This window comes from Corvus cornix, chromosome 12, assembly GCF_000738735.6.
Source record: "Corvus cornix cornix isolate S_Up_H32 chromosome 12, ASM73873v5, whole genome shotgun sequence".
Classification (NCBI taxonomy): Eukaryota; Metazoa; Chordata; class Aves; order Passeriformes; family Corvidae; genus Corvus; species Corvus cornix.
The window spans coordinates 6519767-6730402 of NC_046342.1; the positions used below are offsets into that span (position 1 = coordinate 6519767).

General features: G+C 42.1%; 7 protein-coding genes and 1 long non-coding RNA gene across 20 annotated transcripts; 5 read left to right on the forward strand and 3 right to left on the reverse strand.

Annotated features, from left to right (window-relative positions):
* Window positions 1–206: 206 nt before the first annotated feature.
* Window positions 207–40615, forward strand: USP4 (ubiquitin specific peptidase 4). 5 transcript variants are annotated; one of them, XM_039558838.1, is made up of 22 exons: window positions 207–330; window positions 451–608; window positions 858–988; window positions 4415–4541; window positions 5043–5188; window positions 5386–5447; window positions 17920–18063; window positions 18706–18823; window positions 20048–20221; window positions 20827–20985; window positions 21779–22003; window positions 23560–23643; window positions 24011–24105; window positions 33037–33228; window positions 33770–33855; window positions 34728–34943; window positions 35019–35089; window positions 35416–35531; window positions 36030–36179; window positions 36851–36954; window positions 38022–38110; window positions 38232–40615. In XM_039558838.1, the coding sequence occupies exons 1-22, from the start codon at window positions 224–226 to the stop codon at window positions 38331–38333; spliced, it is 2856 nt and encodes a 951-aa protein (XP_039414772.1). In that variant the 5' UTR covers window positions 207–223; the 3' UTR covers window positions 38334–40615. The 5 variants fall into 5 exon arrangements, with proteins under 5 accessions (XP_039414772.1, XP_039414773.1, XP_039414775.1 ...); XM_039558839.1 differs by lacking the exon at window positions 17920–18063; XM_039558841.1 differs by lacking the exons at window positions 33037–33228; window positions 33770–33855; window positions 34728–34943; ... (4 more) ...; window positions 38022–38110; window positions 38232–40615 and adding an exon at window positions 29643–29759.
* A 1197-nt stretch (window positions 40616–41812) lies between these two features.
* Window positions 41813–47037, reverse strand: EMC3 (ER membrane protein complex subunit 3). The gene is made up of 8 exons (XM_039558844.1): window positions 46811–47037; window positions 46671–46728; window positions 45810–45903; window positions 45042–45146; window positions 44274–44355; window positions 44043–44122; window positions 43363–43445; window positions 41813–42054 (listed from the first exon to the last, which is right to left on the reverse strand). The coding sequence occupies exons 1-8, from the start codon at window positions 46963–46965 to the stop codon at window positions 41926–41928; spliced, it is 786 nt and encodes a 261-aa protein (XP_039414778.1). The 5' UTR covers window positions 46966–47037; the 3' UTR covers window positions 41813–41925.
* A 44-nt stretch (window positions 47038–47081) lies between these two features.
* Window positions 47082–83587, forward strand: FANCD2 (FA complementation group D2). The gene is made up of 44 exons (XM_039559283.1): window positions 47082–47157; window positions 48331–48420; window positions 48580–48714; window positions 49313–49380; window positions 50101–50204; window positions 50709–50772; window positions 51557–51609; window positions 52580–52658; window positions 53343–53467; window positions 54827–54914; window positions 55856–55960; window positions 56652–56752; window positions 57244–57352; window positions 57924–57959; window positions 58343–58486; window positions 58752–58886; window positions 59182–59313; window positions 60442–60549; window positions 62424–62533; window positions 63054–63114; window positions 63803–63928; window positions 64732–64805; window positions 64894–65034; window positions 65994–66094; window positions 66399–66514; window positions 67915–68023; window positions 68532–68630; window positions 69565–69674; window positions 69879–70025; window positions 71120–71236; window positions 72067–72195; window positions 72391–72506; window positions 74012–74125; window positions 74686–74813; window positions 76135–76234; window positions 76963–77085; window positions 77836–77929; window positions 78482–78553; window positions 79403–79441; window positions 79890–79964; window positions 80153–80227; window positions 82640–82786; window positions 83309–83392; window positions 83480–83587. The coding sequence occupies exons 2-44, from the start codon at window positions 48354–48356 to the stop codon at window positions 83555–83557; spliced, it is 4338 nt and encodes a 1445-aa protein (XP_039415217.1). The 5' UTR covers window positions 47082–47157; window positions 48331–48353; the 3' UTR covers window positions 83558–83587.
* BRK1 (BRICK1 subunit of SCAR/WAVE actin nucleating complex) lies at window positions 83577–86028 on the forward strand. Its single transcript, XM_039559288.1, has 3 exons — window positions 83577–83733; window positions 83827–83909; window positions 83987–86028. Exons 1-3 carry the CDS (start codon window positions 83616–83618, stop codon window positions 84011–84013), a joined length of 228 nt encoding a protein of 75 aa, XP_039415222.1. The 5' UTR covers window positions 83577–83615; the 3' UTR covers window positions 84014–86028.
* Window positions 86029–86117: 89 nt separating this feature from the next.
* TMEM40 (transmembrane protein 40) lies at window positions 86118–103641 on the forward strand. Of its 7 annotated transcripts, none has more exons than XM_010389997.4 (15): window positions 86118–90357; window positions 90714–90768; window positions 91083–91289; window positions 94246–94302; window positions 94906–95045; window positions 95610–95763; window positions 97115–97222; window positions 97734–97787; window positions 98660–98695; window positions 99716–99748; window positions 101138–101203; window positions 101486–101557; window positions 101638–101712; window positions 102391–102453; window positions 102905–103641. In XM_010389997.4, exons 4-15 carry the CDS (start codon window positions 94254–94256, stop codon window positions 102922–102924), a joined length of 870 nt encoding a protein of 289 aa, XP_010388299.2. In that variant the 5' UTR covers window positions 86118–90357; window positions 90714–90768; window positions 91083–91289; window positions 94246–94253; the 3' UTR covers window positions 102925–103641. The 7 variants fall into 7 exon arrangements, with proteins under 7 accessions (XP_010388299.2, XP_019135906.2, XP_019135903.2 ...); XM_019280361.3 differs by having other exon boundaries at window positions 91083–91285; XM_019280358.3 differs by having other exon boundaries at window positions 91099–91289.
* A 1281-nt stretch (window positions 103642–104922) lies between these two features.
* On the reverse strand, window positions 104923–127146 carry TKT (transketolase). The gene is made up of 14 exons (XM_039559284.1): window positions 126896–127146; window positions 122033–122150; window positions 120598–120711; window positions 119831–119928; window positions 118000–118191; window positions 117074–117192; window positions 115977–116170; window positions 115284–115448; window positions 114517–114673; window positions 109933–110063; window positions 108810–108893; window positions 108548–108641; window positions 106818–106940; window positions 104923–105218 (listed from the first exon to the last, which is right to left on the reverse strand). Exons 1-14 carry the CDS (start codon window positions 127000–127002, stop codon window positions 105031–105033), a joined length of 1884 nt encoding a protein of 627 aa, XP_039415218.1. The 5' UTR covers window positions 127003–127146; the 3' UTR covers window positions 104923–105030.
* A 10180-nt stretch (window positions 127147–137326) lies between these two features.
* Window positions 137327–169545, reverse strand: DCP1A (decapping mRNA 1A). Of its 2 annotated transcripts, XM_039558969.1 has the most exons (10): window positions 169369–169545; window positions 168317–168357; window positions 166370–166497; window positions 157768–157834; window positions 153241–153379; window positions 149741–149860; window positions 145710–146465; window positions 144931–144996; window positions 142695–142913; window positions 137327–141208 (listed from the first exon to the last, which is right to left on the reverse strand). In XM_039558969.1, the coding sequence occupies exons 1-10, from the start codon at window positions 169501–169503 to the stop codon at window positions 141128–141130; spliced, it is 1752 nt and encodes a 583-aa protein (XP_039414903.1). In that variant the 5' UTR covers window positions 169504–169545; the 3' UTR covers window positions 137327–141127. The 2 variants fall into 2 exon arrangements, with proteins under 2 accessions (XP_039414903.1, XP_039414904.1); XM_039558970.1 differs by lacking the exon at window positions 144931–144996.
* On the forward strand, window positions 139172–193094 carry LOC109143341. 2 transcript variants are annotated; one of them, XR_005602962.1, is made up of 4 exons: window positions 139172–139258; window positions 147225–147316; window positions 162206–162348; window positions 190706–193094. It is a non-coding gene; the product is annotated as an uncharacterized LOC109143341 (long non-coding RNA). The 2 variants fall into 2 exon arrangements; XR_005602961.1 differs by lacking the exon at window positions 190706–193094 and adding an exon at window positions 163280–165725.
* The last annotated feature ends 17542 nt before the right edge of the window (window positions 193095–210636 follow it).

Below are 210636 nucleotides of genomic sequence, written 5' to 3' on the forward strand. Positions count from 1 at the left end.
CCCCCGTGAGGACGCTCAGGGGGCAGCTCCTACATCCCCCAAGGGCCCTCACGCTGCCGCCGCAAGATGGCGGCCGCCGCCATGGCGCGCGCGGCCCCACCCACCCCGTCACGGAGCGCGCGCGGGCGGGGCGGGTCCGGTCCCTCCCACTCGCCCAGCGCGTGCCCGCCCGCGCGCCCGCGCGCGCTCCGACCTCCGCCCGCGCCGGGTCTCGCGCACGGACATGGCGGCGGCCGCGGCCGGCGGCGAACGGGCCCGGCCGGACCCGGCGGAGCAGCGGGCGGAGCTGGGGCCGCTCCTGGCCACGGCCCTCCGGCCCGGCGAGTCCTGGTGAGCACACCCGCGCCTCCTCCCCTCCCTCCCCGTCCCCCTCCCCTGCGGGCGGCGGGGCCTGCGGGCCAGGCCGCGCCGCCGCTGAGGGGCCGCGCCGGGCGGTGCCGTGTGTTGCAGGTACCTGGTGGAGAGCCGGTGGTTCAAACAGTGGAAGAAGTATGTGGGCTTCGACAGCTGGGACATGTTCGGCGCGGGCGATCCCAACCTCTTCCCGGGCCCCGTCGACAACGCGGGCCTGTTCCCGGGGCCCATCGACAACTCGGGCCTGTTCGGCGGTGAGTGCTGCGGGCAGCGGGGCCGCCGCTCGGGCTCGGCTGCGGAACTTCCCCGCGCTGCTTTCGCTTTCGAAGCCGAGCGCTGCAGAGGGCACGCGGCCGCCCCGCTCTGTGCGCGAGGGGACCGGCCGGGCTCTGCCTGCCCTGGGAGCGCCGGTGTTTCTTGGTGTCCTGGCAGTACATGTGTGGGTCTGGAAAAGAGAACGCGCTGTTTGATGCCCTGCTGTCTTCCGTCTGTCTCCGTTTTAGATCCAGAAAGTCAGAGTTTAAAAGAACACCTCATTGATGAGCTGGATTACGTGTTGGTGCCCACCGAAGCCTGGAACAAACTAGTAGCGTGGTACGGCTGCATAGACGGGCAGCAGCCTATTGTGAGGAAAGTAAGTATGGCTGAATCAACTTCTCCTCATCCTGGCTTCAGCTTTTGATCTCCATCAAACTTAGATGGTTGATTTTGCCAGATGCCAGTTAAGCAGCTCTTTGGAGATAATAACTTGAGGCCTTTTTGCCTTGTCTGAAAGAACAACTTGCCTGTATTTCAGCTGAAATGCCTGAATGTTGAGGTGTTCTGAGTTAATGGTTTATTTGGGGGGAGAACCCTGAACCTTGTTCTGGTTGTGATTCTTTGGACCAGTACAGTTCTTTTATATTGCATGGAATAGTTTGTACTTTGTTGACATGTGTAAGTTGTTAGTCAAACTTGTAGATCTTCCAGGACAGAATGGGTCTTTTAGTAGAGATGGATTAGGGACTTCCTCTAGAGTCTAAGGTGATTCTTGTTTCCTCTTCCAAAACTGTGTGATTCTAAAATCTTTATTAAGAGGTGGGTATGTGGTTTTGTCCTGTAAGTCATATTTTTGGTTGACAAATGCAGTCGTATATGCATTCTGGGTATATAACCTGTTCTGGAAGGTGAAATTGGCAAGTTGCTTGTTTTTTTTTTTTTTTTTTCCTGGAAATGTGCATAGGTAAAAGATTTTTTATTTTTATTTTAGTCTTAGGTTTTTGCACTGACTAAATAGAGCAGTGCCAGTCTGTGGAGCCCATTAAAAGACTGATCACTACACCAAGTGTTGATACAATGTTCAGAATTAACATCACTTATGTTTAAGTAGCACTATGTTGTAAGTAAGCGTTACTCCAAGGTGTGCAAGACCTAGGAAAGTGTGTCACCAGAAGGGACGTAAGATCAGGAAGTGCTTATCAGTGGCACTGGAATGTTGTTGTTTGGTGTGGGCTAGAAATTATATGTAGTAAGAAATTCTGACGTCTTCAGGACTGTTGAGTGAACCCAGGATCACCAGGTGACCTCAGGTTCACTCAGCTGAGTAGACAGAACTCCCATGGAAGCAAGAAGTAGGGAAGGAGAAAATAATTACAGCATGTAAAGGAGATGTGGTTTTAGAGAAACGTGTAACTTCTTGAGGAGTTGCAAGTCTGCACTGAGAGGGAGGATTGGTACTGTTACGATCACTGCCTCTCCAAGTGAGGAAGCTTTCCTTCATGAACTGCCTAACTGCTTTCACAAAACCTGGCATGTTATTGCACACTCCCTTTTCTGAAAAATTGGAAAGTTGGCAAGAGATTCGGGAGCTGTTGGGGAAACGCTTGGGCTTAACTGCATGAGCCGTCTTTTCGTGGGATGTCTGGTGCTGCTTTCAGTGCTGTAATAACCAAGGGGGTAGAGCTTAGAGCTTGTGCTGGTTTACAGCCCTAACATGTCAAGTTATTCTGGGTCCAGTTAAGTGTAAATTTTTAAAGTTTTGAATTACTATGAAACTGTCAGTCTCTGTTGTTAACCTGGTAACTGAAGGGAGTTTTAATATTTAAGAAGATGCTAAAATATAGCAGAGTAGTAGGTTTGTGGGATGTAACAGCCTCTTACAAAAATCCAGAGTGGGTCAGTGAGACATAGAAGCTGCAGTACTGCACTTGAGTAGAATGTGGGCAGTATCTGGTTACAGTATTCCCCAGATAGCATTAAAAGTCAAGCACTTAAACTTGTGGTCCTTGAATGTTCTAAGCCTTTTCCTAAAGATGGTTCAACTGTAATTCTTACATTAAAATATCCATAAAAGTAGGGTCTGGGAAGCAATTTTCAGGCATCTTTATAGCTTTAAAAGATATTTCTTCCATCTCTGTGTCAGATGATCAGAGCCAAGTACAGGAGGATTCGATGAGATTTATTTGTTGTTCAGGTTTCTTTTGATAGTCTCAAAACATGTTTTTGGGCAGTCATCTATAGAGTCCCACTGGAAAGTGTATTAATGTGCTTCCTCAGCGGCTGAGTTATGCTGAAATTGCTGTCCAATGGCATGACTTGAGTTGTACTTGGGCAAAGAACAAGGAAGCTGGTCAGATGCTGTTTAAAAGACATCTGCAGGTGATTAGAGTCTCCATTCCTCCATCCTAACGGACACAATGATCTGATCAGGAACTTCTTGGAAAGAGTTCTTTGATTTCTGAATATGGTTCTTATTTGTTTCTAACTACAGAATACTGGAGAACAGGAAGTCACGTTTAGTGACATTTATTCTGAAAAATAAATGGAAAACTTTTGATTTGGTTTCTTTGCTTTCTTAAAAAGAAGTCTGCTCTGCCTGTCAAGAAGCTGTTTAAACAGGGAACTTTACTTTCCGTTGTAACAGCAAAGTACTGAAGATCTTCCTGAACGTGTTTGTGAATTATTTACCTTTAAAGCACCTTGCATATCTAATACAACCTTCTAAAAGCAACAATCCTCAGAAGATGGAAGCATAATTTAGTGGAATTGTCACTATAAGTCTAGATCTTAATTCTTGGTTTGTTTCTAAAGCTGGGTAGTTTTTTCTGTAAAATGTTAGGTGTAGATCATACCAAGTCTGGTGTCACATGAATAAAATGGAATATTTCAGTTGGAACGGACTTAATCATCTGGTACAACTGCCTGACCAATTCAGGTCTGACTGAAAGTTAAAGCAAATTAAGGGCATTGTCCAAGTGCCTCTCAAACTCTGTTACTCTTAAAAATTATACCAGCTTTTTCAATGAAATGTGGTCTCAATTTCAGTGGCTTAGTAGCTGCCAAGAACTCTGGAGAGGATTGAGGTGTGGGTTTTCTTTTTTTTTCTTACTCCTTCTGTTACACCGCGGTTGTCTCATAACTGGCCTGTGAAATGTGTTTTTCTTTCTGGCATAATGTGTTTTAGGGTCTGTAGGTGATGAGTGGTGTCTAGTCTTAGGGAAACCTTTCAATAAAAATATGCTGGAAGCTAATGGCATGGGTAAATATACCTATTGGAATATTCTCTCAAATGCAAAATTGATTTGAAAAGTACTCTGAAATAAAGCAGTGTCATCAAAACAACTTCAGAGGTACTTTTCTCTTCTTGCTAGGAGAGAGTAATGAGACACATTCTGTGTACCATGCAGAAAAATAATGCTTTGGTTTGCTTTCTTCTGATAGAAGAGATTTTGCTCCGGTGTTCCAGCCTGGTTTCCTTCTTTATATAAAACTTAGCCAAAGACTAGAGGCAAAAGGTAATTTTTTTCTAGAATGCTTTGTGTGATCAAATATTTTTCATGAGTAGTTAGCTGACACTGTCAGTTCAACTGTGATGATGGATCTTTGGAACTTTGCACTGTGGAAGGAAAGCACTGGGAAACAAAACTCCCCAAACAAGCTGGTGACTGAATCTAGGAGTGAGTTCGTGTTCAGTTTGTGGCTTGCCTTGCAATACTGCAAAAGGCTCACAGTATTTAGAACTGTGTACTTTGGAGAACTGCTCAGTATTGCAGCTCTGTGTTGCTTTGTTCCCTGTGTGCAGGTGGTGGAGTATGGGCTGTTTGTGAAGCACTATAAGGTTGAGGTTTATCTCCTGGAGCTGAAACTGTGTGAGAGCAGCGATCCCAACAATGTCATCAGCTGCCATTTCAGCAAGGCAGATACTGTTGGTAAGTAGTTCTCTGATAGATAAAGCTGTGCTCTGTGGGTGTCTCAAGACGTAATCCTCCAGAACCTCCAGACTGGAGTAAACCTGACTTTTCTCTCTCTCTCATTGCTATATTTTTCACATGTAAAAATGCTGAATGTCATCTGTCCTGTATCTACATCACTAAACTGAAATGGGCAACTTGACAGTAATAACTGAAAACTTGAACCTGTGTTTTCAAATGAACAGAAGTTGGCCTTTGGGCAGAAAGTTCTCAAAAGTGTATTGCATGTTATTGATTTGAGGGCTTGACAGCCTAATACATGATTGAAAACAGAAGTTTTTCATTCTTTCAGACTTCATATTAGACAAACTGTATGAACAATTGTAACTTCCATAGTATGTTTTCTGCTTGAACGATCTTGAAGGATAAGTGATGTACCTCCTTGTTAAAGGAGTTTAGTGTTTTTTCAAAAGTACTCGTGTTTTAGGAATTCTGGTGTTTTTATTTTTTCCTCAACAGCTACCATCGAGAAAGAAATGAGAAAACTATTTAATATCCCAGCTGAGAAGGAAACCAGGCTATGGAACAGGTATATGAGTAACACTTATGAGCAGCTCAGCAAGCTGGATAGCACAGTGCAAGATGCAGGGCTCTATCAGGGTCAGGTAAGGGACATAACTTTTTCTCTCTCTCTCTTTTTTTTTTTTTTTTTTTTGGTCTCGTGTAGTGCTTTTGCTGATGTGTATTTTTTTTCACTTGCCTTTATGTACTTTGAGCAAACATTGACAATGGGATTTGCTAATGCTTTTGCAAAATGTCTAACAGACTTGCAGTTACCTTTATTACCTGCACTCTCTTTCAGGTTGTTTTAATAGAAGTGAAAAATGAAGATGGCACGTGGCCTGGACAGCACTGCCTGGCAAAGTAAGCAAGCATGTTCTAAAGGTTTCTGTTATTTTGTGCAGCTTGTTTGCTAGGCTTTAGTGACCACATGTTCTCTGTGGAAGCCTGGTTATCACTGGCCATTGTGGCTTGCTTTGTTCTGGTTATTTTCAGGGAGAGAAAATCTCAAATATAAATATTCTTCAGTGGTTCTGCTGCTGGTTTCTTTTCTTAGCAAGAGTCTGTGTTTTAAAGCCTGTTTCAAACAGGTTGTATGAGGATTAAATAGCTTCAGGTTTCTGTAGTGCTTAGGAGACGAAAGTGCTATTTGCATTGAACTAGTCTGCTTAAAAAGCTACCTCTGCACAGTGAAACAAATAACCTGTCTTTTGCTGTTGTAGAACAAAAGGGATCTCGGAGTGTGTTTCCAAACCTGCCAGTAGTGAATGCTCAGAGTTCCGGTAGTTCCCCCTTGAAAAGGGTGTAGAAATAGCTGACCAACCCCCTCCCCCCACCAAGAGACAATTATAGAAGCCTGTAAATATGACACAGATTCTCTCAGTGCCGTCTGATTTAGAGAAGAGATGGGTAATTGCAGGGCTTAGTGAAATATTGTGTGTATAGAGTGAATGGTGTAGAATGGTAGTTGCTTGTTCATATCAAGTCCTACTGTAGAAAATAGAATTTGATGACTTTACCTGTCTGATGGCCCACTCAGTTCCATCCCAGGGGCCATCAGACTTGATATTGATAAAGAAAATGCTTTTCTGTACAATACAGTTAACTTACAGAACTTGCTGCCAAGTGCTCTCATTTGAAATCAAGATGCACTAGTGTTAAACTTGAAGAATTGATCAGATAGATCAGTGGAACCTATTTCGAAGCAGTACTTTGAGAGATCACACTGTGTAAATGAATCAGGAAAATGCCCATGGGATTACAGAGAACTTTCTGTAGGAGTATCATGTGAGAAGCAGCTAAACATTCATATCATGTACCTGGTTGACAGTCAGTATGGAAGAAGCAGCTGTGCAAGACCAGTCATAACCTTTTGTTTCCACATGAAGCAAAGCTGAAAAGGAGCTGTGTAGCATTCTCAGGCCTCAGGGTTGTCCTTTGTCAGCAGCTAGTCTTGATATGTAAAGGCTTTGATTTAACCTCTAGTGATACATAAATGAAAGGGGTTATTGGTATGCAGATTAATATTTTCTAATGACATAAAAATATTTATTTACTATAACATGAAACTTGTGCAATTGTTTGACTTGGTGCTGATAATGGTGGCTGAAAGAATTGTGTTAAGTGATACATACAGGATTATCTGTTCTTTTGTACTTTGTATTGTGCTTTATCCTATCTTAGGTAAACTTCTGCTTCAGTGGTCTATTTCTCAGCTGCGGAAAATACATGGGGAACTTAAATATTTGGAGTTTTTTTTCTGGACTGCATCACTTTAAATACTGAAAGCTTATGAGAGAGTTTTACCTGAATTTAGAGTTTTGATGACATACACCAAACAGGATATAGAGCTCTCTGCTGTTGATAGAGAAATGGTGAACACCTGCCTCACTGCCCAAGTGCCAGAAGAGGTTCTGGAAAGCTGGGAGTTCATATCCTTCCTACTCGCAGAGTGTGTGTGCAAATGGGGTGGGTGGGTTCTGTGTCATCAGGATTTTTCCCCTCCACTTGCTGCTTGTCAGAGGCACTGGCCCCCTACCAGAGGAAATAGCTTTTCCACTGGTTTGGCAGCCGTCCTTGTGTTTCCCCAGCCATCAATCTGGCTGACATTTTACAGGAAAAATGCTCTAAAACTCCACAGCAGTCCTTGGGTGGTATGTTCAACCTATGCTTGGCCACTGCTGTTTGTTAGTTTGCTGCTCCCTAAAGAACAAATTACTTTCTTCTTACTGTAGTTTGAAACTGCTTTTACTTCTAGACAAGGTTTCAGAAGAGAGGTTGGATTATATTCATTCTAGGAATTTCAAAATTAGAGGCATACTTTGTTTCTCAAGCAAGATTTTATCAATGACTCTGCAGAACTTAGTACTCTTAAATTGTTACTTACAAGACTCCCAAAATAAAGTCCTGAGATAGCAGAATTCCATTTCAGCCCTAGCACACTTTTTTTTTTAATCTTGGATATAATTTTCTTAGCAAAAGCAAACAAGAAGTTATGTTAGATCTTTAAAAATGACACCTTTTCCATCAGGTATTGTATTTGAAAACTGGAGTGAAGCTGTATTTATCATCTCCCTGGTAGCTATCTCTCTCCCATTGCGATATGCAGCACTAAAATACCTTTTGGTTCTTCGGTTGGAGCTAGAATTTTCCTGCTGTTTCCTCTTCCAGCTCCTCTGTTTACTCATGGCACTGTGCGCTGACACTGTGTGATTTCAGAGGACTCCTTCAGCAACTGGGCTAAATATTTTGTGTGCAGTTGTCTTGGGGTGACTTTATGATGTGTATCCCATATCGCTGCCCTCTGCCCAGAAATTAATTTTTGTGCCTTTCTATGCCTTTATCCTGAGCCTGAGAGGGGGAAGGAAAAACTGAGTAAAACTTTTTCAAAGCAGTTTGCAGCTTGTTCAAGGTCACACAGAGATAGAGACTTTTTTTCAGCTGCGGCAGGAGAGCGAGAGGGAAGGGAAGCGCCCAGTTTGCTTTTCCTTTCCAGCCAGCTTTCGGCAGTTTTTTTTCCCTCAGCTCCTTTTCCTCTGGAGAGTTGAACTTTTGTTTTCCTGGGACTTCGTTTTTTTCCTTTTCTCCTGCTGGACTGTTTCAACATCAGAATACATTGGGAGGACTTTCCACCGAGGCCTTGGCCCTGGAGGTGGGCCCACCACCCTGTCCCAGCTCCAAGGAGGGGGAAAGAGAGATCTATGGAAGGACTCTGAAATTTTCCCAGGTTTCTCTCAGCAGATCAAGAGGTTTTATTATTTAGCATCATTATTCCTTTTCCTGTGTGTTTGTTAAATAAATAGTTTTTATCTCTTTCACTTTCCTGCGAGGAAGATTTATTTTTTCCTGAACCTGGTGTGGGAGGGATGGTTATAGCCTGCCTTCTCTCAGGGGATATATTTCTAGATTTGGCCTAACCGGCACAAATGTAGTGGCGCCCAACTGCGTGGCTCGAAGGAAAGTGAAAAGCCTGTGCTAATTACATTTTGGTTTGAATTTACTTACTCTGTGCTGGGGTAAAATAGTCACCATGTTGGTTGAGTTCATAACGTTTCTCTGGCTTGATGTACTCATGTCTTTCTGGTCCGTAGGCTTGTTTAAGGTACTAGTGCCTTTCTGGTCCCTAGGCCTATTTGCCTATCTGCAAGCTAGTCCGATCTTATCCTTGATAAGGAATTTTTGCAGAGCAGAGGCACGAATTTGGATTTCTATTTTGCTGTGCTCAGTGATAATGATTTATAAGAAGTTGACAGAGGTACAGGCAGCTGTTTGAAGTGTGTATGATATGTGGTTTCTCCGTCCTAACCCCAGTCCTAGCTTCAGTAGCCTGTTTTGGGAATTTATTAGTAATTGCACCCAGATTGTTAGAAGAGGAGGAGATGGGGTTTCCCTTCCCTTTAAATTTGATAGGTTATCTTTTGAGAATACCATCCAGGGGAAATTGAACAAAGACATCATCCTCCTGGTATTTAATCTGGTAATCTTCCTCTATATGATTCGCAGCTTCTCTAGAATAAGAGCTCACATTTCCAGGGTGACTGCCAAGACACCTGACCCAGCGGTGGAAAATCCTGAGTGGTGTGGGGAATGGGAAGATATGGGCCAAATCCTGAAGAAATTCTCTGACCCAGTGGTTTGCAATTTCTCCCCTGAACAAGTTCAGAAACCAGCTGAGGTGGCAAAATATCTGAAAGAGAAATACAATGACAATTCTAATAAGAAAAAGCTCATTGCAATATGTTGGGCTTTGGCATATGCCTATCGCACACTGCAGCAGGTAAAGGTAGAGGGGCAGGAAGATGAATCAGCAAAGCCTGCAGACACCCCAGTCACTCAGACTGCAGCCAAACCAGACAGCCAGCCCAAACCAGATGGAGGGTCTAAGCCATTGACAGTGGCTCCTGTCACGAGAAAAAAGCACACAACCAAAACTGATTGCCCAGCGAAAGATGATGATGATGATGCAGGGGAAGGAACCTCAAAGCCATCAACTGACTCAGGCACAGAAACCATTACTGAGTCCATGTCCATAAAGCACAGCTTAAGAAAGGACTGCACCCGAAGGTCTGATGAATCCATAATAAGTTGGATGGTCCGTATTTGGGATGCTGCAGGTGATGATGTAATGCTGGATGGTGCTGAAGTGAGGCATTTGGGATCCCTGTCACGTGACCCAGTTATCGACCAAACGATGATAAGGGGGGCTGACTCTGCCAGTCTCTGGAGACGGGTCTTGAATGGTGCAAGGGATAGATATCTGTGTGAAGATGATCTCTATATGCAGCAAACCCAGTGGAAGACCATAGAACAAGGGATCCAGTGCCTGAGAGAACTAGGGGTGGTAGAGATTGTCTTCACAGATGACCCAGGATTGAGGAGTCCAGACCGGGTCAGAGTTAGTCCATTCATGTGGCGAAAACTCACGCGACTTGGGCCACAAGAATACGCTTCTGCTATAGCAATAATGAAACCGAACTACGCTGCGAGTGAGACCGTGGAGGATATGGCAGTAAAGCTCCGAGCATATGCAGATTCCGTGCATTGCCCAACACATGCAAGAGTCTCAGCTGTGGAAACACGTATGCAGAAACTGGAAGATAAGATAGAGAACATGCACCAGGAACTCAAGGAGGAGATCAAAGAGGGCCTTCTCCAAATCTTGGCAGTACAGAGCAGAGATTCTGATACCAAACGTGGACGCTCCCAAGAGAGAAGGTACATCCCACGAAGTGAGCTGTGGGATTTCCTGTGTGATAGTGGGGAAAACATGAGGAAGTGGGGTGGACAGTCTACTTCTGCTCTGGCAGCACGAGTGCATGAATTGAAGGAGCGCAAGTCTCAGAAAGGAAGTTCCACCAAAAAGGAAGTAGCTCCAGTTGCCTGTAGCCAAACTGCCGGAAATGATGGAAAAGACGATGACATGTCCGATTCCTATGAAGGAACCTCTAAGATGCAGGCTCAGGGAAAGAAGGATAACCAGGCGTAGAGGGGCCCTGCCTCTAGCCAGGTAGAGGCCAGGAAAAACTGTTTTTTGGACTGTGTGGATTCGTTGGCCTGGTACATCAGAACCACAGAAATATGATGCCTTGGTTAACACTGGTGCGCAGTGTACAATAATCCCATTGCAACATGTGGGGGTAGAATCTGTTTCTATTGCTGGTGTAACAGGTGGATCACAAAATTTGACCTTGGTGGAAGCTGAGGTGAGCCTGACCGGACATGAGTGGAAGAGACATCTCATTGTGACTGGCCCAGAGGCCCCGTGCATTTTGGGCATAGACTTCCTCTGGAGCAGGTATTTCAGAGACCCAAAGGGACTCAAGTGGGCTTTTGGAATAGCTGCTGTGGAGACAGAGGGCATTAAGCAATTGGACACTCTGCCTGGACTATCAGAGAGCCCATCTGTTTGGAAGAACAAAGAGTACCAATTGCTACCTCGACAGTGCATCGCCGACAGTACCAGACAACTTGAGATGCTGTGATTCCTATCCACAAGATGATCCGTGACCTAGAGAGCCAAGGGGTGGTCAGCAAGACCCACTCACCCTTCAGTAGTCCCATCTGGCCTGTGTGCAAGTCTGATGGGGAATGGAGATTGACTGTGGACTATCGTGCCTTGAATGAAGTGACTCCACCATTGAGCGCTGCTGTGCCGGACATGTTGGAGCTCCAGTATGAGCTGGAGTCCAAAGCAGCGAAGTGGTACGCCACTATTGACATTGCTAATGCATTTTTTTCCATTCCTCTGGCAGCAGAGTGCAGGCCTCAGTTTGCCTTCACCTGGAGGGGCGTGCAGTACACCTGGAACCGACTGCCCCAGGGGTGGAAGCACAGTCCCACCATCTGCCATGGACTGATCCAGACTGCACTAGAAAAGGGTGAGGCACCAGAACATCTGCAGTACATTGACGACATCGTGTGGGGGAACACCACAACAGAAGTGTTTGAGAAAGGGGAGAAAGTTATCTGGATTCTCCTGGAAGCTGGATTCGCCATCAAGAAGAGCAAAGTCAAGGGACCTGCCCGAGAGATCCAGTTCCTGGGAGTGAAACGGCAAGACGGATGGTGTCAGATTCCCACTGAGGTCGTCAATAAGATCACAGCAATGTCTCCACCAACCAACAAAACGCAAGCTTTCCTAGGTGCCATAGGTTTTTGGAGAATGCACATTCCCGAGTATAGCCAGATTGTGAGCCCAGTCCCCCCAGGGAGTCCTCTTTACCCGGTTACCCGCAAGAGAAACGATTTCTTTTGGGGCCCTGAACAGTGACAAGCCTTTGCCCAAATCAAGCAGGAAATCGCTCACACCGTAGCCCTTGGCCCAGTCAGGACAGGACCAGAAGTGAAGAATGTCCTCTACTCTGCAGCCGGGAGCCATGGTCTGTCCTGGAGCCTTTGGCAGAGGGTGTCTGGTGAGACTCGAGGTCGACCACTGGGCTTCTGGAGCCAAAGCTACAGAGGATCTGAAGCCAGCTACACCCCAACAGAGAAGGAAATCTTGGCAGCCTATGAAGGAATCCAAGCCGCCTCAGAGGTAATTGGAACTGAGGCACAACTCCTCCTGGCACCCCGAGTACCAGTGCTGGGGTGGATGTTGAAAGCAAAGGTTCCCTCTACCCACCATGCCACCAATACCACATGGAGTAAATGGATTGCTCTCATCACATAGCACGCCTGTATCGGAAAACTGAATCGCCCTGGGATTTTGGAAATAATCACAAATTGGCCTGAAGGTGAAAACTTTGGTCTCAGTGATGAAGAAGAACAAGAACAAGTGACACGTGCTGAAGAAGCTCCACCGTACAACCAACTGCCATCAAACGACACACGCTACGCTCTTTTCATTGACGGTTCTTGTTGCATTGTAGGGATGAAACAAAAGTAGAAAGCAGCCGTATGGAGTCCCGCACGACGGGTTGCAGAAGCTACTGAAGGAGAAGGTGGATCAAGCCAGCTTGCTGAACTCAAAGCTGTTCAACTAGCCCTGGACATTGCTGAAAGAGAGAAGTGGCCAAAGCTATATACCTCTACACTGATTCAGGGATGGTAGCCAGTGCTCTATGGGGATGGCTGGAAAAGTGGGAAAAAGCTAATTGGCAGCATAGGGGAAAACCAGTCTGGACTGCTGAAGAGTGGAAAGACATCGCTGCCCGAGTAAGAAAGCCAGCTGTGAAAGTCTGCCATGTAGATGCCCATGTCCCCAAGAGTAGGGTTAATGAGGAGCACCAAAACAACAATCAGGTAGATCAGGCTGCAAAGATAGAAGTGTCACAGATAGACTTAGATTGGAAACATAAAGGAGAGTTGTTCCTAGCTTGATGGGCTCATGATGCCTCAGGTCATCAAGGCAGAGATGCCACCTATAAGTGGGCACGAGATCAAGGGGTGGATCTAACCGTGGACAGTATCTCCCAGGTGATCCATGATTGTGAGACATGCGCTGCGATCAAGCAGGCCAAGCGGGTGAAGCCCCTGTGGTACGGTGGGCGATGGTCCAAATACAAGTATGGGGAGGCCTGGCAGATTGATTACATCACGCTGCCTCAAACCCGCCAAGGCAAGCGCTATGTGCTCACAATGGTAGAAGCCACCACAGGGTGGCTGGAGACCTGTGAGGGATTGGTTACGTGAAAAGGGACATAGAGATTTGGGATATACAGATTCTTTGCAGCTTACTGATCTGAGAAGCTGGCTACGTGAGAACGGTCACATAGACCCTTGCAGCTAGCTGAGCAAGGTCTCATAAGACAATGCACCACACATCCTGTGTAACCACTGAAGTTACAGAATATTACATGTATCTTGTTCAATAATTGAACCACCATTGAGTCTTACTGCTGAACTATGGGTTTATTTGCAGAGCCAGCAAGGTTAGGTTTTGGCAGTATAAACAATAGACATCTGTGGTTAGAAGGCCAGGGAAAAAAGCAGAACTGCTGACCACGAAAGGGGGACTAAGGAGGGGTTTAGAATCAGCTTAGTCGACGTGAACCACTTAGAATGCGCCATTACGAATATGCATAAAGCCTATTATTGTTAGTATATAAGGAGTTCTGGTACAATCAATAAATCGGATTCCTGCTGATCACTCATATTGAGCATCTGGGTTTCCCCTTTATCGTGACAGAGACCTACCCTGTGCCTCACGCTACTGCCCGGAACACCATCCTGGGTCTTGAAAAACAAGTCCTTTGGAGGCATGGTAGCCCTGAGAGAATCAAGTCTGACAATGGGACTCATTTTAAGAATAGCCTTTATTAACACCTGGGCTAGAGAACATGGCATTGAGTGGGTGTACCATGTCCCTTACCATGCACCAGCTGCAGGCAAAGTGGAACGGTGCAATGGATTGCTGAAAACCACCCTGAAGGCACTAGGTGGGGGAACTTTCAAAAATTGGGAGCAGCATCTGGCAAAGGCCACCTGGTTAGTTAACACTCGAGGTTCCACCAATAGAGCTGGTCCAGCCCAGTCTGAATCCCTGCATACAGTAGATGGAGATAAAGTCCCAGTGGTGCAGGTTAGAGGTCTGTTAGGAAAGACTGTGTGGGTTAATTCTGCCTCGAGTACAGACAAACCCGTCCATGGGGTTGTTTTTGCTCAGGGACCTGGCTGCACATGGTGGGTAATGCAGAAAGATGGAACAACATGTTGTGTACCGCAGGGAGATCTGATTGTTGTGTGAAAACCACCTGTAACGTGGAATGCCTGTATACCACTGCTTGCTGAGTGTCACTGTCACTGTGCATAGCTGTGTTTATATATATATGTATGTATTAATGTGTGTGTGTAGAATTAGAATATATTAGGTTAGGCATTGAGCCAACAATATGGGATAAGGGGTGGAATGTCTTGGGGTGACTTTATGATGTGTATCCCATATCGCTGCCCTATGCCCAGAAATGAATTTTTGTGCCTTTCTATGCCTTTATCCTGAGCCTGAGAGGGGGAAGGAAAAACTGAGTAAAACTTTTTCAAAGCAGTTTGCAGCTTGTTCAAGGTCACACAGAGATAGAGACTTTTTTTCAGCTGCGGCAGGAGAGCGAGAGGGAAGGGAAGCGCCCAGTTTGCTTTTCCTTTCCAGCCAGCTTTCGGCAGTTTTTTTCCCCCAGCTCCTTTTCCTCTGGAGAGTTGAACTTTTGTTTTCCTGGGACTTCGTTTTTTTCCTTTTCTCCTGCTGGACTGTTTCAACATCAGAATACATTGGGAGGACTTTCCACCGAGGCCTTGGCCCTGGAGGTGGGCCCACCACCCTGTCCCAGCTCCAAGGAGGGGGAAAGAGAGATCTACGGAAGGACTCTGAAATTTTCCCAGGTTTCTCTCAGCAGAGCGGGAGGTTTTATCATTTATCATCATTATCCCTTTTCCTGTATGTTTGTTAAATAAATAGTTTTTATCTCTTTCACTTTCCTGCGAGGAAAATTTATTTTTTCCTGAACCTGGTGTGGGAGGGGTGGTTATAGCCTGCCTTCTCTCAGGGGATATATTTCTAGATTTGGCCAAACCGGCACAGCAGATCTTTATTCCATGACTTTGAAGTGCTTGAGTTTGCAGCAGATGCCAGGCTTGCAGAGGAGCCCTGAGGATGTAACATAAGTTACGGAGGCTTTTGCATGTAAGAACTTTCTAAATGAGCATCCATTAGGGCTTCTGCTTTGTCAGTTAAATGGAAATCCCAGCTTACCTGGCTCTGACAAAAACCTTTTGTCACAAAATTACTATGTTATTACTGGTTTTGTAAAGGAGGAGGACTGACTCTACTTTGTGCTCTGAGGGTGGCCTCAACTGAGTGGAAACACTTTTTCTATTTGTTTTTCAACCACTTGAAAGCCTTTAACAATATTTTTCCAAATTGTTTAGCTTAGAAGGTTTTTTGCTTAACAACTGTATGAATTCAGAGTGATCTGATTTTGTCCTCTTTATCCATAAGTCTCCAGATTTCTCCTCACTTGCCATTTGTGTGGGTTTTTGACAGGTTTTGTAGCAAGACAAAGCAACTGTCTTTACATGCAGATGGAGACAATGTGCTTCAGTATTGTGAAGATGAAGTTGTGTTTCAGTGGTAACCCACCGCGTCGGCCAGAACATTTTGGAAGGTTCCAAGTCACAAATGTCAAAGAAGAAATAACTTTATTCTCTTACTTCAAAGGAAGGTCTTGGGGCCTCCATTTCTGGGGGAGCAGAAGTCACATACTGTGAGAAATGGCAGTGGAGGGGCAGGTGCCTTTGACCAGTTAAACTCTGCACCTTCCACAGAAACCCTTTTTGTGGCACTGGGGATAAATATTTGGTGTCCAGGTGTTCTGTTGTCACCTCTGTGTGAGAATGAGGCAGTCTTCTCGAGAGCCTGGAGTACTGTGGGGTCATTAACAATTGCTTTCCAGCCTTCAAGTGGGAAGCTTTCAGAGAAAAATGTTTTTCTTAGCTGCTCTCTGTGCCCTTCACCTGGAATCAATGGCTGCCTTTGTGAGCATCTTGTGAAATGAGGGGAAGCAGCTGTCCTTAGTAAATCCTTTCTTCAGTTGTTACACATAGATGAGTAACTTCTAAAATGTAGCAATATGTAGAATTTTTTATCTTCCAAAATGTATTTGATTTCTGTTTTTTTAATCTCCTCACATGGAAAGCTGTTAACCTCTCTTGTTGCTTTGCTACTTACATGAACCTTCCCAATTTTCTGGCAGGAATTCACTCAAGAACCTGGATGACTTTGTATGTAGACTTTTCCCCACTCTGTGACTTGTATCTCACCTTTGCTTTCTGATCTTTTATCTTCCTTTGTAATTCTTAGCTTTTTTTGTTTGTGTAGGATGCTGTTGAAGTACTTGGAACTCTTCAGTTGCCACATGACTCTTGCTGAAGCACTGTCTCTATGCTTCTATTTGAAATCTTGAAATCCATTAGGAGGTTGTCCTCCTTTTCCTTTTTCACCAATAGATTTTTTTCTGTTCTCTCTCTTGGAGATCAAACAGCTTTCAAGTCTAGCATTTTCTAGATTGCTCCGCTTTGCTTCTAGATAATTCACTACTTCAAACTTCTTAATGGATTTACATGCTGATGTTAGCTAAATTCTTTTATTCTTGAACCTTGAAACCCACACTTAGGAGCATGAGTCTGATAATTGTTTAGTCTAGACCTTCTGTTCTCCCATTGATCTTACTTTGGTGTCCGAGTAATCTTGAAGTTCCATCTCCAACATGTAATGACAGGAGGTTGTGTATTGTCCCAGAAATGGTTATCTCAGTTATTCTGGTAGATCTCATGCTTTCTAGGATATTTTCCAGTATACCTTTTGGTTGTGCTGGCAGGTGGCTTTTTTAGCATGCTGCGGATTTTGACTGTGTTCGAGGCTTTTTCCAATTTCATCTGGAAGCTCCTGTTGTAACTTGTTTACTTCTGTATTTATTTTACTGCTATTATATTTCCAAACTGGTAAGCCTGTCCAGCTGTTATGCCTTGTCATGGCCATTATGGCTTGTTCATTGTTGTATAGTTTTGTCCCCACAGAGGTTTTCCAGCACATTTTTTTAGTACCATCTGAACGATGAATATGCATTTTTAGTTTCTATCATTTGAAAAGGAGGGCCACATTAAAAAATAATAAATGGACAAGCTGAAGCTTGAGGGCTCTGTCCTCTGCTGGCTCTCTGCTCTGTTTTGGGCGTAGTAGCCACTGTTGTGTGGCTATTGGTGACCTGCACCTTTTTGCTTTTGGATTTGTGTGTTTATTTGGGCTAAGATGGATAGACTAGACCAAATCCCAGTCAACTCTTACTATAGAGAAATAAATTAGTGTTAAAATAGTTTATTTAAACTTATTAATATCGTACTATCTTGCAGTTTTGCTTTTTTTTTTTGGAGCAGCTATGACGGACACTGTTGAATTTTAGTGCCTTGTTGGTTGTCTTCCTCATTAATGTTGTGTTTAAATAGATGGTCTGAGTTTCAGGTAGGGAAGGACTGACCTGGTCACTTTTTAATGCATCTAGAGTGTTTTGAGGTCTTAAGATTTGGGGGTTTTTGCTTGCTTATTTCAAGGTGGTTTACTCATAAACTTAAAGCTTGCTTCCCTTTTACTCACACTGTCTGAATTGCTACTTATTTCTGTCTGGGACCCAGATTTGCCTTTAAGCAATAATTGTTGCTCCTACTTCTGATACTTTTTTCCTCATGTTTCTGTTCCAGACAATTGTTTGGAAGTGTGATCAAACAGATCAGTAAATTCTGTGCGGGGTAACAAACTGTAGCTCAGCAAGTCCTTGGAGTTTTGCGGGAGATGGGGCTGGGGATAAAAAAAGTAGTAGCACTGTTTCTACTTCTTTTTCCTTTCTCCCAGATCAAGCACTGCAACTAGCAGAAACTTTACTACCTCTTCAAAATCATCAGCAAGTTCTTATTCCTCAGTGTCTGCCACTTCTGTCATTACTAACGGTGATAGCAGTAACTCCTATGGACTGAACAGCTCCCATCTGGGCAGGGGGTAAGAGCAGGAATGTTCTTTTTGTTTCGTCACCCTTCATGTGAGTGATCCCATGCATCCTTGCCTGTATAGAAAAGGAGTGTGATGGTGCCCTAGAGGAGTTCTACTACTCTTGTGTACCTGTTTACCAAACTTTGCTTTTTGAAACCACTGCCTTCTGCTGTTCCTTGCTCACTTGCGAAAGTAGTGCATGTTCCAGAGCGTACTAACTGCCAGAGCATTGCCTGTTTTTTGAGGTGACTCGGAGCATGAGGGAAAGGGATTATATTCTTTTGTCTATGTGCCATTATGGTAGAAGCCTTTCCAGGTACAGATCATAATTTTCTTATTATTTCTTAAAGTGTATTATATAGACGCTTGCTGCATTAGGGTGGTGTGCTGTATGCTTACAGACAGAGGAAATGAACGTATTATGAGCTGTAAATTAATAATAGACTTTGTAAGGATTAATGTTTCCAAAGTTAGCACATACACTTCATGTTCCTGGTATTCAGCATTAGCCCCTACGAAGCAGCAGAAACGGGTAGCCTGGTTAAAAAATTTCAGTACACAGTTTTCTGACTTGTATTTGATGTGACTTCTAAGTAGCATTGAGACTCAACAAACTCATTGTGGAGTTCACTGTATTGTCTTTTTTTCCAGAGGTTCTGGATTTGTCTGTAACTCTTACAACTGCAGGGACAGTGCTTCCCTGTCACAACCTGGACTCTGTGGACTCAGTAACCTTGGAAACACCTGCTTCATGAATTCTGCATTACAGGTAAGAATTAGAAAGAGCCCTCATTAGAATTAAATAAAAGATCAGTCTCATAGATATTGTGGATTAAAATCTGTGAAAAGAAAAGAATATATTTATGTGGTTCCATGAGGAGACTGCACCTCAAAAAAAAAAAACCAGACTGAAAAATCAGTTCATGTTTAGTTTGGCTTATGTTTAGCACATTAGTACTATAAAACTTACTACAGTATTAGGGACTGAATCTGAAATATGTGGCATCTGAAATGGCCTGGGGACGTTGTACAAAACAGATGCCTGACTGTAACATAAGGTCCCAGTGCTGTCCCCTGCCAAAAATGGGCTGGCATGGAGGATGTTTTGACTTGTGTGGGCTGCACAAGTGACCTGAGCAGGTCACTGCATGCAGTTCTAGGCCTGTGTTAAAGATTCTTGAAAAATTAAGGGCATGAAAAGCCACAGGAAGGGTTCAGGTTCATTGTGCAAGGTGTTAAGGTTGAAACAGTGATGCAAAGCTAATAATTATTTCTTTACTTTTAAACTTAATTTTCTTAGGATTATTTATTTGATTTTAAAGAATGCAGAAACTTGGTAGGGTTAGTTTTTGGCTAAGAAGTTCAGACAGAATATGAGACAAATTGTATGAACTTTGATTTAAGGAATGGGCAAACTTCTGCTGTGGTACCAGTGGTGTGAAATTACTTCAGTCACTCTGTGATGGCTTTGAAATCTGGAACAGGTCTTAAAATAACTGTAATGCATTATGCATGTGGTATTCAGAACACCACAATAAACTTGGACTGCCCTGCTTTTTGTTCAACATGACTTTATTTTCAGTTGTGTCACTGTAACCTTAAGCCACTTTATGTTTTCTTGGACTTAGCTAAGAGACAACTTCAAAATTTTTTATTGTCAAGGTGATTTAATTCAAACATACTTCAATCTTAATTTATCACGCAAACTAGTCATGTTAAGGACCAATTACTTTCTTTCTTGTATGTACAGTTGTGCTTTCATTTTCTAGATATCAGTCTTCCAAATGCAGATTTCTGCCTTAATATTTTCTTTGGGTTTTTTTTTGTTTGTTTGTTTGTTTGTTTTTTGTTTTGTTTTACTAAACATGTTCTTGAGTCTTGCCAGTTTTGTGAACTTGGTACATGTCCTGATGTGAAAGTTGGTTTTGTGGTTTTGTTGTCACACGTATCTATTGTCCTGTGAAGTAAATTAATTTTCCTAATACTTTTTCAGTGCCTGAGCAATACTCCTCCTCTGACTGACTATTTCCTGGAAGATAAATATGAAGCTGAAATAAATCAGAACAACCCACTCGGGATGAGGGGAGAAATTGCAGAAGCCTATGCAGATCTCATTAAACAGATGTGGTCTGGGAGACAGTCTCATGTGGCCCCACGTATGTTTAAAGTAAGTGTGCCATGTTCCTGTAGCACAACTCTGGGACAGAAGAAACAGTGAAAGCGTAACATATTTTGATGTAATGAAGGCAGTAAGGACAGAATTGCTCCAGTGTTTCATGTTTTGCATAAATGCTTTTTAGGGTACAGGGAGGAACTTGCCAGTGAGTAGTGTCCTTCCTCAGAGTTGGCTACTGCTTTTTAATGTTACTTAGTAAATGACCTGCCAGCCTGAGAGCTGTTTACAGATGAATCAGAATGATCTTTGCTGCAAAACTAGGCATGGTCATATGAATTGCCAGCTGTGAACTTTGGTTAGTGAGAAAAGGTGTGCAAGTCACAAATCCAAAAAATTAAATTAAAAAGTGAAGAGCAAAATGCATCTCCTTGTCTATAACTCTGTTTATTGGTGTAATGTTCTCATTGCTTCAGTGTGAAGAGCTGCTTTCAGCTGAATTACTGAAAGTAGCTGGGGAAATTGTTCTGGCACCTTTCCCTGCATTAGCATCCAGTTCACCATGGCCTGCTGCCAACAGAAGGTAGTGGGGAGCTGGTCTCTGCAAAAGCCATGACCTGAGTGTTTTATATCCCCTCCCTTTTGCCTTCGTGTTTCAGACACAGGTTGGGCGATTCGCTCCTCAGTTTTCGGGATACCAGCAGCAGGATTCCCAGGAGCTCTTGGCTTTTCTACTAGATGGCTTGCATGAGGATTTGAACAGAGTGAAGAAGAAGCCCTACTTGGAGCTGAAGGATGCCAATGGCAGACCTGATTCGGTACAGTGCCCTTTACTTGAGCATAGGGCCCAGTGCTTCTTCCCAGGGCATTTAGTTGGGTTCTGGGATGCTTCCTGGCCTTCCTGCTCACAGGCTGCACCAACATCCTTCCTGCAGAGCAGTGTCCCTGGCACAGGAGAACCTTGTCATGCCTTGGGGCACTCTACCTAAATAGAGAAAAGTAATTCTCTCATGAGGTTTACCTGATAGAGGGCCAGTAAGTTTCTTGTGTTCAGTTTTCTTCCTGAGACTAGATTTCTCATGCTAAGAGCATGCCCTTTGGTAAGGAGTTTATAAGTTGTCTTGTGAAAGTCTTCAGGGGATTGTAATTTGTCTCCTTTTAGACTTTCTTTGTGAAATATGGCCATCATTCTCCAAGAAGAAAAACGTCTTTACTTTTTTCTTGAAATCTGTAACTGCAGTTGCCTTTCCAAAGCAAGAGGCAGCACTCCATTCCTCCTGGGGAGTGGAGCATATCTGGTTGTCCTGAAGAGCAGCATGTGACCCTGTTACTGTCCTGTCAGCTCCATTCATGCTTCTGGCATTGTGTGCACCAAGGAATGCCTGTTCAAACTCAGCTAAAATGGATAGATTAAATTTGACTTGATGCAAGGCCTTAATTTCACTGAGAAGAAATCCCAGTTAGGTTGGACATTGTGGTAGAGCCCCTTCCCTATGAAATTGACCTATCAGTATGAATTTTCCAAGTTTTCTTTGGTCCTGGTGCTCACCATGCTGTAGAAATCTTTGCAAGAAATAACTTCTAATATATTTTTTAAAATTATTTTTATAGGAGGTGGCAAAAGAGGCATGGGAGAATCATAGGCTGAGGAATGATTCCATCATTGTGGATATTTTTCATGGTCTTTTCAAGTCTACCCTTGTTTGTCCCAAATGCTCCAAAGTTTCTGTCACCTTTGATCCCTTCTGTTACTTAACTCTCCCACTGCCCTTGAAGAGGGACCGTCACATGGAAGTTACCCTGGTATATGCAGACCCACAGCGCAGACCTGTCCAGGTGAGGCATGTTGAAGAAACACATTTCTTTAAGTCATCTGAGTTCTTTTAGGTTTTAAAGTTGAGGCTCTCAAAGTGATCTAAAGGACATTGATGTCCACCTTTGAGCGAGGTAGTATGGGTTTTTTAATGAAAACTCTGGCATGTGAAATCAAGTGACTTTGTGAAAGCTTGGCTCATGAAACTAAGGTCATGGTCAGCTGGAAGTGGCTTCCTGTGGTGAGATGACCTGTTTGATGTGCTGCTCCCTGAAAGCAGCAATGTGCTTGCACTGTCATGTTTACCTTGGAAAATGTAAAGATGTAACTTACATTGTGTGCTGGGGCGTACAGCATCACCAGCCTGTCAAAGGAGGGGACTGTCCCACTCTGCTCTGCACTGTGGCAGCCTCACCTCAAGTGCTGGGAGCAGTTTAGGTCATCACAATATAAAAAAGACATGACTCTGTTAATAGAGACTGTCCAAAGAGAGCCCTGAGGATGGGGAAGGGTCTGGAGGGGAAGCCTTATGATATCACTGGGTTTGTTCAGCCTGGAGGAGACTGAGGGGAGAGACTTCACTGTGGTCTTCAACATCCTCACAGAGGGAAGCGGAGGGGCAGGTACTGACCTGGTCACTGTTGTGACCAGGGACAGGACCCGAGGGAATGGCCTGAAGCTGAGTCAGGGGAGGTTTTAGGTTGGGTATCAGGAAAAGGTTTTTCACCCGGGGGTAGTTGGGCACTGGAACAGACTCCCCAGGTTAGTGGTCACAGCACCAAGCCTATCAGTTCAAGGAATGTTTGGGCAAGGCTCTCAGGCACATGGTGGGATTCTTGGGGTGTCCTGTGCAGGGCCAGGAGTTGGGCTTGATGATCCTTATGGGTCCCTTCCAATTCAGCATATTCTATGGTTCTGTGATTCTAAATGGGTAAGGCCTTTGAATTTCAAACAGAATTGAAAAGTGATTCCTCTTGGGGAAAAAAAAGAAAAATGACGTGTTTGCTTTTTCAGCCTCCTCAATAGACTGGTTTTAAATGTTCCCCCCCACTTCATTTTCAAATGGACACACACATCCCTAAAGTAGCCTTGTGCTTGCCACACATCAGAGAAGCACAAGCTGGGGTGCTCAGGCAGAGTGACTGGATGTCCTGATGCAGTTTTGGAGGAACTGATTTGCAGTATTTTCATATCTGTCAAGATTTTTGCCTTGACCTTTAGTAGTAATGAAGAGAATGGCTCTAAGATGTTTTTTATCACAGAAAGAAACAGCAGTTTTATGTTCTGAGTAAGCTGCTGTGTCTGGTGATTGTTTTTTTTTTCTGGGTGTTACTACTGCTGAGCCTGATCACAGCAGAAGGCCAGCTGTTCAAGGCTTTCATTCCCTCCAAATCCCTGCTTTGTAAGGTAAAGCTGAGATCCAGAAGACATTGAAGTGTGTGGTTATGACCTTGACTTCAGCAGAACTCCTATAAATTAAAGATTAAGGAGTTTTAAGATTTTATTTCCATTTTCTTGCTCTCTGCCTTGCATGGGTTTGTTTTGCCTGCTGTAAGCATAACATTATCTTTGTTTCTAGTACCGGGTTCTGGTGCCAGTGATGGGGGCCATCTCGGATCTGTGTGAATCACTTTCCAAACTCTCTGGTGTTCCTGCAGAAAATGTAAGGATAAATGAAGACAGTAATTTTGATAAATGTTTGTTTTTCTTGAAGCATTTTGGTGGCTTAGCTTTTATATGGGTGATAAGCTGAACTTAATGGGTTAGTGACAAAACTGTAACAAGTTAAAATGCTGTTCTTTGCTCCTAGAATTAAAAAGATGCATGAAACAGTCTGTTTATTCTGATAGTTCCATTGCAGTAGAGAGGTTTAAGAGAAGGGACAGAAAAGTAAAGTACAACTGATGTTGGTGTGCTGACAATTGCGATACAGAATTGGAACACACTGTTGCTTGAATTTAAAGGTAGTTTGCCTAAATTTATGTAAGCTTTTACTGTAATCACTTTGCAAATATCACTTGCTGTCCTAGATGGTGGTGACAGACGTGTATAATCACCGATTCCACAAAATCTTCCAAATGGATGAAGGTTTAAATCATATCATGCCAAAAGACGACATCTTTGTGTGAGTAAACTGGGAAAATGCCACATGTGAAGAATACTGCAAAACATTTGCTTTGGTTTCAGGTTCTGAAACCCGATTCCTGTTCCCTCCCAAAACCTAAGGCTTCTTGTAGACCTTCTGCACGACTCAGCAGTAATGCAGCACTGCTCTTACCAGCAGATAAGCATGTGCAGTGTTCAGTAGGTATTTTTCTAACACAGGAAGTTATGGCCCTTCAGTCATAATGAACTTTTAGTTTGGTCTGTGTTATGCAGTTTAGAACTTCCTACAAGCCTCTTTCAGATATAACTATGTCTGGATTACAGTCATGCTCTCACTGACATTTTTAGTTTTGCTCAAGCTTGTTGTTCTTGTGTTTTCCAAATCAGCCAAAAGCCTTGGGTTGTTATTAGGATAGTATGAAGTCTAAGGTGTTGTACTCTGCCTTTCCAAAATCCATCATAGCTGTTAGAGCACCATGACTGGGGGTTCTGCATAGACTCTTGACTGGTGCTAATCACTGTATCTAAATTGTGGTTGTGAGGGCCTTGAGCAAAGCTGAGGATTTGGTTGCACTTGATGTTCTACCTATGTGTGGCGGGTGAGGTATTTCCAGTCACCTCTGATATCTGGTGAGGTGAGGAGAGCAAAAGTTGTGTTCCTCTATTGCAGCTGAAATGTGAGAACATTCCAGTGCAAGAATATTGCTGCCATGAAATTGTTGGGTCTGTGTGCAGACCTGCACTGACATTCTGTGGTGCTGTGTGAACCTTTCACAGGGTGGTTTGCTGTGACATACTGGTGCCATTTGTCCTGCTGTCTGTTGTGACCTTATTGCTGAGACGTAATGAAGAAGTTTTGTAAAAGTTTTTGTCATCTTGTTGTTGTCTTCAATTGTGTGACCAGTTAGGATGCCTGGGAAGGACGTTTGTCTTCTGTGAAGTCTGTTTGGGAGGGTGTTGTAGAGTGTTAGTTTGTAAGTCTGTCTCTTCAGCAAGTAAAACATTTTAAAAACAAGAAGCATGATAATACAGTGGTAATTGCAAAAAAGCCCTGCTTTCATACAGGCATAGGATGTTGTAAATCCCTCCACAGAAAACAACTGTCTGAATCAGGTCTGCTCTGGGGTGTGGGGGGGAAGCATTGGCTGAACTGCAGCTCCCAAGTGTATTTTCCTTTGCAATTGCCACTTCCTTTTATGTGAAGGACAATTGTAAATGAGGTGCTGCTGTGATTCACAGTGAGTGAACTGAGCTGGGTTAAAAATAGCCTTCCAAGGAAGAGGAGAGGTAGCAGGAGGAAGCTTTGCAAATCCTGTTTTTCCATGTACACCCTCCAAGATCTTTTCAGCGCTGAGGGGCAAGAGCAAGCAGCCAGGCACCAGGGCAAGAATTAGGAAAAAGCTGCTCATAGGAAGTCCCTTTAACGGGTAATGCTGCCAGGAAAAAGATATATAAAGTAATATTCTAACTACAGCTAAAAACCAGCATCCTTTTATTGAAAGGAAGTCTTGTCTCAAAAAACCAGCAGAGAAACACTTGTTCATAAAGAGGAACGTTTTTTAAAGGCAAATGCATAATTACTTCTAGTGTGGACATTCTACCTGCCTTGTCTGGTTATAAAAAGTCTGCTGTTAGGCGTTCTAAGATTTAATTAAATCATTCAAGGAATGTAATTGTAGTGTGAAGGTTTTTTGATTCCATTTTGTTTCTATTATTTTTTTGTCCTGCCGGCTTCAAGACGTGTTTTCCATTAGGGAATGTACTTGTAGTCATGGATGTACATCTCTGCCTTCTGCTTCTTCCAGAAAGGATGATTTTACAGTTAAAGAGGAACTTGTCAAGTGCTGCTCAAGCTGTCGTGTTTCTGGCAGAAGTTTTGGACAGTGATGTGGCAGATCAGGTTTCTGCCCTCCTGCAGGTGCTGTGTGATGTGTGGCTGGGGAGTGTGGTATGTGGTGGTTGTTTGTTCAGACTGCTGCTGCCAATAACTTCAGGAGTTTCTGATATCTCAGCAACTTCTTAGATTACAGGCAGATATCTTCCTGTTTATTAAAGGGAGAAATAAAAAATATTTTAAAAAATGTAAGTCTTTCAGAACCTTCCACCTTTAAAGAACGAGCTTGTTTCCACTTCAAACGTTGAGAAACATTTTATTTCCCCAAAGTCAATGAATAAGAGTTTCTCACTAAAAAGTATATTTTTCTTCTTAAATTAAGGCCAATTCTTTAGAGAAGTGACAGGAAATGACTTGCTGCTTATGATTTTAAGGATGCTCTGTATGCCTCCATAGTCCATGAAAAATGTTCAGCTTGGAAAAGGTGCTCCTGCAGTGGTGATGGAGCTGTGGGGTGTATCACTGGTTACACTGAGTGATGCATCTCTCTCCTGTTCCTGAAAAAAAACTGTATCAATTAATGAAGGGGAACAGATGCCTTTTATTAGAAAGTACAACAGTGGTAGGGTTTTACAGTCACAGTATTTTCACCCAGAATTCACCATTGAAATAAATAACCTAAAAAAGACTCAATAAACCACACTAACTAAATCAAACATTTGTTTGCACTACATTTATACTAGATATTGCCACAAAAGAAACTCTTAAGAACACTTTCTAGAGTGTTGGGCTGACAAGATAGCAATTGCTTTTTAAGAAAGGAAGAATCGTTCTGGAAGCTGCTGGCCTACCATGTTTTGAAAAGCTGATTTTTTCCTAGGATTTGTTTGAATCACTTAATGGCCTTGTGTGGTAAGACTAAAACATACCAGCTTCTAGGAAAGTCTAGGGAAATAGAAGTTACAGAATGGATGGGTTTTTTAGCAGCATTACTTACATTATAAATCAAATAGGAAAGCTGCATCATTTCAGGGTATTGGGCTCTGTGCAGCAAAGCCAAGTGAGAGCTGTGTCAGCTGTCACGTGGGAAAAACAAACTTGAGAGGGATTATCTGGTAGTCCTGGCACCTTTTGCAGCGTATGTTCTTAGGTTCTAAATGTTAACCTAGATGGGTTTCAAGTTGACATATGATGCAACCTGGGATATGACTGTGTACCATTAGTTAATTCTTTTTATTCAAGGAAAAGATGTTTCCTAGAATCAAAGTGTCTTGTATTTAGATGATACTTCATGATACTTGCTGTCTCATGTACTTGAACTCTTTTTTAATTCATGTTTTATTGATCCTGTCCCTTTTATATACTCACTCTGTGCTCTTATTTCCAAGTAATGTCCGGTGGCGAGACTTCCCCGTGGGAAACTGTAATGTGTACATCTCGCTCCTTGTTTTCAGTAGTTGCAGTTAGACGCTATGTTTCTTTCACTGGTTAGAAAACAAAGGGAAAACTACCCAAACCAGAGTTAAATCAGTACAGCATATTCAGAAATAGATATTTCTTATGTGTATTTCCCCAGAACTTGTGTGCATTCCCCATTGCATTACATTTTGAAATTACAGATGGCTCTGTGGGTCCTATTGGTTTTTGAGGTCTTTTTCTGAAGGATTTTGTTGCCTAGTCTTTGAATTGGGGTGAGCTCACAGGCCTTCTCTTTTGTTCTTCCTGATAGCCACACCAGAGTGAATTCTGAGAGAAGCTGTGATAAACTGAAGACTGCATCCTTCCATTTAAATAATCTTTTTAAAAGGTGTAACAGTTTCCTCACCTGAAAAGCACTCCTTCCTTCCACTGGCAAAAGCAAACCAAGGTTGTTTTAGTAATCATCTGTGGTTGTTTTCTGGACTCTGAGAATCCAAAGAATGAGTGAGTAATGATAGGGCAGTACAAAGCCCCAGGGCTCTGAGTTCATGAGCAGCTGCCATCTGATTGTTCCTTTGTTCCTTGCTCTCATTTGTCCCCCTCTAAACACGACATTGCTCTGAGTCCAGCAGATCTTCCACCTGTGATCACCTTTGTGGCTGTCTCCTGTAACAGAAATCAGTTGTTTCAGTGGTTCTAAAGCTGTAGGATCTGGTTGTAACTTAAACTGGCAGTTCTTGCCTTCTGTACGTTTCTTAGCATCATCTTAAGTCTCAGGACTGAAAAAATTTAAATATAAATGTCAGTCTCTTACAGTGTTTCTGCAGGTTTGGTTTGCTGTGATCAGTAGCCAGGCCTGCCTGTGACAACAACACCCCTGTGGTTTCACAGACTTCTGATTTTATTGTATTGTGCACTGGCCAGCTGGCAACACACAATTCAAAATTTGGAAACTCCTAACACTGCAGGAGATATGTGCTCCAGCAGGGCTGTGATTATAAAAAAAAAAAAAAAAAAAATTAAAATCAGTTCTTTTGTACTGGTGTCTTGCTTTTGACATCAGTGTCTGTTGAGTCTCAGCTTGTGATTTGAGTCTCTCTTGGTTTGTTATTCAGGAGATCATGGATTTCCCTGAAGTGCTTGGGTTGGAAATGTCACTGAGCAGGAGCTCTCACAACACATTGCAGCAGGAATAGAGCAGCTGGAATGGGCCTTGGCTTTTCTGAGCATTTGCTTGACCGAGGATATGGTCTGCAGACTCAGATATTGTAGTCCAGACTGTGCTGTTGGTGAAATTTGGGAAATGTGCAGTATGTGGGATGTATGGAATATTGGGCTTGCACCTTTTATGGGTTATTTCAGTGGTGGAAAAAACTGGGGGGTTTTCCTGTTTTCACATAGGGTTATGAGGGAAGACACATTCAGCCTTCTGGTTTTTGCAGGGCATCTTGGACATCTTGAGATGTGTATTGTGTTTTAATGTGCCACTGAAGCGGTGGGGAATGCTGAATCTGGGGGAGTGAGGAAGGGGGCGAGAACTGGACTCCATTTGGAACTTGAGCTGAATGGATTGCAATATGGAAAACAAAGGTGTGCCCTGGATGTCTAAGATACATTTTTCCTCTGAGCTGCTCAGTTTCTAGTTTATCAGTTCTGGTGTATTATCTCACCTGTTGTGCTCTGGGATAGTAAAACCTCAAAAAGAATAAATGCAAATACCAGTGGGCTTCTTGATACTTAGGTGACTTTAACTAACTTTGCAATGCATCCCAAAATGAACCTGGCACCTTTTACACAAGAGGACAAAACTTTACATTTTCTTTCCCAAGTCAGCTGAAAGGGAAGGAGAATTTGGGAATTTTGAAAATTCTCCAAGCCTGTTCTTTCACAAGGCTTTGCACTTATCTCTTTCTCAACTTGACAGGCTTGGAACTGTCAGGTAGTCCTGGTGCAAGCTGTGTTAGTATTTAGCATCAGAGAAGAGCTGAGCTGCAGAAGTGGAGGGGTTTGGTAGAAGCCTTGAAATGATATCAGTGACCTGGCATGCAGGGGCAGTGCAGCCAGAGAATGGTGGGAGTATCCCACTTCTCACAGTGTTGGAAATGATTCTCTCCAAGCATGTTGTTCTGTGGAAGGACAGGGAGGTCTGTGGCAAATGATCAGAAATCACTCCTGTAAAGGTGGTCTGCAAATCAATTTGATGACAGTAGTTCAGTGTTTGTGCTGAATGCTCTCATTGCCCAGGCTAAGCAGAGCACAGCATTCAGCACACAACCCAAACACTTGCTATTTCTTTTCCTCAGGTTCTGGGAAGCCCAGCCCCACTAGGATCTCTGGCTCCCGCTCCAATGTAACCCCCACACATGCACCATGCTGGTGATATCCCATCACCAGGGATCCTGCTGGAGCTTGGAGCCGGCCTACAAGGGCTCAGGTAAGTACCACATGAAAACAAACTCCACAGCCCATTTCAAGGGTATTGCTCTTAGTATTTCTTCTTAGTTCTTAGGAACTAAGAAGAAAAATATTCTGATGGATAAACTAGATACCCCTGTTCTCTTAGCCTGGCTAATGGGGCATATTACATAACATGTAATATGTAAACGTGTACATTTTATGTTGATAAAAGTTTCACAAATTGATTTGCAGGTCACCTTTAACCTATAAAAGTGTGCGTATTTGAATAGGATCTATTCAGTTTGCCATACATGCCATGTTTTCTGCCTTCTCTTACAACATGCTGTGTATTACATTTAGATGAGTTCATGGTCTTGAAAAAACATCACTGGCTGCAGAGATGTCAGGTTTGTTAATGTGACTGATGCTACAGCAATTATTGAACTGAGTTAATGAGGTCAGCAGACCAGCAGGTCCAGTAGTTTTATACAAAACATTTGAGATGTGTGAGATCTTACAGCAGACTGATCTGTGAAGTTTGTTCACACTTGCTAAAATTGGGGTTTTCTTGTTTGAAATGAGGGTTTGCGTCCTTTCCAAAATGAACTTGTATTTATGTAAGCCTTGTACAAACTTCCTGTGTGAATTCCCTCATCATTTTTAATCTTGTTCCTCTGCAAGACTGGCAAAATCCTTTGACCAGGTTCTACAGGGCAAGCTATCCATTATCTAAGAAAGTTGCATTTGCAGTCTCTTACCTCTTAGTTTACTTTTTTGTGTGTGTTCTGGAATTAAGAAAGAAAGGAAACAGCTTAGGAGCATCTCCGCTTCCTAGAAGAGATCAGAACGTGTGCAGCAGTTTCTCCCAGGTTTCTTCTAATCCTGTGTTTATTCTCATTGTCTGCTTCTGACCCTGTTGTGGTATCTCAGCAGCATCTCTGGGTTGGTGTGCAGTAGTAACCCCTTTCAGGCAGATCTGTTAGGCAGCTTCTGCAGTGGCATTTTTTCCTGCCCTCCTCCATTCTCTTTCAAAATAGACTTCTCGGTTGTTGCTGGAGATTGAATTGTGATCCACATAGTGTTTTGCAGCAGGAGTTAATATCACAGATCCCCACTCCTGTGAGGCAATGTTTCAGTAACATACAACTGATATATTAGCCTGGTGTTAGCTCAGAGTATTTTTTGCTTTCAGTGTCCTTCAGTGTAGCTGCGGTCCTTCATAGCTTTTCATCCTTCTGTGGTTAACTTTATTGTGCAATGGAACAAAAGTTACCTCGTTGCTCACTGCCTCCTTTCTGAATTGAAACTACAGACCTGAACCTTCATAATGCTGATAAGGACTGGTCAACTCCTACCCTATTGCTTAGCAGTTTCCAGACACTTTCTTGAGTTGTCATGAGTTATAAAGGCAATCAGCCAGTATCTAGCAGTGTGGCAGCAGCTGAACTAATGTTTCTGACTTCTAAAACTGTGTTATGTAGTCTGGAGTGGCATCATCTTCATGTTCTATTACTTCAATTAAGTTGTAATATACAGAATTATGGGGTATCGTCCAGCAATTCCCAGTATCAGCTCTACAGCCTTCCTTACACTGTACATAAAATACTTTGGGTTTGGTTCTTTTTTTCAAGGGATAGCTGTTGCTATGATCATATGATCTCCTGATCATAAAGGTGACAGATCTTGATCCTGATACATCTGCTTTTAGTACAAGTATGTAAAAGGTGTTCTGAGGTGGGGTGGGTAGAGGGGTACTTGAGTAACCAGATGTGTTGTGGTGAGAAGTGTGTGAGATGCTCTCTGCAGAGTGTTATAGGGTGCTGCATGCTGGTTGTTTGTGATGGATGACCCCTGCCTGTGGGAAGAGTCATGGGCTGGGCTTCATTCAGGTGCATGAGGGTGGAGTGTAAATGGGGCTTCATTAATTGCTGCTTGCAGAGCACAGTGTAGGTGGTGTGAGAGGAGTCACAGGAGTGTCATGCACTGATCTGTGTTATAGGAGACCAATTTAAGATTCTCATAGGACCTGGAGTTAATCACAGATATATTCCGGGACTGAGTATGGCCTTTTGTGGTTTAAACAGTACTAAGTGAAATAATTCATCTCTTTGTTGTGTTGTTTCTCAGGAAACTTTAGGAGGTGTGAACTGTATGCAGTGCTGGTGTCCAGCTGAGTAGCATTGACAACTTAGAAAACCTCAACAGCTGCTGGTGTTGGACTCTCTTATGCTGACTCTGTGCTCTTGTGTTCGTGGTGGGCTGGGACTCTCTGGAAGGATTTTTTCCTTCATGTACTCTACTGACTCAGTGCAAGCCCCAAGCTGGGATCCTTTTTTGTTTTAGTAGGATGAAGTAGAATGACAGCTCTGAAATTTGTTCTCCTCCCTGCTCTGAACACAGGAATAAAAAATGTTTCTCAGCTCTTAAGACAAGGGAAGTGGCTTGTTTAATGTCAGAGAATTGTTAGGAGTTTGGTGCATTCAGATATGCGATTGTGGTCTTGGTCATTATGTGTAGTGACATCTTTGATGAAGTCTTTCTTTCTCTTTCAGTTTTAAGATAAATTTGGGACAGGTGACTCACCAAATTAAAGAGCGATGTGACTTGGCATTCCTGAAAATTAATCTTTTGTAATGGGTAGGCCTGAAGCAAACAGTGTGATAGTGTTGGATCCTGTGGTTTCTTTTGTCTCTGACAGCTGCAAATACCTCATTTGCTGTTTCACCTAGGGCACAAGCTGTGTCACAGTCTCCTCACTGTTCTCTCAGGCTGTTTGTTGTCTTCCAGAATTTTTCTTGTTTGTTTACTGTCCTTGAATTTTTCTGTGAAGCAGATGTTTCCAGACTCTTGGTTTTATGAAACATTAGCTGCTCAGTGATGTGAGTTCAGGCCATAAAACTGTTTGAGAGGCTGGGAGAATGCAAGACCCAAGGTATCAAGAGGATTTCTTTCTCCAAGGGGAACAAACACTGTCAGAGGGATTTCAAAATACATTTAGTATTTTTCACTGGTTGAAGCACTGTGTAGTTGTCAGGGTAATGTCTTGGGAGGTGACTGGTAATAGGGGTTTGAATTAGGAGTAAAGACAGAGGGAAGGTGGCAGTCAAGTCGGTTGCAGGTGTGTGTCCTGTGCCACTGTGAGCCATGGGGAGTGTTCAGGAAACTGCTCTGTAGCATGAGGACAGTACAACCCTCTGGTACTGTTGGAGAGACTTGCTGGACTGACTTCACATTGGTCCTACCTGTGCTGTGCTTCTTGGCAGTGGAAATAACCCACTGAAATACCTGTCTTTCAAACAGGTATGAAGTTTGCAAGCCAAGTGAGGATGGCTCAGAGTATGTTACTCTCTCCATTTACTTTCGGGAAAAGACAATGAGGCAATCCAGCAATACTTCAGGGACTGTGCTCTTTGGGCAGCCACTGTTAATATCTGTGCCGAAACACAGGCTCACCGTGGATCACCTGTACAGTGTGGTTTTGGAGCAGATCAGGTAAGTCATGGCTGTATCTTTGAATCCTATGCCAAGCTCTAGAGGTCGCTTATTCAATTACATTGTAATAGGATTACTGAATCCTTGTTAACAGGGAGAATTTTCCTTGATTTGTGTGGGATGTATAAACCAGGATTTGCATTGCATTAGTGTCTGGAGGCCCCAGGGACATTTCAAGGTCCTGGTTTTTTGGGTTTTGTAACAGATATTGCTGGCTCAGCCTTGCAAACGGAGTCAGGAGCAGAACTCAGGGCTTGTTTTCAGGGCTCACAGATGAGGCCACCATGACTTACTTTAGCCTTCTCAATATACAGCCAGTGAAACATGGAACAAGCAATGAGAGCAGAGACTCAGGGAATTGTTGTTTGACTCATTCTGAGGGCTCTTGGTGCTGTCATGTAAATGTAAGTGGTGCTGTACAGGGTGGGTTCTTGTTTGTTGGAGGGGACTGGGCAGCAAGAGCTGATGATAGAGGGGAGTGCTGCTGTTCTGATGCACAGCTGCAGTATGGTTGTGTGTTAAATGTGTCCCTTCTCTTCAGCCGCTATGTGAAACTCCCTCTGGCAGAATACTCCTCACCCTGCCCAGACAGAGGAACCTGCAATGGCTCCAATGGTGTGGTTGAAGGTAAAGCCCTTGACTTTAAGCTTTCTAACAGCATTTGGTTTGTGCTGTGTGTATTTGGCTTTAGCTCTAGCAGGTTATTTCTCCCCCGTGATTTAACCACGCTGTTGTGCTGGGCATCTGCGTGGTACAGGGAGAATCTTGTAGACCATTTCCTTCCTAGGGAGATCAGATGTGCATAAGCAGCAGCTGGAGAACAAAGTGTGGATGTGCATTCATCCTGACCAGTGTTAGGGAAGTCCTTGCTTACTCAAGGTGTTCAGAGGCAGCCCTTCCTGATATGCCCTTTGGTGATGAAAACTGGCCTGTTAGGTCACAAAGACACATTGTGGAGAAATTTTTCTGTTGGAGGGCATAGAATCACAGTCTCATTCCTAGGCTAGATACTCCCTAGGAAGCTTTTAATGCTGATGGCAAATGCATGTTTCCCTTTCCTGTTTGAAATTATTCACTTGTGTAGCCCTGAGGGTAATAGCTGGAATAAGTTAAATGGGGAAAAAAACCTGCCCATTTTCTCCTAAGAATGGAAATAACTTTTCTGGCAACTTACATATTCCTTTCTGTGAAGGCACCCAGCTGCAGCCTTGCTGATTCTCTCTTGGGGATGCTTCTTAGGGTGTGCTGTCAGAAGGTGTCATTGTTAACCTACTGCGAACTGAGCGCTCTCCTAAACTGGCATCTGCTAAAGGGAAAAATACAGCTTCAGATGGAGCGGTTAGCAAGCAGAGGTTTCTTTTTCTGTGTGCCTTTTCATTGCTTTCCACGTAACTGGTGTGTGTTGTACAGGCTGATGCAAACAGCTGTCCATGGGAGGTGTCAGGCCAAACTTTCACTGAAACCCTGTAATACTGTCCTTGTTGGAAATTTTTTTCCAGGTGACATTGAAGAGATGGAGCATCAGGATGGCGGAGAGGAAGGCAAGGAAAAGCTGACAGAAGTTGATCCCTGCCATTCTGAGGGTTGTATGCAAGTGGAGTCAGCAAGAGACCTGCAGCCTTGCAAGAAACAGCATTTCACTTTTAGCCTTGTGAATTCCTCTGGGACTTCGGAGATAAACTCCATTGTTGAAGGAAAAATCTTAAAACTGAATGGTAATTATTTTCTTGCTGGTTTTTTTTCTTCCTTCTTTTTACACCTGTGCAATAAATGTTTCTTCTTTCTTGTAGCTTTTGCTGCAGTTGCTATTGACTGGGATTCTGAGACACGGAGGTTGCTTTATGATGAACAGGAGGCACAGGTTGTAGTATGGTCTTTTCATAAGTAATCTATGTTTAAACTTGCATGATATTTAAAAGGTGACAGTAAACAGTGTTCTGCTGGGTCATCTTTTGTAACAGAATAAGCTGTTTTTACTCTCATGATAAATCTCTAAACCCAAGTGAAGACGTATATTTTCTCTTATGGACTATTTAGCACAAGAAAGGAGTGGCTAGAAGCTGGAGAGGATTGTCTGGGTGGGGAAGGAGGTGCAGAAATAGGCAGTGTGGGGAAAGTGAGCATGTAATTTCTCGATGTCAGGGATTACAGAGTACATGGAATTGAATAAAGCATCTCTTTCACTAGGCATTTGAAAAACATGGAAGCATGCTACAGCCACAGAAGAAGAAGGCTGTAGTAGCCCTCAGAGATTGCATAGAGCTCTTCACTACTATGGAAACACTTGGTGAACATGACCCGTGGTAAGAACCTCTGCCTGCCTACCTTGTCTACCATAAAATGCCTGAGTGTTTGAATTTCCATGATTTGTAATGGGATTCTTACACTTTCCCAGGTCTGTCCTTTTGTCCTCATCTTTGAGAAGTTTATCAGATCTGTATTAAGGCATTGACTCAATAGGCTGTGGACATGGGTTAATAAAAAGTATTTGCTTCCTGCCCGTATTTAAGGAAGAAAATGTCAGTGGGAATGTAGCTTCCAACGATCAAGCTATTTTCAAAAGTTATTTTTTGTACAACGTGCAGTTAACATACTTGCCATAGGACATTTTGCCTATAAAGTGAAAGCAAATTGGAGTTTGGAATTCCCTGAGGCAGTGTGCTCACCTGCATATTCCACAGGCAATGTGCCTTCTGTAAGGCAGGGACTGCACTTGTGCTAGTGAGGCATCTTTAATGGAAGGCCAGAAGCTTTTCTTCTAATGCAGTCATTAATTTCCTTGCTTGTTACTCCTTCCTCAGGTACTGCCCTAACTGTAAGAAGCATCAACAGGCCACGAAGAAGTTTGACTTGTGGTCTTTGCCCAGGATTTTGGTGGTACATTTAAAACGCTTCTCCTACAACAGATACTGGAGGGATAAACTTGACACTGTTGTGGAATTCCCCATCAGGTAGGATTCTTCCCTCAAGTTAGGAAGAACTTGAAGAACTTGGTCAGGAAAGAGGTACTTCTGATGTTTCTGTTGGCTGGGCTTGCTGTTAAAGCTGTCACTGGAACAGGTGTTTTCTGGGTTTGAACTGGACAACTGGCGTGAGTTGAGAGGGGTTAGTATTTTGGGGGGTGGTTTTTGTTAATACTGTTCAGTTTTATACATCTCAAAGAGCATTAGTTACTAGCAGGTGCTGTTTCTTCTAAAATTTGGTTAAGCCCATGTGATTCAACCAAGAGAACTTCTGTAGCAATTTGAGCAAATTTTTTGGGCAGAGCTGCACTTGTAGTGCTGAGTATTGCACCAGTACAAGACAAAAGCCTGCCTTGTCCCTCTGCTTCTGCTTGCCAGCATCTTCCTGTGGGATGAAGCATATCCCTTACTGTTCCTATCTCACTCTTCATGCCTACACAGGGACACTCCAAACTGTGTTTTATTCAACACCTCCCTCTAAACCTTCTGGCAGTGCTTGGTGTGTTTGTCAGGACCTGCCCTGTGTGGGAGGGGTAACAAGTCTGGTCTTCCCACTAACCACACCTGGCCCCTGAGCAGCAGAGCAGCACTGCTGCCATGCTTCAGTTCCTAAAAAGTGATGGTTATGGGTGTACTGATAGGTTTGTGTTTCCTTCCAGGGGTTTGAACATGTCTGAGTTTGTCTGCGACCCAAGAGCAGGCTCATACGTGTATGACCTCATTGCAGTTTCCAATCACTATGGAGCCATGGGAGTGGGCCACTGTGAGTAACTGCTGCTGTTGTCCTTTGTGTGCAAGGAAACGTGGCAGAGGGGTCATGGGAGGGCTCTGCATTGGGACTCCTGCAATAGCCCTCACCAAAGGTATCTAGTCCAAAGCTTACCTGTGTTCTGTGTGCAGGCGAGTATCATATTGGGATCCTGTTAGGATATGGAGGGCAGATAGGTAGCAGCACTTTGGCCTGAGGTCTGACTGATGCCTGTGGGACCCTGGTTTAGCTGTCATTAGTTTTTGTGATGGTGTTCTCCAGTTTATGAGTGGAGTCAAGATTTATCAATGCTGAACTGAAAATTGAGACACTGGCTGACCATAGAATGTCTCCACCTTTGCATTGATAAGGACTGACATAGGGAAAATGTCATTTCACCAGGAGAAAAACTCATTTATATTCAAGTTTGATACATGATGAGTCTGTGTTTTCTGTCACTGGTTTTGCTGCAGCATAGATGAAAAGTGTCTGTAGGTGAGTTTGCTGTATCAGGTGTCCGTGCAGAGCCATGCTGTAGGTAACACTTGTAAAACCACCCAGAAGCAATTTACCCAGAGAGGATGATGAACTCCTGAAGGGAGCTGAAGGGCACATGTTCTGAGGTTGGAGATCACAGTCACAGAACTCTTGGCTTGAACAGATGTTGAGGGACTTGTAACTTCCATCTTGAGTGAGAACTCTTGAAAGTGCTAGATCAGATTCCCTCAGCAGCAGAAAACTTCTCTTTCAAGTGAAAATGCATAGTCTTAAACTGTGTGTGTTTGGGAAAGCTCTGACTCAAGGGCAATGAACAAAGCCTACTACTGTTTTTCCCTAAGTTTCTTTTCCATGTGTCTCAGCTGTTAGGGATAAGCCTGGTATATGGAACCTGGTCCTAGACTAGCTGGGCCAGCGGGCACGTTGTAGAAGATGTTCATGCTGGTTGACTAGGCTTGGGGTAGGTAATGCCAAAGCTGGCCCCTGGCCTCCCATGCACACGTGGTTGGAGTCCTGAGTGTCCCAGGTATGCCTTCCCTGCCGGCCTTCCCCAGAATGCTGAGCTGCAGTTTCTCCCCTGACAGACACTGCCTACGCAAAGAACAAGGTGAACGACAAGTGGTACTACTTTGATGACAGCAGCGTCTCTGTGGCTTCAGAAGACCAAATAGTGGTGAGTATTTGGCTTGAGGCTGTTCCAGGTCTATGCTGAAAGTGTGGTTCCCTGCTTTGGGCATGACATTCCAGCCAAGCTGTGTGGATGGTTTCAGATGGGTTTTCTTTTTGTTCGGTAGACAAAGGCTGCATATGTGCTGTTCTATCAGCGCCGAAACAGTGAGGAACATTCTGCCCCCTCTGCTCCCCAAGAAGAGTGTGATGGCATGGACACCAACTAAGCACCACCTCCAGCACTCGGCCACCATGGTAGTAGTTACTCTTGTAAAGCAATGCCTGAGGCACCTGAAAATTTTTCTTCCTTCTGTAGGGGTCAAGCAGAAAATCAAGCACTGAAAGATTCAGTGCTGGGGGTTGCAGAATAGCACTGAAGAGCCAGGACTAGGTGCTGACACTTGGGTATTTAGAGGCCAAAAATAATATATATTGGAGCTTCAATAAAGTTCTTTTTAAAATCTGGCTGAGCTGTGTGGCTAGAGGCAGGGGTTGGGACTGTGGTTCTTGGGCTGAGGGTTGTAGCTGAGGTTGGGAGAGGACAGCCTGAGCTGGAGGCCAGGCACAGCTGAGCCTTGCAGGGGCCCATGGAGGAGAATGGTGGGTACGATTCTGTGAATCGGCATTGGGGCTTCCTGCCAACTCTTCTGGTGTTGCTGTTGGGCCCTGCCTGTGTCAGGGAGGCCTCCTGCACCCTTTCTGGAGCTTGGTTCAAATCTTTGTACATCTGGTCTGTTGCAGTCTCTGCCGCTGTACCTTGGTCCCCCTGGCAAAGCAACAAAAGTTTCTCTTGCTTGCATCCTTCCACTGATAGGTTTGAGGCTCTCCTGGGCAGTTTTGACTCAGCATTTTTGATGTGAACACTGAATCCAGTGATGCAGGAATCTTGGCCAGAAGTGAATCATACCTACCTATGGTGTGGCATATGTGCAGGCTGATCCCCATGGAGATGCAGGATACAGCTGCTCTGGCTCCTGTTCTTCTGCAGAGAAAGTAACATCCCTAACACCGATGATTTCTTGTCCTTTCCATCTCCTGCACCCCTCACTTCCAGGCTGCTCTGTAAGCACTTTTCTGCTGCCAGCATTTCTCCTATGGTTTGTGCAGTGACAACATTTTTATCCTTTTTTTGCTCATTTATGTCTCCAGCCAAGCTCAGCACTGTGTCCCCAGAGCTGTCACCTGTAAGGGTGACAGCTCAATGCAATGGATTGTGTGAGCTTTCAGCCTTTTCTCTTGCAACTTTGGTTTTTTTGGACTGCTCTTTCAGCCCTCTTCCATCCTTGAGTGCTGCCTTCTATATTTTCACCTGATCACCTTCTGGGGGCTGCAGGTGTGATAGTCCTGTCCCAGGTCCTGTTTGCCTCTGCTGTTCAATGGTTCTGCTCCATCCTTTTGGCACAACTGGCAAATGCTCTTCCTTCTGTCCTCCTTTACTGTCTGTGTTGCTTTTAGGACTCGAGTCCAGCTTTCTTCTTGAAAAGAGACTCCTGTGAGTCTCACTGGAGAGCTGGTCTTCCATGTGAAAAATGGGAAAAAATTCCAGACCCTTAGCCTGTATTTTTTAGGGCAAGATCTAGCTCAAGGTAGTGAACCAAACCGGGAGGGTTTTTGCTTCCTGGATCCAAGTGTGTTGGCAGAATAAAAGGTTGAGACTGGCTATCATCTGCTTTTTGTTCCCCCTGGAATATGTGCTTGCAGCCACTGTGGCTTCAGTGCTGACCATCACCACCTCTTCTGGTGGTCAGCAGTGCTCATCCATTTAACTCCAAACTTGCCAGCTCAGCCCCACCTTTCTGCAGCTCCTGGCAACAGGCCCTGTAGGACATCACAGTGTGCCTGTCCCTGCATCCTGGGAGGGCAGCACCAGGAAACCCTTTGCCAGGGCACTGGGAAGTGATGGAGAGGAGGAGGGGGCATTGTCTCTAGCCAGCATGCTACTGATGTGATTCTCCTTTGTGGAATTTTGCTTTCAAAGCATTAAAATTTGAATTTTGAGATCACAATTGCTTAGTTGCTTCTGCTGTTTCATTTTTTATTTTTATTTTTGCAACTCTTAATATTGCAATTTTTTTCCTTATTACTGAGGGGAGCATGCAAAAGGCAATTTTTTAAGCTGTAGCACTGCACTGAAATTACTCTAATTAGCATTTTTTTGTTTGTTTTACCCTGAAAGTAAGTCACGTGGGCATTCCAAAATGGGGAATAGAGGAAAGGGAGGACAGCAAAAGACCTTTTTAAAATGAAAATGAAATAGCCTTTGTTCTCCTCCTCGTCTCCCTACCTGTGCTGACACTGAGAAATGCATCCGTGGGGCTCAATCTCAGATGCTGAACAGACTCTGTTGTACTGCAGAACAAGTGGCCCAGCTCTGCTTCCTCTGCCTCTGAGCTGCTGGGCTTTGGCTGGTGTGTGTGTGCTGTAATACCAGACTTTTTTAGACTAGCACTTTGTAAGTGGCTGGCTCTGTTGTACAAAGAGGAAAATTAAAGAGTGGTTTGCACTGAAACTGGGTTCTGTTGTATTTTCAGCTTTCATTATGTGGCCTAAGACTGCTGGTTGTGGGGATGCCTGGTGCTCTAGGGGTAACTTGGGCTGGGGGAGGGCAAGTCCTGCAGAGCCAGTGCCGATCTGGGAGAAGATCAGCTGTTGAGGGCACAGCTCTGCACAGCTGAGGCTTCAGTTTGCTCCAGGGTTGCTTTTTCTCCCTGCACTGCTGGGGTTGCTGGTACCTGTGCTCTAGCAAAGCTGTCCTTGCTTTTTTGTGGCACTGGGCAGCCTCAGCTATGGTTTCATCCTTCCTCTTCCTCTGCAGATCCCTGAGAGGTCCTGGTCTTCCTTCTGTCCATTTTCTCCAGGGTATCAGGGCTGCCTGTACCACTGAGGTAGTTGTCCTGCAGTCTCTGTAATTTCCTCCTCAAGGCAACCTGAACACATTTGTGAGAGCAGGCTAGAAAAAGCTGAGGCAGTGCAATGGGCCTGTGTGTGGGATTGTCCCAGTCTTGCAGGCCAAGGTGGGCTGTGAAGCCCTTGTGAGAAGGTTTGAAGTCTTCATGCCACAATTACAGTCTAAGAGCAGAGGAGCTTGATCTCAGCTGGAGCTCCTGAGGGTTAATGAGCTTTAATGTAGAACAGCAGCTGCTGAGCTTTGCTGTGGAGGGCTGACTCCAAAGCATGGTGTGAAACCCATCGTGGGAAGAAGGGAAAGCAAAGGGGCAGCTTCCCTGTTCACTGGGAAGATGATTTGGTGAGAACAGAAAATCAGTGTCACAGTCCTGGCTCAGCTCCTGCTTTGAAGAGGGATGTGCAGTTTTACCCTGAGAAAAATTGGTAAAGAATAAAGAATGGGGGAAAAAAATAACAGCCCCAGAGTATGGAAGAGCTTCTTTTTACGAAGCGTTTTTCCATATTGGGACTGTTCTCCCTGGGGAAGAGGTCTGAGGAGCTTCTGCAGAAGGACAAGCCAGGAACAGTTGCTCCCTGTTCTCTGCAGTCCAAGGTGGGCAGCTTAAAGCATTCATTATCCCCACCTGGCCCAGTAAATAACAGCCAGGCACCCTTTGGCAACACCCTGCTGTGCATGTGGCAGGCAGGGAGGGGCTGTGTGGGCACTCAGGTGCTTACAAATGGACTTGGGAAGGAATAAATTACTGGGGAAATAGTGTGAGTGTATCCTTGGGGTCAAATCAAAGTGAGGGCACTGCAGTTCTGAACATGATGGTTTTCTTTTATTCTCAGCCTTGCTAAAATACATTATATAGTTTTAGATAACAGATTTCTTTTCAAATAACTTTTACAAGAAGAGACAAAAGCATACTCTCAGAAGATGGAGGTCTGAAGTTCTTCCTTAAACATGCCTTCAAAATGGAGGTCTTTTGCCATGAGCTCTTCTTCTACATCTTCTAAGGCCCACTGATGATCTGTCAGTTCTAAGGCTTCCCATTCCGTCTGCATTGGCAGTGAACAGAAGTAGAGAAGGAAAAGCAACACGGGATTAGACAAGAACTAGACAAAGCAGTGCTTTCTTTAACAACTGCTACAAACACCAATTTCTATGAAAAACCTGGCAATCCTGTCAACTCTGGAATCAGTGATTTATGCTTAATTAGATGTTAGTTGGTCAATACAAATTGCATCACAGAAATCAGAAAAACTACATTATCTACTTTCTGCCAACCCTTTACCCTTCTGGAACAGTCCACTGCTTCTGTAACAGCCAGCCCTGTTCTGGTGGGTCAAGTGCTTTGCAGTGAGTTAATTCTTTAGTTCAGAGTTACTTGATAACAACAGGTAAAAAGCCAAAAATTTTGCACCTGCTCACAGACTTGTGCACAAAGCCTGCAAAAAAACCATGTCCCATGATGCCCAGCAGAGATTTGTATTTCTTGGCCAGAACATTTGTGCAATATGGGCTTTTCCCCTTTTGTTTCTGCTGAAGCATGCTGTGGGTTTAGGTCCCTGCAAGGCTGAATGGCAGAAGTGCTGCAGAGAGCCAATACTGGGTGGGAGTCAGTACCGGCTGGAATTGCACCTCGGTGCTGACTGTGACAGAACACCCACTGCTCCAGCACTGCTGCCAACTGCAGCCATGCTCTTCTCTGGCTGAGCCTCTGCCTGGGTGGTGTGGGATTTTTTAACCAGGAAGGTTACTGAAAACAAACTGCAGGAGCAGACCATCCCACCTTCCCAGGCAGCAGGTTATGTGTGGCTAAACCTCTTCTGCAGTACGTAAAAACAGAAACCGGGTCTGTCCTTTGTGCATAAACCTGGGCTGTGAAAGGCAGAGGCAGGCTAACAAGCAAGTGCCTATGGAAAGTGCTTTAGGAGAATTTCAAGACAGTCAAATCCTGTGGATTTTCCACTGAACTGACTTGCTTACTTGATTCTCTTACCCAAGTTCCATCAGGTGCCTGCTGGACTCATGCTCAGCTGCACTATTAACAACTTTTGCAGAGCCAGTTTCTGCTTTGGAACTATATCTCAAGGTAAAAAAAACCCCTTCCTCAGCAAAAGCAGAGGATGGGACATAAATTCAGCTTTTGTACTGGGAATGACTGATCTGTCAGGTTTACTGCAGGGTATTCGCGCTCTGCCAGACCCAGAGCAACTCCCACAGCCTTCATAAGCTGTCAGCTCTAATTTTAGGAACAGGAATCCAGAGCAATTCCCTTACCTGACACAGGGAGAGGATGAGTTACATGCAGCCTACGACCCTGCAAGCTCACACAAACAGGAATGCAGGTGGGAATACTGTACCTTAAATGCTTTGTTGGTATCTGCTGGCATGGCCATTGCTGCCCCTGTCATTTGTTCTTGCATCACCCTGGACTGATCTGCAGCTAGAAATGAGAAATGAGAGGTTGATTTGTGTGTTACTAAACAGCATTCCCTGGAGCATGGTGCCACTGGGAAGGTTTTTATCTATAGATGAGAACATTGCAGCAACACCCAAAATGCAATACTGCTGTGCCAGAAGGAGTCCTGACAAGACATCTTGCTCCCACCTGCTACATCTTAGCCAGATTTACATAAAATATGCAGAAAAGTTGAGGAAAATAGTTTTCTACATTCCCAATGCACATCTGTCCGGCCCCACATCTAACATTGAGAAATCTTTACAGTTTTCCTTAAATAAATAATACAGAGAATAGAAATAAAACAAGCCTGAGCACAAAAGTTTTGCACGCTGATCTGATGGGAAAGAAAGCCTGGGCTAACAACCATGGAAGTTTATGAGCCAGTGTCTGGTGCAGGAGATTTGGGTACTTGTTGCAGGTGCTGTCAAACCTAGCCCAGGGAGAGTAAATAATCTCACCGAAAGGAGAAAGGCATTCAAGAGCTTTTTGCCTGGAAACTTAGAAATCTTTTCCCCAGCCTCCCTCAGATGACGTCCCTTGGAAGGAGAAGCCAGTTCCCAGAAATGTCAAGCGCCTCACCATTATCTTGGCCCAGGATGAGAGTATAAATGCTTCTGAGTCCAAACACATTCAAGAAGTACCAGGAAGCAGAGCTCACCCTGACAAATCAGAACAAGCACGGCTGTTGTCAGTTCAAAGCTGGCACATGACCTCATTCCAGCAGCACACACAGACCATCCAAGGGTTATTAACACATTCAGCATTTTCCAAGTGGGAATTGGACCTTGCTTGTTGAGGACAGGGGCTTACCAGGATGCGTCTAAAGTGAGCAACTCAATTCCCTGCTGCAACATTGGCTTAAAACGCAGCGTCAGAGGAAACGGGACCTTTGCTGCAGGATAGAGAAGAAAAAAAGCCCAGCTTCACAAAGTGACACTGCACAACTACAAAGCACAGGGCAAAGTGAGCAGGTAGTTCTTTTATTACATCTAATGTAGTCTGAGTGCAACGTGCACAATAAAAAGTTAATTTGGATTTTTGAAAAAGCTGCAGTTCTGTATTCATTTTAATATGAAAAGGCTTTCTGAAACTATCAAATGACCAAACCCTCACACATATTACTTCAGTGACTGTGAAAGGGAATGTCTCTTGTTAAAGAAACAGTTATCACATAAACAGTAGGAAAAAAACCCCAGAACTACGAATTTAAGTAAGTATTTTTGATGTGTACACTCCACACAGTAACCAACTCCCTAGACAGGTTCAGAGGAAAATCCACTGTATCAACCTGAAGTTTAGGCAGTTTTAATAAAACACTGGTTTTGTCACTACAGTTGTTCCTGAGCTATTTTCTTTGAGACCATGACCAATACTTTGAAAACAATTTCTCCTCCCCCTTTGCAATGAGACAACCAAATCTGTGCAGTTCATGGAGTGAAGAGCAGCAGTGCCACAAGCCTAATTTATGCTGCTTCTAACTGACTGCTCTCAGGTTGAGGAGAAAATCTCTGATGCAGCTCAGACCCTCAAGGTCATCTTCAGAAACACAGCCAAACCCATCTTATTCCAGACACTTACTTGTGACAAATCCTGAAAATGTCATGTTGATCCAACCACCAATGAGGATCATAGGCAGAACATTGGTTACATTCCCTTTCATCATATCTGTCAGCATGGTAGGATCTGCAAATCATAGATGGGATGTGAAGTGGCAGCATATCACAATAAAGAGAAACAAGTCATTATGTGTCAGCTAATTTAATTAAGAAACTGCATGAGACAACAGTCCTATCCCAGTATCTATAATTTTCTATTGTTGACAATACTTTGCAAAATGAGATGAGCAGCCAGTGTTCTGGTGGCTGCTGCCACAGGGGTGTTGTGTTCTGTGCTGTCTGACCCCATCCCTTGCCCCAGATCTGTGAACTTGCTTGACCGCTCTGTGAGCTGACCTGGGTAGAAGAAGGACAACAAACTCCTATTTTGCTGTATACATTACTTAAAAATTAAATTGCTTTGGAGAAGATCATGCAGGAGCTGGAGCAAAACACTGGCAAAAGGAGTCGAGTGAGAGCAGGACTTCCCATGCCTGGATACCCTGAGGAGGTCAGGTCTCCTGAGATGCTGCAAGCAGCTCAGAGCTGAAGTTGAGCAACATGAAGTGGCCTAATGTGTTGTTACCCAAGAGAGGGATCTCACTCCTGCCCCCCATCCCCAATACCCAGCTGAACAGTCCCACCCCTCCCTCACCCTGCCTGAGCTCCCTGCAAAGCTGATTCACCTTCCACCCTCGGCAGACACTGACAGGTTTTTCTACCTGGCTGCAGTTAGGGTACCTTAACATACCTGTCATTGGTGAAGGAGGCACTACCTTTCTTTTTGTTTTCTTAAAAAATCCATCCTCGGGGTTATTAAAAAAATATTTCCGGGACAGAAAAGACTGAAAACAGAAAAAGACAATGCCAACACCGTAAGAAGCAGAAGGACAGAAGCATTAGTTCTTGCTCAGACATTCAGACATCTTGTGAGTTCTTTCACAACACACCTTTCTTGGATAGCTGCCTCACTGCCCATGTGTTCTAAAGCTCCTCACGTTTCTCTGCATCCAGAGTACCAGATCTCTGGCTTTTTGAAATTCTTGAACAAATTATAAGAGTTCTCTGAAGAAAAATCCATGTTAATTAAAGAGCTTCTAGTGTTTTGTGCAAATTCTTTGTGCAGGTTGAGCACCAATTCTGATACATGGAACACTTTCACTCTCCCAACTGACCTCTGGATTTCACAAAACACACACTTGGTACCAACACAGCCAACATGAGTGATGGACTTAGTTTAGCAAACATTTCAGCTGACATTGTATGCCCACCTCGTTATCCCAGGCTTGTATTCCATCCCTGTGTGCTTGCTAGCAGATATTAAACACGACAGTTTGGAGACACATCTCATGTCAGCATGCAGTTAAAACACCGAGCAGTGACAGCTAACATAAATGTCAGGGAAAAGACATATACAGCGGTCCTGTGTCCAAGATTCCTAAAATCTGCACTCCTGGACACTGCCCTGGCCCAGGGGTGACCCGGCAGCGTCCGACCCCGCGGGCCCTTGTGGGCTCTGCTCGTCCCGCGGCACTGCCCGGACAGAGCCCCGCGCTTTGTGCTGCTTTCCCAGTCACCCTCTTTGTAAAGCCCCAACCGCGCAGCTCCGTACCTGCTTTGGAATGTATTTTCCATTTTCCCGAAGGACTCTGCTCCGGATCAGGACTTGGCTGGAAGAGAGACACGTGGCATTAGCGGGCCGGGCCGGGCCGGGGGCAGCGAGGGGCGGGCGGGGGTGAGGCGGGCCCTGACCTGTCGGACACCTGCTCCTGCGTGAGGCGCTTGTCGCTCTGGAGCAGGATGGACACGTAGTGCCGGATCATGCCCACGAAGAAGGTGATGAAGACGATGGGCAGCACCACCCATAGCCGGATGTTGGAGTCCAGCAGCAGCTCGGGCTCGCTCATCGCGGCGGTGCCGCCTCGGGCCCGGCTCCGGCCGACCCCGGGCCGCCGCCGCACGCCCCGTTTCCGCTTCCGCTTCCGCTGCCGGCACCGACCCTTCCGCCGCCGGCGGAACGGCGTCAGCGCGCGCCGCTGGCGGGAAACTCGAGCGCGAGTGGCGGGAGCGCCGTGAGGGGACCCGCGGGGCGAGAGACGGTGAGGGGACAGTGGGGTGTCCTGCCCTGCCCGGAGGGACGGGAGGTGGGCTCGGCTCAGCTCAGCTCAGGTGAGGTGCGCTGAGCTGAGGAGAGGTGAAACGGCCGCCTCAGGCGCTGGCCAGCTTTTGGCAGTGGGTGCGATGGAGAGGGGGCTCTCCGGTGGCGGCACAGCCCACCTGGCTGGGCTGTCAGGCTGCGCCTCGCACCCAGAACAGAATCACAGCATTGTTAGGGTTGGAAGGGAGCTCTGGAGATCACCCAGTCCAACCCCTCTGTAAACGCAGGGTCACCCAGAGCAGGTGACACAAGAACGCGTCCAGGTGGGTTTGGAATATCTGCAGAGACGGAGATTCCAGTGCTCTGCCATCCACAGCCTAAAGTTTTTTCTCATGTTGAGGTGAAACTTCTTGTGTTTTAGTTTTGGCCACTGCTCCTTATCCTGTCACTGGACACCACTGAAGAGAGTCCGGCACCATCCTCTTTCAGAGGCACCTGCCTTTCAGATACTTATACACCTAAAACAGCTGTGAAAGGCTCATTGCACATTTGTTTTTTAACTGTTCCACTTCCATGCTGATATTTAAGTAACTCATTTTACTAGCCTCTGCCAAGCAGTTGACATTTAGTGTGAGATGCACACACATCTTTTTTTAATAACCTTTAAGTTTTAAAGGTGAGTCAAGATTTTTTTTTTCTTTTTAATCGTTGTCACCCCTCAAAAGAGGATGGGTTAGATGGAGGTTTGTGCTGACAGAGCTCATTGGCCTGGTTAGGGACACGAACAGGGTCAGTTAATGTGGTTGGGCTCATGAACACTCAACTGTGAGTCCTTTGTTGCTTTGTCCAGGCATGTGGAGAGGGTCTTGAGTTTAGTTTAGTGGATGCAATCTCATAGTTGCTCACTTTGCCCAGTGTTTGAATAAAAGCCCAAACCTTGTTTTATGAGGAATTGCATTTTAGAAAAAGTGATGTATTGTGCTATTTAAATATGACAAGCTCTAAAATTTCAACCTGCACAGCAGAAAAATGTGGTGTGATACTGGTTACCCAGGCAATCTTTCTTTGAGCACTCTCAGTTTGTGTTGCATTCTCTTTTGCTATTCACTAATACATTCTAGATCTGCTTAAAAAGAGATTAATTAAACACTTGTCTTTTTCCTGCATTTTTTAGGCAACAACAAAGGTTTTGTTACCATGGTTTCAAAAAGGAAATTGTCGAAAGTTGATGCCTCTGAAGAGAGCTGCAAGACAGACTTGCCAAGTAGGTGCTTGGGTATCATCTTACTGGGGTGGAGACCCACTAATAGAGGCAGCAGCTCCCAAGCAGGGACAAGGCCAAAATGGCAGTTTTGATAATGCTGATTGTTAATGACACTGTTGATTTTTTATATATTTGATGTAGCATGTTTTGTTTTCTCAGAAACTAAGAAGTCACGGATTTCTGATAAGGAAAACGCCTCTGCCTTCTGTGGATTGGAGAATGAGGGAGTCTTTGAAGAGCTCCTTAGGACATCAGGAATTGTGCTGAAAGCTGGGGAGGGACAGAATGAAATAGGTACGAGTTTAACACTTGCTCTTTCTGCTTTTAGATCAAAACCTGCAAGGATGGCTGGTACAAAGTACCAGTGTGTTTTACTTGCAGGACAAAAGCGCTTGAGCTAGCTTGTTTCAAAGTTCAAGCAAACCTTCATCTGGCCTCTTATTTATTATATACCTCTTGCTCCTGCTGAATTCAGTGCATCACCTAAACTCATTATACCAGCTCTTTGGGTGTAGACATGCTAAGTCTAAGGGCTTCTGAAAGATTATTGGAGGTATATAGAAAAATATTAGACTGTATCTGTGATTACAGTACTGAATTGCAGAGGCAGGAGCTCTGAAATGGGAAAACAAACATGGCATTGTTGTCTTTCAGCTCAGACAAGGCCATCAGGAACTCCTGTATTCAATATCTTCAGTGCTACTCTCAGCCCTGACTAGAGAAAGCAGAAGGGCTGATTCCACTGAGGCTTTTGCCAACTGGGCTTCTCAGTAGAGCAAATGCAGAAATGTTGGTGGATGGGCTTGAGAGCTTGTACTTGGTGTAGCTGTTGTGATGCTGTATGGACAGACTGTGTCTTGTTCTTTATTTCCTTTCTAAACTTTCTCCTTAGCTGTTGATCAAATGGCCTTCCAGAAGAAGCTCTGCCTGGCCCTGGAGAAGCACCCTACTTACCCAGCTGTAAGTAACTTTGGCAGGAGCCAGCTTTAAAGCTGTTTGCTGAGCAAAAGATGCAAATGCAGCTGCCTGTCCTTGCTAGTCTCATACAAAAGCATGCAACACATCACCTTATCTTGGATTTCTGTGGTCCACATTTTCCAGTTCTCTCAGTATTGCTGTTCCAGCCTTTTAATCTCTCTGTCCTTCTGACTGTGCCCTGTCAAAGTAATTTTCATTGGCAATATTATTCAAAAGACAAAGGCTCTTACAGGAGACAAATCACTTGCATAGCTCTCTGGTGGAAGCTGGATTTGGTTTTGTGTTAGGTGGAGCTGGCACCATTAAAACTGCCATGATGTGGTGCTCCTCTCCTGTCAGCAAGTCCAGGGTGAAAGTCCTGAGGCCAGTGATTTGGCTGCAAGTGTTTTTTGGGTGCAGCTTTTGTCACACTAAAGGTTGCTATCTCAGCTGAACAGGAAGAAAGGCAAAGCCCTTTAAAATCAAAATAAAATGCGAGACTCTCGCTTTAGAGTTATTTTGCAGAACAATCAGTGTTTCCTTCTGGAAATGGTCCAGGCTAGCATTCACTTATTATCCAGCTTTCCTTCCATCACAGTTTCTGTTTGCAGTTCCCTGGTTAGCTCTTCCTGGTTCTCATCACCTGCTTGCAAAATGCATCCTAAAGGACAGCAGTTGACTGGGGTGTCCCTTCAGGGTGGGTAACTTCTTTCTGCTTTGCAGGTTGTGAAGCAGTTCATCAGCGGCCTGGAATCTCACATCAAGGACAGAAACCAGTTCAAGAACTGCCTCTTGCCCTGCACTCCTGTACGGACTGAGGGGTCGAGGTAGAGAAAATGTATTTTGCCTTCCCCTTCAGTCAGATCTTGTTATGTCCTGGGACATTGACCAGAGTGGAGGGAAAGGCTCCAGCTGATGCACACCAAGGCAGGGTGGCTGGTCTAGTACATTGCTTTTTAATAGCAGTGAGTTTAGTGCTAAGTCACAGAATTTACTGTCTGGCCCACGTTGGACTCCATGGTATTTTAGGGGAAGAACCAAATACTGTGAAAAAAATTTGATTGGGCTGGTGAAGGTCAATTGCTTTTTGAGATTTTTTTTTTCCAGGAGATACAGCTTAACCACAGACTTTCACATTTCTAGTCTTGTAGAGAGTGAGCTGGTTCAGAGCTAAAGTGTAGTTTTAAATCTTTTTGTGTGTGTCTGTGATTACCATGTGTTACCTTAAGTCACTGTGTATAGTTTTTTAAAAAAACAGTCATGAAAAGAGCTACAGCCTGTTCTCCCAACATATTTTTGACACAACTGTGGTGGAATCTTTCATCTTGCAGGAATCTGGTGCACTCGTATTGTGAAAGCCTCATTAAACTGCTTCTTGGGATTAAGATCTTACAGGTATGGGCACCTTAGCTTGCTCTTTACAGTGCTTTTAATTGTAGGGAACGTTTTGCTTATGTAAGTGAAGGATTAATAGAACTGGTTTTGAGGGAGGTGAGGCTGCACCTGGAACAGTGTCCAGTTTGTTGTTTCTGTAGGGACACAAAGATGCTTAGGGCCTGAGACACATGGCAGACAAGCAGAGACAGAGGGAACCGGGTTTGTCCAGTCTTAAGAGAAGATTAAGGGAAATTTCGTGGTCTTCAAATACCTGGTTGCAATGTGTAGGGAACACAGAGCCAGACTCTTCTCAGAGGTGAACAGGGGCAGAATGAGAGCTGATGGCTCAGGTCGACCATGGGAAATTCTGATGAGATATAACCACTTCCACTGTGGAGAATATGTGTGGGTTTTTTAAGTGCTAGAATTGGGCACTGTTTTCAAACTTATCTAAAAGTTGATGCTTTAGTTTCCTCTGTGGTGAAAAGCAACTCAGCTGGGTCTGAGAAAGAGAGGTTCACTGGCCCAGAAGAATTGTACATCCTGCTCATATGCTCTGATTCTGTTGGGTTATGTGGGTAGTTTATACCACCCTCTGAGAAGTGGTTTTCACTTCTTAGGCTGTGTGCCTCCTTTCTGGCATTAGGCAAGAGATTTCATACACAGGAAATACTTTTATTGAGCCTTTCAAGTATTTTATTCTCTGTGTATATTTCATCTTTTGTGAAAGGTCAGTTTTGGTGGCAATACCACAGCACAACCAGTAACTCACCCTAACACTGTCTTTTTGCCTTTCTTTCAGCCTGCTGTCATAACACTGTTGTTGGAAAAGATCCCTGAATTCTTTTTTGACATGTGAGTATAAACTGGCTTCTCTCTGCCTTGAAATGAAATTTCTTTTGGACAATCACCAGCTGTTTGACTTTAACTGTTACTTCAAATTTACCTGAATGGCAGTTCGCACTGATGTGGGCTTTTCCTTCATACTTGTGTAAAATAATCTGTGAGGTACCATGACCTTAAATCTGTGGGTGCATAAAGCAGAAGACAAATTTCTAGAAGCTGAAATGCAGACACTGTGCATTGATTGATTGTGCTTTTTGCAGCTACTGACACAAGCTTAGGAATTATTTCAGCAGAGGGACTGAGTGTCTCATCATTTAAAAAAAAGATGGAAGTGGCTGCTTGCAGAGTTTTAGGAGGCTGTGAGATGCAAACAGATCTCCTTTTAAAAGTACAGATTGTGTTCAAACAAGGGAAATTGAAAGAACATCTGTTGGTTTTTAAAAGTATAACATCATAGTTGGAGTGAGACATCTTGAGGTGTAAGGCACACACAACACAGGCAAGACCTGACCACTTCATCTCTTCTTCCTGTGCCTTGGATGCTCACCACAGAGTTAGTGGGGCAAGCCAAGGGGCAGAATGAAGCTGAGGCTGTTCCTGCTGCAGTTTTTGTTCCACTGCTGGAATACAGGATACAAGTGCTGCACAGGGGTGTAGTCTAAGAAATTGTCTCAGACTGAAATCTTGTTTGAGGAGGTTTTAACACAGACAGTCACAAGGTCTGAACCGTTTTCACCCAAGAATTCTAAAGGATCTTGGATGTAAAAGTGATAAGCTGTTAATTGTGCTGTGAATCCTTTGGGAATTCTGAAAAATGGATGTTGTTACACTTGTCTCCTATCAAACTGTAAGAAGAGTGAAGTTCTTTCTGTGTATTAATGACCAGTTAAGAATGGGGTTAGTTGGTCTTGCTGACCAGCAGCAAAGCTTTTGAGTCTGTAGGTCTGACTAACCTGTGTGTCCTTTTCTGCTGTTTCAGTGTGGGCACCTTTGGAACAAATTTCCCCCGGCTCATTGTCAATCAGTTTAAATGGCTTGACAGGCTCCTTGACAGCCAGGTGGGTACCAGAGGTGCAGTCACATGGATGCTTTTCCCAAACAACTTCTGGAATGCCTCTCAGGTGGGATTAGATGAATTATTGTGCTGATGAGAACTGATGTTATTTTTGTATTGGTGGGCTGAAGGAGATTTAATTTTTTTCTGTTTCGTTATGATTGTCTTGAGTGACTTCTGACCTTCTTTTACTATTTTTCTTCTTTCCTTGCTCTAATTAATCTTTTACATAAATTTATATCTGTGCATGTGTATTCACACGGGTGACCCCATTTTAAAGCTGTTGCTGGCAGGAAGTTACAATCCCCTCTTGTTTAATTCTAACAAGATACTGGATACTTGCAAGTGTGTGGGGATGAATTCTCTGTTCCTGCTCTGGTGATTCTTTTCCTTCTTTCCCTAAGTCAGTCAGTCTCTGTGGGTTACTCTCTAGTGGAGTACTAAACACTGGGAAGCTTGTTGTGTTTCCCAGTTTCCTCTGCTCACCAAGATCGTGATATCCTACCTGTAAAATACCATTGTTCCACAAAAGTCTATGCTCTGCTTCATGACTTCAGCAGGACAGTGAGTTTGGGACAGTTGGCATAAATCCAGGCAGACGATGTACTGAGGGACCTTAGATGCATAATATTGTTGTTGTGCTGATGGTGAGATCTGTGCATTTCACCAGTGCTCCTCTTGTCTGCAGGATCTGGTCAAGAAGTTAATGCAGATGGTTAGTGTCTCTCCAGTACCAATCCAGCACGATATTATCACCAGTTTACCTGAGATCCTGGAGGATTCCCAGCAAAGTGAGGTTGCCAGAGAGCTCAGGTACAGATGATTTGGTTGGGAGGGTTTGTTTTGTTTTGTTTTTTCCCCCTTGCACTTAGTAGAAAAGGACAAGGTGCGTTAATGAAGGTTGCTCTGGGACTGACTGAAGTATTAGGACAGCCGTGTGTTCCTGTTAACTGCAACATTTGGGGACACCTACCACTGGCTTAGGACATTCCATTTGTGCTGTTATGCTCTTAAAGAGAGCACAGGCAAAAGGCATTGCATTTAGACAATGCTCCAAAACTGCTTTTATCTAAATAATTGTTAAACTCTTGACTACCTGCATACAGCACAGGTAGAATCCAGTTAAGTACTCACTACTTATTCTGGATCAGTCTATGATCAGTCACTGGGATATTACTATTGACAACTTCTCATTTGTCTTGGATTCTGCTGTGGTAAGAATCAACATGGTTTTTATTAATAAAAAAAACCAACCCAAACCACACACAACACAGTAAATGTGTGCAAGAAACAGAACTTTCTGGCTATTTTATATACTTTTCTCAAGCATATTTACTGACCCAAACAACTGGGGGACCTAATGCCAAGAGTTATCCTCCCAGGGAGCACTGCCTTAGGCTAGTCCTTACATCTGTCTTCTTTAATAATGTATTCATTTTACTTAGAAATTTGAATAGTCTAAGTGTTTCTAATTCTTATTACTACACAGATCACTTGCATTTATGCTGGTGTTAATTATCTTTTCAAACCTGTGATCACTGTTGCAGATTATTACTGCAAGCAGTGCGTCCTGTTCCTTGTACCCTCTCAAATTGTGACTTCGTTTTCATTCTCAGTTTACTGCCTCAGCTTCTAGGTAAAAGAACTCCACGCATTTTTCCTATGCTAATCAAACTCCTCAGACTTCTGTTTTCTCTCTTTGTGTATTTTGAAAGCTGAGATCCAAACAGTATCAGCGAGGCATACTTATTTCCATATTCTCAATAGCCTCTACCCATGTCTGATGTGGAAAACAACTCATTACTTGTAACGAATTAGGGAGCATAGACAGAGTTACCAGGATGCTGCAGATGAGGTGTTTTTCAACTAACACAATTTAAGTACAACTTCTTGCTAGAGAAAGTTTGTAAGAAATTGAGATCTCAGCCAAGAATGATTACATGAGTTTTGGGAAAGTCCATGAGGCTGTTAAAAGACAGGTGCAGCTCTTACATGAGGAGCAATAATTTAGGGAACAAGTTTTCCATAATGCCAGTGGCATATGTTGTTGTCAGTTTCCGAGATTTTTTTTTTTGCAGTCACCACAAAAACTACTGGAATCACACAATACACTAAAGATACATTCTTGGTTTTGTTAAGAGGACCATTTGTTTTCTTTTCCCTGTGTATCAGCTGCTTGCTAAAGCAGGGCAGACGGCTGACAGTGCCAATCCTGGATGCCCTTTCTCGTCTGGATCTTGATGCAGAACTTGTGGCTGAGGTGAGAGCTTTTACTGAGCACTTCGGCAGACCCCAGCCCCTGCTTAGCAACACGAGAGCTGGAACTGTTTCTTCATTCCAAGTATTTTGTTAAATCTGACTCCTGTAGGCCTTCAAAAGTCCTGAGCTCCTGAAGTTGGAAAGAAGTTAGAAGCTAAAGCTGGTTTTTGAAACATGTGAGGGGTTCAGTGAAGAGCAGAGAGAAGTTTTCTGAATGCGTACTGTAACAGCCAGAAATTTCAATCACAGCTGTTTTAGCTAATGCAGAAGCACTTTGTCCTGCTGCACTAAATTTTTATTGCCTGTTTTAAACCTGCTTATTGTCAATATTTCATCTTTTTGAAGTATGGTGACCAGACTAGATTGTTATATTCTAAGGAAAGGCAGAAGATTGGTGATCAAATAATTAAATAGGTTTTCTCTGCAGAATGCTGATAAAGGAGAAGAAATGATGATGTGCCTTGGCTGCATTGCTGTACTTTTTGGAGTTGGGCTTCTTATGAATAAAATAAAATTGGTTCATTTGAGTGCACTAAATAGTGTTTTTACATAGTCCCAAAATGCTGGTGCTGCATAGCAGGCTGCATGTTGTCCATGCTTTTCCCTTTTGAAAGCCAGTTAAAAAATGATGGAGCCAAGCTCTTCTTGTTGAAGAGGGATAAGGGGCAGTGGCCACAACAGGAGGTTTTGGTTAGACATTTGGAAAAACAAGTTAGGGTCTGCAGCATTGACATAAATTATCTAAGAGGTGGCAGGGATTGGAGATTTCCTCCATCCTTGGATATCTTCAAGACTCAGCAAAGCCAAGGTGAATCTGATCTAGTACTGACAATATTCCTGCTCTGAGCAGAAGGCTGGACTATAAGGATTCCTTCTCACGAACATAATTGTGTTTCTGTGAAGTGTTGTCTTCCAGCTGATGGAGTGTTGCTCTCTCCTCAGGTGCGACAGTCTGCCATGACCATTGTGCCTTCTGTAAAACTGGAAGATTTGCCTGTAGTAGTAAAATTCATCCTCCAAAATGTCAAGGCAGCAGATGCAGTAGAGGTACAGTATCTTTTTCATAATGGGAGCGTGTGTTTTCCACACCAGTGTGTGTTTTAACAGAGGGAAGTTGCTTCACACACAGAGATTAATGTTTTTAATGTTTTCAAGTAAAATTTTAATGTTGCCAGGGATCAAAGCCAGCCTTGATGAAGTATCAAACACACTTTTTTTTGTATGTTGAGGAAGCCTCAGTCTAAGCCAGATGAGGTTTGTGATCTGCCCAAACCTTTCAGGGAGACCCTTGTAAAAAAAAGTGTGCCTATCACATGGAAGCCGCTCTGTGCTGGTACACTGCAATTCAACAGCAGTCAGATTGCTAAACTTGCATGTCCCAGAATTCCTGAGGCTGCCATATATCTTGCTCAGCTGCTAAGCAGAATAAAAACAGTTCACAGCAACGTAAAGCAGATACAGGTGGGAACTTCGCAGAGTAGCTTTAAAAAAATTCTGCTTTCTGTATGCACCTGCAGCATCATGACGCAATGTGAAGAGAAAAGTTTTGCTGGTTCATTTTCTAAGTTAAAAAAAAATTAGATTTGGACATGGTTAAGTACTTGTGAATCTTATAAATATATGAGGTTTTTTGTTTGTAATTTTAAGGTTGTTATGGGAAATTGTTTTATTTTCCTCGGCTTTTTCTGTTCTCCCCTCATTTGTCACAGTGATTTGTGCATGGATTTGTGCTTTACAGGTGATTTCTGATCTTCGTAAGAGCTTGGATCTGTCATCGTGTGTTCTGCCCCTGCAGATGCACAGTTCCCAGAAGAAGATTAAAAGCCAAGTCCAGGCCAGGTACTTAAATAGGTTTATCTGATTCTCCAAGGGTAAGACAAGACAAGAGAACTTAAACTCTTCCTCTTCTGGTCTCTCTGGCACCATTGGCTACATACATGAGTCTAATTTATCCTGTGGAAAGGCACAGACACCTTTATTCCTTCCTGCTTGGTACTAATACAATACATTTGTCAGTCCTTGCCCAGCCAGCTTCCCCTGTCGTGGATTTAATTCCTTTTGAGCCAGCTGCATCCATGTCTGCATGGGAATAAGCAACTTCATCTATAATGATGTTGCTACCAGTTCATCTGTTTTAAGTTCCCTCCAGTATGTTTTCCATTGATTCTGCAACCTCTGTTTGCACCCTCTTGTGTCACTCCCTATCCTTGACAGAGCATTCCCTCTGGACAGTGGCTGCTTTAAGTAAGTGGTGTGACTGCTGGGCTGCCTTGTTCCTTCTGTGACAGTATTTGCAGGGACTGAGTCTCCTCCTTTCTGATAATTTACAGTTCTTCCCTGAGCCAAGTAACCACCAGCCAGAATTGTGTGAAGCTACTTTTTGATGTGATCAAGTTAGCTGTGAGATTTCAGAAAGATGTCTCTGAAGCATGGATTAAGGTAAGATACATGCTTCAGTCCTTGTTTCCTTATTTATTTGGGCTCCTTGATTGAGCCTGAGCCTTTCTTGTAATCAAATGTGATATCAAAAGACAAATGTTAGCCCTTCATTTTATTGATACATTTCGTTCAGCGAGAGAGGAAAAATGTATACCCATGTATTGAGACTGAGCTGTGTGAAGCCTTAAGGTGCTTGAAAATGTCCTGCTGGAAATCAATATTGGCTGGTATTGTGCCAAATTTAATTTTAAATTACATTTCAGAGTAAACCATGAGACTGTTTCTTGTTCTCAGTCTTTCATTACTCAGTACCTCAGTTCCTTTCTCAATCCGGATGTTATTTGAGAGTGTCTTTGATCAAACTCAAATTTTAGCTATTTTTTTGAATGCTTTCTGGATTCTCTGTTGTTGGCAAGATCCAGTTTGCTGACTTGGATAGGTATCCTGTTGTAGAGGAGAGAAGTCTGTGAGCAGGGTGTTACAGACTTTTGGTGTCTACCTTTTTTGATTTGGTTTTGGAATATAGTATTGTACTGTAGCTTAACAGCTTGCTTGGTTTTTTTTCTCTCAGGCTATTGAGAACAGCACATCTGTGTCTGACCATAAGGTAATACTTCTGCTCTGGGACTGTCCTCTTCTGCTGATGTTCTCAAGGCTTTCTTCATGGTTGTAGATTAAGAGATTTTTGTAGTTGGCGCAGAAACTGCCAGTGATGTTTCATGGGTGGTTCTTTTGGTGTTGGACTTGTTCTGAGTATAGCAACCATCCATTTTCTTCGTAACCCTTGCTTCATCCTTCCTAATGTCAAGGGACAGAGTTATCTTGTTTTAATTCTGTCCTGTTGGACTCACAAGGTTTTTCTGCAGTTGTGACTGTTGGGACTTTTTGAGATCTTTTTTTGTTCTCAGTTTAGACTTCAGGTTTTGACTTGGAGTTATCTGGACTGTTTAATATTTCAACATAATGAATAGTGGTTATTTCCTCTAAAAGGTTCTGGATCTGATAGTTTTGCTGCTAATCCATTCTACAAACACCAGGAACAGGAAGCAAACTGAGAAGGTCTTGAGGAGCAAAATCCGATTGGGCTGCATGCCGGAGCAGCTGATGCAGAATGCCTTCCAAAACCATTCAACGGTCAGTGCTGATCCTGCTTTGGGGCTCTCTCTTTTCTCTCTCAAAGATCTTGGTCAGATGATGATTTAGCCCTGTGCTGCATTATTTATACCTTTCCAGTTATGTACATGTACTTGTCTTTTCTAATTTTTGGTCCAGATCAGTGTCCCAAGGCACATGTCCTCTGTTGTAACTGTCATGTGGTTTTCTGAAGTTGAGCTTTCCTCAGCACTGGATGTGTTGAAAACAAGCAACAATAATCTCTGTCATGGTGTCTGTATTTCAGGTTATCAAAGACTTCTTCCCTTCCATCCTAGCCCTTGCTCAGGTGTTTCTGCACTCAGCACACCCAGCTGTGGTCTCCTTTGGCAGCTGCATGTACAAACAAGCTTTTGCAGCCTTTGACTCCTACTGCCAGCAGGTACAGTGTGATGGATGGCAGCTGTTTTATTTGGGCTTGCACTTTTTTCTAGGATGTATGTCATGATCCTTTAGGGGACAGGGTTTCAGGCAGTTGGAAGCCTTTGGAGAGAAGTCTGTGCCAAAGAGTAGGGCAAGAAGAAGATGGGGAACAATCACAGCAAGACTGGTAGCAAGGGACTCAAGCACAGAGACTGCTTTGATTATCTATACTTGATTGACTTAGTTCATATGAGCAGAGCAAGGCAGACATTTTCTGTTTTTCACTGTGGTTCCTTTGGTGGCTTTTTCCTTAGGAGGTTGTGACTGCTTTGGTGACTCATGTGTGCAGTGGAAGTGAGACAGAACTGGACATTTCTCTGGATGTGCTCACGGATTTGGTGGTGCTGCATACATCCCTGCTGATGCGCTATGCCACCTTTGTGAAGGTATGTTCTGGGTCTATACTAGATTTTGGGTCCTTTACACCACTTTGCCTCAGATCCAGAATACACCAGTACTTCTCCAAAATAGAGCTATTGGAAAAGCTTGTACCTGTAAAGCTTTTCTGTGTGGAGAAATGCAGTGGTCAGAAGTGAAAGGTATCTGTTACCAAAGTGTGAGCTGTAAGATAGGACTGTATGATTTTTTGACAGAGGAAATTAAGATAGACAATTCCTTTTAGCTAGACGATGCTTAAATTGCAGGTGTGGAATGGTGCCTACAATGGAAGGAAAATGATGTCTGTTTACATCAGCTGTTTCAGAAACTTGGCAAAAACCTGCCCCCTTTGTGGACTGCCCATTCTGTCTATTGAAAGACTGATAATACTTTAGCCAGTATTTGAATCCTAAGACAAAATTGCTCACAGAGATGGAAGAAGACATGTCCTAAAATTTAAAAAAAGGAAGTACTTAGTGGGGAGAAAAAAAAATGGACTACTGAGTTCTAAGTCTGATAAGCAGGGTCAGACCTGCCCAGTTGCCTATTTCCAAAAGTATTAAAAGTGGAGATTGAGGGAAGAGCTAAACAGCAAGGCAAGCATGTCACAGTACTTTCATTGAACACTCCCCATCTGTGGTGGGTATGTAGCTTAAGGACAGCTTGTATTTAAGAGTCCTTGAACAGGGTGGGTATGGGTATTCCCACACCTCTCTGATACTTTGGTGCTCCCTGTGATTTAATTGTACACTATGGTAAAACTGTTTACCTTTTGCTGTTTAGCTGGTTGATTGTTAAATGAAAATTGCTTAATTTCTTGCTTGTCAAATACTTTGAATCCTGTGACCAAACCTGTGATAGAAAATAGACAGCTGTCACTTGTCCTGAGCACTCCTAAAATGCTTATGGTAGCCAAATTGTTCTTCCCATTCAGCCTCTGATAAAATGACCTGCCATAATTAAGGCCAGAGCAACAGTTTGGCATTTATATTTGTTTAATTTGAGTGTAGCTTTTTCATGTGTGTACAAAAAAGGTAAAGTTAATTATCTTCCCTGAGGTTGGCCATTCATGTGTTTTTGAGAATATGGAAAGGGATTCTTGATACGTCTGAGCTAGTTTGTGGCTTCTCTTATAGACCATTTTAGACTCTACACAGAAACTGAATCCATGCCAGATCCGGAAGCTTTTCTACATCCTCAGCACTTTAGCATTCAGCCAGAAGCAAGAAGGGAGCTACATTCAGGTAAGCAGAGACACAACAGAAAGTCATTCAGGCTGTGCCTTGGTGCTTTTGCTAGGTTAACTAAATACTGGCCTCATCTATGAACAGTGATTGATGTCAGGACGTCCTTCATCTTAAAATTCTCTTCTCCCCAAGTGGCTGCAAGTCAACTTATTCCCACCCTGATATCAAGGGCTTATCACAGTGACTGTGTGCCTCTCATCTTTCCCAGAAAGGTCCCCTTCTCTTGTGCATCTAAGAAAGGTTAGAGTTGTTAGATGTGTTGTTGGAGGGGTACTGATGGTAGTCCCTAATCTAACCTCCCAGTGAAAGTGGGACTGTCACCAGCACGGTGTCATGTTGATTGTTGCTTTGTCCAGCTGAGCCTTGAAGGCTTGCAAAAGTGTAAATTCAGCAGCCTCCTTGAGTGGTTCCGTTTCTCCATCACTTAGAAGCCTTCAGAAAGCACAGTTCAGTGTCTTCCCTGAGATGTTTGTATTGATTCAGGCACTTAAATTCTGTACACCAGAGACAACAGAGACTCTTGTCAGAGGAACTGAACTTCACAGTGCAGAGGACTCTGCTGGGAAGTAGTAGAATTCACACCTCTCATACCTATGGTTTAAACATGAGAAGCTGTCAAACCTGGTCTGTCTAAATCCACCTTCTTCTTGCACAGGATACCTTGTGTGACTCAGTTGCAGCATAACAGTGGTGGTACTGGATACCTTTGTCTGGATTTCTGAATCCTTAAGCATAGCAGATAAATATTCAAAGATATTTATTTCACAGCAGAGATGTCTGGGTTGAAAATCTTCCCATTCATAAAGTTCAGCTCTTAGAAATTAGGACTATTTGTCTTTCTTTGAGTCCTTGTGTAGTTTGTAATTGTGGGTATGTTTGCACATGGTAACTTGAGACTGTAAAGGAAAACTGCTCTTCCTCTGATTGGTCTGTGGCATGTAAAACAGCATTTCTATAGTCATTTTGGTCCTTCCCACTCACCCTGTTAAATTTGAGCTCTTCACTGCCAAAATTCCCAGTTGTATGGCAGGTTTAGCTCCTTTCTGAACTACTTTCCTCAGTGATTTCCCCACCTCCCACCCCAATGTGTGATTTGTGAAAGTTGCCTTGGCAACACACAGTGTGACTTTGCAGCCCAGGAGGACTTGCCATCAGGATGTTCTGCCTGTCACCCTCAGAAGTTGTGAAAAGAAGGGGAGGAGTGTCTAGAATTTATTTTGAGCTGACAGTTTGTAACTGTGGAGATCCTGGGTTGGCAATTTGACTCTATCCTCAGTGATGGCAAAGATTTTAGGGGTAGGTCACCGAAGAAATCAGTATCCTGAGAGACAATTTCCTCTTTGCCTTCTCTAAGGGCACTTCTAAACTTCTCAGACATGAGGATCTCTGCAGGTGACTTAGGCATTTGTCCTTGCAGTGCACAGTTTGTCTTTGGACCTTCACCACAAACTGCTCCATCCTTCAGCCTCCTGAAGCTGACAGTGTTTTGAAGTGCACCTCTGCAGCTGCTGTTAGGGTGTGACAGGCTCCAAGACCATCTGCTATTTTTTTAACATACTCTTCTATTAATTATAGGTGAAACCTGGACCGACTACATGTTCTGTGTAGTAGTTAGAGCAAAGTCAAACCAAATAACTTTTCATGCTGTTTACAGCCTTAGTTGGAGCTGTGACCAGTATTTTCATAATAAAGGAAATGTCAGAATCCACAGGGACTCAAATTCATTTCAGAATTTTCATGCAGCAAAGCTGTAATCCCAGTAAACCATCCCTCTGTAGCCCTTGGAGATGACATTGAGTGAAGATGCCAACAGAACTGTGAGTGATGCACACAAGTACTTCTGTGGTGACATGGTCTGTGTCTCTTTCCAGGATGATATGCATATGGTGATCAGGAAATGGCTCTCCAGCACAGTTCCCAACCACAAACAAATGGGGATTATTGGTGCTGTTTCCATGATAGGAAGCGTGGCATTAAAAAGGTGAGAAAAAATGTAGCAAAGATGAATTTAACGTGGCTTTCAGTTCAGGCCTGGAGTGGAACAAAGACAGGAGGGCATTGCCTTTGAGTTCATGCACATCTTGGGCAAATCCAGGAACTTAAAACTCTCTTCTGCATACTGTGTTGTTTGGTATTTCAGCCTGTTCAGTGCTGCTCACCTGCTGCTGGTCTCAAAGGCATCCCAAATTCCTTGTTAATGCCTATTTGTGGATGCCTTGACCAGCACGAGCAGGACCTACTGCTTGGAAAAAAATTGCACACTGGTGGGCTGACTACAGATCAGCTTCTGACTCTAGGCTGAATAACCTGAGGTGCTCTGTGTATGAATCCAGGGAAATCTAAAAGAGAAGTCTCAAACACCACCAGGTCTTTTCTTAATGTGTTCCAAAGAAATCTTTTTCCTGTGTAATTCTCCAATTTCTGGAGAGAGAACCTTGTGTGTGTGATGGGTCACCTGCTGAGTCTTGTGCCACAACAGCAAGGTTATCAATTGCTTCCAGGAATGAAGGAGATGGTGCTTCACTGGAGAGACCAGAGCTGAACAGCGAGCGTGATGGGCAGGTGAGTACCAAGAATGGGGCAGTGTGGGAGACAGGGAGGATATGGTCAGCAAGGAGGGGTGACTGGAAATGCAGTCTTATCTGAAGTACTGTGTGGGTCTGGGAGTTAACTTTCCTGAGCCTGGGATTCTTGTACATTGACTGCAGAGCCAAGAGTCTATTAAAAATGGTTTTGGAGAAACAAAGGCACCCCCTGGTGTTGCCTCTGCTAGACCAGGACAAGCAGCACTTCAGCCATTTAGTGGAAGTCTTCTCTCCAGCTGTTATTTCAAATACAAAGAAAGAAGCAGGACAATCTGCTTCAGTGAGCCAAAGGGTGACCATGGCCATCCTCTCAGCTTTGGTAACTGTGCCTTTCAGGCCATCCAGAGAAAGTATTTCTGCTGTACAGGATTGGCATAGCAGCCTTTTTCCTTAGTTTCTGTTGAAGAACCTTCTTCTCTGCTGGCACTCTATTTAAGGGTGATCCTGGGCAGACTCTTTTGTGTCATTTCATGGCAGAGGACTCTTAAAGGCCTGTTTTCCTTCTCAGAGCTGTGTCTCTTCAAGAACATTCATCATGGGTTGTCACTCTAGAGATGAAGCTTTGAATATGCCTCACAATAAATTAATGTGAAAAGGACTTAAGGTAAAAGCTTGAGTTGGATCACTTACCTTACCCATTTCTGCACTGTTTTCTCTCCTTTCAGCTGTCTACCCTGCTGGACCTTGTGGGCTTCTGCTGTGAGCAAACACCAGAGATCCGGGCTCTGTACTACGATGAATTTGCCAGTTTGATTGAGAAGCAGAAGGGCAATTTGGACTTGCAGCTCCTGGTACGTTGCAGAGCAGTTTGAATGTAATCACTTACTAGAATTCTTCAGAAAAATGATGTTTTTTCAAACATTGGCAGGATAGAGTCAATTTGAGGATTTCACTCCAGTCTGGAAATTTGTTTTGTTCTGTGAGAGACTGGTCAGATACAAAATCCTCATCCAGCTCTCTTGGCTTTTTCTGATTATGGCAGATTCCTCATTGTGCTTTAACAGCTTCTTTTATGTGAAATTTTACATGACAGTGGGGAAGCCTTTTAAAGGAAATTAAGTGACATTTCAGAGCATGCTGTTCCTATTCATAGACAAAAGTAGAATCTGAAAGAACTTTAAACTTAGTATTGAAATTGGTTTCTGGGTCAGACTACTAAGACTGTCTGATCCCTAAGATCTTGGAAGAGCCACAGTCATTTATGGTAGTAAATAAATAAATGGTATTTATGGTGATAGGAAAAGGTTTGTGAAGGCCACTGGATAGCTCTTTCTTCCTGCTGGGAGCTCCTTTTACATGTGGGCTGCTTTCCTCTTGCAGCCAGCTGCTCTGCCTCTCTGCATCACTCTGGAACTTGTAGTCAAGCCCACATCCAGAGAGCGGGGAAGAAGTTGGTTGTGCACACTTAGCATTGTTTCCTGGCTCTGTCTCTAAAGGCAGCCCTTGGCTATCTTTGCAGGCCATGGGGCTTCATGGCTGTGACTGTTCCAGGATACTTTTGCTTGGCCTTATCTTATGCATCTTCCACTGCTGCTGTTGGAGCTTTCTTCATTGATCCCCTTTGCCGAGCAAGTTTTTTTTCCTTTCTTCGTAGGACGAGTTTGGGAAGAGTTTGGTGGAGGACTTTCCCAGTGACTTCGTGGTAGATCTCAGCCCCACAGTGCACGGGTATGCTAATCACAGCTAAAGCATTGATAGTGTTTCTGTCACTGAGAACTGAGGCTGCCAATAAGACCTTGTCCGTCTTTCCTTGCAGTTCATTCTTGTTCCCAGTGAAGTCCTTGTACAATCTGGATGAAGATCAAAGTCAGGAAGCAATTGCCATCAACCTCTTGCCATTGGTGTCACAGAGTGAGCTTGGCAGGGTCACTGCTGGAGCGAGTCACCAAAGTAAAAGGTACTTTGACACTTACATGTGGGATGACTGCAAAGGTAAAGGAAATGTTTTCATTTGTGCACTTCAGGTGCCTGATAAGGAGCTAGTCAGAGAATTTACCAGTTTCCAGTGTTCTCCTTTTTTTGATGTTAAACATACTCAGATAGATTTAAAGGCATAATCTGGTTGGGAGCTGGCAGTCTGTTCTGGCTTAGGCTGTTTAGGTGATCTTGGGTGAGTCATGCTGGTAGACAGTGCTAAACCCACAAATATGCAGCCAAAAATGAAATATGACTGAAAAATAAGGACATTGTCTTTGGCAAATGGAACAGGAAGCATGTAAGATATACAAAAGTCAAGTAAACAGTATGGCAATCAAAGTTAAAAGGACCATAGGACTCATAGAATTGTTAAGGTTATAAACGGCTCTCTTTTTTTTTATTTGCACCTTCACATTGTTTGTAGTTTATTGTCGTAAGATTTTGTTGACATTTTAGTTGTGCTTTAAAAAGACGTGATCATTTTAAAATGAGAGAAAATACAGCTAACTTCGCATGCATCTATGGAAAAAGGTTGATTTTCCTCACTCACAATTGGAGCAGTGGCACACTGCAGAACATTGAAGGAGGTTTCTCCACTGCTTATAACTCTGTTGTGCACAATTTCTTACAGATCCTTCTGAGCTAGTCAACTTTGGTTTCCACCAGAAATAAATCTGACCCCATTTTTTGTTCATTACAATAATTTTTCTTCCCTTATTTGCTTTTTCAGAAAACTCATAATCACCAGTTATTAGTTTGTGGGAGTTTTTTTCTAACCCACATGGTGCACTTCTGCTCTGTGTTGCTGGGACTTGCAAGAAGCAAAATAGAAGGCATAGGCAAGGTGGCCTGGGGAGGACACAGGACATAATGGAAAAGCGATGGGCATTCTGGAGATACATAAAACATAATACCCACTCCATTTCTTTTTTCTCCCAGGGCAGTGTCACCCATGTGTCTGTCACCCTGTTTCCGGTTGCTGAGGCTCTACACTGCAGAGCAAAACAGTGGAAGTCTGGAGGAGATTGATGCCTTGCTAGGTATGGTAAATGGACTGTCTATAGAGCCTGGCTGCCTGCCTTGTTCCTTTGCCAGATCTGCACAGATTTCCTCTGGCCACAGGAAGGATTGTGCATTTTGTGAAGGAGGCTGAGATGCTCTGTGCCCACAAAGTGGAAGGGAGTCAGGGAGACAGTTGTGCTGTCTGAGGATGGAGTGGCTGATGGGCCTTACTCCAAATAGCCACTGGAACTGCTACAGGCTTTGATAAGAGACTTGGTCTATGCAAAAGCCAAAGCATGAGTAGCACACAGTCCAACCTATACTTTTCTTGCTCTGTGCCAGGTTGTCCCCTGTACCTGACTGACCTGGAGGTTGAAGGGAAGCTGGAATCTCTGTCCAAGCAAGAACGTGAATTTCTGTGCTCACTCCTGTTCTATGCTCTCAACTGGTTTCGTGAAGTGAGTAGAGCCTTGTCTGCAGGTTCTGGAGTGGAGGGATGAGGGAAGCCTTGGAGAGTAGAGGTTGGTCAGCCAGGAGAGGGGAAGCCAGAGGGGAGAGAATATTCTGGTCTTCTAATGTGGTCTTTGTCACCTAACAGAAAGGTTGTGCTCCACTTCCAGAGAGGCTATAAAATTTCCTTTCTTGGGGATGCTCTGTACTCTCTGTTCTATACCTCTGTGAGCTGACAGAAGGGTAAAATGCAGTACCTTCATGCAGATTTAGACCATGTATTTGCTACATCAATGGTCAGTGGGATTGTTCCCTGCTGGAGTTATTCTGATAACATGAGAAGGGCAGATTTGGTGCAATTCCACATTCCCAGTCCTCCTGCTCTTCTCCCAGGACTGCCTCTTTCCTGGCAGACCTGGGAAGTGCCAAGGGGTTTTCAGAGCCACAGGTATCACAGAACCTGATGTTGTCTGCTAATTCCTCTTTTTCAACTAATATTTTATCTGTAGGTGTTGTCATGTTGGAGTGAAAGCTCCTCTGGACTCAGGCCTAGAGGGAAGCCAAAGCACAGGGGTTGAATTAAAACCTTTAGATAAGCTGAGATACATGAAGTCATACCAAAGTGAAATAGAAATACAGAGTTTTAACTTTTAGTAGAAATATATGCTAAGTGCCTTAAACATTAAAAAGCTGCAGCAGAGAACTTAAACACAGTTTTTATTGCAGCAGTGTTACCTTTTCACAGAATTTCTTTACTTTAGACAAAATATAGATAGAATTATACTGTTCACATTTTTTAGATAGAGTGTTCACATAAACAATAAGAGCTGATAGAAACTATATAGGCAAATCTGTGTAATACCTATGTAACACTTGTGTAAGGCTTATGACTGTTAGAATTAGACCAGGATAGGTTAAAAAAAGAAAGACTAGAAACGTGTGTTAATTTTATTAGTCAATTAACAAATATAATCCACAGTTCTGTAAGAAAGAATTGGAGAAGGAACTAGAATTAGAAGAAGCTGTTCTGCCTGCTGTTTGCCTGCTGTTGCTGCTTGGCCTTATCATGTAACCCCTTCGAACTCTGCCTTCAAGAATCTATGAGACTATGAAATAAAGAACTCAGCAGAACAGCAGCCTCCTCTGCTCTCTCACCCTCATCCGAAAAGGAAGGGTATCCCATCAAAAGCTCAACATTGTCCTATCTCTTTTTATAGATTGCACCAATTATATCCATGTTCTTATGGGCTTCTGAAGGGCTTTGTTCATGCCATCTGAACCTGGTCACACAGGCCACTTGTGCTGTGTCGTGTGTTCATTCAGGACTTGAGAATGTTATTCAGAAAAGAAAAAGTAGCAACGTGGGTACAAATCTCCCTAATTCAGTGAGCTTGGTTTGTATCTCTAGGTTGTAAATGCCTTCTGCCAGCAACAGGATGCTGAGATGAAGGGGAAAGTTCTAACTCGATTACAGAACATCACAGAGCTGCAGAATGTGCTGGGAAAATGCTTGGCAGGTGAGTACGAAACATTTGTACATTTTGGGCCTGTACCAGCTGTGAAGTGAAAGGAATTGTTTTAGACATCAATGGAGGAAGCATATGGTAACACACACTGCAGTTTTACAGTGGCCTAAAAGTTCATGCATGGACAGCTATAATTTTCAGTTTGTCCAAATCCAAACTGCTCTTCTTAATCACTTCCTCAGTGAGGAGCACACAAATTACACACTCTAGAGTCACGAACTTTTGCAGATCCCCAAGTATTGACACACCTTGTCCATCTCCCAATAGCCTGCCCAGATCCCAGGCACTCTTATCTGCTCCACTGCTCCCCTCCTCACTGCTATTCCAGCTCACTGCTCGATAGCAGACACACAAACTCTTACACTTATCTCACAGGCACAGACTTGACATTTTCACCAGGACAGTGAAATATATGGTACTTTCTTTAGATATGTATCTGGCCTGTATGTTGTCATTTAGGAGCTGAATTAACACAATTTCTACATTTTGGCTCTTTCAGTGACCCCTGGCTATGTCCCACCACCAGCTACCTTTGACTCTGAAGCCCCGGAGGCTGCACCATCCATTAATGCTGCTGGTCCAGCCAGGAAAAGGAGTGGTAAAGATAATTTAAAATGTTTAAGCAAACAGATGTGATGGGGGTTGACTGGCAGATTGCACTGCAGCCATTGCACTTGTGTGTGCCTAAAGCACTAAATTCTTGGCAACGTCAATCTAGCTTGAAATTTTACCTCATCAACTCCTGTTGCAGCTGAAGTGGAGATGGAAAAATATCCTACACCAAACAGGTGTTGGATGGTCTGTCTCCTTGGCTAAAGCTGATGCATAGCATTTAACAGTGAAAATCCAGGGCTTTCATTGATTGCTTTCACCTGCCAAAGTACTTTCTGCAGCATTAAGTTCTGTCTTTGATGGGTTTGTGGGATCATGTGGTACTGAATCTGTGGCTTGAGCTGCCTTGCAAACCCCTGAGCTTTAGGTTGTACCTAACCAATGTTTTGGGAACCTTGTCATGGCTCTGCTGCACAAGGAACTCTTTCCTTCATCCTTTCCCATTGCTAGCTCCCACAGAGAAGACGCAGAACTTGCCTTTCAGTTTTCAAGCTGAAGCAGATTTGCTTTGTTCTTCCTGTTTGTAGTTCTGTTTCTAGATAAGATTTATTTCTAGTTTAGATTAGCATTTCTTGGGAACATGTCTGCCTTAAGCCAAAGTGGACAAAAATTCACATTCCATTCAATGAGAACAACTGGAGGAGGCCACATTGTATCAGAATGCCTTTCCCTCCAGTGCCACACCTATTGTGCAGGGTCTGGGCCTGTCATGTAGGAGTGTGTTTGAGGCAGAAGGAAAGTTTTGACTGTCTTTTGCAGACAAGAGAAGGATCCATCACTTTAGATACTGCACTTTGAAGGAGCACTTCATCTATGGACCTGTGCTCCGTGCTTTCTTAGTCCTGGTTAAAATACAGCCTGTGCTGTCCAGTGCTGAGCACAGTGTAGCCTTTGATTCTGAAGTTGCCTCTCTGTTTAAGGAAGGAAAAAGAAAGCTGATGGCAGCAAAGCTGGCTCTGCAGATCGTTCTCAAGCAGATGACAGTTCTGAGGGAAACCAGCCTGATACTGAGCTCTCCGAGCTGGACAAGGTAGGTGTATAGCCCTGGGGATTTGCAAGGAAGACAGAACAGGGAAGATGCCATAGATGCATAAACAAAAGCTTTGAGACAGGGGTTGTTCATTCCAAAGTTAATCACAGTCAGTGGCTGAATTCTGCTTTCTGGCACCTGCCTCCCATCAGAATTTTGAAAATTGCCCCTGCAGAGGCCACTCTCCTGCCATTTCCTTTTCAGACTGCTGCTGATAGAGAGGCAGGAAATCCTCTGGCACAGCTGCAGAGCTATCGCCCGTACTTCCGAGAGCTGGACCTCGAGGTGTTCACCGTGCTGCACTGTGGGCTGCTCACAAAGTCTGTCCTGGACACAGAGATGCACACAGAGGTGAGTGGAGCAGCCTGAAACCCACACTGGTGAGGCTTTGTGTAATGGCCTCTCTCAGAGGCCTTGGCCCTCTCTGTTCCACTGAAGTGCACAACAGGTTGGTGTTAAGATGTGTTGGTCCAGGGCTGTGAGCTCCAAGTACTTCAAGGCACTGAGGAAAAAAAGGACTTTCCTGAGAAGAACTGGTATGTCATGTAGCAATGTTAAAAGCAAACTAATGTAAATATTGCATAAAAGGAGAAAGATACTGTATAACATGTCTAGCTCTAAGAAGAAGGGGGGAAGAAAGGGGCTCTAATATTGAGCACAGGTAAGCTATGGGGTGGTAAATACATGAAGTGCTGCCTATCAAAAAGAACCTGTGGCATAAAGTAAAGCCTGTATTGCAAAAACTCAAGTGTCTCAAGGCATCAGGAGATCCTAAACAGCACAAATGTGGGACTGGAGTCATGGAGGTGCTCTCAGTGAGCAGGTTCCCGTGTATCATCTGGGAGCTTGTATAAAACTGCATTGCTATGGCTGTGGAAAATAGAAGTGCTCAATTTTGTTACCCTCCTTGTAGGCAGGCTGAGTCCATCTGGAGTCTCATTTTGTCAGGCTACAGTAAATGCATAAAATGTGAAAAGGCCATGGCAGGCTGGAGCACAGCCTGGTCTGCCCTTGCAGGACAGCTGTCTCTGTGCATGCAGGTCACAGGCCAACTGGAAGTCTCTTGGGCCATGTGGCATTATTTCAAATTAACTTCTTGGCTGTTACTTGGTGAATTTTGTGACTCTTTGGGCTTAAACCTCTTTTTATCCTCAGGAGCTTATTTTCAATGTCAATGTCTATAAATCTGTTCTTCCTCAGTTGTTAAGTTGTACTGACATTGCTTCAGCTGTTTAGAGCATCAGGATGGCTTTGTCCTTTGAGTAAGTGGAACCAGTGCCCCATACCTGCCATGGGGGAGCCATAAAACCAGTCATCTACCAAATAAGTCCCTCCTGAGGTTAACTAATCCAGGAGACATAACTGGAAACAGAGAGGGTAAACTTGAGCTTCAAGGCACTACCGTTACATCTGCGTCCTGGGATTAACTGTTCTTTTCATTGCAGGCTTGTGAAGTTGTGCAGCTGGGGCCTGCTGAGCTTTGCTTCCTTCTGGATGACCTGTGCTGGAAGCTGGAACATGTGCTGCCCTCGGGCTCCACAAGGAGGGTGCCCTTTCCAAAGGCAAGAACAGCAGCACATCAGGGGCCTCCAGGGCTTTCCCGAGAAATGTTTTTCAGAATTATTTTCATTTGGTAGTTGAATGGAAGTGTGACACCCAGCTCTGTGCTAGAGCAGCCCTTGCTCTTTCAAAAGAGACTTGTGTACACTGCTTTTGCTGAAGTATTTGCAGCATCTGGTTCTCTGCACATCTCAGGAAAGGGTTTTTAACTGAGGGAGTCTTGTAGCCTCAAAACTCAAGTGACCCTTTTCCTAGCCCTCCCTGGGGAGACTGGCTGTGCTGTTCAAGAAGCAACCCAGGTTATCCAGGCCAGATGGCTGCAGCAGCCAGCAGAAGCTGCTGCATCCATGTTTCTGCTTTTTCTGCATTGGAAATCCCTCTGAGTGCAGGGACTCCTTTCTGACGCCTTCAGGAGAAAAGTAAATGCATGTCCCACTGCATTAAACTGAGAAATGCACTGCAACCTGACGGGCTCTGTCATATTCATTGTTCTTGTTTTTCTACCTATCTTAATTCCCATGTGCAGAGACTGCCTTCACTTAGTGTTTGAGTAAAGTGTTGAATTCTCTGATCTTAAAGGTGTTTTCCAACCTAAATGATTCTCTAACAGAGCTGTGTGTCACATCAGTTTTATCATTTTAGTCAAATGTTATGCACTTGTCTGAGTTGGTGGTGCTTGTTCAGCAGAAGCCATCTTTCCTACCCTCTGACCCTCCCTGACCCTGTATGACATCAGGAATTGCACTGCTTGGCAGCAGTCTAAGATGTAGCAATTGAGGTTATTTTCAAGAAAGGCTGATGAAACAACTTTTAACTTTTGGGTTTGCTGCAGGAAAGAGGCAACAAGGATATTGGCTTTTCCCATCTGTGTCAGAGATCCCCCAAGGAAGTTGCTACGTGTGTGGTTAATCTACTAAAGCCATTGTGTAAGCACATGGAGAACATGCACAACTACTTCCAGGTCAGTGGGCAGCAATTTTGACCAAAAAACCCTCAAGTTTTGTCTCCTGTAAAGATATTTTCCATTTTGTTTGGGGGAAAAAGAGTCACTTTGTTTTCTTGAGGTTTTTTAAACATGGAATTTATGGAAATGGATTCTTGTGCCATTATCTTTGTTTGGAATAGCATTTAATGAATTATTTGTTCTGTATTAAAGGCAGCTGTACAAAATCAGGGTGCAGAAGATGAACCAGGAGTGAACATCCAGGAGCATCAGCTGATGTCCTCTTGCTACCAACTGCTGTTACTGACTTTTCGCTCCTTATTTGCTTGGTGAGTTTAAAAGAAAAGTCCATAGCTGTACCCATTTATTGCTTCCTCTTCTTGTTTCTTTCCTTTAAAGTGTTTGCACCCTGTGAAAGGCCTGCCAGTTATGTAAAACAACCCACTGGAGTGGGTGGAGACTTCTAAGCACTTCTTAGTTAAGCCAGGCTTCATTGCCTGATTGTGAGCTGCGCTAAAGCTGTAGGCGATGAAGCGCTGAGCTGGGTAGAATTCAGTCAATGGGCTTTTGGGTCAAGATCAGCATAAGAGTTATTCTGGCACACCTAGCTGTGAAACTTCCATTCTGCCTAGGGATCCTGGAATTTCTTACCCATCCTTTCCCATTTCCTTCCCCTCATCCTTTGCTAAATTGTCACTGCCAGAATCCTGAGTGATAGAAGAATTTCTTCTGCAAAGGAAAAGGATGAATGTGCATTGGCAACAAGCCAATGCTATTGATGCATTCAAGCTGGATTCACAAATGTCCAACTCGGAAATGCTTGTGCAGCCTGCAGACTTCTGCATCTGTTAACATAATCCAGGATAGTATCATAAAAGTTTCTTTCTAAACCCCAATTTAGATTTGCATGTGGAAAGCATTTTACCTTTGTTGTACTTCATAAACAGTAGTAACTGCATAAAAAGTCAAGTCTGAGGTCTGCCTCTCCTGTTGGCCACTACTGGAACCTCAAGACCCCAGATCCACTCCTGACTATTCCCAGATTTGTCATTCTTTCTTTAGCCAGAGTGAATGTTGGTTGTTCATGAGCCCATCTATCTTGTAAATCAGAGAACCTGGTCCACTTTGTAACAGGCAGCTCAAGCTCAGTTTTGCTGTCCAGTATAAAATATTTCTGTTTTGCTGTAGGTCAGACAGCCATATACTGGGGTGAGCTGTCCATCCACTACATTCAACAAATTACAGCTCCTTTTACATATGTTTAGTCAAGGCCTCTTATATTACCAGTTGTTCGTTAACTTGTGTGGTACAGGTGCACTTGAGCATTACCATTATCAAGCCCACCTGTTCAGTCTGTAGAATTGGAATGTGGATGTATTTGAGCTTTTCTAGCATACATACCCTCACAGACACTGTGCAAGAAATAATGAAGATCTTTAGAGTTTTCCTTCCTGTTAGGCTCCTACCTGTTGTTCAGGAGGTGACCACCACCCACAATCACTGCATTCGGACAGCAACTGTCATTATACATCCTCTTATTTTCAGGTCTCCATAGCTTTGGCTTAGTATATATGGACCTCCAGTTATGGGAAATGGCCTCTCCTCACCAAGCTAGAGCTGTAGTCTAACTGAAAAGTTAGTATTGTTTGTGCTCAAGGCTTTCCATTCCCATTGAGTTTTCAATTTTTTGTGTCCCTTTATAACTTTCATACTGCAGGACTCTTCTTGAGTATCCAGCTCCTCTACTTTTCATCTTGCCAAATATGCTTAGATATGCATTTGCATCTGATAGCTCTTCTAATCTGATGTTGAACTGGATTATTTTCCCCCTCAGGAATGGTTTTTCTCAGCATGAAAATACTGACTTGCTGAGGTCAGCTCTCCAGGTGCTTGCAGACCGGCTAAAGCCAGGAGAGACAGAGTTTCTTCTTCTTGAGGAACTGATAAGGTAGAATCTATTTCACAAGGCTTGAAATGAACAGATTTCAGGGATTTTTCCCCATTTTGTGTGGGCATTATGGGTAAATGTGTGTTTGGGAGCTCTCATAGAGACTACACTCACTTCAAACAGAGCTTTGTACTTAATTGAATGGCAGTGTAGTCAAACCTTATGAAAAGGAGTAAAAAGTATAAAATGTAAAATATGCATGAATCTGTGGATCTCATTTGTTTATATGCTGTTTGAGACAAGGAGATTAGTAGGATTCACAGAAGGAATGACTGTGTTCTGGAGAGTTAAAATGCTTACAGGTACACTAGGCAAAAGCAGTATATAAAGCTGTTGCTAGACTTAGAGTGGCTGGGGCTTGAGGGAAGTTTCTCAGTGACTGAATTCCTATGTATTAGTGGCTGATAATGCTTTCTTCAGAAGGGCACTGCCAGGGACAAAACACTGGGATAGGGAGACTTGGATATGAGATGGTGTAGTGCTTCCTTTTTATTTATGTGTGTCTGAGACATTACCTTGTCTACACTGTTTTTACCTTTTCCCATTCCTGTTACCCTCAGTGAGAGTTTTCAGTACCTCCTGAATTTCCAGCAGAGTGTTCCCAGCTTCCACTGTGCCTACATCCTCACTCAGCTCCTGATTGCCATCGCTGAGAAACCCATGTCTGGCTGGAAGAAGGAGAAAATGGGTAATGTGTGAAGAGCCACTCATCTCAGATTAGTTTTTTTGTGGTCTTTGGCCTTTTAAGGGAGAGATTTCCCTTTTGCATCCTGGTAATCTCACTGGGTGAACAGTCCTAGCCATTAACGAAGGGAACAACTGTAAATATATCGGAACCTCTTTGGTATTTGTTCTGCTGTGCCTCAGTCACATGCAGACAGGCAGACTCCAGCTCTCTTAGCTGGTGTTTTTAAAAATGAGAGCTTCACAGCTTTTAGGAGTTCTAAGCACGAGCCTGCTGTTCAGTGTTGGTACCAGTTTAATCACTGGTTATGGAGGTGACTCATCACAGACTTAATCTGATGTAACTTCCTACTGTAAGTACAGATGTTTGTGACAGCTCATTTCCAAAATTTATGGAAATGAGCTGCAAATACAGCTGTTACTCCAGGGCAGAAAAAGGAAAACCTGTAAGTTCTTAGACCCATGCAACAAATGTTTTCAGTTAAGAAAGTTCCTCTCATGGATTGGGACCCATTATGTCAGATAAACAGCAGATAAGGGACAGACATGGTTGTAGGGAATATACAAGAAAACTACTTGGTCTCCACTTCAGCACACACTGAAATTAAGACTCCAGACAGTTGCCTCTCTCAGCCATTCCTTGTCATACTAAGACACCTCTAGAATTTGTCCTTCTCCAATCCCCATAGCCACACAGAATTGTAAGTTTCCTCTTTAAAGACTATTTTACTATTTTAAACAGTCCCACTTTGGGAGAGCTACTGACTGAGTGTGGTAGGGAATAAGATATTTTAACTAATCACTTCCTGATTTTAAACATTTCTGCAAGAGATAAGCGGGTTTGTTTGCAGTTTTGATTTCAGAAATCTGTAAACTTTAAACTTGTCTTTTCACATTTATTATTATAGTGCTGTGGCCAAAGGGCCAAGTCACTTGTTAGTGGAATTCCATTTCTAGAAATAGATACCCTAAGGGTTGCATATGGCCTAATTAAAAGCAAACACATGGCACACTGTAGGAACTGCCAAACAAATAAGGTTTAACTTAAGTTTGTCAGAAATGGCCAGAGGTGGATCATGGTTCTGATGTGAACAGGTATTCCAGACCAGGGACACACTGGATGTGCAAATATTTTGTTATCATGATATATATCCTTTTGGCCTTGCAGCTTTTTAGGGAAAATGCATTCTGACTTAGAAAGTTCAGGCACATGAGGAGTAGTGATATTGTGATCTTTCAAAAAAGCATTTGAACACGCTGCTTTTATATGGAAGAAGGAATTTTTTGGATTCTTCTTTCACTAAGTTATCCCTTATATTCCACAGCTTCTCTAGCAAAGCAGTTCCTCTGCCAGTCCTGGGTAAAGCCCAGTGGAGACCGAGAGAAGGGCAGCCAGTTCAACAGTGCCCTGCACACCCTGCTCTGGTAAGGCTCAAGCCATTCCCCAGGCAGGCCAAGACACTCTTTATTTTAATGATTACTGTTGCTGCAGAGGAATGGCCCCTCTGAATCACAACCCTCATGCTTGCACAGCTTGGCCTAAAGCCCTGTTTTTACACTGTTTCTAAAGCACAGTTTCTTTCTTGGTTTGAAGTGTGAGGTCCAGCTGAGCACCTTTCCTCATCAGGTCCTCTGTCACTTGTGTCAGGAAATTCTCATCAATGCCCTCCAGGAGACTCCTGGATTGCTTATGCCCTGCTGGGCTGTCCTTCCAGCAGGTGTCACAGTGGTTAGTCTGCCATGAGGATCAGGGCCTGCAACATGGGGGTACTCCTGGCTGTCTGTAGAAGGCTTTGTTGGCTTGTTCCTGATACAGGTAGCCTACAGCAGGCAGCCATTTCAGTGTCACCCATACTTCTTGGATGTTCTCTTTCATAAAGGGCAATTCCACTTCATCCTCTTCCCAGCCTGTCCTTCCTAAACATAAGAATGAGAAAATACTGAATCTAGGTACGTTTCAGATCATGGTAGCTTTTAATGACATCACTGTGAGAGTTCTAAGCAGTGCTTTGGGGTTTCCTGCATGTGATTACCTTCGGCAGGGAAGAGCTTGACAGTTTTAGGCCACATGTTTCAGGTAGGGTGGTGTTCAAGGCCTTGTCGTGTCATTCTGCATAATATCTACTGATCAGCTATGCTGGTTTTGGATTTAGTGTCTACCTGGAGCACACAGATAACATCCTGAAAGCCATAGAGGAAATCTCCGGTGTTGGTGTTCCTGAACTGATGAACTCTGCCAAAGATGGATGTTCTTCTACTTATCCTACCCTAAGCAGGTAATTATAACAATAGAGACCTTGAATTCTATGATATGCATAATGGCAATTTCTGCTTTTAAATACTTAGTTTTCTTATTTTGGGGCCTCTTATGGTTTCATGTTGGTACTGTGGTGGCTACTCTGGACACTTGTAAACACTGTTTTGGCACTATGCAACAGGGTAGCACAGGGTAGCTTTATGCCAAAGTGGAATGTCCCGTGCTGAACATGATGTTGAGTTTATTGCTGTGAACCATTTTAACTGGAAAATGAGCTGCTGTCTGTCATCAGGTGTGTTGTTTCTGTGCTATTGTGGTGGTATAAAGCACTCCAAAAGTCACCCTCAGAGGCCGGGGGTGGCTGTAGGCAATCCTGGGCTGGTATGCAGTGTGCAAAAACGCACTCAGGGTGCTGCTGCCTGGCATAGGAATGTGGAAGCAGGGATGAAGAATGTTCCTGCACTCTGAAACTTCCTAAATCATCTTATGCTGAGAGCTACAAGCCTTCTATTGTGCACCCCCAGAGCTACAAGGAAGCGGTGGTGTCTAGGTGTGGTTCATACCGGGGCAGTGGTAGTGACTTCCCAGGATTCTCCATCTGTTTGGGCAATTGGGCTGGGCTAGACATGGTTATGAGTCTTAATCCTGTGATTTCCTACTGAGAAGGATGCCCAGCTGGGCAACATTTGAGTTTTCCCCACCATTTTGTTGACAAGCAGCCTATCTAGATACTCAGAGCTGACTTGCAGTTTTTTCATTTTCTCCATAGGCAGACATTCCCAGTTTTCTTCAGAGTAATGATGGCTCAGCTGGAGAGTTCAGTGAAAAGCATCCCAGCTGGGAAACCATCAGACTCAAGTGAGGTAGGAAAATAAATGCACTGGACTCTTTGAGGGGAACAAAGCTCAAGTTAAACTGGACAGTACAATAAAGATGTATAACTTGGAAAGGAATTTACTTCTGAACTTTGTGTAGGAAATGCACTCAGACACCTTCATTCATCAATGTATATCAACACTGATATACAGGGGGACATATAAGGAGCATCTTTTTTTCCTGATTTGCACCATGTCAAAAATGTAGTAAATCCAGCAGAAGCTGTAACCAGAAAATAGGCATTAATGAGCAAATTACTAAACTGTGCAGTTGTTCTGCACGTCTGTGTGGGAGCACAACATTATTTTGCAACCAAGAGCTGCTCTGAGAGCAAGGAACTGAGTTAACTCCCAGCACTTAAAGCCACAGGCTGGAATTGCCGTGGAGTGTTTTTGCTGTGATACATATGCTTGTGGTGAAGCTTTGTTCCTCTCTCTTCAACAACAGCAGTGCTTTGGGTACAGCAACTGCTGAAAGCACATCCAGCAAGGTGAGAGGAAATGCACCATCTTGGGTTATTGTCCCCTTGCATCCCATAGGTGCAACTGGAGAAGCTGCTGCGCTGGAATATTGCTGTGCGGAATTTCCACATCCTCATTAACTTGGTCAAGGTGAGCTTCTGGTTGTCCTGCCTTTACCTTCAAATTCCCAGCAAGGCCTGGTGTTCCCAGGCTCATGAATACTGAGGAAAAACGTGAAGTGTGACTGACTAGTGGAACAACCTGAGGGTGGTAATTAAAGCCAGTAATAATCTGTGCCCAGTCCCACTGGATGAAATATTTCCCTCCGTCAGTTTTGGAGCTGGTTCTTTGAGTGTCTGTGAGTGTGATACTGTTTGGGGCAGAAGGTGATAGCACAGCTGCACTGTTCTTCTTGGGAAGGTTGGTCGTTGTTTATTTTTACGTATCTGAAGGGATAATTGGCAAGCCCAGGTTTTTCAAGTCCAGGTTTTTCTATACAGCAGCATTCACTGGAGCCCTACCTGTGCTCCAGATGCCTTTTGAGAGCATAAAGGGTAGAGCTGGACCACTTAGCTCAGTTTTGTCCATAGTTCAGTTTAGTCCATAGCAGCACCAGGGTACCTTCACATTATTTTGCCCATCTCAGTTTTGCTTTGTTCATTATGTGGTTATTTGCCCATCAGCTGGGCTTGGGTCTCTTGGGTCCCAAACTGTTAAGAACTTTAGACTCATTGAGATAATTTTGTGCCATCTGCAAAAGGTGCACCTTAGACCCCCAAACAGCCATCCTGTCAAGGGCTTCCACCTGAGAGCCACGACAGTTCATGTGCTTATGTGATGTTCCTGCTGAAAGTTGAGAATGGATGTTGCCTTAAAGCAGAGTTCACACATTCACAGGGGTGTGCCATGAAAGGCTGTTTTCAATTGGGTGCTGTTGCTTACATGGTTTTTTTAGACTTGTGGACTGATCTGACTCTTACTTTCCTCTTGTCCATGTAGGTGTTTGACAGCAGGCCTGTACTCAGCATCTGCCTGAAGGTAAGCAAGAGTTCAAAATAACTGAAGAGAGCAGTTTAAGTACCAGCTTTTTTGAATCATTGCCTCCAGTGCAGTAGAGTGGGTACTGGATTCTCTGGAAGAAGCAGATACTGTGTTCCTTATACTTTGCTATACATATATATGCATAGTGATTCTAACATCTTGCATTTAGTTCAGTTTTATTCCCAGGTGCCTGGTGGATTAAACCAGGGATGTGTACAATGATGAGACCTTGTCCTTCTAGCCTCTCTTTGCAGTGATTAAAGTGGGATGCTTTACTGAGCCTATATATTCCAGTACAGCCTTCACATGAATATAATGTTCTTCTAAGCAAGAACAGTCTCTGGGGTAGCTTGGAAAAATGTATCATTATCTCATCTGACTTTGTGATGGTTCTTTGAAAAGGAGTTTAAATTTGCTGTCTGATACATTTATCACTCTTTTATAGTACGGCCGCCTCTTTGTAGAAGCGTTTCTGAAGCTTGCCATGCCTCTTCTGGACCACAGCTTTAAAAAGCACACGGTAATCCTGGGAACAGAACTGGCTGCAACCAGTTGGGAATCATGACTGATATTTCCTGCATACACACATCTTACCTCTATATCATAACCCTTTGAAAGGATTGCTAAGACTAATGCTGTTTCAATATTCTTGTTTCTCTCTGGAAAAGTCCTTTGAGAATGATTTGCTTGTCTACTTATTTATTGCAGGATGATGTGCAGAGTTTGCTGAAAACCTTGCAGCTGAGTACCAGGCAACTTCATCACATGTGTGGCCATTCCAAGGTAAGATAAGTTCCAATTGCAGCACAAACTCCTGTCCTAAGGATGGTATTATTTCCCTTCCACTGCTTTTCCAGGGCACAGGCAGGTTCTACTTGCACACTTCCAGCAGTGTCTGTGCAAACAAAACTCTGAGAGAAGGTGAAATAGCCTTGTTTAATAGCCCAAAAGTTGAAGCATTTATTCTGGAAGTGGCTGACTTGGATGTTAGATGAGGTTGGCATAATATTTTTTAGGCCAGAGGTTCTGGACATCTTTGGTTGTTGGCATCTGTACAGGGGGTGTTTCCAAGGACACAAGCTAAGACCTTAGAGACCTTGAACAAAGTACAGATGCCAGACTGATAATATAGGAGAGAAGCTTTGCCAGTCACAGGAATCAGCAACAGGAGGCAAATGGGGAAAAGCCCTGCTCAAAGTCCTCTTGAGGTGGCTTTTCTGTTGTTACGTTGGTAAGGGCAAAGGGAGAAGGAGGAGGGTGGTAACACACTGCCTGTCTCTCTAGGAGACTTGGGGCAGGAAGGAAGGAGAGGATTAGAACTTTGCTTACAGTGTGGAGAGACAGTGCTTGTTGCAAGAGAGAGTCACACAGAAGAAGAAAGAACTTCATGTGTGCTGCTTTGTTCCCAACTCCTAAAAGGTTCATGAACACTTGTCCAAGAAGGGAGCTTTACCAAAGTAGTTGAAGGTGGAAAGCCAGCTACCAGCATGGCTCCCAAGCCAGATTTGCTACCCATTTAGGCCAGAGCTGGCATCAGGAGCATAGAAATTTAGCTGAAGATCAGAACATGCTGTTGCAGCTCTCAGCACAGGGTGAGAATTGGAAGCTGGCACAAACCCTGACAGTGCTAAAAAGTCCTTCTTGTGTTTGAAAATGAAATCCTCATGCCTGCTTTAAAGTCACAATTCACCTTGTAAGCAGGATAACAGCATTGCAGCTTTCCATGTCATGTTTGTCTTTGCACTTGATCAGCATTTTCAAGCACTGTGTCCCCTGGTCCCTGTTAGCACAGAGCTGCAATTAGTGAGCACCCAGTTCTGCCGCTGCTCTGGTACAGGTCTCTGTGCCAAATCATTTTGCAAGAATGAGAAGGCAGAAACTGAATCTGGGGCAAGTAAATGTATGCCATGAATGCTCCATACTTGTTTGAAGAGGAGCTGACAACCAACATTTGTTAAACCAACCTTGATTTCACTTTCATACAAACCTCATGGATTCTCACTGACCCGTTGTGCTGTGTGACCTAAGATTTGTCACTCTCCCTCAATACGTGTGGCTTTAAAGAGCATTACACAGCAGGCAACAGCAATCAGCTTCCCCTGTCATTTCCCCTTTCACACCAAGCCTCTTTTCTATTTACATATCTAACCCTGGGCGTGTGGACAGTTTCTGGAGACAGATTATTGCCAATGCCGTGGCACTTTGTTGAGTCTCCAAACTGCCTGCACACAGCTGGGCAGGTTCCAGGGCCCAGGGAGCGCTGTGAGTGTTGATTGTGTCATTAGCAAGGGTTTTGCTGTTTTGGTTCTGATTAGTGCTGATTGCTTGGTCCTGCCTGTTACACAGGCTAGAGAACAGCTTGCTGTTGGTAATCAGTTACCCATTCCCTGTTGGCAGAACTTGAAGCAAAGCAGTGTCCCTCTGCTCAGGCATGTTGAACTCTTCCAAGAATGCAGGTGACCTGAATTCAGAGCATATCTAATGAGAACATCTTAATCCCAGAATATTACAAAGTATTCCTATGAAAGAGGAAAATACTTATGTACAAAAGAATTGTGCAGGTTTTGGCAGGTTGACAGGCTTTCTGGTTTAGCAATGACTGCAGAATCTGTACTGCAGATTGAAGCCTAGCAGGAGGAGATGCTCACCCAGAGCTAAATCTCTTACGATACCTGGCATAGCTGCCCTTCCTCTGGTGGTTTTTGCTTACAGCAACTCCATCTGTTCCTCCTGTCCTAGTTCTCCAAAAGCCAGTGCTTTTTTGGTCCAGAGAAGCTGAGTTTGGAGATTATAGTGCACACACATGCCGTGCAAAGGAATTGCATGAGGCATTGAGCAAGAAAAGATTGTGTTGGAAGTGGTGTATTTAACACCTTTTCTCATTTTTTCTTTTCTAAGCTTAGGAATTCAGCAGAGGAGTTACTAGCCTCTCTCTAGAATTCATGACAAAAACTGAGGCTTCTTTTTTAATCTGAGTGAATATAGATGTTTGGATTGTTACAAGGGATCATTTTAGACAAAATACTGATCTGAGCTTTATTTTTTAACAATAGCTGTAATTTGGCCAAGAAGTGATGTAATCTGGCCAAGCTTTGTGGGGTTCATGACCATCCCACCTGGTAACCGATGGCTTTTAAACAGCCAGAACACTTAGGCAAGAATCAGTCCTCATCAGATTTTATTATTGTTTCATAGATTCACCAAGACATTGGACTGACCAACCATGTGCCTTTGTTGAAGAAGTCCCTGGAACAATTTGTGTACCGAGTGAAGGCAATGCTGGCATTCAACCACTGCCAGGAGGCTTTCTGGGTCGGCATCCTCAAAAATCGGGATCTTCAGGTGAGCATCACCGCCCTGCCTGGGGCAATTAAAATCTGGGAGAGAACAATGCTCATTTTGTCCCGACAACTCTAAATCTCCCCTTGTGCATGGGTATAGCCAAAAGGCCAAATTCAGTGTGAGCGTAGTACAGTCATGTCTAGTGCAGGAGAAAGAAGCATTTTATTTCAAGATTAAGAATCTTCATCTCTAGGCTCTTGCACTGAAGGGTCAGATTTGATTGTAGTGAACAGGTATGGGGATTTTTTGGCTGTTCCTTGGCAAGAACTTCATTCACAAGAGGGAAGAGATAAAGGTTATTTGAACAGGTTCCCACACTTTCACGTGTGGCTTTAAAAGAAGCCAGTTCCGGTTCTTCATCTTCCACTGTAGAAGCAGGACAGTTAAACAAAACCTGATTTTTTTTTTACTCTAAGTCTTTTTATTTAAGAAGACAACAAAATGCCCTTTTCTTCCATCCCACCCTGGCATGCTTTGGCCGCTTCGCATACACTCAGTCCAGATCTTTCGCGTTCATCTTAGGGAGAAGAAATTCTGACTCAGGCCTCTGAGGAGAGGGGCTCGGATGAGGACGAGGAGGACTCGGCGGAGAGCCCCACTGAGGAGGTACAGCAGGGGCTGCCGGGCTGCGCCTCTCGAAGGCGGCGGAGGGCGGGGGTGCAGCTCCGGCGCTGACGGCAGCGCGTTCCGCAGGAGCCGAGCGGCAGCGACACGGACGGCGGCGAGGAGCGCGGCGGGGCCGGGCCAGGGCCCTCGGCAGCGCGGCCCTGAGGCGCCGGACGGGCGGGCGGGGCTCGGCTCCCGCGCAGGCGCGGCGGCGGCGGCGGCCATGTCGGTGCAGGAGGACCCGGTGCAGCGGGAGATCCACCAGGACTGGGCCAACCGCGAGTACATCGAGGTGATCACCAGCTCCATCAAGAAGATCGCGGACTTCCTCAACTCCTTCGGTGAGGCCGCGGGGCGGCGGCGGGGGCTGCGGGCGGGGCGGGGCGGGCCGAGCCAGGCTGTGCCCGCGGTGTCTCACTGCCGCCTCCCCGCAGACATGTCGTGCCGGTCCCGGCTGGCCACCCTGAACGAGAAGCTGACTGCGCTGGAGCGGAGAATCGAGTACATCGAGGCCCGGGTGAGCAGCGGGGCGGTGGGCCGGGTGCGGGCTGGGCCCGGGGCCGGCCCTGGCTGAGGCTTTTCCTTTTCCCGTAGGTCACCAAGGGGGAGACGCTGACATAGGCCCGGGGCGGCCCCGGCCCCCGCCGCCGGAGCACCGCCGCCCCGCACCCTGCTCGGGCCCGCCGCCACCGCCGCCGCCTCTGCTCGTGTTGCCAATAAACCGCTGTGCTCCTGCCCTGCCTGCTCTCTGCCTGCCTGCCTGGGGCCGGGCCGCGGGATGCCCGGCTCCCTGCCACCGTCCTGGATGTCCAGAGCCTGCCCTTCCATCTGCCTGACCCACGGGGTTTGGGCACACACACATTCCTTCCCACGTGTGGTGGCCGTGCCACAGGGGCCGCGGGCCAGGCTGTTGTCAGCTCCTGGAGGCACCTGACCGGCCTTTGGGGTGCTTTGTGCTCCTGCTAGGATCACAGCAGAAAATCTGGTGATCCCTGTGGTCTGGAGGGTGTCTCAGCCTTCACATGTGCACGTGTCAGGGCAGTGTGGGGACAGCAGGCTCACCTGGCATGGTGCACATGCCACAGAAGAGGGCCCTTTGCCAGCACCAGGGAAGAGGTGCTTCTCCTCTCTGCGAGGCAAGTGGCAAGGAGAAGGAAGTCTCTCAGCCCTTCCCACCACTCCTCTATTTATCTCAGTTCTTCAGTGGGCATCTAGATCTGCAGATTCACTGTTCGTATTTAGCATTTGTTGGGGAGTCCATGGAGTTGGTGTCAGCAAAGGTTTTATTGCTTCCCAGCAGGCTTTAAATATCTTGATATATTCTCCCAACTGTAATCATAGCTTTTTCATGATGGCAGTGTCATGCCTGCAGTGTTTACTGTGCACCTGGGTTACTTAATGTTTGTTATGTTTTTGAGGCTGTCTGACATCAGCTGGTTCCTTGTTGATGTAGGTCCTCCTCCAAGCTCACGGTTTTGTTCTCCATAGGAATCTCTGTGTTTTCCATTGTTTGAATAAGTGCTCCTCCAGCCTTTCCCTCAGCTCTCATGGTGGTTACTGTCAGGTTGGGCTGCACACCAGCGAGGCTGGGCTGCTTTTGGAGCATTGTACCTCTGGAAATGAGTGCTTTGTAGCAGCCCTGCAGTGGAGTGGAACAGCCATGGGTCACTGCCCTTAGGTGTAGGGGGCGTATCAAATTAGACTGTTGTCATATGAAAATTGATAGATGGAGTGAAAGCAGCTCTCTCTTGGCTCCAAGGTGGCTGCTCTGTAGCCCGAGTACGTCAAAAGTACTGCCATGGCCCATGCACTGCTTACTGTGGATGTGCTGGAGTGGAGTCCTGAGATCTCCATGGTTGGAGATAACTCAGTATTTATCTGGAGAAGGCCCTGAACATCTGGGTGTTGAAGTTGGCCCTGCTTTGAATGGGACAGGGGTGAGGCAGAGACCGCCAGAGGTCCTTGCCTAAATTATGCTAATATTCTTCAATTCAAGGAATGGTAGACAGGGTACCAGACATCCCTGGGACTGGGGCTGTAACTGGGCTGACCTCCTAACTCGAGATCCATTGCTTGTTTCTGTTCCCAGCTAGTAGTGTGGTGTGTTTCAGATCCCTTCCTGGTCTGCTGTCTGGCTGTTGTAATGGCTCTTTTTCCTCTGATACCAGGATTTCTCAAAGGAGTAGGTTTTGCCATGCAGTTGGTGGGATCTGCTGGAAGGTGCCACTCCTCCCAGGAGATGTGTTCTCGCAGAGCCTCAGCACTATGGGATCAGTCTGTCTGGTTCATGTCCCAGCAGGGATGCTGAGCAGCTCACTGCAGTACAGAGTCTGCCCTTTTCCTTTCAAGGAGTCTTACTAGTTCCCTAAGGAACCAAGTGTTCTGTTTGGGTGCTGCTTATTCCAGGCCATCTCTGGGAGGTGGGGAAGCCTTCTGGTCCTCAGGCTGGGACTGCTGCTTCCAGCAGCTGCTGTGAGGTGCAGCCTTGTAACAGATGGAGCTTTGCTACATTTCATTATTTTAAATACTGGGGAATTCTGTTTGCCTTTTTTTCTTTGTACTGTACTTTGGTTTTGGGGTTTTTTTTTTCAGAATATGATGCCCCAGGAACCTACATTAAACTTTTCTGGAGTGGATTTGTGTATTCTAATTTAGATGACTGATTTATGTGGCGTGTTAGCGGTGCTGTTCTTCCCACCACACATTTGATGTAGCAGGAGATGGCAGTGTGCTCTCTGTCCTCACAGCATGCTGTCCTCGTCTCCTGAGAGGGCTGGGTGCTCTCCTTATGGTCAGCAGAGACCTGTTGGTGGTCTGAGACCTTTTCCCAGAGCCTGAACTGCAGAGAAGCTGGTTTGAAGCCTCTTACGAAGGTGCCAGAATTGACCTAGAGAGGCTGAGCCTTGCTTGAGAAAGGTTTGCACTCTCAGATGACAGACAGTGGGATTGTATTGCTGACTGGCTGCTGGACAGGCAGAGAGGCCTCATGGAGTGATTGGGGCAGTCCAGCAGTCCTCATTAGAGGCTCCAAGGTTTGGGAATGAGCAGTAGTGTTTTGATCCTGGGTGGGGGACAAGGTGTGTTGGCATCACGCTTTGTGTGGTGTCAGCAGAAGAGGGATCTAGAGCTTGATTCCAGCTTTGCGTAGCCCAAAAAGGTTGTAGTCTCTGATCCAGAGCTCATCTTTTAAGATGAATGGATTGGACCAGACTTCTCAAATAGTTCTAGCTTTTAGTAAATACCCTTTGGGCTCTCTCAGTGCCTACTGCGAGCAGAGCCTTGATTTTAGGAAACAGTTTTAAAGTCAAATGTACTTTCATCCCCTTTATGTTGCAGGTGATTGAACCTGGTGATTCAGTGAGCTGAGGGGATCTTGAGAGTGGAATGTTTTAGGACACAGCCAAGTTGTTGAGGGAGAGCTGCACTTTGATCCTAAGAGCTTTGCTGAATTTTAAAGATCCCAGAAGATGGTGTGTGCTTGCGTCCTGGTGCCAAGGCACCGACAGCAGTGGATGTCACTGGAGTAGTTGTGTTACAAAGAGGAGATTGGCCCTGCCCGCCTGGGATTGCTGCTGCTCCCCAGGTCAGTGAGATGGGAAGGTCACAGGAGTATGGGAGGTCTTCATATTCCCTGAGATTTAGTGTCCAATATCCAAAAGCTGCCAGCACTACTGCTCTGAGCTCTGCCGGTCCTGGGACCTGGGACTTGGCCTTGGAGTACATAAAAGCTTTAGGGGGGCTGTACCATGAGCTCACCTTTCCACTCACCTTCCCCATCCCTCTCTCCCTGTGCAGTCTGACACAGCCTGTGTGTTTTCATATCACAGAAGTGTGAAGCCAGAACTCTCTTTTTGGGGAGGAGGAGATTATTGTTGGGTATCAAGTATGAGAATAATACCCTATAGAAACAATGGATAGATAAACTCTTGAGTCCTGCTGACTTCAGAGTCAGGCCTGTGGGAGGTCTGATTTTCACCTTGGCTGGGGGATGCCTCAGCCAGTTTGGTCAGTGCTGCACAGCGCTGCTGGCCCAACCCCAGCTCTGCTCTGTGAGTCTGCCTGTGTTGCCCCTGTGCCAACAGGTAACCCCACCAGGTAACCAACGTGTGCTGCTGTACCTTCGTAGACTTTTCTGCTTCCTGGCCTTGCCATCTCCTGGCAGGCACATTGCTGACAAAGCTGTGAGGGCAGGTCTCAGCCTGCCTTGCTGACAGGGTTGCAAAATGGATTCCAGGACCAAACCCATTCCACAAAACATCAGGATTAAATACCAAAATCCTTGGCATTGCCTGTGTGCTTAAAAGTGTTGAGGAAAGGGGCTTTATCAAGAGGGACGGTCAGCTGAAGCTGGGAATTATCCCTCAGGCTCCTTTCACTTCCCAGGGAGCACGTGTGCTCCTGTGCCTGTGACTCTGCTTCCATGAGGTACTTCCAGCCCTGTTGCTAGACCAGAAGACTGGGGATAGGAAGGGAGCCCAGGGAACTGGGAGGACAAGGAAGAGGAGAGAAGCAGTTATTGAGCAGGGTTTTTTGCATTTCCATCATTACCTGTAGCCATTAAGGGGAGGATCTTGTGCTTGTCTCAGTACTGGAATCACTCACTCTTCTGCCTCATGAGCTGTTGATAACAGCACATGAGGAGGTCAGTAATCCTCCAGGAAGTGAGTGATACATCCTGGCCTTTGATTTAGCCTGCTCAAACAGGCCTAGTTCTTAAACTTAGTGGGCTTTAGCAAAGATTTTACTGTGTTAATTTGAAATACTAATACAATGAATTATTTATTATGGCAAGTAATTCCACAGAAAAGTGCAGAATGAGAAAAATTTTCCAAAAGATCTCAGATACAACATGATCTACTCTCATATGATTCCACAAAAGCTTTCATGGCTAAACCTCAGGCTTAGTTCCAGCCAAAAGCAAACATTTTTCACATGATTTCAGCATACCAGGGTCTTAATGGTTCAGTGATGGTCTGGAAGGTTAGGGAGTGGGTTGTTCTCACTGCTTGTTGCTTTTTTCTTCTCTCTTAAAAGTCTCATAGTTTAAAACCAGAAAGGTAGCTGTAAACTACCTGTAGCCTGCAAAGTGCAGCTGACAGTGAGGCATAATCCCCCTGCAGTTACCTGAGCTTCACAGGCTTACAACAATTGTTGAAGCAGACTTTAAAAGAAAATAAGCAGCAACTGAGTAAATGCAAGGAGGGAGTAATTTAACCAACCCATTGGATGAAAGGGTAGGGCAAGAGGAGTCATGGGAATGTTTTAATCTGTCAGAAATGTGATGACTCAATGAGCAATTACTACTCTATGTACCATCACTGGGCCCCTCCTACACTCACTTAAGCGTATTTCTGCATTTCTCATGCAACCTGCTTGTGTGACAAATCCACACAGACACTGTACCCAATTAGTGTCAGGCATAAGAGCTGCTCTGCCTGTGTCTCACCTCTTTAAACCCCTCCTGGAAGCAATTTTCCCAGCATACAAAGAATAAATCACTGTTCTCTTAAATCTCTCAGAGGACAGTTCCCAAATGAGGGCCAAGTAAACACATGTAATACATGATAAAGCATTCTAATTCGTTAGATAATATTCTTCCCAACAGTAGATGCAGTGTATTAGCTGCTTTAAGTGTTCAGTGTTACATGTAATTAAAAATGTCAGGGTAGGTGAGACAAGGCACTTGAATAGGCACTTGTAGAAAAATAGTGGAACACCTTGCTTAAAAAAACCCAAACCCCAATCCTTTTCCCCCTCTAAAAAAATACCAAAACCCACAGCAAACAGCTGAACAAACTGGAAAAGAAAAATAAATGCACACCTACTTACAGGAAGTATAACTTACTTTACCTTGTGTCCCAGTCTTTCCAGGAGCAGCAGGAGATGAGGAGGCTAGGAGAGCAGAGGGAGGGAATACAATCCTTCCTGGGGCACTGCCTGCACCAGGGTGTAACCGTTAGCTGAATTTGACAAGTGACTTACATGACCACACCTTGTGTAATCAATAGCCAGTGTGCTACCAGAGTGTCCCAAGGAGTCTCCTTTGACACTGGCTGTCACCCTTCACACACATTTTCAGGTGACCAAACATCTGCTGCTTTCTTCTGCTCTGGTGCACCAGAGGGATCTGCCCCCTCCTTTCCTACTCTCATGTGATACAGGCTGGCTGGGTCAGAAGCCATCACCTGCCAGTGGAGGAGCAGCTGTCCTGAGCAGCCTGGGGTGGCTCCAGATAATTGTTGTGCTGAAGAGATGTGTGTCAGAGGTGGCTGAGAAGGGCTGGAGGGGAGCACCAATGACCTTACAGTGGGTATAGGATGAGCAGAGCCAGAGGCTTTGTGTTGTCAGCACCCTCTGTGGCTGCTGGGGACAGGTGGGGTGGAGGGCACATTTCCCTTTCCTGTCATCAACGCAGCTACACAGGCATTCCCCCTGTGCCTCGCTGGGATGCCCTGAGTAGGAGGGCAGCGTGCCTGGGCTTCCAAACCCCTGTCATGGTGTCCCTGCTTAGCTTTACGAGAGCCCAGGGCCTCTCCAGCAGAGTGGGTTCTACGTCACTGGTGCCCCCCTGATGCCCCAGGGAGGCCAAACGAGTGGTCCTGGGTCTCCAGCCTGAGCAGGGGCTGTGCCGAAGCAGCCACGGGCAGGAGTGAGGGGTCCTGGCTGCTCCAGGCTACTGAGGGTCATCAGTGCCTGAGACAGGCTGGGAGCCGCCCAGCTCCTCTCCATACCAGCGGGCTCGGCCCTTGGCTGCCTTCCCCATAGCTCAGGGACATGGGGACACACGCCTGGAGTGTGACCTCCGTAGCCAGAGGACGCCGCGGAGCCGCTGGTGCTCACCCTGTGAGTCAGGGGAGGCCACGTGAGGCCCCAGCCCCGGTGCCTTCCCACCCACCACCAGCACAAGCCAGGGCTGGCACTGGGATCCCTGACCCAGCATCCTGAACTGCCGCACAGCCTTGAAGGTGAGTGCTGGGGACGGGGTGTTCAGGAACTTGGGGTCAAGCCTGAGGGTGCTTGGGGGCTGTGTGCTGGCTCTTGATACACAGCTGGCTTGTTGGTTGCTGTCTGAGGCATCAAGCCACTTTACAAAAAAAGGGTTCTGGTGCTGTGTGGGTTACAGGACTTCCCTATAACCTCTCTTCTTGACTCAATTTGAGTCTTTTTTGACTCGACTTCCCCATCTTTTAAATATTTCTTTCTCTAAAATCCTCACGGCAAGCCCTACACTTTGTGCATAGAGAAAGATTTGCCTTAATTTTATTCAGACTACAAGCATGAACTTTTCTACCTTCTGGTGAATTCATTTTCTGCCCTTCAGAGCTTTGCAACGACCACAGAGAGGCACATGGCGTGAAAGGAGAAACACAAGCCAGGTAATTTCAAATGTTGCACATCAATGCTTATGGCAGAGCTGGAAAACGGGCAGCAAACCCCCTGGGCTTACAGGTGTGGGGCTGGCAGCTGTGCAGCCACCGTGTCTGGGCTTGCTGAGAAAGCCAGGAGAGGAAGGAAGTGCTGGAGCTGCGGCAAGGAGTGGATGGGCTGTGCCTGCTCCTTGCTCACCCCCATGGGGCCAGTCAGAGCGAGCCTGGGGAGCTGCCGACATGCACTTGCTGTGCCTCTCTACCCGCCTGTGTTCAAGGAGAGTGAAAAGTCTGAGTTTTGCTACTTCTGTGTCACATTTCAGCTATATTTGACAACAGGAAGGCAAGCAGAAGGGTAGCAGAATTATTACCACAGCCTGAGGAGACTGGAGCAGGAGCAGTTTCAACCTGAGCTGGTGTGGATCAGTTTTTGTTGTCTCACTGGAAGAAACCCAGCTTTCACCACAGCCACGGCCCTCCAGGACGTCTTCCCGTGGAACCAACTGCTAGGACCAGCCTAAGACTTGCAGGTGTGCTTTAAGAAGTTGGTTTGGTTTGAGAGAAGGGCATTGAGGGACTTTGTTTAAAATAAAATTTAGCAACATTAGGTGTCAGCATATAACTTAAAATGAAAGGCAGAAGTAGTTTCAAAGGGAAGAGGTTTAGGTTTGTCTGATTTTTGAAGTCAAAACAACCTTATTTTACCTTATTTGCTTTTTTTTTTGTTTTGTTTTGTTATTCCATTGAGCAATTTCCCTCAGATATATTTCATCAGCTAGGCAAAATGTTGCTGTGTATGGAAGTTGTTAGCCTCACTTTCTAAATCTGACTCTGCACACAAATTTTATTCTAACATTTTAAAAAGACCTCACTGCAATTAAATTCTGATTTACTGTGGGGAAAGGCAAGGTGAGGTCTCTTGTTCATGTTACTCCCCAGTGAGCTCATGGCCAGGCTGAAATGCCAGTATATCATCATCCTTCTCTCATTATGAGGTATAATCAACTAAGTCACTTTTAAAACATACAATAATTAAGCACCTATACTTATCCTTTGTTTAGATCTGATTTTCTTTCCGGGAGAGCCACAGGGGAATTAACTGTGCATAGTCTAAGAGAAATTAGGAACCCAACTTCCTTGGTTAATGTAAATCTTGGTGACTGACTGGGCAGAGCTGTGCTGGAGGCACAGAAAGGGAGATGGGAGCAGATGCCGGTTGCTCCTGGATCCTCTTGTGGCATCCAGGTCTTACCACAGCGGGATGCAAAAGCACATTAGGCAGCTGTGTTTCTGTTGCTGGAACAGCTGAGCAGTCTGGTCATTTGGGCCAGCAACTGAGCAGTTTTAAAGTAAATCAGTCTGATAGGAGATGAGAATGACGTTGATGGTGCCTGCCCTGCCTTCAGTGTTGAATCTGCACTTCCTGAGTGCGTGGCAGGACAGGTCGGGTAGTGCCCACCTGCTCACTTTATCTTGGGAATGATAAAAAGCTGGGATAGGGCAGTTGCTGTGACAGGTTCCTGTCAGGGCAAGAGCAACCTGCCTTAAAATGCCACTGAAAGTGGCCTTCACTAGGTATTAGGAACCCCAAAGACAAGCCTCCTGAGTTTCACTCTGCAGTAAAATATCTGGATATTTATAAATTATAAAATTTTAATTATAATTAAATAATTAATTAAATAAATTTAAATATAATTAAATTATAAAAGTATAATTTATAAAATTTGAAATGGAATTAGTTGGGAAAAAAGTTTCTATTTAAAGTACTTTTGTTCCTTTAGGCCTGGTATTTTGACCCTGTGGTCCAGAGAGAGGCCTAAAGGATTTCGCTTAAACAAGCAACTGTTGCAAGGTTTAAGTTGAGCGAATAGGAAGGCAAGAAAGAGACTGAAAAAGGCAGAGATACATAATAGCTGGAGATACACAAGTGCATAGAACTGACATTCTTTATTGAGTGGCCAAGAACGAGTCTGTCCAGGGTGTGGTGTTCTGGGTTTCTGCATTTCCACATCAGCCGGTGGTTACCCAGCAGAGGGGACAGATGCATTTCCTGCATTCCCTATCGGGTGCTCACAGGCTCACAGCCCCCACAGGGCTGCTGCCACAGCTACAGCTGGACATAACTCAGGGGAAGGGAAAGATCTGTAGATCTTTTGCATAGATTCATCACTGGAAATAATTTCAAAATGTTCTTAAAATATTGTTTTCTCACAGTACACTTTTGAGGCAGGTAAGCCAGGTTTTCTGAGCTGAGCCTTTGAAAGTGGTTGTGTAATTTTCCCAGAAGTCTTTTGAAGTCTGTTTGTGTCTAATTTCCTCTATCTGAGAACTGACACCCTAAAAACTTGTTCTGTTTGAGTGTTTGCTTGTGTGTTACAGTATCCTTCTGAAGATATTAACTGACCTGTTTTGGGGTTTTGTATTAGAATATTTTTTGGACTGATATGATGGTCTCTAGAGAACTGAAAGTGCCAGTAGGAAAAGAAACACGTTTTCCTCTGGAAAATCTCAAGGATACACTTAGTTTTCAAACTGCTTGATTGGAAGTGTTTTGTTGAATGGATCCAAAAGTCATATTGTAAGAAAAAGTGTGGAGGTATAAACTGTTTTCCTATTGTGCCCTGCATAGTGAAAACTGTGCTTCAGGCTCCCCAAAAATCTTTATTTGCATATCTCATTACAACTGTGGGTTAGTTGCAATGTTGCACGAGGGAGATGCATCAGTGCAGGATGCCTGGACCACACTAGGTAGAGGCAACAGTTCAGAACCACAGCCACCACAAAAAGTGTGCCATCAGAATATTTCAGCCTCAGCCCAAAACTTCTGTGGCAAGTTTACCAAAACAAAAGGAAATATTGTATTTTGGGGATGTCAGAATGTTTGTTTCTGTGGCAAATACTGGTAATTAAAATGGGATCAACACTTAAAAATTTGTAATTCATAAAGCTAAAGTTAATGGAAATTTCCTTTTCATGACAACTTGGAAAGAACAGATGTTGAAACATCAAAGTCTTCTGTGAGACAAGAATTCAAATTCTTGTGGGACTTTCCTAGGAAGTACTTCTGCTATTTTTCCCGGCTGATACATGTTAAGTATTAGGATGTCAGAGGTACAGGATAATTGTTCTATTTCGTGAGTGGAACAGGGCCTATTATGTTACTCACATCTGTGGTAAATAGTTAATTAGACACCTTGGTAGCTTTACAAAACAACAATGTGAATGATCAAGTCTGACTTCTTTTTGTTTTACCCATGATGATCAGACTTTTGTTCTTTCCTAATAACCAAAGGCCAGTAGGACTCACTCAGAGGAGTCAAGAATTGGGTCCCAGGGGGGTACATGAATCATGATGTGAAACAGAGAAGTGATTTCAAAACTGAAAGGCCCAGAGAGAGACGCTGTGTTTGCAGAAAATGGAAGACAGAAAACCAGGAAGCTTGGTGACCTGATTCTAAATGTGCTTTTTTCTCCCCTTTCAAACAGGCACAGCAATGGAGAACTTGGATGTCCCGATCCCAGATCTCAGTGAAGAACAGCAAGGTGAGGGAAGCACACAAAGATCGAAGCTTTGGCTCATGCACACTGCACAGCAGTGTTTTCCAGGGTGGGCATGAGTCAATGAAATTTATTTCCTCTGAAAACACACCCTATCCATCTCCTTGCTTGTAAAAGAGAGACCAGCAGTCAATTCCCAGCTCTTCCACAGGCTCCTGTTAGGCTTTGTGCACATGCAAGTGGGAATTTAGATACATGAAGGAGACTGCTGTGCATTAAATGCCTGATGAGCAATCTCAGTACCTTGATATCCAGCCCTTGGTGTCTTTGTGCCTGTCTGTAAAGCAGCATGGTCAGAATAAGCACCTGTTAAATAGCTAGGAATGCTTTGGGAACACTTGCCATGCTTCTCTGAGACAACAGCATCCCAGAGAGATCAGTAATTTGTATGGACTGTTGACATTCTTGTACGGTTTTGTGGCAGACTGAAATGCTTTACACAGTACAGCACCACTCTTTCCTGGATACTGGTATTGGGCTGTATGTTAGAGCCTGGTGTCTGCCACCACACCTGCACTGAGCACTGCAGGAACACTGCCAGGCAATTCCCTCTACTGCTGCACAGTCACAGGCTTGTTCTCCTCACAGACATTTTCCAGAGGGTTTTTGCTGCTGATGCCAAGTACTTGGAGAGCCATGAGAAAACGAACCAGTCCTTCTGGGAATCACTTATAAAATGCTTGGCCACCACTGACCCACCTATCCTGAATACTGAAGAGAAGAACAATGTAAGTTATCAAAGAAACACTTATCCTTGTTATGCAGACACTTTTATACTTTTCTGCTATCCTCTGGGGAGAAAGAACATACAGTCCCATTATCTGATATGCTGAAATATATTAAAAGGTATAACAGGGAACTTAGATTAATGAGGTTTAGGCCACTGCTTTTTCTGCTTTTGCATTGTTCTCTATGTGCAAAAAAACCTGGCTCTGTATAAATTCCTCAGGATCAGTTCAGCTCACTGTGTTTCAGGCAGGGACATTTTGCTGTAAGATCCTGCAGCAATTGTGTGGCCATTTTCAGACCCTATAGCTGTATTTCTCCAGCTCTCTGAATAGTTAACTATTGCCCACCATTCTGTTTTTCCCAGCTGATGGCTCTGCTCTGAGTTGCTGAATGGAGTTTACATTCTCTTACCATCTTTGGCTTTACTCTTTGTTCCCAGTTTCCCCTTTGTATAGTAGGGGCAGGGGGTTACATTTGCCACAGGGTGAGATACACTCATTTGCCCATCAGGGAGTGCTTCTACAGCCTGTGTTTTATTTGCTATTTACTTACCTTCTTTTCAGCTCCTCAACAGCTGTGATGTTCTCCCTGGAGGCTGTGCTGCCTGCCTGAAAGCCGTAGAGGAGAAAGGAGTCAGTGCAATGGCTCTTCTTTACCTTTTGCTGAAGACTTCCAACCCATCTGGTTACAGGCAGCTGCCCAGCTCCAAGGGAAAAGGTCAGTCCTACCTGTCTTCCTGTCAGCTGTTTTCTTAAAATTACTGCAGTGCCAGTGGGACTTGACAGCAGCTTGAAAACTCTGATATGTGCTTGGAAGTGATTATTAGTGAACAACTGAACTGTCTGAAAGTATTGCTGCAGGAAAGGCAGTTAGGTGGTAATGGGAGCCAAAGTTAGTATTTTACTGTAGTCTGACTTGGCTTCTTCTGGAGGAAAAAGACCTTGTGTTTAGGGAGAGAGTGTGTCCTGGGATGATGTGCCAAAGAAGTTTCTCTGACCTGAGAGAGTTTTCCCTGACTTTTTTGTACAGACTGTTACGCAGCCAGCCAGGACCCCTCTGAGCTCTCACAGTGGTAAGAAATCAGAGCTGAGCCACTGAAAATAATTTTGCAAATAATTCCCTAGCAGCACATATAAAACTAAAAGAAATGGACAGGGGATGGCACACTGGGTGCTGAACCTGGCAACAAGATAAAAGAGACTTATTTGCCTGGTTGTGCAGTAAGAAAGTAAGGGCAGTTTCACAGGGTCCATAGTCATTAATTGTCTTTAATAGATGACAGAGCAGCACTCACTTAAGATGACCCTGAATTTAACTGGAGACCCATAAGGACATCCTGTTCCTGCTTCTGCCTTGATTAAACATGTTCCTGAAGGGGAGAGACCTCCCAGCCTGGAACACAGCCCAGCTTTGCTCATCTGTCAGAGCAGGAATGTTGGTAACAACAAGACCCTTTTCCTGCCCTTGGGCTGTGAGCAGCCTCGAGGAGCTGGAGGGGAAGGAATCCCATCTAGCTGCCTGTGCCCAAATCCTGCACCTCCTGATGCAGAGATGCTCAGAGCCCCAGCCCTGAGCACAGAGCTGGGTGTGAAGCTGTTCAGAGTCACCCCTCTGCTGGGATCCTGGTGTGGCCTGGCTGTGAGGGCTGTGCTCCTGTGCCACGAGAGGGAGCTGGAGCCGCGGCGTCGGCACAGGCAAGCCTGGCAGAAGTAGCCCAAGGCAGGGTGAGCCACTCCTCTCCAGCTGAAGCATCGTTCAGTTGCAGCTGCTGCTTCAGGGAGTGGGAATTTGCGCAGGGGTAACATTATGAATAATTAAACGCCAGAATATGAAACTTTAGGTGTCTACCACAACCATTTAAGAAGGTCTAAACTGTGGTGTGTATGATGCTTTCATTCGATGCTTTGTACTACCCTTTGTGTGCAAAAAACAGAGCTGAAATTAGACAAACGGTTTGATTTCCTGTCATGCAACCTTTAATAAAGTATTGTGAAATCTGTAATTGTAAAAGAGAGAAAATGTAGTTGCTGATAATGTTTTTTTTTTGTTTCTCTCTTTATAAAAAAAGATGAAAAATTGAAACTCCTGAAGAGATTGGAAAGGAATTTTATATATTCAGAAGAGGAAAAAAAGTCTGAAAACTCATCTCATGAGTCCATGGATGAAGATACACAAGGTAAAGAGGATTTATTTTATTTTCCCTGATACATAACTTAGTCTGACTGCATGTTTGTGAGGTTTGACGGAGGAGATGGGCAGCAATTCAGTGGCAATTCTGCATAGCTCTGAATAAAGTAAGAAATCGTGCAAAAGAGAGGACATAGAAAATCATCAGTACCTGATTCATGATCAGCAAAATAGTGGCTGCCTCCCACTCTTGTGGAAGTTGGTTTCAGAAACACAAAAATCTGCTGCAAGATTCCTTCCCCAAATAAAAGATCGTAACTTCTCACTACAGCCCTTTATACAAGTTACTCCAGTTTCAGGTTTTGCTGAGTTTCACCTATTCAGCCAGCTTTGAAGAGAGCTGTGAGGTAAAAGCAGCCAGTAGTGATCCTTGCATTTCAAAGCCTTGATTTTTACCTTCATATGATTATATTATGAGCAAACAACTACAGTGCTGTTGTTTCTGATGCTGCTAGCACATTTTTCTTTACTCTGATGAAGAAACACTTTCTCTTCTCCAGACAGTGATGAGGAATATTTAGGAAGACAGAAGACTGAAGGCCAGTTACTTGGAGGTAGGAGAAAGTAACAACAGTATTGCCTTTAACTAGAGGCAACCAATATAAACCAAAAAAAGGATAATTTTTTGCATTTTTTAGTTTGGCTGTTGAGGAAAGGTATATTAACATGTGTAGATGTAGGAGAAAGACAAGTCAGAATTTGCTTATAGGAAAGACATTTCCTACAAGATGAAGCTCATCTAATGCTAACACTCAGCCATGCCCTGTGCTCAGAGTTGAACCAGGAAAGCAGCAAAATCTGCTGTTGTGGGAGGAGTCCTGCTGCCTGGGTCTGCACAGCTGCCACTGAAATGCAGCAAAAGGGTTCTGTAAACATCTGTCACAGCCACTGCTTACAGGGTCTGCAGTCAGCCCACAGCACTGACTGGAGATCATCAGCAAGCATCACCTTGTTCCTGAGGCTTTTCCTTTCCTCCCAAAGGAAAAGTAGAAAATAAGTACAATGCAGATGAAGAAAATGTGCTGTGTCAATACACAGAAATAACTGTAGAACTATGGATGTAAAAAATGTAAAGTGTTAATATTTTAATTAATGTCTTAAACTGAGTTCAGCCCAGATGTAAGAGCAGCTCATTTAAATTGACCTTAGGAGATCTAATCTGTCTCACAGGAGTCTGATTCTACCTGCCTCCAGATATTTGGAGAGATGGAATATGGGGGCGGGAGGGTAATAATTCAGTCATTTCCCACTTTTTGACTGCTTAACCTCCAGCAGAGCCACCCTCTCTCAGGAGTTAGAGTTGGTCTCTTCCTTGTCTCTGTTACACACCTGCACTGATTTCAGGGAATTGTTGGGCTGGCACTGGCACCAGACCCACACACTCGCTGCAGGTCTTAACCTACCTCATCTGTGTGTCATGTTTTAGGAATACCAGCAGAGGTGGTTCCCTACAGAGATTCAGGTAAGCACTCCCAGCTCACCTCATCCTGCAGTGTCTTCTTTCTGACCTGCTGAGGCATTAAAAAATAACTCCCTGGCTGTAAATCCCTTGGTTTCCACTTAGCCTGGTGCTGGACCTGGGCATGGTGCAGACATTCTGTTGCAAGGCTGTGGTGGTGGCTGGCTGGCAGCAGGTGATTTGTACAAGGTGTACTAGCAGATTAACCCATTTTCATGGGCCTGCCAGGTTCTCACAAGATCAGCTATACAGCAGTCATCATCCTTTTTAGGGGAAAACCCAGCAGTTCTGTTGGGCAACTGTTCAGTCTTAGCCAAAAAAGCTAGAGGCAGTTTTTAGCATTCCCTGAAGCCTGGGAGGGACCTGGAACCTGGTTTCTGCAAGCAGTGATGCTTGGCTCTGAATGCATTCCTGCCTTAGCTCACAGTACTCCCAGCTGGAGGTGCCAGGTGAAAGCCAGATGTCAGGCCGCAGAGCAACAGTGCCAGCCAAGAGGCTTGCACAGACAGGCAGTCTGAAGGCAGATTTCCTCCCACCAGACACTGCTGCATATCCCCAGAATGTTTGTAAAAAGCCCATAGCAGGAAATTGCCAATGGCTTAATTGCATTACTGAGCTCATCCCTCCTGTGCCCAGGCCAAGGCCACAGGATGAGTTAGGAGAGGCAAACAGCCCAGTGGAGCAGCCTTTTGAGAGGACATCTGGTCCACTTCTTTCTGTGCAGTGGAGAAGATATAAATTGCAGCATAATCCCTTGGGGGGGGGTTTAGAGTTACCAGTCCCCAAGGAGCCACACAGAACACCAGGGCAGAGGGATCCATTGCAGTGCCATATTCTCCCCACACTGGCAGGTGCAGAAAGTGTCATGGTACTTTTTCAGTTGGTGTTTGGCCTCTGCCACTTTCCCCGGGTTTTGTTGTAGATAGTTGGTTGCTCACTGTGCTTCTTGGTGCAGAGTATGGTGGGAAGCTGTGTATTTGTATTTTTTCCATCAGAAATAACAAAAACGATACTGCTTTTCAGAGATTGCCAGAAGAGAAGATTCAGATGCAGATGGTGAGTACAAACATGCAAACAAAAGTTTATCTTGTGGATGCTCTTTCAGGACTGAGTTTTGCTTAGTGATGAGGGTGATACCAGCTCCTTGATGCCTAGGGATTATCTAATCAAAAAGTAGAAGGTTGAAAATGGTATTAACATGGAATGCTTTAATAAAAGAAATACTGTCCACGTCATTCCATGATGCAAAGTTACAGTGGGGCTGTTGCATTTAGGAAGTAGAGTAATACGGGACAGACACTTGCCAAGTGTGAATTGATGTTCTGCTAAATTCTTTATCTATGGATCATTCATACAACTGCACAGAGTTATATCTGTGAGTCAGAATAATGCAATGCTATGTTATTAATAAGAACATAACTGAGTTTGCCCCCAAACCAGAATGTGATCAATCCAGACTGCTCAAAGAGTCAAAAATGTGATGCCTGTATCAGGTGACCCAGAATAGAATTTCTTGGCAAGGTTTAGTTGCTCTGTGGTTCAAAAGCACCAGAGCAAAAGTCTACGGCTCATGTAAAGGCCACTTTCAGTACTCACCTGTTACATCTTTGGAGAAAACTCACTGCCAGGCAGGGGTTGCCCGGATGCACAGCCCAGTGTAGGGGAAATCAGCATCTGAAACTTGTGCTGAATCATCTCCCAAGGGCTTGGGTGCAGCAGATGCCTCAGGGGCTGCTCACACCACCAACAAAGAGAAAAGGAAAAAACTGCTGCTTTGAACCCATCCTTGGAGAGATGGTAAAATACTCAGCTCTTTCTGGCAGTACAGTTGGAGAAAGAAGAGAATTTGGCAACTCTGCTCATGACAAAGAGCAAATTGCTCTGCGTTTAAACCTCTAAAATTCCTCTTTGTTCTTCTGGGTTTTTTTGTTTTTTTTTTTTCTATGCCAGTGTAGCTGTAGGAGACTCATTTCAGCATCAGGTCTTATTTTGGGAGGTGCAGAAGTACTTGACATCAGGTGTAAGTAGAGGGACAGTTCTCACTCCCTCAGTAGTGAAGGGGATTTTATTATTGTAGCTGTGGTTGTGCAAAGCACCCAGGAATCGAACTGAAAGCTCCCTTGTACTATGGCTTCACTCCCCCTGTCATTCTGAGACTATGGATTGCCCCAGAAGAGGCAGAAAAGACCCAGAATGCTTTAAAACAATTCAGTATTGTTAATGCAGCCATCTGGTTATACTTTTTTTTAAACTCATTTTTAAAACCATGCTCTTTGGAGTGATTTTAAAATTGCTAATTTGATCTTTCTGAAAGGCTCGAAGCCCAACAAACAGTTTTACATATATTCTGCTCTGACAATCTATTTCAGATACAAAAAGGGAAATAAACTTTAAACTCCTTAATTTCACAGTTCCATGGCAATAAAAGACATCTCTTTTTTGTAGCATATGAGAAGGAGAGCACTCGCCCCCCTCAGTGGACAGTACGGTGGATGGGCATACGGAAGGATGGTAATTGATTTATTAAATCAAACTGATGTCAAACCTGTTGAACCTCAGTCCAAGAATAAGATCTCTGGTTAAAAAACCCCTTTATTTTTCCAACATGAGTACTTTGTTGAAGTGCATCAAGGCTTCTTGATGAAAATCATTGAGGCTTCTCACAAAGTTGAGCCTAGTGCCTGAGAAATCTCGAGGAGATTATTTCCTTCCGTGAGTGATACTCTGTACGTAAAGGTGGATTCAGAAGGGCCATGGCTGCAGTTGTGACCTAATCTTCCCTCTCAATTTCAGATGAATTCTTTCATTTTGTCATTCTTTGCTTTGCAATTGGAGCTTTACTAGTTTGCTACTACTACCACAAAGGTAAGGCAAGCTTCAGTAGAAGGATAAATTGTTGCACTCTAGAAAAAGGAACAAAACTAACATTTATTTTGTTGCCTTAGACTGGACTATTTCTCTTGGGATTGGTTTAATCACCTTTGCTTCCCTGGAAACCACTGGGATATACTTTGGTCTCGGTAAGTATCCCTGCAGCAGCAGCTGTGTCCCTTTGCTAAGGACAAGGTCACACAGTTGCCACAGGGCCATAAACCCGTAGGAGTTGAGATTCCGTAACTCACCAAGTAACTCTTTCCCCAACATCTCCCAGTTACAGGGGGGCTGCAGACAAGCAGCCTTAGTGCTCCTGAAGGGAGTGGTTGACTCATTTTTCCTTCTCCATGATCACAAGACCCTGAGTCACCTTTCTGCAGCAATGGCCGAATGCTGCATTGCCATGACAACGTATAATTTTAGCAGCAAGGCCCATCTTCCCAGATCCACTGGATAAGATGTTGTGCATTCCGGCTGCCATGCGTTCTCCTGGGACTGAGGATGAGCTCAGGGCAGAACTTGGATGGCAGCAGCTACTGGAAATACTAAAACCCGGGCATTTTGGCAATCCCTAGGGATGGTGTAGGAGAGCTGCTACCAGCAGCAAGTTATAGCTCCCCAACCAAGAACTCGTCTCCTCTGTAATCTCATGTTAACATGGTGGGAGGTTGTGGATGGTTCTCGTGACTCAGTCTGCTCTTTGTTATTAGCGATACTGCAGATGTGCTTGTTTAAACAAGTGTTAGTGTTTGGGTTTTGCCATTTTTCTATTTTTTAATGGTTTTTTAATGTTGCTTATCTTCTACATTTGTTTTCACAACCAGTGTACCGAATTCGGAGTGTCCTTGACAGCTTTGTTCCTCTGATTGACAGATTCAGGCCAAGAGGTAATAGTACTCTTTTTACTGACAGCATCTGTCTTCCCTGGACCTTCCTGGGTACTTCGGTTGGGTCAAGAATTAAGACCAACTCATTTAACTGGCAATTTCCAATCTTACTGCCTTAAAAAAAAAAGGAATATTTTACTAGTTCATTACAGCTGCTTGGGTTTGAAAATGAATTAATCTTGACTCTTTCCCTGTGGCAGAACATTTTCACATTTTTAATACTCCACCCTGTATGGGGTACTATTTCCTGGCAGTGTCTGCATAAGAATTCTATAGCTTAAATAAAAAGTCCGGGAGTGCAGGGAGTCTTCACTTGTTGGGTCTTCAGACTGACTCCTGGCTCACATGCACGTTTATGGACACAAAACACAAAGAATATTGAAAAGCTGCATGGATACAGCACAATCTGAACACAGCAGTCCTGACAGCTGTCTTTTTCTTCATCCCACAGGTATGAGGAAAGCTGCCTAGGAGGAGTATTTCAGGAGGGTTCCCCAAACCTGACTGTCCAAATTTCCAGTGCTAAAGGAGCTGCTGTATGAGGTGAACCTAACAAACCAGTGGCCAATGTGAAATACTGAAATGTGAAACCTCTGAAAAACATCACTCCTTTCCCTCAAAAATAAACCTGAAACTGGGATACAGGGCCCCACTCTGGATTCCAAAACCGTTTGTGGCTCAGCAGAGCTTGGAAGACAATTGAGCTGTAGCTTTGTGTTTAATTCCATTTAAATATAAACACATTCACCTTCCCTCCCCTAGGCATCTGTGTGGTGGTGCATCTGTCATTCATAACAAACCATGCTAGTCTACTTGTGCTGCACCAAAATCAACAGACCAGTGTTGTCCTGTGCTGCTTCTGGCTTAGGCTCTGGCTGTTTCTGTAGGAATTCTGGCCACCCCCTCCTCCCCCCTGTGCTGCCCAGAGCAGCAGGGGCTGGCCCTGCTCTCCCAGCTGAGCCCTGGCGCTGACGAATTGATTGTGGCAGAACTCGGAGCAGTGGGCGGGCAGCGGTTTCACCCGAGGAGAGCTGGGGAGATGTTACAGGCACTGACAGTGTGCTGCAGTAATGAAAGTATTAACACAGCAAATTTCATCTTTTCTTGGGGGAACAAAGTGCTTGATTTGACTCATCCTCCAACCTTTTTCTTTCTTTGAGTAAAATAAACATGGAACTTTGACTTTCATTTTATAGGGATGTGTTACACATTGCAAGGATGTAGGGCTAATGCAATCATAGGAAGACTGCAACAAAAGGAGGTATCTTTAAATTTTTAGTAAAAATGTAAGGTCTTCATACCCACAGAATGATGAAGGCAAGAAGTTGGACAGAAAGAGCCATAAACATGGACTTGTAAGGAAATGTAAATCTGAAAGCTGTAAACCCAAACAGCTCAGAGTTTTACAGGAACAATTTCAAGCCTTGCTCAGAAAATTAGAAAGGTTACTTTTTGTTGTATATAATTTGAAGCACCAGTGTCAATCACTCTTGCCTGCAGTTCCAGCTGCACTGCCAGAAACACCAACAGTTGCACTCAGGCCTGCACCAACACAGCACAGCTGCCACCCAACCCCTCAAGGGCTAAATTGTGCAAGAAGGATGAATACAAGTTATTTCATAGTATTTATATTCTCATTTACATGTACTAGTTACGTCTTTGTAGAAATATTTCACCATCCCAAAATACTCTACATTTTGTGTTAGTCTGCAAATAAAGTCTTGCTCAGACCACTGTAGCCATGTTAGTGGCAAACAGCTTTTGGGTGAACTGAAAATGATGCAGAGTCACCCTGCTCTGAGGAAAAGGGCTTTTTTAGTGTCCTCTGCTGTCTAATGCCTTTCTGAAAGGCAGTGTGTGGAACAGTCAGGATGAAAAACATGTTTCAATACTTAGTGTTTCAAATTTGGTATTCTGCAGTCAGCACTGAATTTTTAATTTTAACAGAAACTGCTTAAGGGTAAAATACGCAGAACATTTAAGAACAGCAAAACATTTAAAAAGTCACCTAGTGCATCCCACCATGCGCGATGAACAGCTCAGCCACTTAGAGCAGTTCACATGAGAAGTCAATTCTCAAAAAAAAAGGCAACTTACACGTTGACCTGCATCCTCTTGGGTACCTGGGAATTTCCTGCTCTTCTTCCAGATTCTTCTTTAATCCATCTCAGCACCAGCTGCAAGTTCCTATGAAGAGTTTCAACTTCTTTCACTGAGCTTGTGCTCTCTGCACTACCATTCAGCATGTCCTACCTGAGCCCAGGGCTCTGCTGGGCCCCACCTCCCCACTTGTGCCCCAGGACCTGGAACATCCCATCCCACTTCAGCATCATCCAGCACATTGGGTACTTCCTCCTTGCCTTTGGCTTTAAATGGCTGGGGGCAATGCAGAGAGGAGGGACTCAAAACATTCAGGTATTACCCCATTACACCAAACCCCACAGAGAAAAGAAGAGGTTAAGCCCCAGAAGGTTTTTTAAGCTGGTATTTTTATTAGAACTCTCTACATAAAGCACCTTTGCCTGCCTTAACCTCTCCCAACGCAGCTCTTCGTTACACAGCACGAGATGCTTCGAGCTACTCCGCGTTCCTGGATTTGGACACGGCCGCCCTCACCGCCTGCATGATGGCATCCTTGTCAATGCCAAACATCCTCAGCAGCTCCGCTGGCTTCCCGCTGCGGGGCACGTGGGACACAGCCAGGCGAGTGACGGTGACGCCGGGCTCGCCCACGACAGCGGCACACACGGCCTCGCCCATGCCACCTGCGGAGAGAGGGCAGACACGGCACTGATGGAGTGTCCGAGCAGGGAACAGCCACACTGGCTGTGTGTGTCTGAGCAAAGGGCCCTGCAAATTACAGCCTCCATTCCCAGGCTTAGGAAAACACCAATCACATGTGTCTGAGTGGGCCAACTGTGAAATGAAAACGTCCCTGTAGCAAAGGCACTCTGAGGACGAGCAGGCTCCTGTTTCTTAGGTACTCAGCCACCAGCAGCAGGATGCACCTGCCTCTCAAGGGCACAGGACTGTCAGCAAGCTCTCATCACCTCAGCATCAGCCACCAGGAACCAGGTTTAAAAATACACTTAGACTGAAGAGCATTACAAGTGTACTTAACATGCTGACATTCCAACCAATCTCAGCAGCACTTCAGAGCTCCGTCTTTTCACAGTGCCTGTACGTGCCACTGGGCACCTCTCTGGGTTATGTAATGTATTCACAACCTTTGCTCAGAGCTCTGCTCTGACTCACTATCAGTCACAGGGACAAAGGATGCAATGGGAACTGCATGGAGGCAGGAGAGACACTGGAAGCAGAAGTACTAGGGAAGAAAAAACCAGGACTTGTGTCAAAAGCACGTGCTGTGAGACCTGGTAAAAGAGGCACTTTAGGTGTTATCCTTCAGCCAGAGTGTATCCAGGATCACAGGGCTGCCCACAGCTCCAGGCACGGTGGAATTTAACCAAACTGAGCCTCCAGCCAGAGGCACCTCTGTGGATGCAGCTGGTGAGATGAGTGTGATGGGGCCTGCAATGCACTCAGGGTTGTGATGCAGACACCTGGCCTGCCTGCACCACAGAGCACTGTGCCAGCACAAAGCCCCTGTTCAGCACCTCACAGTTAAGACTGCCATCTTGCAAACCTGCAGTAAAATACTTGTCCAGAGCTGAACACTAAGCTGGAAAATGATGAGGTTCAGTGATCTATCACCATCCATAGTCTGGGACAAAGGTATGGTGTATCCAGCACTCATGGTAGAACCAGCTCACTTCAGGTACCCTGGCGATTATATCCCCTGGCGATATCCCACCTTAAATTAGGACAATATTCTCATAACTGTAGTTACTAATTTCTGTTAGTAGGTATCTATGATGGTGGAGAGGAAAAAGGGAGGAATTTATCTCAGAGTAACTGTGGAAAACCTACAGAAACTGCCCAAACCATCTGATTTCAAGCAACCTGGAGCCAAGCTTTTGGATGCACAGCAATGGTCTCTCTTGCAATTTCACACCTGCAGAGCAGCTGCTGTACAGCCATTCAGAGAGCACTGTGCAGAACCCCTGCAGCACAGCAGGAATTTACAATCTCACTGGGCACAAATGAATCCAGACTTCACTTGGACCAAGTGCACAAAGGGCACACAAGGCCAAGTTAGTCAGAAAGGCAGCCCTGATTACCCCTTACATCTCAGGAACCTCTCAACCCTCAGTGTCACTTTGTAATCCTAACAGCACCAAAAAAGTCTGAAATGTCTCTTTTGCTTTAATGGGATGACAGTATCAGGTCCTGTACTCCTCTGTCAGGTCAGAAACTGGGAGCTTCCAGCCTCTGAGGGCTGTGACTGCCCAGACCCCACTCACCTTCATGGTAGTGGTCCTCAACAGTGATAATCCTGCCCTTGGTTGCTCTTGCACTTTCAAGTATTGTCTTCTTATCCAGGGGCTTTATAGTGAAGGGATCAATCACACGGATGTAGATTTTTTCTGCATAAATAAATGAAATTATTTGCAACAATGAATTGCAACATGCAAGACAATGCCAGTGGTATGGGCAATGGCTGTGATCTCCTAGACCATTATGAGAACTGCCCACATGAACTCCCAGGTTCATGCACCTATGGCTCATCTACCACAGAACCCAGCCAAGCCTAATTTTTCTATGTATTCTTTCTCCGTGCACCTTGTGGAACAGTGATATCCATTCATTCACAGACATGATGGAGGAGGCTTGGATGAGGGACTCAAGGTTACCAGGAGCACCCATCAGCAAAAGTCATGTAACTGGCTTTCCCCAAGTAAGAGCAGAATTCAGTCCCCAGAAAATCCTCCTTATTCAGACTGTCAATTGTAATTTTTTTCCCAGACCTTTATTTTACCTTTAACTTTACTGTCAAGCCAAGTACAATTTCCACCTGATTCTTCAGTCTGTAGGCATTCTGAATTCTTTCTTCACTGCAGGCTGCCACATCTCAGGTGTGCCCGTCTGAACTCCCCGGCCCCACTGGGGCACCCTTAAGGTTGGTTGGCATCACACCCAGAATCTGCCCTGCCCTCGTAAGGCAGGCCCAGATGGCTCATTACAGCTACACACAAATGGCAATTGTTTATAAAGAATAGCGATTATGTGAGGTTGTCTCTGACCCTGGCTGGCTGAACACTGGGCTGACTCCTACACATGAAGAGGCCCTATTGTCACAGTTTTGTGACTGAAGGCTCTTTAGTGGCCAATATATTTTGGGTATTAGACGCTGCCTCTGCACTATGGGATTATCTCTCCAGAGGTGATTACTCAGACTTCAAGATCAGCAGAGCACTGTAAAGCATGGTAAATGTAGAAAAATAACAATGGTTCTGAAAATACAACTTTCAAAATGCCCTAAGCTTGGTGACTCAAGGTCATGTCAAAGTATCAGTCCACCCAGATACGGCACACAAAGCTCCCCATAAGCCACAGGCACCATTACTGTATTACCTCCTGCTATTTGTAATCTCTTCCTCAGCAGAGGCCCCTGACTCACAGATGGGTTTTTGATGGTTCCTTTATTTCACTGAAGGATTATCATTGCTGTGGCATATCAGTGACTTGAGTACTGCCACAGATTTGTGCCCCTTCCAGGCTAGTTCAGAGCTGCTACATTCAAAGGAACCCAGGTTATCAATGAGCCCAGCCCAGGGCCAGGTGCCCACGGGCTCACAGGTGACAGGCTGCGGTTTGGGACCTGGCCCCAGCCTGTTTGCAGCCGATCGTGCTGTACCTGGCCCACCCAGACCAGCTGCCACTCCTGCTTCTCACACAGGGTCCCCAAGCCTCTGCCCACAGGGCACTATCACAGATCAGCAATTCTAAGGAGACCTTGATCTGATCTGTTTGACAATTTTCATGGCCACTAACGCTGCTAAGCCAACTAAAACCTCCTCCTTTAGGCAAGACTGGCAGCTGCACGCTGTGTTGTGCTGTATCAGCTAACAGGTGACTGACTAGCTGTCTGAACAGTGTAATTAATGTTTACCAGTACAAAGGGTCAGCAGTTAGGCTGACTGGTATTGATTTTTTTTCTGTTTTAAATTACAAAAAGGAAAAAAAGCCCCACCTTTTCTTAGCTGCTCTGCTGCAGCCAGTGCTTCATGCAGAGTGACTCCTGCTCCAATCACAGTCACTTGGTCATCCTTACTCTTCAAAACCACCTGCAAGAAAAAATCTCCATGTGTTTTTAACACTAAATCTTACTGGGTTTTTTTACATTTCTAGAGATTTTAATGAAAAGATCAAATCTTTGGCATTGCAATACTTTAGAGGGAAAAGGGCGTTTCCAAAAGGAACACTGTGGTTTTTTTCTGATTCTATTTATTTACCTTTGCCTGTCCAATATGGAAGTCCTCATTGTTGTTGTAAATGACAGCATTTTCAGGACGACTAGTTCTGATGAAACAAATGCCCTGTTTCCAAAGTAAAGATGTTAGAAGTTAGGAAAACAGAAAAGTGTTGACATTCTAGTTGATAAAACCTACGAAAAAACCCCCATCAAAATGACTCTTTCTATTTGTCTGATGTTCACCCTTCTAAGTTACCTCTGGTTCTTATAAGTAAGCTCTCTCTGTCCCACCAATTCCCATTAGCCCTTTGTGGCAGCTGGTTGCTTCAAACAGTACAAAACACTTCACCTCCTCTTAAAGCACACTGATAACTTCTAATTTCCTTTCTGATTCCAAGATATTTATTTCTCTTTTGTTCTCTTGGGGAAATGGAGAATCCTACTCGAGTTAATTAGACTCTTAGAACTGTACCATGTATATGCTACTTTACTCTGTCAATTTTAAATTAGAGAAGAAATGCTGGGCTGAAAGCAAGGAAAAATGCATCAGTTAAAGTTCAGATGCCCTTCCAGAAGAAGCAGAAAACTTGTACTTTAATCTCTTCTTCACACTCCTTTCTCCATCTCCCATCTTTTTTTCCACAAACCACTCACCCCATTTGTTACACACCAAATTTCCACACTCCCTCATGGAAAACCTGTAGTGGCAAGATTGAAAGTTTTCAGATCATTTGCTCCTTTCTCAAAAAAAACTCCTATGGCAGCCAGTGGAAGTATCAATCAAGGAGATGATCAAAATGCTCAATATAAATTTATCTTTCCATATCCAGCTTCAAGTCTGACCCCAGAGATAATGTACTAGGAGAGCAATTTTAAATTTACTAAAGGCCTAAGGGAGTTACTCAATATAGATTCAAACTGCATTTGGTGTGTAATCATTTACATCTCCCCAAATCTGAGCCACAGCATTCCAGACTGTTCATTCTGCACTAGCCTGGACAGAATGTCTGTAACCTTTCCTTGCAAAGAAAACATCCCACTGCCACGCTGGAGCCTCCGGAAGAATTTACGTGGGTAGAGACATGCAAGAAACATGCCAGAGGCAACAAGAGTAGTACAAAAGACAGAATTATTCTCTGGCTCAGAAATACTGTGATGCAAACCTTGGTGTTGGCAGCTATTTCCACTGCTTTTTCAGTGGCTACAGCATCACTGGGGTAAAACACAGTGGAATTGGGAATAGCCCGGAACATGGACAGATCCTCCAGTCCCATTTGAGATGGCCCATCCTCACCTGAAAGAATTAAAGCAGGGTTACAAAAGAGCAAGTGCACATTTTTGACAATCACTCAATACAGAAGTGAGGTTCAATGTAAACCAGGCAAAAAAAAAAGGAGAAAAGGATAAAATCAGGCACACACACAACATGCAAGACTACCTGCTTGAGAAAAGAATCATCTTCTCCTTAAACTTGGAACCATCTAAACAGTAAATAAGGATAGAAAGAGACTAAAAAGAAAGAAAACTGGGATTAAAAAGAAAAAATAGGAAATAAAGTATAACAATAAAACAACACAAAAGGAATACAACCAAATAGGAAGGGTACAGATACAGAAAGTGGGTCACAAGATTTTTGAGCATCTTCAGATTTACATGTGCTGAGGCAAAATTTATACTTGTCAATAAGCGTTCCTACAGACATAAACTGCTGGAAATGTGAAAGGAGAATTGCATGTGTCCCATGAGAAATGGAGAGTGCAATTGGTGCAACTACTCTCAAATTCTTAGGCTGATTTCAAGATTAAATGAAGGGTATGTATGTATTTTTTAATACTGTAAAAAGGTCTTTTAAGGAGCAGTAGAACATCTGTGTTGTTAATTTAACAACTCAAGCGCCTCGTGGCATAAACTGCAGATCTATGAGAAAGAATCGTTCGCCAGGACACGTGCTGGATGCCATGATTTTCCATGGTTAAAGAAACAACCACCACAACACCCCCCGCCCCCAGTGACCTTATGTAACGGAGCTTTGGGAATGGCACTGTTCCAAACCAACCATGCACAGAGCTCTGAATCCAGTCATGTCACAGCCTGCAGCAGCAGGGCAAAGAGCCTTCCCACATGCACCCGCTACCTGTTATTCAAGAAGGACGAGTTGGCGAGGAAGGAGGAGAATATTTTCCTAAGAGCAGCACAAAATTCTGAAGAACTTTAAACAGGTTAAAGAAATAAGTCATTGAACTCTGCCACTGCATATTACTAATAAAGTAAGCACCGACCAGGAAGAGGAAGTGTCTCAGCTCTCAGTGATGACATGGAAAAACCCTCTCAACATCACAGTTTCTAAATGGCTGCACTCTGAATGAGAGGGATCCCCAGTGGGAATTTTCCTTTCCTAAAATGCACCCACACAATGAAGACATAGAAGAAAAGTGAAATTATGAAGAATAAAATTATCAGGTGATAATTTTAAAAACCTGAATCTAAATCTTATCCAAGGTAGAGAGTTACTACTCATGCTTGTCCTGCTTTTGCTACAATGGTGCCAATACCACCAGCATTCAAAGCTCCTCAATTCAATTAAAAGTAACCTACAGACTAGCACCAAGTTGAGTCTGGCCCCAAGTCTTTATGAAAATCCCAATTTATATGGTTTTGGAGTACCACAGATCAAATGAGAGTATAATTCCCAATTACATCTGCAAAACCTACATTTAAAGCTTAATAAAAGAAGTGCTTAATATGAACAGTAGCAAATGTCCAGGATATAAAACAGTCTAAACAATTGATATTTATATTTTTGACACCTGTAAACTACGATTTCTTTTTCCTATATGTTCAGTTTGAAAAATACAGATTTTTCCATTATTCTCTTATGATGTTAAAACTTATTTAATGTTTTGGTCCATCAGCAGCTATTGGTCTAAGAGTGAACTTAGTACAAGTTCAGAAGGTCATTGTGAAAGCTATTTCTCATAAATTTAAAGAGTTCAAATTTCAGTGCAGCAGAAGCTCAGGTCTACCTAGAACTGCATACATAAAACTTCAATTTTCACCACAGATCCAGATTGGATTCTGAATTCCATGCAGATTTGGAATTCCATGCAGGCCCAAAATTCTAATAGGAAGTACACTTCATTCATACCCTTTCATTTAAAATTGAATTTTTTAACTGCTAAAGGATTTCTCTGAATACTTTATAACTCTTTATATAAGTTGCAAAACTTTGGGTTAAAATTCTTTTTTGAAAACCAAGCTGAGGCTTGAATGAGATTTGTACTTCAAACAACTTTATAAATCCAAGTCTGCACTTCACAGTCACAGCTCCCAGCAGAACATTTCATGTGCTGAAATTTGAAACTTGGAAGTGTAGTTCTAGGAGACAATTCGGGTAACCCAAAGGAGTTTTATCTTCTTAAATGAGCAAAGACCAAACCTAATTGGCTTTTGCACCAACACGCTGCTTGCTAAAAGTCTGAAGGGGCAAGGACTGATTTTAGTAAGAAAAGAGGCTTGTAACAATCCTTCCCTCAATTACATACAAAAGGCATAATCTGATACACACTATATACAGTCTCTGCTCCAGAAAACCATACTGCTACAAGTTCACTTTGAGGTTTGGGATGAGATCACACATGTTTATGAAGCATCTTTAAATCTTTACCAATATTACAGGTCAAATTAACTATTTTGTTTTAAATGAAAAAAAAAAATCCAACTCTACTCCAAGCCTTACTGCCAGCCAGAACTATTAAATCAACTGAAAAATTGATGTATGCAGAGAGCCTTAATTTACTACCCCTGTCAGCTCTCCTTCTCTTTCGCTTTCTCTAGAAATACCTACTTAGTTTTTCAAGCATGAATGTCTACTTGCATTTTCCTTCTTGGTATGCAAGTCTGTTCCTGTTTTCATGGGTCATGTCTATGCATTTCAAATAAAAAATAAAATTCTCTTCCTCCTTCAAACCAAAGCCAACCCCAACATGATCTGACATATTCCAAACAGTTATGGTGGGAAGCCAAGACCAGAGAAGGCTCTGCTGGTGAGGGCCCTCAGCCAGCTGGTTGAGATGTGCTGGCTCAGCTGCCTTTCTCTCCCTGGCAAACCCTTTTCCCACACCTCTCAGGTGGATGGACTGCAGGACAGGGCCTGGGGGAGCAAAGTTCCTTCTGCAGTAAGATATCCCAGGTTTGGCTGGGAGAGTTCATTTTTTTCCTTAGCTGGTACAGTGGTGTGTTCCATATTTAGGATGAGAATACTGTTGATAACACACCGATGTTTTGGTTGTTGCTGTGTGGTGTTATCCTAAATCAAGGACTTTTCAGTGTTCTCATGCTCTGCCAGTGAGGAGATGGACAAAAGGCTGGGAGGGACCATGGCCCAGACAGCTGACCCAAGCTGGCCACAGGGACATTCCATACCACAGAATGCCATGCTCAGCATATGAACTGGGGGGAGTTGGCTGGAAGGGGCTGACCACAGCTCAGGGACAGGCTGGGCATTGGTCAGTGGGTGATGAGAAATTGTATTGTGCTTGTTTTTTGGGCTTTATTTTTATAATTACAATTATTATTAGTAGTAGTATGTTTTACTTTGTTTCATTTATTAAATCATTCTAAACTCACAGGTTTTTTTCTGATTCTCCTCCCAATCCCACTGCAGGGACAGGGAGTGTGTGAGTGGCTGGGACGTACTTGGTTGCCAGCTGGAATTAAACCACAACAGATCAGGCTCATCAGCTCCTGAGCAATCTCAACATACAAGAGTCTATGGGAGCTGATGAGATGCATCCCAGAGTCCCAAGGGAATTGGCTGATGTAGCTGCCAGGACACTCTCCATGAAAAGTCACAGCAGTACCAGGTGGAGCCCTTGGTGACTGGAAAAAGGGAAACACTGCACTCAGTTTTAAAAAGGGGAAAAGAGAGGATCCTGGGAACTACCAACTACCACCCTGTGCCTGGGAAGATCCTGGAACAGATTCTCCTAGAAGGTGTACTAAGGCACATGGAGGACAGGGAGGTGATCCAAGACAACTACGGGTAAGTCCTGCCTGACTTTGAGCAACCTGGTCTAGTGGGAGATGTTGGAATGAGATGACCTTTAAGGTCCCCTTTCTATGATTCAATGTTCTGAATTATGTAATGGCTTCACAGTTCCTGTTTCATCAGTACTTGAGAGGTTTTGGATTTTTTTAATCACCATATCAACAATTTCAGTAGTGAAAAATACTGGGATAAGTTGAAGTAGTTATTTCAAATGTGTGATCTCTAAAGTGTTTTTGAGATAGATAGACAAGAGCATCTGTGCAAGAACAGTATCATTAGTTTCTCACTTTAGAGACTGGGAAACAAAGGTACAGTAAGCACATGACTCTTCTCTCCACAGAAGAACAGAAGACATCAGCTGCAAAGATGAAATGGAACCTAAACTCCTCAGTTTCAGTCCAATCCCTTTATATCAGTCTTCACTTGTAGAAAAGCTTGTAGGGAAAAGTCCTATTTTCATCAGGCCAAAGAGGAAAAAAAAGCAGATGACAGCTTGAAATTTTTCTCATTCTTTCTAAATGTGACAATGTGTCCCACAAAAGTGGATTTGCAAATACAACTTCGTCCTGTCGATGCTGCTACTGTTACACCACCCTAGCTGTAATAAACCTTTCCTCCACAGAGCAGAATCCATTTGACTGCTAGACACTTATCACTAAATGGATGGGGACTGCTGCTAGGAGGGTGTGGGTGCCCTTACCGATGGAAACCCCGCAGTGAGAGCCGCAGAGGTTGATGTTGCTCTCGGAGATGGCAGCCATGCGGATCTGGTCAAATGACCGCGAGAAGAAGGTGGCAAAGGTGCTGGCAAAAGGAACGGTCCTGTCACGAGTGGCACAACCAACTGCAATGCTCACCTGAAAGAGGGACATTGGACAAGAACAGTGAATTCCTCATTTATCAGTTGTTTCCAGGACACCATCTGTGGGACTTCTTGCCCTAAAAATTTAGCAAGAAGCTCTCAACGCAGATTAAAAACCTCTGTTTAGTCCTGCTTCTAATTGCTGGTGTTCCCAGAAAGGGAAGGAGGCAACTCAGCCTCCCAGTGTCTATCCTTCAGCATCTCCTCTGCTCCTTGCTTCAACTGCCAGCTGTTACTGTTATTCTTACTGGCAGCTTCTTTTCTTTATCTACTTCAAGCAGCCATTCACAGATTTTTAAGACTTATCCCCTCTTTCTTCTCCTGGATCAAAGGCTTACATTCTCAGTCCAACAGACATACTCTTGCTGTCTCCAGCAAACAAAAATCATCATTACTAAGAGGGAATGGATTTACCTGTGTTATTTGGACTGGTATTTACTAAAAGAGCCCTTCTTTAGCAAAATGGAAATTAAAACAAGGTTGCTAAATTGGTTATTGCTACAATTACCTCATACATTTATTTGAAAACAATTAGACCCTGCATTTTAAGGGGACTCACACTGAATGGTTATACTGATCTTTCAATAAACCAAGGGAGCAGTTACCATGTTCTGCTCAGCAATGTAGCACTCGATGTATCGGCTGGGATGTTCCTTCTTGAAGAGCTCTGAGAAGGTGGAGTTCTTTGTGTCGCCATCCAGAGCAATCACTCGATCGTTAGCGTGGCCCAGTTTTGCAAGCGCAACCCCGTAAGCTTTGCGGGTGGCCCACTGCAAAAGGGAAACACACCAGGGTTGCTGTAACTTGCTGCTTCTAGAGGCTTTTTTCTCTTCCTATTTCATTGTTTTCAAATGATAGCAGTATCAAAAGTACATACGAGAACGGTGACACACAGAACAGTAAACAAGCCCACAATGAAGCATTAGAAAATACATCTGTGCTGAAACTGGCAACTCCCCATCAATCCTGCTAGGAAATGTTTAAAACCTTGCTTTCCAATCATGGAAATTCACTGAACCTCAAGGAGTTTCTTCAATTTCAAATGCACATAAAGTAGTTTAGAAAATTGATAATGATCATGAAATGAAGAACGATTTGAATCTTCATATTTTAATGTATTTATATACCCTTTCAATACCCAGCAAGTTGATTGTCTCTGTCACACCACAGAAACAGGTGTTTGCCTACTGAGAATAGGTGGGTAGTTGAAATTGTGGCAAGGGATAACACACCTGCCATCCAGTTAAACAGTCTCACACTTTGAAATATCTGACAAACAGTGGAAAAGAAGGGAATACCTTTTCTCCCACTTTATAAGTTGGTGGAGATGGCATCTTAATGTTTCTAATATTTACTATAGGTGCATCTTCTTCTGGAAGGGCTGGAGAAAGCTTTTTCTTGTTTTGGATCCTGTCATCTATTTCCTGAATGACTTGTTCAGCCATATTTTTCGGAAGGGGCTTTCCATGCCAGCTTTCCTTATCTTCAACACCTGTGTATTTCAAAAAAACATTACAAGTAAGAAAAGTATAAAAACAATTTAGGTTTTTAGCTGCAGATTTTACCCAGATAAAAGTGCAACAGCGTATGACAGTCTAGTATTGTCTTCCAAGGAACAAATTACTTGAGCAATTACAGTGGTATTCAACTACATTACGACAAACACATTTAAACAAATAGGAGGAATTTTACATAATCAAATAACATATATTCCAAACTTGTGACAAAATCCCAGCATTTTCTACTGAAATTATTTGTAAATTGGCACCTAAAAGACCTGGTCCCTAAGTATGGCAGGAAGCAACCAGTAAATCAGCGTGAACACCTCCCATGAAATTTCAACAGTTAGGCCTATTTAAACAAACTCAGTTAAGTTTGAAACCACAGTTAACCAAGGTGTCCAATTCAAACAAGACCTGATGTTTTACAGCTTTATTTTAATAGCTTCTGATGACTCTTACCTGTGCACCTGGCACTAACAGCCAAATCACCTCTCTGGCTGACACACTGCTTTTCCCTAAGTCACTGCAAATAATGAACTTTGCTTGCTTATTCAATGAAAAGGGATGAAGATATTCACTGCTGTAATTAATATTTATCTGGTCAGAACGGCAAGCTCACAGAGTGCTGCTAAAAGCTGTAGCTAAAGGGAATCACAGCAACCCTTGACACGCTGAGTGTGCATTTATTCCATCCCACGGACACAACACTCCAGAGCTGGCACACATCTCACTTGATAGGACCAAACCAATTTTCTCAGCAATGACGTTGCTGAGAGGTAGAGAAGTTGAAAGACCTTCTGCATGCTATTCCTCAGATGTGCAGGTTCCTTTACTGCAGCAGTAGGTACCTATCACACCCACATGCATATGCAAAGCAGTCGTTGCTTTATTACCTGATATGCCTTTGCCTTTAAAAGTCTTTGCAATGATGGCTGTTGGCTGATGTTTGGCCTGGCCAAAGGCTTTGCAAAGCTCCTCCACACTGTGTCCATCCACGATGATGGCATGCCAGCTAAGAACACAAACAGATCAACTGTTTCTAAAGGGTTTTAGCATGTGACACTCTCTGGTAGTCAGCAATAACAATAACAAATACTAACTTCATTCCAGAGCAGTGTCTTTTTAAGAGACCCAAAGTATGCCAGAAACACGAACTAGCATTTATTTGAGACCATAAAAAATAGCACAGCCTCTTTTTTATAATGCAAAATGAGTCACAGGGGGATCAACAGCTATGAGCAAAATTCACAGCCCACAGATAGCTACATTTCTTCAGACATAATGGCCATTTTTAATCACAAGAGCAAATCAAACATCTAGAAATGAGATGAAAACTGACAATAGATGTTGATTAAAAAAACCCCAAACACTCTGGCATAATTTAGTTTCTATTGTATCTGACAATTTTTTGGCATGGGCTTTGCATCTCCATAGAAATATGAAACTAAATGAAAGCCAATACACAAAGAATTCTCTTACAAGTAATGCTCTCCATGCTGTTTTTTTCTGATCTACTTGTTATGATAGGACATGTGGTCACAGTTATAAATCTGAATTTAATGTGATAAAAACAGTTTTAAGGCCCCTAACAGATTTATCTGAGCAAGCAGTCCTTATTTTTCCTCAAAACCAACAAATTCTGCCACTTTTAATATTCCTGCTGCAGCCATAAAGTCGACCAATATCAGGCATTATGATAGACCATCTTCCTTGATGATGGAATCCTTTAGAGCTGAAAGGTCTTTTGAACAATTCTGAGAAGCAAATAAACATACATTTTCAAATGAGAGATTATCCTGAACTTCTCCCACTCACATACCCAAAGGCCTCGCAGCGTTTCTGGTAGATTTCAACGTGATGCTGCAGAGGAGCAGGGTCACTTTGTCCAAGACGATTAATATCAAATATAGCAACAAGATTATCAAGCTTGTAAAAGCCAGCAAAGGCCATTGCCTCCCAAACAGAGCCTTCAGATAACTCTCCATCTCCAAGCAGACAGTACACTCGATAGCTAGAAGAAATTAAAAATGAAAATAAATTAGGTTTGATGTGTAAGCACTACTAAATCAAAACTCCTCCAATAATTCATAGTAAGAATTCACATCATTTTTCTATCCCAAACTCAATTCCCATTGTTCACTGCATTCACCTCAGCTAAAGTTATGTAACCCTGGACAAATCAAATTAAAATCGTTCTGAGCTGTTACATGTTAGAAAAATAAGATGAGAAATACTGCACTCCTTTCCAAACCTTTGTCTCTAAAAAATCAAGTCTTAAGCCTCTCATTGCAAGGCTTGATGGAACAAACCCATTGAACACTGTCACTGTGACTCAGCAAGATCCTGAACAATGCAGGGACAGTTACCTCTGCTACCTCCTTCCTCCCATACACCCTCTGGGAGGACAACCAACAGGAATTATTTCAGGAAACTCTAAATTGTGGATGAGCTCAGCAATGGATTAAAGCATGCTACATAACAAATTCAGAGTTCAGGAAAAAGATAACCAACATGCTATGACTTTGTAGACTATTTCTCCAACCACTAAAGCCTTTTATTTAGGTAAAACTCAGTGAGCAGGAGTACTGCCTCATCTCTACCAAATTCAGCCACAGCATTTGTCTTTTACTACCACTCTTTTTCTGGATAACAAAACTTTGTAAATGTTTATTACCCACTAAAATTAAAAAAAGAATAGTAAACCAGCCTTCAAATACATACTTTTAAAACAAAATAATCGAGATGGCTGTCAGTGATTTTTTTTTACTCAACATGAAGCTAGAACAGACTTTTGATCTGATTCCCACCTGCCTTCAGCTAAATGTGAACTCCTTGCACTGAAGCTGCTCCCCAGTGCTGCACGCAAGACCACCTTTTCCTTTTGTCATGTAAGCACTGGTTAGATTTTTTCCACACGTAGCATCTGCTAAACTCAATTAAAATCAGCAAGTCATCTTTCACAGAAATGATTTCAAGCTAGTGAAGTGTAGGACACATTAACTGGGCAGCCTATGCTCAAATGTACTAGAACTGTCAAATAAAATATATCAACTGCATCAGGCTATTTTCCTCCTCATACAGATTTGCCTTTAGACATCTTCTTTTCTTGTGCACAAAACAAATGGCAGGAGCAGTCATTTTTGTCTCTGTGGAGTCGAGTGCCTTTCTGATATCATTTTGGAGCCCTACTTTATGATTCAATTATGCTATTATTGACCATAACAGTTCCTTATCCAACGTTCTCCATTATTTGTCATCTGACTTTGAACAGATATCTCCAGTTTCCACTTTCCTTCTAAAGGGACACATCCAGTCTCAAAATGGGTATCAGTTACTCTCTGGAAGTTAGAGGCTCCTCCAACAACTCACTGTCTTCTCTGCTCAGGAACATCAGCTTGCAATGCTGTCAGGTTACAAAAGAAAGACACTAATTGTTGCTAATCTTTAAACCCTTGGTAGTTTCACTGGTAACAGCTTTGTAATTATCATTTAAAACCTGAATCTGAAATTAGATTTGCGAATGGAGAACAGAATAAAGGAGAATCTGTCTTATCTATGTATGTATGATCTATCTATCTATCTATCTAATTCATTTTAACAAAATTTTCCCAGTGAATGCCTACAATCATGAAATATGAAGATGGAATTACCTGGCTCTGTCAAAGAATTTGCCAGTGTATGCCATTCCACAAGCAGCACCAAGACCCTGCCCAAGGGATCCAGTAGCCACATCAGTGAATGCTTGTCTCTGAGAATAAAAAGACAACAATTACTTTACAGTTAAGAAACAGAGGAAGTAATTTCCAGTGTTAGAAGAAGATGGTTCAACATATATCAAAATGCAGCTTCTCAGCCACAACAATGTGCAAGTCCCTCTAAATCTTGCCTTGAACCTCTGATTTCCCTGCAATGCAGGTACCTTCATGATGACTGTCACAAGCTAACTGGGCTCTCTGAGAGGGAAAGGAATTTCTCAGCTATGCTTCAGATGGCAGCAGTTAAGAATTAATAATTTTGTGTAAAAAAGAATCAATTGAAACAACTGGCTGGGAATGGAAGGACCAATGAGGTGACCAAACTGGATATAAACTCTTGAAATACCTCAAAGCTGCTTAAAAGACGAGTGAAACCTGGATGGAACTTTATATAAACGTTTATAAAATGGAAAACATTGCCATGCAGGACTGTAGGGGAACTTTACTACAACAACAAAGGTAATTTTTACATGCTAGTTCAAACACAGTTCAAATTCAATTTCAGCTGTGAAGCCATGAATGCCATCATCCTTCTTTAGACTTCATAAAGAAATCTCTATCTTTCCTGTACTGTACAGCTGGCAACCAAAATTGCTGTGAAATACATGCACTTATTGTTTCACACAAAACATAATTTTGTATCAAAGATTATGAGCACTCACTGGCACTGGGTGTCCTTCTAGAACAGAATCAATTTTCCTCAAGTTCAGTAATTCTGCTTCTTGTAGAAAGCCAGCCTCTGCCCAAACAGAATATAAAATTGGTGCTGCGTGACCCTAGAGAGAAACAGATATTTTAAACAAAGAGCAAGTTTCACAAATCCCAAGTATCAAGACAAAACTCTACAAAGCTGACAAACCCTGAAATCAGGTTCTTGTGTGCATTAGGAAGGCACAGAGTTATTAAACAGTTTTACAATGTACACATCCACACTGATGCTTGTTTCCAAGTTCTCCATGCCCCTGCTTAGAGCACCTCAGCAGGATGAGCGGTGTTATCCTGCTAGAACTTCCTTCGATACAAATGTACTCAAGATTGAATGCAATGAGTGACAACAGGCAAAGTTTTAAGCTTTGTACACTCAGACCTTTGTGGAGCAGTCATCTTCCACCCCTGGAGTCATCTGGAGTCAAGAGCATGCAGAGGTTTGAAGCCATTTAGCAACTCTGGACAGAAACCCTGATTAATTAGAGAGCTAAAGCAAACATGAGGAAGTGACTGTCTCAGTGCTTCACCACCTCAGCATCAACTGCTTGCTTCTCACTCAATTCCTTCTTTCAGAATGGCCACCAGAAATGGCAACAGTTACATCCAGCACAAGGACATTCACCATGGCTACACAGCACTACTGTGAGCCACCACTTGAGGAATTCTGCCTCAGAGATGGAATGTGCCTCACTGAAGCACTTCATCTGCCATGTTTTACATCGTTATGTGTTCTGAAGGCCCCTCACCTGCCTTTTTGTCATATGAACAATACATCCCCGTGATTTACAAAGGCACTATGTAAAAGGGGACAGAAACACTAACAGCCAGCACAGACTGGGCCTTTAAGTGTTTTCTGACCCACAGTGGCTTCAGAAGTAGCACTGACTTTAATATCATACTGGCACAGTAGGAATGCAAACTACAAACTACTCACTAACCTGCCCTGTTTCATGTAATGCTCCCTGAGAAGCTGGCAGGAATTAGTGCCCACTGTGATGTGGCTGCAGGCAGAACAGCAGGGCTGCATTTAACAAGAGAGCACAAAAGCCAACTGCAACTGCCTCATTAGAAAATTGGTTATGCCAAAATAAAACAGACATGATCGATTTTATAGACAATATAGTAACATTTATTATTTAACATAGTGAAGTTAAGACTTACCAGGACACATTATACACACCCTTTTAAACTGTTTTTAAGTTATGCTACAACTTATTTCAGCCAGCTTTTGTCTTTCTGAAGCAGACAAATTCCAGGCTCCCAAGTATTTCCAACAGACTTCTATGCAGATGTAAGTAAGCACAAGTCAAGAAGACAATTTAATCCACAGACAGACAGCTCTTTGCTACAGACTGCAACAGGACAGCAGAACAGTAATTATTTATTTACCTTTGAAAGAACAAACCGGTCGTTGCTCGCATTTCTGGGGTCTTGCACTTTGTACCTCATGGTATGGAAAAACAGCACAGACATAATCTCTGCTGCACTGCAACATGATGTAGGGTGGCTACAAGTCAAGAAGACCCAAGATTACCACTTGTGTTATAGTTTGCTCAGGACTGTATCTTTAAAATATCACTTTATCAGACCCCAACTCCTCAGCATTAAACCACACAAGTCTGAAGTGTCTGATACCCCACCCCTGTGCCGTTCCCCAGTGCCCATCAGTTGTACTTTGAGACAAGGGGAGCCTCTGATCTAGTTGAAGTGGATGTTCAATCTAGACCCTGCTGACACAGCTCAAGGACTTATCTTTCAGAGCTCTCCCTTCTTCTCCATGCCAAGGATCACCACCTGAAGGGGTGACTAAAGCACAAGGACCTGTGTCAGTCTGGGCCTGAAATCAGACTCCACTGATTTATCTGGCAGCAGAAATTCACACCAATGCAGAGGAAACAAGGACAGCTTTCCACAGTACTGGAGCCACTCGCTGAGTGGAGGAATGAAAAGCATCAGGACTTGTTCAGGCTCTGATGCACATGCAGGGATTGGTAATGCAAGATTAACTTTTGCAGAAAGTTCTGGAACATTTATAATTGTATAATTTAGGAACCATCTCACTGTACCACATTAGAACTGACAGAATAATAATTCTGATTTCTAAAGAGGACATTAAATAATGCAATTCTTGTTTTCATCTTCTACTGAAACTGGATATGGAAATTTACTGTCTTCAGTAAACACCCAGATGCACATTGTAAAATACTAAATTGCTTAATCTTTGGCTAAGAGAGGAACCAACATTTTCTACATTTACATCTTTATGAGTTTGAAATATTGTATGAGTTGGTTGATCAAACATTTTGAAGTATCTGGGATAGCCTTTCCCTATCCCAGAACAATCTGGGATAACATTCTTCAACAGCAGCACGAATTCATACTTTAACTTGCGTTAGGAATACACAGGCCCATTTCAGAGGCAACTGGGCCATAAAGTACCAATAAGTGAATATAAAGTTATGTGAAGAGGGTATTTGCAAGTGGCAAATATGGAGATATTCCACGTCAAGGTACATATTTCATCTGAAGTGCAATAGAAGAGCACAGAATTCCTTTTATTTATCTACATTACTGTAATTTATGTAATGATCACTGTAGTTCTTATGCACCTGGAAGGGGTGGCACTACTTGACCACTTGGGAGTACCAGCCTTGGCTTTTCACTTGCCATAAAGCTTAAAAGGGGTAAGGAGGCTCTTTAAAAACCTTTCTTGAGTGTGGAAAATAGCATTTTTCAGATTCTACTGGTGTAAACAGCATCATTTTTGACATCAGCCGTTGCTATGGAAGTACAGGAAAGTAAATGATGAACAGTAAGAAGGTTGAAAATGCAGCTTCATCTCACTTTCTCTTCTACCAACATTTACTTTTCCTCTTCAGCAGGATATTCTTAAAATAGTTGATCCTACTTGTAGAACAGGACAAACTGACTATGAAAGTGTCACTTTTGTTTCCCACATGTACATTTACCATGCATGTTAGGATTAGACAACACTTTCACTAGAACTTTCATCAGAATATTTTCTTCTGATAGCAATAAACCTTCCCGCCCAACATCCCCAACATAACTGTAATAAGAGAATAAAAACATGCAAAACACTAGCAAAATACAAATTATGGTTAGTGTCCATCCCTTAGTAAGTACTCACACACAGGGAACCAAGAGAATTAGCTTTAAACCATGGTTCAAACATATTAGTAAATATTTATGTATTTGAGTTAATCAATAAGCCTTACATGCTTGTTTAAAGCTTTCATTCCTTTAATTTTATTAACTTTATACTTAACCATACTTCTATGAACTCCTGGTCTTGATTAAAAAAGTTTTAAACCACCTAAAATGGTAGCGTGTGGAAATAAAAAAAAGTAGAAAAATTTAATAAATTACCTGAAAATTGGGGAAAAAAAATCTTGTTAAAACTGCAGGTTAATTAAATGAATTTCTACTAACAGAAATAACAAAAAAGCCTTAACTTTGAAATACAGTCCTTCAGTAGGAAACCAAACCAAAGTACCCTAGAATACCAAAATCCTGGATCCACATAAAGCCAGGGTAAAATGATGACTCCAAATTAGCTTTGTGGGGTTTTTTTATTACTCTGCATCAATTAATATTTGTTCCATCTACATGTGTCCACTCATTTCAACTAGAAAGGATAGTGGTAGAAAGCTAAAATGGAACACTGAGTCAAAACTAAAAAAAAAAGAAGAAAAAATAATCTGCAACAAGTGATCACACCACATATTATGACACTTAACTGCCTCTTAAGAAACTCTTGCAACTTCCACTTTTAAGAATGTATCTATCCTGCTCTAGGAAGCCAAGGCACTGTTTCAAAACTGCAGAAATTTATCATCAGCTACAGGAGAGACTCTACTCATTTCAATGGAAATGTGTGCACTACTTATCTAAAAGAAAAAGCTCTTCCACGCCCCAAAGCAAGTATGTTCAATCTTTACAACTAACTTAATAGAATTTTTTGCCCACGTAAGTAATTTTGAACACAAATTTTTTTTCCAGTTCACTGAATTTTTCCACTCCAGCTGGTGAAGTACTCAAAGTGATGTGTTTGAGCAACTTCAGGATTAGACTGACTTAGCTCTTGTCCAGGCAAAGGCTGTACTTCCTTTAACAAAAGGTAAAACAAGTAAAGACTGCAAGAACTGGTGTGTCATATTTACCACACCACCACTTGTGTTGCAATACATGTCACAGTTCACAGAAATTACTTCCTTGAAAGTAATAGGCAGGTTCTGTTTTCTCTGAAGTGCTTTTATTGCAAGTATTTCCCTCCAATTTTACAAACTACACCTTTAACAAACATGCATTTCCTTAACAAATCAAAGCCACCATGACAATTCACTTTTTAAATTAACTAAGCTTCTATTTAAACTTAACTTGCATTCTAACATCTTTTCCCATCCTCAGTGCACACCAACAATTTAAACAAAGTACATTGTCTCAGTTTTTGGAAAACATATTCATAATGCACAGCTGCTTTAGAAATGTCCATGCTTTGCTTAACTCCACAACAGACTGAATGTCTTTTGGGCACGTTACCACACCACCATCTTGACAACCAAATCTTATTAAGAAAATATATTACTTGTCAACAGAATCTTCCCTCAAGAGCCCATCTTTCATAATCTGCTTGTTATCAGGTTGTGTAATAATTTCAGACTACACAACTCCAATGGCAGAATAAACCAGAGGGATTAATGAAATGCCTTTGTGCAAGAAGGAGTCAGTGTTGTAGCAAATGTGAACCAGGGAATAAAAAGCTTGAGTAAAACTACTTTTGCTGTCTCTTCATCAATATGGTGAGAATGGTTTTACTGGTGAATTTCATGGATCGCGGAAGAGAAACAGAGGCTGTAGTGTGATCCTTACTCTTAAACAGCACATCAGACAAAACAGAGATTTTATCTGTTGATTAGACAACTGATACCATACATCCCTGTGGCCTGCTTAAAATACATACTGGAAGCTGAACACAGAAGCCCAAGCTCTACAAAGCACAATTTTTCACTTCCACACAAACTTGTGTAATACTGTACACTGTAGCTCTGAAACAAATCAAGAACTAAAAGGACAATTGTTGGGTATCCCACACTTCTCTCTCCAGACTGGACCCAACAAGACACAGATTTGTAAAAAAGCACTGCTCTGACTCGCCGAGAGGTTTCCCGCGTCCAACACCCCATTTCACAGGAAGAACCACAGCAGCGCTTTCATTTGCTGTCTGCAAACGGAACGAGTAAAGTTCAGCTTCGAGAGCCATGTGAGGCAGCTCATGCCAGGCACGGGGTGGGGACTGTAAAGCAATTCAAAGAAGCTTTATAATATTTTACACACCACCCTCCTTCACACAAACCTCAGCATCCAAGCGATTCCTTCAGATTTTTTTTTTAAACACTGCAGCTAGTTTCAAAGAAGTCCAAAGGAGGAAATTGCAACAAGATGGGATATATGTGAAAAAAAATCCAGCACTTTATATGGAAGCATTCATATATTATTCAAGCAGAAAAAGTGGCTTTAATTTTACATGACTAAAAGCGGATTGTTTGCAGAGATTTTTTTCCATAGGTAAAGCACGATCAAAGAAAGGATAACCCTGGAATCTGCACACATCAGAGCCCACACTAAATCCTGTCCAGAGGCCTGAATAAACTGCCCATTGGAGACCGCGGGCATTGCACAGATAATCCCACTTGGGCTCACTTGAAATTCTGTGCAGAATTAGTTCCAACTGACGGGCACGCAATGAAAAAGAAGCCGCTTGCGCCTCGGGCACAAATTCTTTGGTTTCCAGTCCTGCACCAACTTAGCATTCCCGGCCTCTCTCCCAGTCACAACACCCGCCGGCACCGGCGACCGACGCGGCCCAGCCCGGGCGGGCTCTGTCGGCGGAGCCCCCGGCCGCCATTTCCACACGTGCCCCCTCCGCATCCATCAGCTCCGGCGGTGCCGGGGCTCCGGGCGGATCAGCCCTGCCCGCTCCCCATCCCCGCGCACGCCGCCCCAGCGCTCCCGCGGGCGGCACGGCCGGGCCCGCAGCATCCCCGCAGCGCGGGCGGGAAGCGGACCGCAGGACCGGGGGCTCTGCCCCCGGGGCACCGAAGCATCTCCGGGAAGCGGGAGCCCGGCACGGCCCCTCGCAGCACCATCCCGAGGCCGGATGCAGCCCCGGGATGCGGGAGCGCGGCTCCGGTGTGCGCCCCAGGGCGCTGCCCGCCCGCCTCCCTTACTCACCCGGAGCCGGCCGCGGTCGTGGCCTTGATGGAGTTGATGCGGAGCCGGTTGGCCGTGTCCTTCAGCGCCTGCAGCGTCTGCTGGTCGGGTTTGTGGTAATCCTCCATGTGGGCGACGCGGGAGGGCCGCGGCGGCTGCGGGGCTCGGGCGGCGACGGCTGAACCTGGGTTTGAGCTGGGCTCGGCAAGGCTGCGGCAACGCGGCTCACCCGGGCCGAGCGCGGGGGCGCAGAGAGAAGGGCGGGGGCGGGGAGAGGAGCGAGGGGGCGGAGAGTGGAGCGGCCACCTCCCCCCTCCGTCTTCCCTCCCGCCCGCGGGCGGGCCGGGCCGGGCCGGGCCGGGGCCGCTCTGGGCGCTGCGGGGGCCCCGCGGCGGCCCCGGCTCCTCCCGCGGGCGCCATTTCCGTCGCGCGAGGCCGTGCGCGGTGAGGCGGCGCTGAGGGCGAGGGAGCCGCGCTCCTCTCTTACCGCTGTTCAGGGAATCACAGAAGTGTTAGGGCTGGAAAGGAACTCTGGAGATCGCCCAGTCCAACCCCCCTGCCAAAGCAGGGTCACCCAGAGCAGGTGACACAGGAACGAGTCCAGGTGAGTTTGGAATGTCTGCAGAGAGGGGGAGTCCACACCTTCCCTGGGCAGCTGTTCCAGTGCTTCCACCCCCCGTAAAGAAGTTCTCTCTCATGTTGAGGTGGAATTTCGTGTTTTAGCTTTAGCCATTGTTCCTGTCCTGTTGCTGGGCACCATTGAAAAGAATCTGGCACCATCCTCTGGGAACCTGTGTTTGAGATGTTTATATGCATTAATGAGATCCCCTCAGTCTTCTCCAGAATAAACAGGCCCAGCTCCCACAGTCTCTCCTCATAAGAGATGCTCCAGACCCCTCATCTTTGTGGCCTCCACTGGACCTCTCCAGCTGCTCCTTGTCTTGTACTGAGGAGCCCAGAACTGGATTGAGAACTCCAGGTGTGCCTCACTAGGGCTGAGTAGAGGGGCAGGATCACCTCCCGCGACATTTTGATTCAACCCCTGCTCCATAAAGCTGTTGCTGAGGGTCTCCACCTCAGCCTGTTCCTGTCTAAAAGAATGTCACAGTACCCCACAGCTTAACAGGAACCTTGTTCTTCCACACAGTCAGGAGAAAGAGTAGCAGACTTGCCCCATGTGGCTTCCTGTCAGGAAATAATTCATATTTCCATAATATATGTTTAAAAATGTGATGAATACAGAGACTTTTGCATAAAATATTGACTTCACCAGCCATCAATCAGCCAATACGTTTTCTCTAGCAATTCTGAACACCATGACATTAAAGCTACAGACTTAACTAGGCAAGTAAAATATTTCATATTTGTTCTAGAAAGCTCAAACAGCACTAGAAGTCACAATCTAGAAACAAAAATATAGGTTAATCAGACAACAATGACAAAAAAATAGTAGTGCTTGGTTGAAGATTGGAATTGATGATCTTAAAGGTATCTTCCAACCTTGATGATTCTGTGATTCTAAGATACTTCAGATCTTGCTCATGAAACCTGGTATTCCTGCACCGCACTCCTGTATTTCAGTGTTCTGTCCATTGGTAGTTTGTCCTAGAAACTGTATGGAACTGATTTAAAAATATCATAGTTACATGTAGTGAACTAATGCTATCATCATCTACTTCCAGAAGTCACTGAACCAGTCACATTAAAAAACCTACACCTTCATCTTCAAGGGTCTGCAGACTCTGGGTTTCGGGAACAAAAGAAACCGCCTCCATGTACAGAGCATTCAGCTGTGCTCACTTGGCAAACTGCCAGTAGGAAATAACATGTGAAACTCTTAGCAAAGTAAGATAAAACTTTTTTCCACAAACTAACCAATTTATTAGAAATAAAAGCAGACACCACTCCCTTAGCCTAATAGCTTTCTTAAAGTGTTTCACCAGTTTTCTTCTTGAAAATCCTTTTAATAAAAATCTTCAGAAGAAAAAAATAGACTGGAAATAGGCCAGGAAGGATAAAACAGAGCCAAACAACCGGACTTGACAGTAGCAAAGTGCAGAGGTTGTTCTGGAGAGCACCATACAAAGGTTAACTGCTGCAACTGCCATTTGGTCTGCTCCAATCTATATTCGACCTCCAAATAATTGGGTAGGGTAGGCCAACTACCTTTTTTTCTGCAGAACCAGTTACCCAAATCTTTTAATTTCAGTAATACACTTTAAAGTGATATGGACAATAAAATTGGGATATGAAAGAGCCTGATGAGAATCACATAAGCCTCGGTTTAAATTCAGGAACACTGAAGACATGGGCTATAATGCCAAGAGCTTTCAGTGGCCGAGCAAAGGGCCAAGAAATGAGGGCATTAATGCATTTTTTAGGATCATTGTGCAGGTTTCCTCCCAGGGCACAGAAAGACACACTGTACACCTCATAACCCACCATGTCTAAACAGCAGCTTGGAAATTAAATAACACATGATAGCTAGAAATTAGCTACTTGTGCAGGAAATCATACCAAAGAGAGCCTAGCTGAGGAAACAAAAACAGGACTGCCAGACATGGTGGGGACAACCAACAGCAATTCTCAACAGCAGTTTCCCCACAGTATTCCGGTTAAAATCCACTTTGGCTCAACAGGATATGGACTTCTTTTGTCCTCCTGGAGCTCTGATGCCAAAGGAATATTGTCAGCAGGGGAGTATGAAAGATCTCAAGAGTTACAAGTAGCATCTATGAGAAATACTGATTTTGTCTCTTCCTTTGCAGATTTTAAACTATAAAATCTACCCAAACTGTTGGTGAGGTAAGAGTAAATTCAAACCTAAGTTCCCTGTAAAAGATTCTTAACTGAACTTTGCATATGCTACACACCAGCAAATATCTTGCTTGAGATCTGGTTGTGCCGTTGCCTCAAATAGGCCTAAAATCAGACTAATCTTGTAGAGTGAGGGTTACCAACTTCTCTGAGCATGTTGCACAACTTCTCTTCTCCTCTGTCCATCCTTTCCACAACCTGTCAGCCTTTCTCAAGGCAACAGCACACTTGATTCTGTCTGCAGCCATATGGTCAGAAGGTAAGACTAAAGCAGCTTGAGCCACCATTCTGGATCAAATTTCCTGATTGTTCCTTGCTGATTGTGCTCTGGCTTTCTCTGCTGAGCAGTCCCAGAGCTCATGAACTGGATTTCTTTCAAATAAAGATGAAAGAGAAGATTCAGTCTGAGAAAGCAGCTAATACATCCCAGCTGCTAATGAGCATTCAGTCCAACAGGACAGACAAGAGCTAGTCTGGAGCAGAATTCAAACTCCCTTGTAGTGCAGATGGGGAGTCCTCAGCACTTTCTCATGTGCTCTATAGACCTGCTCTACTGGAATCTCCAACCTGCTGATGTAGTTGAAGCTACAGAACCCTTTTAGCAGCACAGCAGCATTTGTTAGCTTGAGCTCTGAACCATGCTCACTGATTTGAGAGCAGTTGTTAAAATACTCGCTGTGCTGGGGAAGGGAATGACAATTTTCTATCACCCCTGCTGTTTAAACACTGTTCTTTAGACAGACATTTGGCTCAACCATCATGTCACTGACATGGAGTTATCCATGTCAGTTGAGTGAGGTTAGGCAGGATAATTTGGTCTTCCCTAATCTGTGGTTTAGAAGAGGTGCATAAAATAAATTCTTCAAATGAGGCCAAGCGTAAGTGAAATCATGTTTATGATGCCAAACTCCACAGTATTTTTTATTGACCAAAGATACATTAAGAAAACATGGTTGTGTACCCAATTTCAGCTGCAGAAAACATTTCAAAAAACTTCCTAAATACATCTGCATCAGAAAACAAAAAGCATATTTTAGAGATATGGCTATGTCGTCTTTCTGGATGGCTAGTAGTATTTACAAACAGGAGAAAAATAACAACATGGAAGCAGGTATCATGAAAACAACAAAGTAATTTCTACACTAATTTTTTGCTTCTAACAGATGAATTTACTCCGTGTTTTCTGTCTACAGTGTGATTAAGAGGACAGCATTGCCAGGCTCTTACTGTTCTTCTCTGCACAAATCATTGGTAGTGGCAAAGTGAGATGACAGTCAACTGAAATAGAGTTCAGTCACTCCCCTCTCCTTTGTCAACGTCCTTTGTTTCCTCTCACAGTTCTTTTAAACATAAACTGGCCAGATCACAGCCTTGCTTTTGCCTTTGTTGGCCCAGGCTGATTCCATTCTTTGGCTGAAGAATAAGGCCTGTGGTCAAGTCTCTGTGATTACAGTGAAGATGTGCTCTTGAATCTGCCTTGGAAGGATGGCTCCCTCAAAAACTGTCTCCCAAGTGTACTGGCACCAGCAATCTTAGCAAGTGCCTTCAAAGGTGCTTTCTTGTTTCCCTCCTGTAAGAAAATAAGGGGGGTGATCTGGATCAGTCCAGTATTACTATAGTTCACAACTTCTTTTGTTTCCTCCGTTGTTATCTGAATGGTAAAAAGACTTTAAGATAGACTTAGCTTAGACAATGTCATTGGGAGATCACTGTCCACAACTCCCCCTCCGTTCTCTGAATCCTTGGGCTGCATCACCGAGTGCTTATTGTGGTATTGTGTTGTTAAAACAGCAGCTCAGGCATTCACAGGATGAAATTCCACCTTGTGTCAGTGCCTCCACTTTGATCTACTGAAGAGGCGTGTTTTTTCTGCAACTCTGAGCAAGTGTGCTGGACTGTAAAGCAATAGCTGAAGCCATGGTATACATTGCATACAACAGTCAACATTTCTTCCACATTCCTGGGACTTGCCTCGGAAACCATGTAGAATGTGATTAAAACAAGGATGCAAATGTATGGACGAACAGTCTTGCTTCAGAACATACAATCACATCTTGTTAGCTTCACTATTAACTACTAGACTAGACAGCTTATTAAATACATACACAGGATAACTGGATTTTTCCATCCCTGCCTCCATGTTTCAGCGTCAGGGCATTATGTGCAGCAGAAGCATGAAAGCTCAGCTATGACTGACATTTGCTGAGATACTGCAAAAATGCATTGCTGACATAAGTACATGCAACCCTGTTTACCAGAGCAGGAGCTGCATGCACTCAGCACTGCTGGAATTTAGGCCAGTTAGCTACGTGCCCAATTTTGCCTTAAAAACTGTTCTCAAAAGATTGCCAAATCCAAGTCTAGTAAGAGCTCAGCACTACAAAATCCAAACAGTAGTGAGTAAAGAAAATGCGTGGAGGTGTGGGAGGAGACCAACAGGCTGTGCAATTGCAGTTTGAGCACAGTATGGATTCCAAACTGAACTGGAATTGCCAGTCACTGCTGTCCTGGATTGTAACCTTGCTAGTCCTGAACATCTCCATGTAGTGCACAGGGTTTCATTTAATTTGCAGAGTACCTTAACAAAGAGAAGTGGAATTCCACTCTCTGTGGAACTGTGGTGAAATTCCAATCATTGTAGCCTGATGGATGGGAATGCATTACATTGTCAGACCAAATCTGGTGCTGCAAATTTTCCAGAGACTCAGTCCTTACTGTCACATCTTACTCAAAATAAATTCTATTCCTTCATCAGTGCTAGCAAGTGGTTTTAGACAAGCACAAGTGCACACTCAAGTAAACACCCTGTGAAAGAATATTCAGCTGTGAAATAATGATCAGCTCTGCAGTTCCCATTGGACCATGAAAAACACTCTCAACATCCTTTAGTTGCCATAGAACAGCAGTTTGTGGTACAAAGACTACAAACAGCTATAACCAGCAACCTGGAAAATGCAAGGTTCTTGTGCAGCACCTGGTCCAGAAACATCCAGATGGGAAATCCATCCACCTTTGAAATCTGTAAGAGCAAGATACAAGAAAATGATACATACAAACAGAATAGGTTCATAGTTCAACTCAACTAAAACCTTCTCCTCAGCTGACAAAATAGTCTGGAAAAGGAAAAATGTGTATGGAGAGCTTCATAACAGAACAGACCATTTTTGAGTTACAGGCAGGCAAGTGTTGGATAAAAATAATTTTAAACCATAGTAATTTTTATATTACCTCTAAATAAAAATATCATCTACTAAAAAAAAAACCCAACCCCAAAACAAGAGTTGCAAAGTTCCCAAAATATTATGAAAATTTTATAATACATGAAAAATGTTCACATTAAACCAAATAACTTGAGACAAGTCTTACACAATGAGACTTTTTTATGTCTATCGAACATGTAGCCTGCCAGAGAAAAACCAAAGCATTATATGTCTCACACAGTTAAAATGAACCCACAGTGAGTAGGTTTGGGCTGTTGGATGATATTTAGGAAAGCATTTCTGCTAGCAGCGCAAGAAAATTACAGTATTTAAATCAACGTTTGTAATGCTAATATTGCAGTATTTTGGGGTATTTGCACTGGTTTAGTATAACTAGTTAACAATGTTATTTACAAAACTAAATTTATAATCTGACTTTTAACTTGTTGCAGTTTCTTCATATTATGTTAAGATAAATATTAAATACTTATGCAATAGGAGTTTGAGGCATTTGCCTGCATTTATGCTTGAAAGCCTACTGAATACACAGATGTTCCAGAGTTACTTCACCATGTTTGCTTTCTCTATTTGACTCTTGAGTCAAGTTCCATAACACTCTTCAAACAAGCTCAGAAGTTACAAGTCTCTTTAGTCTTTGTTTAAATGAGTATCTGTATTCAAATAATGGAATTTGACAAAAGAATAAAGTTATTGATGATAACTTGTGTGAAGCAAAATCTCCCCAACAGCAATGCTTTCATACGGTGTGCACGTTTAGAAAGAAGGTGTAAGAAAGCTAAAATGACCAAATAAAGAAGGATTTATTTGTGCTGTAATGCATAGGAGAAAGTGAAAAAAAATCTTCTTCAGCCTGACCTCTGCAACACAGTGGGCTTTGACTAGAAGACCTTTAAAAGAAGAGCTGCATTAGAAGCCGTTCGAGAAGGAAATCATTCAAGAATGGATGAAATGGACTGATGCCAGAGCATTCTCTCATTATGCAGACCATTATGCACCACCAACACATCCTTCCACATGCAAAAACACAGTGACTTCACTTAGACATGGAACAGATTGTTGAGATCATCTTCAGTAATAACATTATTTAGCTGCTAATGAATTTAAGGAAAAGAAAAAAGAAAAAATCTCCTATGTCTCTGCAGCACATCACCAGTAATTGCAAGAAATTATATGTACTGCATGAGAACAGGTATAGGAGCAGTAATAAGATGAGGCTTTTTTATCTAAAATGAAGTGTCAGATAAAGCTACATCACAGGCTCAGGCACTACATACTATGAATCTACATTGTCTTCACATGTCTGTTATGTTAGCAGTTTCCCTCAGCTATCTTCATATCTGAAGAATATTAATTTATTTTCAAACCCTTATTAAAATTACTGCATGTGTTTCTAACCAAACCTTTGGGTTTTCTGTAAAAGCTTCTGTTGTGGCAGAATTTTCCTATTAAAAACATTGAAAAGTAGAGATCTTTCTTTATAATGGGCACCCTGTGCCTTCCATCCTGAAGATCACACCAGGGCTTATAGTAAACCACAGCAGACTCTGTATACATCCAGATCCTGCAGGCTTTAACTGCACCCTTGTACCTCAATTCTTGTGGGGAGTTTAAGAAGACAGAAGCTTCCTTTGCAGCAGTTTTGTTACATGAGAGAACTGTGTCCCCAGAGGACAGAAGCCAATTTGTTTGATGCTTAAAATGTAAACCAGAGCAGGCACTTAGCATCACCCATAAATCTCAAGCCTACATGAGAAAGCTGGATAACCTGCTAGGCCTCTCCCATCCCTCTTCTGAGCCACAAGAAGTTCGGGCAGGATGTACAAGTCATATGCTTCCTAAATTAAGACCAACATAGAGTTTTGTATACAGGAGCCAGGCTGGGTGATTTTTGCTCTGTAGATACTCTTGAAAGCTTCTTAACTTATTTATGAGGAAAAAAGAAGTAAAACTTGTGCAATTACATCACATCCCTGCATGTTTCCAAGAAAGGCCTAAGGGCAAGTGCTTTCATTTCAGCCAGTATATAAACCTTATTTTTTTGTGGTTTTATTTCCCAAGGTTGATTTTGTAAAATGAACCTTCTTGAATTTTAAAGAATGGATTATGGTAGAAATATTTTTAAAGGTCTATTTAAAATAAAAGTCAAAAGGCAACTAGGTACAAGCAGCCTTATTCTATGTAGCAGATTTTAAACTGTAATGGGAGGCCATCAAGTAAAGACTTTTTTCACATTGACTGTGAATCAGTCAGCTCCACTGTGCTGCTTCATTACCAGAGGTTAAAAAACCCCATAGCAGACCTGAAGAATTAGAGCAAGGAAATCATGTCTGCCCAGTCATTTTCTGAACACGCCCTGAAATACTCTGAATTCTTACAGGCAAGCTGCATTTGAGCTTTGAGAACACCTGAAGACATGCAGCAGTACAGAAACAAAACTGTAACTTAAATTCTTCTGTGCTTCAGGAAATACCTTCACAGGCCATACTTTTTTCTCTACAATATCCCCTTTCATATTTACATAAACTATTTTGCTATTCCTTCCCTTGCTTTCTTCTCAGGAATCTTCTATTCAGTGGTCCTTTCCCTCTTGTTCTATTGCCAGTGCTCTTTCAAAAATGCAGCAACTGATAAAAATCTCCCTTCACTGCCCTCTTTTCTCAATGCTTTTTGAGCCTGATTAGGAGTGTCTTATGTAAAGGAAGTAAAAATTGTTGCATAACTGACAAGGATGAGCTTTACAGTTCATGGCTATATTTTAAGTTGCAAGTCTATCACAGAAGTTTCATTCTCCTAAATTAGTATAAATCCCCCAATCAAAATCTAGAAGATAGAAAAAAGCTGATTCACACCTGAAGTTGTGTGAAGATAGGTGAAAAAAATCCACTACTGGGCACTGGAAATCTCTTTCAATAACATACATTATAATTTCTAATATTCTGATTAGAAAACTAAACTGAAGAGAAATTTACCTCAGCCATAATAAAGACTCTTTAGTAACTTGAAGGCAACCTGTTCAAAAATGAAAAAAAGCTGTATGAATGACAGGTGTTAAAGTTAACCCACCCCAGTATCTTCTGTAGTGAGAAGGAAGTGTAGCTGAACCCTTACCAAATGTGAGTCCACTAACTCCAATTAATTTGGCCCATGAACATGAGCTGCAACTTGATATTTCATTCTGCAAGCCTGCAAATAAAATCTGAATTTTAGAGGATGAGCTTTAAGAAGCCTAATGCCTATTGCCTGATCCTATTCAGCACATATCACCATCGTAGCATACATTCAATCCCTGCTTTCATGCACTTTCCAAAAACATGACTGTAGAGCACAAAGGATCAAGAGAGAAAAGGCCAAAAAGACTTTGGTTTGCATACACTTTTTGTACAGTGCCTGGTTTAGCTGGAGCTACACAGAGAAATTCAGAAGAATTACCTTATTCCCAAACCAAAGGGGAGCACTTCATGTGAATTACAGTGACGAGGAATACCTGGATCCAGAGAAGACAAACAGATTAATGGCACTGAGAATGAAAAAAATATTCTTGATATTGACCAAACAGGCAACACACCTAACACAGAATTTAGATCTAGATTCCAGAATTTAAAATTTGATTCTAAGCTGTTTTCACTTCTTGTTTTTTCAATTACCTTATGGTAAATCCATGACTTCTGTACCTGTTTTGTATGGCAGTCTTTATTAGAAGAATCTGCTTCTGGACATAGTACAGGAATCAGTCCAACATGAACCATTACAGCAACAAACGCCATTCTCCAGGGGCCTCCCCGGACATTTCATCTGCCCTGCAAGCACCAGCTCCTATGGGTAGTTAGAATGGGAATAAGCATCTTGCTAAGATTAAGGGATTTAGGCATAGGTTTTGTTTAATTTCAAGATGAATTTCTATGTTTTTCATCCTCATCAGCTTCCCTATTTTACTTTGTGAAATTTGGATCAATCAGTTGCATGATATCAATCAGGTATGGTAGGAGGATAACTGCAAATTCCAATGTCTTGGATCAAAGACCAACACCGGACTGAGAATCAAATGCCATGTCTAGATGGATGAAAGGGGATACCATAAAAAAGTGATACAGAAAGGCACTAAACACAGTTAGGGCTGTACTTACAAGCCAGTGAAATTGCAGCTGTGTTTCTTAATGTGAGAGGAAACGTATCTGTTTATCAAATTCAAAATACAAGGCTGCTGACAGCAGCAGACGACCTTGTAGAGGCTGTTCCCCACTGCCCTTCAAGCAGTCAGGTTGCATTTTCTTAGGGGACAAATGCAATTTTGGTTCTAGCCCCAGAATGGAGTAAGGAATTTGAGTTTCTTCTCTGGAAAATATTAACCCTAAATAAAACCTGAACCTTCCAGTAGGCTAATAGAACTCTAGGAATAAAAGGAAACGTCACAAGGTTTTAGGAGGTGCTGAAACATTTGTTTTGAAGTTTTATTACAAAAATATATTTGCAAACATACAAAATTTTGGATGAAAAAATGCTCATTCTTAAACATTTATGCAATAACTTAATAACTGCAAACATACATAGGTGCTATAAAACCCACACCATACCAAAAACGTTAATGATGCAGTATCTACATTTATTGACTTACAATTACTCCGGTTTCCAGAAATCTTTCCTGAAGCCCCCCCTTCCCCATGGTCTTCATATTGAAAGAACATGCAAATGGCTACAACTGGTGCATATGCAGAAGTGATAAAACTCAGAAATTACTAAAAGCACATAAGGTACATAAAAAACCCTAACTAACCATATGCCCATACACTGAATCGATAAAAATAAATACACCACCAAATCAGAGATACTGCAATTTTTCCAACTTGAAGTGAAAGGAAGATATTGCATCTTAACATTTTCATAATATTGCCAGACAAAAATGAGGTGATACATATTGCACACATTCCTCTTGTTAAGATATGCTGTACAAAGCAACCCAAATACCTGGCAAAAAAGGTGGCTGATTTGCTTAGAATACTTTTAAAAACCAAGAAGTCCCAAATAAATGTTTGCTTTCCAAAACATTTCAGGAATTCTATCAGTGACTACGTGTGGCATAATGGGTTTCAGAAATAAACCAAAATGAAGCAATTAGAAATGCAAGCAAAAATGATACATCCATCAGCGAGTGTTTCAATATTGAGTATTTATACACAGAATTACACATTTTATATTAAATCAGGATGAATCACTTGAATTTTTTTTATCACTCATTCTGCAAATCTTGTTTAATTTGGAAAGAGATTCTGCTTCTAAAGTTAATAGCTATTAGGCACCTTTCATATAAACTTTGCATTGTTCAGTAACAACAGAGAAAGTCTAACTACAAAACAGAATTTTGATTTTCTTGAACAATTCAGCAGCTGTAGGTTTTAAAACTGTATTTGATTAGGGAAAAAGTAAAATTCCAAACTCAAACCTAAAGTAACTTTAGTGTGAGCCACAAAAAACAGGCTTAGGTAAGAATTAATTTGGGGAGTGTAGTCTGAACTAATCAGCTTTTGATTCCCAGAAAGAATACATAAAATCCCCATTAAGCCAGTAGTTTAAAACAAAAATCACTTGAAAATGGTCACAATCATTTCCTGTGATGCCTCAAAGTAACTTGCTACACACTGGTTATCCCTACATGCAGATAACACGAAACCAAGCACTTCAACAAGCTGGTAATTTCAAACTTATATAAAAAATTTAAAAAATTAGGGAAAAAAAGTTTTTAAATTCACAGACCACATTAAAAAAAAAAAAAACACACCAAATTTTACACTGTAACTGAGCGTGTGTTTTACAATGAGCTTTTAATTAAGGGAGTTGATTTATTAAAGCCACTCCCCTGGCACTTGTCACACCTCTGCAGTGGGGGGGTTCCCGAGTCTGCTGGCCACACACAGAGGTTGGAACAAACACATGCACTTGTTCAAGGTGTGAAGTTTGCCGTGGACACTACAATTTCAACTCTGGTTCTCTGTCAATTAATTCAGAAAGTTTGGGCAGGGAAGTAAACCAACAACCTGTTGCTACCAGGACACTACAAAACCAAAGTGAAGTAAGGGTCTGCCAACTGCTTGCTTCCAGCTGCCCAGGAACCCTCACAAGGATATTCAAAGTATTAGGACTTTTGTATATGGCTGAAGAACTCAAAATACAACTCCTTCCTATCATTTCTACAGATCTTTGGATATGACTGTATTTAGCAAACAGTACCGACGTGCACTATCAACTTCCAACATTTCTATTCTTACAAACTTTTATCAAAACTTTGTTTGAAGAAACCAGAAGCTGTCCACAAGAAGTGAGAAGTTATGGACTCCATCTTTGCTAAATCCAGGTAAGAGCAACCCTCTATTTGGCTTAGACTGTCCATTCTTGTTCAGAGGAACTGCTCACTGGTTTGTCCCTTTCAGTGAAACTTTGCCTAAAAACCCCAACAGAAAATTAGTTTAGACCTTCAATCTGAGTCTCACTGTTTATGTGCATACACAGTATTGAACTCCAGAATTTATGGAAGAAGCTCCTATCTTCCTTACCAAGTTTGAGTTTGTATTGCTGAATTCAAATGCTACCATTCAATCCAATATAATTCTTGATGAATGCACATTAGCATCTTTCCCTGAATCTTGCACATTTTTCTAACAATATACTATACATTTTAACTGGAAACACTGAACTCAAAGGCTGGAAAGAGCTTTTCAGAAGGCAGGCAGTGCTAAACAAAATATATTTTCCACTAAAAAGCTAGGAAAAAACCTAAAATAGATCAAATACATAAAAATGTAAATATTCGTTGTATCTAAAACATCGTGATTTGTGAACAAGTCACAATTAAAGCTCAATTACTAGTTTCCAATGAAATGGCCATGCACCTTTGACTACGCCAACATTAAGTAATCCTTAGGATATCTATACTTACATATATGTTGTAAGGAGCCAAACAATATTTTTCTTCATATTTCAATAGTGCTTGAGGGAAAAGAATGAAGCAGTGCATCATAACTCACTACAGATTCTCTCTTTACTCAATAACCCAACAGTTTTCTACTGAAAAAGCATCCTTTAAAAGTACTATTGCTGGAGAAGGTTGGGACCTGAAGTCAAGATTAATTACCTTTGCATGCCTTTAAGAAATAAATACAACCCATGGGTAAACCAACACAGCAGCATAAGAAAGTATAATTAAAAATTTTCTGATTTCAAATGGGAAGGTACCCAGTTAAATTCTTAGTGAATAGTGACTTACTAAATCACATATACAAAGCAGTAACATTTTAATTAGATAAACTTCAGACTATGAAGTGTGCACTAATAATTTGAGGAGAGGGCAACAGAAAAAAAGCATGCATTTGTTTCCCATCTGCATAATTTTCAACACTGCAGTTCCAACACAACTGAGGAATGAAAGCCAACTATGATGTGGTCCATCCTTAAGCTAAAAGGGAACAAAATGTTTAAATTTTATCAAACACTGCTGAACAGGTAGAGAGTCTTCCAGTGGTGGTCTCCTAACTATGATACAATCACTGAAGATTTTGCATATTTCAAATTTTGCCTTTTTAGAGAAAATGGCCTTACTCACTTGGGTGTTTTATGTCAGTAACGCAGAAACAAATAAGATCAATGAAATATTGAAAAGATAAATTTACCCACATTACCTAAAGACTGCTAATGTACTGAGCAAATCACTTTTTTAGACTTTTGTTAAAGATTTAGCTCCAATGGCCTGGCTTCCAGACCCTTTCTTTCCCCACACCTGCCAGCTTTGTGCATTGTCTTCTCATTTTCCTTAGTCCTTCAAACTGGAACTAGGTTCCCACAACTGAATTTTGTTCAGGTATGCTGTAGTGTACTATACTGTGCATTTGCTGGTTGAAATAGTTTTGAGTCTGTAACCCTTGAACAGTGAATACAGCCAGGAATGAGAGCCAGAGCAAACATTTGCACATTCACTTAATGCTAATGAGAGCTCAGATGCAACTTAAGTCCCTTCCCCAATAAAAAAAAGGTTTGCTGGTGATGATCACAGTGAAAACCTAGATCATTCTGAGAACATTACTTTCATAAGTATTTAAGGAATAATCTTTCCTAACAGGTTCAAATTCAAGACATTGAAAACTAAATATTCTTTTACAAAAATATTAGTTTTATAGATGAGGCATAATTGTTTCTAAAATCAACATATTTTAAGTAAATTCAGCTTGAATTATAGCTTGATGTTGTCTGTACTCTTGGTTAGGATTTGCAAGTAGACTTCATGGATAGTGCTGAGAAAACGGGAATCATTCTGCAGGAAAAACAGAAACACATTAGAAACATTAGTAAAAAGAGGCAAGAAGAGTTCAATTTACTGCCACTTAAGTTGTCATAAGGATTCCTTCCAGCTGATAAGGGAACGAGCTGTGTGCCTGCACAAAAGGTGCTTTTGGAACACACATGGGCTGTGACCCATGAAGCTGGTCAGGAGCTAAAGGGATCACCAGGCACTCTGGATACTCAAACAAACAGACAGGGGTCACTGTGTCAGCCTGGCCACATTTTGCTTCCCTCCAGAGTCCAAACCATAGTCTTAGGCACAAAGAATCCCATCCTATGTACAGTTTCCCAAATCAAGTCTGCCTGAGTGTCAGATGTGATGTTTGTCAGGCAGACCAGCCTGAATGGGATTGCAGTGTGCTCTACAAGAATTCTAATGTCAAAGCATGACTGGGAAGTGGATTGGTTTAATCTATGGACAATATTTACAGATATTTCTCGAGTCTAATTCCTTCAAATGACAAGTTTACAAAACTGGTATCTAATCAGTTAGCTTGAGGGTGTCATACTCTCTTTACAAGATCTGAAAGCAGTTGGTATCCTCCTTAGAGTGCTGTTTGAGTACTCCCATGCTGCAGAATATGCCTATTTTTGTCTTCATTCACCTCTCTCTCTGTAAAGACTGGAGACAAATATCCTTGTCAGCTCTCTAAAATCACCACTCAAGAATATTGGCAGGTGAGCTCAATTCCAGGATTAGTTTAAATCTTTAATTAGAAAACCCATACACACCAATAGAAGAAAAGGTTATGTAAAATGGAACAGATAAATCAGGCAACCTAATAATGGGATCTGGTAATGCCTTTTTTGGTCACTGGGAAGATACTGTTATTTTTAGACTTGCATTTTGGGTATAAGCTCTACTAACACCAGCACGGAGCGAGCAAGAGAATCCTGAGCTAAGGAAGAACTGTTCGTCATTCATGGCAACTTCACCATGACATTAGAGGTCAAAATCATCTCAATGCACAGCTTGTCCCAACATCACAGATTTAATTCAACAGAACTTTTTAGTTCCTGAAAATAGCAGAGCTAAAACTTTGCAATTTCCATCTCAAAGAAACACACTGAAAGTAAAGATGATGAAAGGTTCTAGGGAACGGAAAACAGGAAAGCTTTCCTTGGGGAAGTGGAACACTTAAAAAGACAGCAAAATCAACTCCCCCCTCATAGCAGTTTCTACTAAGTGCAAGTTACTTCTCACTTGTCTACAAATTCATATGGACGTGAAAGGACACATCCCAGGTACTCTGTTCTTCTAAGTCCTCCACATCTCAATCAAAAGGAGCAAGCTGTGCCATACTCTGTGTACAGTGTGGAGTAATCTGCCCCTTCCAACAGAACATCTTTTGTAATCTTTCAGGGCAAAAGGAGTTATAGGGGTACAGAATTTGTCACTTCTGCCTTATGTGCTTGGAACCCCATCCCTCAGAAACTGAGCTCTGTATAGACACTACCTTTATTAGATGTATCAGTGCTTCTTGAAGCTGGGACCTGCTGAGAACAGTAGGAGGTGTAGTCTGAATTTCTGTTGTTCCAAGTGTTAAAGGCGAAGAAGAACTGGCTTTATTCTCCACTTCAGTAGCTTTTGTAGCTGATTGCTGAAACACACTTGGAGACAAGAGCACTGAAGGCGTTACTGTCGTTGTGGCTGTAACAAACTGTGGAGGTGCAACCTGTAGAAGAACAGAAAATTAATAAGCACTGTGTTCAGTAAGAATGAATGATGCTGTAAAGGCTGGAGAGATGAGCATAAAGAAAATGAAATAAATTGTAGCCAAAATTATTCAGTCAGATGTTGAAGAATAGTTGCTCTTAATGAAGAAATATCTACCTATGAAGATTAGTATCAACAGTACTCATTTTCAAAGCTGAAGAAGGTAGCAGCCTTGAACATTCTTGTATGCAGACTCCTTCCTACTCATGTGGTTTCTACCTTCCAGAATTTCTGGAACATAACGCATACAATGAAAGTTGAGATTTTCACTTAAGTAATCAAAAGAGCCTATGGCTGTTTTGCAAATTATTATTTTTCTTAGGAATTTTCAGAAAGACCAATCCTGCTTCCTGCAGCCCCACTTCTATGGTCTCCCACAAACACTTTACTTCAAATTTTAAGTGCATCTCCAACATATTTAAAGAGACTGCTGAATAACAATTAAAACATTGGAGTACACTGAAATATTCTGTTTTCCCTTGGGGGGATGTGGGATGGAAGTATTTTGAGGACCATCTTCCCACCTCATCATTCCACAGTTCTGTCTCCATTTCATTACAAAAATCCACATACAGCCTTAACCACTTTTCCTTTTAAACATAAATTGCACATTTATAAGGCTACTACATTTGCATCAACTGGACACAAATAAGCATCCGCTTTGAGTTAACTCTGGCATGTCCTGATAACTGCAATCGTTACTCAGGATGATAATCTATGTCTTGCTCAGGCTCCCAGGATGACCAACATGGTGAAAAAAAAAAAGAAACAAGCCAATCTCACTCCAAAGAAAAGCAACACTAAATGTGATGTGTAAAGATGTTTGATATGTCAGCAGAAAGAGTTCCCCTTGGATAACCAAGGATCTTCAGAGGAAAAAGCCCTCCGAAGCCATCTGAAGTTAATGTGTGTATAATAACATCAACAACAGCAGAACTAACAAATTGATTTTCTTGTAGTCAAAACTGTGAAGACTCACAGCGTGGGATTTCAGCTGAAGACAATGTGTTTAAACTGACAGTTTACTATACAACATGCACATATTTCTTGAAATTCCCAAATCCATATAATATGCTTTTAATTAGGTAATTGTTTACTAACTGGGTCATGAACAGACTGTAGAGCTTATCTTATAGCAGGCCAGTAGCTAAAACAGCATTTTACTTCAAGTAGGGTCATTTTTTTGCCTTCACAATCAGATCTGGGCATGCTACTAAAACTGCTTTCATGGAGAGCAAGTTTGACAAGAATGAGGCAAGAGATCTGAAAAAGGAGTGGGTGCATAAGGGAAAAGTAGAATTAAAATACAAATGGTGTCCTAAAATGAATACATAACAAAAAGATAATTAAAACATTCTTGAACACTTTACTGTTACCAGTTATTTTGTAACTGCAACTTGAAACTTAAAATTGACATTATTTTAAACTGTTACCCGAGGCAGTTCTAAGAACTTAAAATTGTTTTTAGATTGCTAAAACTTGCTATTACAAGTTTTGCAATAACAAGTGTTATTCTTTTTTTCTTTAATCTTCAATTTTTTCTGCTTTGTATCTTTTAATACAATACAAGGTATCTCAGGAAAACAGAGACAGTAAGGCAAGGATTGCATTTTAAGCCTCTGGGGTGCTTAAGGTTGGGCCAAGGCTAATAGCCCTACTACAGTATTATGGCATTAATACTCCCTGCTTGCAACATTAAAAAAACTCCAACAGTTCAAATGGTGCAAACTCAGTGCAAGGCTGTGAATCCAAAAATGTGTTTTCATTTCTGCATTAGAACCAACAAAAAGAGGGACTATACAAGAGCACCACATTGACAGGAGCTCCCCCTTCCTCCAGTACAGTTCTGTTTCACAAGAACTCTGCATATGGTCAGTGGGCAGTGACTGAGATATCAGCTGTGTACTGCAGCTGGTTTTTTTTTCCCCTTTCTAAGAAAACCAACGAACAATTAGCAGAGGTACTTATCCACTTACTTGACTTGCTTTAGACAAAGTTTTTGGCTGTGGAAATACTTCTGATTCCTTGTTTTGTTGTACAGTCTGAGTTAAAGAAAAAAAAAAAGCAAAATTCATAGGTTACCATCCACAGCTCAATTTCTAGAGGTGGTTCTCTGTTTTTAAGAAAGCCACAAAAATGCAAATTTCAGCAGATTTTAGACACAATTAAATCAATTTTTTAAAACTGATATAATTAATGGGAAGCTGGAAAAAGAGGAAAAATCTGAATTTAAGTTTTATGCTTTCAATATTATGGCAAACCTATAAAGCCACATCTCTATGCAGCCCACAGCTACCCCCAGAAGTGGGTCAAAATTGAAGGAGTACAAAACACTCAAAACAAAATAATCAGAAAAAGGAAATTGTTAACTGTACACTGTCAAATAAGGAACAGGCTAGACTTCCACCACATCAACTCTCATCACACTGCTCAGCCTGTAACCTTCTGTCCCTTCTCAGATCCCCAGCTCTGAGCAGTGCTTTTCTGACACGAGTACAGATGAAATCTTTAGTACGTTTTCACCCACTAACAGCACCAGTTTGAAAAACCTCCTGCTCTACAGACAGGTCTGTCACTGACAGCTGATGCTAATGACACAAAACTAATGGAATTGGATTTCTAACCTAGCCATTCAATCAATATCACACAGTGGAAGTCCTTCATTATCTTCAAACAGCTAATATATAACAGCACGTTTTTCAAGGGAAAATACATGTACTCTAAAGCTTCACGGATATCAAAGCCCACAGAATACCTGAAGGGGAGAGATTATCTTGCTGTTCAAGGCTGATGGCTTACTGTGAGATTCTTTGAAGCTTTCTGGTGTTGCAAGTTGCCCAACTGAGGCAGAGATGTTTGGTGTTAAGGGAGTCTTAGCGAGAGACTGTTGCTGTGTTTGGTCATGCTGTGGGGTCAACCTGAGTTTCTGGAGAAGATCAACACTTGTATGAGATGCATTTGAGACAGTCCCTGTGTTGGCTGTTGTCAAGGGTGCTATGATCTGGCTTTGGCCAGCCATTAGATTCTGTGGAGCGTGGTTCACTTCAGATGGTGGCTGATTCACCAGTGGGGATATGGGCTTGGCAGCTTGCTGCATAACTTGCATTATACTGTTGCTTTGTTTGAGGCCAGGAAGCATCTGAGCAGGGGCAGCTTCCATTGTCGAGGCTGAATTAAGAACAGGGCTTAAACGGACTGAATAGCTTGAAACATTTTTCATATCAGGCTGGGAAACTGAAGCTGGAGGTATTATCATAGGTGTTAAACAGTCCTGCTGATTGGCACTGGTTTTAACGCTCGGACTTTCAGATTTCCCCAGGGATTGTTGCATTACTGGTGACTGGTCAAAAGAAAAAGGCAAAAGCAAACTGTGCTGCTCTCTGGCAGGTGTGTCTGTCTGCAGCTTCTCCATTCTCTCTGGATTGGGATATGGAGCTGCAGGCTGTTCCTTTTGTACAGAGGTTCCAAACAGTTCCTCCAAAGTCAGGTGCTTCTGCCTTGACTGAAATGGCTAAAAAGAAGGGAGAAGGAAGTTTTCAGTTTAGAACTAGACATAGCACTGTGCAGATCACACAGTCTATTACAAATTCAAGGAAACTATGAGACACAACTAGGTCAAAGGCATATAAAATACAGTTTGTATATTAAGGGTGCCCTATTCACAGGAATTTTGAAATTTATTTAATGAAGAGGAGCATCCTGGCTATGTATGGTTTTTCTTTATATCCATCTCAGGACAGTCTGTGCACTAGTAGTCAGGATGGGGGAAGGCTATGGACTGAGTCAGGAACATGGCACCTGCCATCATCTATCAGCCCTAACTGCACAAGGCACTTTAGGGAAGTGGGGGAAAAAACATACACATGAAACAGTATTTACAGAGTTGGAAATAATTAAATGGCCTGAAAGATGGGAAAGGAACATAGAAACCAGAAGCTGCACAACTGAACTAGCAATACAGGCATAGACAGTTTTCCTTGCCCTTTTCATTAACAGTGCAGATATTACATATAAACCTAAACACATGTATATTTATATCCTTGAAAAGTGTGTATATATACACAGTTACATCTACCAGTCCTTTAGTCTCTCCCAAAAATACACATCTAGCCTACATCACTGACATTGTATGAAAAATATGGTTTTAAGGATATAATCTTTTAATATTTGCTGAAAATATTTAAAAATGTTTTTCACTGAAGAGAAAAGAAACAGCTATTAACACCAGTAATCGCAAAATTTTCTTTTTTTTTTTTTTGACGTTGCACAGGACCAGAAGTTATGTAAAACAGCTGGACTGAATTACAACATTCTGTTCAGAAGACTGAATAGCCTGCAGCACAATTCCAGTGTATTCTAATGGTATGTCTAAACAAAGATGCTACTTCACAATGACAACTACTGTACCATCACATTGCTCTGCTGGCTCTGATTTCCCTAGCACAAAGAACAGCAGCCAAGACACAGCAGCACAGGTGCCACACAAATAGCCCAACAAAAAACCTTGAGCTTGAAGTCACACTGTCTTTTGCCCAGGTCACTCATCTCTACTGTCATTCATTCTCTAATGTTATTCAATTTTAGCTAGTTAAAGTCTGGCACCCTTTCATTTTGGGGCTTGGACATTCTATGGTTTATAAACCTTATTAATTATCTTAAGACTATTTTCCTAGAAAATTGTTCTTTTTTCCACTGATCTTCCTGTTCTAGAGACCTGTCCTTCAACCATAAAGATTCCATTAAGAGGAAAAATCACTGTTCCAGATCATTTCAAACTCAGCTGTTCACTTCAGTATTATTAACTGAGCAGCTTTCCTTTATTAATACATTACAATAGTCAAGTAATAAACTGAAATCTCTACCATGCTTTGATCCTAATCAGACTGGATAGTCTCAAACATCAAGTTAAGTTTCCAGTTGGAAGTATAAAACACCTCTTTTGCCTTGTCTATCTCTGGTTAAGGTGTACTTTGAGCATATCATCAACTGTGTGTGTTTATGAAGACCTTTAGCAGCAGGGGCTGCTTTAAGGCCACAAGATCCCTTTATTTGATAGGAATAGAGTGCTACTGCTGCTGCTCAGAGGGTTTGTCCAAAAGTGATTTCAGGTAAGCTTTATAGGCCCAGCTCTGCTAATTCATGCTTCAGTATCAGTGTTCTGGTTCAGTTTTTCTGATTTCTGGCACGAAAGCATCTCATGATACAACTGATTTTAATTTTGAATTGCCAAGATGTGACACTTAACTACACAATATCATGGAGAAGACATTTATTTTTATTCCCAAATGTGTGGTATCTTTAGCATGAGATGAAGTTCATCAACATGCAAGTGTGACATTTTGGAGGGAATTTAACAATCTCACTGTACTTAGCATATGCACACTATTTTTTGATTTCACTGGTCATCTGTTTTAATTAGATGAAAAATGTGTTTTTATAGTTGAAATGGAATGTTTTTCCAGTAGTCTCTCAGTTGTCCACGTTACTAAAAATGTGGCTCAGAACCAACACATTCGAGATATATTTGAACCCAGTTAACTGGCTTCACAGAACTATCACTTATGTTACCCAATTAATTTTTTCCAGTATCTCTGCAGCTATTATTTTAAATAGCTCAACAGAATTAAAAATATGACATTTTACATGTTCTATAAATCAACTTTCCCTGTAATTACTTCAGAGCAATTTGTTAGAATCTTATCTTTCCAGTTTTTCCTTTATTGATTCCTGTTCTGCAATTCCATGCATTGTCAGGAGGAGCATTTCAGCTGATTTTGTAGAGTCTACATGGAATGACCCAAAGAAAATATGTGTTTTGAAAGCACAGCCTCAGGTAACCCTGGTGCCAGGTCTCCAGATGTGGCATGCAGCAAGCACAGCTGGCTGCCAGGGGTCAGTCCACCACTGACCCAAAACCAGAGGTGCTGCTGAGGGGCTGGAAGGGCTGTGACAGAAAATAATCCCAGCAACTCCCCACTCCTCATTTTAATTCATTAATTGTTACTACCCCACCCCTAAACCAGATTCCTCCTGCCCAGACCCAGCCCTAACCCAAACTAGAAACTCCTACTACTCCTCCAAACTACCTATTTTGTTTGCAAGTCCTAAGTGCAAGGTCGCCCACATTTTCCTAGGGGATTTCATTTCTCAGGCACAGTGGTTTATTGCATCAGTGGACCATGGCAGGGAGAGGAGTTTTCCATGGGGCATTTCCGAGGAGCACCAGCACTGCCCATCCTGTGCCCACTGGGTGGCACTGCAAGCAGGCCCACTGCACTTCCGAGTTACAGGGAATTCAGTTACTGCACAATTTACTTCCTTTTTTTTCTAAATCTATCTCTAGAAAGTCTTGTATGAAGGCACAGCTCCCTCGTGCAGGACCACGGCTGTGGCTTTGAAGGCAGCACAGACCAACCTTCAGTAAATGTCTGAGGCACAAGACCAGGGCTTGAGTTCCTGAGTGATCACAGGGGCATGGTCATCTTTTCTTGCTTCCTATCTCTCCAAGTCATCCCACACATTACCACGGACTGACTTCTTCCAGAAGCCAAGCTGGCCCATTTAAGCATGGACATTCACAGTAGTGTGGACATAGCCTCTTATTTTCAAAATGCTAAGTCAAAAGACAGAATTTAGGATACTAGAAGTCTTCCCACTCATTAGTTTGTTTAAAGTGATAATAGATGGAGCAAACACTGAAGGCATCTCAAGAAAAAAATCTATTTTGATACCAAAACAAAGTACTAAATGAAAAAACTCCTTTATTTAGGGTTGGATGAAACATACCTGCTCTTGCACTTGTAATGAAGGCTTCTGTTCTGAAGGCTCTGTGCTTTCTGGCTTTGGAGGATTTGAATTTTGTTGCATTCCAGAACTTGATATAATACTTAGGTCACTAATCTGATTCTGAGGGGGGAAAAAAAGAAAAAAAGAATAATATAAATATATGGGTTTTAGTCCACATTTACCCACTATACAGTCCTGTTTACATGGCACTTGGACTGAAATACAGATGATGTACAAAGCACTGATTTTTGTAAGACACTCTGGAATTCAGAAATCTTAGGAACTAAAAATCATACCAAGACATCCAGAATCTGGTATGCGCTCATAAAGCTTTTACTCTTTATTGTTACAAGAAAAACAAAAAGAAAATACAACTAGCTTTATACTTTTTCACCAAGAAAGAAAATTATAATGTTGAAAGAAAATGAAATGAAGAAATGAAAGAAAAGGTGGGCTTTTCACATCCTATATCTGCACTGGCCACTAACAGAGAAATTTGCTACACTTCATTAAATCAGGAACCCAAACGAGAACTGCTTAGGAAAAAGAAATCCAGACAGAAATCACTCTAAGTGGTTGGAAAGAGAGCTTGTCACCGACTTATTTCCACCAGATTTAACCAACCATCTACATCTATTTTCAGGTGTTAATTTGGTTTACTATGAACAAGACAAAACCAGGCAAGAGAGTTGCATTATAATACAGTATATTCACAGATGGTGTTGACTTTCATCTTTAATAAACATAAAAATAAGCAAATATAGATATTATATTACCATTAAAATCACCAGTGAAAAAACCCAGACTGTAGAATAACCCAGCTTTCAATGCATAAACTACATGCATATGATAGAGCTCAACCATTGACACAACACATGATGATTGCTCTGGTATCTTACCCAAAGCAGTAAAATACGGGTTAAACTTTCTAGCAGCAGATTAAAAAGCAATCTGAGCTTTATTCTTTTGTTTTCAATTTCTAATTGAAAGCAATAAATACAAAATCAAGCCTTTACATTGTGATTTAAGGACAGAGGAGAGAAGCAGACTCTCCTATCTTTCTGACTTTTAGCCACTAACTTGAAGGTCAAAACTCTTTGTGCCTGAAATGCTGGAGGCCTTTTAGTTATAAAATCAGGAAAGGCAGAGTTTTCTTTTCACTAGAGGATAAGCTGCAGTATGTTTCCCTGCTCATACTGAAATACACACACAAAACCACACTATAAAAAGCATCCATTCACTTCATTAAAAAAAAACCCCTCAGAGTTCATTCATTTTCACATATGGGCTTGATGTAGTGTGTACTTGAAGGATTAAGCTGATTTGGAATCCTAGATTAAATCACTCAGACCTTCATAAATCTCTTTTTCACTCCCTCTGCCCCCTTCGCATGCTGACACTCTGCCAATCTCATGTGGGCTGCACACAAGGATTACTGTATGATCCATCTGGAATGTACCAGGCAGATAAGTACTTTCTGCTCCTAAATACAAATTCAGGCATAATTACCAAGTACCATAAAATTATTCAAAAAGAATTAAGACAGGAAAGGTCTCTCAAGAAGCCATCTTCCAAACAAGTTGGTTACTTCATCAAGTTAACATTGGCACACATTGGCTACAAGGAGTTCCAAAATTAATGTGCCAGGGTTTTGTTGTTAAAGCTGAGGTGGTCAACAGAACCTTCTCCAAAGAAGTTTGCTTGAAACGTGACCAACATCGTTCATTTCTGCTTTTCTGACAACTGTACACAACTACAATCACAGCTGGCTCTGATGGGATCACCACGAACAGGTTCATTTATGGTTCATGTGTTGTAAAAATATCAAGAAACAAACACACACACAAACAACAAGAAGAAATGAAGATACAACTCCCCCCAGTTTTTAAGTAGCTTTGCTGTATCCCATGCCTGCCTATTTCACTGTTGTATTATTGGCAGCACAGATGTTGACTGTCCACTAAAATATCTGCATACCAGTTCCTGTTCATCAGAATTTTACTTGTCTACAGAGCTTCAGCTATGATGTTTAGGAACACTGTTTCTAGCAAAAGCTTTTCAGTACTCTCACATGAAAAAGATCTGAAAATTAGAAGAGAAGCTGGAATATCCCAAGCCATCCAACAGCCATCTGTTGGAAATGTGTATTATCCAGTACTGCAAGGACAAAGAGGGAAAAAGGCTTCATCACACCCAGGAGGGCACTACCAAAGCAGTGGATTCTTGTGGGATGGGTTTTTTCCCTTCTTTGCAAAAAGACTTCAGTTTTTTCAAATCTGTCTAAATTGATGCACCACTGAAAGATGAATCACGCAAGTTGTGATGTTTCCTTCTGTAATCTTACAAAAGCTGCTACTTGCACAATGCTGGCCTTCATACAGAGACACCTCTCCCCAAACAGCACTGATACACACACATTCAGAAGTAACTTTTTTTAATCATCTGTATTTTAAAGCACTGAAAAAACATGAGAGTGATTTCCAGAAATTAGTATCTAGCCTGGGTCAAAGATACTGTATTGTTTGTCAGATTGAGCTGACCTCAATGTACTTCAGACAGTGACAAGGTTTAATCCACATGCTCACTCTTTTCTCATCATCCCACATTGTACTGTAACCATCTAGAATCCCACAAAGACTCAGATCCCAAGTACTCAAAGGAACTCTGCTGCACAACAAGCAACTCCTGGAAGGAATCAAGCACTGTACAATGTGCTCACTCTTCTCCCACCAGCACAGCCACAGAAGCCACACCATGGTTCTGCAATGCAATACTCACACATTGCTTTACTATGGCACATTCCTGTATTATTATACTGGGGAAGAGGCGTGTTCAGAATCTCTGTTTCCATGTTTGGATCTCCCACACATTACCTTTATATTCATCCTGCACGTATGAATTTGGTCCTCACGACTATATAAAGTAATTCTTTCCTAAGAGAACTACCATTCCTCATTATGTAACCTTGTGAATTTAGCACTGGCAAAGGATAACAGACTTTTTCTTCTGAGATGAATTAATTTATTAAAAAGACAAACAGTAGACAGGACAGAAGAAATAAACTGGGGAACAGAAAGACAAGGAACAGTATTGTTACATTTAGTCTACAGCTAATAAGAAATATGCTTCATAGAGTCTACAAATGTACTGAATGACTCAGTCTTTAATACCACAAGACATCTTTTGAGACTAAGAAGAAACAGATGCTGTTGGGCATAATTTTTATTTGCTATTCCCAGAGACAAAATTTTCTCACAGCAGGAGAAATCATTGTAAAATGGGTCTACCCTGCTACACTTCAAGTTGGACCACATGATCAGGATTCAATCCATCTTGCCTGAAATCAGAGAATGTTTCCTAGTACAGTGTTCCTGAGGGAGGGAACAACACATCAGTCTGAAAACAAGGCTGCTGAAACTATTGCAGAGACTGCCCACTCTTTAAACAAAGCACAGCTGATGTGCTAAAAACTCATTTCCAGAAAAGAGACATTTACTTACTCGTTCATATTCATCCTTGGCTTTACTAAGCATTTCCAGGATGTCAATGGGCCTGTTTTCACTGCAGCCATTGGTCCTGCTGGGACTTTTTCTGTCCTGGGAAACTTGCTGCGACCTCTGAGCTTCTTGTTCAACCACTCTGTAGGAGTGGAAAGGAGAAACAGGATTTAAAAATTTAACTAGAGTTAACATCTTGCAAAAAGCAGTGAAGAAAAATGTACTCCCAGCACATTAACCCATTTTTTCTGCCTGAATAAGAGCCTAACACACATTTGACCAAAGTTACACACGTTTTCATCTGCTACAAGGTTTATGCAAGTCAAATTGTCAAATGGTCTGGACGATTTATCTCCCATTCACAGAGCACTGGTCTGTCTCTCACAGAGTTTGCCTACAGTAAACACTACTTCTATAAAACTCTCATGTTTAGACATTTTTACAGTGAAATATGTGGACATCCAAGCATGTGATACACAAAAAGCACATGTATTATACCATAGACTAAGACACAATTTTTTCTCTTTACTTCCTAACATGCATTTTTCCAGATTTAGCCAAGTCAAGCCATGTCATTCAACAAAATCTATTACCAAACAGTTCTAGTTTAGGATGAGGCCTACCATTATGTAACAAACAGAGACAGTGGGAAAGAAGAGAGCTGGCTCATACCAGATATCTCTGGAATCAGTCTGCAAGAGGACTTAGAGCAAGTTACCCTCACACCCCCACCTACGGCTCTGGAAAAAAACATTAAACCATTTCCTTCTCAAGCTGCCCTGCAGTCATTCCAATTACCTGCATTTCCTCTGGCCTCTGGTGTATATGGTTTATTTACCACTTCTACTCCACCCCTGTCTGCCTCAAGTATCCAAAACCTTCAATTTGAAGGACAGGTAGGAGATGCAAGAAGATTATGTGTACCTGGTCATTTCAGTAATAAAATAAAAGCAGCATATACTCCTAATCCATATGCAGTTCACAAGATATACATGGCTGTGCAATGCGCTAAAGCTTATCCTCTTGAAATAAACACACACCAGCCTGTAATCCCTTCTTTTTTAAGCCTGCATTAATCAAATATGTTAAGAAAAAACAAGCACTGTAAACAGGGCAGAGCTCTGGAGCTGGCATGCCACTTGAGAACTCTCATGCTGTGGAACTGATGGCTGAGGGGGGAGCCAAGAGGTGCCATCACAACAATCACAGAAAGTGTCAATCATTCCAGCCTCCAGTTTCTTTGGGTCAGTTAGGATTCAGGACAAATGCTAGATTTTATAGACTGTAATTATTTATATGCACCTCTATGTTTACATTTCTGAGGAAAAAAAAATAGTTCAAGTTTTGGAACTTTCTTCCCAGTGTTCTAGCAACCAAGCTTCTTTACTTCACTAGGGTTTAGTTGTGTTTAGTTGAAAAAGGGTTAGATTTGGCTTTTAACAATTTGATGTGGCTTTCAGAATTTGTAATCATACAAGCTGATTATTTACCAGCTTCTGATTATTTCCAGCCATCTCTGTAAGCAGCAGTCACCTGCAAAGGTAACTCACAATAGGGAGGCAAAGGTAACCCTGACAATTTTCAAGAACTGCAGCATGTGCTTGTTTGGATGAAGCAGCTCAATACTCCACAATTGTTTCTATGGTGACACCCTGAGAGAACATTTTGTTCCACCACCTCACGCAGTCACCCAGTCCTGGCTTAGGACCTCTCTAAACTCAGCTCCAAAACTAAGGATGAGAAAGAGCAAGGCAAGAGAATCCAAATGCTTTGCTGAGATTTTAAGTGCCAGCATAATTGTATAATAAAAAAGAAACACTTCAGTTAAAGGGAAGATTCTGGGCAGGCAAAGCAAAGGCTTCACTCTTGAGACCCTCCTTCTGCCTTAATTAGTTGGCCCAGAAGGTTTCAATAAAACATCCTCCCATGAAAACAGTACTCATTGATCCCACAGCAAAACATCTTCAAGGAGTGCATCCATTTCACAGAAATGTTTCACAAAAATTTCTGAAAAACAGTTCATAATATTTTTCTCTTGTTCATGATGAAGTGTTTGTTACCTTTTTAAAGTTTACTTTCTTTTTGAAGAATAACAAATTCTCTTCTCATCTAGGTAATTGTCTAATAGCTCAAACTCCATATTCTGTCTTGTGCAGGTTACATTTCAATGGTGGTGATGAAATAAAATTTGAAACTTTATCCCCAGAATTCTGAGATACTGTCCCAATCCTAGTCTGCTGCCTGTATCTCAGAAGACACTTTGGGTCTGACTGTTGAAACAGGATAAAACAAGCTTATAAACTAAGCTTAAAATAACCCTCCCTACAAACTCATAGGTCAGAATGCAATAGTTTTCTGAAATATTTGAAGCCCTCCAATTTCTGTCCTACTTCTTCTAGAAAGGTCAACATTCAATCAATCAATCAGTCAACTTGACACAAATTAATTGTTCCTGAAATCAGGAGTTTGATGACTCCCATGAAATGTTTTTATTTCAGAAAATTCTAGGATTCTTAAAGAAAAGAGAAAAAAAGATTTCTGTAAACCAAATACCTAAATACCTTTCCTGGGGGAAAAAAGTCAACTAATGCAAATCTGTACACTGAGCATGCTCTGTGTGCAATCCAGGATTAAATCTTTTTTAAGCAAGGCCTGCTGTTTCTTTCCATTGTATCAGATAGTGGAAGAGGCACACATTCCTTCAGGGATGCAGTAGCTGCTGTGATGGTTTGTTTAAGAATATCTGCAGTTATAGCATTGAAAATATACCTGGCACAACCTCACAGAAGGGCAGGGGGAGGGAGAGAACGTAAGAAGTGAAATCTGTGATTACAAAACCTAATTTACTTTTCTTTTCAATGATAAGCTACCAAAATATAAATGGATGGCCTGCAATCTTAACTCAGTCTGGCACAATAAGGTCAAGTCAAATGCAGGGAAGAGAATGCAAATCTCCTTGAAACCTTTTATGGTTATGTTTTTAAAGTGCTGAGGTACTATAAAGGCAACACTCTTTCCTATCAGTGATTAAGGGTGCAAATCCAAATTTCCACCCCAAAGACAAAAAATTAAGGAACAAAATTAATACTCTTGGAAGAAAATGTAAATATTGCAATCCAGCAAAAAAGGCAAACGTGCTTTAGGGACTGCTGTGCCATGGCTAGACTGATCTGTTACCTGAGGGCACTTTTTAAGATTCCTGAAGTATGTGTAGCCCATCACTTGTGCTACAATGACCAGACCAGTTTAACACCAAATGGACACAAGGTGTCTGAAAGTTTGCTGTCTGAAACTTAGATCTGCACTGTAGAATAAGAATATGGTAGAGTTTGAAGGGTTCAGCTCTCCCTCACACTTCAAACACTTATCTAATGGTGTTAGATCAAAAGGTGCATTAAAAAGAGGAAGCCATGTCCTTCTCATGCTTCGTTTATACAGAGGAGAGGCAATAGATGTTTTGTTATTTGTTTTGGTAACAATATCCAAGTGTCAGTTTCACACAATTGTTTTCCATTATTCCTTATAGTTAATCCTTAGATATGGACAAACCAAATAACAGTAAGAAGTCCAACATAACTGGGAAGAAAAAAAATAGAAGTGGGAAATGGGGTGATCAGGATGAGAAAAAAGAAAAAGAATTTAGAAAGATCTTGATATCAATATCTGCCATTTGTGTTCTCTCTCACTCCTTCTGTGAGAAAATAATAATAATAAAAAGCAAAAATAACCCACACCAAACCCCCTACACTAAGAAATTAGAATTCAGCTTAAAATGTCTATGTTGTGACTAGTTTTCATATAATATTATATATTTCCATGTATTTAAATTGTGCAAGTCTTCAAGATGGCCTGATTGGCAAGCCATGACATGCTGCTGAAGGCATGCAAGAGATAAGAGGGTTCAGGAAAGCAATGTGATAGTGAAGAGGAGCAAAACTGAGCATAAGGGATGAGAAGATACCCTGGGCAGTACATCTACATTTTGCATTTTAGCAAGAGTAACTACCAAAAAATCCAGAAATTAGCACCACCAAGCTCTTATTATTTCACAGTTTTGTTTATTCTCCTAAACCCACTATAATTCTAGAAGATTCTACCTAGTTTTCCTACTATTCTCCAACCTCTTCACTTTAGTCAGGAATAACAACTAAGTCTTAAAAAACCCAAACAAAAAAATAGCTCACCACAAAACCAACCAAAAAAACCCAACCATTATTTATTTCATTACACTTTCTGCATTAGAAAATCTTTTGCCAGCATCCCCACACAAAATAGAATGTAAAATAATAAACAGTGCTCATACTTCCTTTATTTGAAGAATGCCAACTAATACTTCAACTCCTTTTTTTACCACTTAACTGAAAATATAATGCTGCAGTTTTTTTAAAAACAAAACTATAATTTTCACTAGTAAAAAAACTTGTATGAGCAAGAATGCTGTATTCCTCCATTTCAGGAGAGTGAGGAAAGAATCAGACACATTTAATAAGTTCTAAAAGACTTACAGAATAATAAGGCCCCAGTACTTACTTAGCCATGAGTTTTGCTATTCGATGACAGTCGTTCTTGTCATAAAACCAAATACTGTAAATTGACACTAGGAAACAAGAAAAAAAAGCAAGTGTAACACACACAAAAAAGAAAAAAGTAATTAAATCAGTAGCAAAAAAACCCAGTAGTCCATTAGATCTGCAATATATTTCCATCAATTTCCACTGAAATATTATGTGTCACCACCTACTATTTATAAAGTAATCAGAAATAGCACATCTACAAACATAAATACAACTTCAGGCAGGTTAAATGGAAGAACTACAGAATCTTGATACTGTTTGTAAATACGAGTGGAAGGAAAATGAAGTTTTAACCAGCAGGTGCCTTCTCACTACAGTTGCAACCTCCTTTTTTGAATTACTGACTTTATAATTTAAACTAGGCCAAGGAATATCCATTTAAAAAAACCACTGATTTTTAAATTTGTCAAATTCAAAGACTAACATTAACATTTGAATTACAGTACAACAGTTCAGTCAGAGTCTCTCTGGAAGGTCCCTCTCCAGAAGAAGGCAGTACCAAAGCTCCCACCACACTGTCACATTCATGGAGCAGCTTAAAACTAAATTCATAGTGACCCCTGCTCTTTGAAGGTATCAAGGACAAAGCAATGAGAACAAAAGGGTTCCAGCTCAGCAAGACACTCAGCCTCATTCTAGCTCTTAGAATAAGTAAAATTCCATTGAAAGTTTGCAGAGTTGGAGCTCAACCACTGAGCCTTCATCAGAGGAAGAAACTTCATCAGTAGTGCCATGAGCTGCTCCTTCCCCAGCAATCCTTCCAAGGGGCCTTTACCCACACACCAGCTCATCTCCTCACTGCCCCCACAGCTGGACCAACACCACAAAGCTCCACAACTTTTTTCAGAATTGTATTGAATCCAGCCCACAAAGCAGATTATTTTAAATCTTAGTTCACCTATGAAGTTTGTCAAGGCATAAAGTGCAAGAATGTCAAAGGCAATTGGATACTTTACATATGTTACCATTAAAGTATTTTAATTTCTGAAAAAGACACTTTCAGCCTTTTAAAACTCATCTTTATACTGCAGTTCATGTCAATGATTTTATGTAGCTGAAATAACTGATTCTAAATACACTTAAAGTGAAGGAAAGGAATGTTAAAAAAAATTACTCAGCCATTTCCAGATAGAGGTAATTTTTATTTCACAGTGAAATCCTTTTTTTTCTTTACTCACTTTCTTCCTTCTCAAAATAATCAAAAACCTCAATCAGAACCCAGTCAAAATGATGTCAAACCATGACACAGAGGGCAATTATTTACCAGACTTTCTCTGGCCCTTCGAATTACCCCAGGTGTACTTTGTTGGGCCAAAATCCTCAACAAGTCACTCATTTCTAGAAAAATATCCTACAACAAACTGAAGTTCTTGGCTTATCTTTCTTTTATTAAATAACAGCTGTATTAGTTTTGGTGTTTGTTTCTTTAGAGGTTCCAGCTTAAGTGATAGATAACAAAGCTTTCCAAGCCGTAAACAAAGAAACGAATGCACAAAAGATATAAGCCAATAAAAAAGCATTTCATACATGTAGCCAATGCTTATGAAATGCTTTTATCAAACTTTGCAATTTAATACAACTGGATTTTTTTGCTGCATAGAAGCCCACAAAGTTTCCAGTCTGCTACATGACTAAAGAAGTAGCTCATGTTTTAGCACTGAAGAAAAGCTGTTTCCCTTCCCTGACTTCATTATCAGACAAACTGCCAAGAGGAGAAAGTTGCTTCAAAAGTATACTTGCTGAAGAAATGAAGATAGGGAACTTATAATAATGGGACAAATGATAAAAGTGACACTCAATTCTGCCAGAAACAGGCCTAGACAAGACCACAAGTAGATCCAAATTTCAATTTGGTGTAGAGTATCAGGCTTTTTTCCACTTTGTACTACTGGCAAGCAATCACAGGGAGTCCCTACAAAACATTAACAATATTATAAAGATGCAAAGCAGATTACAAACTAACTCGGGCATTAATGCAGGTACAGTCCAAAAGGCTGGAATGTTTACCTTCCTCTTTCCAAGAGGCTTCATGTACTGCCAGTTCAGCTCCCTTCCCCAGATGTGTGTATCCCCCAATACCATTACTACTAATATTTGATATGTATTTCCTTATATATACACTGCACTTTCTTACATGTGTGCAGCTTCAATTGTGAACATCCTTATAGCACAGAGTTGGTTCTTACCAACTCTTTTTAAATATGTGATTTTTTTTTTCCTACACCCAGCCTAAACATCAGCTGAACATTCCTATGTCTGATGGCACCTTTCTACTGTAGTTCATGCAAGTTTCATCCAACAGAAGCCACTGAATTAAGTGACTCATTTTTGCATCCAGCTTTTGTACACTGAATGCTGGGCAGCATCTTTAGCAATCAAGTAACAGCAGTTTGTAATCAGCAGCAGCAAATCTTTCAGTAGGATTCACACTACATTTTGACACCCCTGAAGTTATGAGTAACCCATACCACAGACAAATCAGGTTTCATAAAACTAAAAGAAGTCATCCATTATCTTTATCTCTGTTCTTCTCTGACATATGTAATTTTTGCTAGAAACACTGACCCATAAATATTTATCTAAACACCTAACACTCAACTTCTCTCCAAACTTGTCTGGATCAATCCTTAAAACCCGATTAAAATTGAAATGGAAAACCAAAGAGCTTTTGAGAGAACAGAAGGATTATGGAAGACTTCCTGCTCAAGCCTAACAGCTGAATAATACCAAAAGGAAGGTCTTGGACTCTTCTATAATCTGGATTAAGAGTGGGAATAGCCACTGTGAGACAGAAGCCTCATCTTTGGCAACATAAAACGAAGCTGCACACTCAAATTGTAGTAGCAAGAGGCAGCATCCCCACCCTCACATTCCCATAACTTTGTTAACCCATTGTACCCCAAGTGGCTCCTCTCCCTTATGTCAACTGGGTACATTTTAGTCCACACCAGCTCTTTGATCCTGTTTCTGCATCAGCTTCCCAAAAGCCACCTGAGCATAAGAGAGAGCACAAACAAGAAGCTCAGGACACACAGGAAGGTAAAACTGTTAAAGTGGAACTGTGTGCCAGAGGAAGTGCACATGGACTCATCAGCACTGCCAGTTTTGGAGATTCCAGGCACTGTCACTCCCTTCCCTAAAGCAGTTTAGCCATTTGTGCAAATGCATCTTTAACTCATTCAAAGAGATGATTTGTTTAAAACTTCCCTCAACTATCTGGAGGAGCTGGTAGAAGGGAGAAGAAATTTTTATTTTACAGGTCCAATTTAGATGTTGCCATACAATGAAGCAGAACAACTGGAAGTGGAGTCTTTCAAACTCTCGAAAGAAAAGGACTTGTGTTTTGAAAAACCTCCTAAAATGTAACCATGGAAAACAACCCGATCTCACTCCCATAAAGAAAAGCACATGTATGCATCATTTTACACTTCAAATAGAGTTTAAGGCAAAATGACATAAAGCTCTCTCTTAAAGCTTGTATTTTTTCTAGTAGCAATGTCAGCTGAAATGCCACCTCTCCTCAGTCAGTCAGCTCTAGTATCATCTTCACTGACACTCCTCATATTTATTTCCTCAATGTAGGTATTAGCCTGCCACATAGATTTATAAACCATTAGAATGAATGGAAAAAGTTCCTCCTTTCCCATTGTTTTAAATACCCAAGGCCATTTCACAAATACAGCTCACAGCACAATCCCAAAGCAGGAGCATGGAGTAATTCAGCAGGTGCCAAATAGTATCCAAGCTCAGGAACACTTTAACAAACTGCCATCTGACAGCATTATATGGAAGGAGAGGGATTGCTGCTTTGCAACCCAAACCACAGAAGAAAACCTCTTGCAGTTAGAGTGCCATCCTTCAGGTCAAACAACATATTTTTAGAACTTCTTTACAGTTTTCAGTCGTTCTTCCCTTCCTCCAGCTTGCATTGCTTCTTCCGCTATGAAGATATGAAGAACAGGCTCCTTTCTTATCTCAGACTAAAGCACCGGGTTAATGTGCTTGCTGGAGAGCCAGGCAGCCTCAGCAATCACAGAGATATGTTACACTTAATGGAACATGTGTGATAACAAGAGACTTTCCTTACCAGTTTTGAAACCAGGCAGGAGCTCTTTGAAACACTTCTAATGCAACTCATTTCACTTTCGCTGTTCCGGATACAAGTTGTTTTTATCAATAACACAACAAGCCCAGAAGACAGCACTTTGTAACTGAGTTTTCCACTTAAATGTATAAACCTCTCAAAAATCCATTATTTTTGTATTACTAACTCTTACCTTGGACAGGAATAAGAAGCAAGGAGAAAACCACACCACCACAAACACAAACCCCACACTGAACAAAGACCATTTATTTTAATACCCAACTTTTATGCTAAACATCTGTCTTTTCAGCACCATGGAAATCAGCCTGCCTGACCTCCCAAGTGAACTGGCTTGGATTAAAAACCCTTTTAATCAAGACCAACACAACCGATACAAAGGAAAAGTTGTAAATGAGAAAGGCTCAGGAGAATCTTTCCTGCAGACTTTAAGAGGTAAGTTGACCATTGCTTAAAACTTCAACAGATTTTCCTCAATTATTAAGCAAACTATTAACTAACAGCTCCAGTTTCTCATATTACAGATTGAAGGGAAGTACTGAACTTCAGACTGGACTATTTTTACTGTTACTGGGTGAATTGTATGCATTTTTTAAAACAGAGTTTAACATGCTTTCCACAAAACACAGACAAGAGAAAACAAGCTTAGGTTCATTTAAAAAAAAAAATAGGTCAACAGGATTCAGTGTTTCATGAACAAATAATCTGAATACTCTAAAGAATGTGCATGTGTCCAGAGGGGAAGTTCAACAAGGATCAAATATACCTGGCAATACCTATTCCAGACTAAGATATAATAAATGGCACATTAAGTATGACATATAATCTCAAAAATTTTACCTTTTGAGAGTAATTCTAAATTTAAAATGTTACCATAAGTCAAACAATCTCTTTTCAATTTGGCACTTTTTTAATCTGTTCATGTTTGGAGATACTTGCTTTCTTTAATTCTTTATAACAATAAAAACAAGAATACATTTTTTTCTATTTACCACTGCAAGTAGTATAATTTCTCACAGCTTCTTAGTCACACCCTCTTTATCATCTTTCCTTTAGCATCTTATTCCCACAAATACATGCTGTAAGTTTTGGGGCAGCATTATATCCAACTTTTCAGGTTTGATATTCTTTTGGGGCTGGAACCATAAGAAGCCAGAATAATTTTGAGAACAAAAATTCTGGAGTGAGGAAAGATTGCCCATTAAAAGCTGAAATATGAAAAGACAGGATTGGGATTGGGGGGTGGAGGGGAACCTCACAGAATAATGAATAACAAATTGACCTAAGTGTCTTCCATTTCACTCAGAGAACAGCAAAATGTAGATATAAGAAAGGTACTGTATCACTTGGTCTGTTCTCCTTCCAGAATGCCCATGGAAGTTTCCTTCATGCCCCACCCTGCAAAAATGGGAGGACTCCCTCCAAGAGCTGTGAAAATCAGTAATTTCCCGTAAGAATAAAACAGCAGTTACCTAGGCTTGGTCTAAGAGTATGGAAGTGCCTCTGTGCAAATGGATAAAGTATCTCATGCCCACAGCTTAACAAAGTAAGTTCTGATATGCAGCAAACCAACAATTCCATTGTATAGGAAGAGTATTTGAAGAAATCAAACTACAAAAGAACAGTAAAACTCCACCAAAATATTATGATTTAGTATGACAGGCAAATCATTCTTACAGCCTCCAGCCAAGCAAAAATAATGTTTGTAGACTGCTTGTAAAGTTCCTCACGTAAGTCGTTAGCAGCTCTGCATAGACTGGAGTAGGTTACTCGCTGTCCTCAGAACAGCTCTTGTGCTGCTGAAGACAGAAATGCCAGAGGTCTGATCTGCTGCGTGGAACAGATTTGGCCTTATTATCTACTTAAGTCAAGACAGAATTCCAGAACAAAGTGAAAACATGAAGTTTGTAAAACAGTAGTATCACACTCAGTTATAAATAATGTTGACATGGAACCTTCCCCAAATATGTGGTGACATAATTTTGCTTTGATCATCTTCTACTGTTTCTAGCATGGCCCGGTGAAGCACCAATCTCTATTTGTTACTGATCCTGTTACAACACGACTAAAGAGGCACAAGGTATTTTTGTCTCTGCCAAACAGCATTATTAACATGATTTTAGGCTTCTACTGGATAGTCCGAGCCATCGCCCATCTGTAAGCTAAAGAAACAGAATCAGCAGTTCAATCACTCAGCAACCTTAACAGGGCAACTTACTCATAAAGGCTTTCTAATGATGGCAGTAGGTTTCTTCAAGGACACAATAAAAGCCACTCTACAAGACACAGAGTTGTGTAAGAGGCAGCTTTCCCTTACACAAACTAGCAGTCCATCCTCTTTCAGTCATTAAGGGATCTCAGAAGAACTTCACCTTAAGTCATTAGAGACACATGACATTAAGCCCTTGGAGATACACATTATATTAACCACTGTCTTAAAGCTCTGACTTGAATTAGTTCCAAAAATGCAAAGGTTTTTCACGCCAGCAGGCAACTGAGCGGAAGTGGAGATCCTTCCACATGAAGAGAACTTGGACGAGAATCCCCTGATCTGCCCATACAAATAAAACATACACATGTTGAAATTTGTCCGCAAATCCAAATTTGCCTGCAAATTCACAAATACTATGCAAATAGGGGCAAACAGCTTTTGCACAATTCAACCATATAATTTGTTTTCTAACTCTTTCAGAGGACATAAAATTTGGAAAACCTCGTGTAAGGAAAATAATCCAAAACAAAACAACTTAATGCAAAATGTACGGGACTTAGTGGTGTGGAAATTATAAGGAATAAAAAGCTTAGATGCCATTTTCAATGCTTTTAAACTTGTATTTGAACAAACTGAGCACTATCAGAGGGCACAAAAACTCATTTGCAGTTTATTTGTGGCACCTGAGAAAATAACTAATGACATACTAACTAACTGGACATTTTCCATCTGCAATCACTGGAGACAGGATGGGGGAATGAAAGAAAGGATAGTTTCTGACCCAAGTCTTTTAAAATGACAATGGGAAAAAAATGAGAGGAAAAAAAAAATAATACTCTTGATTACTTCAGAAGGCAATTCCCACATCCAGTCTGTAATTTTTCCCTTGCTCACCTTTGTATGAATTCCTCCCTTCCTTGTACTATTCTATGTCATCTCTATCCTAAATCCCATGAGCCTCCCACAGATCTTATACACTAGTGTCCCACAGGAAAAGGAGAGCTTTCATCAATGAGAGGAAAACAATTGGCTTTAGGGGTTTCTAATGAACTCACACACAGCCTGTACCTTCTCTGATTACAACTACCTGAAAGGAGGTTGTAGCAAGGTGGTGCTTGGTCTCTTCCTCCAAGTAACAAGTAATAGGATGAGTAAATGGCCTCAAGTTGTGCTGTGGGAGGTTTAGATTGGGTATTAGGAAAAATTTCCCAATGCAAAGGGCTGTCAAGCCCTGGAACAGACTGCCCAGGGCACTGGTGGAGCCACCATCCCTGGAGGTATTTAAAAGCTGTGTAGATGTGGCACTGAGGGACATGGGTTAGTGGGGGATTGCGTAGTGCTGGATTAACAGTTGGGTGTGATGATCTTAAAGGTATTTTCAAACCTAAATGATTCTATGATTCCTCCTTGAAGTGATCCTCTAGTCACTGGCATACACCATGGTAATTCCACAGCAGCTCCTGCTTCCTTATACCATCAGCAGTTCCAACAAATGAATCAACTTCTTACTTCACTTCTGTCACCAATCTCACAGCTGCAATTCCTTCCTCCCACCTTAAGGTCCATCCTATCCCTACCACCTCCATCTACAGCTCCTCTTCCTTCCAAACCAAGCAATCTGCTTAAACACCCAACTCAATACAGTACTTTTCCCAATTTCTTGCCAGTCACTTCCCTAATCTCCTAGACTTTTCAGTTTACTGACCAGTTTTGACTTTTTCCTCTTCATGACACTTATGGAAAGAAGATTGCTAAGATTATGAAACAGAGGAGACCATCTGCCTTAGTCGGTTCTTTGTCACCATGATGGATCTATCCTACTTCTTACAGATCCCAGAGGCCTTCCAAGGGGAAAAGAGGAAGGGACTAACATTTGGCTGGTCTATTAGGTACACCAAAGCATAGCCAAAGCAGTGTTCCCATCTCTTAACTCAAGGGGACATTCTGACAGGAGGGAGACATGTTTAGATTAAACCCATCAGATCAATAATTAAAAAGATCAGAGCAATATTGCTCTGAATTTGATAGTATATTCTCTTTTTATTGAAAGCAGGCAGTAATCATAATATAATAGCACAGCTACCTGAAGTAAATTTAGCATTGTAGACAGAAAACATCATCAGATATTTCACTGGAACCTGCCCCGTTACATTATATTTGAAACAGACATCACAGCAATCAGAAGTGATCTAGATTATAAAACTGAACCTGAAGTTTATTTGGATTAGAGAAAGTTATACTCACAGCTAGCATTTCTGTAGAGAAGAAAAGGTTCGTGGAGCTGAAACTCCAAGTCTTTATTTACTGGTTCAACCAGGTTGTGCATATTCAGTCGATTCACTATCGTAAAACCATGATAAGGAGAAGCTGACCTGTTGTTTGAATTAAAACAAAACCAAGGATGAATACCTGCATCAACGTAAGTAATTTTCTGAAACCAAGTTATGAATTCATCTTCAAATTTCTGCTGCTTTGTTATGTGAAGCTTTAGCAGTCCTGAAGCTCTCACAGTTGTTTTTCTATGCCATTTCTTGGCATGCCACCTAATTTCCATTTCAAATTACACTTACCTCAAAGCAGGATTAGGATTAACATTACAGTTCTACACTGCTAAACTGCTGAATCAAAGATACGCCTCTGAAAAATCTATTCAAAAAAACTAGGGCAGGCCCACCATTAAAATGCAAATGTATTCAATACTTGACATAAGATAGTTTTGAGGCAATTTAGAACTTTTTGATTAGAGGAGAAAAATCAAACCACTTACACAGCATCACTACGTTACTGTAAATAGACATGACAATAAAAAAGAGCTGCTCTCTTAAATAGCATGAAATACATTTACAGGGGGAAGCATAAACAGTAATTTCTTCCTAAAGGGAGACTCTGGAAACAAGGACTTAACTCAGTGTCCTGAAAGTACATATTAAATTATTCAGAATTGTGTTGCTTAGTGAAGCAATTTTTATTATCTAGATTTTTGCTGGACACCAGGTGGAAAAAGAAAACACTGAACAAGCACTGAATGTTCAAGATAGCTTTAGATCTGTTTTCTCTTGCTCCATGAATGTCCTGTCAGCACTCAACTGTGCCTGTAAGCTGGTGTATAATCAACAAAAGCAGCACAATGAAGGCAGGCTAAAATCAGACACAATTAGCTGGTAAATATGAAGATTTCTGTAACAATATGGCCACCTTTACCTAATGACCATCAACAAAAATCTATCAAGAGCTTCCAAGCACACGGTAAACAACTCTTACCATCACAAATTAGTCTCTTAATGCACCTCACAGAACTTGTTTGAAATCATCAGCTAGTGACACTGAAAGCTTTTGCTTTGGTGTTTGTTTTGGTTCAGTTTTTTTTAAGTTTGGTTCACTTTCTTACACTAAGTATTTCCAAGCTGGGAACTAAAGTACCAGGAACTGGTTACTCAAATCCCTACATAGTGCCAGGATAAAATGTTGTAACACCCAAACTATGACAGTCTGCTTCAGGATGGCTTAAGTCCGCATTATTTCTATTTCTTACCTTCAACAAAGTGTTATTTCACTTTTTTTATTTGCCTGTAATTTAAAACTTGAACTCATGACTGATTTTATGTGCTGGTTTTCCTCCTCACTCCTTTTACCCATCCTGGAGAACTGGAAATTTCTTTCACAGCTTTGATGAGGAAATCAAATAGCCCCCAAAACCAGACACTATGAGATCTCCACCTTTTGGGCAACTTCATCCACTGACAAAAATTTATGCCATTTTCCAGGAGTAAATTAAAACAGATTATTTAATTTCTCATCTCTATTGTTTTCATAATCAACTTCACAGATTTTAGGAGACAAAGGGAGACTTGACATTTAACAAACTCAAAACACTAACAAATGTTCTTGGATTAGTAAAATAAGCCCAATAAACTAGTTTTTGATGTGGGTACATATGTAGCATTCAAATTTTATGCTTTCTCAGCAGTACTTTTAGGGACTTTTGACAGAGTTATTCACCCATGTGCAGAGTTTATTCTTTTTGAATGAGTATGCAGCAGTTAACAGCTGGACAAGTAAGTAATGCCGAGTATGAAAGCTCTGCAGGAAGCCATCTGGAGTTTGTCTTCTTAAGGAAGCAAAATAAACATCACCACCACTATATCCCCCCTCTCCCAAAAAACCTACCCAAAACAACAAACCAACCCTTACCTTTTATACACAAATAAGGTCCCTTCTATGTCGGTTTTCTCCTACAAAAGACAACAAATGCACTTCAGGGATCTGCTTGTTCACACAGTTATGTAGGTTTTGTATAGTGTTTTAATTACAGAGACTTACAATAGCCTTATCTTTCCATAAGGTTCGACATCATAAGTCTAAAAAATATAATCTCCTATTTTCAGAAACTACCTAATTTTTTTATTAGAAAGTTTAGGAAGTTAAACCCCTTCCAAAAGATTTTGCTCATGCTCTCAATCTTCCGATGTGATACACAGTTTTCCACAACCTTCCCATGCTGAGCCTCACGGGGAAATCTCTAAATATCGGACATGTTCTGTTCCTCAGTTTTACTCCAAGGACAGCAACAGCAGCACAGCCAGCACAGCACGATATGGACCATGGTTCTGTTTCACACTCCAGCTTCCAGAGCGACCCTCACCACGGGCTGGTGACCCACGAACGCAGAAAGTTCGTGCAGCTCCAGGGCTGCACGTGACAACGTGAACTTCCCCGTACTCCCATTTTTACAGCTCTGTGATGAACCCGGTGGTCAAGCCAATATCGTGTTTTAATGCAATGACGAACACTAACATCTCTTAAATCTCCCTCTTCCTGAACAAGGGCTCTGTGCAACAGGCACGAGCAACAACAACGAAGTACGATTAAAAAAGAGAAAAAGTCAATGGCCACCAGGAGCCAAAGCGCCCTCCAGCCCCAGCGCTGCCCCGGTCAGAGGGGAGACGGCGCCGCCTCCTAGAGCGCACACACGGCCTCGCCTCTCCCTCTTCCTCCACCTCTCCTCTCTCTTCCTCCTCCTCTCCTCTCCCTCCCCCTTCTCCTCCACCTCCTCCTCTTCCTCTCCTCTCCCTATCGCCTCCTCTCTTCGTCTCCTTCTCTCCCCCAACACAAGCGGGGGGAACGCGCCCAAACCCCAAACTTCCCCCTGGGCGAGCGCAGCCCCGCGCGGGCCCCGTGCGGACGCTCCGGGCCAGGCAGCTGCCGGGGCGCGGGCACGGCCGGGCCCGCTCCACCGGACTCACCCACTCGTTGTCCTTGGGGCTGAAGCTGTAGAGCGCGACCTGACCGGTCACGTCGGCGATGCCGGTGATGAAGGGGTCGTGCCGCCGCAGGGCCGCCAGGCTCATCTCCTGCTCCGCTCTACCCGCCGCCTCCATCTTGGATCCGGGCAGCCCCGCCCGCGGAACGGCGGCAGCCGCGCTGGTGCACCGGCCCCGCCGCCGACCGAAACGCCCAGCCCGCGCCTGCCGTTCCGCCCGCCGCTCAGGGCCCCCGCCCCGCCCCGCGGGCCCTTCCCGGGTCCCTTTTGTCAGCCCGGGGCCCGCAGCCCCTTCCAGGGGCCCCGCTCCCCCCTCGCAGCTCCGGTGGCCGAGGGCTTGCAGGGCCGTGGGTCCTTCGCGGGGCCGTGGGCTTTGGGCAGGGGCCGCGCCCCCGCCGACACGCGTGGGCAGGGCTGAGGACTGGCCTTCGCACCTTGTTATTATTTATTTCCTCCATTAGTAACACAAAGGCTTCGGAGTGCACTGCAGGCTGGCTTGTGAAGTGCGGTGAGCTGGGTCCCAGGCTCAGGAATGATCTTCCAGCACTTTAAGGGTGATGCTGTTTGCTCCCATGTCTGTCATTTTCTGGTGTATCAGTACTTCACGGTCTGCAGTGGGATATGGAATTTTCAATATTTTAGAAGAATTTGGGGATTAAATATTTCTCTCAGGTATAGTAAACACACTCAGGTACATTTCTCAGGTAAAGTAAAGGTGCATAGGACAGTAAACTGTCATATGTAAAGTAGAGTGCTGTGTAGTACATTATCTATGCTTGCTGAAACAAGAGCAAAGTAACATGCAGTGCACTGAGCTTTTTCCTGCAGGTTTTTTTCAATTTTTGGTGATTTTAGGAACGGGAAAGTATAGAATATTCATCAGGATCAAGGCATAAATTACCTCCAAGATAAGATCAGTCAGGTTCAAGTATCTTTGTAGCATTTTGCACAATCTGACAGGAAAAAAACAGGCTTGTAAATTTCTAAACAAAACCATGTTTGTAGCAAGTTCCTGACCCTCCTGAGAATTTAAAGCATGTCTGCTATGCTCTGTATTACCACAGGTCATGTTGTTCTCTGTTGCAGGCGGACAAACTCTTGGTTTTAATACAGCTTCACAGTATAGTCCTCTCCCACAACAGCTGACATTTAATGCACAAACTATGAACAAGGATCCAGCAGTTGTGTGGTTCCACAAAAAGTCTTTCTGACAAGAAGTGGAAATGCTAAGTTCCAGTATAATATAATTTTTTATACTGTAAAGCTTTTGGGGCAGAACAATAATTTACCTGCTTTGGTGCCAAAGAGTTCCAGCATAAAGTAAAAATGCATTTCTTAGGAAAAACATAATCTAGACACAAAACTTCATCCTAGTAACTCATCCTTGAACCCCAGGACATAAGCATCAGTAAAAAACCCCAACAAAAGTCATATGGAATGTCTTAGAGCTCCGTAAATTGTCCATGTCCTTCTGATGGTTTTGCCACAGGAGAGCCTAACCCATAAAATTTGGGTTTTCACTGGTTCCATAGTGTTTGCCCTTAAAGGCAATACTTTGATGTAAAATGTCTCATTATTCCCTAGTAGTCAATATTAGAGAAAGACAATAAGAGGAAATTAAAGTTTGCAAACAATTTTATAGTGCAATAACATTCTAAGAACTCAACTGAAAGAGAAAGAAAATAACAAAAACTTTTTTTAAAAACTGGTTTTAAATGGAATCTTAAACATCTGCACCAAACAGCTCCTTCCTGCAAGATTACTGTAAAGCAAAGGTATCTTTCAAATTCAAAAACTTACTGCCAAAGGAAGCTTTCTGCTGTGTGAGATCTCAGTTGTGAAAACTTCTTGGTTTCATCTTGCATTAAAAGTGAAACCCAAGGAGCAGCAAGAAAGAGAGGGAAGCAGTGGTTCCTGGTTATGGATTGTTTTCCTCCTTCATCTGCTAATTCCAGTTCTGCATTTCAGTGAATTTATTCTCCCTGCCCATCTTCACTGCTGTTGCATTGGAATAAAATATTTTGTCATCTTCCTCCTCAGCCTTGAAGCACAGCACAGTGTGTGTCCAGGCAGAGTCTCGGGGTTCACTGGGAAGTTGTAGCTACTCAGGCATGTGCTGTGAGTGTTGTGTGGTGCAAATCTCCCTGGCCCTCCTTGCAGCTGTGCTGGGGAAGTGTTCCTCTCTCACTCCCTGTTCCTGATTCTTGCACAGAACCCAGCACAAGTGGGATGATGCACACGATGCCCTTTTCATGTTTTCTCTGTGACTGGGACAGATTCCATTTGTGTTTCAACAAGTGAAGAGAACATCCTGTTTTATAGTTCAGTTATTCTGCCGAGGTTTTGTAGGACAGGATATGATAATTTATTACCCTAAGTACTTAATAGATGTTAATATTAAGGTAGATGAAGTAATAGAGACCCTCTTTTACTCTTCCATTAGCTTGTGACACCATGGCTGGGTCTCTCTGTTGCTCTGCTGTTGGCAGTTCTGTTATACAAACTCTTTTTCTGGCCTCTCTTTTTACACAGTAGATTACCTAGGTATCCTCAAAGCTTATTTGGGTTGCAGTCACTCCTTTAAACGTCCTACAGAAAAAGCCTTCATTCTTCAGTCCCTTTGTTTTCCCCTTGTTAGCTGAAAGCCCTCAGCAAAAGATCTATTGCTGCTGTTCAGATGAGGGAGAAGTGCAGACAGTGCATTTTCTGTTATTACTCCAGGCTGAACTAGGGTCCAGTGAGTCCTGCAAATCTGAGTGACTCATAGAGCTCATATTTTATCTTTGCACTTTTCCACTTGAAACAATTGCCAGAAAGTCCTGGTTTCATGAGCTCTTTTGCAAATGACACACTATTGTTGGTTTGTTTGCAGATATTTTCCTGGAATTGTAATAGCAGGCAATTTCTGGGCTATTGGTTAGTAATTGCATTGTTATCTATACCCTAAATTTCAGGATAATGGCTGTAATTCTACAGACTGTTTATTTGGGCTTAGTTCTAGATAGGACAGATGATAACCTCCTTAATAACTTAATGAACTTTTATTTTGCATTTTAATTGTTTAAAAAAAACAAGGGGCAGGGGATGCCAGAATTTTTGAAATGCTGCCATTTTATTTGAAAAATCCTTTTATTTCACAGGTGGTATTACCTGAGCATTTTGCTCATTTATACAAATATGGTATAAACTGCTCAAGTTGTGTAGTTACCTTCCCTGGCAGTTGTTCTGCTCTTTGGAGGGCCAAGTGGATCAGAAGCCTTTCCAAGGAGATCCAGCTTGCACTGTGCTCTCTCTGCACCAGTGCTGCAGCCACAGGTACCTTATTGCATATTCATGGTGACAGATGTTTATTTTTAGCTGTGCAAAATCTTTTTCTGCCTTCAGAGGAAAGTTTTCCAAACTGCTACATGTTAACAGTGCTACAGGGCAGCAGTGTTAATCTAAACAATGAAAATGGATGGGATAGGATGGTGTGTAAAGGGACTCCCAGTTTAGCAGGATCATCACATGGAAGTGACAAGGTTTAGGAAGGTTGTTCTGGGACTACTGACTTACCCAGCTGTAGGTGTGGGGTTTTTTCCTCTTTCCATGCTCTGTATAAAACAGAGATAGCACAGAACGACTTTTCATAGCATCTGAGTTTCTCAGCCATTGCAATACTGAAATGTGAATTTAACTAGAAATTTCTTTGTTGTGAAAAAATTGCAGTAATGATTCTGTAAAGGAATGGATGACTTTCATTTTTCTTTCTTTATTTTTCTCCTTATACAATTGGAAAAATCTTCTAGAAAATGTGAAGCACAGAACATTAAAAACAACAGCACTTTCTGAAATAATGTAACTTAATAAAGTACAAGGAAAATGACATAGTTAGCCATCTATGTGTCCACTGACATTTTGGATATGAGTGTTACCAGCAGTTATGGTCCTTCCAAGAGATGCTAAAATAATATTAAAAGAAACAGAGAAAAATCATAAAATTACAGTTACAATTCGATAAAAACAAAAGAATGAAATTACTCAATTTGATTTATACAGTAAAGCTACTCCCACAATAACAGTGTAAGAGGGTGAAATAGGTCACAGGCAGCCCTCCTTGCATTGCTCAATAACATTAGAAGGATTAATCATTTATGGATTATCTCCTAGAAACAATGATCTGGTGCAGACAGGTAATCCAATCTCCTCTATCTTTCTAACCTGGTTTGCCATTTCACAGGAGATTGTGGAAGGGTGGCAGGTTTTTCTAGGAAGACATTGCCTGCCAGCTTGAAACATGTAAAATTGCTGGAATTTGCATCAAAATATGACAGCTCTTCTCTGACGAAGGTAGGTAGTGAAATTAGACAGGTAAAATGATTTTTTTTTAACTAGGGCACAGAGGTTCAGCTCAAAAATTATATCACATTCACCCTTGGTTATAATCTGTCACTGACAAAGTAAAGAGAGAAGTTTATCATTGACATAAATCAGAGCTAGAGAGAAAACGTTATTCCTGGGAATCTGCATTTTGCATAATATCCAGCAATATATTTTTCTTAAGTAAATTTGTAGAAAAATTAAAATACAACTTCTTTTTGAATACAAGCCTTTCAGTGATGGCAGCCTCTGTAAGTTCATTAGATGCAGGTGTGCAGCTGAACTTTTATTGATTGATGTGCTTAATGTGTTACATTGGGCTTTGAACATACATCTTTAGCCACTTCTGGGATATTTTATCTGGCTGTAGCCTCAAGGCCTGCTGTTGAATATATTAGATTGTGCTAATCTCATTGCTGAAAATGAACTCCATTGCAAATATTCATTGGACAAAATATTGCAGTAGCAAAAGTGCACCATCAGTGATTTTCAAATGCTTATTTCATTTTGCATGTAGTTGCTGTTCTATTGCTATAATAACATTATGAAAAAAATACTCAATTACTATTACAAGCAGAGTAGCCTGTTCCCCTAGGTCTCCTTATACAGTTAAAAAAATAGAGATAATTAGATTAGCAAGGTCCTGCTCTGTACAGAATTGAGAAATACATCAGGTGTAATTGTGCATCGTAGTAGTAACCCTGAGCCTTGAGGAAGCTACTTTAGTAGAACCATGTTAGTTTTTAAGTCAGCCAATTTTTAATTACTGAGTGATCTACCTTAAATACACTGTGTCAGCTTTATGGCATTATTGTGTACTTATATTTTTGTCTTCTTGAAGCATCCTTTCTTTTCTGAGCCACTTTTGATGCCTCCAGGTGTCTGGCCCTTTAAATACTGGGGCCGTCACATAAATTTTAAAATGTAGGTTTCTATGCTGCTTTATCTCTGAAGCCTGGCTGTAAAATAGCAAGTCAGAATTCCTTTTAAATGTTTTAATATTTTTATTAATATTATTTCTATTTTTCAGTATTTTATTTTTAATTTAATATTTTATTTTAATGTTTTATTAAAAAATATTTTATCTTCTTGCAAAATATGCACATATCAGAGCAATCATCTCTAAAATAGGTTAGATTAATTTTTTATGAGCAAATGTGTATTTTTCAATAGGCTTTACTTGATGTGGTGCAGTACTAATAAGGAAGATGCAACACGATTCTGAGAGTAAATAGCTTCTAGAGCTTTTCAGACATGACTGGAAACAAATAGAAAGTAAAACAGCCTGGTGGTTTGGGCTGCTTCTGATGCTTCTTGAGTTTTCCAGTGTCAGAGGAATGGGAATCAGCACATCTGCATTCATTTCTAAGGTTATTAAACCACTGCAGCTCTCTGTACCTTCATTTTCCCATCCATAAATGAGTGCAATGTATTCACTCATCATCATAAATTCTATTGAAATACTTTCTTAGGAACAATATAAGCAGCAGGCATTCTGGTGATATTTCCTTCATCCGGGGAAGGGCTGGTGGGATGCTGAAGGATCACAGAACCTTGTTGGAAGGTGAGGGCAGCAGCTGCATTGGGTGCTGTCACCAGGACAAAGAAGCAGGCTTGGAGCTCTGCTCTGGTTGGGTGGATGTCCTGAAGCCTCTCAGTGCCAGCCAACACCTTCTGCGGGTCTCATCTTCCTGCTGGAAACAGGAACAAACACAGGTGTAATGAGAGCCTGGAGCACAGCATCCCTTAATTCCTGCTGTGGGCACACACATCCCTTGCTCTTTGCTTTGGCCACTTTCTCCAGGGTGTATCTTGTCCAAGAGTATTCAGTGACATAAACCACGTGGATTGAATGTGTGTCATGTGCTAAATTCTGCCTCTGTCAGTTGCAGTCAAGAATCCATAATGTGTTTATGCTTTGAAATCAAGTTCTGAGGTAGAGCCACTCATTTTGGATGGCCTTCCTGCAAGGGGTGAGGAAGGCAGGCTGGGAGAGGTGGGGAGGAGTCACCATACTTGGTGAAAAGTGAAGCTCTTTTACATCATGACTAAGGAAATAAACTGGATGAGATCCTAACCTCTTATTTGGCCTCTTTCCTCCAATTAAGTTCTGGCTGATGGAGAATCCTTTGCTGCAGTCACTCAGAAAAGAGCCATAAAGTTGTGTGATGAAGATCCTCAGGGGAGCCCTGTGGATGTGTGAGGAGTGGCATAGGAAGGGCATTTCAAGGGGGAAGCAGCATTCACACACAGTATTGTGGTAATTTGCAACCAAAGTGGAACAGAGTTTAGCTAAGACAGGGCTGGAGCTCAGTCCTTAAGGGCTGTGGTGGAAGTGCAATTGCAGCCTTTTGCTTTTGGGACCTCATGTCCCTTGACCTTGGTGTTAGAAAATAAATGATCTGATAGTAATGAGTTATTAAAGAACAAAAGCAGCAGCATCTTATTTAATTAATTTCGAACGTGTAGTGTGCAGTTATGTGTGTAAAGAGAAATGGCAGTCAACTATTTCCTTCAGAATTTTCTATAGAATTCTGTGCACAGATTAATTGAATTTTCATCTGGAAAATAAGTATAACTTGGGATGTCAGTCTGCAAATTAGGTTGCTTGCTTTGGCGTGTTTTCAAGGGAAAAGAGAAATAACTAATGAGTTGTGTGTTGAAACCATCCATTGCATTCATACAAGAATTTTTTCCCCGTAGTGCATCACAATAAAATTACTTTTCCATGTGGAATTAGTGCATGGAAATGCTGAATATAAAGAACTTGTGTAGGGGTGCTATATTTTGTCAGGTAGGGATTGGCAAGCTGATGAACAGCTCTCCAATAGATTGTAATAATCTCAAATAATTATTTCAAGACCGCTTGAGTACCAGTTCTCATGACAGGCTCTAATAGGTTCTTTCAAGACTCTCATGGTCAGTACAACTAGTTCTCATTTTCAGAATTACTACCTCGTCTAAAGTCTGTACAAACCATGTGATTTTCAAAACAAATGTAACAGACTTTGAGAGCTGCAGTGTAAACAATGCACATATGCACAAACAGCTGAAGGACCACATCTCCTCTTGCTTTTTCCTTCTGGTGTGATGCCTTCCAGAGCTGGCAGGTTGAGCTGGGCTCTGCAGTCCCGGAGTGACACAGTGCCTGCCTGCCTGCCCAGCTCCTCCTCTGCCCCTGAGTGCAATCTGTGGCTGCTGACAGCTGGCACAGAAATCAGGAATGGGGAGGTGAAGCTTGCCATGCTGGCCTTTCCCTGTTCCTGTGTGCACCTGATATTGCTCAGACAGAGACGGGGCATTGTTAGGAAGCTTGACACTTCCATGATGAAAAAGACCTGTCACCCAGGGGAATTGAGTTCCAGAAATGCTGAGCTGTCCTACAGGGCAGCAGTGGCCAGAATCCACCATTTACCAGAACAGAAAAATGCTCAAAACCAGCTACCAAAAGATAGAGCAAAGCATTGCCTCTGTAAATATTTTCACTCTGAGATAAAACTGGCATCTACTAGATTAAGAAAAATTCTGATCAGCTCTGTTTTCATGATGGATTTGTTATGTGAATAATCAGGGGGTGGTTATTAGGAGGAGGTAAGCTGGGTACAGAGGGAGAGCCTGGAAAGGCAGCTGAGGGAAAGGCTCTTCCTCCTGCCCTTGGTAGCACGAGTGTCCACACAGGAGTAACAGGGGAGCTCAGGCTAAGGGAAGGCCTAGGAGACAAAACCAGGCATGTCTTTATACTGTATTTGTGTGGGAAGGGGACTGTTTGACTGTAATAACATGGGCATATGTTTTGGTAAGATTCTCCCATTATAGTCTGTTTTGGTGTTTGGTTTTTTTTTTGGACTTGGTCTTAAATTCCAGCTGTAGTGGGGAGCCAGCCAAGTGGGCTGTGCAAACGAAGATTTAGCACTTCAGGGCCATTATGTGATTCATGAGCTTCTGTGACACGAGAGCCAGGCAATGCTGTTGGCTTACAAACAGCTGTGGGGAATGCTTAAGTTAAAAGGGTTATTCTTGTTCCTTTAGAAAATCCCCCTAGTATTGTCTAATATCAGGATTTTTACATTTATCCAGCCTCAGATATTCCTTTTATAGGCTCTTGCCTACTTCGTGGTGCTTCTTTAGTGGTCACACTTCTGCAAAGTGCTGTCTGTGGCTTGGTGGCACCAAGCCAACTGCTGAGAGGTTTGAAGGGTAGTAACTATTTGTTTGAGTTTAAACAATTAAAGACTCACTAAGTGAAATCCACTGCAAGTGAAAGTTACTAACTGAAACGCTGACTCTACCAGGAAAGCATGACTGCCAGGATAGGGGCACTTTGTCAAAGACTCAGAGAAAGAAAAAAATATATATCAATGAAGGTAATTGTACAAGTGTATTTTATTACTATCATGTCAGCAGGACAGAGAGACTTATTAAACTTGCTTCAATCCCCATCAGTTCTTTATAACCTTGAAAAAAATCAGAGGAAGATAAAGGAATTGTCTATTTTCTCTCTCTTTAAGTTGATCTTTCATTTGCATCTCTAGTCAGAATTTAATTACTAATGTTTGCAAAAGCATATTCTGGTATATGGGATATTTGCAAACTCTTCACTGAGATTATTTAAGATTCCTCTTAATTGCAGTTTCAAGCTGCATTGTACTGGTTTTTGAAATGCTCCCAAAACCATCAAGTGTTCTCCAGAGGATGTGCTAATGAGGCATATAATGGGACATTAGTATGAATTTATTATTTTAATTTATACATTAGAAGGTTGTTTTTGATACTTTTGTTACCCGTTTCTCATTATAAATAAGCTAACACTAGAAAATGTTTACCTTGTAAAATTATCAGAGGCGAATGTCTTGCTTGTCTGTGTGTAGGCAAAGGGATACAGTAGCAGCAGGACTTCTGTTATAATCAGCAAAAAGGTAATAGAGAAAGGCAACTGAAATGTAGATCTGTAACGAGATCTTGTGTTAGTTCAGGGATTTTTGAGGCTTCTACAGTCTCTCTGGGGCCCATTTTTTTTCTTGTCTTTCATCTGGATCTGTCTTTGTTTGCATTTCCACTGAGCTTATGCAAGAGAGGGAACTTTGCAAATGTGCATATCTTAATTTTTCCAATGGGAAACTTTGCAGCTGCATGTGTGGCTGTCACGGGCTTCACTCCTCTGTGTAATCCAGGGGAGCTGTTCCCAGCTTTAGTCTGGATCTGGCTGACTCAGACTGACCTCGGTGGTGGCTGGTAAGGACTGGTGGCTGGGCTGACCCTTTCAGCAAGTCCACAGCCGTGGTGGCTGTGGTCAGCTTGGGAATACTCCCAGTGCTAACACCAGTGCTGTTTAAGGGAGCATCTAAATCTGTTCACTGACTATTTGATAGTTGAGGTGTGTGGCTATTTGAAAACGCTCATTTGGTGACCTTTGGCTTGCATCCAGTGCCTATTTCAGTCCTAACCTTTGGCTTGTATCTTGATTTCTGGCTTGGGCTCTTGACCTTTGGTATTTAGCCTGACTGCTTTGGGTGCCAGATCAAAGTTCTGGGCTTGGATTCCAGTTTTGGATATTAGCTCTAACTGCTTCTTGCAGCTTGGCGCTTAAATCTTATATGTGCTTTTGAAATTTTCCCCTTAGGGCACCAATTATACTTCTTACGTTTCTTTTTCAGCCTTTATGTAAAACTCTTGTTATCAGAACAGCTCGATTCTAAACGCATCCCTTCCCACGTGGGTCATTAATTGAGGATGCAGAGCTGTTTGGACACTCTTCCAGGAGTCCCTGCTTCCTACTCACCATGGGGAGTCTCTTGGTTGCCTTTGTGCCCACACTTGTGTGATGTGCAGGTGGATGGGTGCCCACCAGCAGAGCCTCAGCCCCAGGTGGCCATGGCAAGTCTGCCTTATGGCTGGACATCCAAAAAGCCAAAATGAGTGCAAGCCTGATAAATCCCAGCATCCTGTTTGCTACAAATCTGTTGCTGAGACACCAGCCTGGAAATTTGACCAAATGTGTAAGAATGAAAAGCTCCCCATAAATTAATATTAAATCAGCTAATTTCCTCCTAAAACATAATATATGAAATGACAGCAAAATCATGTCTAAGGAAAATAAACACAACCCCAAGGTATAATACCCTATGGTATTTTCAGTAAAAGCCTCACAAGGTTCTGTTGCTTTTGGAGGTCAGATGGCAAGCTGCATGTTCACAGTTGTGACTACATGCTCATGTGGGTTTTTTTCCCTGGCTTTGCAGGGAACTGTTCGCGTGAATAACCGCTCCTGCAGAGTGAATAAAGGCATTTGCAATCTGGTCCCAGCTGGAAATGTATTTCTGAAGTCAGTTCACTCCCTTCATAAAGCACAGAATCTTTATTTTATCTTGTTTTGTGTTTAGTTCACATCATTTGAAATCTTTAGGTTGATTGCTATGCCATTCCAAATCGCTTCCTACTGGAAGAGACGTGTATTTTGTAGCTCTTAATTCTTTCCCAACACATATTTGGAATAGAGAGATTCTTCTTGTCTGGGAGGAGAAGGGTAATTGCTGCCTGCCTGGATATCAGTTAATTAGCAGTCTCCTCACCAGTGGATGCCTGGCCAAATTCACTCTTTTGCTGAGTAATTTATTAAATAACTATGAGACTATTCAGGCAGCCTCACCAGTATTTTATAATAAAGCACTAATTACTTGGTATATTTAATGGCAAAAGAGATGTAAGGAAATACAGGGCATATATTCTCAGTTGCTTACCAACCTTTCTCTCACACCTTTCTCTTGGATCACAGAGCTCAGTGAATTAGATCCAGTCATTCCTCAAGTGAAGATATGGCATAATTTCAGAGGAGTTATTGACTACCCTTTTCTTCCTCAGTTAATGCAATCTTGGCCTGGTTTGGAATGCAGAATAACATTTCGAACAGGAATCCCTGTCACAGCCTTAGCAAGGCTGCTTAGATAGGGAGAATCAGCTCCTCTAAGTGCTGACACTCGTGCAGTGGCTCAGGAAGTGTGTGGAAGAAATGCAAGATAAACCCTGTGCTCGGCTGCCCTGTCACATCTTGTGTGGTGCTGCTGTCCATTAACGTGCCACTGGCTCAGGGACAGCGCTGGGCTCAGCCCAGATCACTCGGCAGCTGTCAAGTGGGTAAGACAAGCTTGCTGGGGAATGTACTAAGATAATCGCAGGAAGGTGAGGTTGAATCTCATACATGTGCTGCACTGAATGCTCTGAGCAAAGGAGGCTTTATTCTGCAGCACAGAGACCAGATGGACTCTGTGACTGTTCTTTCGGTTTCTGGGGGAGAATTCAATACATATGGTCTGGAATCAACACCTCATTTGTCAGTTCAAGTCACACCATTACACCCTCCCCCTGTCCCCCCCCTAATTTTTGCTGTTGTTTTGCAAAGACAAGATCTCCTGGTAGCAGGTATGTGTTATGGCAGCGTTCTGAAATTTGCCAGCTCTTTATCCCTTTTGCTGAACCCCTGCTGGAATCCAAAAGCCCAGCTTTTCTTCTCTTTCCTGCAGGGTACAAGCAGCTGTTATTTTGAAAAGAGAGGCTTTGTACCATAGTCATTCTCAGCAATTTGAAAAAAAAAAGCACAGGCTTTTTGTTACTCTAATGTCTTATCAGATGATTTCTGTTTTGGTACATAAAGCATACTACTGTATAAATTGTGAAACTGGAAGGTCGGCAGATTTGATGGTTGGGTCTAACTCTGTTTTGTTAGGACCAGTTCTGGCAGCACATCTAAGACATCTTAGTACACAAAAGGTATGCACAGGTATTTCCTAGGTATTACTGATAGTCAGTTTTAATGCCAGGATTTGCTGAGTAGGGAGGAGGCACACTCCTGGTTTTGGGTACTCCTTTCCACTACATGCTTCCTTCAGAACTCAGCACTTTAACAAGTGTTAAAACATTATTCTACACAGCATCGTAGTTCTGTTGCAGCTTTTGTGGTTTTTGTTTGATTTTTTGTTTTGTTTTGTTTTCAAGGAAACCTAGTTTTAGCTCCATGTTTTAGTGTCCTGAATAGTTTAATATGATGAAGATTAATTTGAAGTGACCCTCATTACAAGCAACTGTAATAAAACTGGGGTCCTGGCTTGGTAACTCTAGTTTTAATGTATATGACTGTATTTCATGGTATGGTCATAGAAAAGAATTAAAAATCCTCCTTTTTTTAGTTTTAAAAATAATTTATATTTTAGTTTCATATGGAACTTTTCTGCTACATTTTGAATTTTTTTAAAATCATGAAGCTTTGTTTTCTATGAAATGTGTATGGAACAAAGAAAGAAACTATCATTTTAGATATTCATATATAATAGGCAGAGACCTAAATGATAAATTTTGATGTCTGTTAGTTCTTCCTTGACTAAACACCTGCCCCTTCTTTTGAGGTGTTTGTGGTAGGGAAGTTTTGCTGTTGTTCCATCCAACAATTTTAGAATATTAAAGCAGTAAACAGCACAGAAAAGGAATTTTTCATAATGAAGACAACTGACTCACGCCAGGACCAAAATGTGTTAAAGAACAGGGCTGAAACTGTCATGTCAACTGACATGGCACTGTCCTCTTGTTACAGACCAGAAATCTGGGTCTGTAAAAGGGTGTGGGCAACACAGACCAGATCCTCTTTGGGCTTTAGCAGGTTTGACCTTCAGTCAGTTTAGAACATTTTCCATATGAATAGCAAAACTGAACTGTTCTTAAAGGTAAAGGAGAAGCAGGACCCCGTGGTCCCATAAACACATTTTAAAAATTTATTTAAAGGAGTATTCAGTGTTTGAGACAGAAGGGGTTAGTAATGATACTTTAAAAATGATGATGATTCCTTTCTTATTTTATAAAAACCTCTTTACTAAAATGTTATTAAATGTTGTTTAGAATGCTTTTATTAAAATTAAATGGTTGAGTGGAATTAGATAAAGAATTACACTGAATTCAGCAACCTTTCAGATGGTGGGGCCAGTTTTCTCTTTGGGAAGGTCTGGAGTACTGTTCATCACAGTGGTCACTGTTGCAGCTCCTGTACCTCGCTAACCACTGGAGTTGCTGTATTTTGTTTTTGCAAAAGAAGCTGGAGTTTTATTTCGTCCTGGGTTGTTCACACTGACTGGATGCACATTTTCAGGTGTTTCAGCAGCATATATAAAGATCCTTAGTTCCAGAGAAGCAAGTTTTATGGATTCCTTATATTTGATGTTGCACAGGACTTGTACCATGCACAGTAGACTTTGTAACTCAGTTTTAATTCTGATATTTTGGAAAGCGCACCTATAGCTTGAGAGATAGAAGTCATCGAAGCTGTCATTGTCCTTTGCTCCCAGGTTTTGACTCCTCCCTTGTATTTCTCATTATTCATTAATACTGACATGCTGACTGATACATTTTATGATGCACAGCCACTCCATATGTATGAGAAGGACCTGTCAAAGCCTAGGAGGCTCTATTTTTCCACTGAATTTATTATCTTCCAAGTCCTGACCTGCATCTATTTTTTTTTTTCCAACAAGATCTTTTTGTCAGGGGATCAAAGATGCCTTTAAACCCACCCTTTTCTACAGCTGAGGGATCAGCCTTAAGATGGTGTTGGTTTAGGATGTGTTACAGGGTTGGATGTGAGAAGTTTTACAACTGCACATCCACACTGATGGCAGAGGTTAAATTGCCTTCAATCTCCAAGTATATACTAGCAAAGGGTTATTCTGGCTCCTGATTTTTTCACTTTAATTCCTATCTACTTCACAGATGTTACACTTAGAACTAATCTAATGACCTTCAGGAAGAAATTAATGTAACTTTTGAACTGGGCAAACAATTGCAAAGCTATTGTGAACAATTTCATTTTACCTCATGCATTTGTGGACAAGTATCTGTATTTCAACCTGACTCACAGGCACTTGCTCTGCTCTGTCACTCTCTGTGCACAAGTGGGTGGAATGGCTCTATCCCTGCATTCTGCAGGAAACTGGATCCTTTTCCTCTTGCCACAGGTGGGCTTGGGCAGGAATGAAACAGTGGATGCAGCATCCACCATCAGGTCATTTTGGTGCTGTTACATATCCCTGGATGTACCAGGCTTTCCCTGCTATGAGTTTGGATGCATTGCAGGAGAAGCTGATAACGCCTTTCACTGTGAGGATTCCCACCTTGCAGAGCTAAGGATGAGTGTTCCCCATGACCTTGCTTCCCTCAAATCTCTTTTGCACTGTTTTGAAACTGCACTGAGACCAACCAAGTGGAAGTTCCCACATCATTTCCAGCCCAGGCAGAGAGCATGCTGACCTTGCCCAGACTTCATGCTTGAATGTCTTCTATTTGCTCAGAATTCCAATAAAAAATCTGGGGTTGGGAGAACAGTACAGCAATAGGTACTGCATAATTTGACACGTTTCTGACTGGCTGGAGGTCATTTAAGGCTTTGAAACTATGTAAAAAAAAAAAAGGTGATGTGGAAGCTGTCTTTGGAATTAAAGCAACTTCTAGGTGTTTTTAGCAGTCCACAAGGATGAATCTTGTAGAAAAATGTATTTGTTTATATCTTGTCAAGAGTGTTACTGTAATGACTTTTCCTGTTAATACAAAATATTGAGTTTAGAAAATGCCACTGTATTAGCTTTCAAACACCTTTAAACTTCATATTCTATGAATTTGATATAGACATTAAAATAGTAGCAGCTGTTTCTATTCTCTTTTTTTTCTCTGTCTCCCTGGATATGGATCACAGACACAGGTTGTGCAATTTATAAAATATGTGCAAGTCCAGACACATTCCTGAAAGTCAGGGCAGCTTCAGTGGTTCTATCTTATTTTAATGCTTCTTTGAAAGCTGATAAAATTTAAAGTTTCCAGTAAGCTATAGAGAAAAGTTATTTTTACTGTTGAAAAATATGTAATTCAAAATCTGTCAAGAAGAACTTGATATGGAAACCATTCAGAATGTTTTAAAAAGGAAATTGAACACCGTAGTTCTATTTTTCATTTGGATATTTTTTCTTGTGCAAACTTTCAGCTGTATGGGCTATAATATTTCAATATTACTGTAAAAATATTTCAACAGGACCTGGCTGCTATTCCCAAATTAAAAGAGAATGCAATCTACATTTCACTGAACATTTTGGGGTTTCGATATTTTTTTATCCACTATGGATGGAAATAAACTTGGAAATGCCTGGATTTCCCAAAGGATAGGCAATTTATTTCTCTAAGCGTGTTTTGCCACACTGCTGCCTGAAGTAGGATCTGTGTCCTTATTACACAGCGTGCTTCCTCTTGCAGTCTTGATGATCAAAGCAGAAGAGCTGTTAGATGAGAAGAAATGTATAACACGTAAAAACTGTTTTTCAGTAACACATTGGTTAAAATCAAAGGAAATTAAGACCAAAAAAACCCATGTTTCTTTTCACCTTAAAACTAAATCAAGCCAGTGGTAATTAACCTTCGGAGACAGCAGTAGCTTCAGAAAATAATGGCTTTTCCGGGATTTTTATCAGCAGAAAACCCTTGGTCTCCAAACACATAGCACAGAACTGTTTTTACAGTTCCAAGGGATTATTAAAGAAAAAAGGAAGTTGCATAGAGATTTTTAGTCTCACTGAAGTCCATGAACATTGGATTATGTCCTTAGATCCGGTTATGTAAACATTTCTGTAACATTTTTAGACTGTAATGTTTGGCGTGTTACTGTAGAGTGCTGCAGTGCTTTTCATAACTTGATGCTTTAATACTTACGCTTGAAGAGCTTATAATTTATTTTCTACCTGATACATCCACTTCCCATGTTAACATACACACAGGTATTTAAGAGTATCACTCTTTCCTTTCTGTACCCACTGAAATATGTGAAACAGCTGCCCAAAGTCTGACAAAATGTTGCTGGATATCAATGATTTCTGACTTGCAGGACAGCAGAGGTTATCCTTTGCATTTCATATTGCAGCTATTTCCTATTTACCTGTGGGTAAGAACAGGTTTTATTAATCCACCGTCTTTGCTCCTTGTGCCTAGTGAGGAGATAAATATGGCCACTCATGAGAATGCTGCTTTGAAGACTTTCAACCTTTTCTCTCCTTTTCTTACTTTTTATAAATTTTTCCTTGTGTTGCTTTATCTTTGTATAAATCACAAAGTCTACGTTAAGCCCAAAAATGCTCAACCCCCTGTAAAATCTGGCTTCAGGTGTTGGCTGGGGCTTCAGTGGCACAGGAGGGTTGTGCTTTGCAGAGGAGTTGTGGGAGCAGAGGAGTAGGAAATGCTTGGATTGGATTCAGGGAGCTGTGTGGTCAGATACACAATGAAGACAGTACTCAGTGTTCTGGGATCCTGTTAGAAGGGAATAAGGACCTCAGGTTTAAAAACTCCTGACTTTTCTCCCATTAATTAATGCTGCACTCACGTTTTACCTAATTCTTCAAAAGATGTATCTCACTATTAACTGGGTAGTGTTAACCAAAGGGAGCAGATTGATTTAAAGAGTGAATAATAGATGCCTTGTATCAGGAGTGCTGAAAGATGGCACACTGAACAAAGTGGAACACGGTGCCTCAGTCATTGTTCATTCATTCTACTCTCCTGTGCCATCTGTTACACCAGTGCAGTGACATGCTAAATCATTGAATCTCAAAAGCATCAGCATTTTGCACAAAGAAGGCAAAGACTGAGTGCCAGGAAAATGCTTTTGAATGTGTGACCTGTGTCTTACGCAAGCAGCGTGCCCTTCCCTGACAGCACAGACAAGCAGGTGAGTGGAGCTCCACCTCTGCTCTGTGATAAATGACAATAAATTTTGTATTATAACAGGCATACATGACCTGATAAACTTATGACAGAGCTGTGGTTCTTAGGCAGCAGCATTGTTAATTACTACAGTGCCTTTGCTACCAAATTAAACTGATGTTGTGTGGGCAGGTGTTTGTTTTAACATTGCTTTTAATTCTCTGTTTCTTAGAGCCATCAGAGCTCTTCTAAGATGAGCACAATGTAGTTTTTACTGTTCAGCAGTAGCCCTGCTCTAGGAATGATGCACTAGACTTTCTCAAACACTTGAACGTGTATTATGAAGGATGCACAGCTGGCCTCCCTCAAAAGCTGCTGGGAGAATATCACAGTCCAAACCTTCACTCATTTAGGAAGTCAAGGAAGATGTGACCCTAACAAAGTCAGTGGGATTAGGCAACCTATATAGTTGTTATTTTACAGTCTTTGTTATAACTAATTCTGAACAGGGAAAATAAGCACGCTCTTTTTTCACTTACTGGAGTTCTTCAAATCCTCATAAAAATTTACTGAGATAATAATAGCAATCATATGTTGTATAGATAGTGCAGTTCATCTCTAACTGTGTTTTAAAGATAAGCATCTTCATTGATGCTGAAACAAAATTAAAAAGTCTTTTGCTAAGTCCCACAGCACCAACTGACAAAGATGGGGAACGATTAAACCTTCCAATGCACTAAATCTGTGCAACAGTAACTTTATCTGTGTTGTTCTTACAATCTTCTACTAACCAACCCTGTGAAAAACTTAATAAAACCATGAAAAGTAGTAATTAATACTGTAATCTGTTTACACTTAGCATTAGCTGTCTCTGTTACTGCAAGAAGTGATCCCAAGTCTCTCTGACCTCTGTCATAGCTCAGTTCTGGTCTCAGTCCTTTACTCTGGGTTATTCTGTATCCACATGGATGCCAGGTGGACAAAGGAGCTGAGGGGATGGAATTGAGGGGCAAGTAATTCATGCCAACAGTGTAAGGGTTACTGCTGGAGTATGAGAGGTATTTTCATCCTATGCTTAGTCCTCTTTTCTTCTTGTATTTTGGACATTTGGACTGTTAGAGTAACAATCTCAATGCTGAAAGGAGGCAGGGAGAAAGGTACTCTACAGTGCTTGAGAGCAATCCCTCATGTCAGTGGCACTTACCAGTCCAAGCAGACACATTTTCCTACATTCCCAAAATGAAGTCTGATCTCTTCTGTTCAGATGTAATATTTGTGTGTGGTCTGCCTTTTCTTTCTAACTTATTGACTTCCCTTGCACTGAAACATAAATTTAACTGAAATTACCATACTAATACTTACCCTTCTGGATTCATAGTATTTCATAACAATCTGTGTCACTGAGCCTTCAGTTCAAGCCCCTCTCTATGACACCATCCTAATGAGAGAAGAGATAGTTTTCCTAGCTTAACTTCTTGCATCACGCTTTGTAAGATACTCTTTGTTCCTGACACGTAAAGGTATCTTAGGATGCTGTCCTTGAAACCTTTGCTTTCCTTTTTGCTCTGTTCTTATTGTGTCTGTCTGGGCTTTAAGTTTTATGCTCTGCCAAATTTTAGCCTGGAGTGACAGCAGAGGAATGAGCATTATAATGAAAGTGCTGACAAACCCTTAGCTGTAATGACGTGAATGGTGCAGCTATCATTTGAGTTTGCTGTGTTCTTTACTTTAAATCTTTAATGCTATTTTCTCCTTTTATCCTGTGTTGAGCAGTGGGATTACTCAAGTGGTTTATGGCTTAGAAGTTGTGCAGTTAAGTGAGTTGTTCAGTGGGGTGGAAGGACTCCTCTCTGGGGGCTACCTTCTTCTTTTTAGAGGTGTGGAAAAGTTGAAGGTTTGAGAAGGAAAAACACTGTCAGCAAGATGGTCGATACGGCAGTGCCATTCCAGCACTGCCATCAACTTTGACCCCTGTGATCACTCTAACAACACCTTATTTTATATACCCTGGCTGAGGGAAGGCCACTGTCCTCTGAGGGGGAAGAAACAGTGCATTTTGTATTGTAAGTGGGAAAAGAATGTAGCCTCAAAGAGTGAGAAAATTTAGCTCGTAGTAAAGCAGTGTTAGTTGATATTGTAGGCATTAATATTTTAGCCTGTAAGTCATTTGATGCTGGATGTCTGCATTCCTGTGTGAACAGATGCTGTCCAAAATGTTTCTGACATTACCACAGAACAAATAATGTATGGACTAGATATGAATCTGAACTGAAGTGCCCATTCCCTGACTGCATGTACCTGATGTTGCAGCGATGGAAGTAACAATCCTGTGGAGTTTTCCTTTGATTTCAGTGAAAGCAGAAACAAATTTTTAAGATGCCTTTTGGATTATATCTCTAGCTTTTCTAAAATGGCAGGAGTTGTTTCATCTTGAATAGGCCTTGCTATTTTACACTAGACAAGGATTTGGCTCCAGAAATTGCCTCTGCCTGATTCCAGTCAGATGCAATTAGCATGTGGGTGGATGTGTGGCTCTCTTCTGCCGTGTGACCAGGTAATGCTAAAGAGGAGGGAACTGTAATCCCTTTAGCTCCACCATACATCTTCCCATGCCTGAGATTAGCTGAGTGTTAATTTGAACTAAGTAAAAACGGTATGCATATATTTAAAAAGATAAAACAAGATGTATGTGCAGAGGGATGTTAACAGCCTACAGACATCCACTGATATGAGCCTCATGAAGTTGAGCCCCATTTCCCCATCGAGAAAATGAAATCTGCATCTTTGCAGAAGGAGAAGACTTGACTGTGCAAGGCCATGAGCAACCTGTTCCAAAAGGGTTCTGCTCTGAGCAGGGAGTCGGATCAGGTGACTTCAGAGATCCTTTTCAGCTGATATTGTTTGACCAATCTGGTCTATTGAAAGAAAGATCAGTGGTGAAATCATTGTCCTTTCTTTTGTGACTCTGAGTCAGCTACTGAACCAGTGTTTGTTTAGACCTGCCTACAGGGAGTTAATAGCTCTGGCAGAATCATTGAAGCCAGACCCTTCAAACCTGTTATACTGGCAACAAATTAACTCACTGCTGTCACCAAAGTTGGGGTACAGGCCTTCATTTGATCTCCTGTGCTTCCCTGTCACTGTGAGAGCTGTATTTCTCTCATCCTTATGAACTTTGAATCAAAACGCTTATGCCTCAAAAGTTCACCTGCTTTGTCTGAAATCCTCCCACTTTTCCTTTGCTTTACTGTGTGGAAATGATGTTGATTCACAGAGATTATTGTGCATCATACCTGCCTTTGCTGTCATTTTGTTTTCTGTTTTTCACACACAACAGCATTATATCAGGGGCCTTGCACCTACTTCTCAGGCTCCCTGGAGTATGTATGATTTGTGGGGTTCCTGGAATGGTGTTAATAGAAGTGCAGCCCTGGGGAGCACTGCTGCAAGCTGCTTTCCATAAGAAACAGCACAAACTCCTCAGATCATTCTCTAACTCCAGTTGGTCTTTCAGGATTTCATTACCTAAAGAAGGCACACAGACACATTGTCTCTACAACTGTGTGTAACACTTGATTTCTTGAGCTGACAGCTACCACCAGTTATTCATTAATAGTCTTTTGAGGGACAATGCTAATAAGAGTGAGAACAGCAGCAGTGGGGGTTGATGTCATTATTCTCTGAGTCAGGTTTGATTAAAGAAGGTAAAAAATCATCAGGAGAAGCTTATGAGAATCAGAATTGCAAACTAGGTGATAACAGTGTTCTCTGGATTATGCCTCACTCTTCAGTTAAAACAGGTTTCTGCATTTCTGGGCTCTTTGTTGACAACATTCTGCTGGTCATAAAGCATAAGGGCAAAAGAAAATTTATGGGAAAGCCCTCGAGTAACCTGCTTGCTTTATTATGCTTTACCATCATTGTACTCTGGGGCAGATCACAGCAGATGAAGGAAAGTCAGAAATTTGGGAAGTTCATTCTTACCCCAGACCTGTGATAGCAACAAAACTTGTTTTGTCTCTCAGTGCCATCTCTTATCTTCATGTAAAATCCAGTGATTTTGATTAATATTACAAAGGAGGATTAGAAGCTTAATCCATTCATCTTTGTGCAAAATTTTGAAATATTTAGAAGAAGCCATGGGAGTCCAAATGTTTGCTGGTTGGAGCCTGCTGTGCTGGGTGGCAATGGTAATAAAATCCAGGTGTGGGTTTTTCTGAATGCTTTTCTGGACTTTTGTTTTGCAGTGTGACATGAAGAATCCATAAAGAGCCCTTGGCAGAAGTGTATGACTGCAGTTAAACAGCACCTCCAGAACAGATATATGATTGCAGTGACTCCTGAGTTGAGAATACATACAGGAGACAGATACACATATTTTCTTAACTCTACAACCAAAGTTATGCAATGAATAGTATGACTTAAGCATTATTCTGATTTCATTCTGATTGCTCTTTTAGACACAGATAGGAGCTGAGGTATAAAAAATACTGATTTGTTGAATGTCTAGTAAACTTTAAGAAAACTTACAAAAATATCAGCACAACAGTAAGTGTGACAAATTCTAGACTTTTTGGCCCGTGTACCACTTTTCCAAATAGCATATGGGAAGTCCAAAGTGTTCAGTCAAGTGGAAAGCTTTAGAAAACCAAATATTCTCAAGAAGTAATGCAATTTTTCATCCCTGCATACAGAGGCAACATTTGACAGTAGGAAAATCTGGTATTTATGGCAATGTGTAAATCTGTGTTGGTTATACAGACACCAAATATGTGGCTTAGCCAGACAGCCATGGAAAGAATTGCTCTGCAAAGAGACAGCCAGGTATGTGGCTGTGTTCTGAGCCACCTCTGCCCAGTGACCTTTTTCTGGCAGCCTCCTTTTCACTGGATGCAAAGGGAAAACTACAAATTCATTTTCAGAGGGACTATGGCAAAGACCTATGGGAGACAACAGTCCTTTCATCTGCCTCCCTGTCTCAGGGCTCACTTACCAGCTTTGATTAACTGCTGCTGAAATTTGTCCTAACTAGCTCATTTCCCTTTCCCCCCACTTAAATGTATGTGTTAAATCATCAGCAAGTCTGCATTCTATTCTAAGAATTACTTTCCTGCAGATTTCCCTATGGAGAACTCACATGTATCTTGCAGGGAGAAGTGTGTTGATGTCTGACACATTACATTTTCTTCTATATTTGCCCTTAGTTCGTGTACAGCAAGAGGCTAAAAATTGTTGAGGATATTTGTTGCTTGTCACTCTTATTTGTGCATGAACATACACATAAAGCCCTATGCAGAGACATGGAAAGTATGAATTTTAAAACAGTGAGAAAATGTTTTATATCCTTGTTTATCCTGTAGGCACTGTGCTCTCACTTCTCTTTTGATACTGATGGGAAAGAGCTTATTAATGGGCTGGTTCAATAGACTTGTTAAAAGATTTTCTTTATAATAAAAGAAAAAACCCCAACTTTTTGAAATTCCATCATTGAATGAAATTACATCACTGATTTAGTCTTTATTTTCCATATGACTAAGCTCTCATTTTTATACAGAATAAAAATTCTTGTCAAGAAAAATTGGTCACAGTTCAGATGTTTTCTAACAAGACATCAGCTGCATCATTAGTATGGTTTTCCTCTAAGCTGAGTATCAGCTTATATGAGAAAGAAGGGATTTGCTGAGCTCCACATTCTTCCTCCCTCTCCTATCTGCATATCGTGCTCCATTGCTGTGGTACATTAATTCTCTTGTGACCCAGCCATTCATAAATTAGCTCTCTCATCATCACTGCAGAGAGCACAGAATTGCAAACATCAGTGAGGGAAAGCTCTTGTAAGTCAGCCCATGCCATTTCCTCACCAATCTGAGATTGAGATGTGCTTGTGAAGCAATGGGGGGTACCAGTGGCACTCAGGTTCCAGATTATTCTGGTGGCATAGGAGGAAACTGGGACAACCACCACTGAGATACTTATTTTCCTGAAGAGTCTGGACTCTTCTGTCTTCCCAGTGAAGACCTGGTAACCATCTGTTCAGAGGTCTTTCAGTGCAGAATGACAGAAGAAGGCTCCTTATTGTTCAGAACATTTAATTCTGACAAGTATACATGTGAGAAACAAGTTATATATTTGTTCTGTGTAGTTTGAAATTAAATACATGAGTATTACCTCAAATGTTCTCAAGTTAAATACAGTTTTGTGGCAAATTTTGTCTTCAGGATCTTTTTCTGGTTTATAAGAATCAGTCTCACACAAATTCTATTTGTTTCATTTTCAAACCCAGCCTTTTCCATTTTTTCCCTGCTTAAAGCCTTGTGACATGGTGACAGCTCATGTATTTACAGACACACACCCTTCTCAGATGATTCAGGCAGATGAAGGTAATTCTGTAATCTTTTAGAGGTAAATCTTCACACAACTATTTGTCTTCTGAAATACAATCTCTCTAGTTTTTATGTTTAGAAGTTCATTTAATGAATTATTTGTGTATCTTGTCTACTCTTACAACTATTATATCCACTGTTGTACTGTGTACTGTATGCAGTGTGCAAAAGAGTTGGGAATGCTATGTTGTATTCACACATGCAATGTGGAATTTTTAGCCCAGCTTTAAGGGAATAAACCCACATAATTGTCCTAATGCTGCCATACTCTAATATAAAATGCTTTGTGTTTTATGTTTGAGAAAATGGAAAAGCTTCAGCTCTGGTTATATCTTTTATACCCATTTGATAGTATTCTGACTGAAAACCCCACAGAATGTGATGGTTCAGCTTTCAAGTCACTCTTGTGCTCATGGGCCATAAAAGTGAAAATGTATTTTGACAATGCCATTTAAGCAATACCCTGACTTGCAAATTCCAGTTGACAATCATCTGTTTCATTTCTCTGTGGAACTGTGCTTTACTGTTGTGTGTTAATGGGTGGCCATACAAATATATTCTGTGAGCAGCCAAAACCAAAAATGATTATTTCATACTTTTATTTCTTACATGCAGTGAACCTCTCAATGCCACTGTTCATAGTGATGGGTTGCGGTCACTCTGCTACTGAAGTGAGACTACATCTTCTGGAAAATACAATTCTTTAATAGTTTTGAATTTCCTTGATTATAAACAGCAGCTTTATTCAGGTCAGGCTTTATTTCATCAGCTGAGTGCAAAAAAACATCTCAGGGAACATTTTGAGACATTTCTCTAAGGCAGTTAAGAAAAGTTTAATTCATATGACTGTTGCACACAGCTCTGCACATTCTATTTCCATTCCAGGCTAATGTGCAGGGTGAGCTCCAAGTCAAATGTCCATTGGAATTTTAAGCCTAGTTCTCAGCCCAGTTCAGAAAGAGGAAAAAAGGAAATGGGCAATTCTGAAACTGGCTTCACTGGTGTCAGAGCTAATCCTAAATTTCTGCATGAGCTGCTAGTCCAGATAAAACCCAGTGGGAACTATACTAAGCAAGAACATTTAATTTCTTCAGTAAAGGCATCTTTATAGGCATGAAGCAAAGTCCAGAGAACCAAATGGAAGAAATAATTTTCTCGTGGTAACTAAACACCAAAATCACACACATACACACCAAGCTGCCAACTGTAGCTGCTGGTCTGGATGCAGTTTGAAGAGTGACCCAACAAAGAGCAACCATGACTGGAGAGGAGTTGAGGGGCAGGAAAAATAAATAGTTATTTAACTTCTCTGAAACCATTTAATAGCTAACAAAATTTCATTCATCTATGTGCCTTTATCTGAGAGACATTTTTCTGTAGAGATCTGGCTATGTGATAATGTGGATTATTACCTCCCTCACACTCAGTATTGTTAAATACACATGAACTGAATGAGAATCTTGTTTAGAGTGAGAGAGAATAGAGAAAGTGGATGGAAAACACATAGACAACATCTACTTTAAAAATACTCTAAAATTATTAGATACTCACATAGATACTAATTAACAGCTGATGGAGAATTTAAACCCTGCAATTTTGTGTTAAGTCCCAGATTTACATAAGCGCTCTCAATGGGAAACAACTGATGATGTATCCAGATGACAGAGATTGCTTGGTGGGATATTCCTGTGTTTGAAAACGTGAAAAATACAGCCACAACAATTCTGAAATTAAAGGCATAGTAGACTGATCAACACTACTTTGGCTTCCACTTTTTAATGCTCTTCACACTGATTGACTCCTTGTCATATATGAAACTATTTTTTGAAGAGAGGAGCATTTATGGTGTGAAAAATTACCAGAAAGAGGCAGAAACTTAAGGAATAGTTTAGTCAAATTTTATTATTCCTGCACATATTTAACTGCTTTCTGTCTAGGCCTGTTTCTGAAGTTCTATTACTTCCATTTTTCAGTACTGAGTAACATTAATGGAGAAATGAAGTCCAATAGTTGCTTCTTTTTTCACAGATTTTTATTGAATTTGTGCAGCAAAAAGCTTTTTGTAAAAGATGCCTTCAGGAAAATTTCTTTTACATCCTCTGCAAAAGTATATTGCTGTGACCACTAAAATATGAGTTTGGAAATGAGAGTAGGTAGTAGCAGATGAAGTAGCATTACTGCTGTTTTGGGAACAGGAAAAAAGTGTGATCGCAAAGCAACCATTTGCTACTTCTTGGAAATCAAATCACTATATTCTCTGGCTCTTTCAGGAGTAAAGGGAATTCAACACATGTTATATATGAAGAAGATATTTCTTGTCAGTTTTGCAGACAATATGTGGTCATAATTTTGGTGAAAATTGTATTTGAATATTATTTTAAGAAAAGTATAATATGTATAATAAATACATAGTGTGTGATCTTTTACAAATCAGTTTACCTTAGCTCAGCATTCATGTGCACAGATGTATCAGTTTGTGTCTTCAGCACTGTAAGTGAAGTGGCCAATTTAAGCACCATAGGAGAACATCCCAGGTCATTGTCCTATGACACCTTTCTCTCTCTTTCAGCACCTTTTAAAATAGTAAATCCCAAATCACAGATGCAGGCAGCCTCCAGCAAAGCCATGAGCCATACCTTTAGCTGTGGGCACCTGCAAAAATCCAGTTTATACTCTGACTTCCAGAGCTGGGAACAAATTACTTCTGAGACATCTGGCCCAAACGAATTAGGCAAACACAGTAAATTTAGAAGAATCTTAAAGAGAGTAATTTTTTTAAAAAGAGGACAGAGTAAATAAAGTATAATGCAGAATAGATACTCTATAAATAAATCATGCATGAATAAAGTACAAAACCTGCAAACCTACCAAGGTCAAAAGGATTTTGTAGCAGGCTGCTATTAGGAAGGAAAACTCTCCCAGCTGAGCACTCTGGAGGTCTGTGCCTTCTAGATGGAAACCTCTTCAACAAAGGCAATTCAGCAAGAGAAATACCTTCTCCCAGCAAAGCTCTTATTATCTTCTCACAAATGTAAATGTGCTTTAACCTAGCAGAGCACACAGACACACTTTGTCATTTGCAGCTGGGTTTACTTGTGCTAATGCTCATAATTCTTTTGCTTCTTGCCTCTGATGCCTTGTAGCTCTTCTCCTTCCTCCTGGCTTAGCTGAATGAAATGCTGTTTGTCCGAGCCCTGTCCTTCCTGGGGTCACACGTGTGGAAATTACTTCAGATAGTTTCTTATGTGGCCTCATGTGCTTGGCTTTTGCAGTGGATATCAGTTATTATACCAGAGTTCCACAGGCTGAGACAAATATTTGATTGCTTAGCTGAAATGGTTTAATGTAGACATTAAAGAGGAACAGAGAAGGTTTCTTCAAGAACTGACCTCCTTTTTTTCCCAAGATGTTTTTGAATACTTTCCATAAAATCTTACAAGATCTAGGAATTGTGCTTTCTAGAAGATAAATATATCTACTTATAATGAAACATAAGGTTTCTGTTGAGATACTGATGCATTAATATAATGCAAATGAAGGCCTATACATTTGTCAGACTTACTGCATTATCTACAATGATTTTTTTTTCTCATTTTCCTTCTTTATTCGTAGTGTTACTGTGGTTATTTAATTTCTGAAACTCAGAGTACAAACCAATACAGCTTCACCTTAAAGAAGAAACTTCAGGTTTTTTTAGAAAACAGCACAATCCTACCTGTTTTTTAGAGAACAGCACAGCCCACAGATAGTCTTTTCTGCCTTCAGCAATGGCATTTGAATGTGTGATACTTGATACATGAACCATTAATTTGTGCCTTGGAAAGATGTTGAAAGAATGATCTTCACTTAACAGTGATTCTACATGAGATTATATGAAGTAGAGATTTTAAACTTGTGAGACACTATTGTGACTGTCTATTTTGAACTCTGTAATTTTATGAATGAGTCATTGTAGTATGTCCAATGGCTATGAGTGAGAGAACTGAGCTTTTATGAAAATAGTCAGTGATGCAAAGTCCTTTGCAGGCCCACAGTTTTCACTTTCTTCATGAGGGACTTCAGACAATGTTTAATCCATTGTATGCCACACTGATATCATCCTGCTTTAGTTACCAAAATACCAGAGAGAAATCTAAATATAATACATTAATGTAGTTATTTTACCAAGACACCTCTTGGTCTCAAAGGGAAAATGCTGGCAAGGTGGTCTGAAAGATTTATTTTCCATTGCTCTATGCCAACTTGTATAAATCATGTTGCCTTCTTTAGTGTTACTTAAAAACTCCAGTGTTGCCTTTTTTATTATTTTGCCCAGGATTGCTGTCAGGCTGACAGACATAAAATTACCTTGGTCCTTCCATTTACACTCTTTGGCACAATCTAGCTTTTTTTTTTTCTCTAAAATGTTCTCTGTCTTTTTCTCTAAAATGTTTCTCTTTTAATGTTGAATTCTCCTTCTGAGCTGGGAGTCTGTCCTTGGAAAATTTAAAAATAATATCTGATACTGTACTGTTCACATCATGAAACCACAAGCATGTGTAATTGAGATGTAAAATGTTTTTCTCTATAATTGAGCTTTACATCTAAAAAGAGAAACCTGTAGCAATAGAGAACCACTTAAAATATGATTTGTTTTTGAGTAAGACTTAAGTTGTGTGCAGTTAGAATTTGAATACTTATTCTCTTGAACTGCTTAATCCAGCAGTCAGTGAGCCCAGGATGATTTTGCAGCACTGGAATTCCTGCACACAGGAGTTCAAGTTGGGGTGATACGTTGTATTATTGCATAAAGGTCTATATTGGTTTATTTAGAGGTCAAATGACAACAAGTTAAAACAAGTTAAAACATCTTGCTAGTTATTAAGTAATCTGCAAAAGCAAATTAGTGCTCATGAGAACTCAAAACCATCATGGATTAATTATGAATTCAGAAGGTCCTTCAAGAGAGCATTCTGATTTATCAAAGTACTGCATTGCATTTTTAAATATAAAAGAAGTAAAAGGCTATTGAGGACTTTTGTGAAGTTGCCACATTCATTCTTTGTTGCAGATGCAAAAAAAAAAAAAAATCAGATGTTAATTTTAGTAGTGCTTTGATTAAATATATCAGCAGGGTGAGATAGTCTTTATAGTGAGTAAAGTCTTTATGCTATTAAAAAAGAAAAAGGAAAAACATTACTTAGGAGACTTTATAAAATGAGTATGCTATGTCTCTTAGATTTCTCTGTGGACTTCCAGAGAGTTACTACTTTAATACTTTACATCCCATGCTAGATAGTAAGTGATGATTAAAACTAAGCACTAATGTTTCTCATGGCTGCAACTTCGTTGCAGAAGTACCATGATTAGAACACTGTTTCTCCAATAAAAAGTATTACTTTATTCAACACAGTGTGCTTTCCTGAAGATTTGGTGGTTTATCTTTACAAATTTGATTCTACTTGCATGCCCATTTTAATGCCTTTAAATTACTGTAAGTTACTTCAGTAGCATCACGTAATTTTTCACTTTTAATCTATCATAGAGGTATTTAACTTTTTCCTTCTCATTTTCCATGAAAAACTATTCAATATTAAAATCTGCCATTTAAATCTCATTAGATAATAAATTTTGACATGGTTTATTGTATTTACAATTACTTGTAGTAGTAGTTCTATTGAAAACCATAGGATCAAGCTGTATTTTATAGTGTGTAGAATCTGTCATGAAAAATCTTGTGGAACGAGTTCTTTGATATAAATAAGACTATTAAAAATATGAATCTGAATTCCACCTGCATGTTCACTGCACTGTCACTGAGTTGCTACCTAACATCCATCAGTTGTCTTTCATTTAATCTTCATTGCACTGCTGGAATAGTTCCTGCAGCAGAAAGTCCAAACACTATTGAAATTAGCAGCAGAGCTCCCTCTGGTTTCAGTAATTCCTTGATTTTATCCTAAATATATAACCTTTCCTGATGCTGATAAAATCAACACAAAGTGATGAAAGCTACTGTTTAGGGGTGCCCACAAATCATCAGACTGATTGTAATTAAACCAGACAATTACTGCTGTGCTTATGTGGGATGCAAACCGACAGAAACCTTATTCCTTGGTTTCATAAGCACGTACAGAAACCTCTGTGCTGGCTGTCATTGCTGGGGGGAATTTTGGCCCAGGGAATAGGTGCCTTCAATGGCATTTTGCCTGCTTGCCCCAGCAAAACACTTGGCTCCAAGCTCTGCACTGCCCATGATTGCTCTGTAAAGCAATTAGCTAACTAGCCCTGTTCTTCCAGCTATGCTGACCTCAGCAGTGATGCTGGTGGCCAAGGAGTTTTGGCATGGATCTCTTTGATGTAATGTCATCAAATCGAGCATCCGTAGTAGCTTCAGCACAGCCTGAAACATGGGCGAGGGGAGGCTCTTAGGGGAAGGTCAGGAAGGAGGTAAGCAGCATGTCCAGACATTTATATCAGGCAGCATTCAATGACATAAGGGAGCAAAACTACAAGGTTGTTTGAATGTGCACTCAGAAAATGGGGTATGTGTAGAGAAAAAGAAATGCAGGTTGCATAGTGGTGAGTTTATTTAGTGTGAAAAATCTGGGCAGAAGTATTCTGAATCTGATGAAGAGAATGGTTGGATAAAATGTATTTTGCAGCCTTTTCTTGGAAGTTCTTAGGCTTCAGACATTACTTCAACAACCTCTTCACAGCAGATAATGTGTCAGTTAATAAAAGAAGCTACACAGTGTTACTTCATGCTCAGGTGTGGAGAAGCCAGGGAGGCACTAGCTCCTCTTTTTCTCTGGTTGACTAAGTTACTTACCTGATACAAAGGGTTTAATTAAACTAACTTTAAGTTACAAAAAACCCTTTACATTCTTCAATTTTGTCTGATATCTTGTGAATCTAAGAGGGTCAGTGAATTCCTTCCTTCATGCTGCTAAATCTAAGGCCAGTGATCTGATGCAGGATGGGCCTGCTGACCTTTCATACAAAAAGCTAGTAGAGTATAAGATAACTACCCTGTTGTGAAGAACTGTCAGCTTTGGGGTTATTTTATGGTGCTGAAATAGGGCTTGTGACAGATCCTGAAGTACCCATTCTTTCAGATCTGCTGTCAGATTTTAGTAAGATTCCCACTGAAGCTATGGGTAATGCTGCTCTGGTTTGGTTCTGCCTAAGTAGTGAGCCACTGGTTATCTGTGGAAAAAAGACAGAAATCAGGGGAAGATTGCAAACTGTTGTCTCAGATTGACTTCACTTCAAAGTAAAGTTGGGAAATGAAATTTGAAACATCCTGTATTTGCAAAGGTTGTCCCATTGTGGATTGCTATGGAACGCTTTTTATTTCTCCTGATGCCGTACCTGGTTATGGATCTCCTGCTTTAATATCAGTAGGATCACTGGCCACTCAGGTTATAATGAGTCATCTCTGCTTTCCCAGCTCTTTCAAATTCTGTTTCTGAAGGCTGGAGTAACATTCACTTACTTTTTGTGTTCACCCTGAGTTCTTTCTGCAAAATCACCGTTAAAGGGTCACTGTTTGACATTTTAAGCATATAATCTATCCTCACAGCTTCCTTGTATTACTGGTTATTCTAGATGGCACAAAGGTTATTTAATTCTTCTACAAATCTTATTTATACAGTGTCCTCCTCTGCAAGCTGCATTCTCTTTCGTGGCATTGCACTTCTCTATTGAATAGAAGTGGGCATTTACATTTCTTGCTTTATGTTATTGTTTTGTTAACTCCTGCCGTGCACAGGTTCTGTTAACAGCTCAGGAGCTGTTTCCCTGTTGATCCTCACATCACTTAAGTCTTTTGAGATCGCTTTGTCAATTCTGGGAGCCTTACACAGTGCTGTTGTTGGGTTTGGGGTTTTTTTGCATCCCTTCAGTTCCAGTTCATAATTCTCTTAATCCTCTTCGGATTTCATGTTCTTATATCTGTCATATACCCTCTATTTTTCCTCAAGAAATCTTTTGACATTCTTAGTCATCCACATCAGTCTTATCCTTCTTTTATGCCTAGAATAGCTGATCTTTCTCATGCTCTTGCAATCCCTTGCCCTCCCTTCCTTTCCCCAGCTCCTGGTTTGTCCATTATTTAGCGCTGGATATGGCTGGATTGAAAGAAATACCAGATCTCATGGAAGTCAATGATATTGAAGTGTCTGCCTATTTCGGGGAAGCATTGATGTTTGGCTTCAGTGGTTCTGAGTCAGCCTTTGCCCCCAGGCCACTGCTGCATTGCTGGCTCATTTGCACAGCAGAGAAGGTGGTGCTTGGTGATGCAACAGGCACAGACTGAAAAGATACAGATTCTGCTTGCCATAAGGTAAATCTGTGGAGGTAAAAAATAAACTGCAGCGTTTTTCAGATTATGTGCTGCATTTCTAGGAAGCCAAAGCCCCTCCTTCTGCAGAGTGTGTCAGCTAATGCACTATGAAATGTGGCATCTGGTTTTATAGTGGGCACCTCTCCATCAGAGGCGAGATCAAATCCATTTTCTATGCACACACTCCAACCCCAACTTTTGTATTTGCATATAATTTAACTCGTGTTTCTGATGAAGTTATAACATTGCCATATTGTATCTGAAAACAAAATTATATTTGAAGGATGGAGAAAAAGAATGTTTCACTTGGGTTTACAGGGCAGACTTTTGACAAAAATTCAACCTAATGAAGAAGCTTTCCTGTCTGATTTTGTACAGCTTTGTTCCCCATGTTTTCTAAGTAGTTGAACAGTTTATTATTCTAAAAAATATGTTCACAACCAGCCTTTTTTGAAGTCCCTGTTCCATTTGCTCTCTCCAGAGTTCTGAAGCTCTCTCTCCCAGGCATAGCAGCACCATGCCTCGCTGCCACAGTTTAATGCCTCATTTTAATCAGCTACTCCCTAACTGGAGTGAGTGTCCATGTGTGGGTGGATGTGAGCTGTGTGTTCCTCAATCCCTCCCGCTGAGTGTTCCCAGGTGAGATCCCCAGTTCAGGAATATGGGCAGGGGCAAGGCAGCATTAGCCACCTTTTCTTGTGCTAGGTACTGAAAGCAGTATAAGGTCTGCAGTCCTCTTTTTTGCTTTTTTCCCTTGTTGTTGTCAAAACTGCCTGAAATATTTTTGAGCTCTTTTTTCTCCTTTCCACTCTGAAAGAAAACTTTCAACTACAGTTTGTTCTTCAATTAGAGCTGCTCTGTGGAGACATGGCACAGATGGAAAGAGGTACTTTGCAGGGGTCTTCACATTCTGGCAATCCAGGACTACATCTAGGGGCTGGTCTAATATCTGACATGCTTTTATTTACCTTGGAGTGTGTGCCTGACTGCAAGATGCTAAGAAACTGTATTGTTAGCCAGGGATCTCCTTGGCAAAGGTCACAATCATTTGTATTTCCATTGAGAACACAGTGTACTGAGGGCTAAAGCAGTTCTGAAGTTCCTCTGAGACATAAAAATTTCAAAAATAGTGATGCTTGAGACAAAGTCTTTCCTAGATTTTTTAAAATAAATGTATTTTTCTCTTTCAACTTTGTTTATACCTTGAATTTTTAAATATATTTGTGCTGGAATTTATGAAAGAATCTGTAAGATACAAAGTACAGCTGTAACCTGCCCACACTGTGTGACTCCAGAATGGGATTCTGTATGCGTGGGGCACACACGTGTGGCTTATATTGCTAGGTACTATATTAGCCATATTAGCTCTCAGGGGGCTAAAAATGCTAAAATTATTTCACTGTCATCAACTGTTGTTTGACCCACTGTTTTGTACACAAAGTAGGTCAAAATGTGCTACAGCTTTGCAGAGCCCTTAAACCTAAATCAACTTATCTAAATTGAATCTTTAAGTGAAATTCACCATTTGGTTTTTTTACAATTTTCTAAATTCAGTATGAGACAAGAGGAAGCAGTCTGTATCTTTAAAGAATTAAAATATGCCCATAAATAAGCTCAGTGACTTGCCTTTGTAGAGAACAAAATAAAAACCCCTCATCTACTAAATGGGCTAGAAGCTGAAAATAAATTTTGAGATTTTACTCTATGTTGGTTTTATTTGTGTTTGTGTTGGTTTTTGTTTTTTTGGTTTTTTTTTTTTAACTGTGTATTTATATGGAACAGCAAACACAGATTATGCCTTAGTAATTTTTATGGATTCGGCATCTGTCCTTTTGCTTTTATTCACATATTTTCATAGCCATAATCTCTAGTTTCTTATTTGATGATGCAAACCTTTCAGACGTAGAAATGGATAAAAATCTTACTGAATCTAGTGAGAGTCATTTTCAGGAATAATCCCTTTATTTGACAGGAAATAAAGACCACAGGGGGGAAAAAAAAAAAAAAGCAACATGCATATTAAATGACTGAAGATATTAGTGTCCAGTGTTTTCCCAGCTAGGTTCCTGCACAGAGAAATGCTTGGAGAATTCTCTACAATAACAAACTGGAAAAGCCCCAAGACATAATCCACCTGATCCTAAGTTTTATTTTGCATGCATAAGAGAGCTCTGTTGTGTTTGAAATTGCAGAGCGTGTTGACAGGTCTGTCAGCTGTCTCAAGCCGATATCCACAGTGGGATACACCCCCTTCCCTGGGAAGTGGCACCCTACTTTGAGACACCAGTTCCACAGTCATTGAAAGGAGCTTTACACATAAGTTCAAAGCTGTAAGTGAACTGCATCAACAAGCCAACTGTGTGAGGCAGGTGATTATAAAATATTGAGATTTGGCTGCACTCACTGATTTTCAATTAGCTTCAAGGGCATGCAGAAGAAAGCAAAAGTGTGACAGAATTTGTTGGTTGTTTTAGAAATATTAATACGATGCAAACCTGGAATACTTCCATTGAATTAAACACATCACAGCACATCCTCATTTGATGTGCTTGGGCAGTGATGTCCCTGATGACAGAAAAATCCCCAAAACCTCTAAGTAACAAAGCGTATTTCAGAAGCCCCTTTTGGTAATTGCACCTGCTAACTGAAACACATAAAGAGAGAGTCTGTAGTGTGCTAAAGGAATTTTGTTATTTGCATCTACTCTATTACTGATTGAAAGCTCCTCTGTTGCCTTGTCTACTACTAACGTGATCCCTCAGTGCTTTTCTATAGGGATTTGTTTCCCTAGTCTATTAAGATGGTCTTTGTGTTGTCAAGAGCTACACAGTAAAGTCTTATGATAGGAAAGCATATTTACTTTGCTTCCTTATTTATGCTTTTGTCCTTTCAAGCTTTTTGAACTCCAGTGAAAGCATCGTTGTCAGAGGTTTGACCTAACATGGTCCTGTGTTTTGTTGAATGTCACCATAAAGCCAGGAGGAAAACTTGGTAGGATAGAAATCTGGACATCCTACAGCATTTGGAGAGACAGGGAAAGGAATTTTTGAGTAATATGTAACTCGTACATGTATTTAGATACTCATAAAAACAAAGACTGATCATTTATTCAAGATGTTAATGTTAAAGCCAAAGATGGGACTTTTACATTACAGTCTCTGTTCTACCTGGTGAGGCACTTGAAAAATTACTGTCAAATCATTCAGTATTGAGATTATACCACACTTCCTAAATTATTGAACTGCAGTCTTTTACTCCTGTGAGTAATGCAGCGCATTGGATCTATTTGTAAGAATGCCAGATTTTAAAGAAAAATTATCTTAAACACTTGCTCCAGATCTAAAATCTGGACTTGTGTTCCTCTTCAGTAGCATTGTATATTTGTTTCCCCTATTCTCTAATGCAGTTATTGTGTCTCTCCTCTCATTCTATAGGCCTGTGATCTCATTATCTGTGGTTCCTATTTCAGTGTGGGGTGCCAATGCCGACAAAGAGACGTGACTGAGTTTTCGCCAGTAGGTACCACTTTGCACAGGGAGAAAGCTTTCTTCTTACAGTTGTTGTTAATTCCTACTTTAAAACTAGTTTGTGCCTATTTCTAGACCTGCTCATTGTGAAACAGGTATGGGCAAATCCCGTGTGCTTTTGCTGCAGTAGAAAATTGCCTTCAACAAAGCAAGTTTGGAATACATTTTGTGCCGTATTCCATTGCTGAATACATAAATTAATTAATGGTTTGAAAAGATAAATATGAATATTTGCCTTCCATTTCTGGCTGTAAGTGCTGGCTGTCTCGCACACGGCGTAGTGCGTATTCCTGCAAAAGGCAGAGTGGATCATGTGAAACTGTGTCATGATACAGCCCCAGAATGAAGTAGGACATTTCTTGACCTCAGTGTGCTCAACCGTGCAGCTGTACTCTTCTTATGATAAGGAATGTCCCTCAAAGTAGTGTTTAAAATCTGTTTGGGAAAGGTTCTGCAGAGAATTGAGCTAAATTCAAGTTTTCTCTATCTGCCAAGAGAGAAACATTTTTTGAAGCCCAAGTAATGTGCCATGTTTAGTAACTGAACAATTTGATTAGTAACCTGAGAATTTGTTTTCACTGTGTTCTGCTAAATGTTAAAACACACGAATTTTTACATATTCCCTAATATCTCTGTCAGTTTGTTAATATTTCATACAGAGCTAATAAATTTTACTTGTTCTGGCAAAAAGACTTCCAGATAGCGCAGCAGATAGAATTGGTTTAAAAGCGCAAAGCAAGTTTACATTTGAAAGGGATCATTTGGGCTTTCATAGCAGAAATCAGAGGGCTTCTGTAGGAAGAGCAGCACTCTGCCCTAAAGCGTGTTTTCCTTTGGGCTGGGCTCCACTCGGCAGCAGCGCTTGGGCAGCGCCCGGGGCAGCTCCCACGGGGAGCGGTGGGAGAAGCTGCCGGGGCTGGAATTCCCACTTGGGGCTGTCGGACCGGCCGCCCCCGCTGCCGGAGCCTCCCACGGCCCCGCCGAGGGCTGCAGCTGCCTGGCTGTTGTCTCCTGCAGGCGCCGGGGGAGAGCCCCCACACGAATGTGTTTGCTTGTCTAAAGTCTGTGCAGTTTTTAGTAGTCTTCCAGCCTCCGGTGCGGGGTTTTGAAACTCCATCACAAGCCACCAGCAGAACATTCTGAAAAAAATCTGGAGTGTGGCTTGTATTTATAAAAGTTATTTGTTTGCATGAGGCACATGTGCTGATACTGTGAGTCATGCATCCATTTTGCTGTGACATTTTCAAGCACAATTATGTGTAGTGGAATTTTTTTGGTAGCTGGCTATGTTGCCCATCTGTGAAATCGTCATTCTACCAAGCACTAAAAATAGAGATGAAACTCTTGAGAGAAAATTTTGAATCTACTTAAATGACAGTTTGAAATGTGTTCCTGCAGTCAACAGTTTAAATATTTTCTATCCTAAATATGGATACTCTAAATTTAAGGTGATGTAGTCCTGCTGTCACTGCTTCAATTCACCTTGCTAGCACAGTAATAGAGCTGGAAATAATTTCTGGCTGGAAACCCAGTCTGGTGCCCACCAAAGCCAAATCACTTGGGCCCCAGAGGAGCAGGACTGGCGCAGGCATGCGAGAGCTCTGGAAGGTGGATAACACACGGAGTGGAAAGTATTTATTAATAACAGGGGATCCCTGGAGAAAAATGTGAAGACAATCCATGACTGTAGATCAGAGGGGAACAAGGAGAAGATGATTTCTTGATTTTTGACTACTAGCAAATGAAGCTTTGAGATAAAGAACAGCAGAATATCCAGCAACTTTTGATTAGCTGTATTTTCAGTCAAAGCAAGTTAGTGAAAAGATATGGTAAACACTGAAAATAGTGAAGAACTGCAGCTAGAAGAGGGAACTGCTGGAAGAATATAAACTGTGTTGCTGAGTAATAGCATCCTAATTGAAGCCACACAAAGCCAAAAAATCTAATTAGTCAGGAAAACACATTTCATTACATTCTTAGTAATTTGTTTTGAAAAAGTCCAACTGGTTTTTAAATTCGACAGATTTTTATTGTGTTCAGAGCAGATTACACTGTTTATACTTGCATATAGAGAATGAAAAATATAGTTGCAGGCATATAAAAGAAAATATTTAATTCAAAATCATGTTTGCAGTTGTTCCTTGCTATCTGAGTACCATTCTATAAAGTTCTGCAGAGAGGATGGAAAAACTAAATTGGACTTTTGTTGAGTTGGTAAGCAATACTGGAGAGCATCACCCATTTCTTTAATCCACAGCAATCTGAGAAATACTTGAAGCTTCAGATCAACCAATCAAATGAAAAAAGCGTTGTCTGTGCACCCTGCTGCCTTCCCTCCTTCTTTCCCTCCTTCTCCCTCACTCCCTCTCACTCTCCCTGTCTTTGTACAGGTTTTCACAATGATATTTTTTCCACAAAATGTAGAGCTAAATCTCCAGCTAGACTGAGGTAGTGTTACTACATTTACATTCAGCTTTCGAAAATTTGTATTTTTGGTGAGCTTATATGCAAATGATTACATGGCAAGACCTCAGTGTGATAGGTTTCTTGTATCTGGAATTTTTTTTTCAAGCGCTAAATAGGAGAGAAGAAAATCAAAATTATGCTTAGTATCAGGATACTTTGCTCATGCAAATTAGAAACCAATGATGCAAAACCATAAAAGACTATTCTTGCAGAGGACATCTGAAAATTCAGTGTTATATCTTCTTGAAAGTTCTTTTACCTATTAAATCTCAACTGTGGATAAGGTCAGTAACATGGACAATTAAGCCTCCCTCTCACAATTTTTATCCTCAGTGGATTAATGTATTTTAAAATCCATTTATGCACATTTTTATCTACTTTTGAGATCCAAGTTAATGGGTTTTCAGAAGTATGCACTTTTTATATTTGTCTGTATAAACTATACCCACAATAACAATGTGCTATTTTCAGTTCTTTAAAGAGTCACCCTTACTCATAGTGACATCAGAAATGTGATATTCACTGATCTGACATAAACAATATATGGACAGATTTAAATTTCATCATGGTCTTCTTTAGATAAAAATTTGAATTAGTTCTTCAAACTCTGTAGCTCAATCACTCTGTAGATGAGAAGAATGAAAATACAAGTCTTTAGGCAAAAAGAGAGAATGCACCTGAAAATATATACAAAATGAAAAGGAAATGCATAGCATGGACAAGAATTAATCCTTCAAGTCCTTGTTTGCAACATAGCTATGTTTCCTTAAAATATTCCTCCCATGAATAAGGATAGTAATAGTTTAGTGTCAGTTTAGTATATATTAGCATAGTAATAAGTTCATCTGGACTATTAGAATTGATAATGGATTAACTCGCATGAGTGAGAGTCCCTGCCTTGTTAAAGATGAGGCTACTTCTGGAGCTTCCCCTTTTTCATAAAATTACGTATTTGTTACGTAAGTTCCTCCCACATGCATTGCAACTGGATTTGTTTTTGTGTCCTGCAATGATCTGCTGCACAGTGTTGCTGTGCTCCACTCCACGAGTTCTTAGTGGCTGAGGTTTTGGTTAAGCAGGTTTATCCTTCTGCACAGCACTCCGAAATTCTTAATGGGCTCTGTTTCTATGATGTCCACAAGAGGCAGTTTCTTCATCTGCCTCTTTCCCTTACAGAGAATAAATCCCTGAGAAGCAGTAAATGTTATCAAGAGGGGAATGATGGTAATTTAGTTGGAAATCTGCAATAAATGTATTATAATATTGAATGTATCTACTCCCTGCTCTACCATTCTGTAACCTATAAATGAAGTACAATGAATATGGTGTGGCACGGAGGTACGACAGATGGGAACATCTGTATTTCTTTCTTCTCTGAACAATGGTTGTTTCCATTCAAAATGTCATCACTTGTTACAGTAGCTGGGACATATTCTAAAACACCCACAGAATGCTGGTCATTTCATTCAGGAATGAGTAACCAATATGAAAAAAAGTGACAGAAAAGTGAAGCAATCTTAGGGAAACCACTGGACAGCAGTTTCTAGAAGAAGGGAAAACAGCTGTTCAGAGAGGAATTGATGGCTTCAATCATTAGCACTTTGGTAACTGAAGACTATCAGTGTTCCTTAAAACTTTCTCAAAGCTTTCTAAACGGACTTGCATTTCCTTTTAAACTCTAATTTTGATTTTGAAAATAAAGTAGGTAATTTGATCTAGCAATAAAGGAACAGTTAGCTTTTGAAATATGCACAACCGTATGCTTACAAGTTTGAACCAACTGTGAATTTTTTTCTCTCTGTTTCATGGTTTTATTGGTTTTGAGAAGTATTTGGTAGCTTCCAGTACATATTGCTGTGGTCATTATAAGGACTGGGGGTTAGAAAATAGACATTGCTGAAGCCAAAATCAGGAAATTTATGAAAACATTTGCAAGGGAAGCAGCTGCTTTTTGGGGGATGTTTTTGTTTGTGTTAGATCCAGGCCTTATTAGATATGAATTTCTCAGTAGTGCCTCAGTGCTTAAATTCATAAGTCTCATTTAAAAATAATTATTTGAATGCTGGAGTCCAGCTTTGCCAAGATACTTCTTAGGTTAGGCTTTAACTCCTGCTAAGCACATGAGGTGCCTTCTTCATTGCCTGCAATGGTTGTTAGGCAACTAATCTTGATTTAGATACTTTTGAAAATCTACCAAACATTTTTGACACCTAAATATCTGACTGTGGAGAGCAGAAGTCCTAGTTAATTTCTGGACATATAAGGCAAGTACTTAAGTACGCTAAGACTGTTTAAACTGGAAACACCTGTGCTGTAATGACACCTGTGAAGAGGGTGTGGTGCCTTCCCAAATCAACCAAACCTGCAACAGCTGAGCCACTCAGGTCAGAAAATCAGAATAGAGCATGGGCTGAACCTGAGGTCAAGAAGTATCCGTGGAAGGCTACTCTCTAAATCAGCCTTGCTGCTAGGTTGGTTTGTTTTTTTTTTTAATTAACAAAGGTAAAGCCAAAAAGGATAGGCTCTACCTAACAGTGAGCTTCTTACAAAGCTGGAGGCTGGGCATTCTTCACTGGATCCTTGGAGAATATCAGCAGTATTAAGGTTTTATTGCTCTTCTCCTAATTAATGTCTGTAGGTGTTATTTATTATTAATTAGATGGAGATAGTTGTGGATGAAGAATGGATGAAAGAGTGGATAGGGACATAAATGGGGAAGTGGCAGAGGAAAGGTGTAGTAGAAATAGTTTCATGGAAACGTTTTCTTGGCAAAATACCACTTTTGGTCAAAGATACGGGTTCAAACCCACTGGGTTTGACTGTGGCTTGTTCAAAGGAAATAATTAAATACTCCTTAAAAATGCGGGAAAATGTTAATTGCAGGGAAAACAAACTGTAATTTTGAAGAATCAGTTCTGTTTCGAATTAGAATTGATGCCTATAATTCTTATTGGACTTCATTAATCACTTTTTGTAGTGCTTGAAACACTGCCTTGCCGTAAGGAAAGGTGGCTGTCCCGAGTTTTCTCCTTTGTGGTAACAGCTCACGGTCCCTCCAGCCACGTGTATCAGTACACGATATTTCAGGGGTAGCTTCACCACCGGTGAGACAAAGGCTAAATGAATGTTTGAGGGTTCTGCAGTGGAAGGTAATGCCAAAGTGAATTTTTTTCAAAGTCAATTTATTTATTCGGATAAACTTTGAAGATCCCAGTGTTAGCTTGAAGTCAGAATGACAGCATTTCAATAGGCCAGCGGAGAGCTCGGGGTTGGGATAACTCGGGGGTTTTCCTGGCGGTGAGGGCAGAGGGTGCGGGCAGGGACGGAGTGACCGGAGAGCCTTGAGCTACCGGGAGCGGGGACACTGTGCCCGGCACGCGGGGAGAGGGAGATGCTAAAGCCGCTGCGGTCGGTGCCCCGGGCGTTGCCGCTGTCCCTGCCCTGGGCAGGGGGCTGGGGAAGGACGGGGGCTCGGG

Bases quoted from the DNA above. Each gene is read 5' to 3' on its own strand.
- EMC3 (XM_039558844.1), bottom strand. From the start codon at position 46,965: ATGAGCGAGCCCGAGCTGCTGCTGGACTCCAACATCCGGCTATGGGTG. The intron at 46,729-46,810 runs GTCAGGGCCCGC...TCTCTCTTCCAG, and splicing joins CAGGAGCAGGTGTCCGACAG to CCAAGTCCTGATCCGGAGCA. The intron at 43,446-44,042 runs GTGAGGCGCTTG...TCTCATTTCTAG, and splicing joins CATCCTGGGCCAAGATAATG to CTGCAGATCAGTCCAGGGTG.
- BRK1 (XM_039559288.1), top strand. From the start codon at position 83,616: ATGTCGGTGCAGGAGGACCCGGTGCAGCGGGAGATCCACCAGGACTGG. The intron at 83,734-83,826 runs GTGAGGCCGCGG...GCCTCCCCGCAG, and splicing joins GGACTTCCTCAACTCCTTCG to ACATGTCGTGCCGGTCCCGG. The intron at 83,910-83,986 runs GTGAGCAGCGGG...CTTTTCCCGTAG, and splicing joins TCGAGTACATCGAGGCCCGG to GTCACCAAGGGGGAGACGCT.
- TKT (XM_039559284.1), bottom strand. From the start codon at position 127,002: ATGGAGGATTACCACAAACCCGACCAGCAGACGCTGCAGGCGCTGAAG. The intron at 110,064-114,516 runs GTAAGGGCACCC...TAATTCTTTCAG, and splicing joins TCACTGCGGGGTTTCCATCG to GTGAGGATGGGCCATCTCAA. The intron at 108,642-108,809 runs GTAAATAAATAG...TTTTTCTTGCAG, and splicing joins TCCATATTGGACAGGCAAAG to GTGGTTTTGAAGAGTAAGGA.
- FANCD2 (XM_039559283.1), top strand. From the start codon at position 48,354: ATGGTTTCAAAAAGGAAATTGTCGAAAGTTGATGCCTCTGAAGAGAGC. The intron at 57,353-57,923 runs GTAAGATACATG...TTTTTCTCTCAG, and splicing joins TCTCTGAAGCATGGATTAAG to GCTATTGAGAACAGCACATC. The intron at 59,314-60,441 runs GTATGTTCTGGG...CTTCTCTTATAG, and splicing joins GCTATGCCACCTTTGTGAAG to ACCATTTTAGACTCTACACA.
- DCP1A (XM_039558969.1), bottom strand. From the start codon at position 169,503: ATGGAGGCGGCGGGTAGAGCGGAGCAGGAGATGAGCCTGGCGGCCCTG. The intron at 166,498-168,316 runs GTAAGGGTTGGT...TTCAAACAACAG, and splicing joins ACCTTATTTGTGTATAAAAG to GTCAGCTTCTCCTTATCATG. The intron at 153,380-157,767 runs GTAAGTACTGGG...CCACTCCTACAG, and splicing joins ATAGCAAAACTCATGGCTAA to AGTGGTTGAACAAGAAGCTC.
- USP4 (XM_039558838.1), top strand. From the start codon at position 224: ATGGCGGCGGCCGCGGCCGGCGGCGAACGGGCCCGGCCGGACCCGGCG. The intron at 5,189-5,385 runs GTAAGGGACATA...ACTCTCTTTCAG, and splicing joins CAGGGCTCTATCAGGGTCAG to GTTGTTTTAATAGAAGTGAA. The intron at 23,644-24,010 runs GTAAGGATAAAT...TTGCTGTCCTAG, and splicing joins CTGGTGTTCCTGCAGAAAAT to ATGGTGGTGACAGACGTGTA.
- TMEM40 (XM_010389997.4), top strand. From the start codon at position 94,254: ATGGAGAACTTGGATGTCCCGATCCCAGATCTCAGTGAAGAACAGCAA. The intron at 95,764-97,114 runs GTCAGTCCTACC...TTATAAAAAAAG, and splicing joins GCCCAGCTCCAAGGGAAAAG to ATGAAAAATTGAAACTCCTG. The intron at 99,749-101,137 runs GTGAGTACAAAC...TCTTTTTTGTAG, and splicing joins AGAAGATTCAGATGCAGATG to CATATGAGAAGGAGAGCACT.